The sequence below is a fragment of the Rhodamnia argentea genome, chromosome 1 (genome assembly GCF_020921035.1).
Source record: "Rhodamnia argentea isolate NSW1041297 chromosome 1, ASM2092103v1, whole genome shotgun sequence".
Taxonomy (NCBI): Eukaryota; Viridiplantae; Streptophyta; class Magnoliopsida; order Myrtales; family Myrtaceae; genus Rhodamnia; species Rhodamnia argentea.
The window spans coordinates 7,166,868-7,447,729 of NC_063150.1; the positions used below are offsets into that span (position 1 = coordinate 7,166,868).

The 280,862-nt window shown below is 39.9% G+C and overlaps 27 protein-coding genes, 1 non-coding gene and 1 pseudogene across 57 annotated transcripts in view; 17 read left to right on the top strand and 12 right to left on the bottom strand.

Moving 5' to 3' along the window:
* LOC115750232 (potassium transporter 5-like) overlaps positions 1-2,592 on the top strand; it is a 6,637-nt gene extending 4,045 nt beyond the window's left edge. The window contains exons 5-8 of the mRNA XM_030687450.2: positions 271-531; positions 644-811; positions 941-1,195; positions 1,400-2,592. Of these exons, the coding sequence (XP_030543310.1) occupies positions 271-531; positions 644-811; positions 941-1,195; positions 1,400-2,394 (1,679 nt within the window). The 3' untranslated portion in view covers positions 2,395-2,592. The remainder of the gene's footprint in view (positions 1-270; positions 532-643; positions 812-940; positions 1,196-1,399) is intronic.
* A 12,581-nt stretch (positions 2,593-15,173) lies between these two features.
* On the bottom strand, positions 15,174-16,123 carry LOC115750201 (nuclear transcription factor Y subunit B-1-like). Its single transcript, XM_030687393.2, has one exon. It carries the CDS (start codon positions 16,099-16,101, stop codon positions 15,445-15,447), a length of 657 nt encoding a protein of 218 aa, XP_030543253.1. The 5' UTR covers positions 16,102-16,123; the 3' UTR covers positions 15,174-15,444.
* A 14,051-nt stretch (positions 16,124-30,174) lies between these two features.
* On the top strand, positions 30,175-33,072 carry LOC115750163 (zinc finger protein GAI-ASSOCIATED FACTOR 1-like). Its single transcript, XM_030687348.1, has 3 exons — positions 30,175-30,373; positions 30,925-31,321; positions 31,782-33,072. Exons 1-3 carry the CDS (start codon positions 30,175-30,177, stop codon positions 33,070-33,072), a joined length of 1,887 nt encoding a protein of 628 aa, XP_030543208.1.
* Positions 33,073-35,347: 2,275 nt separating this feature from the next.
* On the bottom strand, positions 35,348-44,359 carry LOC115750141 (homeobox protein LUMINIDEPENDENS). Of its 2 annotated transcripts, XM_030687316.2 has the most exons (14): positions 44,305-44,359; positions 43,913-44,218; positions 42,930-42,957; positions 42,528-42,658; positions 41,901-42,253; positions 41,727-41,820; positions 41,556-41,649; positions 40,898-41,027; positions 40,771-40,822; positions 40,619-40,659; positions 40,455-40,543; positions 39,272-39,697; positions 37,028-37,593; positions 35,348-36,466 (listed from the first exon to the last, which is right to left on the bottom strand). In XM_030687316.2, the coding sequence occupies exons 2-14, from the start codon at positions 44,084-44,086 to the stop codon at positions 35,732-35,734; spliced, it is 2,913 nt and encodes a 970-aa protein (XP_030543176.1). In that variant the 5' UTR covers positions 44,087-44,218; positions 44,305-44,359; the 3' UTR covers positions 35,348-35,731. The 2 variants fall into 2 exon arrangements, with proteins under 2 accessions (XP_030543176.1, XP_030543175.1); XM_030687315.2 differs by lacking the exon at positions 44,305-44,359 and having other exon boundaries at positions 43,913-44,279.
* A 663-nt stretch (positions 44,360-45,022) lies between these two features.
* LOC115750142 (peroxisome biogenesis protein 6) lies at positions 45,023-54,562 on the bottom strand. Of its 8 annotated transcripts, none has more exons than XR_007197273.1 (18): positions 54,192-54,560; positions 52,848-53,477; positions 52,504-52,747; positions 52,227-52,368; positions 51,858-52,041; positions 50,962-51,144; positions 50,271-50,558; positions 50,029-50,100; positions 48,969-49,055; positions 48,714-48,836; positions 48,483-48,593; positions 48,358-48,396; positions 48,116-48,237; positions 47,868-48,012; positions 47,670-47,750; positions 46,247-46,381; positions 45,643-45,767; positions 45,023-45,474 (listed from the first exon to the last, which is right to left on the bottom strand). XR_007197273.1 is itself a non-coding variant. In XM_048273372.1 (18 exons), exons 3-17 carry the CDS (start codon positions 53,169-53,171, stop codon positions 46,292-46,294), a joined length of 2,235 nt encoding a protein of 744 aa, XP_048129329.1. In that variant the 5' UTR covers positions 53,172-53,235; positions 53,388-53,477; positions 54,192-54,231; the 3' UTR covers positions 45,023-45,474; positions 46,247-46,291. The 8 variants fall into 8 exon arrangements, 6 of the variants coding, with proteins under 6 accessions (XP_048129329.1, XP_030543179.1, XP_030543177.1 ...); XM_048273372.1 differs by lacking the exon at positions 45,643-45,767 and having other exon boundaries at positions 52,848-53,235; positions 53,388-53,477; positions 54,192-54,231; XM_030687319.2 differs by lacking the exon at positions 45,643-45,767.
* Positions 54,563-60,565: 6,003 nt separating this feature from the next.
* LOC115750222 (peptide chain release factor APG3, chloroplastic) lies at positions 60,566-66,685 on the bottom strand. Of its 4 annotated transcripts, XR_004016451.2 has the most exons (16): positions 66,500-66,685; positions 66,291-66,347; positions 66,026-66,106; positions 65,863-65,920; positions 65,684-65,787; positions 65,530-65,581; positions 64,164-64,213; positions 63,560-63,625; positions 63,315-63,479; positions 62,814-62,886; positions 62,482-62,614; positions 62,126-62,183; positions 61,814-61,861; positions 61,614-61,692; positions 61,380-61,463; positions 60,883-60,936 (listed from the first exon to the last, which is right to left on the bottom strand). XR_004016451.2 is itself a non-coding variant. In XM_030687436.2 (15 exons), the coding sequence occupies exons 1-15, from the start codon at positions 66,638-66,640 to the stop codon at positions 60,859-60,861; spliced, it is 1,248 nt and encodes a 415-aa protein (XP_030543296.1). In that variant the 5' UTR covers positions 66,641-66,684; the 3' UTR covers positions 60,566-60,858. The 4 variants fall into 4 exon arrangements, 3 of the variants coding, with proteins under 3 accessions (XP_030543296.1, XP_030543297.1, XP_030543298.1); XM_030687436.2 differs by lacking the exon at positions 61,614-61,692 and having other exon boundaries at positions 60,566-60,936; positions 66,500-66,684; XM_030687437.2 differs by lacking the exon at positions 60,883-60,936 and having other exon boundaries at positions 61,401-61,529.
* A 3,004-nt stretch (positions 66,686-69,689) lies between these two features.
* Positions 69,690-75,776, top strand: LOC115750202 (zinc finger CCCH domain-containing protein 32). The gene is made up of 7 exons (XM_030687394.2): positions 69,690-70,014; positions 70,188-70,354; positions 72,326-72,388; positions 72,589-72,708; positions 72,804-73,094; positions 73,175-73,492; positions 75,165-75,776. The coding sequence occupies exons 1-7, from the start codon at positions 69,918-69,920 to the stop codon at positions 75,558-75,560; spliced, it is 1,452 nt and encodes a 483-aa protein (XP_030543254.1). The 5' UTR covers positions 69,690-69,917; the 3' UTR covers positions 75,561-75,776.
* Positions 75,777-76,047: 271 nt separating this feature from the next.
* LOC115750193 (BTB/POZ domain-containing protein At1g03010-like) lies at positions 76,048-80,522 on the top strand. The gene is made up of 4 exons (XM_030687384.2): positions 76,048-77,089; positions 77,802-77,868; positions 78,327-79,532; positions 79,624-80,522. The coding sequence occupies exons 1-4, from the start codon at positions 76,992-76,994 to the stop codon at positions 80,203-80,205; spliced, it is 1,953 nt and encodes a 650-aa protein (XP_030543244.1). The 5' UTR covers positions 76,048-76,991; the 3' UTR covers positions 80,206-80,522.
* Positions 80,434-80,506, top strand: TRNAR-ACG. The gene has a single exon. It is a non-coding gene; the product is annotated as a tRNA-Arg (tRNA).
* A 104-nt stretch (positions 80,523-80,626) lies between the features above and the next one.
* On the top strand, positions 80,627-82,636 carry LOC115750197. The gene is made up of 3 exons (XM_048278958.1): positions 80,627-80,766; positions 81,967-82,175; positions 82,237-82,636. The coding sequence occupies exons 1-2, from the start codon at positions 80,717-80,719 to the stop codon at positions 82,157-82,159; spliced, it is 243 nt and encodes an 80-aa protein (XP_048134915.1). The 5' UTR covers positions 80,627-80,716; the 3' UTR covers positions 82,160-82,175; positions 82,237-82,636.
* A 1,934-nt stretch (positions 82,637-84,570) lies between these two features.
* Positions 84,571-85,117, bottom strand: LOC115750195 (monothiol glutaredoxin-S1-like). The gene has a single exon (XM_030687386.2). It carries the CDS (start codon positions 85,092-85,094, stop codon positions 84,783-84,785), a length of 312 nt encoding a protein of 103 aa, XP_030543246.1. The 5' UTR covers positions 85,095-85,117; the 3' UTR covers positions 84,571-84,782.
* Positions 85,118-86,813: 1,696 nt separating this feature from the next.
* Positions 86,814-87,261, bottom strand: LOC115750194 (annotated as a pseudogene).
* An 8,717-nt stretch (positions 87,262-95,978) lies between these two features.
* LOC115750196 (monothiol glutaredoxin-S1-like) lies at positions 95,979-96,459 on the bottom strand. The gene has a single exon (XM_030687387.2). It carries the CDS (start codon positions 96,444-96,446, stop codon positions 96,135-96,137), a length of 312 nt encoding a protein of 103 aa, XP_030543247.1. The 5' UTR covers positions 96,447-96,459; the 3' UTR covers positions 95,979-96,134.
* A 26,960-nt stretch (positions 96,460-123,419) lies between these two features.
* Positions 123,420-124,263, top strand: LOC115756741 (glutaredoxin-C13-like). Its single transcript, XM_030696638.2, has 2 exons — positions 123,420-123,511; positions 123,574-124,263. The coding sequence occupies exon 2, from the start codon at positions 123,656-123,658 to the stop codon at positions 123,968-123,970; it is 315 nt and encodes a 104-aa protein (XP_030552498.1). The 5' UTR covers positions 123,420-123,511; positions 123,574-123,655; the 3' UTR covers positions 123,971-124,263.
* Positions 124,264-126,872: 2,609 nt separating this feature from the next.
* LOC115756733 (zinc finger protein CONSTANS-LIKE 13) lies at positions 126,873-139,303 on the top strand. The gene is made up of 6 exons (XM_030696622.2): positions 126,873-126,883; positions 134,846-135,427; positions 136,404-136,613; positions 136,967-137,232; positions 137,447-137,539; positions 138,926-139,303. Coding segments are annotated over exons 2-6 (1,089 nt in total). The 5' UTR covers positions 126,873-126,883; positions 134,846-134,908; the 3' UTR covers positions 138,927-139,303.
* Positions 127,472-133,264, top strand: LOC115756734 (E3 ubiquitin-protein ligase MIEL1). 2 transcript variants are annotated; one of them, XM_030696625.2, is made up of 13 exons: positions 127,472-127,640; positions 127,783-127,870; positions 128,031-128,087; positions 128,189-128,221; positions 128,315-128,392; positions 128,513-128,556; positions 128,654-128,694; positions 130,704-130,786; positions 130,868-130,959; positions 131,055-131,124; positions 131,958-131,996; positions 132,566-132,724; positions 132,868-133,264. In XM_030696625.2, exons 1-12 carry the CDS (start codon positions 127,579-127,581, stop codon positions 132,686-132,688), a joined length of 810 nt encoding a protein of 269 aa, XP_030552485.1. In that variant the 5' UTR covers positions 127,472-127,578; the 3' UTR covers positions 132,689-132,724; positions 132,868-133,264. The 2 variants fall into 2 exon arrangements, with proteins under 2 accessions (XP_030552485.1, XP_048136187.1); XM_048280230.1 differs by having other exon boundaries at positions 132,566-132,684.
* Positions 139,304-139,800: 497 nt separating the features above from the next.
* LOC115756735 (CASP-like protein 1E1) lies at positions 139,801-142,609 on the bottom strand. 2 transcript variants are annotated; one of them, XM_030696627.2, is made up of 2 exons: positions 142,201-142,609; positions 139,801-140,449 (listed from the first exon to the last, which is right to left on the bottom strand). In XM_030696627.2, exons 1-2 carry the CDS (start codon positions 142,449-142,451, stop codon positions 140,101-140,103), a joined length of 600 nt encoding a protein of 199 aa, XP_030552487.1. In that variant the 5' UTR covers positions 142,452-142,609; the 3' UTR covers positions 139,801-140,100. The 2 variants fall into 2 exon arrangements, with proteins under 2 accessions (XP_030552487.1, XP_030552486.1); XM_030696626.2 differs by having other exon boundaries at positions 139,801-140,542.
* A 3,379-nt stretch (positions 142,610-145,988) lies between these two features.
* Positions 145,989-149,432, top strand: LOC115756736. Its single transcript, XM_030696629.2, has 3 exons — positions 145,989-146,319; positions 147,759-147,865; positions 148,962-149,432. Exons 1-3 carry the CDS (start codon positions 146,109-146,111, stop codon positions 149,238-149,240), a joined length of 597 nt encoding a protein of 198 aa, XP_030552489.1. The 5' UTR covers positions 145,989-146,108; the 3' UTR covers positions 149,241-149,432.
* A 1,235-nt stretch (positions 149,433-150,667) lies between these two features.
* LOC115756737 (myosin heavy chain IB-like) lies at positions 150,668-151,766 on the top strand. 2 transcript variants are annotated; one of them, XM_048280256.1, is made up of 3 exons: positions 150,668-151,058; positions 151,089-151,195; positions 151,458-151,766. In XM_048280256.1, exons 1-3 carry the CDS (start codon positions 150,942-150,944, stop codon positions 151,561-151,563), a joined length of 330 nt encoding a protein of 109 aa, XP_048136213.1. In that variant the 5' UTR covers positions 150,668-150,941; the 3' UTR covers positions 151,564-151,766. The 2 variants fall into 2 exon arrangements, with proteins under 2 accessions (XP_048136213.1, XP_030552491.1); XM_030696631.2 differs by having other exon boundaries at positions 150,673-151,195.
* A 493-nt stretch (positions 151,767-152,259) lies between these two features.
* On the bottom strand, positions 152,260-156,635 carry LOC115756732 (tubby-like F-box protein 3). 2 transcript variants are annotated; one of them, XM_030696621.2, is made up of 6 exons: positions 155,422-156,635; positions 154,286-154,373; positions 153,913-154,042; positions 153,658-153,837; positions 153,054-153,539; positions 152,260-152,551 (listed from the first exon to the last, which is right to left on the bottom strand). In XM_030696621.2, the coding sequence occupies exons 1-5, from the start codon at positions 155,773-155,775 to the stop codon at positions 153,065-153,067; spliced, it is 1,227 nt and encodes a 408-aa protein (XP_030552481.1). In that variant the 5' UTR covers positions 155,776-156,635; the 3' UTR covers positions 152,260-152,551; positions 153,054-153,064. The 2 variants fall into 2 exon arrangements, with proteins under 2 accessions (XP_030552481.1, XP_030552480.1); XM_030696620.2 differs by having other exon boundaries at positions 152,260-152,541; positions 155,422-156,634.
* A 7,198-nt stretch (positions 156,636-163,833) lies between these two features.
* On the top strand, positions 163,834-171,831 carry LOC115756719 (sodium/hydrogen exchanger 2-like). 8 transcript variants are annotated; one of them, XM_048280191.1, is made up of 15 exons: positions 163,834-164,020; positions 164,600-164,855; positions 164,972-165,090; positions 165,866-165,963; positions 166,644-166,703; positions 167,339-167,385; positions 167,471-167,665; positions 168,084-168,130; positions 168,799-168,865; positions 168,966-169,066; positions 169,185-169,286; positions 169,617-169,755; positions 169,832-169,894; positions 170,601-170,684; positions 171,150-171,831. In XM_048280191.1, exons 2-15 carry the CDS (start codon positions 164,679-164,681, stop codon positions 171,471-171,473), a joined length of 1,623 nt encoding a protein of 540 aa, XP_048136148.1. In that variant the 5' UTR covers positions 163,834-164,020; positions 164,600-164,678; the 3' UTR covers positions 171,474-171,831. The 8 variants fall into 8 exon arrangements, with proteins under 8 accessions (XP_048136148.1, XP_030552456.1, XP_048136159.1 ...); XM_030696596.2 differs by having other exon boundaries at positions 163,835-164,020; positions 164,641-164,855; XM_048280202.1 differs by lacking the exon at positions 163,834-164,020 and adding an exon at positions 164,035-164,090.
* A 5,556-nt stretch (positions 171,832-177,387) lies between these two features.
* LOC115756740 (probable indole-3-pyruvate monooxygenase YUCCA10) lies at positions 177,388-179,725 on the top strand. Its single transcript, XM_030696636.2, has 4 exons — positions 177,388-178,080; positions 178,368-178,601; positions 178,811-178,939; positions 179,452-179,725. Exons 1-4 carry the CDS (start codon positions 177,448-177,450, stop codon positions 179,614-179,616), a joined length of 1,161 nt encoding a protein of 386 aa, XP_030552496.1. The 5' UTR covers positions 177,388-177,447; the 3' UTR covers positions 179,617-179,725.
* A 4,272-nt stretch (positions 179,726-183,997) lies between these two features.
* Positions 183,998-196,309, bottom strand: LOC115756724 (protease Do-like 2, chloroplastic). The gene is made up of 21 exons (XM_030696603.2): positions 196,007-196,309; positions 195,347-195,517; positions 195,187-195,243; positions 194,773-194,846; positions 194,596-194,659; positions 192,922-192,966; positions 191,567-191,674; positions 190,452-190,529; positions 189,273-189,339; positions 189,072-189,130; positions 188,861-188,960; positions 188,244-188,323; positions 187,230-187,286; positions 186,733-186,836; positions 185,703-185,790; positions 185,525-185,610; positions 185,384-185,408; positions 185,154-185,225; positions 184,888-184,938; positions 184,750-184,810; positions 183,998-184,663 (listed from the first exon to the last, which is right to left on the bottom strand). Exons 1-21 carry the CDS (start codon positions 196,202-196,204, stop codon positions 184,419-184,421), a joined length of 1,890 nt encoding a protein of 629 aa, XP_030552463.1. The 5' UTR covers positions 196,205-196,309; the 3' UTR covers positions 183,998-184,418.
* Positions 196,310-211,821: 15,512 nt separating this feature from the next.
* Positions 211,822-216,713, top strand: LOC115756726 (bifunctional 3-dehydroquinate dehydratase/shikimate dehydrogenase, chloroplastic-like). The gene is made up of 10 exons (XM_030696607.2): positions 211,822-212,113; positions 213,383-213,491; positions 213,776-213,994; positions 214,257-214,594; positions 214,817-214,880; positions 215,155-215,263; positions 215,391-215,546; positions 215,661-215,809; positions 215,943-216,105; positions 216,587-216,713. The coding sequence occupies exons 1-10, from the start codon at positions 211,917-211,919 to the stop codon at positions 216,628-216,630; spliced, it is 1,548 nt and encodes a 515-aa protein (XP_030552467.2). The 5' UTR covers positions 211,822-211,916; the 3' UTR covers positions 216,631-216,713.
* Positions 216,714-219,664: 2,951 nt separating this feature from the next.
* On the top strand, positions 219,665-224,527 carry LOC115756730 (mitochondrial substrate carrier family protein ucpB). 4 transcript variants are annotated; one of them, XR_004017250.2, is made up of 9 exons: positions 219,665-220,128; positions 220,565-220,681; positions 221,229-221,290; positions 221,391-221,627; positions 221,699-221,869; positions 221,965-222,014; positions 222,456-223,025; positions 223,750-223,787; positions 224,073-224,201. XR_004017250.2 is itself a non-coding variant. In XM_030696611.2 (9 exons), exons 1-9 carry the CDS (start codon positions 220,089-220,091, stop codon positions 224,167-224,169), a joined length of 945 nt encoding a protein of 314 aa, XP_030552471.1. In that variant the 5' UTR covers positions 219,666-220,088; the 3' UTR covers positions 224,170-224,527. The 4 variants fall into 4 exon arrangements, 3 of the variants coding, with proteins under 3 accessions (XP_030552471.1, XP_048139965.1, XP_048139967.1); XM_030696611.2 differs by having other exon boundaries at positions 219,666-220,128; positions 222,456-222,588; positions 224,073-224,527; XM_048284008.1 differs by lacking the exon at positions 219,665-220,128 and having other exon boundaries at positions 220,776-221,290; positions 222,456-222,588; positions 224,073-224,527.
* Positions 224,528-237,840: 13,313 nt separating this feature from the next.
* On the top strand, positions 237,841-243,655 carry LOC115756718 (RNA-binding protein BRN1). Of its 3 annotated transcripts, none has more exons than XM_030696590.2 (9): positions 237,841-238,289; positions 238,490-238,572; positions 240,549-240,600; positions 240,766-240,915; positions 241,059-241,138; positions 241,868-242,050; positions 242,516-242,843; positions 242,941-243,084; positions 243,164-243,655. In XM_030696590.2, the coding sequence occupies exons 1-9, from the start codon at positions 238,085-238,087 to the stop codon at positions 243,289-243,291; spliced, it is 1,353 nt and encodes a 450-aa protein (XP_030552450.1). In that variant the 5' UTR covers positions 237,841-238,084; the 3' UTR covers positions 243,292-243,655. The 3 variants fall into 3 exon arrangements, with proteins under 3 accessions (XP_030552450.1, XP_048135637.1, XP_030552455.1); XM_048279680.1 differs by having other exon boundaries at positions 242,564-242,843; XM_030696595.2 differs by having other exon boundaries at positions 240,790-240,915.
* A 4,362-nt stretch (positions 243,656-248,017) lies between these two features.
* Positions 248,018-248,653, top strand: LOC115756717. The gene is made up of 2 exons (XM_048280646.1): positions 248,018-248,120; positions 248,169-248,653. The coding sequence occupies exon 2, from the start codon at positions 248,170-248,172 to the stop codon at positions 248,647-248,649; it is 480 nt and encodes a 159-aa protein (XP_048136603.1). The 5' UTR covers positions 248,018-248,120; position 248,169; the 3' UTR covers positions 248,650-248,653.
* A 198-nt stretch (positions 248,654-248,851) lies between these two features.
* Positions 248,852-251,592, bottom strand: LOC115756715 (peroxidase 3-like). The gene is made up of 4 exons (XM_030696588.2): positions 251,288-251,592; positions 250,533-250,724; positions 249,550-249,715; positions 248,852-249,261 (listed from the first exon to the last, which is right to left on the bottom strand). Exons 1-4 carry the CDS (start codon positions 251,510-251,512, stop codon positions 248,858-248,860), a joined length of 987 nt encoding a protein of 328 aa, XP_030552448.1. The 5' UTR covers positions 251,513-251,592; the 3' UTR covers positions 248,852-248,857.
* Positions 251,593-262,596: 11,004 nt separating this feature from the next.
* Positions 262,597-268,103, bottom strand: LOC115756704 (probable fatty acyl-CoA reductase 4). Of its 3 annotated transcripts, none has more exons than XM_030696568.2 (10): positions 267,876-268,102; positions 266,970-267,077; positions 265,943-266,142; positions 265,728-265,828; positions 265,389-265,581; positions 264,697-264,867; positions 264,141-264,222; positions 263,717-263,983; positions 263,249-263,376; positions 262,597-262,845 (listed from the first exon to the last, which is right to left on the bottom strand). In XM_030696568.2, exons 1-10 carry the CDS (start codon positions 267,966-267,968, stop codon positions 262,686-262,688), a joined length of 1,503 nt encoding a protein of 500 aa, XP_030552428.1. In that variant the 5' UTR covers positions 267,969-268,102; the 3' UTR covers positions 262,597-262,685. The 3 variants fall into 3 exon arrangements, with proteins under 3 accessions (XP_030552428.1, XP_030552429.1, XP_030552430.1); XM_030696569.2 differs by having other exon boundaries at positions 266,970-267,073; positions 267,893-268,101; XM_030696570.2 differs by lacking the exon at positions 264,697-264,867 and having other exon boundaries at positions 267,876-268,103.
* Between the last annotated feature and the right edge of the window lie 12,759 nt (positions 268,104-280,862).

Below are 280,862 nucleotides of genomic sequence, written 5' to 3' on the forward strand. Positions count from 1 at the left end.
TTAACGTGTGCCGACTATGAATTCACTAGCTTAAATCAACGAAGCTCTCGCACCCAAGTCCTGAAATACACTGCTCCTCATTTGTGTTTCGCTCAAATTTTAGTGCTTTCCTCGCAAAAGTTTAAGAGAAAAGACCCTAGCAACAATTTCAAGAGGCTCTAATGTGTAATACCCTGAAAATAGGTAAAAATTGAACTCGTTTTCGGGATCCCACGGGGTCACCCGATTTTTCTTTCTTTCCTAAAACTCAGACACCTTCGTGTTTTGCAGATATGATAGTATGGATTTCGGTGGCAATACTGGTGTGCCTGTTCTCGGTCCAAAGGTTCGGAACCGACAAGGTAGGATACAGCTTTGCTCCGATCATATGTGTTTGGTTTGCATTTATCGGCACAATCGGTCTCTATAATTTCGTCAAATACGATCCGGGAGTCATCAAAGCCATCAATCCGATTTACATTGTGGATTACTTTCGGAGGAACAAAAAGGAAGGATGGATCTCTCTCGGTGGCATTGTCCTTGCCATAACAGGTGCGATCGGATTGCTTTTCTCCTTTACGTATTGGCCGAATCATTTAAGCTCAGTTAGGTGTGTAACATCCATATAATCGATTTGCTCCAAAAAAACAAATTTTTTTTGCAGGAACGGAGGCTTTATTTGCCGATGTTGGGCACTTCACGGTCCGCTCGATACAGATAAGCATGTGTACCGTGACATACCCTTCACTCATATTGGCTTACGCTGGACAGGCCTCATTTCTCCGCAAGCATAATAGTCTTGTCAGCGACGCATTCTTCCAATCTGTACCTGGTGAATATCTTCTGACCTTTATATACACACTAATTCTTTGAGATTAGTTACAACAAAGGATGACATCCTTTTGAAGTTGTTCGTCTTCATTTAGATATTGAAAGATACCGACAACTTCCTATCATGCAGGGCCTTTATATTGGCCAATGTTCGTGATCGCAGTAATGGCTGCGATCATCGCGAGCCAAGCTATGATCTCGGGGACGTTTTCGATCATCCAACAATCGCTCTCGCTCGGGTGTTTTCCTCGCGTGAAAATTGTGCATACGTCATCGAAATATGAAGGACAAGTTTACATACCAGAGATTAATTATCTCCTTATGTTGGCATGTGTTGCGATCACTCTTGGCTTCAGGACTACTGAGAAAATAGGCAATGCCTATGGTAAGTCATTGGTTCTTCCACTTTTGCTAACCCTTTTATTTTTTTCACTTCGCCTCACAAAATCAATTCTGATCGCGACAAATGTCGCGTCTTCATCTATCTGTAATTTCACCATTTTAGGCATTTCATGATGCATGATTCATATGACCGATCTTATTTATCTGTGTGAGGGACTAAGTATATATGAATATATGTTTCATGCAGGCATAGCGGTGGTCTTTGTGATGACCCTCACATCTGCATTTCTGGTGCTCATCATGATCATGATATGGAAATGGAACATCTTCGTCGTCATCACTTACATTCTAGTTGTGGGCACTGTGGAGCTTCTCTACTTGAGCTCAGTCCTCTACAAATTCTACCGAGGAGGATACCTTCCATTGGCCTTTGCCGCCCTCCTTATGACCATAATGTACGTGTGGAACGACGTGTACCGGCGCAAGTACTACTATGAGCTCGACCACAAGATGTCGCCAGAGAAGCTCAGGGAGATCGCCACTGACCCTGCCGGCCTCTGCCGCATGCCGGGGCTGGCGGTCTTCTACTCGGAGCTCGTCCAAGGGATCCCGCCGATTTTCAAGCACTATGTGGAGAACGTGCCCGCGGTCCACTCGGTCCTCGTCTTCGTCTCGATAAAGTCGCTCCCGATAAGCAAAGTCTCGTCAGAAGAGCGGTTCCTGTTCTGCCGAGTCGAGCCGAAGGAGCTCAATGTGTTCCGGTGCATCGTGAGGTACGGGTACACCGACTCACGGAACGAGCACGACGAGCCGTTCGAGTGGCTCCTATTTCAAAGGCTCAAGGAGTTTGTGGTGGAAGAGAATTGGACTATGACCCATCAAGTGAGGTTACCCATGGGCAATGATGATGACGAGCAATTGGTTGACGGGTTAGAGAGTGAAGAGAGTTGTAAGAATGTGGTCAAACAAGAGGTCGATGATGAAGCTGATGATAATTGTAATCATAAGGCACAAGAGGCATTGGAGAGAGAGATTAGTGTGCTGGATAGGGCGTGGCGTGCGGGTGTGGTTCACCTAATTGGTGAGAATGAGGTGGTGGCAGGGAAAGGGGCTAGCTTGGGGAAAAGGGTCTTGATCGACCATGCTTACAACTTCTTGAAGAAGAACTTGAGGCAGAGTGACAAGATCTTCGACATTCCCCACAAGCGAATGTTGAAGGTTGGGATGACTTATGAACTTTAGGGAAAAAAAAGTTAGATATGTCATATTGTGAATAAAAAGATATTACTAATCATGATCAAGGGTTGAATCATTGTTATTATGGTCGAGAATCACACGATGTAAAGCTGGTCTTTAGAGGGCCCAATGTGTAAAGGGGGTAACAAGGATGAATCCCTTATCTAGTGACAAGTGGTATTGATCATGCAATGCGATCTTCAGTAATTTATATTCCTCATGTCGTGTATGCGTACTTCTAATTCATTTTTGGCGTTCTTTTCTCTCGACTCTTGTAATCTACAAACTCCAACAGTGGAAGAATGTTGTGGTGAGACATGAAAATCTCGTATAAAGATGTACTTAATACATGAATATTGTCTATTGGACTCATATGGTACTTCAGTTAATGAAAGTGGGTAAAGCTTTTGTGATCATGAAACTGTAGCCATCCAATGGAGATTGATCTGAACAAGAACAACCTCATGTTTGTGTCATAAAGGTCTTGACCATCCGTCAAACGATTCGTCTATCAGCTATTGTTAGGAAGCGCACAACCATAACCAAATAGAGTGAAAGCGAGAAAAAAAAAATAGAGACAAAATTTATCTTGATTCATTCTTAAATTAGGAAAACATTAGCAAGGGCTTCCACTATAAGTAGCACAACTCACCTCTCTATTATATCATTCAATTACATGCAAACAAGAGTATATATAGCAGTAATTACTCATGGACTCAAGCCTAAACTACCAATAAAATATGGGCTCCAACTAAAATAGCGAAACCCTTGTACTTTTCTATCGATTGGAAGTATGAACCACATATCAATATTCTCCCACTTGATAAATACTTCACATGCTTCTATAAACCCAATACAAATGTACACCATTCAAACTTTTCTGCATTCATTGCCTTGATAAAAAAAAATCTACAGTATTCACATGTGTGTCAACTTTCTCCAACAAGACAACTTTCTCTTTCACTATCTTGGATAAAGAGATATTGTATGTCGATGTGCATTGTTCTTGTATGAAATCCAAGATTTTTAGACAAGAATGTAGCATCCTAGCTATCACACCCAATCTTCGCACCACCTTGTGTAAGACCAAGTTATTTACACAATCTACGCATCAAGATCACTTCCTTAGCAGCATGAGTAAGAGCCATGTACCCTGTTTTCGTAGTGGATAAAGCAACCGTACTCTACATCATGCTCATCCAACTCATTACTCCACCAAATAAGGAAACATACAACATATCCTTTGGTTGACCTCCTACTATCAATGTCACATCCTCAATCAGCATTAACAAAACATTTTAGTTCTAATTGTTGTCCCTTTGAGCTTTTTATGCCTTTATAACATAACTCAAAGTCGGATATACCGCGAAGATAACGAAGCGCTTGCTTTCTACCATCCAATGCTCTTTCCCCAAATTAGACATATATCTACTTAATACTCCCACTGTTTGAGCAATATCCGGATGAATACACACCATGGCATACATCAAGCTCCCTATTGCACTTGCATATGTGATTGTTGCCATGTCTTCAGCTTCCTCATCGGTCTTGGGACACCGGCGCGTGGATAACTTGGAACTTGTGGACGTGGAGGTCTTCACGGGTTTAGAGTCTGTCAAGTTGAACCTGTTCAATACATTTTCAACATATTTCTTCCGATTGAGCCACAACTTCCCATTATATCATGTTCTTCATATAGCACACGGTAGTCAATGCTTCCGCATAAAATTCAGTTACTAAACCTGCACCACTCAACATACTCCTTGCCTTCTTTATGAGAAATTGATTAAGTCTCTCTGCCTCTCTATTCTTCCGAGGTGAATAGGGCATTGTCTTCTGCCTTGTAATGCCACTAGTCACATAATAAACATAATTCTCCTCTGTTGTTAGTCTTCAAAACTTTGATTTTCCTATCATACTAATTTTTACCTAAGCTTTGAACTCGTGAAGCTTTTCAAACACATGATCTTTCGTCTGCAAGAAATATATCCATACATATATGGTAAAATCATCAATAAAAGAAACATAATATCATGATTTTTTGAATGATGCCACAGGTGTAGGACCAAAGACGTCATTATGGATCGGATCTAGAATCTCTTTTGCTCTCTCTCCTATGGATGGAAAAGACACCCAATTTTAATTTTCATTTAGAAAATGTTCACCAAATCCGAAACCCATAAAATAGTTTGGGATTCTATCCACCATCTTCTTTGATGTTAGGGTCACTTGCCATTTCTCACCGATATGACCCAGTCTTCGATGCCACAACATGTAGAGATCTTCTTCCACCTGTTCAAAGATGTAACTCTCACAACTAATCGCTATGCTTCCCAAAAACTTATACAATTTTCCATCACATTTGCCTTTGGCTATCATTATAGATCCATGGGTTAGTATGCATGAATATTTGTTGTTGGTGAAAGTAATGCCAACATATGCCATAGTTCCAATAGAAATAAGAATACTGGTAAGACCAGAGATATGCATCACATCCAGAAGATTCTTGATTGTCCCATCTTTCATCTCCAGCTTTACCTCTCTGCGATCAACAATATCAAGCGTTTTATCTTGGGCTGAGTTCCAGGATGGGTGGTTGCTATCCTAGAAACGAGAACCACCCATTAGGGGCCGGTTCCACAAAATAAGAACCGTTAACTACACGCTCGTTCCATGGACCCACCCGAGAACAGAACCATCGGTCCGGTCTGGTTTGTGGGCGGGTCCATGGAACCGGTACTACCGAGTACCAACATCAATTAAATGGGACTAGCCCATCATATGGTATAGGGAGCAATGCTATAAATTTCCATTTTATGCTTCTTTATAGGCGGAAAAAGGAGAACTGTGAAAGTGTTTATGTTGTTATACCGGTGCGTCACTGGTTGGGTTGGCTACTTTCACGGGTTCCAGAACACTACTGATGTTTTGGCAACTCAATTCTTCTTGAAAAATATACACTCCGAGATGAGGACTATAGCTATTGAATTATACGGATCCTCGGAAACCTTTTATTGTAGGCCCAATATATATAGGGAAGCGATGAGATTTTTAGTATCTCCTTCGAGTGATTGAGAATTTTAGAGAGATAAGATTGAATTAAAAAATATATATAATAATAAAGAGGTCCGATCCGGGTGGGTGGTTCCCACCTAGAATCACCAGATTGGTAACTGCCGGTTCCAGCAAATCGGAATCATACTAGATCGGCACCCGATGAGAACCACCTAAAACTAGTCGACTTGGTTTGGTCTAGTCCAGTTCGGGTGGATCTCGATTTTTTTGCTCACCCTTAGTTGTGTCATCTCCCATCTGCATTGTACTTTCCCGATGTAGCTCATAACATGAAAACCAATCTCTATGAGGCATCATGTGGAAAGACGCTCGGTATTCATTATCTATTCGTTGTGCTCAACTTGATATAAGTTGCAAACGAGATACATGTCTCCTGTGCTGCTATCATCATCATTCTTTGTACTAGAGGATGGTGCATCATCTCACTTCTATGGACTCACACGTCTGCTTCTGCAATCATTCTTCAAGTGTCCCGCTTTTCCGCACTTCCAACACTTTATTTTGGATCGATCTTGGCTTTTAGATCTTCTAGACGTATTCCCGCAACAAAAACTGGATTTGGATTGTCCACTGTTCGTTCCTCTTACGATAAGAGCCTCATTTGTTGCAGTATCAAAACCTATTCACCTCATCTCCTCACACAATAAAGCATGTATTCAAAGGACATCGCACTTACACTAGTGCCGATCAAAATAATTATATGTTCTAATGAATTCGGTAGTAAACACAACAAAGTGCATGCTTTATCTTCCTTATCCAAATTAACGTCAATAGACGCAAGTTGCTCATAGATAGTATTAAACTAGTTTAAGTGTGTAGAAAAAGAATCACTTTCACTCATCTAAAGGTTGTATAAGCGAAACAACTTGTTTATGAGCGACTTGCTATAATAAAGGCTTTCCAACTTCGTTCGGAGATCCTTCGTTGCCTTTTCAAAGGTCACGTTCACCAAGAAATTATCCGCAAGACATAGCCGGATCAAGCTTCGCGCCTTCCGAATGTTGCTCATCCACTCGTTCAATTCTTTGGACGTGGGCTCCTGCATCTCGCTCTCCTTCACCTTCCTCTTGGATTCATCTCAAATTTATCATCTTTGATCATGTGCCACAAATCTCAGTCCACGAGCAAAGCCTTCATCTTCAACTTTCATAACTCAAAACATTTTTCTCCAAACTTCTCTACTTCAATTCTTTATTGACTAGCCGACATCTTCCCAAGATGATTTTTTGGATCTCTGTTCACCAAGAAACCTTAAAGTCAAACCAAGCTCCGATACTAGATGTTAGGATTCGGCATACAATCACAACGAAGTAATATATAAAAGCAAGAAAAAGAAATCGAGATACAAGATTTTATCTTGGTTCATCGTTAAATTAAGGCTACGTCTTGTAGAGGATTCTACTATAGTTAGCACTTCGCATCTCTCGTTACATCACTCAATTACAAGCGAAAAAGAGTATATATAGTAATAACCATTCATCGGCTCAAGCCCAAAACACTAATGAAAAAAATATGCGCTCAAACTATAAATATGAGCGGGACCTCGTGCTTTCCCGAAGGGGAGTATGAACTATACACCAACACTAAGAAGATAAGAAGTTAACATGGATTTATGGAGTATTAATCGCTTGTCCTATGTTACTATTGTTAGAGATATGCCCTAAAGCAACCATGTAATAGTTACATGTTAGGGATTTCAGTTGTATTTTCAATTTCTTATTTAATTAATGGCAAAGATGTATTTATTCATTTGTCCAGTTATTTAAATACATGAACAAATTCCATAAGATCGGTTGTGACTGGATCTATTCTTGAGACGTTGAGAATATGTGTGACGGGCTCACAGTTAGATTGAATCTTTAAACTGTTCCCAGTCGATGAATCATTGTATGGATATCAATGATCCTGTTGAGATCGGTGTGTTCTTAACTTCATTATTAAGTATGGGATACTTAAGTGAATGACGAGTCACAAGTCATTGGGTATTGCGATGCCCGAATTAGAACACATGTGGTTGTACCAAACAAGTCCACCGAACGTGACACGCGTTGAACGATTAGTGATATGGAAGCTTTTAGTGTGGTCAATGTCTAATCGTTCATGCTTTGATCTTGTGTAAATAATCCTTAGACCCGAGACACAATGTTGACTTGTGTGATGGATGGCTATAATTCACGAGGACGCATATTGACGGTTCGTCGATCCATGTCTGTTCTTGATGGTTACAGTTCATGCACATACGAAGTCACACATGTGCGCAAAATGGAATATGTCTCCTTGTCACAATTTAATTATGACAATACATTGAAATCCTCAGCCAGGGTTGTAACCGAGAATAAAATGTTTATGTTTCGTATACATGCATGTTGATTGGATTTGTACATATGATCGAATTGGTGACTTGACAAATATTCCATGATTTTTGTTCGATCGGGATATAGTAAGACAGAGGAATTGAATTACACCGCAGGCAAAGCTGATAGGTTCATTATATTCTTAAAGAATTCACACCGTCCGAGTAGACATATTGCTAAATGTCACTCGTGACTTGTAGGACCTAGAGGTTGATCGGGACAAACAATTCTCTTGGAAGTACTAATATGTTAGTGCATGTCTTCTTGCCAGCTCGGTGATGAACCTAGGGATGTCACACACCTTAACCAATACATGACGACGTTGAACAGAAAAACGATATTGCAAATATGTTTGCAATCATGTATACCGAATTTAGTCAGGCTGAAATTAAATTAAATGAGATTTAATTTTATTTTATTTTGGTCATAGGCACACGTGCATAAGATGCACACATACGAAGTGGACGTGTATTAATTTGTCCATGCTGCATATATTCTTACGGTATTTTTTTGGTCTTTATAATAATAATAATTGTTATTGTTAATTATAAAGAAACCAAAAATAAAAATAAAAATAAAAAGATATGCGCATGGTCAGCAACGGTTGCTGACCATGCGCATGTGAATGCCCACGATCTGATAGTGGGCATTCACGGACACGATCAGCAGCAACGAGTGTTGCTGATCGTGGGTTTAAAAAAAAAAAGAAAAAAAAGATTTTTTCTGGCCGTATAATGAGCGTGAGAAAAACAATTTTCTCCCTGCAGAGCGTGTGCCATTTTCGAGCGAGAGACTTGTGAGTGTGAGAGATACCAGAGCAAAAATTCTCTCTGCACTTATGTTCTTGCGGTGACTGAAAAATTAGAGTATGCGGAGAGTTGTATCCACTATATTGCTAGCACAATTGAAGTGGTGATCATCCGCGAGTTCTTTATATTATTCGACGTTGTGATTGGTGGTGTGTCCGAACTAGAGGTCCGACATTTGTGGGGCTCGAATAAAGAACATCTGAACCAACTTGTTTTCAAACACGCTACGAGAGATAATCATTTAACCATCTTAATCAATGTATGATTTTCGATTGAAATGCACAAACAAGGCTTTTGGAGATATATGTATAGGTTTTATTTATTTCCGCTGCGTTTTATGTTTTATTTGCCTATGCATGTTACGTGTATCCTAACAAACTATCTTGTCAAAGTGATAGGGATTTTCTCTTAAGGTCCAAATGTGCTCATATGATTCTCGTAAATTAGTATTATACATTGCACGTGTCCTTTGTTAAGGCAAGAGACATCTGTGTTAGAAGATCAATATCTCTCCTACGTAAATACATCCATCACCATTTTCTTTTTTGTAAATAAATTACGTCTTGTAAAGTTCCTTTTTTTGTCTCCATCTTATGTTTTGTATGCTATCTAGAAATCAAGGTTCGGCCGGTTCAAAATTTCACAGCCGAAATAAAAACAAAGTTTCATTGGCTCTTTGCTTTGGGTGACTGCAGCCAAAAGACGGGTCTAAACTTCTCGACCGATCTTTATTTATTTATTTATTTAGATAGGACGTGGGTGATGTGATGTAGACGAAGGAAACCAAAAAAAAAAAAAAAAATTACCTGTTCAAATGTCGTCGTAAGCCTGCATGCACTAGTTGACTTTGGCTTTGAAAAATGCTTATTGTTTACTAAGATCCGCAAGCTAATGAGATTATGGGAGAGACCACATATTGTTTAATCTGTTTGTAGGTTTCACCCACACGTAACAAAAGATGAATACCTCGTTGATAGATACATTCATTTTGTCGGTTCAGTTAGGTCCGTTTGAAGGGAATCGAAACACTGGACTCGGCATAGCTGCAGTCGAAATATATAGTGAAGATAGCGCTTGGCGTTCGAGAGTGGAGAGAATTGTCAGATCATGAGTCGAAAAAGAGGTCGATAATAAGCCGACGATAGTTCTAATCACAAGGCAAAAGAGGCAAAGTGGGTCTTGATTGACTATGCTTACTATTAAAATATGTTTAGAGTTTTAGCCCGAAATGAAAATTTGAATTTTGAAAATAAATAAATAAAGTCTTAAATTTGAATATTTGTGGATATCTACCATGGAATTTATATTCCTTTTCGGGAAAGGAGTCCAAGATGACGTCAGATTCTTGGAACAGAAGTCGGTCAACAAGATTTAAAGGAGAAAAGGAAATCAACCTTACTTTTCCACGTTGGACTCTGATTCAAGAAGGATTCGTCCAAGATTTCCAAGATTGCTTATTATATATATAGTCTTGGTTTTACTTGTGAAAGAAAGAATGAGGTCCGCCGAGTGTGCTCAAAAGGTGAGGCCTTGTTGTTGACGTAATGACTTCTTGGAGCGCGGTTTGACGAGTGCTTGATCGTGGGTTTCTTCGTACAATTGCATCAATAGTTCATTGTGTTCTAGCTGATAAATTCTTGTGGTAAGAATTTGTGTTTTAATTTCTTTATAAGATTAAGAGATTATTTTGTGAGGAATTAGGGCTAAACATTGTGTGTGTTATTGGATGTAATTGGGACTGGGAAACACCAAGAGCATTTAAATAACTTGAGTGTGGTTTGTAATCTTCGTGTATCGCTCGATCTATAGTAGAATTCGTTGATACTCTCTTCGTGAACGTATGTCTATATGATCGAACCACGTACATCCGGTATTCGATTTATTTTCTTGTTCTGTCTATTTATTATTTGATCGCTTGTTCCGCGCAACAATTACAACTTCTTGAAGAAGAACTTGAGGCAGAGTGACAAGATCTTTGACATTCCCCGCGAGCGAAAGTTGAAGGTTAGGAGGACTTATGAACTATAGGAAAAAAAAAGTTGGATATATTACATTGTGAATGAAGAGATTTTTATGAATCATGATCTGTTAGTAATATTCCTACAAATACAATCTACAGGAATTTACATTCCTCAATGTGTATCTCCCTTCTTACGCACTTTCATACTGGCAACCTCGCAGTCAAACAGAGACAGAGACTTCTTTCCTGATGCTCCACAGTTTCCGAAGTAAAGCCTGAGCCCACCATGAAGAGGTTAAGAAAGAAGAAAGAAACTGTAGACATCGGAGGTCAATGGATGATCTCCTTCTCAGCGATCTTCATCTTCTTCGCATCTGTGCCTTTTCTTTCCTAACCCATTTCTAAGCTGTCTTTACAAAGCAACAAGAGAGAGCCGCATAGACATCGGATATACAGGTCGCACGGAATTACACTTCTGCCTGGTCTCTATCTGATGATGCCGTGTTTTCTTCAACTCTGTGGTTCAGATTCCTCGGCTCCAGTCGGCTTTTCATCGTCTTTTGTTCTCACAGTTGTAATCTTTTCTTGTTCTTCTATACGTACTGTTTTCTTCTAGCTTTGTTTCTATTTTTTTTTTTTTTTTTGTCTAAATTATTGTCTTGTAGTGTCCATTCGTTGTTTGAAGTTGAGAATCTGCAAGGAGGATACTGTTTTCTCTCTATTATATCTTCCACTTGCAAGTTCTTGGGACATAAATGATGTGATACTCTTGTTTTCCTGCTTCAGCAAAGACCAGCTAGAAGAAATTGTTGCTGTTGTTGTTTCCTTTTCCGTTTGATCGACATTTGTGGTTTCTTACTAGGGAATTAGAGTATGCTCTCTTTCTTATTTTCCTACAGTCAAAGTTTGACAATATAAAGCTTCATTACCCCAAAACTTACTTCAATTTTCCTAATTTGAAATAGCACTCGCGCAAATCACATGTATATTCTGACCATGAATGGGCTTGTCCCAATTATCACTTTCTTGCGGGCTTAACGCAGATGATTTAATTAAGTTCAAAGCATCCCTGCCCCCAATCCAGTCAAATTGCAATTTATACGGGCTTATTATTAATAAACGACAATGCTCCTAACATGCAAATGTAAGTTAATAATACTTTTGTTTAGTGGTCGGAATCTATCCCTTATGTTTATTGTAATGAATAACTAAAAGGGCAGTGAAAAATTAGGTGTAAACATTTGATTAAGTTTTATTTTGTACATATCTTGTCTCCATTATGACTACTTATAATTTAAATCATTTACTTTGGCCGACCTAATAATTTTTTATTATAATGTAACTTTTTAAAGCAATTTTAATATTTTGTGGTTGATACCGCTTTCGTGTTAGTGCTTTTTGGTGATTGGTGGAAATTGAAACTTGTCAATTGTTTGTAGTGCTAGGGCCCACGTGGCAGCTTTAAATGGAAAGCATGTGAAACTCCCAAAGTACTATATTTAAAGATGATTTTCCTCAATGCCCAATCTGAAAGAATATTTCTTCATGCTCGGAGAGTATATATATAAGGAACTATTTTCCAGGTTAGGCAAAGTTGGCTCGATTTTTTTATAACTAGATGTTTATATACAGGTTTGCCCAAATTTAACTTCGAGCTCGTGGTATGGGCAGGCTTGGACAAGGTCATGAGCCGCCAAATTCACGATCAGATCTAAACTATAGTAATATGCATTCACCTCTCTCATCTTAATATGAATAATTGACAAAACAACCCTCAACTATCAATTATGGCCACAAACAAATATAAAAATCCATTGCTAATGCATTCGTAGTTTTACCGAGGGGTGATTGGTTCCTGATTCGGTTCGGTTCCCGGGTGATCTAATCATTGGGCTAGTCGCATTTTTTTGTTGTGATTTGTCGTTGAATTTTTCTCGTTAACGACATATTTTCGGACCACCTCTCATTAATTGCACAGCGTTTCGCTAAACCTGAAAGTCATATTAAGCATCCTAAGCATATTTGATTTAGGTTTAGGTTTACATTCAAGACTTTTTTTTTAAATATTATTCGGTCCGATCTGGGCATTGGACCGATCGTAACCGGTTTAATCTTATGAAACTGGAAATTGGACCGAATCAACCGGTTCAATCCGATCCTGGCGGTTCTCAATTCGGTTGATCTATTATGATGAGCTTAGTTTTACCTCATGAGTCTTGTTAACCAGGTCGATTCTTTTTAGGGGACTTCATCAAAAGAAGAATTTGGGGGAACTTTTATTATATGTTTCCCAAGAAGTCCGTCACACAGCTCCACGTCCAAAAGAAAAGTTGCTTTCCTCTGCTTCTTTTTTTGTTTGTTCTTTTGTTACCTGTAGGTATCTAGGGTTTCACTTGTGTTACCTTTCTCGATCTCTTACTCCGTTTGTCTTTCCGAGCGCATCGTTTTCATGAGGCATCAGACACAACATCAACGCTTTAACAAAACGTTTCGAAGAATCTAACGTTTGAACCCTCGTTTCACACTCTTGTCTATGTAAGTATCTGCAGAAAGATTCCGTTGAAGGAGAGAATAAACTTCCCCTCAATCTCGGGGGCATCCCCAGTTGTGGAAGGAGATGTCATCGTCGTCTGTGTGTAGGAAATGTCAGCTTGATCGAGACCTGATGTGGCTTTCCGTGGCAGGACATGTCTTGTTGATGTGAAGCCATGGAAAGACAACAAAAGTGGGCGCCCCTGGGGTCAACCTCGGACGTTGCAATGAAGGACTTTTCCATCGTGATATCCTCGGAAATAAATTATAAAAAAAGAAGAAGTGGTAATTGGTTCTTACAATACCATGATATTGACTAAATGGTGGTTTACAGTTTGATATTTTATTAAAGAATCGGTTTTGTAAGTCGGTAGTTGTAGCCCTAGCAAAACTCTTTAGAAATTGTATGGAGCTTGCTCATGTCCGTATTGTTAAACAAATGGAGATCACACAATCAACTATTGAATGACCATACTCGATATGCTTTCTAGAGTAAGCAATAAGTATACAGCAAAGTTCCTCTATGAGGCATAGCTTAGCTAGATTAACTTCATACTACTGTAAATAAAAGTGTGGCATGGTATTAATGCTTCTTCCTTGCTCGCCTCCTATGGGCTCAGTACTAATAAGGTTTTGTACGTGCCAGAGAGAGAGAGAGAGAGAGAGAGAGAGAGAATTATACATCTATCACTGATGCTCACTTAGTTATTACATAAAGAGAGAGAGAGTGAGAAAAAGATATTCATGTGTCAATAGTACGCACTTAATTATTGCATACTCTTAATATAGAAGATTATACATCTGTCTCGTCGTAATAGCTCTTTTAATTGTTGCGGGGAGAGCGAGAGAGAGAGAGAGAGAGAGGATTATACATCTGTTAATGATACTCAATTATTGCATACTCTCAATACAAATAATCGGTCTCAAATAAATTTTGAAGGCATACCCACATGATTCGCTAATATGAGAAATGAGGTATATATCAAGGATATCAAATGATCTCGCCGATCAACTGGTAACTAACCAAAAAAAGAAATTCAATTAACTACTCGTCTTTTGCGGTAAATCTAAATTTCCTAATGACTTATAATTGAATATAATATTCTCCTCATACATCCGTCAGCAATACGCACTCACTATTGCATACTCTCGGTACTTGTAATCAGACTCATATAAATCTAAATTCCATAAACACAAGATTCACTAATATGAAAAATGAGGAATATATGAAAGATATCCGATGATCTCACCCATCAACCGCCCTGAAATCTAATTTCATCTTTTGATTTGAATTGTTTCATTGTTACTTATATTATTTTTCAGCAAAAAGAAAAAAGAAACAAAAGAAAAGCAGGTTCTCGGGTTGGCCCTGGAATCGGACCAAAAAAACATAGTAGGTTCCAAAATAGGTTTCAAATTTCAAAAAACTGGGAACCACTTATAAAAGGGTAGGCTTCAGATTCTAGGTCTAAAGCCTACCCACTCAGACCATGTTCACCCCTCATTTTTCAGGAAAGAAGCTAATCTAACTACTAGTCTTTTGCGGTATATCTGAATTTCCTTTTGACTTGTAACTAAATCCAGCAAGTTAAAACTCCTTCAAAGATGCGAGTTGTAGATTATCAACGCAAGTTTTGAGCGAAACAAATTCATTACAATTCAAGCAAATAATAGCATCCAAAAAGGGCAAAGGTTATTCCTTACTTGGAGCTTGTTTCTTTGGCCAAAAATGGAAAGAAAAGAAAAGAAATCAGATGCTTGGCTTCGGGCGACTACATGTTCTATGCATGCACTGTCAATCTGACTTGTGCACTGGTAATTTCTTGGGTCGAAACCAGTTTACCAAGCATAAGCACGAGCTAGGTCTTGTTTGAAAATGTAGATGGCGTATGAGAAAATTGCCATGGTTAATGCAGATTGTAATCATCAAGACTGAACATTAAAAAGGCAAGGCTAAATTGAGATGGAGAAAATGTCAAATTATTAGCATGTTTAGAATCAATTCAACACAAAGAACCTCCAACACAAAAACGCAAAGTTGCAAAAATTGTGTCATTCAAGTAAAACTTAGCTGCAAATTAAGCACCCAAATGTCCTCAATTAACAACCTTCATCAATTGTACATAATAATTCTGCATCTACCAACAGTCAGTGAAAAGGAAATCTATGCTAATTCTAAGATTCAAATCATGAGTTGCCCGGCAACACACACCACCACAAGCATATGTATTTTAGATTGCCTCACATAGTACATATGCTATAAACTAGCAAAACCTAAAAATCTATCGTTTTAGTTAGATTGATTTCCCAAGATGTGGTTTACCTCTCAAAACCTCTTGGAGAAAGAGCCGTTGGTGCTCCTGCCAGCCACGTCGAAGAACTCCAGAGGCAACGAGGAGGCGGCGGCACCTGGCTGCTTCTCCAGCGACTCGTCTCCGTACGAATTCCTCTCGTTTCTGGAATCACTGGCCGTGGCCTTGCTTTGGCTGGCCCTCTCCCCTTCGACTTCCCGGTACTGGTTCAAGTACCGCTTGAGCGGCTCGGCGTAGTCATCGAACCCTAGGGACCCGAGCGCCCAGACGATGTCGTCACCGTTCACAGTCTTGCGCTTCTCCCTGTGGCACTTGTCCGAGGCCTCGCCGGTGACGAAGCTGATGAACTCGGAGACGCACTCCTGCATCGTCTCCTTCGCCTCCTTGGAGATCTTGGCGTTGGGGGGCAGGATCTGCTTCATGATCCTCCCAACATTGGCGATCGGGAGGAGGCGATCTTGCTCTCTTATAGGGCTTGCCTCCTCATTCGAAGCACTCGTCGCTGCTCCTCCGGAGAAGTCGTACTTGTTGTCGCCTTCTCTATCTGAGTTCGAGCCAAATTTGTCCACCATTTGAGAGAGGAGATCGAGGACCCTGTCAAACAAAGACACGTCGCTCTCTTGAAATTGCTTAAGAACCTGCCCCCCTTCTATATAGGCGAATAAACACATCTCATCTGTTGTGAATTGGAGAATTTTACCTTTTTATTTCTTTGGGGTGCCTTCTGCACCATAGATCTAGGTATGGTAAAGGTTCCAGCGAGTGGCGAAATTCCCTTTTGTTGTCTGGTGCACTGTGACGCTACATGATTCTGGTCAATCGTAACTTGTTTTAAGAAAGAAAAAGCCGAAAACAAAATTTGTTCCGCCTCGGAAGATGTACTTTGTCTGAAACTATGGCTATACACATGTCCAAATTGGTCACTCTAAGTCTTTTAGGCTACGTTTGGTCGTCTGTATTTCTAGCAATGATAGAACTGGATAGGATAGGATAGGATATGAAATCCAAAGATTTAGCTATATTATATCCACTGTTTGGTGAATAGTAATAACAAAGTCGGATATTCTCGCATTCTAATCTGTCTATTGTTTGATATGAATAGTATATCGGTATAAATCTTATCCACATTTATCTCACCTTCCTCATAGAATAATTTTATCTGTGCTATATTTCACTTTATCATGTCCAAGGCAGGCACCAAATACAGGATATGATAAAATTATCTTGAATTTTATCCCGACTACCAAATGCGGGGTTAAATAGCAATTGTCTAGGGCAAAGTATGTCATTTATACAAGAGACATCAAGTCCTCAAACCCTATACTGTTGTGTACTAGGAAAATAATTGACCATGTGTTCCTCCAAAATTTCGGGTATTCAAAAAAGGGGATCTCCTCAATTCTTGCCTTCTCGAAAAGCAATAGTGAGTTTCAATGAACGGATTGAATTTTCCACGAAATGACTGTATAGGAGGAGCAATATATAATTAAAAGTTGAAGATAAAAGAAGCAAGCTCATCAATTATGAAGGCAGTGGTCCCCCTCTATTAAGACCCCTTCATTATCTTTTTAATGCTCATGACAAGTTTGAACTTAACAAGCATAGAATAAGGTATACATTTGAAATTTGTGGACCACGTAAATGCACGTGGGCTATGTTGAAATGCCAACACAGCCAAGCAACGCCTAAAAAGAAACGAACTATTAGCCAAGAAACACGAAAAAATCGCAGTGACGGGTTACCTACTGCTTTGGTTTTTAATTAGTATAATGCCCTAAAGAATGACAAGCTCTCTTTCTTAGTTCCTAGGCAGAATTGGTACGGTCATGGTCGGGTCCTAAATCTTTGGACTAGCAGATTATACCCCAAAAGAAAAGAAAAGAAAACCAATCAGCCTAGGGTTTTAGCTCGTATGGAATCGACATATGGCAGGCTGTAATTCAAGCACAAATTACAGAATCTCAATTAGGTTAACGACCGTTCATCGTGGAGGAAACGCTCCGTATAAAGCTATGAAACTTTTATTTGATCTTATTATAATCAGGATGTCCTCCTGCTTATGCAAGCTAGGTATGCCCTAGATGCTTTGGTGAAAATCTAAGTTAATTAAACACTCGAGGAGATGAAATCAATGAACAATACAAGGAAAAGGGTTATTGGAGAATCATTCGACCTCATCTTTCTAGCATCAGATTTTCAGTGTTGGGGTTTTATTTGATATTTTTCGGAGATGTTACGAGCAATAGGGGTTTAACAACGTTGGAAAACCCAAAGGCAAACAAAAACAGATGAACATTTGGAAAACTAGAAGCACTTCCCATGACTCGTAGTGTCGATTGACTACAATCATGAAGTGAAGTACAAACATTATAATTAAATCGGAAATGCCTTCTGATTTTCAGGAGTTAACAAAACTTTACATCCTAAATCTGGGAAGCCTAACTTCTAAGAATGACAAAATTGACTTCAATAGCCCCGCCGTCCCTCCCTCTCTTTCTCTCTCACTCACTCACCAGTTCCAAGGATTAATTATTGGGCTAAAGGACAAAATTAGAATAATTTTTAAGTAGGATTATACTATAAATTAAACCTGTTTTTATGTTGGCATCTTTCACCCTCAAGTAGTTTTGTCCCCACTCCAACGAAGAGGTCTCCCGATGATCCGTTTTTCATGCATTGTAATTAATCGGAGTAGGTCGAGTAAGTGAATTAACTATACATCCTTGTTCATATTCAAATTTTGCTAGAATAAAAGGAATAATGAATTCACAATAACTCCACCATCATCTTTTCTCCATTCTTTTTTTTGTCTATATAAACAAGCTTATGATCCATGTTTCGAGGTCATAGGTGGTCCTTCGCAAGGCTGCTCGAGATCATCCAATCTTCTCCATCCAGGCGTACTTATGTGCGTGGAGTTACTGTTCCACAACGTGACCTGTAAGTGGTCCATGTTTAGTGAACTATATGACCGAAAGTTAGAACTGAAAAAAGAAGACACTCGGGTCCTTTGTGTTCCAACACCGATTTGAGAAATTATTGAATAATACCAAAGTTACTTTTATTGGCCGAATTTTCGTTGCATCTGGTACATTTTTTTGGCCTAACAAAGTTGTACAGACACTACCTTACATGGTCCTTCGAATCAATGTTGGTAGGCCTCGGTTATGGTTTCAGTACCCAGAAAATCAAGAAGAGATTGAATTATTAGCAAATTACTATAACCACACTTTTGATTCGAAGTACCATCGGCATCTTTACTTGATAAAGTATTAAAAAATACGACGATAATGCCACCTTAGATTGCGAGGGAATCTGCTTCTCTAATCGTGATCTTGGGTTCAAATCTTGTTGGGAGCATCATATGAGTAAAGTCCCGAATGTACTATAAGGAACGCGAACATTTGAAAAGTAGAAAAAAATAGAAAAGAAGACGAGCGAATTTTTAAGTGAAAAAACCCTTTTCAAATCTGAAAAGGGAAAAAACCACGGTATTGCACTAGGCAATCTCTTCACTATCAGTAGAAGTATCAATGTTACGAGTTTCATCGTTATAAATACAAAAGATATTGTCCTAATATATAACATAAGTTTAGGGCATATTTTGATGGAAATTACAAGTCATTACAAGTTTCAGCATTATAAATACAAAAGATATTGTCCCAATATATAACATAAGTTTAGGGCATACATAGTTATGATGAAAATTATAAGTATGCCATAAGTAATAAAAGCTCGGTGCTTAACATTACTTTTCTCTATTAGACTCCACAAATTCATCATGCACCAGGCCGATGTGAAGGTTTACGTCTTTAAGATTGTTTGGGAAGATGGACTGGTCGCAATGCGCGAAAAGTGAGCCGAACGCGAGGCGATGAAAATCTAAATGCATGTCATCGTAAGAGGGACTCAGGCTATTCAAAAGGACTGTCACAAGACAACCGGTGCTTTCCCCTTCTCTTCGTTGCTCCACCTGAATTTGATCCTACCGATCAACATCGTAATCACAACCACGATCCCACTAACCCACCTCCAAGATCGCACCAAGTGCCACCACGATGACCTCTCCCCACGTCGGATGACATAGCAGGGACGACAACTCAGCATCCTTGATCTTTATCCGTAAGAACAAAGCTAAAGTTGGTTCACACTAAATTTCCATCAAGTTCTAGTTTCAACCCTGCGCCATATGGATTTGGGACGAGGTTTTCAATCACGGTCCTCGTCTCCATCCCAGCCGTGTTCCGAATAGTGACAAATTCGATTTCTCTTAGTAGGTCAATCAACAATTGCTTCGAACCACCGGAATGGGTTCGAGGAACCATTGGCCGCAGTTGTTATTCGGCCACGGCGCCACTTCGTCAGTCCTATCCGAGTTTCTCGTTAGACCTAGTCGCTCCACAAATATATCTAATAAGTCCGTCGCAGACCCTGCTCCATGGTTCGTTGAGATACCTTAAGACAAGGCCAGCATTCAATTATCTTCGTTACCGAGAAGGGTGTTTCTTTTGCCGTCACTAAGGACATTGGGTCGGCTCTCCGACATATCTGCCCGCTTTGATACCAGATTGACGCAATTGAAGCATTAAGCACGTATATAATCCGATCTGTGGAAACAAATAAACATTTGTATCGCAACACGCACACACGCTCGAAGTACAACAAAGAAAAATCTCAATTTTTTTGTTAATTCATCGAAATTTTATAGGTTCACTACCAACTGTTTAAAAAGCTTAATCTCTTAGATGAATTGGTGATTTAATATTTACATATTCTAACACTCTCCTCACCTGGATTTGGCCTAGGCATGCAAATACGTAAATTAGGAGACAAATAGGGGCAAAAAAAGGTTTGAATTCAAGACCTCCTACTATGACATCAAGTGGGATTCTATATGACCACCGTCAACTGTTTGAAAATCTTAAGCGATAAAGACGTGTTTCACATTTAAATATTCCAACACTCCTCCTCACGCGTAAGTCAGACTTTGGCCTAAGAATAGAAATATGTAATAGAAAAGACAAATAGGGGTCTAAAAAGATTTGAATTCAAGATCTCTTACTGTGAAATTTTGTCGAACTACTGCAAAATGTTATGAAAGATTAAGATATTAGATGAAGTCGTTGTGAAGTGTTTAATTACTCTAATACTCCCTCTCATGAGTAGGCTAGACTTTGACTTAAGACTAAAGCATGGAAATATGTGATTGCTAAGGCAAACAGGGACTCGAAAAAGAAAAAAAAAAACTAAAGACCTCATATTCATATACCGTGTGAAAAATTAAGTGTTGACTACTGTTGGCAGTAGTCCACCAATTCTTATCTTGGTATCAGGGCTAGACGATTCTAAAGTGCATATGGTGTGATGTACAGAATAGTGCATACCCGAGTGCACATCTAGAGCTAATCTTGCTTCTCCTCATTTTTTCTCGAAAAGTCCTAAGATCCTTCGGTCAACGTTAATTTCAACATCGTTCGTCTCATCCAATAGCCAACGTTAGCATACTTTATTGTCGCATAGCCTATAGAACCCCGTCATATGAGGAAGTCCCATCAAGTTACTGTTTCATCAGCAAAACTAGCCGCATCAACCACTTGTTGTTTCCCTCCGACTCCCAGCCTGGTCATTATGACGCCAGCCGCACAGGCATCGTCATTTAGTAACAGTTTTGAAAGCAAAGTCGGCCGGTTCGGTCAGATTCCCCAAGGCTCCAGTTTAATTTCATAAAATTGAAACACGTAATTTTTGGTCCAGTTCCCAATTCTAAGGGAGAATCATATCACTCAGACCGAACCGATTATTATTTATTTAATTCTTAAATGTAAACCTAATTTTGATTAATATATTGAAATTCGAATCCGTGTTACTCACATTTACTAATAATTCACTAGTTCTACTGAGCCACCCGGGAACCGAACCCAACTTGCTGGTCCAATTCTCGATTTCTAGATGGGACCAGATCGGACTAGGAACCGATCAACCTAATTGCATGCAGTATAATTCCATCAAGAGAGAGGACCCTGAGAAAATCTTATGTGCATCAGCTTGTTCTCTACTTTTGTGGAGGCCACCACCTACCTGCTTTTGTTGAGATTCTCTCTACCCATTTTGCTCTCCTCTGTAGTGGGCATCCGACACGATCTGATCCAAGATTGAATTCAGTGACCTTGGCTAAAAAGTAGGGCTTTGTTCCAATTATGTTAAAGTCTTAATCTGAGGATTAAGGAATGCAATACCTCCTCTTTTGCTCCCGCATTCCACTTTGTTTAGGGTCCTCCTTACCTTAATTTAGCATATGCCTTTGTGATTTTAATTGCCTGCTTTGGAATACAACCTTTTTTTTTTGTTGCCCTTTCTTGATATTCTTTCTTTATTCTTCCTCAAACTTCCAGTTGGACCGACTCCCACCGGATGCCTTGGTGTTATTTAATATTTCCCCCCTCTATTTGGCTATATTTAATCATGCTTTCAACTACCACTTGGTGCAACAAAAAAAAAAAATTGCTCAAAATTCTATCTTTCAATGCCCTTCTAACTTGATGAAAGAAAGTGTCGGTTACGTGATTATAAGATCAATGTCAAATGGAATTGATTAACGTATGGAGAATCGGTGCTAGAAATATGATCCGATGAAGTTTGCTTTTCAAAAGTGGAGGTGATGAAAGCTCTCATAGTGTTCTTTTCCTTGGCCAAATGAAGCTGTCCTAGTTATACCACCCCGGTTATTCACTCAAAAATAAACTATCTTAGGACGTGTTTATTTTCATGAAAGCGATTTCCGTGAAACGATTTTTTCCAAACTTCCATATGTTTGGTTTGCTGCAATAGAATAATCAACAGAAAAGGTTTTGCCTTCAAGGTAAAAAAACCATAGTTAAAATTGGAGAAAATGATTTCTCCGTCCTATAAAAAAGAAATTGTTTTCTCAAACTCATTACGGTCATGCAGAATAGAGAACCATTCTCGCGCGAAATTCCGTGACTGTTGAGAGATTCATTTTATTTTAGTATGTTCATAGCATTTTAGACAATGATGCTAATATCATCTTACCACTTTTCGTTAGGGGAAAAAAATATAATTGTGACAGAGAGAATGATTATTCGAAAGTAAGATCTAAATGTAAATAAAAAACAAAAATAATTTGTATGGAAAACATTTTCTTCCGTTGAGAAGCGCTCCACGAACAAACACGCCCTTAATTAGCCAAACTATTGTCAATTAGATAACTAAAGTTTGTCAGAGAAGGATATCTGAAATATGGATCCCCTGCAAATTAGCAAAGCATCGATAATTATAGGTTTAGCTGGACAGGGTAACACTATAAATTCCCAAAATGGTATTTTCACAATCAAATAGTATTCTACCACAACCTTTTCTTCTTGTTATTTCAGAATTCTGTGTTTCGATTAGACTAACTTGCACTTAAAGTTGACTCACAATCCCCATGAACTCTTCAAAATTGTAAAAATAAAAATATCCGCTACTAAATTGTGTTCTGGACTCAATCATTTTGTCTTCCTTTAGTTAGTTCTTTGTGCTTTTCCGCACTCAATCATGTGACAGTGACAGCGGTTTGACAAAAGCAAATATTATTTTTGTTACGACAAAGTTCAATTGTTGCCTAAAATTAAATTTAGGTTCTACAGTAGAGTAAATGTATTCTTATTTAATGGCAAAGTTGTAGTTAAATTAAAGAAAAAGACCATTATAATGATCTATCTTATTGTAGTAATGTGAAAATGGAAAACCCAAATACACATAATTAGTAAAATAGTATCTATAATTTAAAGTATGAAAAGAATTCACTTGATTTAAAAAAAAATGAGAATGTTAATTATAATGTGTAGTCACGACCATTTATATCGAATAATTGATGTTCAGATTACAAAATTGAAAATTTCGGTTCTTTTTAATAACTTCGAATGTAATATAAACAGATATTATTCATGTAGGTTACGACAAGTTTAAATATCACAAATGAAAGATAGAAAATGTTGGAAACAGAAAAAAAACAAAAAACAAAAAACAAATAGACTTCTTTGATTATCTACTCAATTTGGTAGATGGTATTTTCGTCTTAATAATTTTCGAGGATCTGCATGAAGGATGTGTACGAGTTTTAAGGGAAAGTTAACCAATGAAAACTGGGATTTTTAACAAGTAGGGGAAGAAAACTATTGTGCCGTGGAAATATGATTTGCCTTTAAAACCATGTTTTGTAATTCAAGTTAGTGATTAGTATCAGAAATGGATATGATAGCATCTGAGATGATATAAGGTGTTGCATGAGGTTACCTTGGGGCCAAAAACTTACCCGTTCCCAAAGACGGACAGAATCCTTGAAAAGATGAGAGTTGCACACGTCCTAAGGTTTTCTGGTGGTTAAAATGTTAGGTCGACACATATCAAACTTTGAGGACGAAAGAGTCCCATCTCGTACTTTCGATGAATTTTTGAAATCCTTGAGATGTACATTTACTAAGTTAGGAAGATCAAGCAACGTCTCAAATCTGTTTCTTATGAGAAGTCCAAAACCATTTTAATCGTAAGAGAATCAGTTAGGTTAGGCTAAACCCACATTTAGCATTTTCTTTTGGATTTGCAAGATGGTGGGAAAGGAAGGATTATTAATTAATTATTTCAAACGATAGAAGTAATCTTTTTTCGGAAAATATTTTTATATTATTTATTTTTCATGAAGCAAACGAACTTTAATCAAAGGTGGAGATCCATAATCCTAATTTTTGGTCCTAAACAAAGTCCCCACTTAGCCTATCTTGTTTATGGTCTTATGCTGGATCAAGCCCAAATATAATATGAGGCCCATAATCTTTTTTCAGAAAATATTTTTATATTATTTATTTTTCATGAAACAAACGAACTTTAATCAAAGGTGGAGATCCATAATCCTAATTTTTGGTCCTAAACAAAGTCCCCACTTAGCCTATCTTGTTTATGGTCTTATGCTGGATCAAGCCCAAATATAATATGAGGCCCATAATCTCTTTCCTAAGATTACAATACGATTTTGGTGATTTTCAATACAACTTCCGCTCAATTGAACAAATTATACACATTTAGAATACTTATTATACTACATTTTAGCTAAAGCATTTCACCTTATAAACCATTCATGCATCGATTACTCGATGACATTGTCTTAAATTTATACACATTAGCGTACTATTCTCTGGATTTCTTGTTAGACGATCAGAAGAAATAACATGATTCAATTATAAGATGTCAACATCTAACGGTAAGGTGTTAACGGGCCGGGCTTACTCTTCAAAACTAGCCTGGCCCAATACTTTCAGGCGTGGACACCCCAAGCTAGAAAGCAAGCGCCAACCTAAACAAGACCGGCCCAAATAAAATAAATTAATTTAATAATTTAAAAACATAACTAATTCAGTTGGAAAATTTCATTTTTTTCATTTCGTGAAAAAAAACATTAATAAAATGTTATTAGAAATATAAAAATTATATGAAGAAATTCGAGTCAATCTAAGCAAGGCTATTTTGAGCTTCACACAATAAAGCTCGAATGTCTAGGCCTACTCGAAATGTGAATGAGGCCGAAATCCCAGCCCAAAATATTTAAGCTAAGAAATGTAAGGCCATGCTGGGTTAGAATTTGAGGCTATCGGATTTTCATTTTCACTCTCACTTAAGGTCCTTTTTTTGTTTGGGGGGGGCAGGTTGGTCAAATCTTACTTAAGGATTTGCTAAGTGGTTAAAAGCTTGATATGGATCAAGAAGATCATGTGTTTAAATGTCACTTAATCTTATTAACTGTGAAAGCCGTGCCGGCAATCGTGTGAGTGGAGCCTCATTTGATACACATGGACAAGACAATTTGCATACATCCCTGGCTATTAGTCTAGCCGTAATATGAATGTTTCTATGTACTAGTGGTTTTAACTTTATTTTTTCCTTGAATTTACAAAATTGCATGTGTTTTATTGTCTATAAATAACATAAAAATAACCGATACAATCCTAATTTGAAAATCCCTTGAACCCAATTTAACTAATTTCCGGATTTTCAATTAACTAGGTTCAGGTCTAGGGAATTGAACCAGACGGAAAAGGTCACCGGTTCCTGATTGAACCACTTAAAATCAACCGTTTCGGTCCAATTGCTTTTAAAGACAATTTGTTTTTCTTCCCCACTCAAAATTTCACAATTAAAAGAGTACGAAAAATTCTTATCATCAATAATTGGACCATATGCCAATCATTTACTACTTCTCTATGATTGAGTCATTGTCATTCAAAAAAGTTGCCTTGACCCGTCTTTTGTGTTGGTATCATCCAAGAAGGCAATTTGCCTATGTCAACGAAGCACTATGAATTCCCCCTTTCAACTGTAATCTTGTCATCATCCAAATGCTGCTTCGTCCTGGTACAAACCCATTACGAACAAAACCCTAGTTTAAATAAACATTCCATATTAAAGCTAAAATGAATTGGAAGCGTATGGATGTTGGAGATCTGTTGTCACCGAGTTGTTGTACCGGCGTTCGGTCTCATTAAAAACATCGATGTTCGTCGATGATAACATGGCGATTTTCTTGTTGCGTCCAAGTATTATCAAATTTGGGGAGAAGAATCTACGATCCAACCGTCTTCGAAGCACATATTCTTGACTGGAGTTATAGGATTTTGCTTGTTGTCTGGTATAGGGATTGATGTCTCCTTGTTGTCCCTCTTTTTATTGCCGAGCGGCTTGTCGTTTCCGGTGCTTGTGGTTGAATTGAACACGACTGAAGGACAAGCATGTTTCTCGCAATTGCAAACGTATATTCATCTTTCCCTCGACCACACCCTTCGGGAGGAAACCCTAGCACAAGCCTGTCAGAACATAGGTTGTGTTATTGAATTTTCAATTTCCATGAGTAGACTCATTTGAATTCTATACATCAGACAAAAGGGAATAAACCATCTTAGGTTCGAGCAGGTGTACACATCAAATCTTCAATCGACTCTCTTATGCTGAGCTTGGAGCCCGGACTTTTTCCCACGCCCGATAAAACATGCATACGACATGCATTTGAATCTTGCCAGAATGTAGTTCATATTTCCTATCGACACGAAAGAACATGGGTAATTATAGTAGAATCTCCTGCCAAATGTAACCCTAGTTTAAGGGTGAACCAGAATAAACCTTGTATTCGATTTCACTTTCTCATTTTTACGCTCTATTTCGTTATAATTGTGTGCCTAACCCTAACAAATCCTTGGGTTGAGACGAGTGTAAAGCTGGCTTCTTAGGACTTTGTAGTAGACAGAGACTAGACATCATGGAATTTGAAGTGACTCTGGTTCCAATTTGTAAGCAGCTTATGTTGCATTCGAGTTATATGAACGACATGAAAAATAAGCTAGTTAACTTTGTGGTGGAACTTTATCGACGAACCAATGAAGAGGTTAACACATCAGGCCTTAATGTTTGTATTGTATGAGGTAATGCCCCAGTGATCATTACGGAGCGCTTTCACAACGATGTGACTCCTTAATCAATCAATTTAATTTAGGAATTTTAAAACAATACCAAAGCTTATATATCATCATCAACATTTGCTACTAAAATGACATTCACTTGTTTGGTTGCTTGTGGCCGTTCGAATCCATCAAGACAAGCAGAATGCCGCACCGTATGTCCCTCTAATTACATACTTGGCTAGCGAGTAGTGACAAAATAAGCTTCAATTATCGCATTAAATTAATCGAATCTCTCATATATTTAACGATGAATGTATCTTAATCAGAGTAAACCGGGGAAAAAGAACTTCTACCTTTCATTATCAAAATTGTACAAATTAAATAAAAGTAGGACAATTTGGTAGAAGAAGAATCACAAAGTGGAACATGAGAGTCCATAACTATTATCTTTATGTCGTTGTAGAAGGTTGCTTCCTTTCAAAAAGGCAAAACCAATAGAACCAAGAACATGGGCATCTGACGATTAGTTTTATTTTATTCATTTTCAGAGACCTAAGTTAATAAAATCATGACCTATCTGAAAAGAATTTAATCACCATGTTTTATACAAATGTAGTACGTTTAATAAAATCATGGCCATACTTTGATCAAATGTACGTCAGTATAAGAAAATTCGTAGCCTTTAGTACAACAATAATAGTTCCCATCATTCCATGTCTTCTAGACTTACACTTTGCATAATCCAACATTTGACTAGTTCATTAGTTTTTCTGCTCAATGATGATGGATTTACTCATACTTTAGATAATCACCAGTCAAGTCTCTTCTTCAATTTGTTTTCTCATTTAATCAAAGTATGGCCATGTCATTAGACTACGCTTGAGAGTATTGCAAGATTATTTTTTCGTTGACTTTTACTGCTTCTGTACACAACCCTAATGACTATACCAATATGAAATATTTCGGTGGACAGAGTAGAAATCCATTGAGAAGTTGACAAAGTTGGCCCTGATTTTGCGTGACACAGCTTCTGCCATGCGCCTGTCCTCCACCTTCTTTCGATTCTTATCTTTTTCCTTTTGCAATCTATATTCAAAAGCTAATAAACGAAGGATAGAGCCAGAAAAAAGAAATTTAAAGGCCGTATCTAAAGAATTTTTGGAGAATTCACGTTTAGATAACTTCAAAATTTAGAATGTGGAGGCTAAAAAAACAAAATCCAAATGAAAAAGAAGCTGTTCAGATAGTCAAATAACTCATCATTAGTTAAAAATTTGAGAAAAATCAGACTTTTTTCTATGCTCAATAAGATTATGTTGTGAACTGATTTACCAAGCATCAAGCATTTGAACAGGCCAATCTTGCATAAGATTGCAATGGAAGGTATATATCCTATGAATGGATAGAAGTATCCAAAATAATTGCAATTTTGTATCCTATCTTGCTAAAAAATATTATCTGTGCTTTTACTAAAACGCAAAAGATTTATGTGAATTGCTCTAAAGCACTAAAAAGCTAGGTATTAGAAATTTTAACCAAGTATATTGTCATTAGGTGGATTTTCTTTCTTTCTTTTTTTTTTTTTTGTGGGGGGGCGAAGTCATTAGATGGATGAATACTATATGAATAAATAAAACCTACTACAACATGGATTTTAATGATGTGAGATAATCTTTAAAACATACACATTTATAGGTTTTATATGGAAGTATAAGTACATATATTAATATAGGCAAGAGTCCCATAAACCACTTACAAATTTTCTAGTGTACATAACTCTCTATGTACGTAGCTTAGCAAATTGTCCATTCTAGTGAACGACCTGACAAAAATTATTAGTTCAACATGAGTTAATAGCAGAACTCCTTGCCAATCGTCTTGGTGCCAGTAAAGGGCAAACTCTCTTCACCAGAACAATGTACATTATACACTTCAAGAAGCAATTTGAAACTAGCCAACAATTTATGAACAATAAAGGTGTGAACGCGAGTGAATTCGCTCTCAATTTACCTTCCAAGGTTTCTATATTCACCCTAAAAAAAAAAACCAAAATAGATGGTTGGCTGCTTAGTAATAATCCAACATCTGTAATATACTTGGAATCCAGATGGGCAGGGTCCCAATTAAGAATTATCAACTCTCTAGAGAGAGTAAAAGACAAAAATAAGAAGAAGAAATTACGGGATTATTGATTCGATTGCCCACAAAGAAGGACAAATTATGCGAGTGATTAAAGCTTTTTGACTGGACATTCTATTATGGTATCGAAGTGCCAAATTACATACCTTTCAAAGCCCTAAGTTTTAATTTGCGTGCATATTGCTCCCCACCCTTCGCACATCTTTAGCCTAATTTTCCACATGTGATGGGGTGTTAAAAGTTGTGTCCCGCATTTCTTGAATACGAGATTTCAATGGCCTTCCCTCTATTTATTAACTTGAGTCTAATGATCTTCGAATAAGAATAGTGCTTTTTGTACTAAAACCAATGTACAAAAATGATTGCAAATTCTTATTGTTTGTGGAATATATGACCCATAATGTGCATTTCTAAACCTTGCATTACACTAGTTAAAACAGTGGAAAATGGTTCTAAAACTTGTGCATGGTAAATAAGTAGGAAGTATTTCATTCAAACTTCCTTATTCTTGAATTACTTGATGACGTGAAATTAACTTCTACGCTAGCAATATCATGTTGAACCATCGATTTACCCTCTCTTGTATCTATATGCATTAGGATTCCGATTCACGGATCTCTCGGTTCTAGAAATAAAAATAAGAGGATCGAACCATTTCTTCTGGCTCTTTTTCAAATTCGATAAATGTTGGTTGATCGTATATTTCACTATAGTTCTATGATTCAAAGTATCATTTCCTATTTGATCCCTTTGAATTCCATATTCGAAGGGGGTGTTCCAAGTGCTTAAACAACTAACACACCACCACTACCTCAAGAATTTTCAGATAAATTGGAGTGATAACACATTTCTTATAAGGTATCTTTTAGGGCAACTGTTTGTCTGTTCCCAATATATATAAAGCCAAAGAAGACCAGGTTCCCACAAAAACCCATTTTCCTTTCTCATCAAGAAATGGAGAAACTCCCCCTCAAATTTGTCTCCCTCTAGCATGATCAAATTCCCTGTCTTGGTCTCATCACAAAACAAGCCCTCCTTCCAGCAAGCACCGCCAACAACAAATTAGGAAGAAAGCCAACAGATTTCGTGAAGAGACGGAGACAAAAAGGTCCTGAAGTTATTGTCTAGTCATCAAACCCCCCGCAACTCTTCAAAGAAAAAATGTCAAACTTCACAGGTGAAGAAGGGAGCTTCTCTTCAGGAAACACTGGGGAGGAAGTCCACCAGCATGAGAAACAACAGCAGTTGCAAGGCCATCTTCACGGGCCGAACTCGCAACCTTCCAGTGGGACCAACGACAGCGGCTCCACCTCGCAGCAACAGCCGGCCAAGAAGAAGAGGAATCTGCCGGGGACACCAGGCAATAAACTCATCCACTCCCCTTGGAAACTGATTACATATGTTGCTGATCCTCTGAATTAGTTGTATGCTTTCTCAAACATGGTGAAGTTGTGTATGTGATTCATGAGTGCATGTCAAAATATAGTCCTAACGAAAGTTGTTTATAAGCACAAAAGACACCGAAAAACAATTTGCACGGCAAACATTTCGCTTGAGCTCAAGTGAGGTGAGAGACTGATCAAGAATGTTAATAGAAATGAGAACTATCAACTCGATAATGTTTCATATGTCTTACTTTTTATTTCTAACCAATTTGATCAATTTTTAGTAGTATTATTCAGTAGAAGATCATGTAGTATATAGCAGCACTTGCTGTATTTTCTTTGAAGGTTTCGAAATAAGCCGAACAACTATTTCCGTACTGATCCTGCTTTATTCTATCTTTATCCCATTCCTCAAACCAAACGTGTCTGCTGATAGTACTATTGCTGCCTTTGTGAAAGAAAATCTCTGTTGACTCAATTTTCTTTCTATTTATAAAGTCTCCTCCTGTTATTTTGTGATTTATAGACCCGAATGCTGAAGTCGTCGCTCTATCGCCGACGACTCTGATGGCGACGAATCGCTTCGTGTGCGAGATCTGCAACAAGGGCTTCCAAAGAGACCAGAACCTTCAGCTGCACAGAAGGGGGCACAACCTCCCATGGAAGCTCAGACAAAGGTCGCCTAACGAGGCCAAGAAGAGGGTCTACATTTGCCCGGAGCCGACGTGCGTGCACCACAACCCGGCTCGCGCCCTCGGGGACCTGACAGGAATCAAGAAGCACTACAGCCGCAAGCACGGCGAGAAGAAGTGGAAGTGCGACAAGTGCTCGAAGAAGTACGCGGTGCAGTCCGACTGGAAGGCGCACCAGAAGACTTGCGGGACTCGGGAGTACAAGTGCGACTGCGGAACCATATTTTCCAGGTTTCATCCTAACCTTCTCTTGTGGATCGATATCGCATGTGCATGCATTGTTTGGTGGATGATCAAGAATTGTCTGAAAGACACATGCACACAAGTTCTGGCCATAATAATGTTGGAGATGTTCTCCTTGACATACAGGATACAGTGTCCAAGTAATGTAATTTCTATGGTTACGAAAGATCAATTGAGTTCTAAAACTTGTCATGAAGTATAATTGAGTTCTAAACTTGTCAAAAAATACAATTGAGTCCTAAGACTTGACCCGATAGTGCAATCGGGTCTTAAAACATTTCCCAACTTCGAACTCACTTCAACAGACACCCATTCAAATTAGAAGTATTATTCACCTCACTTACTGAAATCAATATAAAGTAAAACACCAGGGCCAAGAAATGAAATTGCAACAGTTGAATATATTTCCTTTTACTATTTCACACATTTTTTTTGGGGGAGGTTGCAGGAGAGACAGCTTCATCACCCACCGTGCCTTCTGCGACGCGCTCGCCGAGGAGAACAACAAGGTGAACCAAGGCCTCCACCAGCAGATGCCTAACCATGACCTCTTGCCCTCCTCAATGCCCATGCTCAACACCACCACCAACTCCTCCGCCTCCCCCATGTTCCTCACCGACTTCAACGCCACCTTCGATTCCAAGAACCCCCTCAAGTCCCTCCCCCAGGACATCGTCCCCTTGCCCCTCAAGCCCAACACCAACAACCTCAGCAGCATGAGCATGATGTCGCCTCCCGGCATGTTCTCGACCACCTCGGGCACGCTCTTCGGCTGCCCGAGGGGCGCCGCCATCTCCCCCTCCTCCTCCAGCCTCCAGCTCAGCTCCAACACCTCGTCCGGCGGCTTCAACTACCTCCAAGAAGCAAAGGCCGGCAGTGGCGGTGGCGGCCTGCTGGCAGCGGGCTGCGGCGGCGCCTCCTCTTCCCACATGTCGGCGACTGCACTGCTACAGAAGGCGGCCCAGATGGGTGCGACCGCGAGCAACAGCATCAACTCGCCCATGATGCACCAGAAGAGCTTCATGGCTGGACCTGACCAGCAGCAACAGCAGCAACAACAACAACTCATCCCAACCAGCTCCGCTCCTCCTCTTCCCACCAGACCACAGCCGTCGATGTCGTCTCTGTACAGCATCGGCAATGTCCCGCATCAGCATAACAGCAACAACGTGCACCCGGCTTCCTTCGACCATCATCCTCATCACGGGTTCCAGTCGCCCCCGCCGCTGCCCCACCCTGAACAGTTCAACCAGCTCCTGCAGAAGAGCAACCCACACGACCATCACCACAACCCGATGCCGCATGTCAACGAGAGTAGTAACGTAATGATGAGCGGCGACATGGGGATGTTTAGCAGCATGCTCATGGTGGGCGCAGATCATCACAACATGAAGAGCACTCCTAGAGTGGTGGTGGATCATGAAGACAATAGCCCGACGAGCTTCGGGCAAGGAAGGACGCCGTCGGAGAAGAATGTTCCAATAGGACCAACGATGTTCGGAGGCAATAGTAGTAACAATCACAGCAGTAGCAAAAGTAAGAACGACGGCGTGACGACGCTCGATTTTTTGGGGCTCGGCGGGTCGCGGCACGTGGGGAATTTGCATGAACAGCAACAGCAGCAGAGGATGGAGATGGAGGGGATGAGCCAGCAGAGATTGCCTGCAATGATGGGTCATTTTGCTCAACAGCTCTCTCATGGCGAATCAGCAATGGAGAAACCAATATGGGATGCTTGATTATTTTTCCCAAGGAGGAGGAGGCGGCGGAGGAGAGTTGTTTGTTCTTTTGTACTGCGGTGGATATTCCTAAAACATCATTTGTGTTTGTCAGAAAAGATTGAACCCAGAAAGAATCTTTTAGTATACTTGATCAAAAAAAGGATTGTGATGATTGTTGGTTGTATTAGTTTTTAACACGTTATTTTACACGAGCACGTATATCAATACCTAGAATTTTTAATTACATGAACCACAGCAATTTGCACGCAATTATTAGGATTCGAACGGGTGACCACCCGCTTCGGTACTAAAAGGTTAAAAAGAAGAAAAGTGAAAACATCTTACATATGTTAGCATGAGTGTCCAGACGGATGAATTGAGCTTTGGGAAAGGTCGAAATGATGGGTATTCACGAAATTTGCAATATGTTCATTCCATATTCGAAATGTGTTTGAGTTGGTAGCTATTAACTTAGACATGCGCAATGTAACTAAGAGCTTAGCTTTGTGTATGTCCAAAGACCATAACTTATACTTGTTGCCCTTTCTTAGACAATGATTATGGCATGTCTTTGGAAGTTCTACAGAAACACTAGTTTTGAAGCATCACTTTACTATGACTTTAGGCCAGATTCTATCGAACAGCTGCTTTCTGCTCCTATCATGATTTCAAGGTGAAAATTTTCTAAAAAATCTTGAACCTATTGCACTTAGACCTATTTATGTCTAAACCTTTCGATTTTGCCTTCTTTTTTTTTTTTTTTTTTTGCCAGAATTTTACCAATTGAGTTCTAGATATTTTCACACTTTGCTAATTAAGTTCGTTCGGCCAATTTTTGCAGGAAATTTTTTACGTGAACTCTAGCCGTCTTACGTGACACGACCGGCGCTAACATTGATAATTTTTTATTAATATTATTTTAATTATTTTTTTTTTCTAATTTTGTTTTTATCTTCTTTTTTTTTTTTTTTTGGTAAGGTTGTTTTTATCTTTTTTATGTTTCCTTTTTTTCCCTTTCTTCTTCCTTTTGTTGGCGACCACCCACCAGCCACAAGCGATAGTCGATCACCGGCCATGGCCAAGCGGGATGGTCTCGCCTTGGGGATGGACTCGCGTACTCCCGCCCGATCACCGGCAAAAAAAAAGAAGAAAGGGAAAAAAAAAAGAAGGAAAAAAAATCACAAAAATACTAAAATATTAATAAAAATTGTCCACGTCGGCAGTGTCACATAGGACTAATGGCGTCCATGTCAGCGAATTTCTGCCAAAATTGATAGAATGAACTTGACTGGCAAAATTTAATAAAGGTTTAGGACTTAATTGTCAAAATTAAAAGATTTAGGACCGAATTGGCGAAGTTCAATAGATTTAGAATTGTTTTAGTAATTCTCCCTAATTTGAAGTGGCAACAAGTATCCTAGTGCCATGATGCATCTTGTTGAGAATTAATTGCGATATAATTATCAGTGAAACATAAGCTATGATGTTTACCATTCATTTAGTTTTGAATCCATGCCTATTTACTATAAAAAAAAAAAAAAAAAAGGACACAAATGATTCTTGAATTTTGCCCCAATGTGCGATGTGGTCGATGAACTTTTAATTTGTTTAATATGGCCCATTATCTTTATCCCAAAGTGCTATGTAATCCCTGAACTTTTAATTTATTTAATGTGATCCTTGAACTTTTGGTCTAGATTTAATTTTTTTCACGAACTATATGAAAATGTTCAATGTGTCCTTGAGTTTGAATTAATTGAAGGACGACATTGAACATTTTTTCATATATTCGAGGGATTAAATTAACATTCACCAAAAGTCCAAGAACTACATTGAACAAATTAAAAGTTCAGAAACCACATTGCATATTGAGCTAAAATTCACGGGTCATTTAAGTACTTGTCCCTATTTACTACATACTTTGGGTCAAACAACTGCACAACCACATTTTTCAAAGATTTTTTTTTTTTTTCAGGAAATTCTTTCGGACATGAATCTTTTCATCGTAAAAGCAGCAAACTCTCTATTAAGATCGTACGTAGTAGAAACCATTATCCGATTCTGGTGTAGAGTTTATAAATAGATTCTCTCAATTTACTTCCCAAGTTAATTCATTCGATTCGGGGAGCAGGTATGCGGTATGCCATCATCGTGATCCAAAACATGAAAGTTCGAGGCCCAAGCCTTTTTAGTCTAATGCCACCAGCAGAAAGTCATCAAGGATTTCCAATGTCTCGGAGATTTCTTTATATAATTAGCTGGGTCCCAGAATATGCAATGACACGTCCTTTCCCTTTGGGGCTCAAAAATTAATAAAATATCCGATTAATGGTCAGTTGACTCGCAGCTTGTGGCTGTTTCAATAAAAATTCAATCTTTACAAAGGCCCACCAGATTTTTCAACCTCAAACCTCCACATCCACCTCAGCTTCAACCCAACCTCAACCCTTTCGAGTTTCTTGGTCTCATTCAGATCTTTGTCCCTCACACACCAAATGCATCAGAATTCAATTTGTGAACATCTTGATTCAGGACCAGGTTTCGGTTTTCTTATGCTTGTTCTGGAATCTCTCTTATCGAATCTTCCCTAAACGTCCATGCTTGCAAGTGAACATTCGTCAGTCAACCAGGCAATGAGCCCTTCCCACGTTCGTAACATCATGAACGTCCACAAAGCTCAATGTCTCCGGTCTCGCTGCCACCTGCCTCCATGCCTATTATAGTCCCTGTTATGGTCCCAGACCCCGGAGGAGCTCCCGTGCCTCGAACTCTCCGGCCCATAAGACCGATCAGGAGCTGCCCTCGTCTCCGGGACGTTCCTTCCAGGTGGATACCTCGTCGGGCTATTTTCCTGGCTCCAAGATTCGAAATCCTCCCGGGCATAGATCGAAGCCCGGGCACTAAAATTAGATTGGTTAGTTTGAGAATAAGAATGAGGGTGACTATACTGATGAGTTGTCTCTCGTCCACCTCCCCATGAAGAATTCATGTCCATGGATGGACCGGGACCACCAGGGTAAGGAGACAAATGCACCCGCTGCAGCTGCGGCGATGCGACTGCTGAATATGGAAGTGAATGCATTGGCCTCTTTCCCGTCAAGCTCGGATTCAGTACTCCATTCGTGGGAGCAAACACTTCCTGGGCTTGTGATTGAACAGCTGCAGACTCGATGGGAACTCTATGTTGCAGAGATGGGGCCATCATCGAATGTGTGTGAACTTGACTTGATTGAGACTGCGAGTTTTGGACATTTCTTGCTTCTTGTTGAAGTGTAGCAAGAAAATTGGAGGCCTGTAGGGGCGGTGGCATGGTGGCGGAGACATGTCCTTGGAAAATTCCTGATGTACTCGCTGCCGAAGCTGAAGCGTGCCTAGAAAAAGGATTCTTCACAGCATCTGCTGCCCAAGCACCCTGCAAAAATCATCAAAACAGGGAAAAAGAAGGGCGTCACTCTGCTATTTTTGGTAATTTTTTGTCCGGTATTTGGTCGTACAGAGAAAAAATTATGAAATCTGTCATAAACGAGAAAGATGATTCGCTTAACGTCGATGCCATGCCACTCCACTACAACAATCTGAGGTGGCGAATTTTCTCGTTAAGAACTTTGTCCTGACCTATCTCCTTTGATTGTACATGGGAGGTGGGACCCAACATTTTTTTCTTTTTTTGGGTCAGAGACAGAAAGTAATTTCTTCTTCAGTCATCACCATAGGCGGTCTCAAGCCAACGTGAAAAAATGCTAAATCCCATGGTGCCACCCCGGTTTTCTGACTGAGGAAGTCATTTTCACAATTCAAAACTTGAGCCCCAGAGAAGAAAGAAGATGAATTCATTTCGTTGATTCTTTTTAGTCGCATGAGTGGTTTTCAATAGCATCACTCCCACTGGCCCAATGGGGGAACGAGTGCGGCAGAAATCGACCGTTGGCGAGAGTCCTAGTGTCATTGTGCAGTAAAAACCTAGGTCACGCACCGTTACAGGAGGATTGCTGGAAGGCGTCGGGGATGGGAGGGATACTTCAACCCTCCCTTCTCTTCTGCCACCCGCAACAGCGCCAGCACCAACACCGAGTCCATTCAAATTCCCAGCCACTAAATTTGCTGCTCCACCTCCGGCTTTAATCATATCGAGAAGTCTCACTGTATCTGTGCTCGATAAGTTCCCGGCTCCCCCCGAGGTCAGTGCAAAAACGATCTCCGGGTTCTTGAGCAGCACAGCCAGCAATTCAAGATCGGGCTCTGCTGCAGCAGGGTTACTGTTTTGTGATGTCGAAGACAGTCCTGCTCTTGCGTTGTCATTAGAAGGTACCTGTGTTTCTGGGACGACATCAGCATCGGGTAACTGTTCAATAGAAATCACTGGGGTTAGCGAGTCATCATAGTCCATCTCGCGGTCCCAGGGCTCTTTGGGATTGGGAGGTATCTCTTGGACTGTCCTGTAGAAAGTCTCTTTCTCACGGCGATTCCTGTTTTTCTGGAATTCAACTTCTTTGCTATCCTCACCTCCGCCCACCCTCCACTGATCGTTCAGTTTTACTTCTGCATAATGAACCAGCGAACGCGTTATAAGTGATACAGCCCTGTAGGTGAAAGATAACAATGCTTCTAACTAGTGGCCCAAAATGTTTTGTATCCTTATTTTCACAATGACAGGTTTTGAAAAAGCCACAGACTATGCTGCTTTCCTGAACTCTGTCGAAGTTGAAAAACCCCACAGAATCAATCTAACTGCACTTATCTCCCAGGACAATGAGCGAGAACAAAATCAAGAATTATGCAATTCTGTATCTTCCCGAAGAAACTTAAGGACAATAAAAGGAAAGTGACTAGTTATGTTGATAGGGTACTCATTATATCATGATCCTGTCACCTGACGAACAGAGAAATATTTCCACATCATCAACTACTCTATCACGCGTGAATGCATTAGGAGAGCAATTGACCATTACTTCTCATAAATCTCAAATCAATCAAATGTCACATCAACGTGCTTGCTCAGAGTACGCATCCTCTGCATTTGGTTCCTTTTTATGGTGATAAATTTGTACGTCTTCTGTTGGACATACCACTGTAAAGTTCAACTAAGTGGAATTGTACATTTTCGTGATCCGAAAGTGGTATCTCTATTTATATTTGCAAGTCAGATGTTGAAGCACCACCGGCTCATGAGGCAACACTCTTTCGGCTTAATTGCAATCAGGCACCTCCCAGAAAGTCGTTGCATAGTGGGGGGAAAAAGGAGATTTTAATATCACATTCCGGAGCAAAGAGTTAAATCATTGAAAAGATCATAATTGTTTCATCCCATTTTGCTCACGCACAAGAATGCCAACCAGAGATTTCAGCTTCAATTACCAAATTTACGCAACAGCATAAATTTCACTGCCACACGCCATTCTTGAAGCGATACAGGATCAATGACACATAGTCAACAGGCAACAGATCCCATTCTATCTACTAATGTGAATCAAATTCAATATTCTAGTTTTGAGTCAAAATGGTCCAGCGAATGGGTGGAAGTGAAGGAGCCAAACTGAGTTACATGACTAATTTCGGGTGCATATGTTAGACAAGACTACGTTCTCCAATTGTGTCAAGCGGATCTGAACGAAAAACTATTAGGATGCCCCGGATTTATCACTTCACACAGTCACCCTACATGAAACTTTTTAGCTCTTGGTTATCGTTAGCACCTGTCCACTTGCATGGGATACAGTTTAACTCAGAGAGGGTACTATAAGGAGTACTAAACAAGCAGAGATCTCAAAGCATGGTGCACAACATTACCTAGATCCACCAAACTTTATTGAAAAAGGAGGATTCCAGAAATGCCATCCAAGTGGTTAGTTCCAAACATCAAAAAGACAATTTCACAACCCTCTTTCTCCGTTGAACTCCACTAAATGACGAAATACAAGTTACTGACCACTTCTCATGTCTTGTAAAAGAGACAAATCATATCACATAGGTTACTCCTGTTCTGTCTCTAACGGTTCAAATAAATGAAAAAAATGAAAAGATAACATCAGTTGCAGGCTAGCTAGCAAATCTCTGTTTGTAAGGAAAACCCAAACAAGACCTGCAATATCCTCTTGGTTAATCAACATTTTGCAGCTTATACAAACGTCTCTTTATTCCCAGGCAAGATTTATGCTCCTCAACATACTATTGCAGCAAATCATAAAAACCATAAAAAGTTCACAAACAACAAGTTTACCTGCCGGTCTCTTCCAGGGGATCCGAACCCTCTTACACTCCTCCAATACAGTCTCCCTTGAATCCAATTTGGTCATTGGAAACGACACATCAAGCTTATGAGGAGCTTCAGAGGGCATCACATTCTTTTGTTGTTCACCATCAGACTGAACATGAACTGTAGCTGCTGGAGGCAAATTGACTGTCTTAGTCGTCAATATTTTAACAGAACTTTCAGTTTTTATTTCATTACTCTCATTACAAGAGGACCCGCTCTTTCCATATTTGTTCTGCATGTGCAGTGCACGCATTTTTGCCTTCTGAATATCATCAACAGACATTGGACGACTGCGGCTAACAGAAGCCAGTCTGGAAGCTTGTGGGCTTCTGCCAGCCATTTTCTGGCCAGGCTGTTCCACCATCTGCACTTTCCTGCGTTCTCTATTTTCTGATATGGGCTAAGGCAGCAACTACATCGCATATGGTACATTAATTCAAGCAAACAATGGTAGCGGCAAATTCAACTCTGAGACATCTTAAGATAATCTTCTTATACATTTTTCCGCGGCCAAACTATCAAATTGATAAAAATTAAATTGGACACATGAAAATCATAGTCAGGCCAGAATATGACAATAGTTTTACAAAATTATATTTTAAGTACAAGAATACGGTTGAAGAACCCCTAGAAAAGCCACTCAATCATTAAAAAAATCTATGTTCAATATTCATCCAACACAATTATAGTCCCATCAGTCTTAGCCAATCCGATGGCATTGTGTTACTTCTGCCCCATCAAAAGAAACTGCTTACTACAAGTTTAGTAAGGACTTTCGTTTTTTCAGTTTGCAAACGCCAATATTAACAATAAATAACTCCAAAATCCAAAAGGGATATATGTTACCAGTTCCCTAATCTGAGCAGTGGGATATTTTGGCCTTAGGAGAAAAAACCAAATAGATAATAATGGAAATGGAGACTGAGCATCCATTCCTTGTCTGAGCAATAGCCTAGGGAATACGGGAACATGTATTAGAGATATTTATCTTCCTCCATCAGGAAAGCATACCACTGCTACGTCATCGCCAACTAATGAACTTCTATCATCCACTTCGACAAGTAAAATGCAAAAAAAAAAAAAAAAAAAGGTTCTACGTCAAAGTAAATAGAACTTAGAAAGTCCAAAAAAATTTCCAGAAGGATACGGGCTGAAGTTGCACTGAGGGCGTGTTTCCTGCTTGAATCATCCGCTGGAGCAGGCAAGAGTTTTAGTGCTTGTGAAGATTCCAACCTCCTGATGCAAGAAATGTTGCTCAAAACACCTTCAAGACACCAAAGACTATCAAAACTGATCATAAGTCGCACATACCTGGTAACCTCCAAATTTTCGCACGAAGCAAGAATCTCTTCCTGTTGACACACCTAATGGTTACTACCCTCAATATACAAACTTATAGCAGACTTAATCTTTTTTTTTTTTTTTTTGGTCAGGACTTAATCATATTTTAAAGAGGTACTTACAGATAAACTGTTATCTGAATGCCATGCTTCATCACCCATGATTTCACCAAAACTGCGAAAAACAAGGTTTATAAGTAATGAGTTTCTATCTCCATAATTACAAAAGTGGATGTGACCATGAACTTGCCTCTGCTTCACCATCATTTCTTTCTGCATAGCAGTAAAAGATCTCACGCCATTGGGCTTCTTAATAACCTGGGTTCGTGCAAACATTTTGCTCCATTTTGATAGCAAAGCCTTTGCCCTGTTTGATACATCTGATCTCCAAATCAGATAATGAGTTCCAACTTTAACATTAGGAGACACGTACAATACACGCATGCATAAAAATTTCTCTTAACAAGTACTTCTCACTATCTCACCAAGCAAAGAAACCCTCAACTCATACCCAAAAAAGCTACGAGAGAGAGAGAGGACTAGACAATCAAGCTCACAAAAAATTTACAAATGATTTTGGTCTGGTTATTAATTCATAGCTGGTTTCTCTTTAAACAGTTGAACAGCGGTCCCCCACCCCCCCAAAAAAAAAAAAAATATCCCCCACCCCCCAAACCAAAAAAAAAGGGTTTGCGCTCGTTCAACCCCTGAGAAAAGAGAGCATCTCTGCTGGAATTAATCGCATGCAATGTATAGAACAATGGCAATTTCTTTGAGTAGACAACCAATCACACAACAGTAAACCATCCTAGGGACAAGCAAGATAAAGAGGAACAAACATAAGAGAGACAACAATAGAGAATGCACAAAGTGAACATTATGACACACTTTCGTAAGTAAATGCACACCTGATGTCCTATAAAACCGCAGTCTGTTAACAGTTTGGAGAACGGCAGACAATTGATTAGGAAGAGCTTTATGTAGAGGCAAATGAGAGAGAACCTGCAAGTTGTACAAAATAATATTTAGCAACTCGCAATGCTTGGTGCAATTTGATTTATGACTTGATCAGTTTCCACCTCAAGGATGATAGAAAGCACACTGGTTTGTTCTTCAGTGGCTGCTTGGCTCAACCATGTTGCCAAGATCATTACACCACCTTTGGTCATAAACCTAGAAGCATGAAAAGAAATTAAAACAATTGGGAAAATTTCTAGAAATACAGAGAACAAAAGAATCAGCTAAAAATCTACCAAGAAAGTACTGAAGAATTCTCTATCCGCAGAATCCACTCCATTAACTTGACCTGCCCAGAGAATGTTTCTTCTTTCCCCATAAGTGTGAAGATATTTTGAAGAAACTCTTTATCAGCCTCGTCTATGCCGGGCAAGAGATCATTTTGTACAGGGCAAGGTGAGGGATCTCCAACATCAGGTGCAATGGAGTTTAATGGAAGCGCATCAACAGGTGTTGCCGTTGCTGATTCAGAATTTACTGGGAGAACAGCATTAGAATCTTTTGGAGCTTTCAATCTAATGGCTTTCTCCTTTGAGAGTCGTACGAACTTTCTCACTCGTGACCGTTGACTATTAAAAAAATCGCGAACCTTCACATACATAAAATGCAAAGATGTAAGGGGATATATCCTAATATCGGTATTTACAGACAAGGGCAGACTATTTTACTTATCCATCTCAATAGATTGTCAATACAAGTCAGAAGTTTCATTTCAACAAGCACGAGAAGAATACATAATCTTTGTTAATGCACAGAAATAAGGAACTAATTAAAGGTCCAAACTTCAGGCATACAGTGAGATTTCAATCAATTTAAAAGAAAAAAACAATTGAAGAGCCAAAAGAACAGAACGGAGAAACAACCTGAGTGACTGTGACTCCAAAAAGAGCACTGATTTCCCGGGATTCCTTCTTGCTAATTGCATCTTTAATAGAAAAAACTGATTGCATATACTTCACAGCCTTAGGATTTAATAAATCTCTAGGTCTTTTTCCTGAAATTTAGTAATCAACAGTCAAGAATCAGACCAACAGCAAAAGATGAAAAGTAAAAGCAAGGAAAATCTTTTTGTTTTGGAGCTTAGACAACCCTTAGTAAAAGGAAAATTGAAGAACTCTTAAAAGGATTTTATGCAAAAATGTTGCAACAAAACTCTCACAATAACAACAATAGCACAACTATCTTCTCAATTCATCTAATAAACTCCATCAGCCTTGAGATTTCACTAAAACCAATTGGGGGCCAGTTATTCTATAGAGACTTACCAATTTTTATTGACAATGCTCCAGCCGCCTGAAAATCATAAGTAGAAATCTGTTAGCAGGATTTAATTTGGTGGAAGAAAAACCAACATAAATCAACTTAGAGCCATCTAAAGCACGGAGAAATGTAGGAGTTTTAATCTTCTGAATTGCAGCTCAACTAAACCAAAACTACAAGAATAAGGTCTTTCCCATTCTTTAACTGAAAAAAGACACTTATCTTATATGTTTCTGGAAGAGATGCATTAAACTGACGAAACTTAGCATAAAAAGAGATGCATGAACCTGCTAACTATGTGAAATATAAAGAATCAGTACATTTGCAACTTCCAAAAATTGACTGACAGAAATCCATTACAAAAAGGGAACAATTTTTAAAACCACAAACTATAACGCCATTCAATTATCTTTTCAAACACATGATGCAATCACAATTAACTAGAACCTCAGGACCTCACTGGTAAATTGAAACAAAAACAAAAAATTTTTGGAGGCATAGCCAGCAATGATCAGATATTGAACCCATCGGTTCTTCTATATCTCATAGGCAATGCACCAAACTCCGATAGACAGTTAAACTGTATTAAGTGAGAGGAACACCAATCCGAAACTGATATTCATTCTAATATGGTGGAGGAAGCTTCGTAATCAAAAGATAAACTGCACATGCAAAAAGGTAGCTTCCTGCATGACTCATGGACTATCTTCAGGCACATTGAACAGATAGAGCCTCTTCGAGAAATGACCTCAAAATCAAGCATCACGTCCAGAGACCTCAATGAAATCCTTATTCCGAAATTCTGAGCAAAATCAAGTCCTAGCAAAGAATCCCGGACCCTTGCCCGAAAATTGTCACACCAAACAAAATCACGGCACCTAAAATCGCTTCTCCACTCTTTGCATGCTCAGAAAACTGTCGATATTAGCCGTTCCTCTTCGCATGGCAAGAAAAATTAACAAGACTCTAGGTCGTTACCAAAACGCACCATTTCCTGGGCGAGAGGGTTCACCCCAGTGAGCTTGCATTGGGTGACGACGATGCTCTGAAGCCGGTCGATTTGGCTGTGGAAGAGCTCTCTCTGGGAGCCCAGGAACTTCTGGAACGACTCCGGCGAGCTCCCAATCTCCTGTTCCGACATGTCCTCCCTCAAGACCTCCATACGAAGCGCCTGATGCGGAAGGCTCGAAGGTCGGTGCGGTCGATCGACGCGATTCGGGCATTAGCGATTCGACCCGAGGAATCAGAAGGCTGAGCACGAGCACGAGCACGAGTCACGAGCATGAGCAATTTACCGTAGTTCGGGGAAGGACGAGTTAGGGTTTGGTTTTGGGGGGGGAGACAAAGAGAGAGGGATCACGGCCGTAGGTAAAGCCTTACCAACGCTTGCGTATGTAAACGTCATCGTCCCCAGGAAAACGTTAAACGCCGGGCGACGCTATGGTAAAAGAAAAATATTGTATTTTACAATGACTAATGTACGACCCCACCTGACCGTGGCACACGTTGAGCTTCTATTTATCTCAGAAAATATCTCGAATTTTACGTTCTAAAATTTAGACAAAATTACTATTTAAAAAAAATATATATATATAGTTCAGAATGTTTTACTTTTACTGTTTTTATCTATAACTGTATCTATTTTCTACCAATCTCTTTAACTCGACAGCGCCATTTATCTCACTCTTTTACCATTTGAAATTACCCTCGCCATATATAAACGAAGATTGCATCGCAAAGCAAAAACAACGTCGCTAAATAAATTTAGCCAATAAAATTCACGGTACCATCTCAGAAGCAAATGCACGCACAATACTCAATTTGCTGACTTAGATAAGCCGATAAATTTAGCCTGTTAGTATAACAAACTAATTTCGAATTGACTTATCACGCGAGAAATTTAGGATTTCGATAAGTTACACAAAAATTAGCAATTTACTTGAAAGGCTAGTAGTTTTCAAGCAATCAAATTAGCGTCAAGTACGACTTCGTAGTTAAAATTAAGTAGTAATTCAGTTTGAGAAATAAGATGAGAATCATTTTTAAAGTTAATCAATCCAAAATGCCGGTAAGACAAACAAATAAGATATGGTAATTAGCTGGAAAAGTTAGTAATTTTCATTCAGTGAATGAGAATTGGTAACTTCGTATAAGAGGCGATAACCATCGACTGTTGCCTTGGTGACTATGTGCTGCTACTAAATCGACTCCATTTTCTGAGACTAAGAAATGCCCCACCAGTACTCTGAGAACCGGAACAAAGCGGCCAACCGTTGGTTGCCTCACTCCGGTTCCACTGTATATCCATGAATCCTTTGTCTGCAACAGGCTCCAACCTAGCAGAAGAGGAAGGAGCGGGCTTAGCGATTGAGAATCAGATCGGATCGTGCCAGAACGTTGAACCGCTTAAACCAAATGATGCCCCCCCTCCGCCTGTGATGTCGAATCTAGAGCAATCGTTCCCGGATATACAAGCTGATCCTGGAGCGACTGGATCAATGGTCGTCCTCCAATCTGGCCGTAGAAACGTGCCTTCAAAATCTAATTTACCTACAGAAGATTGCAAATTATAAAGACAACCAAACAATCCCTCGTGTTAACGCTTGGTGAAAGGACAAGACTCTCCAGTAACTTGATTCAGGTGGGATACTGCAAATTTTCATCAAATGAACATCTCATGAAAGCATTGCTAACAAGAAAAGGAAACTTAGAACTCACAGAATTATAGTAACAGACAAAGGACACTCGGTTTTTTATTGGAAGCGACTCTCTCTGGGTGTAACCGTAAGGATAGCGCACCAGGTACGAAATGCTCGCTTTGAGCCATAATTGTTCTACAACACCTGCAACCCAAAGGTTGGAGGTTCGCTAGTCCATTCCACAATCCCACCACCAAGATGTCAGCAGTCAAAAGTCCAGCAACACAACACGAGTAGTTTAGAGGTTCACTCACGTAGAGGACACTCAATATGCTTGAAACGTGAAATTATCATTCTTACTACCAAATAAAAGCGTACTTAGAAGGTAAATGCAATTTAAACTGCCTCAAGCAAATTTTTGAAAAGCAGGTGAATAGGGCCAGAAACACCACCCACTACCAGGTTTAACACAAACTCAAACCACCGGACAGATCCTTAAAGCAACATAAGGGAGAATTTTCACGATCAAAGAAATGAAGCACTGCAGAACAGTGGTCCATAAATTGAGAGGAAACTTAAACAATTAAGGAGAGTAACTAGACCCCAAAAGCTAGAAGCCCAATTGTAGAAAGGGAACAAAGAAAACAAGATAGTTAAGATCCTTAAATGAGTTTAGCACTTACCCATAATATGGACCAACAATCCACTGTACGCCATGGTTTTCCTTTTTATTTTGAAGAACCTTCAAGCTGATCCCTCAGCAACTCGTACTTCTTAAGCTCGGCCATGGAGAGGGAAGGGGAGAGTTCTCCCAAGACCTGCCAAGGTAGAACCGAATTCAGCCATGTACACTTCAGGAAAGCATACTCTTGTCATTTGCTGCTCTCATGAATGATAATGAATTTGAACACCACATAAGACGCAGGAATAGTTATGACTTGAAACTTCTGTTCAGGAAGAGGCACCACCAGCCATGCATATCAATGACTAGTGAATGGTGAAAGTGATAATAGTACACTACCAAATACTCAAGATCATGTTGATACACAGGAATTTTTTCTGTGGAAAGACTTAAACTAGTTTCTTGGGTTGCATCACCCTTAATGTGGAAGTGGCAAATTATTCTCTCTTGAAATGATCCCAAAAAAAGTTAAAAAAAAGAATTTTCAATTTATTGAACTTCGGTCTTACTTTTACAAGGAAATGTCATACCATCATAATTATTGCCTTCCAACCTAAACTCATTCATGCTCAGAATTCTTTAATTTATATAGGATCAATTGATAGATAGATTTGTTACCTAATGAAACTATGCATGACTTTGCCACATCAAATATAATCAAATGGTATAAACAAGACAACTACTCCTGGAGTACAGTTGGCCAAGATGTCAAGAACTGGACTACTCCAACACTCCTCATGTCTTGGACAGAATTGCAGGGATAACCCTATACTTGGACACCCCATCTCAGAGTCTACTGGATGGAGCCACCAAATTTCTCTGACTGATGTCACATTCAGAGGTTGTCGCACTACCCTAGAATTCATAACCCTAGCTCCTCCCTTTCTCTTTTGTCTGAGAAAACCCTCTTCTCCTTTTGCAGCTGAAAAGAAACCCGCTACCTACTCCGTTGCCAAGGTATCAAGATTTATCATTAGCGGCCATCACACATTGAAATCATAGAAAACCATAACAGCTTATGTTTCCTCCTTAATCTCACCAGCTTAAGTTTTTTTTTTTTCCTGGATACCGGCTTAAGTTCAGCTGCTCAGTCCTGTAGCCATTATAATCTTCTGGGCAGTCAAATAAATCGTTTACTTTGAAAGAGAATTCCTATTATTGGTTGTAAAGAGTTATTTAGAAAAAGTTTCTATTTCATTAAATCCCCACTTTTGTCTATTCTTCAACTCAAATTTAGGGGCATCGAGCACCATATTTTTTATGGATGGCTACATCTTATGTTTTTTATTGCAAGCCCCTGAATTAAGCTTGTACAGAAGTGGAAATTTTTTATTGTAGACAATCCCCCACAAACAAAAAAGTCATCAGATAGAATCCTCATGGGTTCCTCTAATTCGATTATCGAAGGGTCAAAGAGCTATTACCTCTACAAAATCTTCATATTCAACCACAACAGAGTCGGCTGCAAGGTCCTTGGAAGAAGAATCTACGCCTGAACTCAAAACCTGCACACAAACCATTATAAGAAGCATAAACTACATGCACCAAGAACCCAATGTAAAAAAAAAATTAAAAGTAACTGGGTTAGCTCTACAACTTGTGTTAAGCAAGACACAACACACCTTGCTCTTTGCAGCATGAAACCAAGCATCTGCACACAGGGCATACATGTCTGCACCAGTAAAATTTGGAGGGCATTTCTTGGCTACGGAGTATAGAGATACATCTTCATGCAATTTAAACTTCCTTGTGAGTGCTTTCAGGACCCTGGAAAAGGTCATACAGAAACTATAAAATCTCCAGGATCTATACAACGAGTGCAAACAGAAAGTGACTTGCACAAATGGCAAAAGCAAAGATAAAAGTTCACCGTTCACGGTTAGACACGTCAGTGTTGACCCCAACATAGAGTAATTTGTCAAATCGACCTGGCCTTAGAAGTGCTGGATCAATAAGATCTGGTCTGTTGCTAGCCCCAATTACAAACAAATCCTAACACGCCAAAAGAATGCGAGGGTAAATGTACTCTGCTGAGCTAGCAGAAACCTTGAGAAAGTTAAATTGGGAAAGATAATTGGAGGACAAAGTATAAGCATCTGCACGGTAAACAACCTGTGTGGCATCATTTAATCCGTCAATTTCCGCAAGCATCTACAATAAGAAGATACACTTGTTAATTCAATAGCTCAGAGTGGAACACAATTATAAGCTAACATGAACGGGGTTTCTCTCTTTACCTGAGAAACAACTCTATCCATTACGCCACCAGAATCTCCAGAAGCACCACGAGCTGGAGCCAGAGAATCAAGTTCATCAAAGAAGATAACACAAGGACGAGCAGATCTTGCCTGCAGAACATGTGGAGCATCTTGATATTAACTTTTGAGTAAGAAAAATTATCAAGAATAACCTCAGTTGAACATCTAAGAAAAATCTTAAAGGAATATTGAAAATAGCAAGCATTTCACCTTCTGGAAAATATCTCGGACATTTTTCTCCGATTCTCCAATGTACATATTAATAAGCTCAGGTCCTTTTACACTAAGGAAATTCAGGGAACACTCTGTTGCCACAGCCTTTGCTAACAAGGTCTGGAATTTGGAAAGAAATCAACATATAACCATGCATACCATGTCCATCTATTAACAAAAACCTATACAAGCAAAATGAAAGCAGATTTCTTGGACAGGGACTGCAAACTGAAATATGACTTCAGAACTCACTTTTCCGGTTCCAGGAGGACCATATAGAAGAACACCAGATCGCTTGCGCAATCCCGAAGAAAACAGATCCTTGTGGAGTAAAGGCAACTGCATTTTGACAATACCTCAGTGAGTAAAAACCTTTTGATTGGATCTGCACTGGCTTTACTTTTCATTATTTGTTTCATATAGATCTCCTTTCAAACTTCTGTGCTAATTGAAACTTCCATCCAAGAATGAGAATAAAAAGAGTACGAGGAATATGCAAAATCTAGCCAAAAAGGAAAAATGATGCAAATGACTAGCATTAAAACAATATAAGAAACCAGTTGTCAGGGTGATGACTTTCTCATTGGCACATATATAAACCACAATATGTTGCTTAGAAAGTCTACAACCCCATCCCTGGACTTTCTCATTGCCATCATTGTAAACAAAGCCTCTGAATATACACCTTCAACACAAAACTAGTTCCTTAGACACTTCAGTCGAATTCGTATACAAACCGCAAAAGGTGCTACGTTCCTGGATATAAACATAATGTCATATTTAAACCAGCTATACTTGTTTAGCTAAAAAAAAATAGTCGAAGAGCTGGCATATTACGCAGAACAACAGGATAAATATGAAAGTAGATGCTGAGGACAAGATGAGAAAATATGGCAAAGATGACTTTTTTTTATCAGAGTAGACCAAAGTATATATTGATCTTGAGGGTGGTGTTCTGCATCATCAGCCAAGAACTTCAGTGGCTAGAACAATTTCGTATTTGCAGCGCATCTTGCAGAAGGCCTACTTCCAGAACTAAATTTTCATTGTTTATGCATTCTTCATTGCTTCTTTCATCTCAGTTTAGCTCGATTTTAACTATTGGTCAAACAAAACCTGCTATGAGTAAACCCCACCAATGTATAAACCACACCGATCTATAAACCTGCTAAATATGTCTGTGCATGCTATTCAGAAGTGTAGCCATGGAAGTCCATAATATGGAAGGATAGGCATTTGCCCTTTAAAAGGAACAGAGATAGGCCAGATTTTCAACTAGTATCGATGACAGATAACCGAAAAAAGATTCCACCTGAACTGTATCCAAGATTGATTTTTTTACATCCTCAAGACCTCCGACATCTTCCCACTTCACATCAGGAACCTGCGACAAAAGCTAGAGTTAGAGTGCATCTCCAAGTAATAGAAGATATGATTGATGGAATAGTTGCTCAGTCAACTTACTTTCGGAGTGTCTGACCTCCTCTCCTCCTCCTCCCCCCCCCCCCCAAAACCGCCCACCAAGAAAACAAAAATAAACGAATGAAAACTTACTTTAGGAGTGCCCAAAGCCACTGCATTCCTCTTCTTTGAACGTTCCAAGGCTTGGGCCAAATCATCTTGCCTGAGAACCTGATCTACAGCCTCGTTTACATCTTTTGCCAGCACAGTTTTGTCTTCTGCATATTTATTATGCATATCCCTGGAATCAACTTCACTTTTATGCAAAATGCTCCCTGATATTATGTTTGCACCAGTATCGGCGATTAAAGCATTCAGGTCCCTAGGAATAAAGCCAGACGTCTGTCCGACTATATCTCTTACAAAATCTTCTGGATTACTCTGCAAGAAGCAATTATCTGAACAGTCAGAGTCAACAATCATATGGAATGAGCCATCCTTTTGTAAAGCAAAAGGAATTTAGGAAGTAGGCCCATCATTCTAAATTCTCAAAATCCCTGTTTGCTATGAAAAATTTATTTAATTAGAAAATAGAGATTCAAGATAAAAAGGGGCCAGTTAGTATTGCAGCACCCAAAAACCCTTTCAGAGCATCATCGGAAAGCTAATCCAATGAATAATATTTATAAGAAAATGTGCCAAGTGACCTTAACAATACCAACCATCACCATAAACAATGCCTTATTTCCCGACTTTAAAGGCATGATAGGTGCAAATCAACTCAAAGAGAGAGAGACAGACAGAGAGAGCATATCGCCTCAGATGTTAGGATATATGTACGTACATTAGGCAGCAGATCAGAAATGCTCTTCAGTGACTGGCTAAGCATCTCAACCCTTTGTTCCTCAGTTAAGGGACCCATAGTTATCTCATGACTGAAGCAACGTCTAACGGTAGGAGGTAGGCCTTCAGTGCTATCAGCAGTTGCAACTAAGAACACCTTATGCGCATAAGTATTCACAGGCTGCTTCATCAAAATGTAGATACACCAGTTATTACGAAATTCAGAGCAATTCATAGCATAAACATCAGAGATATACCAAAAGAACATCCATAATCAAAATTTAAATTCGTCAAACATTGAAAACCTTCCTCTTGACAAGGACTTTTAAGTTTCAGGGTTAGAACCACAGAATCATTTGAGCCCAAGATCCATATTTAATTATCATTGCAAACAATTAACACATTTTCACCATCTATTGGAGCTTACATGTACTTGTGAATATAAGAATTCAGAATATACTGAAGCATACTTAGAAAACCATTGGAAGAACTACGGGAGAGTATTTTAGCGACTAAACTTCCTTCCTCCATGAGCATTTTTCATGATTTTACTATTTATGTTAAGCAAAAGTTGTTGATTAGTGTTTGTCTTGTTAGTCTCCTTTTCCTATTCTTGTATATTCATCATGTTCTCGAACAGTTTTCGTTAAGTCATTTTATCTGATAAAAATATATTCAGCAGAAGGTTTGTTAATTTATTCCCAATTCTACTGCCCCTTCCTCTTTGCTTCTCTGAATTGTAGTGCATCAAGATCCTTAATGAAGGGAAGAATTTTATAAAAGAAGAAAACTTATTGTTCCTTGACTAAGGTCGTTAAAAGGATATGATACATTAACAAAGTAAAAGAAAATGAGTTTTATTCTTCTAGGAAAGAGCTTGATACTTTCTATTCATACCAAATCACCATTCAAGTTTTCTGGGGCATAAACATCATCATCTTCATTATCTTGGATAGTGAACTCCCTTATGACTGATGCAAGTTCGGAAGAGATGCCATTTTGATCATTTGGTAAACCCTCGTTAGATCCCAAATTCCGAAAAGCATCAAAATGGCGGAGGAGAAGTATTGACGGTGAATATCTACAAAAGGCAGCAAGAGTGACTCAGAGAGGAAAGAAGATCCTTTTTCCCCATAAAATCTGAATAGAGCGCAGGAAAAATAAAATGTTGAAGGAAGAGCATGCCTTTTACTCATTGTTATTGAATGATTCATCTTATGAACCAACATGACAAAAAAAAAACAACTAAAGAAATTAGTTCTTTACCTTTGTGCAGTATTGAACGCTTCAGCTAGGGCAATGGATGTTTTTCTCTCAGATGAAGACATTAGACTGTTACAGCTGAACTCCACTACATGCAGACCCAATCGACGAGCAACAAACCTAACTACCGTTCTCTTCCCACATCCTGCAACATCAGTAACTAAAAACCTAAGCCACAAGAAACTCAAAGAGAGATAATATGTCAACAAACAATGCAGTGTTAAGGACATCTAAATTAAAAATTCAGCTGCCAAATATGTCATTTTTGGGTTGCATTCACCTGTCAAACCAGACAACAAGACAGCCACTCTAAACTTAACAGCAAGCATTGATGAACAGAGAGAGGGTGTGAGCACGGAGGCCAAAATCTTCACAGTATCTCCTTGCAAGGGTGCAAATGATTTCGGGTGGTCACAAAGTAAATCTGGAGGAACGCCAGATGGGACATTTCCCCCGAGAACAAGAGCAGTTTTAGTGCGGTTGACTCGAAGAACAGGGTTGTCTGATGGTTCCATAGCCACCACCTGAAGACCACAAACTGTCAGTGGAGCCAGCCTTCGCAATAAACTTGAAGATCTCTCTCACATATCACATTCAAATCGTGGGAATAATGAGAACATTTACCTTGAAGTAGATGACATCATCATTTGGCAAGTTTTGACTGCAGCGAATGCAAATAAATGAGTTGCAACTCCATTTAATCTTAATACTGAAAACGTCACCTATCGCTAGATGTCTATCTATTTCAAAGTAGTTCTGTAATGCGAGATCAATCATTTCCTGGCGATCCTCAGCTTCAACTGATGAACTTCCTTTAAGAGATTCGATGGTGCCACATTCTGGTAGCTTCACAAAAGAAACCCGCAAGTGTGACGCATACTTTGGTAATTGTCCCAGAGGTTTCAGCTCCAAGTCAATTGCCGGAACTTCACCACCCTGTTCCGACATTCCATTATCAACCTTAGCTCTGAAGAATGATGTTAAACTGTCCTCTCCATGGTGAACCAGAGTTCTGAAGCATGATAGGTGCAAACTGAGGTTAAATGCTAATAAAGGAGACAAATAGGCCACTTCACGGTCTGGCAAAGCTGGCTTAGTTGGAGGGACACTACACGACGGGAAGATCAATAATTCCTTTTCGCACTGGGAAAAGGGAAGCTTAACTTGATATGAGTGCTCAAGTGTGGATGGAGGATCGAGAACAACAACTTGAGCCATTCTCACAGAGTTCGTGTCGAGATTCCTTATATGCACCTAGTCCACAAAATGAAGTATAACTAAGTCAGTGAATGGGCTCACAACAATTTCACATGCTTTTAGATGAAGAAGTTCGTAAAAACGTGAAACAATATTTTTTTGCTGGCAGAAAGCACATCACTTTTCTTGAGGAAAAAAGGTGAATGGATGGGGACAAATGCAAGATGCTCCAGTTGACTTAAGTCTGTTTTCACGCATTGTCTACTTTACAAGTCCTTAGTGCTGAAAGAAAATCACAAGCAACCACTAAACATGGCTTTACAATTCCGCAGCCATCCCCTTTTTCTTTTAAGCAAATTGGATACATCTAATATTGTGAGTTCATCTAGCAATCGCCAAATTTCCACTGCAACGAGCGACAGCTTAAAGTAGCTTCAGTATTTGAAATACATCTCAATCACAAACGCTCGTTTTCCTGCTGCTTTGCCAGTTCGACATATCTATAACAATACGCTTCCTAATTCATGTGTTTAAGGAATCGAAGAAAGAAGCTAATCATCGACAGCTCAAGAAACCTTTACATCTCCCGCCCAACTCAATCACATTAGTTGCTTGAAACAACGCCAAAGAAAGCAAATTCCAAAAATCATCACATTATCTTCTCCGCATGCCTTCAAACAACGATTCTCAATGCTTCGAACTCGTCCTTCTTCTCGAGTGAAAAAGGGAGGGGGGGAGGGGGGCCAAAAAATAGGATTCCCGAAACCTTACCAGCGAGCCAGAAGTTATGGACAGTCGCTTCAGAGCGGACGTCGAGAGCCCGACCAAAGCCGCGTCATCCAGTTTCGCCAACCTCGAGTCCGACTCCTCGACTCTCTCCCGCGCGAACCGGAGAATTCCGGCGGGCAGCTTCAACTCCGACGGGAGCTCGCCCCCCTCGAGCCGGGACGAGCTGAGCACGGAATCGACGAGAGATTTGGTCGAAGAAAGGACCAGAGGCCTCCTCCTCTCCACCATTTCTCGAGCATGGAGGTGCGAAGCTGAACAGCAGAGCGAGAAGAAGCGAAGTGATTCTTACCCGCGACTCCAGGATGATGACGACTGACGAGGCAGCGATTTTAAGGCAAGTGATTTTAGTTAGTCTGAAGCCGTTCGGGCGCTGACCCCTGGAGGTGGAATAATATATATTAATAACAGGGAAAATTTCATTTAATGACCCCAAGTAAGAGTGGCCACGAGCCGATATAGGCCTCAAATCGGCCGGTTGACCAATCGGAACAAGCCCGTTGACTGGGCCCGCCGATTTCAAACCAGAACCGGCTCAGCCCTCACGGGCCGGTTACGGTTCCGTATCGCCAATTAGCCATTGGGCTCTTGCCCTCGTGGGGTCAAATGAAACCAGCTCAGCCCTCACGAGCCGGTTACGGTTCCATATCGCCAATTAGCCATTGGGCTCTTGCCCTCGCGGGCCCAATTTGACCGTTGCAATGCAACGGACGGATGCTTTTTTATTTATTTATTAAAATTATCCTAAATAATCTCTATAAATACTCATCTCCCTTTCATTTTTTTCTCACAATTTCTCACAATTCTCTTAATCCACTCCATTCTCTCAATTTTCCGAGTCCGCTTTCTGCTTGATTCTCTAAAAAAAAATGGCAAGTGGAAGTAGATGCAGTGATAGGAAAAAGAGCACGATGCGGATGGGAAATCCGATTATTCTCATCATCATAAATATGATCTTCGTGAATTTTCATGTTAGGAAGACGAGAATGATAATATCAACGTTATTCCCGACGTCGAGCACGTCCCAACGCAAGAAAATCTTCATTCTCCTACCGGTGTCGAAGAAATGTCAATAACACAGAAGCCGAAACGGGAGGGTACATTCAACATATGAAAACACTTCACAAAGGAACATTTAGGCGAAAGTAAGTATCGGGTAAAATGTAAATATTGTGGGACAACATACAGTTTTATAGGTGGAGACAGCTATGGAACATTTAAACGGCATATGAGGTCAAAACATGCAACGCAAGTTGGGATCAACACCAGTCAACAACAAATTTTCGGGTACGTCAATCCTAACACTCCTCCTTTATTTCGTTACAATGAAAAAGTTTATAAAGAAACATTAGCTCAATATGCTGCCATTGATAGTTTACCGTTTAATATTGGTTAGTTTACCGTTTAATATTGGTGAAATTTTTTATTTAAATTTTTTTATAAACACCGCATATACTCCGCAAGCAAAACCCGTTCCAAGAAATACTCTTAAACGAGAATTTTTTGGGCTTTATAAAAAAGGAAAAAAAGATTTGAAATTTTTTTTTACTAATTTCAATGGACGTGTGCATATAAGTAACGATATTTGGAGTAATCTTTTGTAAACTCATTCTTATATGGGTATCACATGTCATTGAATATGTGACAATTGGAACGTTCAAAAAAAAGTTATTGTATTTTGAGTTTTTAATTATAGGCATACAGCCAATAATTTTATGGAGTAATTATGCATGTTTTAGAAGAATATAATTTGATTAATAAATTTTTTTTAGTTGGTTTTGATAATGCCGAGCAAATACCGCTTCCATTCCTAATTTAGAAAAGATTTGTAAACCTGCTTTTGGTGGATAATTTTTTCACATTAGATGTGATTGTCATGTTTTAAATTTATGTAAACAAGATGGTTTACAAAATTATTGATACTTTTATCAGCCCAATAAAGAAAGTAATTCAAATTTTATGGAAACATCCCCAAATTATGAAAGAATTGGGTAGATTTTGTAAAACAAATAGAAGAACACCAAAAAAAATTTCAAAAGATGTTCCCACTTGTTGGAATTTTACCTATGAGTTGCTTAATCAATCTTTTGCTTATAATAATTTATTATGTGCGTTTATTTCGAAAAATGTTTCCGAAATTAATTTATTCCCACAAGATTGGAATATTTGCAAAAAAAATTTAGATTTTTTAAAAGTTTTTAACGATGCAACTTATAGTTTATCTAGTGCTTATTATCATACTACGCATTTATTTTTAATATAGTGTGTTAATATTGCTGGTGTTTTTAAATAATATGAAAAAGATTATCAATTAGCTCCAACAATTATAGCAATACGAGGAAAATGGCTGCTTTATTATACCGAAATTTCTCTTATTTATTTGGTTACTTTTGTTTTCGATCTATGTATGAAATTAGATGGTTTAGGTGATTATCTGAATAGCTATTATGAATGTTTACATTCGAATGAAACAATAAATGTTAGAATTATACAAACAACGGTTAAAAACGCAATAATATAATTGTATAGTGAATTTTGTAGTACATATGATTTATGTGATGGTGGATTTTCTTAACTTAGTGACGTACAAAACGAGGAGAGTAGTAGAATTAGTAAAGGGTCAAAAATGCTGATAAGTAGGCACAAAAGATAAAAGGGAGTAATAGGTAATATTTTTGAAATAGAGACATATTTAACCTTTTTTTTTTTTAGTTTGGTGAATCCGAAAGGCACGGATTTTCCAATTATAGAGTGGTAGAAGAGGTATGCAACTCAATTCTCAACCCTCGCTCTCATCGTAAGATAGATTTTAGCAATTCATTATTCAACGGTTGCGGTTGAACAAACATTTAGTGCTAGAGGATTAATTTTGGACGACCGACGTTCAAGATTACATCCGGATTCGGTGGAGGCCCAAGCTTGTCTCAATGATTGGACAAAGGCTCAATTTCGACAACAAGAAATGGATCGCAACACAAAAGCCGAATTCTTTGATGATGATAATGGAAATACCACCACCATAACTATCGGAACGGGTAGCGACGATTGGCGATGATGTAAGTTGGGGTTATCAAAGGTAAAAGAACTACGTGGATTTTGATTCTTCTATTCCCAAGAAGATATATTGGCGCTTAATGATAATTCATTAAGTTTAAACCCCTTCCCCCTCCCTTTCCTCCCCAAATTTGATTACAATGTACAATTTGATGATAATTTATATTTAATAATTTATTATCAATTTATTTCATAATTTATTATTTAAAAAATAAATATAAAAATCGAAACCGGAACCGGGACCGCCCCTTAAGGGGCTGGTTCCAATTCAGGGGTGGCCACGAAATGAAATCGACCGGTTCTGAACCGTGGCCACCTCTAACCCCAAGTCCTCTTAATTTCTCTAGTAAAGGCCCTAAGTGAACCTTGTTTCAAATAAAGACTTGAAGTACCATGATTTTTTCAAATAAGAGTTTGAAGTGAACGTTGTTTCAAATAAGGATTTGAAGTGGCCGTGAAATTTCAAAAAAGAGTTTGATTTCATGGGCGTTTCGATCTTTTTTCTATATTTGATTTTTTCTTTTTTATTAAATTTTTATTTTTTCTATTTCTTTAAAATTTAACAAAAAAATTTAAAATATATATATACCTCTCGCCGTTGGCCATCGCCCACCGCCGAGCGGCCCGGGGGAGTGGGGGGGTGGGGTGGAAGGTCGAGCGCCGGTTACCCCGCGAACCGGAGGTGAGGGCACGAGAGAGGGTTAGGCCGATGGCCCTCGCCTCTAGTTGGTTGGGTCACCGGCCCTCGTGGAGGCGCCGGCGACCCCGTCGGCCTTTGCCGCCCCTACCGACCCCCCACTAACGGTGGGCCGGCTACCACGGGTGAGAGGGGTAGCCCTCCCACCGGTGTGGCTATTTTTTTTTTATTTTCATTTTTAAAAAATAGAAAAAGGGAAAGACAAAGGAAAAATAAATAAATAAAATCAAAATAAGAAATGATGAAAATGCCCTTTAGGTTAGGCCTTTTTTTGAAATACTATGGCCACTTCAGGCACTTATTTGAAACATATTATGTTACTTCATGATCTTATTTGAAATAAATTCACTTAGAACTTTTATTTGAGAAAATAAGAGGACTTCAAGCATTTTTTTGAAATTTTTCCTTAGTAATAGACGCGGACATTACGAGATTTCCTGAAAATATTTAATTCGGAAGGTAAAATAGGGGAAACTTTTCTCATGCTTTCAAACCGTCAGAGGAGCGCGTGATTTGACATTTAAATATTTAACACGCATCTTCGATACTTGCCTTCGGATGAATTTTTCTAACAAGAGTGCAGCATTTCACTGCTCCGCCTAGCAACACGATGCTTGAACCAATTTTTTGGTCCATTCCAAATCATAGCCAGGCAATTTCACCGAGAAAAAACTACTCGAATAAAGTGAATAACTAAATAAAATAGACAAAATTTTCTTTTTGTCTCAGGTCGATGGATCGTATAATGAATATTCGAGTTATGCAATTGGAATGAGCAAGGGCACTCTTTAGTTAGGATTGAGGACACTACTCAATGCTCATGGATCTTGTGTTGACGAGGTGATGGATTAGGTTCCATGAAAGCCAAAATTCGTCTGACTCCTAGTTTGAAAATATTATTACAAGATTTAGGACATGCCTTTTTTTTTTTTTTTTTTTTTTTTTTTTTTTTTTTTTTTTATGGTCTCAAATAGAACATGCTCTTTATCGAGTAAGGATGAGTGAAATCGCCTAGGAGCTTGAAAGCCCGGGCTAATTTTTTCGGGCCGATATAGCCGGGATCTTGGGCCTGTCTTTTTTGGTATGAGCCTGAGACACTGGGCCCAAAACGCCCTCTGGGTTCCTTCCGTACGAATTTAAAATATAAAGAACCCTATTTATTCGCTAAACACTTTAACAAAGCCCTAAATGAGTTTAAAAAAACCTAATTAAAATAAATGAGTGAAACGTGGAGCGACGACATGAGCAATAGTGATTGAGAACATATCATAAAAGAGATTAACAGCGTTGAATGCACTGCATCAAAGTTTTGAGTGAGCTTGTACTTATGGACCTCATAATTTTACTAAAAAATGATACAAATAGTCCTTGAACTTTGCCTCGATGTGTAATGTGATTCATGAACTTTTAATTTATTCAACGAGGCTTCTGAACTTTAACTCAATCTACAATATCATTCCTAAATTTTTAATTTGTTTAATGTGGTCATTGAACTTCTAATGCATGTTCAAACTAGGTGCACCTAAACTTAAATCAATAAAACGATAATCTTGATAGTTCAACGACTAGTTGGAACATTTACAAAAAGTTTAGAGGCCATGGTGAATAAACTAAAGTTTAGGAGACTACATTAAATATTGGGCTAAAGTTCACGACGTACGTTAAACAAATTAAAAGTTTGTGAACCGCATTACATATTTAGCCAAATTTTTGCAACTTCATTATCCCAAATTTTATCAGAATCAAAAGTAGTACCCCATTAAAGTTGAGGTTGTAGATTTGAAAGTAGTCACATGTTAGTCAATTTGTAATCATATACTTGTATGAGAAATATAATAACGAAGTCTGATATTTTTGCATATTTCGTAAAAACTAAACAAATTACAAGTTCATTGAAAAAAAACCAAAAAAAAAAAAACAAATTACAAGCTTCGGCCCGAACCGACCGGTCCATTGCTTGATTAGTGCTCACCCCTATTATCAGGTCAGCAATTTGGTGGCCCGGACGAAGCACAGAGTGGCCCGCCCTAAAACTGGGAATGTCCTCAAATGATCAAATCTGATTTTGAGTCCTAAGTAAGATACTGGTACTAAGTAGTCGCGGACAGATCCCTTAAAAAACAGAACCCACAGAAAGTTTTGATGAGCTAAACCCTGAACGAGAAACGAAAGACAAGAAGCATGACCTTTTGGTGTGGCCTCTGTATATGAAGAACTCTGTTCCTAATATAGAAAGACACGACGCAGCACGTAAACCTTTACCTGCCACGAAATATCAATCACTCCGAAGCAACACGAAATTCCTGATCCACCCTACCTGTCCACGCTTCAATTTCCCGCCCGCCACTGATTCCGCCTGTCACAAGACTAGTACCCAGAGATTATCCGAGCTCTCAGATTCACACTTCCCTGTGACTTTCAATTTGCACTAATCTTCGGATGTCTCATCACTGAACATTCGTGATGTTATGGGCTTCGAGAAGTTAAATTTGGCCTTCTTTGCAGTTTGCACATAAAAATGTCAAAAGGCTTGCAGTTTGCACATAAAAATGTCAAAAGGCTTCGGTTGACTTCAAATTAGCAGAATAAGAAAAAGAAGAAGAAGAAGAAGAAGAAAGTATGAAAGAGTTCTCATTGAATGGAAGGTTAAGTTTACACAGACTTAAGAGGGTGGCTCGGACTGTCCAACTCAACACATGGACCCTATTCTCTTTACGAACAAGTAAAACTCCATTCGCACAAATGCCATTGGCTGATGAACTAAATGTTACCGGGGCATCTAATGGCAGAGCAGAAGCAAATCTTTTGCATAAGTTCAAGGTCAATATTCTGTTAAGAAAGCCCCCTCTAGTTGATTGCTAGCCCAGCAATCCCACAACTATGGCCCCAAGACAGCAGAATTCAGCTGGCCGTTGCAGTTGCGGTGACAGACTCTGCTAGCTCTTCAAGTAGTTCCTTCTGCTCCATTGCAGCGCAAGCCTGCAAGAGAGTATTTGTGACGAGGAACTCAATTTGTAGCAGCAGCTCTAGAGAACAGTGAGATCACAATAAGAATCATCTCAATCCTAGTCAAATTCACTTTTAGCCTTCTTAAGAGATTTCAAAGTCACAGGACTTCCGACAATTGTGGGATACTAAAATTTCCAGAAAAAGGCCAGGACTTTGTAATTCCCTCCTCTTGAGATTCAACTTTCCATGATAAATTCCTAAATTGCTTGCTGTGGCACCTATTACGTACATTAAACTTATAGTTCTGTAATTCCACTTAATCATTGAGTTTGAATTTGCCTATGATTTGCATTTTACCAAAACAAATAGATCGATGTAACTTCTTTGTTTTTCAAGACGTGTATTGCTATTGAATCCGTAAGCCCGCAATCAGGAGGGGGTAGTGGCTGATGATAGATTGTGCAAGAATATACCTGGACTGCGCTCTCGATATCGCCATTGAGAAAAGATGTCAGCTCATAGTTCATCTTTAACCTATGGTCTGTGACTCTGTTATCCTGACAAAATATAGTACCTCAGAATTACTGTCTTGCTCCAAGACGAGATTTACATCATCAACTGTTCTTTTAAACATATCCAGAACATGATACAATAAAGGTATCGACTAATAGAATCTCAGCAGCTGAACCAAGGTGCAGAATTCTTACAATGAACCATATTTTGATCCCAGGCAAGTGTTTAGTTGTTTAGTTCACCAATGTATAAACAGTGCATTTCATGTGCGCTCTGAAAAATTAAAAAGGGCAAAACACATCTAGTGCTTTGAATATTGCCAAAAGGGCATGAGGGCACATTCATACACAGCTTGCTTGAAAAAAGAGGAAAGACAAAACTGTTGGCCACATACTTTGTAGTTGTACGTCCTAATCTTTTCTGCCCGAGCCCCAGTGCCAACCTGCACATGATAAAAAATATCAAAAAAGGACTCATACGGCGTGCAAAGAGGACAATTATGAAATACTACCCACTGTGGCATTCTAAAGATATGCCAACCATGCCAGAAGAAACTCATCCATGAATCTACCACTGGCAACTAAAGGGAAACAGAAATCATGCTCGCTAAAAATTCATAACAGAAATCACGAAGCACATTCTTATTGAAGTTGGAAAAGAATAGGACAGATTACGCATTAGCCTGACAGAGGCATATATACCAAACCTGTAATTTTCTCTGATTTCTCATCTTCTCTTGCTGCTCTCTTACTTTCATCTCGTATCTGTCACAAGGTTCACAAAAAATTATATCTTGAACACAAAGAACTGAGAAAGAAAGAAAAACAAGAACAGAAACCTTTGGATAAATATAGTCAATGAAGGGAATATCAACTTCAACAAGAAAAGAGCTATTTAAACTAATTGGATTCGATCCATAAGCCAAAAAAATACCACAAAGGAAGGATTATAGCAGTTCGAGAAGATGGTCAAGTGTTGACAAAGTTAGTTGCTATTTTTATGTTAGTAAATTTTTTTTTATGGTCGAATATGTAGTAAATTGATTGTGTAGACAATACATACAATTTTGCTCGCAGAAGCTGCATAGCCCGACTTTTGTTTCGAAGTTGTGTCCTCTCTTCAGTACAGAATATCCGAATTCCTGTTGGCTTATGAACAAGATCAACAGCTGTCTCAACCTTATTCACATTCTGACCTGTATCAGTAGAAGTAACATCAGCAGAAACATCAACTTTCTGAAACAAGATTAAATGGTGATATGCATGTGACGGTATTCAATATTAGGTAAATATGAGCAAAGATCGTCTAATTGTTGTCCTGAATGCCTAGTCCTATGACTGAGGCAATCACAATAAAAGAAAATACTATTCATCTTGATGTTTATTGAAAAGTACCTCCAGCACCACCGGACCTTGTAGTTGTAAGTTCAATATCCTTAGGGTCAATAACCACATCAACTTCATCAGCCTAATCCAAAATATGGTACAAGTTAGTCGATTGCACTCCCTTTAAAAATAACAACAGTAGACTCATATAGAAAGCAAGTTCAAACTTATCATATACATATCAAGTCCAAAGAGCCAACTAAGTCTAGCACAACAGCAATACTAAAGATCACAACTGTATTTTTACATCTTGCAGTACTGAGAAAGCTGGTTTTTTCAGAGTCGCCAAGCAAGTAATTGAAGAAATGCAACCCATAAACAAGACAGAGTCCTAATTGGACTTCTTTTTTACATCCCTCACTTACAAAAAGAACTTTAGGCATATTAAGGAGCTACCGTAATAACAGGAGTATTTCCGAAACAACTTTCGCCATGGGTTATCAAAGAACATTGGCATGAACTAAAAATTGGACCATATATTGTCAAGTACTGAAGTTCACAAAAATCTACCTCTGGCATGATGGCTACTGTGGCAGTTGAGGTATGCACACGTCCTTGTGCTTCGGTTTGAGGGACACGTTGAACACGATGCACACCTGACTCATACTTCAATTTGCTATACACACGATTACCTCTAATCTCCATCACATAGGTTTTATACCCTCCTTTTTCAGCCTGTAAAGTATAAAAAGATTGTCTACATATTCACCAAGCAAAGAGAAAGCCGCGAACTTCTGGTAGTGAAGAATGTATACCTCAGAATAGGAGACCAGGGAATATTTCCATGAGTTCTGCTCACTACACTTCTGATACATGCTTACCTTAGCAAAGGAGAACAAAGAAAAATAAAAGCGTTTCAGGATTTGCAGCAACGCAACTCAAATCAAACCTCTAAACTTGATATTGTCTAAAGCTCATCAAATATGATAACATGAAAAAGTAATGAAGAACAGCAATTTACATAGCTTAGACAGACAGCGGTCCAGCTTAAATAAACATTCAAGAAAGAATTACCAGTGAGAAAATCGTTACTTCATATGGATGCCAATAATGCCAATACATGGATACAACAATTCATTCCATTCAAGTTCATCTCCCAATACGAAAGATAATAACTTTGAGCAGCATAAAAGTGAACTCTCTGACAATAGTTTGACCCCCCCCCTCTTCCCCAAAACACCAACCAAAAAAAAAAAAATGAACAAGCATATCAAATGTACTTCATTAACAGCATTTCAGAATACTATAAAGAATCTAATGTAAGCAACTTAACCTCTTTAGAGTGAATTCTGCTCAGCTAGTAAATGAAAACATGTAGAATAGAGTGCACTCCAAATGAACAAGGAAACATATACCTACAAGATCACCAGCCCAAAGCCCAGCTTCATCTCCACCAGTGCCAGCCCTCACTAAGTAAAGAATAAGTAGAGAAAACAAAAAAAGGAAGTTACTGTCAAAACATGTGAGCATCTATCAGCCAAAAGACAAAAATGACGAGCATTTGAAAACAATCTGAAGCATCCAAGCACATGAACTTGCTTCAAATGGTAACAAGAGAGAAGGTTAAAATCTTTAATCAAACCTTAAGACAAATATTAAAAAGGAAAAATGCCGTGTGCATACCTAATTCCCCAACGCTCTCCTCTGGAATAAAAGATAAAACAGGACATGCTCTGGCTGATAATTTTAGGACAAGTTAGCAGGCAAAATTCTTATTGTTAAGTTTTTTAGATTCAGTGCATCCACAGAAAGGTATAATCTATTTAAAGTCCAAACATACAAGCTCGGGACCAGCAATTTTTGAAATAGGCACTCTGGTGTAAAGGAGGGGCTGTTTTTCCTTTCAAAAATACAGAATCAATTCACTCCTTGAAAAACCATGAAACCTACAATGTGATGATCTCAGATTTTCCACAGACGGCATGCTATTCTAAATTATAAGTTATAGCAGTAAGCAAAAGAAAATTCTGACTGTGACTGAAGTTCAATGCCTCATAATGAGCTATCAGCTAACTAGATATAAATCATTTATTTTACTTAATAGAATTTTGTTCCAATATCTAATACGGGCCATCTACCAATAACTGTCCATCATTGTTTGCTATCCAAATAACATGGCATGGCCATCTACATTTAGTAAACACAGGTCTCAAGCGCCATATAACAACTTCTAATAAATACAGAGTTGGCATGACAGTGAAAGATAGTGTGCTGCAATTAATTATCAATATTGCAGTTATTGTGACGAAATAATATCCTTCCAGCTGACTATGACAAATGGAAAATGATCAAATGAATAGCATTTGCTGTAGTAAATGATGTCGAAGAGACAAGACCCAAGAGTACATCTAATGATGATTCAGTCCAAACATCAACTATTAATGTACAATTACTCAGTTTGTATTTAATGTGTGTTTATTATAGGCATCATATTTAGCAGACGCTTAAATTGACTTACACCCTAAACCCTGTGGTTATGGTACAACCCACAGGAGCAGTCTCCACCACGTACAAAGAGCGAAATTACAAAGGTAATGTACCTCAACTATGATTAAACAACCAGGTCTTGCGGTTGTTACTTATATATTCCACGAGAATTTTCCCCAATCTCTCCTCCACGATGACATTAATTCATGGATCTTATGAGCTTTTACATCCAGTGTTTTTCCAAATCATCCAATAACAAATGTGCAACAAGCTACAAAGATCAAACAGATAATTTTACCTTCAAGCATGATGTTTTTTGCATCAAGTGGATCGCTTGGAAGCAACAATAGCTGCAGTTGCAGGGAAAAGTGCCGTATGAGATCATTGCTCCATGACGAAGTGAAAAAAACGATAACTCTAATAAACGATACCAAAAAATAGGCTGTATTGACCTTAAGTTTCTCCTCAATCTCCTTGAGTTCATTCTCCAAAGAATCAATTTCATAAGCTATCATCTCGGCCATTTCTCCACCATCACCTTCATCCTTTGCCAAAGCTATACATAGACAAGAAAAACAGAAAATTTCACCAGAAAGCTCGAGGTTGCCAAAGAGTATTCAGATAAATCAACCTTTCGTGTCTTCCAGATTCTTTTCACAATCCTTAAATCTTCTATACGTCGCAACAACCTGCAAAGCAGGGCCATTACACCATGTTAAGCAAGAAGCAAACGACCACATAGAGGATTCGACTCTCACCACGATATGATAAGAAAAATCATAAACAAGTAGTACCTCGTCAAGCTCCGACACAGACTGAGCCAGCTTTTGATACTCGCCAGGGTTCGAGATTACTTCAGGATCGGCTAGCTTCACCTGCAATTTGTCTCTAGTTACAACCACAGTGGCCACGTATTCACCAAACAGCGGCACCGGATTACGCTCCCAAAACACAGATGAAAACAACTAAAGTCACGAATTGCGCCCACAAACAAGCGTTCACCGATTCGCAACGATCACAAAAACTGCGCAGAGCCGCAAGTAATCGCAATAACCTTACCGACAGCTCTTTCCACGTCTTCTCAGCCGATTCCAGCTTCCTGATCAGGAAAGGCTCCTGCACATCCATCACGGAAACACCGAACACTGCATCAACTCGACGAAGCTCTCGGACAACAAATTAGTGCAAAAAATCGATGGAAAAGAAAAAGATTAGCCTAGAGTTTCGTCTCGCAAAAGGGGAATAATGCGTCTTAGAAGAGCACGGACCGCCATGCAAACGGTTCTCGGTGCTCTGGGCGTCGGCGCGGGCCGAAGGAAGACGGCTTTCCGGCTCGAGCGATCGGCGATGCCATGTCCGTGCCGGTGGAGGAACGTTCGAGCAGAGAAGCTCGTGGTGCAGGCATTCATCTTGAGGGCGGAAATGGTGTGGCTCGGTTTGAACCTCGCAGCGGAAATGCGAGACGAGCATTATAGGATTGGCTTCACCAACGGACTGTTTGGAAATCCGGTTAATCAAACCCGTTACAGGGATAAGGCTACGCTGAAGTCGAACGCTCTTTTCTTTTTTCCTTATTTTTTTTTCCACGACAACAAAAATGAATGTGCTCTTATTGAAATTTTATATGAACATACTATAGAATAATAACACTTGTCCTATCATGTTATGCGTTCTTATTAAATTATAGGTCAATACTTTTATACTATCACTTTTTGGAGATGCATTTAAGTTATCCTCTTCAAATTCAAGTCTTTGCTCACATTGCCTGTGAGCTCAAGTAGCTCGACCAATCTGTTATGGTTCTCATAAATCATTGCGAATATATCGCCGAAGAGAATTACAAGCCACTCTGCAATACGAAGAGATTCCCATTGAAATACGAAGCCACAATTTAAAAGGACTTTGAAGATTCTTGCCGCAAGCGGCGAAATCCACTAGGCGACTTGATCGGTGATGGAATGCAAACTTCCCTCGTCAATTACGGCACGATTCTCTCTGACATATAATGTGAATGTGCCGGAGTTGTACTTCAAAAGCCCCAACTCCAAGGATCTCTCGATGTATTCGATCTTGGTCCGATCGGTGCGGTTAATCCTCCTCCCGTTATGAAGGCTTAATGCCAAGGCCGAGCTCTACAAGGAAGTCTCGCACTCCTGCCTATTCCTTGCCAATAATCTTAACAACATAGTGGAAAAGGCAAGATCGATGAACCTTTAAGCACCTGCTCGTTCGAGCAAGTACCGAGGCATGCAGAGAAGGTGAGGTAGTACGCAACGAGCTACGTGGCCGCACCGTAGAGCAAGGTCCTCTATTGCTGCCCAAAGTGGTGGCCAAGGGACAATTGCCGAAGGCGGCAAGGACGTCTCACCCTAGGTTCAACACGTTCGAGGAGGAATATCGGAAGCGGATCTCATGGACTATGCTCGACAAGAAGGGATGAGATCAAGTTGTCCATCTTGCAGAAGCTCATGCCGACAAAGGGGTGGTTCTGCCGGATGTGCTAAGGGTTTGTAAAGGGCGACAACGAGGTAGAGAGGAAGCTCGTGAGGTTCCGAGAGGCCGGTCTCGGATGAGGAAGATGAAGAAGCGTCATCGATACGCTTGAACACAAGCGAGAACAAGAAGGAGGAGTGTGGAAGAAAAAAAAGAAGCAAATAAAAACAGACCCCAAAAGGGCACCACATCGAGGGGTAATATGTTCAATACACTGTGAAAGGGAGTGTCGAGACATACGAGGAGTGGAAATAGCGTGACCACAGCATTTTACATACTTACAATTCCTAAGCATGCAGAGGACCGTGGACAAGAGGCGCAAAAGGAATTTGCAGTGATTGTATGCTCTTTCCAAATAAGTAAGTAGACGCTGATGAGAAACCAACCACAAGAAACTTCTAATCCTTTGCGAACCATTTGATTTTCCACTCTAAACTTTAGATAATTAATGTCTCCATGAAATTAATACGCAAGATTCTTTAATGGCAAAAGAACCACCATTATTGCTGCCCCACAAAATCGACCGAGGCAGAACTTGTGCTAGACTTGTGAGATTGTATTGGTCGTTAAAAACAAAATAAAGAATAAGACGGTGGATATCTATAATTGTAGCAAATGGCAAAATCCCGTGGACTCGAGGACCAACTCCGTCAACTCGGTTGTCAGTCTAGAATTTAATCATATATTCTAAAAGCTTAAACTACTATATGAATGCTTAATTTAATATTCAATTACTCTAATACTTTCTCCCACGCTTAGTTCGATCTTTTTGCTTAGTATTAATCATCAAATATTTTATTGGGAAGGCAAATAGGGCTCGACAATATTTGAATTCAAGATCTATTGCTATGATAATTTGTGAAAAAATTCAATCCAAAAAATTAAACCGGTAGATGGAGGGAGACCATACGAATATGAAGAGCATATAAAACACGTAGTCAAGCGATATGAGATAATAACTATCTTAACTAGCATATAACCTTTTTTCCCATTCATTTCACTCATTGAAAGAATGATTTCAAAAGTAGTAATGATATCGTCTTGGACGTGGCAGCTTGAAATGAACTTCACTTGGTTGGATGAAGTCAAGTTCCGCATAACTTCCTTTAACCAATTCACAATAATCATTGCGATTATTTTGAAGGGAAACGTTACAGAGACGAATAGGCCAGGATTGCTCCCAAACTTCGTGAGAAAATCAACTTGGATTCGGAAATTGCCGAGTTTCGTAAAAAGGCAATACATGATTCGAGACAAGTCCAAGCCGGAGTTTCCCTTTTCCAACCTCAACTCCATGGGTTTTGCACTTTCACGTGATCGGACTTCCAGGCACTTAAACTCGACACGCAATGCTTAATAGAATGAGATAAATAAGGAAAATTCGACAAACAATGAAAGGGCGATTGAACTTTCGACCACAGTGGAATTATCAGTTAAAGGTTCCGTCGTAACGATGCGGTGAGACCATTGTATATTTCTGCAAGTGAGGGAAGAAAAGGAAGGGGGCGAGTAGACTTTGCTTGATGGAATCCTCGATGGGTGACCATATGAGAGTATCGAACAAACATTAACAACAGAGGCAAAAGAGTCGGTCCGTAACGGGTGGGACCGTGATTCGTGCAGAAGGGTAATTTTGTCATATAAGTGAAGAAGTCGCGCTCGAAGCAAATTCCGACGTGGAAAAAGCAGCTTCCTTTTTCTCTCTTTTCTTTTTTTTTTTTTTTTGCCCTTCTTTGTCTTTTGGTGGGAACGATTGGCTCGTCGATACGACACCGTTGGGAAACGCTCCGGTAAAAGCGATGCCGACACCCACACAACGACCGTACAGTGTCCACTCCTTCGAGAGAGAGAGAGAGAGAGGGGGGGGGGGGGTGGGGCGTGGGCTTCTTTCTTTGCCACTAGAGAGAGAAAGTTTTAAGCTCTCTTTCTCTCACTACTGTATATCATTACAGTCCCCCCTCTTCTCTCTCTTTCTATTGGTTCAGCATCCCACGAAAACACTCTCTCTCTCTCTCTCTTAGAGATCATTTTCGAGAACAGTATGAAACCCTAGGCGGATAAAGTAGAGAAGCCATCCACGGCCTTCCATTTGTAAAGTCAAAATTGTCACTTTTGTACAGAATCAGAGCAAGAAAGTAAATAAGGAGAAACCAACAAAAAAGAGGTGGGGAGGTTCCCGTTCTTCTTACTTCGATGGAGCTGTACGGTCGCAATCCAGCCAGGAATGGGTCCCAGTCGGGTCACAATCCTACTGAGTGGAGCCCCGTGGGCGGTGAAACCGGGCTTGAAGGTCTTTCCTCCCCCATTTAATTTCTGGTTGTTTTTCGCGTTCAATTTGGTTAACCGCTTGTTGGAATCCTTTCCTTTGAGGTCCTGCTCTCGTAATGTGGAGGGTTCGATTAGGGTTTTCGCGTTTCTCTTCCCCTGTCTGATTCTTCTCTTTTGGGGTGGGGGAATTGGTAGAATCAATGTGGCATCTGAGGCTCGGCGGTGGTGGCGGCGGAGGAGGCGGCGGAAGCGAGTCCTACCCGGAGCGTCCCGGGTTGCCCGACTGCGCGTATTATATGCGAACGGGGTTTTGTGGGTATGGCAGCAGGTGCCGGTACAATCACCCGCGCGATCGCGCTGCGGTAACTCCTCGATCATTGTTAAGTATATGCATTTTCAAGTTATTTACTTCATAGATAGAATGCACGTAGCTGGTTCTGAATCGAAATTCAACTCTTTCCGTCGGATGGAATCCCTTCTTGCTTGATCATACTTAGAATGCCCGCGTCTGTATTGATCATCATAGTGGGCAAGATTTTTAATACTGGTACTAGTTAGTTTTCGCTTTCTAGTGTGTGGGTGTAGTTATTAGACTGATTTGCAATGTGTTAGTTATTAGACTGATTTGCAATGTGTTATCTTTTTTTCATGTTTGATGATCTTTAATGACTAATGGTAGTGAAAGACCCAGTATGAATTCAGTTCTTTCTTTAACTGATTGCACATTTAGTTATTACTGAAATGAAAGTTTTGGGGATGATGAATTTATTCTTATTTGCCCCTAGATGGGCTTATATAGCATTACCATATTCAGTTGAGCACGGATTTGTCATTCTCCATCTGTTAACACATGACAACCTGATCTAGGCTGAACCTGGAACGGGACACTAATTTGACAACAAAATGTCCACAGATACATGAATTAACTGACTACTCAGTTACTCATGAATCGCAAACTGTAAATCCTATAGATCCTCTATTCCAAGATGTATTCAAACTTGACACATGGATCATTACACCATGCTCCTCCCCGACAACTCTTATGTTAATATCCTGATCTCCACCACGTTTTGTTGAACTTGAAACACCATGAGAAAGTCGACATCACTCTGACGTACACAGCTTGAATTTAAAGACATCAAGCAGGATGATGCATTAGATACATTCTGCCACAAATAAAATTACATGAACTTCTGATAATTTGGTAATTCCGATGAACTTCAGCAATGAACTAGAAGCATTGAGTTCGGTTATCCTTGTTTGCAGTCCAATTAATTGTTGGATAGATGCTCTGTTTCTGAAGCTCAATGCCATCTATCTATGGTAACGCATGTGACCCCGTGACAAGGCCAACTACTACCCCGTAATATGTGTTCCAACACACTTTCCCGCTGCTGGTTGCTCATTTAATACAGTGTTAAGAAGATATCTAACCCTAATGGTCCCAGGTGAGGTTTTCAACTTGTAGGTGACAGTATCTGATCTCGATGGCCAATTTCGTCAAGCTGACTATATCATAATAAGAATCCAATTGACAATTTGTTTTTCCAGAGCACCTAATTCAGTAAATCAATTCCACTTTGAAACACAGTGCAATTTCCAAGACTCAAAAGGTAATCAATGCTTGATTTTCAGTTAGAATGGATTCAACATCATTTTATTTTCAATAGTTTCATGAACTTGTCAATGATGACTTACAATAAAAACTTAAATTCGTAAGTTTCTTTGTCAGGTAGCACTTTTGAGACCAAACAATTAGCAAGAGTTGCTTACCTAAATCATTCTCAAATTTGAAGCTGTAAAAAATATGGATCTGATGACCATCAGCCCATGATGATACAGATACTTATTGAGATCATCATAAAGTACTTTCCTATTTTTCTCACGGATAGTCTTCGACCTTAACAAAGCTGAGGACTTCAGTTGGAAGCTAGATTGAGAATCATGTATTCATGTCATGTGACCAGATTGAGAATCATGTATTCATGTCATGTAACATCTACTGTTTACCACACCTTTATTTTTTCTCTCTCCCTCCTCCTTCTCCATATTGGAATTGAGCAAACATGGTTGGGTTTATGAACCCAAGTGTAGGGAAGTCCATCAATTTGTGCGCTATTTCAGCAAGACCTGCTATAGTTCATTGATACAACTGCAAACTTCTCATTCACATCCAAAAGGACAAACTTCTCTGTCATTCGTTTCGATTTCTAGTGGCTGCTTTTTGATTTGATAATATATCATTGTGATCTTACAACAGCGAATTCTAGTTAATTTGTTCCTTTCTATGGCATTTCTTGATAGTCCTGACTCCTGCTTGACATGATATTCAGGTGGTGGCAGCTGTGATAGCTACTGGGGATTATCCTGAGCGACCAGGGGAACCTGCATGTCAGGTATTCCGTTACTAAGTATGTAAGTTGCTAAGCATGTAATAAGCTCTGCATTTTCAACGTTGTTAATGCAAAAACTCTGCAGTCACTATCTAGATTATTGTGTTGTTGAGTGCCCCTCCATGGACATGAACATACCCACAATAGATATTCACTCACACAAGGAGTAAGCAATGTTTCTGTTTTGGTTACTGTCTCTGCAGTTTTATTTGAAGACTGGGACCTGTAAATTTGGTGCATCCTGCAAATTTCACCATCCCAAAAATGGCGGTGGATCGTTGAATAGAGTCCCACTTAATATTTATGGCTACCCATTAAGACTGGTGGGACATTGTTTTTCCCTATCTTAGTCAGTTCTTTTGAAGTTACTTGGTTTGGTTTCTGGAACTCTCTCTAATTCTGATTTCTTTGTTATCAGGGTGAGAAAGAATGCTCCTACTATTTGAAGACGGGGCAGTGCAAATTTGGTATAACTTGTAAATTCCATCATCCTCAACCTGCTGGTGCCTCAATGCCAGCATCTGCACCTCAATTTTATTCACCGGTGCAATCTCCTTCGGTTCCTACTCCTGATCAATACAGGGGAGCATCCACCAGTTTAAGAGTGGCTAGACCTCCTCTTCTGCCTGGTTCATATGTTCCTGGGGCTTATGGTCATGTGTTGATCTCCCCTGGAGTTGTTCCCGTGCCTGGTTGGAGCCCTTACTCGGTAAGGTTGAAGTTTTAATCACACTTGATAGATTTTGTAATGGAACCTTTTGTATGATGTGGTTAGTCCCTCTTCTACAGGCACCTGTAAGTCCAGCATTATCTCCTGGTGCCCGGCCTGCAATGGGAGCAACTTCGCTTTATGATGTCGCGCAGCTGACGTCATCTACCCCAGCTATCGGTGGATCATATCCCTCCATTCCTTCATCCGCCGGACCATGGGGAAGCAGTCAGAACGAACAAGTATTTCCACAGAGACCTGGTGAGCCTGAATGTCAGTATTATATGAGAACGGGGGATTGTAAATTTGGATCATCTTGTAGGTATCATCATCCTAGGGATCGTATAGTGCCAGGGACCAACTTAGCCCTCAATCCGCTTGGCCTTCCTTTGAGACCGGTATGCAGTTTCTCGTTGTTGCTTTTACCATGTGATTCTTTTCTATGCTCGCTAATAATATAGATTAATAATTTTCGTTATATTGGATAAAAGTTTATTAAATTGTTCAGTGCTGGAATGAGGCCATATATTTAGGAGGACATCTCCTGTAATGTTTGCTTTTATTTGTGTTGATATGATGTTGAAACCTGGTCCATTTATTATACTTTGAATGAAAATTCAGTTGTCCATCTGTAATTAGTTTTCTTTGTAGCAGGAATGTTGATCTAGCAAATGATGTATTGCCTAATATTTGTCCGTTGACAATCATCTGGTATGCTATTTTAGTCTTTGCAATCCCGTACTCATGATGGATGCAGCTCTAGTAATCCTAATGACCATTGGTTGACTAAGCTTTTAAAGTTTTTCGATCGATTATCCCCTTATCTTGTAAATTTTTGACTTGCTGTTTGTTGCGGACATCAACATTTTTAGGTCAAATGTCCTATAGAAAAGAACTGAACTAGTTAGCAAGTTTTAATGGCCTTGTTCAAAAGGGAACTGTCATGCTTTGGCATTTCTGGCATTGCTAATGAGGAGGTAGGGTGCTAACTGAACTAATGTCTGTGAAAAGTTGTCGTAAGATCTGGTTAATTTTCTCAATCTTCAATAGATGTTTGCTCTGGCTTACCTTCACGGGAAGAGAATCCTGGCTAGCTGCTGCTAGACTGAGTGACTAATTCAAATTTGAAAAATTGAAGACCATTTGTTAAGAGTTCCTCTTTTTGGTTTTAGCTAGTGATGACAGAGTTCTGGCAACTGAGCTATCTCATGTAATATGAGTTAATCTCCCTCTTATTTCAAATTTGTGATAGAATGAGGTTTTAATTGATGTTACAAGATTCTTAGCTGAGAAACAAGAGGGATGTGCTTTTCGGTGATGCACTTGGCAGAAGTATGCTTCGTGGTTCATGATCTGTTCCTTGGTCTGATGGTGGTTTTCCTGAAGTACTTCCTTGTGTTGTGCATTGGTCAGGCTCTTGAGCATGTACATGCACAAGTATATGCTTGCACCTTAAGACCAGCACATGAACAGAGGGAGGGGAGGGAGGGATTATACACTGTGCACAAATTCAGGGATTATACACTGCACAAACTTATCAGGCACTAGATGTTGGATTTTCCTAGTTGGCTCTTTCTTTTTCACCCCCTGAGGGACGGAGGGATGGAGGAGGGATTATACACTGTGCACAAACTTATCGGCACTAGACGTTGGGTTTTCCTAGTTTGCTCTTTCTTTTTCACCCCTGGGATCTTTGCTACATCTATGCTGAATACTTGGCCATTTTTTTTATCTTCTTATTCCTTTTCTCATTTCTGATGCACTTTAATATGCTAATTATGTGTACACCTCCCATTGTAGCAAGGGCTTTGCTTCCCGTTGTAGTAATTATATTGGTCCTCGTCAAAGTTAGGCATTTGTCGGTGTTTATAGGAGGACATCAGTTAGATGTTAATGCTTTCAACTGCATATTTCTCCGTGTGGGTTTTTTCCCCCTCCTAGAAGGTGATAAAAAGTTATACACCAACGAACTTTTCAGTTTTGAGCTTATGAACAACAATTGTATTTTTCAGACTGTATAATACTAGTATTGATGGCGTTGAACATTCATTTATTTTTTATTTGGTGCAGGGAGTCCAACCATGTGCCTTTTACATGCAAAATGGGCATTGCAAATTTGGGTCAACATGCAAATTTGATCATCCAGCGGGGACAATGAGGTATAGCCCCTCGGCATCATCTCTCACTGACATGCCCGTTGCTCCTTACCCTGTTGGATCTTTGCTCGGAACTTTGGCACCGTCATCATCTTCAGAGTTGAGGCCTGAGCTGGTTTCAGGATCCATGAAAGATTCTTACTCGACCAGGGTGCCATCTAACGAGACTTCTACTAGTTCCGTTGGACTAATGTTTTCTCAGACTGGGTCAGTTCCACTATCTGATGTACAATTTTCAAGTCATGGTTCCACCTCCTTGAGTAGTAGCAGAAGCACCAAGCCAGGCAACGATGTTCGTCGATCGAGCTGATGAATCAAAAGTATTCAAACTCATTCGCGTCTTTATGTGGTTAAACCACAATTACGTAAGGTCTAGATGTCAGTAAATTAATTGTGTTAATTATGATTTGGGATTGTCAATTGTTCAATGATGGTCTAGCCAACGAGCTTGATTATAGCATTTAGGACTTAATGATCTCCCATAGGGTTATGAATTATATTTGAATAAGCTTCCATACTCTTCTGATATGAAGTATTAACTCATCAGTACACTGGAGGTTGCATCCATATCAGGTAAGGTCATACAACCTTTGCTTTAGTTTCTGGAGTTTTGCCGTACTCCTTTGTGTATATGTTATGATGTGTTCTTTCAATGAACTATTGGAATATTGAGAACGTTAGGCTTAGTTTGTGAATTTCGTCTTAATCAAGCAGTTCATTATTATCTTAGGGTAGTCCTAAGTTACATTAATCCCCTAAAGCTATCTCCTCTCACATCGCGATTCGCTCCCATGGTTTCTTTCTGCTCCTTTATTAATCTCCGGTTATTCATTGGAAAGATTCGATGTGTGTTAAATTGATTCGATTAGAACTGAATACGACCAAAACTTGCAAGTGATTTCTTTTTATTTATTGAAGTTTTGGCAAGAAAGCTCGAAGCAGCTTTCAGTAGCGTAATTCGATTAATTTTCGACCTGGCTGGTGAACTCATTGGCATGTATTCCAAGATCTTTCCCGCGAAAATGATTGGACAAGCTGTGATGCCGAGAAATTCGTATGAGGATTCGACGGAATGAATTGCCACAAAACAGACTCACGGTCATTTCAATGCATCAGCATTAGGAGAAGTGAAGTGCCATCCATTGTGCCGAAAATGAAGTACCAAACCCAGAAAAGAAGAAGAGGAATGGACCCAGAAAGGGTAAAAGATCTATCTGCTGCATATCATTCTTTTCAATGTGAGAAAATTTAGAAAGTTGATGAACTGTGTTCATCATTGCAACGGGTAAACCCAACTCACGCCGGAAATGAGCTTTACGCTCCAATTTTGCCTTTTGTTTTAGTCCGATTCTTTAGTGGATTACCATTCACTGGCAATGATTACTGTTCCCCCAAAAGCAATGCAACACTCGCAACACGCTCAATTTCGGCGATTTCTCAAAGCCAAAAGAACCATGAAACAAAAGGCCAATCTGTCGCCACCTTTCCCTCAAAAAAGTTGCACTCGCACCTGCAATTCCTCTCTTGACTTTTTAGAGCAGCAGCCATCATGGACACTCGATTGAAAAGTTCTCACCGCCATCATCAAAGTCATCGCTCATCATCGCCAAACGCCCTTCATTGCAAAGCACACTTGACACCAGGAAGCAGACTCAGAGACTCAGAATTGCAATGCAAGGAAGAGAAGCTTTAGATTAGAGGGGACAGGGGGGCGGGGTTGGCGGGTTCGACGGTAGGAGAGATGGGCATGATAACGGTTGGAGTCGCCGAGTTGAAGCCGAGCGTGTCGGGGAGGCGGTCGCTCCGTCCGAGTTCGAGCGTCAGGCACACTATCGAATGGTGACTATCTTCCTTCTTTTTTCACTTCTTTGCTGTTGCCTACCAGAGACTTTTTTTTCTGCAGTCTTGGTGTTAGCTGCAGAGCGCATTCACTTTTATCAGTTCAGTATTTCCAAGAACAAGGAGTCAAACCATGCACTGACTGACTATTCATTTGGCAAATGAGTAGAGCTTGTACTGCATTCCTGACATAAACATCGCCTTCTCGTGAACGCTCTTCTCACAAATACAATAGTCTTCTTGGCATTTTTTCGGTTCCATTAATTGCGAAGTATCGCTTATGCTAGGTTTTCACAAATCGAATGGTCTTATATAGTAGGAAGTGACACGGCCGGTAGAGGCCGCCCTTTACTATATATGAATTAGGAAGATGGCTCTCTGCCATGCCGAGGTCTTAAAACTTGGAGTTCAATAGCTTCTAGCGCATCAGAGGAATTAATGAAAAGTCTGGTTCTTTTCTTGGATCGATTATCCGAACCTTAGATCTATCAAGGACAGAGTTTTGAACAAACATCATGATGGACCATGCTGTCCAAAGTTAAGAATGTTAAGCACAGACAGAACTTTCATGCAATCTCGGCGTCCTGGCCTGAGAAGCCTAAGTTGGTGCATAGTCCTTCAGTCACTGGCAATTTCCTCTCGAATGGAAAACAAGCTTTTTGCTAGTGAAAACTTAAATTTCAAATTCGATCTGAACTGATGATTTTTGCAGGCCAATATCTGATGTCTCCAGCGATCTCACCGTTGAAGTAGGAGTCACAACCTTCGCACTTCACAAGGTATGAAGGATTCAATTGGAGAATGACCGACGCCTTTTGATCTTCTTAGGAGTGAGAAAAGATCTTTAAAACTGATTTATCATTGAAACTTCAAGTAAAGATGCCAGTGAAGGTTGTGGTCCTTTTCTTCTTTAATTAATGGATGACGATGCTCTCCTCTTTTCCGTTTAGGTTTTCATAGTTAATTTCAAACTCATAGCAACTAAAACCGCTGTAGCTTAACTATGTACATTCCTACAGCCTAATCCAGTTAGTCTAATTCATAAGTTCGGGTATTGTTTTTCTTCGGCTGAAGATTCCAGAGAACAAAGTTTCTCCGGCGGTGATAACATAAATAGATGGTTTGCTCTGAACCTACTCTTTCTACAGAAACCAATGCAGAAAAATGAGATAAACATAAGAGCTCAAGTGTGTGCCTTTTCATAGGATCATTGATGAACAGAGTATGGTCCTTGCAGTTTCCTCTTGTTTCGCGGAGCGGTCGGATTCTGAAACTGTTGGTGGACACAAAAGAATCGAAAGCCTCACGGATTAGTCTCCGGGATGTCCCAGGCGGTCCACAGGCATTCGAGATAGCTGCCAAGTTCTGTTATGGCATAAACATAGACATTTCATTGTCCAACGTCGCAACACTTCGCTGCATAGCTCATTACCTGGAGATGACCGAGGAATTGGCTGAGAAAAACCTGGCATGCCGAACTGAAGCTTACATTAAGGACATGGTGCTACCGAACATATCTATCTCAATCACCGTGCTTCATCAATGCCAAAACCTGTTACCCACCTCTGAAGAGATCAACCTGGTCAGTAGGCTGATCAATGCCATAGCGAACAACGCTTGCAAAGAGCAGCTCACGTCGGGCTTATCCAAGCTCGACCGCAATTTCTCAGCAAAGCCCATTGAGGACGTGGAACCAGAGACGCCTGCAGATTGGTGGGGAAAATCGCTTTCAGTACTCAGTCTCGATTTCTTCCAGCGAGTTCTAACGGCGGTCAAGTCGAAGGGGCTAAAGCAGGACATGGTCAGCAAGATTTTGGTGAACTATGCCCATAATTCTCTTCAGGGTCTCATCCTTAGAGATCCGCATTCTGCAAAAGCGAGTTATTCAGACTTGGAATCGCAGAAGAAGCAAAGGGTGATTGTGGAAACGATAGTCAGCTTGCTTCCGACACAGTCGAGGAAGAGCCCCGTCCCGATGGCATTTCTTTCGAGCTTGCTGAAGATCGCCATTGGAGCATCTGCGTCCGCTTCTTGCAGGTCCGATCTGGAGAGGCGGATTGGCTTGCAGTTGGACCAGGCCATTCTCGAGGACATCCTCATCCCCGCGAATTCACACGGGAATGGGCCAAGCCTAATCTACGACACAGAGTCGATCTTGAGGATATTTTCCACTTTCTTGAACTTGAACGAGGACGAGGACGAGGAGGATGAGGACAATCAGCTGAGGGATGAAAACGAGATGGTTTGCAACTTCGAGAGTCCTGGATCCCCGAAGCATAGCTCGCTTCTCAAGGTCTCGAAGTTGTTGGACAACTATCTTGCGGAGGTTGCCCTGGATCCCAACTTGTCACCGTCCAAGTTCACAGCGCTCGCCGAACTGCTTCCCGACCACGCCCGCGTAGCAAACGATGGACTCTATAGAGCTGTCGATATCTTCCTCAAGGTCAGGATCCTTATCCTTGCCATCCTTGTACCAGAAACCTTTCATAGGAAACGTAATTCTATTCAAATTTGCTCACGCTCCTCTTCGGCAGGCTCATCCGAACGTCAAGGACACGGAGCGAAACCGGCTGTGCAAGACCGTCAACTGCCAGAAACTGTCGCAGGAAGCCTGTAGCCACGCGGCGCAGAACGAGAGGCTGCCAGTGCAGATGGCAGTCCAAGTCCTGTACTTTGAGCAGATCAGGCTGAAGAGCGCGGTGAGCGGAGCAAGCGGGCCGCAACATGGCACATCCTTCATGGGGTCGGCCAGCTTCGGAGGGGCCGGCCCGTTCCCGCACCGCTCGGGGAGCGGGGCGGGCGGAGGGAGCGGGGCCATCTCGCCGCGGGACAACTACGCGTCTGTGAGGAGGGAGAACCGGGAGCTGAAGCTAGAGGTGGCCAGGATGAGGATGAGGCTGACGGACTTGGAGAAGGACCACGTCTCGATGAAGCAGGAGCTCGGGAGGCCACACCCGGCGAGCCGGCTGCTGAGGTCGTTCACCAAGAAGCTGAGCAAGCTCAACGGCTTGTTCCGGATGAACTCGACGAGGGCGCAGCCGCAGGGGAGCAAGGCGAACTCGGAGACGGGCTTCTTGTTTCAGAACCACAAGAGGAGGAACTACTCATTTTCTTGAACCACCATGTTGTTTGAGCTTCGACCGTATAGATTTACTGTATCGTTTGTATCTCACTGGGGTTCGTCGACGGACAAAATGCCACTGCCAGGCAAAGGCTAAGCTCCGCATTATCGTCTTCCGTGCTCAGTCAATTGTTCATAACTTCGTCTCAGACAATGCAGGAGTCAACGAACCCTGGCGTGTAATTCAATAATTATTTATTGTGAGCAAACCATGTCAACAAATGACTCCGTGGCCCAATGGATAAGGCGCTGGTCTACGGAACCAGAGATTCTGGGTTCGATCCCCAGCGGAGTCGACTCTTGTCCTTTTAATTCCGTTTCTCTTTTTGGGCTTATTTTGTTTGTCCTGTGGGCTCTCGAGAGGATTATGCTTTAGGGGAGATCCAAGAACGACGCCGTTCCTAGCTTCTTCCTCTTCTTCAAAGCTTGTTTGCTGCAGGAGCACAGCGCGGTGCATCTTCTGCGGTGATTGAAAAATCGGAGAGAGACAGAGTGACCACCACGCGATGTCGTTCTCGCGCCTGTCCAGCTCCTTACCCTTTTCCCGTCTCTTCAAGTAAGCGACTGATGATCTCGCTTCAACCCGAATGTGTTTTGCCTTCTTTTTTTCCCCCTTCTGCGTGATTGCGATTGAGCAAGAGCTGTGGGGTTAATTGACCGTCGAATTTCTGGGTGTTTAGTTGATTCCGGTTATAATGGTCTCTAATTCTCTTTCTAGTTCTGTTTCTGCTCGATTGGGCATGCTCAGTTAGATTAGTTCTCTCTCTCTCTCTCTCTCTCTCTCTCTCTCTCTCTCTCTCTAATTTTTTTAAATTTGCTTGGTGTTGTGTTCCAATCAAATTAAGAAGACCCCCAGTCGAAACAAATGGGTTTCCTGAAACGGATGAAAACAGGGAGGAGGATGAATCACATGCCCATGTGGATGAATCAGTGATTCTCACAAGACATGATGGATTGTGGGGCATAAGTTTCAATGGCAGGAAACCTATGCCTGTGTGATTCTTCCATAGGTTGAATTGAATACTTGGTTGTCGGAATAATGGTCTGAGACTCAAAGGTGGATGCTTGGGCGTGATAACTTATTTGCCGTTCAATATCCGCATGAAGCTTGGAAGCTCTCGCCTGCATTGTATCATTTGGTCTAAAAATGGAACTCATAACACTTTGGGGGGGGTTGTTAATTTCTGGGATCGACATTGATCTCCTGTGATATGGACAATAATCTGATCAGGAAATCGTTAAGCGAGACTGATTGATCTTCTGTATCTACCTTTTCTTCCTGATATTGGTTAGCCACGCTTAGCAGAGTTTTAAGATGTTATAAGGTGTGAATGAGGTCAAGTCATGCTTGAGCCTTTTACAATTCGAGAATGATAGTTGATTGTTATATCCCTGCCCTTTGGTTCTGTCTTTTCCAAGATAAAGTTATGGACGTAGTAATCGATTTCTTGTGTCCTTGAGCCGGTTCATGGAAGTTCACTCTTGTGGCGAGTTAATACTTGACCCCGAAAAGAAAAAAAGCCTTCTTTTTGCACAAGTAGGCTTTTCAGTTACAGAGGTTAAAGTGACACCACGAATATCATGTAATGTGCAGTCGGCTCTTCCTTTTTGCCCCCTCATGGTTGCTTCTCCCTTTGCAGTTTCCACTTTGCTAATACTCCTGCTATAGCTATGGATGATCTTGGCCTTTTTGTTTTCTCTGTTTCTACCTTTTTTCTTCGCCTTTTGATTTGTACGTCATTTCCCCCTTCCACAGGCAGTTGGAGCAAGAAGCGGAAACAGTAGTGAGGGTGTTGCAGCCCGGACCTTTGGGAATCATAGAGCACAAGTTCTCGACTGAGGAGATAAATGAGGCCAATGCCACAGTCTGCCGAGCAGTAGGAGCTTGGAGAAAAAGTGCCGAACTAGAGAAAAGAAACCCGTTCTTGAGAGATTATATCGAATCATGAGGGAAGACCGATAGCTCTGACTCTTCACCGTGTGCAAGCTATTTCTGATGCTCTGTTCAGAGAATGCGCACAACGATCTACTTCCCACAAGATCCATTTCATCGCTGATTTGATTGGTAGCAATTGTTGATGGTAGGAATCATAGAAGTAGTAATGAGTGGAAGGCATGCTAGTTCCTTCTTTTCCTGCCCAGTTGCTAAACTGACTATTATTTTTGCCGAAGGATGTGTATGCCATGCATTGCATGAAAAAGGAAATGCGAACTAAGTTGTGCTTGCTCGTACCCTTAAATTAGGCAGCGAATGACTCTATGCTTACCTTTGAGAAGGTGCCTAATACTCTTGTCTTACTCTTATGTAGTTCACCTAGCTTTAGAGTGTTTCTGTAGTGAAAAAGTGGAGGTACCTTTCCGAGTTGCATCATTGCAGGTTTGATCTTATCTTTGCCGCACTTTCTTTCACGGACTCATAATGGGAAGAAGAACGTGGTAGCAAAATTCCCCGGAACGGGTACTTTGCTGTTGCTGACATTCTTTGTTCTGAGAAATTGGTGAGAATGCTGTCTGTTGGTTGTACTTTGAAAAAGTAGACTCTCTTCTTGATTGTTCTCTCCTTTAGGTCCTCCATAACGTGCACATGGATAATGTTGGATTGTTGATGTGAATTCTCTGTTTTGCGTCCTTCCATTCTCAGCGGTAGTGTAAGTTGTTTACCCAAACATCGCGTAATGTTTTTTTACTTTGGCTGTATACATCTACCTTGGACCGCATATCTTCATGTGTGCAAATTAGATGTCTAAATCGATTCCGTTCGGAGTTTAATCTATGCGAACCGAAAAAAGGAGATGAGTTTTGCTATGAAAAGCATGCTGCGTAGTATGATTGATGGCTAAACGAGGTTAGGTCATGGTCGTTGTCAATCAAATACATGCATTTCCATGGATTTTTTGTTTTAAGGGAACTGCATTAGGAGTCAGATCATAAAGTGAGGATGAAAATAAGAATTGCAATGATCATGCGTCATATATGCTTGCGATTCTTCTTGACACTAATATTTTGAGATGGAAGACATATTTCTCGTAAAATTGTTACATATGTACCTCGATAGTACATAATAAACAGGATTGTGTGACATAAAGATTTCATCGGAACTGCTCGTTTCTTATTGTCAAGCCCATAATTGTGATTGTAGAGATATTATTCATGCGAAAGTCATCTATATGTTTGGCTGAACGACGTTGTTGTGGCGGAGAAAAATTGTCCGAAAAGTCATAAATCTATTGCCGACGGTCAATTAAGTTCTAAACTTTTTCATATGATCAATTCAGTTCTGTATCTTTTGACGATTTGTCAATGTAGTCCTCTTTACGTGGTCGGTGTCCACGTCAATGATCTCATTTGGCCGGAAGGACTATAATCGCTAATTATCAAAAGGTTTAGAATTAAATAAATCAAAGTGGAAAGTCTAGGGCCGAGTTGACTTGCGCACTGTAGGTTCAAGAGTTTTTGGACAATTACCCCCGACGGCGGTGGCGGCTAAAAAGATTCGGAAAAAGGGAAATCGGGGCGGGTTTTGTTTTTGTTCTTTTTTGGGATTTTGAAGCTTCTTCCACATCATATGTCATCTGTTCCTTCGTTGGAAATACTTTTCGACTGTCGATGATGGAACGAACTTACACCTACGGGGCCTTAACTTTTTGCCTCTTCTCATTCGGCTTTCGGTAGGTAGCAGTTAAGGACGTCGCCATTGCCATTGTCAAAAATAAGCCTAACTTCCTTCTTTTACCCAATCAAATATCAATAATTCTACCAAAACGAACATAAATTTCTAAATTAAAGCGTGATTGGCACGATTTGTGAAAGTCTTTCTTCTTTGGTTGTGAAATCACATCGCCTGCATCACGTGCCTTCTTCTAGACCAGAAGAGTTGCATGCAACAGTTTAGCATTTGATTCAAGTGCTATGGTACGACGGAAATGGGTGCATCGACGCCTTTGTGCTAAGAAGCTAGTGTAACTGGAGATCAACTTGCATCACCTGACCGTTCATGTGAGCCCAATGCATAAGTACGATTAGATTCGATCGGTCTCGTATCGCTCGAAACTCAGATCGCTAGTCGTTCTTGGTGCACGTTGCTATCCATTCGAAATTTGCTATTCGAATAAATTAACTTGAATCTCGACATGTTGCAATGCTGCTTATCTATATCCGACTCGAGTTAAACATGATCAGGAGTCATGTTTGACCGCACTGGGTGCGTATGATTTCAATATACTTTAGAGCGATGTAATGAAATTTAGGACTAGAAGTTTACTTCATTGACTTGAGAATAGGGGCGCTTACACATTGAAGTTTACCACCTCAAAACCTAAATTTAGAGCAATACAGGGACTTCCCACACATATCAAAAGACCTCATAAAGCAAAAGAAAAGGGGAAAAAAAAAACAGAGAAGAAGGCTGTCATCTTCCATAGAGCGCAGCCAATAGGGTTAGCAAAACAAAGCTACCAAAAAGTCCGCCTTTTCATATTCGTAGCACGATCTCGCTCGTCTATTTTAGACGTATTGTTATTGTTATACTGAGGGAAAACTGAAGAAAGTTGCAAATACTATTTTTTTTTAGTCTTATATCCAGATAGCTCTGGCCTCTCGGAGGAGAGGGACCAGAGTCCCCCTCAACTGGTGGCTCATGAGCTCGTTCGGGCCGCCGATGTACTTCTGGCCGATGAACACGGTAGGGACGACCTCGCACCGGCCGAGCTGGACCAGCGCGCGCTCGATCTGCTTGCCGTTCGGGATCTCGTCGAGCTCGTACACCGTCGGGTTGGCTCCGTAGCTCAGTATGAGCGACTTCACGGTGTGGCTCATGCAGCAGGTGCTCTTGCTGAATATCACCACCGCCTTGTCCTTCACGAGCCCTGCCAGCGCCGTGTCCATGCCGCCGGACGAAGACGTAGCCTTAGCGTCCAGACAATCGTTTGCGTATGTGAGCTAGTGCGTGCTTTGGGTCTGCTTGTGAGAGAATGGCTTTGGGTTTGAGGTCCTTTTATAGAAACTCATCAGCTGTTGCACTGTGGATGGATTCTCTTTTATGGGGCGCCTATCTTATAAAAATTTAATTAAAATTCTGGCAAGCATAATGTTAGAGATAAAAAAAAAAAAAGGGTTTATTTGCAATGTTTCTAGGGTGCGAACAATATACGAGGAACCGTACGTGAGATCTTATTCCAATATCAACCTTATGGTTAAGTGATGTTGACCTTTGGGTCGCAAGTTGCAATCTCCTTTAGCTTGATGCACAGTGATTGTAATAGAACATATGTTTTTGGCCACGTGAAGGAACTGTGTTGCCATCTAGAACTTGAAAAAAACATAGTGGAATATATTCCCATGCATGCAGAATTTTTGGACGTGGCCTGGATTGAGGACATGATGAGTCCGATGGCGAAGAAAGATCCTAATCAATGGGACATCTCCTAGCATGGTAGTCTGGTGAGTATTCCAAGCCCCAACATTTTTTTTTTTTTTGTTACAACGGCAAACTCTAATTAAGTGATGGTTTGAGTTCTCCTTCGTCCCTGATTAAGGGGATTTTTTTTTTCTCGAACCCGATATCTAATTGTGGGTTACAAATATGGATATCACACGTGCAAACTTGGTTAAATATGATACCGGAAAATGCCCATTTTTCGTAACTCGCTAATCGGAAGATTAGTCGGAGGAAAGTTTTCTCAAAGTTTAGATGGAGAAAAAATGGTCCTTGTTAAGGTGCACCTACGAAGATCGCTAACGGAGAGCCTAAGTCCAAGTCTATCAATTACGTATTTGGTTAGATCAATTTTCGCTTAAAAGTCCAAGAAATCGAACTTCTATTGCCGATCCCAAACAGTCCTTAAAAGATAGTGACTGCCTATTGTAGTCTAATGGTTCTAAGGGATGTTTTTATTTCTATGGTAGCTCCCCCTTGTGCTAGGCCGCGTCAACCGAATCACATACATTTTCGTGCTATTTCCTTCCTTGTTCTTGATCATTGCTTTTGCCTTCTATTACGCCATGTTTGGCAAAAGAAATGTGCATGTCATACTAGCCAAGTGCTAAATCATATTTTTGATTGTGATAGTTGACTTGTTACCGTGAATTTCTTGAGTTGATTGTGCCTCAATATTCACACTTTGTTCACCTATACATGCTGGCAGGCTCCATGCCAGAGAAAAAGAAAATTGCTAATCTGCCTTGATCAATACAGATTGTCATGTTATATGAAGTATATATAACCTTGCGGTATTCTCCAACCAATTGAACTCTTGTAAGAGTCAATTATCTATCATGGAATTGAATGATATTCATTCGCCTACATAAATTTCGGGGGGCGCGCATATCATTTGATGCCATAAGAGTATATATATAGAGTGATATAACGCAATTTAAGACTGGAAGTTTACTTCATTGACTTGAAAATTTAGGAGCTTACACATTTGAAGTTTACCACCGCAAATCTTTCTCATTACCTCAAAACATAATTTAGAACAGTACAAGGACTTCCCATACATATTAAAAGACCTAAAAAATCATCAAAAAAGAAAGAAAGAAAGAAAAACAGAGAAGAAGGCTGTCATCTTCCATCGAGCGCAGCCATTAGGGTCAGAGAACAAAGCTACCAAAAAGTCCGCCTTTTCATATTCGTAATACGGTCTCGCTCGTGTTTTTTAGACGTATTATTATTATACGGAGGGAAAACTAACGAAAGTTGCATGTACTTATATCTTCAGTCTCTATATCCAAATAGCTCTGGCCTCTAGGAGAAGAGGGACCAGATCCCCCTCAACTGGTGGTTCATGAGCTCGTTCGGGCCGCCGACGTACTTCTGGTGGATGAACACGGTGGGAACGACCTCGCCCCGCCCGAGCTGGACCAGCACGAGCTCGATCTGCTCGCCGTTCGGGATCTCGTCGAGCTCGTACACTGTCGGGTTCACACCGTAGCTCAGGATGAGCGACTTCACGGTGTGGCTCATGCAGCAGGTGCTCTTGCTGAATATCACCACTGGCTTGTCCTTCACGAGCCCCGCCAGCGCCGTGTCCATGCCGCCGAACGGCGAATTATCCGAAGCCTCGAGATTATAGTTTTGTGTGAGCGAGCTTGTATGTGCTTTAGCGCTTTGCCTTGGGTCTGCTCGTGAGAAAATGGCTTGGCTTTTTAAGGTCCTTTTATAGAAACTCGTCAAGTGTACAGTGGATTCACTTGTTTTTTTTTTTTTTTTTTGGTAAGGCAGTGGATTCACTTGTTTTGGGCCACTTGTTATGTTTGTTTGCTAGAATAATATTAGAGATAAAAAGGGTTTATTTACGAACTTTCTAGGTGGAGAATAATACATGTGGTACGTCTGATCTTATTCCTTTATCGACCTCATGATTAAGTGAGGTTGACCTTTGTGTCGCAAGTTGCAATCTCCTTTAGCTTGATGCACAGTTAATAGAACATATATATATTTTTGGCCATGTGAAGTAACTGTTTTGCCATCTAGAACTTGAATACACACACACACACACACATATATATATATATATATAGTGGAATATATTCCCATGCATGCAGTATTTTCCGTGGTCTGGGCCCTGGATTGAGATCAATCGGACATCTCTCTAGCATGGTAATATGATGTTTTGTGACATGCATTTGAACTAGGCTGAATTTGTGGTAGTCCAAGCCCTATTTTTTTTTTTTTTATCTTTCTATTTAGTTAGAGCGGCAAGACATAATTAAGTGATGCTTTAAGTTTTCCTTCGACCTTGATTAGGGGAAATTTTCTCGAATTAGATCTATGATTGGTGGGTTATAAATATGGATATTGTACATACAAATTTAATTAAATATAAACTCAGGTGATACCCCGTTTTTTGTAGATCACAATCACCCATTGGGTACGCAGCCCGGTGGTAAGGTGATTGGGTGGGGTGGGAATGTTTAGTTTCAGATGTAGGGTTCGATTTTCACGCTCTGCAAAAAATCAGAGTAAAAGTCCGAGAGAGAGTGAGGAGAGTTAGGCTCCATCTGTTTGGCAGAATTGGATGGATGGGAAAACATTTTCTTGAAAATGATTGTTGTGCACGTGTAAGGGTGTTAGGTGAAAAAAAGTCACACGCCAGCTCGTGGTGTAATGTGGAGCAGTTATATATCCTACAAGATATGTTAACGAGCTCAAACTTAAACTCCCTCGAGGCGATGTGCTCGAGCGAAAGTACCGATTTCTGATGCATATACTCAACAGGTGGTATAAGAGCCGGCTGTTGATTAATGGCCACTCCTGACATGTATCAGCTTCCCGTTGAACTTGGCTGGGCCAAGGCGATTGAGTTTAGAGGTTGAAGAGCATATATTGTCGATGTTAAAACTTGTCAAACTTGACCAGGCCAAGGTTGAGATTCAACTCGAGATAATGCAGGTGTAAAATGATACATGGATTAAGGGATAGTGAGAATTTGTGTCGTAGTTGGGGAATAACTCATTGCAGGTGAAGAAATCGGACTTCTACTGCCCATCCGAAGCAGTCCTTAAAAGATAGTGACTACCTGTTTTAGTCTAATGATTCTAGTGGATAATTTATGGTCGCTCTCCCGGGTAGTAGGCTGCATTAATTGAATCATGTTAATTTTCGTGCTATTTCATCTCTTGTTCTTGATCATTGCTTCTGCCTTAAATTACGCCATGTTGGACCCCAGAAACATATATCTTATAATCCTACTTTAGCGCGCTATAACATTCCTAGTGCTTATAAATCATGTTTTACATTATGATAGTTGACTTGTAATTGTTAATTTCTAGCCTCAACATTCACACTTTGTTCACTTATAATGCCAGAGAAAAAGGAAAATGCTAATCTGCCTCTATAACGTATAACCTGCGCCATTCTCTAACCAATTGAACTTTTACATGAATTAGTCATCTATCATGGAATTGAATTCTCACTTTAGTCTCTTGACGTATCATTATTTCCTCGATAGCTCAACACGTATGTACTCCTAACCGACATCTACAATCAGGTCATAAGACTCTGTACTCATACCATCATCAAAATATCATGCTTACCAGAGAAAACTTAAGTACATGCATTGCACGATCTCGCTTTATTCGAGAATTCAAATCGCAACACTCAATCTCATAATTTGCCTTTATAGGCAAAAAGCGTGCGCAAAGCGCGTATGTATAGTTCTCACAACAGGGTTGAAGATATATGTAGGAAGCTTCCGGGAATACGATTTTCAACCCCGAAAAAATGTTACAAACCAAAGTAGTCATCCCTTATTCACAAAATATGCTGAAGCAAAAGATGCTTTGCCTCATCTTACTGGCCTCGCACACTGTTGTATACATATGACCCAATCCAGAATTGGATTCCTATCAAATTCAGGTAAGCCGAAAGGTGAAGGGTATCGTGCCTTTAATGGAATGGTAAAGTCCCATTATCATCTGATTTACGGAAAATTGTAAGAAAAATCATAGGTCAACCAAAACATCCGTACGAGAAGAAGAAAAATATTCCTACGAAGGCCCCGCAATGTTATCGTTGCTTCTGCACGTTTTTGCGGTTGTCGGATTTGGGAAGAGAACATTCTGCCGAGCCTCAGTGCTGATATATTCGACGCGTAGAAAGAAAAGGAAAATGTGCATTCAACCTTTGTTGCATATTGTCATCGTGTTATTCTTCACCAATAGTAGCAATTGGCTTATGGATTGAACAAGGGAAAATTGTCAAAAAAAACTCCCAAACCTTCAGTCCCCGAACCTTATAAATTTGCCGATTTAGTTCTAAACATTTTTACCTTTTACCAATTCGGTCCTATCGATCAAAAATTGCTGATGTGGACACCGCCATTTACGTGACACCGTCGGCATTGATGTTGAATTTTTTTTATAATATTTTAATTTTATTAAATAATTTTATTTATTTTTCCTTTTTTCTTTTTCTGTGGGCGGTGGTCCCTCGCCTAACACCGGAGGGAAAAAAGAAAGGAAAAAAAAAGGAAAAAAGAATAAATAAATAGATATATTCGAAGAAATATTAAAATATTATTATAAATTATCCACGTCAACTCTGGAGGTGCCACATAGGATAGTTAGCGTACATGTCGGGATTTCCGGCCAATAAGATTGAATTGTCAAAATGTGAAAATATTTAGGAATGAATCAATAAACTTAAAAGGTTTATGATAAAATTGTCAAAAGTGAAAAAAATTTCGGACTTTTTTTTTTTATACAATTTTTTGGATTGAATGATTGGGCGGTGTTGTCTAGGCTAATCATAACTTTTTTGAAAAATAATAAGAAAATACTGCATGGCTCGTGAATCAAACCCATCGAGACCGTAAATCGTGTGTGCCTATAATTCGGGTAAAAAAAATGGAGTCTCTTGCATGTATTGAGTTTAGAGAATTAATGATGGGTGTGCACATAGGGAGCAAGGCACCGCCTCGGTCACTAGACCACGTTGAGCATGTGTTGACACCTAATTTTGACACGTCTGTACAGCATGTCATGAGTTTTGGCCAAATCACTCGAGGGATGATAGAATCCCAGAGAGGTTAAATAGGCCCGAGGCAGAGTTTGGTGAGGCGTCCAAGGTTGAGATGCCCGCCCCTAGTTAGACTATGGGCGACCATGGGCCTGCTACAGTCATGCTTTGGTAGCCCATAGTTGGTGGAGCCCCGGGCTCTCGGCCATACTAGGAAAGGAGTAGGCGCCTGCGCATTGGAAACACAGGATTTAGGTTTGTTCTCAACCTATTTTTTGACAGTTTATTAGTATTACACATGAGAGCCTCTTGAGGGTATTATTAGGGTTCTCTTTCTGAGTTTTGAGAAGAAAATCCCTTTCAACAAATTTGTGTGAAACCCTAGGAGAAAATCGAATCGGTGTAGTCGCGGAGTTGGGGACTAATTGGGTTGTAATCAGAGCTTGGGATTGAGAGACATAAACAATCGTGTTCCTGTCTCTCTTTCTCGATTGTTTCTATGTCGTCCTACAATTGTGGTGGATTTCACGGTCTTATGTCGCAACAAGTACATACCATGAACAACAAAGACTAACAATACTTATCGCATGCAATGCATCGACGTGCAAATTGCTAATTACAACATTGCTACTTATGCACTCGAGACAATCTATCTTTTTTGGGGTTTTAAATAAGCATGCATCAACATGTTCAACTCAAACTCAATGGGTTGCACTGCTTTTTGCAATGTATGCTTGTTTTGCACTTGACTCAAATAGCTCAACAAATCATTTAGAGCCTACATGACAACGATTCTGATTTTCTGATTCTGTTTCATGGAAGAAAAAAGCATGGGAAACATATTTGTTAAAGTAAATGATTCTGATTTTGATTATGCTTCCGGGAACAATTTTGGAGCAAAAATAAGAATTAAAAAAAGTTGATTCTGGAAAAAAGAATAACTTTTCGGAAATACACACACACATAATATATTTGCGTTTTGAAGGTAGGGATTAAATAGGCTAAAATCAACATCTCTATTTAAGTTCTATTACAATAATTGACCTATTCATTGTAGCCATATTCAATAACGGATTATTGTACCACAATAATATTGCTTATGAGAGCCTAAACTTTATTTGGATAAGTGAGAATTAAAAGGTAACTAACTAAATTAATTTGAAATCACACAGTAACCCAATATGGTTTCTCTCTTTTCAAGCTTAAAATGACTCGTTACGACGGAAAAATTAGACAGAATGGCACAAAAAATGTTAGATGCAATATGCAATATGTTATATAAGAGAATTAATATAAATTAATCTTCAATTAATTCCAAATGTATGATGAAATTTCACAAAGTAACTATGTAATTATTTGACTTAAATGACAAAAATTGAGAAGAGAAATTGTTCCCGGGAACATAAATTTTATGCAGTAGCCAAATGCGTTTTTGATTCAGAAACAGAAATTTTGTGTAGTTATTAAGTACATTCCTAATTCTCTAAAACTCATTTATGAACAAGATAAGAAAAAATCAATTCTAATTAGAATAACTGGATCAGAATTGTACCATGCAAAACTCATTTACGGAACAAAATAAGAAAAAACCAATTCTAATGAGAATCACTGGATCATAATTGTACCATGCAAAACTCATTTAGGGAACGGAACAAGAAAAAATCAATTCTAATCGGAATCACTAAATCAAATCGTATCATACGGGCCCATTCAATCGACAAAAAGATAATAAGATAGAGACAAGAGATCAAGATTTTTTTGCTTATTATGATAATGTCTGAATATCACATGGATGCATGTAATCACCAAAAGAAGTACCCACTTTATCTTCTCTTCTCTTCTCTGTTTCCTTTTCTTCTTGAGAAAATGTATCCACTTTTCTCCTTTGTCAAGATAAGAAAAGTTATATAGCATGCTTTTCCTAGAAAAGACACCGACTGTAATTTTCCAAAAGGCCAGATTCTGCCACGTACATGCAGCCTGGAAAGTCAGACAATCTCAGACACGTGATTAAATAGTCTTTTTTTTTTGTCTATTAAATATTTAAAGAGCCAATAGGCATTGGCATATAGGAAGTGCCAAAGATTTAGTAATAAGTGTTTTAAAAATAAAGGTTGTGATAAATTTAAAGTTGCTCAAAAGACGACGTTGCAACATGGGAGAACTTGGAACTTGACCGTAGCGTCAGGTTAAGGTAGTTTCAAATGAAAAATTACTCTTCTTTTCCTTTACTAGTGTTGAAATGTCGGCGTCATTGAGCCATCGACTACCATCTCGTGAATTACGTAATCCCTCCGTCCTGCTCATACCTTAACAATTAGATGTTCGTGTATTTATGGCCGGCTTAAGAGAAATGCACGTACGGCAGTTCGGATCCAAATCTTGAGAAAAGAAGGTCCATGCTTGCATCGTTTGAGAAGTGCCTTAGACTTAAAAGCTAAGGCCTTTAAATGATTGGGTTAATGTATGTAAAGTCTGGACAAGCTTAGCACATCTGGCCGGCGACCGTGGATATGAGATTGCGACCTTTGCTCGAGAGGGAGGGGCGGTTCTAGTAAAGAGCTGACAGGTGGCGGTCGAGGTAGCGGGTGTGCACGAACAAATTGAAAGGAGAGAAAGAAAAAGAAAAATGCAAATAAAGGAAGAAGTTAACATAAAGAAAATCATCAGTGGTGACATAAGAGGATGCAATGCCAAAAATGTCAGTCAAGTCTATATGCACAAGAACATGCCAAAGAACGCCCTTGATTCCACCATTTCATCTATGAGCTGATTTGATGTCGTCTCGCACCACCTCCGAGACCGGCCCGATCACAAAGCAAGGTTCTCCCATACGCTCCATGGGGTATATTGTTTTCAAGCGCTTGTTCCATTTCCACAAGTTTTACTTGGTATGAGTTCGGGACACGCATGCTCATGCTATGTTCTATGTCTAAGCACGCCATTGGGATATGACGCATTGTATTCAACCATAATAGTTATGACTACCGCTAGGGAGATTAACATATCAAGCAAGCGAGGACCAAACCCCCCAAATCTGTTTGAACTACTCTAACGTTACTCACAAATATTTGCTCCTAACAAAAGTAGAAATTCCGGACCTGGGCAACCCATAAATCACAATTGTATACTTGAGTGGCGAGTTCTAAGCCTTATCACGTACTTCACTTTCTATCTCTACCCTCTGGGACGTTGACTACACTAACCAAAACAATAATAATCTATTCCAACTTGGTCGCAAATTAATCAGTCAATGCTAAGCCTAACATGATCGATCCGGGCCGTCCAAATAAAAAAATGGATGGTCCGGAATGATCTACATCACTTTTTTTTAAAATTTTAAAATTTCCCGCCAAAAAATTTCCCCCTTTTAAAAGATGATGTGGATGAATCTGGGCCGTCCATTTTGAAATGGATGGCCCAGATCCATCAATGTCACCCCTACCTTTATGGTAGGGAAATGGATCCAAGCCCCACAACTCGACGCCCGGATCGGCGGCTCTTTCCATCCTTTTCGACTAGCATAACCTCGAATGCCCAAACTAAGCTACTCTAATCGTGTGAAGGGCAACCAAATCCCCACACCACAGAACCGAACTCGTTCTTTCCCCGGCCAGGTTACTCGTCATTCGGTTTAACCATTTTTCCTCTAACCGCCCTTCACCCGACGTCCCAGAATTGCATCCAACGAGCATCTCAAGAACCCGCCCTCCGCCCGTGCAATTCCACCTCGGTCGGACACGCCCAAATTCAGCCTGCCGCTACCCACGACGGCCCCCACCGCCGATACAGCTCGACCCAACACTCAGTGTTCTTTCTTTACTGGATTTCCGGACATGCAACCCAAAATCAGCAACTGAAAACTACCGCCTTCAAGACCAATTCGCGGAGCAGGGGCCGAACCGCACCCACGGTCAACCCGTCCTACTTCGACGACCGAAAATCCAGATCACAACACCCATTCCCCCACAATGACATGCACGATGTAGAAATCTGGTTTATTCTCACTACCGCCGTCCTACCCACGTCGACCGGCGACCCGACCACCTCCATGATTCCCCATTCCCGACCCACGCTGAAATCGGTCTAGTAAATGGGTTAGAAAACTAACTCACCTTTATCTGTGCCGCACCACTGCACCTAGCTCGCCTGCTGCCGGGAAATTGCCGAACGCCGGGCCGGACGGAGTGAGCTGAACCAGCAGAGGAAGAAGGCGTCGCGGGAATAAAACCGAGGGAAACCGTGACCTCAGTCAAAAATGGGTCTGCTCTCTCCGTATTTTCGTTGTTGCAGATGGACCATTATTTCCAGCGTAGGTGGGCCGTCGTGAAATTCTGATGGGCGTGCGAATTGGGCCTTGTGGCCCCTGTTTGCGGGCTGGAACCAAAAGAAAAGGTGGTCCAAAAAGGCAGGGCTGGGCCCGATGCCATGCGGCCCACTGCGGCCGACATAAAAAAAAACCTGCCTTCCCGTCGGGCTGGTACAAAAGTGTGGGCCCAGTCTCTCATGCGATCCCGTTGCCTCATGATTGATTGGGCCGAGGCTTTGGATGGGCCCACCACGGTCAAGTTCACTTGGGCCGCGATTTTTTTTTCTAAGGATCGAGTCCAACCGCCTACCACTCGATTGCCATCCACTCAAATGGCCCGTTAATCAATTCAAGGCCTTAATCCAAAACATGCGCCACTTCGTTTCGCATAAACCAACTTTCCAATCCATTTCGTTTATTTCTTGTCAGTATAAAGCTATTTAAGGGGGGTGTCACACTCATATCGCTCGAAACTCCGATCACCTGTAGTTCTCGGTACACTTGCTATCTATTTGAAATTCGCCATTCGAATGATCCACTTGAATCATGACATTTTGCAATGCTACATGCGATGCGATGCGAGTTGAACCTTATCGGGAGCCATGTTTAGCTGCATCGGACAAGTGTGAGTTCAATACACTTTAAGTGATCATTATTAATTAGGTGGTCCAAGAATCATGTAACAATGGTCCTTCTGAACTGATGAAGATCTCTTTACTCTTAAGAAATCTCCAAAAAGTATATTCATTCGCCAACATAAATTTCATGGGACGCAACATATCATTTGATGCCATAAGACTATATTTAGAGCGATATAATGCAACTTAAGACTAGAAGTTAACTTCATCGACTTGAGAATAGGGGCGCTTACAAATTTGAAGTTTACCACTTCAAAACCTAATGTAGAACAACACATGGACTTCCCATACATAAAAAGACCTCAAAAAGCAAAAGAAAAAGGACAAAAAAAAAAAAAAAAAACAGGGAAGAAGGCTGTCATCTTCCATAGAGCGCAGCCAATAGGGTTAGCAAAACAAAGCTACCAAAAAGTCCGCCTTTTCATATTCGTGACACGATCTCGCTCGTCTATTTTAGACGTATTGTTATCGTTGTACTGAGCGAAAACTGAAGAAAGTTGCAAATACTTATCTTTTAGTCTTTATATCCAGATAGCTCTGGCCTCCCGGAGGAGAGGGACCAGAGTCCCCCTCAACTGGTGGCTCATGAGCTCGTTCGGGCCGCCGATGTACTTCTGGCCGATGAACACAGTGGGAACGACCTCGTGCGGGCCGAGCTGGACCAGCGCCCGCTCGATCTGCTTGCCGTTCGGGATCTCGTCGAGCTCGTACACCGTAGGGTTGGCGCCGTAGCTCAGTATGAGCGACTTCACGGTGTGGCTCATGCAGCAGGTGCTCTTGCTGAATATCACCACCGCCTTGTCCTTCACGAGCCCCGCCAGCGCTGTGTCCATGCCGGCCGACGAAGATGTTGCTGTAGCGTCCAGACAATCGTTTGCGTAAGTGAGCTACTGCGTGCTTTGGGTCTGCTTGTGAGAAAATGGCTTTGGGTTTGAGGTCCTTTTATAGAAACTCATCAGCTGTTGTACTGTGGATGGATTCACTTTTATGGGGTGCCTATCTTTTAACATTTCAGTATGGTTTTTGGCAAGAATAATATTAGAGATAAAAAAAAAAGTGTTTATTTACAATCTTTCTAGGAGGCGAATAATAAATGTGGTACGTCAGATCTAATTCCAATATCAACCTCATTATTAAGTGATGTTGACCTTTGGGTCGCAAGTTGCGGTCTCCTTTAGCTCGATGCACAGTGAGTGCAATAGAACATATATATTTTGGCCATGTGAAGGAACTGTGTTGCCATCTAGTGTGGAATATATTCCCATGCATGCAGTATTTTTTCACGTGGCCTGGATTGAGTTGAGGACGTATTGTCACGATGAGTCCGATGGCGAGGAAAGATACTAATCAATCGGACATCTGTCTACATCGGCAAACTCAAATTAAGTGATGGTTTGACTTCTCCTTCGTCCCCGATTAAGGGGAAATTTCCTATCTCTTGGTCAAAAAAGGGGGTTTAAAATATGTTTAGGAAGCTTCCGAGAATATGGTTTCAACCAGAAAAAAATGTGATGAACCAAACAAATGTTACAAACCGAAGTAGCCATCAGTTATTCTCAAACTGTGCTGAAGCGAAAGATGCTTTGCCTCGTCTTACTGGCTTCGCACACTGTTCTATACATATGACACAATCCAAGAATCGGATTGCTATCAAAATTCAAGTAAACCGAAAGGTGAAGGGAAGTGAGACAAAACATGAGATTCTGAGGGAGCCTTGCCTTTAATGGAGCGGTAAAGTCCCATTATCGTCTACTTTACCGAAAATAAGAAAAATCATAGGTCAACCAAAAAAAAAAACACATCCGTACGAGAAAAGCAAAAACAAAAATATATTCCTACGAAGGGCCCACAACGTTATCGTTGCTTCTGCGCATTTTTGCGGCTGCTGGATTTGGGGAGTGAATATTCGGCCGATCGAGCCTCAGTGATGATATATTCGCCGCGCAAAAACGAAAAGGGAAAAAAAAAATTTGTGCATTCAACCTCTGTTGCATGTTGTAATCGTGCTGTTCTTTCACCAACAGTAGCGATTGGCCCATGGATTGAACGATCGGTCGGTGCTAATCATAGCTTTGATTTCCCCGTGAAATATCAAGGAAATACTGCATGGTTCTTCGACTGTGTAAACACAGGATTTATGTGTGACCTCAACCTATTTTGTGACATTTGATTAGTGTTACATATGAGAGCCTCTTGACGGTATTACTTGGGTTCTCTCGTTGAGTTTTGAGAAGAAAATCCCTCTCAGAGATTGTGTGAAACACTAGGAGAAGATTGGTTCGACATGCAATTAGAGTTAGCGATTAATTGGGTGTCTGTGGACTTTGGGACTGAGAGACATAAATTACTGTGTTCTTGTCTATCTCTTTCTCAATGATTTCTCTGTCACCATGCGATTGTGGTGGATTGCACGATCTTATGACGCAATAGGTACAAGTCATCAACACTAGACTAACAGGAAAATTACTCAAAAAGTCCTAAAGCTATTATAATTCTACCAATTCAGTCATAAACATATTTTTTTTTTGTCAATTTAGTCATAAACTTTTTTATATTTATGCCAACTCAATCTATTCGGTTAATTTTAGCTAGAAATCGCTAACATGAATGGCAACCGTCCTATATGATGCGACCGGTGCTCACGTGAATAATTTTTAATAAATTTTCTATATATTCTCCTAATTATTTATTTATTAAATTTTCCTTTTTTCTTTTTCTCTCTCTTTTTTTTTCCTTTCCTTTTTCCCCCAACCGGTCGTTGGGCCTTGGCAACCGGGGAAAGGAGAGGGTCGGCAAGGTCAATCTTGCCGACCTCTAGCGAAGCTTGCCCTCGCCGGCCACTACCAAGGTCGCACCTCGCCAAGCCATGGCGACAATGAGATCGAGCCTCGCTAGGGGTAGGTAAGGCTCACCCTCACCGTCATTAGGTAAGGTCGACCTCATCGTCGCTAGGTGAGGTCGAGGCCCCATAGGGGCGGGCAAGGCTTGCCCTTGATGTGGCCGGCGGGAGTGAGCTTCGCCGGAGGCCGGTGAGGTTGACCACGTCGGCCCTCACCTCCCGCGAATCGGAGGGGTCGACCTTGTTGGCTCTCACCTGCGGTGAGTCGCCGAGGTTCGCTAACCGGCTGGAGGAAGAAGGTAGGAAAAAAAGAGAGCAAATAAATAAAAACATAGATAAATATTATTAAAAATTATTCATGTTTGCGACGGCCGCACCTCATATGAGCAATTTTCTGCCAAAATTGATTGGATGAGCTAAATTGACACAAGTACAAAATATTTAGAACTGAATTGGTAAAAAAAGGGGGGGGGTCTAAAATTGAATTGACATAATTACAATAGATTTATGATTTTTAGGATTCATTTTGGTAAATTTTCCCTAGACTAACAACACTTATTGCATGCGATGCACGGACATACCATTAGCTAGTTACAACATCGCTACTTATGCGCTCGGACAATCTATCTGTTTTAGAGTTTTAAACAAGCATACATCAACGTTTGCAACTAGCTCGAAGTAGAGGGTGCCATTTGGGCCCGTGGGCCCGGAACCGGCCCGTTGACCGGCCCGGAACCGGCCCGTTGACCGGGCCCACGGTTCCGAACCGCCAAAAAAAAAAAAAAAATAAAATAAAAGTGGGCCCGGGGGCAGAGAACCGTTGGGCTCTCTGCCCCGGCCCCCCCCCCCCCCCCGGCTTTGGGCCGTTGCCAACGTGCAACGGCCAATTTGGCCGTTGCTTTACATTTTTTAAAAAAAAAAATGATTCTTGCCTATAAATGCATATGCTTCCCCTTTCATTTTTGTCACAAATTCTCTGAACAATCTCTCGAATTCTCTCTGAAATCCTCTCAAATCGCTCAAATTCTCCCAATTCTCTCAATCCCGACTCAATTCTCTCAATCGGATTTCCGATCAATTCTCTCAAAAATGGCAAGTGGAAGCAGAAATGCCGACAAGGGCAAGATGGCTATGGGAGATTCCGAGTATCCCATTCATGAATACGATCCTCGTGAGTATGCAAGTTGGGAAGACGACGACGATAATATCAACTATGTCCCGATTCCGAACGTTGAGCACATCCCAACACAAGAAAGTCTTCATCCTCCCACCGGTGTCGAAGAAACGTCAACGGCAAATGAGCCGGAACGGAAGGGCCGAGATAATACATCGGACTTGTGGCTACACTTCGACAAGGTACGTGATGAAGTCGAATGTAAGTATAATGTAAAATGTAAATATTGTTCGCAAACTTATAAATTCACGAAAGGAGACGGCTACGGAACATTCCGTCGGCATTTGACGAAAAAACATCCAACGCAAGCGGGGATCGACAATACGCAACAACAAATTTCCGGGAACGCCACTTCTAAGCCTCATCCTTTATTTCGTTTCATTGAAGCACTTTATAAACAAACATTAGGTGAATATGTTGCCCTTGATCATGCTCCGTTTAATACTTGGTGAAAATTTTAATATGAAATATTTGATAAATACTGCGTTGGTTCCAAGCGCCAACTATTCCAAAAAATACTCTTAAACGCGAAGTTTTTCATCTTTATAAAAAAGGAAAAAAATCTTTAGGAAAATTTTTTGCGGAATTCAATGGACGTGTGCATATAGGTAGCGATATTTGGAGTGATCCTTGACAAATTCATTGTTATATGGGTGTCACGTGTCATTGGATAGATGACAATTGGATGATTCAAAAAAGACTTATTGCATTCCGAGTTTTTGATAAAAGCCATTCGGCTCATAATATTTATAGAATAATTAGGCAAGTTTTAGAAGAATATAATTTAATAAATAAAGTATTTTCAATTGGTTTTGATAATGCCGCCGCAAATACCGCTTCTATTCCCGAATTAGAAAATATTTGCAAACCCACTTTTGGTGGACAATTTTTTCACATTAGATGTGCTTGTCATGTTTTAAATTTATGTGTACAAAATGGTTTACGAACTCTTGACACTTCTCTCGCCCCAATAAAAAGTGCAATTAAATTTTTATGGAGTCGTCCCCAATGTATGAAATCATGGGGAAAATTTTGTAAACAAAATGGGAGAAGGTCAAGAAGATTTCCAAAAGATATTCCGACTCGTTGGAATTCTACGTACGAGTTGCTTCGGCAAACTTTTGAATATAAAGATTTATTATGTATGTTTATTTCACAAAATATTCCCGAAATTACTTTACTTCCTCAACATTGGGACGTTTGCAAGAAAATTTTAGATATTTTGAAAATTTTTAATGATGCTACTAAGACTTTATCTGGTATTTATTATCCTACTACGCATTTATTTTTAATAGAGTGTGTTAATATTAGTAGTGTTTTTAGTGAATATGAAAAAGATACCGAATTAGGTCAAACTATTTTAGTAATGCGAGAAAAATGGTTGCATTATTATTTGCAAATTCCTCTTGTCTATTTAGTTGGTATTGTTTTTGATCCACGTATTAAATTAGACGGTTTACAAGATTATTTGAATGTGTATTATCATGATTGTTTACATTTGGAAGATTCAATAGATATTTCAAATATATTAGGACATGTTAAAGAATCTATAGTAGCATTATATGGAGAATTTTGTAGTAGATATGGTTTAAGTGATTTTGGATTTTTACAATCTACTGCCTCACGTAGCGAAGGTGGTAGTTCACTTAGTAGAGGGTATAATATGCTTAAGAGTAGGCAAAAAAAATAAAAAGGGGCAACAGGTAATATTTCCGAATTAGAAAAATATTTAACCACTCAATTTGAGTTTCGTGATGCAGAACATAGTACAGATTTCGAAATCCTGAAGTGGTGGAAGAGTCACCAAATCGAGTATCCAGTTCTCGCCCTCATCGCTCGTCAAATATTAGCAACCCCTTCTTCAACGGTTGCAGTTGAACAAGCATTTAGTTCTGGAGGATTAATTTTGGACTCTCGCCGTTCAAGATTAAGCCCGGACTCTGTGGAAGCTCAAGCTTGTGTCGGCGATTGGACGAGGGCGAAATATCGACACCAAGAGTTAGATCGTGAACACGAATTTTTTAGCGATGATGTTGGAGATACCATCGCCACGGGTAGCGACGATTGACGATGAGGTAAGTTGGGGTTCTCAAAGGTAAAAAGAACTACATGGGCTTTGATTCTTCTATCCCCAAGAAGATATGTAGGCCGCTTAATGATAATTCATTAAGTTCAAGCCCATTCCTTTTTTTTTTTTTCCCATATTTTATTACAATGTACAATTTAATTGTATTTTATAATTTATAATTTATTATATTTATTATTTTAAAAATTATTATTAAAAATGAATCGGAATGAACCGGAACCGGCCCGGAACCGCCGGTTCCGGTTCGGAACTGGAACCGCCATTTTTCACGGCCGGTTCCTGAACTGGAACCGGCGGTTCCACCGAACCGGCCGTGACTAGCTCGAAGTCAATGGGCTGCACTGCTTTCTGCCGTCTAGGCTTGTTATTCGCTTGACTCAAGTAGCTCAACGAATCGTGTATTCGGACCGAAATAAAGATAAAAAGAGAGAGACGAGATAAATGCTGTTTTTACTGTCTATGATAATGTCTGAATACTTCATGGATCCATGTAATCACCAAAAGAAGTACCCACTTTCTTTTTCTTCTTTCCCCCCTTTCTTTTTATCTTTTTTTTTTTTTGCCTTTATTTAGAATTCGGGCCACCCGATCGAATCAGGGAAGTTGACGCAAAATGCAACCACTTTTCTCCTTTGTCTAGAGATAAGAAAAGTTATATGACATGCTTTTTCCCTAGGAAAGGCACAAAATGTAATTTCCCAAAGGCCAGATTCTGCCACATACATGCAGCGTGGAAAGTCAGACCATCTAAGACACGAGGTTAAACAGTTTTTTTTTTTTTTTCCGTCTATGAAATATTTAAAGAGCTTATGAGCATTGGCATATAGGAAGTGCCAAAGATTTAGCAAGAACTGTTTAAAGTAAAGATGACTTGAGATGGGAGAAATTGGAACTTGACCGTAGCATCAGGTTAAGGTAGTTTCAAATAACCACCGGAGGTTGCGTTAGTGGCCACTCTTCCCTCTTGGGAAGGGAATTGTGGAGAATTCGATTCCCCATAGAGGGCTGGGGGTGAGGACGCGTGAGTGAGGAGTAGAGTTAATTTCAAATGAAAAAAAAAAACCTTTTAATTTTCCTCTGTTAAAGTTGAAATATCTAGCGTCGCTTAGCAACCGACTAGCATCCCATTAATTATGTAACCCCTCCCTCCTGCTTATACCTTAACAATTAGATGTTCGTTCGTTTATAGCCAACTTAAGAGAATACGCACATGCGGTAGTTCATATCCAAATCTCGAGAGAAGAAGATCAATGCATTCATCATGTGATAATTGCCGGGGAAATTGTCCAAAAAGTCATTAACCTATTGCACTTTTGCCGATTTAAGCCGGAGATCGCTGATATGAGCGCCTACCGTCCTATGCATTCTCCATTTGGGGGTTATAAATTCGAGAAGAAATTTACATTCCCAAATGGAGAGAATTCGAACCTTATTTTGCGACGTACACTAGTAAAATCTACTTGTCCAAATCAAAAAGATTATACTCGCGCATCGAGCAGATATAGAAAAGCCAAACTTGTTCGAATCGTATTGGAATCCTTGGATAGCAAGTAAAGAAACCAAGTTGGAATCCATTGATTTTTTCAGCCCGCCTCGTTTAGCTCACGATAAGACCAAAATCAACTTTAGTGGTAGCATTTCTAAATTATAGAATGTACACATGAACCAGGAATTTCCAATCCAGGGTGGGTTCCCGGCATCAAAGAGGGAGATCAGGGTCTTTTTCTTGATTTTGCAAATCAAGACGTTCATACGCACTTTATTCTCTCATCTCCTTTCTTCATGAATAACGCCCGCGTGCGATATAACCAAAGATCGACTTCAGATTACCTTTTTCCCAGTTCTTCCGCTTTTTCTGTTTCCGGGATCATCTGATGCGTGCGTGTTCCTCCGCAGATAGTGGTGATCAAAAGCCATGCATGTTGCTGGAGCATTATCTGATGCTTTTCTTCAAGACAAAGCTGTGTTTCAGGAGGCGCGAAACACGACAATGTGACTCCCGCGATGGAACTGAAATCTTCTCTAGGTGGGAGTATAATTTGTTTGGGAAGGAAAGAACCAAATCGTGAGGACGATGATCCTGTCATTATCCGAACACTACCACGATGTTCACGAAAAGTTGAAGCGGACGTGGTTTTTGCGTCGTGGGAGATTCCCTCTGGAGACAGGATGAGGGTATCTATATTTATTTTAGCAAAGGGGGCTCCTTTATGTCTTTCTCACGCGATTCACTATTCCTTGTGGTTTTGGTTTTTGAAAAGATGGCTGCCGTACGACGGACATATCATGTGACATATTGAAATGGTGTCATTTATCCGGTTGAGTGCCATCGATTTTAATGAGCATATAGGATATTTGATTCGATCGGTGATAGAAAGCCGGAAAGCCAAATTTTTCAGTTTACTCAATGTGGTCCTAAACTCTTTGATGATTTTTCAATATAGTCTATTTAGTCAATTTAGGCCACAAATCGTTAACATGGCGGTCCAATTAGTATAAATCGTCTTACGTGGCATAACCGGAGCCCGATGTGAATGATAGTAGATCAAATGATAAAATTTCGAACTTAGGTTTTCAATTTTGTTTTCTTCTTTCTTTATTTCCTTTACTTTCTTTTTTCTTCTATCACTTTTTCTTTTTTATTCTTTCCTTCTTCATCGTTCATCTTCTTCCCTATGCCAGAAAGGATCAATAGGGATTGTCGAGGCCTCGGTGATGGCCGAGGTTGCTTGCCACAAGCATGGGCCTACACGCTCTCATCAACCATAGGCCCTCACTGCAGGTTCTCTCCATGTGAGCAACGATCACACATATGGCCCATAGGTCCTCTCTTATGGCTGTTACTCGCGGATGTCACGCCTTCACCTTTGATCATTATTCACATCCCTCATCGCGCTCGCCTACACACCCTCATCCAAATCTGTGCAAGGATTCCCGCCCATCGCAAAGGTCCCGACGACTCCATTGACTTTTTCCGAGAAGAAAACTAGTGAGGAAAATGGAAAAAGAATAAAAATGAACAATTTTTTTTTTATAAAATTCCTCTAAATGACTTTGCTTTGATTGGCGTCGGTCATATTGTATTGCTGGTTGTGCTACGTGGGACGACCGAGACCGACTAGATCATCATGTCAACGATTTCCAGCCTAACTTGATTAGATGGATTACATGAAGAAATCATGAAAAGGTTCCAAGCTATATTGGCCAAATTAAAAAGCTTATGACTAAATTGACGATCATTGGTCTTGTCAAACAAGTGAGCCGGATTGAAAATGATCCGACCCAAATTTAACCATTTAACTCATATTTTCCCATCTTTATGCATACAGTTTTAGTGACCGTTATCCAATTTGGCTCGAATCCAACCCAGTTCGGGCTCTAATCCTTGGTAATTTTTCTCCTTGAATTGTTGTCTTTGAAGAATGGACGGCTCCATGAATTGATTCCCCTAGTCGGTGAGGGTGCTTTTTAGTGTTAGTGCTAGCATTATCACCTAGAGGGAGGTGAATAGGTGATTTCAAGGAATAATATAAATTAATGCTGAACAAATACGCTCAGAGCTTCGTTCGGATAATGCTTGCTAGTAAGACGCGAGATACGCTTGGATGCAGCGGCATGCACAATTCAACTATTACAATATATAAACAAAGTGATTAAGGGATAGGGAATTTCTATAGAGAGTTTAAGTGGTTCAACTTTATTCAAGCCTACGTCCACTTCTTCACGGTGACAGCCAATTGGTTGGATTCCACTAGTGAATAGCTCGGAAGTTACAACTCGATTAATAGACTTCCCGTCTAATACTCGTACATTTGAATGCTCTCCTCTAAGTATTACAGTGTTTGGATCAAAGTTATGTAAAGAATGTGAAGCTCTCTTAATCTTGGAATTTAGAATTGTGCTTTCCTGTCGTATCCACTGTTCAACCTTGAGGTTTCCTTTTATACTTTTTCGTCTCCAATTTCCAATTGCAAGATCTCTAGAAAATCATTTTTCAAACTTGCCTCTTGAAGGAGATTGTATATAAAGGATCTCATAGCCGTTGAGGTTGACAAATGAAAGAATCCCCTATTAGATCAAATCATCCTTACAATTATGATCTTGGGTTTTTACGGATAGAGTTCTTCATTAGGTGAGTTATCCTCGTCTCCCTTAATCTACATTCTTGATTGATCTTCTAGTTTGAGAATCTCTAAGAACGATCTAGTTTGATTTGCTAGCCGTTGTGATGATGTAATTTGTCAATTTAATTGTCTTGATTATATCTCTTGATAATCCGGTCGTTACGCATGAAATACTCTCTCAAAACTTGAGCTTCATTTCAACATCTAAGCTCCTCACTCAACGTCTAAGATTCATACAGTATTTGAGCCCCTCGGAACATCGTTCGAGCCTTTCTTGCTAGATTCAATCCCGTATACCTAGTCTTTAACACTTGCTCATTTCATTAACTCGGATATTAGAGATCATTGATTGTTTTGTTAACTTCAAAATCAATTCGGGATTTTTCTCAACACTTAGATCGTCTGTGGACCCGAGCACGAGCACCGGAGTCTCTTGTTCAAACTTGAGAGATATGGGGCCATCCTCTGTGGACCTAGACGCTACCGCCGAGGAACCGGGCTAGGTATAAGTCACTTTGGCGAGGGAGCCGGGTACCCGAGCTTGTCCTCTAGGGACCCAAACTCGGTCTCTGCAAGCTCGGGCAAGGGCACTAGGTTCTCGAGCCAAGCCTTAAAGGACCCGGGCCCTACCTTTGTGGACTCAAGTTTAGCGGTCAAGGAATTGGGCCCGACTATAATGGACCAAGCTAGACGGTAGTGACTTTGGCGCAGAGCTAGGTACTTGGAGATGATAACCGGGGACCCATGTAAGAGCACCAATGTCCCAAGTCTAGCCTTGAGGGACCCGAGCTCGGCCTTAATGGAACTAAGTTGGGTGCTAGTGATTTAGGCGTGGGAGCTAGGTATCTAGGCATAGGTATTGAGGACCCATGCACGGTCATCAAAGTCCCAAGATGAGCCTTGAGAGACTCGGTCTAGCCTCCGTGGACCCGGGCACGGGCACTAGAATCTTGGGTCTAGCTTTGAGGGACCTGGTAGTTGAGCCCGACAACAATGGACTTGGGCACCGACTTAGGCATAAGAGCTAGGTACCTAGGTGGTCCAATGAGGATCCGGGCAAGGGCACATGGTCTTGAGCACGACCTAGGTATTAGGCTCAACCTCGATGTCCTAGCCCGGTTTCAAGGAACCAGGCCCGACCATGATGTACTTGGGCATAGAAATTGGCTACCTGGGCATGGTTAGGGACTCGAACATGGGTACCATGGTCTTGAGCCAAGCTTTGAGGGGCTGAAGCACAACCTACGTGGACTTGAGCACAAGCACCAAGGTCTTAACCTTGGCCTAAGAAATCTAGGCCCTGTTTTAGTGGACTTGGACTTGAATTCCACTATAGAGGAACCGGGCCCAACCTTTTATGCACCCAAGTCGCCCTTGATGAACCCGGGCCAAGTGCCGGTGACTTGAGTACGAGAGTTGGGTACCCCGGTGTAGCTATCAAGGGGCTCAAACAAAGATATCGAGGTCTCAAGCACAACCTCTGTAGACCAAGACACGGGCATTGGGGTCTAGAGCCTAGCTTCGAGGGACGTGGGCTCCATGGACCTGGACCCGGGAATATCGATGGACCTGAACCAACCGATAGTGACTTGGACACGAGAGGCGAGTACTTGTGCATGGCCACCGGGGACAGAGACACAGGCACAAGAGGGCTTTGCTCTTTGAACAAATGCATTGAAGTTTGCGTTCTTTACAAACTACTGGAACCATCATTAATCAAGTTTTGCTTTATTAAACTCATTTTAACAGTTATTTTAAATTTGAGGCAGCCAATATTTCACTGATTTTAATAAATATGAGTTATAATATGGACCTATGACCCATTTTGTCATCCGTAGCGACCGTACAATAACTTTTTGATTTTTCAAATAATTTTCCCAAGTGTGGCTAATCCCTCTAGGGAGTATCATAAAGGTTACACACACATTTTGTGATGTAAAATGTAACTATTAGATATTAGATGAAGAATAGAAGCTTAAGAGAATTCCTTAAAATTACAAATAGATTTTTTAATGCGAAACAACGGAGATAGGAAGGTTACACACCCTTTATATAAGAAGACTCAAAAATTTGAATCATAGGTATTTCCTCCACTTAAAACTAGAAGGTCAGAGGTTGATAGGCTCGTTAATGCACTCCTGGCTACATGCCAGAAGCACAAGCAATGAAGAAGTTCATTCCCGACATAACTCAAATTTGTAATCTCATCGAAGATAGTATGGTCCTTTTATCATTGTGGTATCATACTCGATCACATGTTACTTCTTTTTAGTTGAGCGATTAAATCCACAAAATGTGCCAATTAAGAGTTCTTTTGGAAGGCAAGCTACCCATATATGCAATGTCTATCGCTTTCTTTATAATCTGAGGGTAGGAAAGCATATGTCCGGCTACTTGTGGCCTAGAAAAAACCTAGCAAGCTCCACGAATCAATTAAGTTCGGGTCGTTTGGCCTATTTGGCCTTGACAAAAAAACAGTTTGTGTAAAGTTGGCAGGATTTAAATAGACTATATCTAGTTCCTGAGTTGGAGACGTGACATCCCAACCAACTGCACCAATTTTTTGGTGGGATTTAATCCCTACTCTTTCATTTGTTGGACCGTAAATTTAAGCTTGAAGATACAGAAAGAAAGGAATAGTTCCAATTTAATGTACATTTTCCATTCAGTATTTGACAATTTGAAAGTACCTCAAATGTTCTCTTTTGCAAAATGCGAGAAATCAATTCCTTAATATGCAAATCCTTGGCAATGAGGTCAATACTTTAAAAATGGCGTGGAGACGGCAATGATTCAACTACATTATATCTATAATTGGTAACTAGCTGTGAGTTCGCATCGCACGAGATTTTCAATTATAACAAGCTATGTGAATTAAAACCTGTGGACATGCCAAATAAGCTTATTGGATCAAAGTTATTTCACACAAAGTGCAAAGGTACTTAATAGTTAACCCCGCAACATGTAATTCAAATGTTTTACCTAATTAGTATTAACCGATTAAAGATCCCTAATGTTTACGAAGTAAGTTGAATACTTTATTCATCAATAAACCAAATTTGATGGGCTTTTTGGACTGAGTTGGGCCGTCCGTGATGGGCCGATCAAACCCGGCCAATGATCAATTCATAGTTCCACCAAAAATACAGCTAACGCGAATTTGGGGTGTTCATCTTTGACGTCCGCTCCTGGGTCTACCATCTGAGATTGACTTTTATGAGTGAATACGTACAATCTTAAGTACAAAAATAGGGGCATATTAAAATAAATAAATAACTGCATTCATGCATGTCAGGGGTGTGCAAAAGAACCAAGCTGAACAAAAAAAAATGAAAATTCAGAATTTTCTGCATTAGCGTTAGGCGTGCCACGTAGGACTATCGACGTCCATATCGGCGATTTTCAACCAAAATTGGCTGGATGGATTCAATTGGAAAAATCAAAAGGCTTAGAATTGAATTGACAAAAGTATAACATGTTTAAGACTTCTTGGACAAATTTCCCCTTCTCCTTCGACCTTTCTTGCGATAGTAGGTTCCAAAAAGGGATATCACACGCGTTTATATCGAGTTAAATTTGCATGCTTGTGATATTCTTATAATTGAATCGGCAAAAGTGCAATAGTACGATCTATCCCTCTGCATGTTGGGAACGTTATCCATATTTTAACTAAAATTAATAGTGAACAATGTCCATATTTGCAAACCATCAATCAGAGACATGCAGGAAATGATGCATCATACGCTGAGAAGTATTTATCGACCCTTGCATCAAAACAGAAAAATTATTCTTATCTAGGAAAAATACTAGATGATTTATTAAATTTCTTTTAGATACCAATATGTACATATTTTAGGCTGTGTATGGCGCTAGAATTTATATTTAGGATAAGATAACAAATTCAAGAATTTTTGCTATGAATCGCAGTAATAAAGCGGGATACTTTCATATTCTATCATGTCCATTGTTTGGTATAAATGATAGATTAATGTAAATGAATATGAAAATGCACAAACGGAGATTGTAAAATCTCTCGTCATTTATTGTGAAAGAAATCACAAATGAACAAACGGAGATAAGCTCCATCCATCCATCAAGCCATGACTATTATATAAATTAAATCTTGAATAGCAAATAAGCTCATTACAGCATTTCAAAGCAACATTTTTTACTATGATAAGAAATGTAAACGAACGCTAGCAACATTGATGAGATAGAACCGCCAGTGAACGTTAAATCTAATAAGATAGAGAAAATATGATCATTCACTATTTTAGTAAAAAAACAACTGTTTGCCATTTTGTTACGTTAAGAAACAGATATTATTTATTTGTAAAAATGCTTAAGTGAAACTGCATACTTACTCGAGGAATTTCCTGCGGTATCTGATCGTATATATACATGGTCGGATCATGATTGTTTCTAATCTCGATTCATCCATTTTAGTCCTATTTCCTAAGATTTGGATATGTGGCTGAGAGTAACACCAAATTTCCTTGTGTTTTTCTTATACGTGTTCATGCATGCTCGAATTGGACCTATTTCCATGGGAATCGCCCCGAACCGGCCCTCGGTGCGGTTCGGGCGGTTCCCAATTCTTTTGCACACCCCTAACATACATGAACACGTATAATGTTCTCGTCAGCGCCATGAAAGTATTTAAATTAGGGATATATTTTAATAATATTTTACACGTGTTTTTTTCGAACCAGTTTCATCTGAGCATTTTCACAAACAGGTGATGTTTGTTTCTTAACGCAACTCACAGATGCATTAACGAAATGCTAATCTCAACCCAAACAAACGAGACAACATCTTCAGGAGTCTAAAACTACTAACTGATCTTTAATCATGGTTCGACTTTCATTCAAGCCTAAACATCAACTCATGAACTCGGGACTAAAAGAACAGAACACACTTGGAGTGGGTCTCAGCAATGACAGGATCATAGGGGGATAGCGCTTCACGATCAATGGAAGATCTCTGTCATATGGTGCCCATCCATATACACTCGGAACAAACCAAAAATCAGAGTGAAATCCATACAAGCTTGGTTCAGGCAATTTATCGAATAGGTGGAGTGATTCTCAGCTGAAGGACACGTGTGAGATTTCAAGGGCGACTCGTTTCAGATCATTTCAGTCAGCAAAGATCCCGCTCAGATCATCAAAACAGCAACTGTCAGTCTTCGCCAGTCCGCAAGAGGATTCCAGACGGCGATTGGTGGAAGGATGACGACGAGGTGAGTGAAGCTTTTTATAGAAACTTCTCCAACTCTCTCCCAATAAAATAATAAAATTAGACTTAGGATAATTTTCATAATAAAATGATTAATCTAGTATAGATTAGCCTCTATCACCCAACAAAATAAATAGATTTTGGCTGACCCTAATCTAGTTCAGTTCTCAGGATCATTCTCCAAAATCAAGCTTGGTCATGTCCCAAGGCTTACAACAATTCGGTGTATACTTTTTGTCCGACTTAGAATTGGGTCAAGCTTACGGGGGATTTATCTCCCGAGGCTTAAGAATAAAGTCATGTAGTATTTTTTGCTCCATATGTATCATATCTAACCCCTCAAGAACATTGTTTGAACACATAGCGACATCAATGCCTCCAGGTTCATAATCGGTAATAGAGATTGTATGATTACTTAGTTAAACGACTTTCCAAGTTGGTGGTACTAAAAGGGCGCCGTGTAATCAAGTCCCCGAAATTATAATCTCCGGTTCTGTAGAAAATGAGATAAAACTCCTATGACTCGTTTTCCTTTTAACCAACTTCAAATTGATTAGTGGTGACTCCTAAAATTCCTTGTGCTGAAAAAAAAAATTATAATGATATTCAAAATCGCGCATGGTATGGGCTTACAGAAGCCCGCGCCTAATTGATGGATCATTGGCCCGCCTTTGAGCAATACATCTAAACCCCTCTCCCCGATAACCGAAATTTTTGGGAAGATCGTGAAACGAGGCACGTGAATGTCTTTTGTGAAAGGACCTTTTAATACATCTATTCATTGTTAGATTGACCCTTTCTCCCAAAATTTAAATTGGTAGGAAACGGGGTCAATAATTTACGAGTGGTATATAACTTAACACTCTTCCTCGTGTGTAAGGATTAGGTTTTGAACTCTAATCCTGTGTCGTAATATCATATTAGGTTAATCGTTTTTCCCAAAATATGAGTCCGGTAAGAGAGTTCCTTTGTCGGTCATATTTGTTGTAATTTCATGTACGAGGAAAACCTAATGGGAAGAGGTTTCTACTTTACCTTTAGCAAGACACCTTCTTGAAGCCGGAACCGTCCGATCTTTAGCATTCTAGCCCGGGAATTCCTCAAATCACGAGTCTGATATTTAGATTTAACATATACATAAGATTTTTGCCGAACTTTTATGAATTTTCCTTTGCAGAAAAATGTTAAGTCCAACCAAGTATAACATGCCATTTCCACCGGAGAATCGTGTGCGGATACATCATTTATGACTCAAAATCTCGGCGCAACTCATCCCAACGACTCCCTCTGTTCGATTTATACGCGCATCGAACCACTATAAAAGTGAAGACCAGCGAAAAGATCTAATCTTCTTTGAAGGAGTAATTCTCGATCCGAAGCCGACAGTCCTCGAGTTGAATCTTATACCCGAAGCTCTAATAACACGAGCTATCAATTATTATCTCGCATTCTTCTACGCAGTGCCTGCAGTCGATCCGTGTAAGGGCATTGTTGCATGCCGCATGGCCATAACAAAGCCCTGGAAACCCCGGATTCGTGGAATAGTAGTTGTAACCAATCTGATTGGGCACGTTGTTTTCTATGTCCCTTATGAGACCATCCCGACAGTCGTCGAAATAATCGAGGGGGCCCAAAGATTTTGCCGCGGCAGATCTTGTACACGATGCCTGTGTTCGGGTCTCCTCTCACTGAGTTACAAACACACGGAAGCCCGACCGCTGCGACGAGTGCGAATCTCAGGAAAACAAACGTATGGCTCATCTTTCTAGTAGTTCCCGTCGCGAAACCAAGTGTGGCGACATGAATGTTAAGCTGACGCTTCAGGGTTTATATGCTTCTTTGCGCTTGTGATTTGAGATCAGGCTTTGTTCCACCAGCACGCGTAGCGATTCTCTCTCGGTTAACTCCTCGTAATTACCACAGCAGAGTAAGAAGTTAAAATGTGACGGCAACTGCAAGATTCTTGCTTTGGATGAATGGTCTTGCTGTTATAAAGTATTTTGTCGTGAACAGATGTCTGATTACAACATATAAAGTCAACTTGAATGAGAAACATTATTGATTCGATTCATGCTGAAAAATGGGTAGGGAGGAAAACGATGCCAAAGTTTTAGTGACACCTATGTTGTCGGTACAAGTCGCATAAGTGGCCGGGAGCTTGTCGGTATAAGTTTCTTTGCTGATAGATAAACAGGAAATAATTGCGCGATTGTCCATAATCGACAATCTACTGTGAAAATTACAGCCGATTTGGAGCACAAAATAATAAATAAAAATAAATATCAATTGTGGTGGGATCCACTTATTCAAAAATTTGTGACTTACAACGTCCTGTTGTTCTCACGGTAGTTCAAAAACTATTATGCTAGCATATTTAGCTAGAAAAATCATCAAATTTGCCTTCTTGAGATCATCGTTGTGGTTGGCCTACTCCCGACTGGTTTGGGAACTCTCTCTGATCACGTGTTCGAATCCCTTAGTATCTCCTTGATCTCAGAACGTCTTGGCTCATTTGTATAGGTTTGTCTTTTGTGACAAGACCTTTCGCAACACTTACTTTTTAGGATCCATACCGAGGCCTTTTGTGCCTCGGTAAAATGGCTGATTTTACGAAAAAAATATAAGAAAATGTTTATAGTTAGAGTTAACTGTTTTCCTCAATCAAAACTTAAATTGTTAGGAAACGTCTTACGAATACGCATATTATTTACCACTCTTCCTTGTTCGTAAGTTGGTCTTTCGTAATTATGTCAATTTAGTCATAAACTTTTTCTCTAATGCAGTCGTAAAATTTTTACAATTTTGTCAATTCATTCCATCCGTCCAATTTTAGTTGGCCAATACCGACATGGACACCGGCCGGCGCCGACTGTTCGATGTTATAATATTTTATTGTATTTTTAAAATTTTCTTTTCTTTTTTCCTTTTTTCTTTTCTTTTTCTTTTCTTCCTTTTTTTCTTCCGTCTTCTTCCTCTGGCCAATCATCTCTCCACCGGGGGCCGGCCAGGTGGCGAGGTTGGCTAAGCCTCCCTTGGCCTCACGATCTACCTTGCCGGATCCACCTCAAGCCGATCTCCGCTTGTGAGCGGCTAGACGAAGAAGAGGGAAGGAAAAAAAGGAAGAAAGAAAAAGAAAATAAAAAGGAAAAAATTTCAAAAACATATTAAAATATCATATCGTCGGATGGTCGGTCAAAATTGGCCGGATAGGCTGAATTGGCACAATTGCGAAAGATTTAGGATTGAATCGACAAAAGAAGTGTACGACTGAATTGGCACAATTGTAATAGGTTTATAATTTTTTTGGTAATTCTCCCTATTTTCTTGTGAGCAAATTATGGCCCAATACTTTGACAAAAATAATAATTATGGCTCAATATCACGGTCAATGAGTTTGAGAGGGAGCGCTAGGATTTGAACGCTTAACCCATGGTCCCAAAAATTTAGGCTATCAATAAACTCGCATGAACTATAACACCCATAAATTCTGACAATAACACTTCATAAAACTACGTACATAATTCGATCAAGTATTCCATGCCGTGGCCTTATTTTCATCGGAGAATCGTGTACAGCTACGTTTATCGATGGCTAGAGGTCTCGGCACATCTCACGCGAACAACTCCCTCTGTTCAACTCATAACGCACATCGGATCACCATCAGATTTCTTAGCGCAGTGGAAAGTTCTAATCGTCCTTGAAGTAGTATTTCTCGATCCGAAGCCGACAATCCTCGAGTTGAACCTGATACCCCGAGGCTCCCGCGACACGATTTTGCCGAGAATCTCCTCGCATGCTTCTAAGCAGTAAATGCATCCGGGCCACGAAAAGTTCAGCTTTGCATGCAGCACGACCATAACGAAGCCCTGGAAACCTCGGATTTGTGTTACAGAAGTCGAAACCCTTCTTGGCTGTGTTTTCTGCTAAATCCCGTAGAAGACCAGCGCGATGATGATTGAATGAACTGGACAGGCCGAACTTGTCCCCACTGCTGACTCTGCCAACGATGTCTATGTTTGGTTGTCCGCTCACGGAGTCATAAGCACACGAAAGTCCAGCCTCCGTAACAGGCGTAAATCTCAGGAAAACAACGATGTTACTCATCTTCAATGAGTTTCTGTCTGGAAACCAAGTGTGATTGCATGTATGTTAGCTAATGCTTTAGGGTTTATAGGGTTTATATGCTGGTTTGCGCTCCTTATTCGAAATACGACTCTCTTCCACCGTTCGGCTTTGGTGCAAAATAATCGATTCTCTTTCAGTAGGTTCCTTGCGATTACCACACTAAGAAGTTATACGTCACCGCGACTGTGATATTCTCCCTATAGATGAATGGCATTACTGTATTATTCAGAAATATGCTGCTGAGCTTCACCAAAACGCAAGAGCCTTACAGTTTTCCGGAGTCGGCCATATTTGGAAATGAGAAACAACTGATGTGTTGGGTGATGCAAAAAGAGGTTTTTAGACGGAACCATCGACAAAAACGCCGTGATGTTACTCGCCCTTGTCTGTGTTCTTCCTTTGTTGCATCATCAGTGACATGAAATGCAGAACAACATATGGAAATTTTGGTTATCTTGGAAGGCCACGGGAACGAATGATGAGCTGAGTGAAATTGTCTCTTGTCGACATCAGCAGCTCCACATCAGCACCGATCGGCCCGATGGACTAAATTAGCACAATTACAAAAGGTTTAAGACTCAATTGACAAAAAAAGAAAATTTATGACTGAATTAACACAATTGTAATAGGTTTATGACTTTTTTGATAATTCTCTCCTTCTCTACTCATTCTGCTCTTGCCTTCGTGCTTTAGTGAGAAAAATCAACGAGGAAGGAAAGCGCTCTCTACAGTTGGGTTTCAACCTGTCTACAAACGGTTTATAGAAGGATTCCTTAGACCGCGAAATTTCTTAAGGAACAAAGAAGCGGACTCTTAGAAAGGCGGCCTCCCTCAGCAAAGATGACCTAATTTCTGTTCTTTCTTATTGATTTTGGGTTTAATTTTTTTTTTTGGTTAATACCATGAAAAATTCTAAACCGGTACACTTGTGACAAATTTACTATACACTATTTTTTTTACCACAAAAACCCAAAACTGGTACACATGTGACAAATTTACCCCAAATTATTGTTTTGACCACCAAAAATCTTAAATTGGTATATCTGTGACAAATTTACCATAAACTAATTCTTTTGACCATGAAATACCCTAAACTGGTACACCTATGACAAATTTACCCCCAATTAAATTGATTTAATATCACGAAAAATCTCAAATTGATAAATTTGTGACAAACAGAGGGTCAAAACTCCATACTGATATATCTGTCAACCGTCACGTGTCACCAAATCAACAATTTGACAGTTAAATTTAACAAAAATTAACAGAGGATAAATTTGTCACATATGTACCGGTTTAGGGTAAATTTGTCATAGGTGTACCAGTTTGGGATTTTATATGGTCAAAAAAATAATTTGGGGTAAATTTGTCACAAGTATACCGGTTTGGGGTTTTCCGTGGTATCAACCTTTTTTTTTTTCAAGGCCCGGAATGCTAAAAGATTGGGAGAAGCAAGCTGAATCTCTAATCAACCGAGAAACATTAAAAAAAAAAAAAATCTCAGCGTTGCGAGAGGAGATTTGAGGTTCCATAAGTAACTCAGTGAATACTTTCTAAGCTAAGAATGGTTTGGAAAAAGAAAATGAAATATGAACAACCACGTTGATCGTGATAGATCGACTTTCATGCTAGTTCTTGCTCAAGCACGAAAGTTTCAAGAATGGGATCTATTTCGGGACATAGAATGTATTACAGACGTGTGATCATCACGCTCCAAGCGGATTCTTCTATTCTACCTCTTCGAAAGAAATTGTTTTTGTAATTCTCCAGATTATTCCGCCAGTTGGCTGAAAATCCAAGTTTCTTTCGCATTGCGCAGAACACAAAAGAAAATCGTACGAGTCAAAGTGGAAAGTTTTGAAAGCCCTCGAAAGGGCCAAATCTTTCAATCAATCCCAGCAAGAAAAAGGCCCCCAATGACGGCTTTCCCGCAGCTTAAGGAGTTGCTTGCTGGGTCACTTAATCATTCTCCGTAAGTTGTTAGGTATAACGTTCATGAATTGTGACGGTATCACTCATAAAACTATATACATAAGATTAGGCCGAACTTTCATGGATTTTTCTTAATTAAAAAATGTTAAATCCCATCAAGTATTCCATGCCATGGTCGTATTTTTCGTCGTAGAATCGTGTACAGATACATTATTTACGACTAAAGATCTCAGCACATCTCATGCCAACAACTCCCTCCGTTCAATTCGTACGCACATCGAACCCCTATAAAAGTGAAGACCAATGAGGAGTTCTAATCTCCTTTGAAGGGGTATTTCTCGATCCGAAGCCGACAGTCCTCGAGTTGAACCTGATACCCAACGCTTTAATCACACAGTTTGTGAAGTATCAACTCACATACCTCTAAGCAGTGGCGGCAATCGGACTGTGTAAGGGCACCTTTGCATGCTGCATGGCCGTAACAAGGCTCTGGAAACCCCGTACTCGGGGAATAGTAGTTGTAACCCTCTTTGGGCGTGTTCCCAGCCCGACAATCATCGGAAAAATCGAAAGGGTGAAAGGTTTTCCCATTGCAGACCTCGTATACGATGTGTTTGCATCTCCTCTCATGAAGTCGCAAACACACGGAAGCCCCACTGCTGCGACGGGTGCAAATCTCTGGAAAACAAACGTACGGCTCATCTTCTATTAGTTTCTGCGGTGAAACCAAGTGTGATGTTTTTGAATGTTAAGCTAACGCTTCGGGGTTTATGTACCTGCTTTGCGCTCGTCATTTGAGATGAGGCTTTGTTCCACCATTCGGCTTTGGTGCGCGATTAGTGATTCTCTCTTGGTATTCCTTGCAAGCTCTTTTGCACAACGAACGAATCTCTATTGGCAAACTCCTCGCGATTAGCAAATTAAGAAGTTAAATGCGAAGGCAACAGCAATCTCATTACTTTACATGACTGGTGTTGTTGGTTTAAATTGTTAATTTCTCAAAGCCCATCCCACTGATTTAAAAGTTCTGAGATACAACTGCTGGCCTTCCCTTCTGTTGTTTCATTGGTTCTTTGGCTTGTAGCTCTTTGAAATGACCACTGAATGATCCAGTCATTTATAATAGGAAATAATCCTTGTCCATCGGTATATTAAATAATTGATTGGATTACCTTTAGAGTGAATGAATTCGCAATTCCAAACTTGTGATTAGCTGTCAAATTCTTTTATACATGAATTTATAGTTAAAGGAATATCTGGTTATTCAATTGTTCCGGCACGTGATAAGCACGTTTTTCACCAACCGGTTCTATCAGCAATCAGTGAATCTACCCAAGCTTCCTCGTTGGTGGTGGATTGGACTTACATATTGCCTTTACCTATTACCCTGAGTGTATTAGTAATTGGGACTTCTTAGTACACTTATTGTTACCTCCAAGCCATCACGAACTTCCCGTTCTACTCGACTTATTCACCCTTTGTAAAGGTCTTTGTAGTCTTTTTCAAGTCCTTTCACTTGGCATCTTGGATTACATCAATGATGTTAATGTCCGATGTCACCCGAAAGGAAATAACATCTACAATGACAGACGTAAATCGCAATTGACGGTTTTGTCAATGTCAAAATATGATAGGAGGTTCTCTCAACAAAAATAATCATTCTTTGTCATCATTGATTTCATTAAAGGTGGGACAATTTCGAGCCTACAGCGACAAACATAAATTTTTTTCGTTTTAGATTTGATTTAAGAGACAAAATCATGGTTTTGTTGTCTCGTGAGGCTATTGAGAATGAAAAAAAAAAATCGCCCATCAGGTGAAAAAAAGCTATAGCACGTTTTTCGATTTATTGGGTATTACATACTAGCAGAGTAAAGACGTTCCATAGCTGCTGGTGAGGTAGACTTGCCTGTCCGATCACCTTATAAAAGAATGACTTCGACTAGCAGATAGGTAGGCACAAAAATAAAAAGTAAAAATCACACAACAAACAATTATTCTCGAACACACATATCTCTCTCTCTCTCTCTCTCTCTCTCTCTCTCTCTCTCTCTCTCTCTCTCTCTCTCTCTCTCTCTCTCTCTCTCTCTCTCTCTCTCTCTCTCTCTCTCTCTCTCTCTCTCTCTATTGTTTATGTCGTTTCCTACCTCATTGCGTCGATGAGTTTCCTAAATATTTTATAAATTCGTCTTATTTCCCCATGGCCCCATTGTGGCCGCAGCAGTTGTGGGTTTGCAGCCAAGGCCGCAACCAAATCTGGGTTCATGGTTGCCACGGCTAGATCTGGGGTTGTGGTCGGTAGAGATGTGGAAATGGATTGAAAACCCGTTTGTTAATTCCTATATGATGCAATCTTAGCCCAATTTTGCTAAACGGGGTTGACATGACTCTAAGTAATAAAGTCCAAGAAAATGTGAGTTTTCAATGGGTCTATAGCCCAATTGACCAGCAGTCTTTCTTCATTTGTCTTCATGTTCAGGTTGGGGGGTTTTCGGGCGAAGCAACTTATTTTCTAGTTGTATCTTTTACTTATGATATTCTTTTTCTTCAAAATTGAAATCTTTAGAAATCATGAAAATTAATATATGATATTACCTTTGTATACTGATTGACTTATTGATTTTAAGAGATATCGGATTCATCATTTTGAAACTCGAAAAATTTGCAATAAAGAAAAAACTCGCAAACAAGTCTAAAATCTTATTGGAACCTTATAAAACTACAAAGAATTTATGATTTACACACTACATGCATGGCATAAAATTTCTTGCTTTTAATATCTATATATTTTAGTAATGTAAGTCGGGTCGGGTATGAGTCACTGTATTTGTATTGTATATAAATGGGTCAAAGCGGGTAAAATGGATCGATTGAGGTTGGATCATTTTCGACTCAATCCACCCATTTGACGGCTCGAGTGGCTGCCAAAAGATTTGAGCTCGTGGTTGTTTTGACATGTATACAACTAATGCAACGACATGGGACTATTAGCATATTTACATATTAAAGCATGCTTTCATCGGATAGTTTAAACTTTTAGATTTGACATTCTCATATGATATCAGAATAAGAGATCTCAAATTCGAATCTTTATAGGCCCCTATTTGCCTTCCTAATTATATGTATGCTTTAGGCATCAGCCAAATTCCACCCTACACATGAGAGGGAGTATTGAAATATTTAAACACTAAACCACGCCCTTCACTTAACAGCTTAAGTTTTGATACTATATGAGTTTTTATGAGATATTAAATCATGCTTTCATTTAACAGCTTAATTTTTGATATCGTGTGAGATTTTGTGGGATGAATGCCAACAGTTCAAAAAGCTTATTATGTGAAATGAAGATATGATTTAATATTTAAATATTTTAACACTTCCATTCACCCATAGGTTAGAATTCAGTTAAGCCTAAACTTAGAACAATTGGCAGTACTTTACAAAATCTCATGGGAGCCATGGAAAAATATAATTGAGGAGACAACAATGTGATTATTAAAAGACGAGATCGAACAATCGAAGATGGCTAAATATTATTTTTATCTAGTTTTTTCCTTTAATCTCAAAAGTTGAGCTTGACCATCTTACTTCTTTTGGGTTCTTTCTATTAGTTGATAAATTGGGAAGGGGTGATTAATCCTTATGATGATCATTTCAACGGTGTCTACAAGTACAACAAGTGCAGCTACATGGAGCAATGGAGAATAAAATTGAGGAGACCGTAAAATGATCATCAAAAGATAAGATTAGACGGTTAAATACTATCTTGATATTCAGTTTCTTTCTTTAATGGAATAAGCGTATCGAAACTTATAAAGTTCTTCGCAAAAGTGCGATTGAGTCGTAAAATTTTTCAAAAAAATGCAATCAAGTCTTAAAATTTGTCAAATTAATGTAATCAAGTCTTTCTATTAATTCCGTTTATTTTAGCTAACCAAAAAGGTGAACACACACACACACACACACACACACTCTCTCTCTCTCTCTCTCTCTCTCTCTCTCTCTATATATATATATATATATATATATATATATATTGTTATATTCTCTCTCCTACGTGGGGTTAGCGTTAATCAAAAAACTAAAACGACTCGTTTTGGTCCAAATTAGTAATTTTTTGTTCACGTCAAATTGCCGCCTCCCCACCATCGGCAGAAAGGGCAAGCGGTGGTCGCTGGGGCTTCGGCTCGACCGTCACGGTGGTTTGACCAAAGACATTGTCATCCTTCCACTACCTCTCGAAACACTCATTTTAATGCCTTAACCAATCTTAATCATTTGATCAACGCGACAACACATATCCACAAATAATCATTTTCTTAAATTCGGATATAATCTGTCAAATTCAAACATAAAACATAGTCTGATGTGCTTCGAATCTTGCGATTCTTCATATTTGCTTATGTTTTTCTTTTTCCCCCTAAATTTCGTCAAATGAACGTCGGCCCCTAGGAGAAAGATTCCTCACTAAGGACCAAGCTCAGCAATTTGGTCGAGTGCTTGCCCCTTTTTCTCTCTTCAAAGTCATTTTTATAGTCATGAGTTTCTGGTATCTCTCTTTCGCGTTTTAAGACTCGTTTCCCGAGTTTTGGACATGTCCCCCCATGTTATGGGTGTGGTTCTCACTAGCTTGCTGCCTATTTCTGGTAACAAGTTTGGTAACCATGTCAACTGCTTCTCCGCGTATGCCAATCTGCTTCAGCGACGTGTCTGGCCACGCTTTTTCACCACTTCCTTGGACAAAGAAATTAACCGTTTTCACACTTTTCGCGGACTTTGATAGATATGACGTCATGTCAACCGCTTTTATTACGTGTAAACCGGTCACTCCTATTATGTGCATGCTAGCTATCTCAACCACGTTTCCGGCCATGATCCCTAAGTCTTGCAATTCGAGGGTCCTGGCCGAAGTGCCTTTGCTTCTCTCTTTCATGTCGGCATCGTCTGGACAGGCCAATATCAATCTTGCACATGTCAAATCTATTGCTAGCCAAACCTATGCCAAGCACAATCTGGTGGGCATTGTCTCCATAAAACCCTAACTGTAAAGTTGATATCTTGCTTAATATGGTTGATGTGTTAGGAAGCCAATGTCCACCTCAAAACGACCAACATCTACTTTGGCAATTTTTAGGTGCCAATAGTAGCTGACACAGACTAAGACCATATGTTGGATAGTTCTCTCTCTAAACCCCAAACCCCCCTCCCAATCTCCTTCTCTTCCTCTCTCCAAATCTGAGGTTGTGGATCTCAAATCCGAGGCCGGCAATTCGAAATCGACACGTCGATTTTCAATTTGATACAATGCAAATTCAAACTCGAGATGAAAAGTTATGAATCTCTCCCTACCCAATCCCCCTTCATAGCAATGGGCATATATTTTAGCTTTGTTCCCTCCAGCAAGTGAGGAGGAACGTTTGAATAGAATGTGCAAGTTGGTGGTCACAACCAGCAGGGAATCGCAGCCACCGAAAGCCCTTGTCATTCCCCAATGATCTTTCCGCACAACCAAAAGAAAGAAAGAAAACTGATTCAAAGAAGGTGGGCTTTGAGAATCTCATGGATTGCTGGAAATCTAAGCATATATTGACCAACCCCTCCCACAATATTCGATTGGATCTTTTGTTCTCTGTCACTACGATAATCCACGTTCCTCCTTCTTCCTTCCCCGGTGAGCCCTATGAACACGTTAAGTCTATATTTTCATGAGAGCGATTCTTGAAGCCATTCGCATGCGACTGAATAGATCTGAGCAGACGATTCAGGATTACCCTTTTGACGATTTGGATATGTGTGAAAGCTCGTTTCTCAGTCACTTGACCAACATAATCAACACTTGGCTACCAAAGTAGACATGAATGAATCAACCGTTCAAGTTGCCCTCTTTTTCTCCGGAGCTACAACTTACTCGATCTGTTAGAACGAATTTAAAATGATGTCTGTGATCGTCTTACGTCGTTGTTCCTCCAATTACATTGAACTAGGAGATTTTGGTCAGGTGGCTCTGCACCTAACTCCATGCAATAAATAATAAACTAAGCCCTATAAACTCGTGAATGAATTAACAAGGAATGGATCTGCCCAAGTTGTTGAGCCCCATGCGGAGTCAAGTAGTCATTGTCCGAGAAAGCTACTTTTATCATGAGCTTGAGCATCTATGTAAGAAAAGGCCTACTTTTCGAAATTCCCTCCCAAAAGACATAAGGTATCTCTCTACTAGTCTCTTACCAGTCCACCACATTAGCCGTCCCTATATATACATCGCGAACATGAAAGCTCAACTACAACCACACCACCTCGAGCCTATTCTAGATTTCTCCTCTCGGGTCCCCGGCGACCTCCCATCTGATCGAGTTCGGCCCCGGATTCGGTCTTGTGGTAATCGGGTTCTTGTCGGGAGCACCGGGTCAAGAAAACCATAAAAAAAACGTCCTTTTTTTTCCGAACTCAGAAAGAGTTTTGAGTACCATTCCTAGTTTGGGAATCGCCCTAAATTGGTCTAGGGTTTTCGAGAGAGAAAGAGAATGGACAAGGTGACGAGATACGCGTCGGAGCAAGGGGTGGTTATTTTCAGCAAGAGCTCGTGCTGCTTGTGCTACACGGTGACCATCCTGTTCCGGGACCTCGGAGTCCAGCCCCGGGTGTACGAGATTGACCACGACCCCGAGTGCCGGGAGATAGAGAAGGCCCTGGTCAGGCTGGGGTGCAGCGCGCCCGTGCCCGCGGTGTTCATAGGCGGCAAGCTCGTCGGGTCCACCAACGAGGTCATGTCCCTCCACCTCAGCGGCTCGCTTGTCCCCTTGATCAGGCCCTACCAAGCCCAGCCTTCAGCAATCTAATCAAATCAAATTGATTGGGAGCGGCTAGAGTCTCCCTAGATTGTAGGTGCTGCTATAATATGAATGTGTATGCATTAAGTGTAATTTTTAGACGTGCAATTTGGGGAATAAGGTACAAGCTAGGGGTATGCTTGCTTGATGATCAGGATCAATTTAGAAAACGTTGGTTAGTGTCGTTATGAATCGTTATGTATTGTGGTACCTTTGAGTAGCGTTGTGGGATAGTCCCTTTGATTTAGAAAAAAATATATATGAAGAAACTAGCCAACATATATTATATGTTCCTTCTTCTACATGATCATGGTTATTCATTTTGTCCTGCAAACACCAACCTATTCAATTGACTCTCCGCCGACAGATTATGCAGCCCTATCGGTAACGAGACTGAGGATGGGGCCGGAGAGTACCAAGTCCAGGGTTCGATGTACACAGTTAAGATTCGACCGCTGGTCCGGAGAGTACCAGGTCTAAAGAGGGGGGCCAATTGGAATCCTAGCGAATGCACTGAGGCTACAAGAGAACTAACTAAGATTCGATATACACAATTAACCAAAGTTGATGTTTACAGCCTCTAAATAAACCTAAGAATAAACAGAAAGTTGAAGCGAAGAGAGTGGAAACTTTGGAGGTCTTCGACCGCGGGCATCTTGGTAATAATTCCCCGCATATGCCGAAAGATGGTATATCGTCTTCGGATGCACCAAGTGCATGTGAGCTCCATGCATTTCAGCTTTTAGATCATGTGAGTCCCACGCGAAACTCGTCGATATCAAGGGCTCGGAAGCATTTAGCTCACGTGCCAGGATCATTTAGGAAATTTTCTTTTGTATGGCAGGGGGTAAAAAACAATTCCCTTCTTCCAAAATGGTGGGCGGAAGGATAAATTATATTCCTCAGCTTTTTTCTGGATTGGAAGCGAAAGGAATTACATTCCCTTCTTCTTTTGCAGTGTCCAATCTTCATATTCGTTGTTCTTCTTCTCTTCATTCCGGCGGTCGGTAAGAACGGAACTAAGTGATTTGATTGCCCATCGGAATTCGCCCCGTGCATTATTGTCGGCCCGGCCGACATCTTCGCTTGCTTCAATTGTGACCGGCGACATGTCGGCGGATGGATTTTTGCAAAGTTACTGCACGAAAGGGCCGGGTTGTCGTCTTTGTTTGTCGTCAAAGAAAGTTCTCTCTTTTTCGATCTTCGATTGATGGATTACTTGTTCCTACGAGAGAATGCCAAAAACATTTCGATACCTAACCGTGAACGCATGCACGTCAGCATGTTTTCCTTGTTCATCTCCTCTTTTCGTATCGTGGTACCGTCACATCACAGTCAAAGTCGTAGATCGCAATATATTCCATTTCCATCTTCCAGGAAAATTTATCAAAACAATCTTAAACTTACTGCAATTGTATCAATTCAATCATAATTTATTTTTACCAATTTAATCCTAAATCCTTTGCAATTGTGTCGATTCAATCCATTGGAGTGGTCAACGTTGACGTAATAAATTTTTAATAATATTTTATCGAATTTTTTAATTAATTTTTTTGGTCTTCCTTCTTTGCCTTGTTTGCGTTCTATTTGTGGCCGGCGAACTGGTCGGTGAAGATCGCCGTAGCTTGTCAACCATTGGGCTAGAGCCGCAAAGCTCTCGTCAATCACGAATGAGGGTCACGACCCTCGCCCATTGGGCAAGGCGAGCGAGGCTACCTCACCTAGATATGGGCAAGGACATGGCGGCTTTCACCTGCGGCCGATGAGTCACAAGTGAGGCCAGCCTTGGCTAGATTTGGGCAAGGCGGTCTCATTTGCGGCGGCGCCTCACGACCTATCGACGCTGGAAAGAGAACACACCTTTTCGAGAGAGGTGGAGAAGTGAAGCAAAAGTCGATGGACTTTGGGTAGGGCGAGAAAAAATTTGCAGCAACAAGACAAAGATAAGGCCGAGAAAGAGAGAGTCAAGCTAAACTTGGATTTCGTATCTGGCCAAGCCTAGCCTCGCCCACGGCCGGCGAGGCCATGGTGAAGCCGCCCTCATGCGCGGCCTCGCTAGCCTTCCCCGGTGGTCGAAGCCGAGCGAGGGCCGCAACCCTCGCCGATTGTTGGCGAGGGCCTCACGGCCCTAGCCTAGCGGCCGGGGAGCTCCTACGATCTTCGCTAGCCACAAACGGATCGTAGACAAGGCAAAGAAGAAAGAACAGAAAAATTTAATTAAAAAATTGCCAGTCATACTTGCCGGTCAAATCAACTAAATTATCATAATTGAAAAATGTTTAGAATTGAATTGATAAAAAAATATGTAAAATTTAATTAATATAATTACAATAAATTTCGGACTGCTTTGGTAATTTTCCCATCTCCATCTCCTTCCTCTTCCGGCCCAACCACGTGTGTTTGTGTGAAAAACTGGGCAGATTTGCAGGAAAGGAGGAAATATCGGGGAAGGCTTGGTTTGCCACGGTAGGCCTCTCCATTCAGAACTCGTCACGTGTCTCACAAGCCCCACCCGATACTTTCTAAACTCCCCCTCTGTTTTTATCCGTTACTTCTCTTTCGCCCTCCGTTGCTAAGCACTTTACGGACACTCTCCATGCTCTGCCTCCCTCCTTCCCTTCCTTTTTTTAATTTTCATTTTCTCATGAATTTCAAAGAATGAAGGCCTCTCTCTCTCTCTTCGAAGGCATCTTTCCCGTTATTAGGAAGATGTCTCGCTCCCGATCATGCCGCCGCCTCCCGCTTTTGCTGCGATTTAAGGATAACTCAAACAAGTCGGAGTTTAATCATGATACTTTTTCATGCGGTATAAGATCAAGTCCAGTAAATAAGAACCAATAATGTCTTTCACCATATATCGACTAAGTGAAGACAGAGACACTTTCGTCGTAATGGGACAAACACCTTCTTCGAAAAAGAGGTGTTTTGTTTCTTTCAAATTCCAGGAAAAATGAAAATGAAAAAAAAAAAAAGAGGACGCGAAAAGTGAGGGGTGAAGAGTACAGAGAGTTTCGAGTTTCGAAGGTTTTTTTTTTTGTCACGTTGATATAAATTTAAAGATTTTTCCGCCACAAAAAATTAAGGTATTAGTGACATGGCGATCATAGTTTAAGGTCTTTTATGACATTTTTTTGTGTGAATTTACTGAGGCTACCTAAACAGTTAAAAAAAAACAATCAAAAAGCATATGTGTGGCGATTAATTGACTAAGCTTTTGAAATTACAACGCATAGCGAAATTAATTCAAGCATAGAAAAGTTCATGATGCTTCGATATGTAGTAAGCCTAGCCACATTGAAATTTTGAAATTTTAGGTTCCGTTTTGTCTCGACCGGAAATAAATAATTTGAAAAATATTTTTTTAATAAATGATCGCTCGTATCGCTTGAAATAATTAATCGGTATAAATTATGAAAAAAACTTGCATTTGAATTTTTATTAGTTATTTATTATTATAAAAAAATTGTAAGTAATCATTTTAGGAAAGTACTTTTCAAATGATGCTCGTGACGGGAAGCAAAAGCCTGGTTTTCTCTGAGGTAGCTCTCCTCCGATCCTCCACCGATTTCGAGAGCTACTTATGCCCTAGAAAGAGGACAACTCGCACGGGCGCGTCCATGGGAGAAGAAGCGCTTGTAATGCAGACGAAAGATCGAGACTTTGCCAGATCCGAGCATGGGTATGTCCCCACCGGCTCCGTTTCCACGTTCGAATCGCCTCTACCGGCGTTCCCTTTTCCTTTTCTTTTCTTGGTTTTCATTCGGTGTGTGTGTGCGTGTGTGTTTTTTTTTTTTTTTGGGGGGGGGGGGGTGTTCTTTCAGGTGCGAGCATTATCGGAGACGTTGCAAGATTCGAGCTCCGTGCTGCGATCGGGTCTTCACATGCCGCCACTGCCACAACGAGTTCACGGTATGACTTTTTTCCTCTGCCTCTCTTGTCGCGCGCCCTGCATTGCGTCTCGTTCGTCTTTCTATGCGTAATTGACCGTAGAAGCCTTGTGTTGCTTACTGCCGTTCGTCGTGTTTGGATGGGGTTTCGTGATCTTCTCCGGTTGTTTCGTCTCAACCAGAACTCGCTGAGCAACCCGAAAGATCATCATGAGATGGTGCGGCACGACGTGAAGCAGGTAGGTACCGTTTTGCTTTTGTTTTGCGCTGGGCTTCTAGATGTGCACTCTGCTTGCTCTGGATTTTGTGGTCTGGGGCTGAAGGTCTTTTCATGTTTCAGGTCATCTGTTCTGTTTGCAATACGGAGCAAGAGGTATGTCATGGTGGATCGCTTGAGGATTTTGCATTGGTTCTTGTCATTTTTTTTTAACCTGAAGTGTTCGAGAATTTGCGTGTTCTTTGTTAGGCTGCTCAAGTTTGTTGGAAATGCGGTATCCACATGGGAGAATATTTCTGTGGAATTTGCAAGTTTTACGACGATGACGTAAGATGGATTTCGTTTAATGTCATTTATAATAACCAAACGTGTAGCCTTTTCCATTTTGATTCTACAGGACATGAAAGCATATATGATATGACAGTGTATTTATGTTTATTTTTGCAGACCGAGAAGAAGCAATTTCATTGTGAGGAATGTGGAATTTGTAGGTGAGCTAGTTGATGTTTGAAATGTTCTTCCCGTCTTTTGGAAGTTAACTGTATCTGCCTCGTGAATTGTTAATTTAATTTTGCCCTTGTCTTTCAGAGTTGGGGGTCGGGAAAATTTCTTCCACTGTCCAAAGTGCGGTATGGCTTTCTCTTTTAGTACCTCCTTTGCTGCATGTGCTTTTTTGTTGCAAGAAAGAATCTCTGTCTTACTTTTGCACGTTCATTAAAGTCATCTCTTTAGAGAGTTTTCATCTTCTCCGGAAATTATGAAATGAGGCATGCACATGTTCTAAAAATCATTAGATGGATATGCAGTGACCGGTGTCTAGGTTCTTACTTGACTTTATAAGAGATGGGAGTCGAGGAACTTGCTTTATGTTGGAACTACAAGCTTCATAGTGGATCTCGTGTTGATCTAGTTACCATCGAAGCCACTGCCTTGTTAATATTCTTCTCGGTTTGAAGTATCTTGGAATAGTCAATTTGGATTTGTAAGGACAGCTAAACCCTAAAGCCTAAGTTGGTATACAAATACCCACCTGGAGTCCTGGAGTGCTCGGTTACATAATGAATTTTCTCATTGAAAAAGTAAATGCCTGGTGAGCTGGTTAGATGTGAGAGAAAATGCGATGTGTGCTAATGAGCTTTGCCCATTGCATGGTTAACAGGAACCATAAGCCGGTTTTACTCGCTGGACTTTTGATGTCAAATTTGTTTTGTGTTGGATCTACCGTGTTGGATTTCGGAATTTTTCATCTCGGGGTTCAATGGGTAACCTAATATATTTTGAGATTAAAAAGACTCTGGAAAGGTGCCTTTTCTTATTTTTGAACCTTTTCCGTGCATTTGGGTTGGAATCCCTATCTTCCCCAGTCCCCTACTTGCCCGAAATGAAAATAGTTTGTAGAGTTTTAAAAGGGTAGCTTGAAACCTACAAGGCGACAACATAAAAAAAGATTCAATTATATCTTTCAGTTGCGTTAAAATTCTTAACAGTCCTTAGTCAAAGCTGCTCTCTAAGGATGATGGTCATTGAGGTGGCATTTTAGAGGTCACTCGATCTGGTATTTGATATCAAGTTTAGCACAAGAGTTGTGATGACTTCAAAGGTACTTGTTGAAAGCTGATGTGATCAACTTTGTCTTGAGAGGGAGAATGTTAGCAAAAGAAGGACATCTAGGCACGATCTTGTTTAGATGTCTAAGCGACAACATCTTAAAGTGGCATGTGCCATACTCATCACTTACAACTCATTTTCATCTAAGGACAGAGAGGATTAGTGGGGGCCTTTATGGTTCAGACATTTTTTTATTGGAGGGGGGATACGGAGGCAAGGAATCTTCTACTACTGTCACAGCTACAACGGCAAATATTAGGTTCACAAGCCACACCGCAGCAGCATTTATGCATTTTTTCCACAACAATTTAACCAATAGGACTGACTTCAACATCTGAAATATAGAAGAGATCAATTGCAGTATCAAAATACTTCAAATCAACTGGCGGAAAACTATCGCAAGCTCCAAAAGGAGCATTCTGCATGCAGAGGCTGCATAAGAGAATTACCCTACCTTAACACCAAGAAAATAGAAGTTATTTATCAGTGCAAGGTTGGAGTGTCAGTAGGCTTATGTAGCAGGAGAAGTTTATAACTGAATGCAAGCGATATCTTAAGTTGGAGAAAAGAAAGTTGTAGTTAATTTCTGTTTCTTCTTTCTCAAAATTTGTGATAGAGACTTGTTATTCTGTTATCACTCTTGCAAATGGAGGAAAGAGTTAACCTCATGAGAGCTGAAACAGATCAGAGTCATAGAATTAGGTAGATGGAAAAAGATAGACATATTCTTATTTCTTTCAAAAGTATAAATGTGTGAATGGTGCATCATCACTCTATTATCGTAACGTGGAAATGTGCTTTGTTATTGGTGTCAAATCAAGCAACCTGTTTCCTGAAGGTCCATATCACTGGTTGTCTTGCGCTGCATCTTGTAGATGTTAGTTTCTTCTTTCTTGCTCCTATATCTTCGGGAGATGCTTATTCTCTATATACTAGTTGAATGGTATGGCTAGCATCTTGTACTGTACACTGTCAGATTAGCTTGTTGTCCTATGTGCATAGCCTTAACAAACTTCTTTCAAAAGCACAGGATCTTGCTATATGATGTCCTTACGTGATAATCATGTATGCGTGGAGAATTCAATGAAGAGCCATTGCCCTGTATGCTATGAGGTTGGGGATTTAACATATACGAAATTTGGCAATAATGAAGGATTGAAAGGTCTTTGTAACAACATTCTGTTGATTTTGCAGTATCTATTTGACTCGATCGAAGGAACAACGATCTTGAATTGCGGACACACAATTCATATGGACTGTTTCCAACAAATGGCAGACCAAAATCAGTTGAACCTTTTTCCTAATTAGATAGTTGTGCATTTCATTAATTTCTGATAAATAGTCATTTATTATGTCCTTAACCTACGATCTGGTCGCACAGGTATCGTTGTCCCATTTGCTCAAAGACAGCTCGAGAAATGTCTGGAGTCTGGAGAATGCTGGATGCAGAGGTAGTAAGCTTTTAACTTGATATTGTCACAATTTCGTTAGAAATTGAACTTGAATGTGCTGATAATCAGCTTACATCGCGAGGGTCAGATGTGTAATTGCGGGATCAAAAAGATTGATGCATGGAAGGTTCAGTCTAGCCGAGATAGAAACTCTCTAGCATGTCGTTCAATTTTATACTAAAATCTACGAATAAGAATGGAAATTCAATAGCTCTGCAGAGATAGAAAGGAAAAACCTGTGGTTAACAAATAATATGATTATTGATATTTTTCTGTCAAATTTTGCTCCACTGTCGTTGAATGGCTGGGGAATGGTCCTTGTTTTTACTAGTCATGTGTGAGGTGATAAAGATTGATCAGCTTTACCAACTTTCCAGTTAAGCTGAGAGACTTAACAGATGTTATGATACTTAGCTAGTTTATTGTCTGTGCCATTTGTAATTATAGGTTTTAGTGCCAAAGGAGGCGATGGTTGAGCACGCTAAAGCCTTTTTTTCAAGCGTTAAAGAGATTGTCTTCTAATGGTACTTGGATTAACTCTGCAAATTTGCATGTCTTTGTTTACTTTTACTAGATCCAGGCACTCTTCATAAGAGTTCTGGGCTTCCAAAAGGGTAATGGCCACACTCACCTTTACCTCGATCTCTACTTTAAGAGACAGGCCCTTAACAGGCTCCAGTAATAGAGGCTGGTCGATATTGCTAATCAAAACGTAATACCATGCAATTTCATGCTTGTCTATTTTCTGTTCTGTTGTTTCTGTGTTATACTTTACAGTTTTAATATATGGAAAAGATAGCCTTTCATTTCGTTCATCTTTCTTTCTTGTCTAGATCGCGGCAACAGTCATGCCTGAAGAATATCAGTACGAGGTGTGTAATTTATCCTCAAATATTGCTCAGTTTCTTTTCACAAACATCCTGTGTTTGCAGCCCAATTGTTATATAATGTTTTGTTGAGAAATTACTAGAGAATTTTTTAATAACAGTTTGCCTTTGCAAGCTCTGCTGGAAAAGTATTTAGTATTTTTAAATAAAAATCAATGGAAGTTGGTCTTATATGTTAGGCTTTAGAGCATAGTAACGCTTTGAAAGAAAAATAGAAGTTCATGAGAACTTGTTTATCCTTTAAGATGGTGAATAATAGGCCAGGCTATACATTAGCTCTTAGGGATGATATTGCCATTAGGGTAGAGTCAGAACAAACACCGATAACATTATCTTTGGATACTATTCAACAGCAGGAGTATTTGGTCAGTTTATGTTTTCTCATTCAGCTGATATATAAATCTGGATCTCGTTGGAGAAATGTAGAGTAGTTATCATTCAAATTAGTGAGTAGCTGCTGGGGATGATGCATGTACGGTACTATGATTTGTTACGACTTTTTGGAATTGGCCTCATTACATTCCCAGATCTTCACTTTTAAGAAATTTTAACAGGTTTCGATCCTTTGCAATGACTGCAACAAAACGGGGAAAGTTCCATTTCACATTTTTGGGCTCAAGTGCAGTGAATGCTGTTCATACAATACTCGAAGAATTTCAGCTGCAGACCTTCATTAAGATGATTCAGGCAAACAAATTCATGTGGAAACAAACGTATGAATTCATGTTCACATTACGTTCTTTTCAGATAGATTTTCCATCTTAACAAGTGAACACGTCATCTGCATGAAGAGATGGACTGAAAATAGTTGCCTGACATTTTCCATTTACTATGCGGTTTTTTAACTTGATTCCAGGTAAAAATTTCTGCTTGCAGCCCTTGCCCAAACTTAGCAAATCCTGGACTCACATACCTAGACTTTTGCTCTCTCATTCGACATTGGCCAAGGAGTGCTTCTTCAGCAGTTCGTGGCACTATCCTATTACGGCGCTTGCACCAACTCTTACGATGATCAGTCAACGTCTGATTAGTTCACCTGCCAATTTCTTTATTAGCAACCTGTTAGATTGGGGAACAATTTTTCGAAGCAGTTCTCATAGCCGTTGATTTCGCGGTCAATTGCTCCTTTCACTGTTCTGTCGCCCATAGCTACTAGCGCCCTCCGCGGAAGTTGCTACACTAGGATTAGGCTGATTTTTTTGTTGTATGATTGCGACCTCTGTTTTGATGTAGCATTTTCATCTTCTTTTGCTGGAATAAGCTCTCATGGGGTCTGTCAGAGGTGAATATGTTGTCGATAGATTGTGAGTATCAAACTCGACTTAGATGTCTGATCGAACTTTGCTCGTAAACAGCATCATTTTCTCAGACTGAATGAAGATTGCTCGGACTGATCCATTGGTAGCCCTCTTTGGGAATTTTGTACTTGTGCTACGTCGTCTCGTCGTCTGATTGAAGATCATGTGAATGTGATCTCTCCACGGGGCGTCAGTTTGAATTGTACCCATCTTATGGGACCATTGGTCTTGTAGAAGCTAGTAGGTAATAACTCATTTGGTGACTTGACTTATTCATGCTGTTGATTGACAGTGCCCTTGCAGCGGTGGCTCGAGTAGTGTAAAATTGCGACACGGGACTTAATTATGCCAATTCAATTAGGCATGATATGTCATCGGAATGATCTTATTACCCCCGTGGATTATTGCTGCACGGCCCGAACCTAATTCGGCTAGCCAAGGGCGAAGTGTCCGGTGCCAATTCATGGGGAGAGGGACACATCGATGCAACGAGATCTCTGGTTCATCATCATCACGTACGAGGAATCCAGGTGCACTGCAATCAACTTCACGCCCTTCTCATGAACACAACTTCGTTTTAGGCCGTCTTACAGTTTCGAGCGAGTTCTTAGGTTTGACTCCCAGGAAGAGATTAAGGATCGGCATTGGGACAGTGAAAAATTACTAATGACTAACCATCATCGGAATGAAATTAGGCTGCGTTCATCTCGTAGAAAATAAATTGCTTGAAAAATATTTTTTTTCAGAAAATAGTATTTTACGTCGCTCACAATCGTTCATGAAAAATATTTAGATAGAAAATTACGGTCGATAATAAAATATTTTTTTATTGACTAATTATTTCGAACGATCATTTTAAAAAGTACATATATTTTTCTGAATCACGTGTTTTCTCGCGGAATAAAAAAGCACCCTCGGCTACTCTGCTCTTTCTAGAACGAGGATTTCGTTGGTGTGAGCTTTCCTTACTGATTTTCGCTTTTGCTTTGACTTCAAATGAAATTTTAATATACTCTCATAAAATATATCTAAAAACTTATATTTATTTATTTAAGCAACTCTTTTTTCTTTTTTTTTTAATACACCTACTTCGGCGGTTACCGGTTATCCTTCCATCTTCCGTGGGCCGCCTCCATTATCGTCACTCATTGCGTCATCCGCCTTCCACTGCTGGCCAGTCAAAGTCAAAGCTCACACCTTTCCATTTTCCCCAAAATGCCAAAAAGAAACCAATATTATTATTATTATTATTATTATTATTAACCCAACACTGTTTTTTTTTTTTTACTCATATGACAAATTGGTTTATATATAATATACTTAAAATTAACAATCGGACATAATTCGGTTACTTAAGAATTATGGAATTGGAGTATCCAAGTGCGGTCGTTCGGACAAGTAGATGGTAAAAAGCGCGAAAAAGAAAATATCAAGAAAGCCAAAGCTGCAACGTCGACATCACATCAAATCCTGTGCTCCAACGGGGAAAGAGGAGAACCAGAACCAGAAGATAAAACAGGGGCGCGAGGTGGGAAGGAGCTGTTCCCCGAAATGGCGGAGACGGAGGTCGGGGCGTGAAGAGAGTCGAGACCAGACAGCATGACCAAGTCCGGAATGGGGAAGCGTCTCTGCGACTACTGCGGCGAGTCCACGGCCCTCCTCTACTGCCGGGCCGACTCGGCCAGCCTCTGCTTCGCCTGCGACCGCGAGGTCCACTCCACCAACCCGCTCTTCGCCAAGCACTCCCGCTCCCTCCTCTGCGACTCCTGCGACGCCGCCCCCGCCTCCCTCTTCTGCGAGGCCGAGCGGCTCCTCCTCTGCCAGAACTGCGACTGGGATCGGCACAGCTCCGGCGGCGGCGGCGGCGGGGGGGCGGCTCACAATCGGAGGCCGGTTGAGGGGTTCGCCGGGTGCCCTTCGGTGGGCGAGATTTTGGGGATCTTGGGGGTGGAAGATTTAGGGGTTAAGGGTCCGTCGTTGGGTGGGGATGACGGGGGTGGTGGGTTTTCGGATGTTTTGCTTTGGGAGACTCCTGCTTTTGTTAGTCTCGATGATTTGATCGTTCCCAGCGATGGTGCGTGTGCTCTTCGGGCTGTGGATGTTCCTCCTCTGCCTAAGGTATGGCGTCTTTACTTGTGTTGTTCCGGAGAGACAGACAGACAGACAGACAGAATTTAGAGGTCTAGCTGAATTGGTGTCCTGTTTTCTGTGAGAGAATCGTAAAAGTTCTCAACTTGCTGTCTTATTACGTAGCGCAGGGGAGGTGAACATTGAACCTGATGCAGATATGTGATTGTCCAATAGTGAATGGTTGCCAATCTTCAACATCTCATCGTTTGAGCACTTTCTTTTTCTCGGAACTTTCTTGAGCTGCTGATAAAACTGAGTGAGAAGTGTTCCCATTTTCCTTAGGGAGATGTACGTTTGTTGTTTGAAGTCTTCGTTCTTTCACATCAATGCCTCTGGCTAGATATCTCTTGTCCTGTTTAGCTTATTTTGCTTGGTAAATGGCATTTTTGAGGATTCTTTCTTCCCTTTTCTAAATTTACAATTACTTTATTAAGAACTATCATGAACTACTTTCAATACATTAGCTAAGCCAATTGGGAATTGGGTGGACAATGCATATAGCATTTGACATCTCCCCTGACGCATAGGTTGAGCTCAATGGGAGAAATGCAAGATTTTGTATCGGATCATGTGAAAGAGATCGAATTACAATAATGCTTATCTTTATCTCATAAAGAAAACTATTAACTTCAGATGAGAGTGCTAACTAACAACAAAGTTTCTGGAATTTTTCAATGAGATTGCTAACCAACAGCCGAAGTTCACGAACCATGATGAACAACTATTAACTTCTACTTATTGAGCTGACCGGAAAGTAGGTTGACGGCATTTAAACAAACATTCAAAGTGTGTTTCATAATCAGTTTTAATTTCGACCAATTATGTAAAGGTAACTGGCTTCCTTTGCCTATGCGCAAAGCGATGAAAAGAATTCTGAAATCAGATATGTTTTGAATTTATTACTCTTTCATCTTCTCCATCCGCTCAGTAATCTGTGGACTTGTTTGCATGATTGCTTATACAGAATAGAAATGCAACCTGTGGTCTGCACAAGAAAGAAATGCTACGCCAGCTCCGCTTACTTGCTAAACCAGAATCTAACTTGAACTTTGAAAGAGGGGAGATTGAACCATTGGATGATTGTCACTTGTCAGTTTTGAATCAAGGTCTTCAGCCAGCAAATTTTCACACTGGATGTGAAGATAGAGATCAAGCTGGATTTCACAAAATTGAGGTACTTCTTTCTCCTTTCATGGTCAATACTCAAAGCATCATGTTATTTCTCTTATTCCATTTTCATGCGACACCATAAAAGGCACTTTCGGAACCTGCATACATGCGTGTTTTACAGGCTAAAACTGAGAATTGACTGTCTTTGAGGCTGAATTGCAATGTCCAAGACATGTTATAACATTGAAGATTAGCTCTGAATAGAAGTACATCTGAAATTTTGGGGTCTTCATGTAATTTTCTTCTTTTTTCTTTTTTGGAAGTTATGATTGCACTAGCTTACCTGCTTAACTTGTTAGTGATATAGCCATACAAACATGATGACCAAGACGAAGACATGACCTTTTGTTGTTGCAGGAAACTGACAGTCAGTGGTTTTCTAATGACGGTGACAACAGAAACCTAGCTTATGACCCTTCGGCATTCTTTGGTAGCTACAGAGAGGAAAGTCCGGCAGCTTTAGACAAATGTCCAAACATCAGTTTTCTGAGTTCTACCAAGGAATGTCATGAAGTACTCTCCGAACAGCCCATCAATTCAAATCCTTTGCCACTGGTTCCATTAACTAGCCAGGAACGAGAGTCTGCAATCTCACGCTACAAGGAGAAGAGAAAAACAAGGAGGTAAAAAAACTGTCATCTCTGCAAGAAAAGTATGGTGTGTAAGTATGGATAGTTACAATTTATGAAACTCAAATATATTAAGCAAAATGTTATCTGCAGCTCATTTGCTATAAAAAACAGGTCCTTATGGTGATTAGATGCATTCACTTTGTGGGATGATTTGACTGCATGTTTTAATCACGGTATGGACTTCCTGGTTAAATGTGCAATGCAGGTATGATAAGCACATCCGATATGAATCACGGAAGGCCAGGGCCGAGAGCAGGATTAGAATCAAGGGACGTTTTGCTAAGATGGGCAGGCCCTGGTAATAACTTTGGCTCCTGTGAATTTGGTTTGCATGCTTTAGAAACACATTCTGTTAAGTTTTCAATTGCTATTGCAGTTTTTGATGTTTCTCATGCGTGCATGTTCGTACCTTACCTCGGTAGAATAATTAACACTGTGAGAATGCTTGACTATGACAAGTGAATGGAGATTAACCATTATGTAGAGCACGATAGCGTCAAGCTAATAATGACATAAGAGAAGGTGACGTCCATGCACAAAGTTGGATGAGTTGCAGATGGTCTTCAAAAGCCCAAGGGGCTATTATGAATAGAGGACTGTAGTAGGAATATGAGGAAAAGAACCTTCAGCCACAGCATTTAAGGCTACATCATGTTAGATGGTTTTGCAGGCAGCTGTAGCTTATGTCAGTCTGCCAATTTGGTAGCTCTATTTCTGCCAATAAAAAGTTCGCAACAGTTGTGCGTGTGAAGTCTATTTATGGTTGATCTACGGTCTGTGGTGGAGTTTTCAAGAAAGAAGGAATCAAATTTACACTCTTTGGACTTGGTTAGATAAACTGGTGAGATGGCTCTTCATGGCAGGTTTTCCACATGATAGCGGTTAGAAGCCTTTTAATACCTTAAAAAAATGGACTTGAAAGAGGTTACAATGGATTTGACCATGAGTTACAGTTGTAACTACAAAAGTTCGGGGAGCGAAGTATATGCTCTAGGGAAGTGAATGTGTCTACAATATGGAGAAAAATCGCAGGATGTGGTCATACTTATCATAGTCATCATCTGTTTAGGTTCCTGTGGGTGTACAAATGCTTTAATTGCTTTGGTGCATAGAAGAACAAGAACCAATTGCATGAATCAGTACTTTGTGTTGTCTAATCTCTTAGGCATGCATTTGTTCTCTCATAAAGCGTGTACTCTAAAGGAGAAGAAGTTCTAAACGCACAGCTGCGAACCTAGTAGGTGTGGGCTGTTGAGCAGAACAAAAGGAAACATTCATTGGAGAACATTATTGTTGTAGTGGCCCAAAAGGTGGAATGATTCACATTAGTGGTTGGAAGACTAATAGTGCTAGATTCTTCTCATTAGTATAAACCATTGTATTCTTTCCCTTATGAGTTATTTCATTTCCTCTGGTTTAGTACCAGTTTCGACCAAGCCCTACCCTTTGCTCGGCTTTATTGTGGTACAAGTTGTAGTTTGATTTACCAGAATAGCAATTGCTAACCGAATCATCCATTGGCCATTTATTTTTTCATTATTCACCTTCCTGCCTTGCTTTTATATTGTTTCTGGCAACTCCTTCTCACAAGGTTGAATAGTTGAGTCATGAATTGAATGCGCTGATTTCTATATTTACATACGCGTGCTAAGTGAAAGAAACTGACCTCTTTGGCAATCAACAGATATTACAAGCAACCAAGGTATGGATAATGATTAATGAGTGAGTCGCTGTGGATCAAATCGGGACAAGAATTGGAAGATACGCATCTTTGGGATCAATGAGTGCATCCCATGGTGAATGTTTCTGGTGGTATGTACTTATGTACATGGAAGTAGATGTTAGTTTTGGGTTTTGATCTTTGTACGCCCGTATCTGTATCAATTAAAGAGAGAGTTTTCACTTTTGGCAAGAGCATTCATGCCTTCCCTGTACTGAAATTCAGAATCAAGTAATGTAGGCCCTGTATAGCCTGTAAACATAGTGTTGTACATATGTGGATTCTCTCTTACGTGCATCTGTCCAGTAGCCCATGCCTGCTATTGCAGGTCCTCGTATCCAATTCTGTCGACCGTCCTCTTTTTCTTGTTGCCCCACTTTGAACTCCACTTATCAAGAAGCATCATACCAAATACATTCGATAAATTGGGTATGAAAGGTGTCGAAGGTTAACGTGACCTCTGTAGAGTGCCTGCTTTTCATTGTGACTTTTGGCTTCTGGCCGTGGTTTTCGGCTCGCTATAAGCCTAAGTATAATGTTTGTCTGCTTCTGCTTAGTCTTTTACCACCATACCAACAAAAGAATTTGGTTTAGTCTCTTAAGAACTGCTGGTGATTAAGACTGATATTCCTGTTTTGCTCTTCTTCCTAATTAGTCTAGATGTGCAGGGTCGAGAGCGAGGTTGGTTGGTTTGCTTCATGATATCAATCGAAGAGCGACGATTCGCATGTCTTTCTCGTACTGTATGGCATGTCTTATCTTGTCACGAGAAGTATTGGCTGTCTCGATGCTAATCTCATGCCATGTCGGCACTTTTTGTTATTATACTTCAGCAAACGAGAGAGCCAATATCAGATTCAATGTAGTTAATACTTTCAGAAGAACCAACAGGAAGTACTGTAGCTCTAACACATGAAGCACTTGCCCCGAATCGCCAACTCACCAGATCTCTGCAGCTAAAAATGGCCAACTCAACTTTTACTACGAGTCAAACCACAGCCCCATCCACCTTGCTACGACTCCCTACTTACCCTTCAAACCAACCCATCACCGGACAAAGAGAGAAAATCAAAAGCCCTAGCCACACAAGTATTAACTTTCCCCACCAAACGGTATTGATCATTTTATACCTTCAATTTTCATCTTTGCGTTGCCTTCTTGTGGAGGTCCATGACGTTGAGCACCGCGAGCAGCAGGAACGCAAACGAGCCGAGGAGACACAGCGCGAACGCTGACGTCATCTGGTGGCAGTAGCCGCCGAACACGTGGCAGACCTCGTTCCACTGCACGTGGGAGTTGCCGCGTTGGGCGATCACGCCGATGGCGGCGGACGCGCCGCTGGCGGACAGAAGCAGCCCCATCACGACGATGTCAAGCACACTAATGGCTAAATCTGCTTTGGCACTGCGGGCGGCCCCGGCAAAGGCGATGTACATGAGGGATGCGGCCGCGTACGAGCACGCGACGGCATTCGACACCAGGAAGTATCTGAAGACGGCATTTCGGAGAATAAATGACATCATTAGGGTGGCAAATGCTGAAGCTGAAATTGAATGAGATATGTACAGGAGCATATAAACCCTAACAATCTGAAAAGATCAAGAGCATCATTCTCCTTATGGTATTCAGTCTCGTAAACTACCAACATAACTCGTTACCTAACAACTTCTGGTTTGCTTGGGTTCTAACCGTGCGTCGCAGCATGGTTCGTTCAGGGTGGCATAAATCAAACATTAAATGGACAGAAACCCTAGCTACTCTATGATGAATCCTTCCTAGATCGTTCACGAAATTTCCCTTTCGATCAAATGGAAATGATGATGTCATAATCCCAACCACATTGAGCGTGCCATAACCGGAAACATCATGGTTTCTCCTCGTCATTTTTCCTTTTCGACGGTCAGAATCGGGAAACATATGTCAATTGTCGTCTATTTTTAGCCCGCTCCTGACGTATCCATGGAGTTAAAAAACTTTGTCATCTTAGGTAAACCTGGAGACCAAGTGCTATGGTTACTAATATCAGGGGATAGTTTAAGGCACGAGCCGAAGTTGAAATGCGACACGATTTGAGGGGAACGAAACTCGTGCGAAACGCACGCCGGCTTCGTATTTTCTCAATCGCTAAACCGACCCTTACCCATTATCATTATGATTATATAGGAGTTAAGCATCACAGAAGACAAGCACATATAACATGAAAATCCAACCCTAGGTTTCTATATGCATGCTGTCATGTTATTCTCTACCTCTTCTTCAGGGCAAAGGGCAGAGCGAGTTAAAGATTCATTACTACGCGAGGTCAAACATGGAACTACCGAAGGACGCAGAGTAATGAGGCGTCAGCTTTTAAGAGTATTGGTCACTATCAAGTTGGCTGGGGAGTGGGGAATGCTGTTGACGCTTCTGTGAGCGCCACAGCTAATTTTGCCCTCATTAGGAACGTTAATAATGGGATTTAATTGCCAAACTATGGATTATATCTAGAAAAAAAAAACACAGATTATGCAACCCATAATCCGAAACTGGTACTCTCCACCTCTCAAACTACTGGACCTGTCATATTTACATTTTATATGAGAATGATTCACTAGACCTGTCAAAATAAATCATAAACAACACATTTCTTAATCCATAGAGGATGGGTTGAGTCGTCAAATAGGTTAATTATATCGATAAATGAATCATAAATGGGTTTAATTAAACATAAAATAGGTGTTAATGGGTCATAAATTGATCATAAATTGGGTTACAACTTAGACTCGACTCACCTATATGAATTCCTCTCCATTCTCACTCGCTCTCACTCGATCTCGCTCTCACTCACTCAGTACTTTCACCTCAATTTGAATATGATTTTTTTCTAGAATGGAATAAAAATAAAAGTATTTTAGGAATATGGGTTGGGTTGAGTATAGAACGGGTCGGATACGTGTCACTAGATTTATATTTGCATGGAGATGGAACAAAACAGGTTCAATAAATCTATTTGGGCCGGATGATTTCTGACCTGACCCACTTGTTGGACTGGTGTGACAAAACACTGCTACGACAAAGCTTGTTACATGGTCGTATCCATGCACTTGGTTTGAGGTTCGTGCGAGTCATGTAGAACTACATTCATATATTTCTTCTATATTCCCCGATATAGAACTATTCCCTTTTCACTATAAACTCTCTCCAAATATAGAGAGCGTTGTAGAAAGATAGATGGAACAAGATTGATAGCGGGGACTTACACGAAAGCAGACATGTATTGCCACTTCGCGGTGGCACGGACGTGCAACGTGAGGCTCTGGGAGATGGCGACGGGGACTATCTTGGACTCCTTGTCGACGCCGACCACGATCGCGGCCGCCAGAGTGAGCGCCAGCGCCAGGGTGCGAAGCAGCAGATCAGGACGCCTGAAGGCCTTCGGCGGATGACCCACCACCTTAGCGTCGCCCGGCGCTGCCGCCCTGTCCATGCTCGACTTGCTTTGGCTCTCCATTCCGCGTCTTGTGTGCTGCCTTGTGTGTGTTTTTTGAGTTCAGTGAGTGTGAGAAATTTCAGAGAGAGAGAGAGAGAGAGAGAGTTGATGAGTTAATAGAGAGAGAGAGGGAGAGACTTGGGGAGTTGGAGGGGCATTGAAGGTGAACGCAGTTTCACGTCAAGGGAGATGACGCACAAATTTAATGCTATCGTACTTTGCTCGGCTAGCTAGACCATGACCCTCCTGTGCAAAACCTTATAGAACAGGAAGTAGGGTTTTATCAAAAACGGGCACAATCTTGGTGTGGTGGTCTTGAGCGTTAGCTAGTTAGCTCTTTTTTTTAATTACAACCTTAACGGGTTTGGCAAAGATTGGACCACGTTTGGTTCGCTTGGTTGGATGAACAATTAAATATGCGGACGCGAGTTACAATCGATATTCAACGTCCCAGCTCAAGAACGACAGCTCATGCGTTCGAATCCCGCCAACCACACGCGAATTACTAGAAATGAAGACCGTCGTGAAGAGAGATGGCGCGAGGTTCATTCCATGTCCAAGTCGTGTTGGATAAAACCTGCGCGCTTTGGAGGGTTCGGTGCTGTGTTTTGGAAGGGAAGAGCCGGTGAAAAAGTTTCAGGAGAGAACCAAAATCGGCGGGAATGAATCTCTTACTTGAGAGGCCGAAAGGAAAAGAAAAAAAAAACTATGTGAGGAATTATTTCAAGGATGCCCTTTCAATAATTAATGTAAGATGGACAATCAAACTCATTTTCGTCTCTATGAAAGCCAAAGATATGAATAGGTCCTGGATACTTTACAGATGGGTCCGATCGTGTATATTCCTAATCCAACATGAAATGCTCGTCCTCATGTTCGTTGGACTTACTAAGTATGTTATCAGAACTCTTCTTCTTGTAATTTTAGCCACGGCTTACGTAGACGAATCCATGAAGAGTCATCATCGACACATTTTCAAGATAGTCACTTTTAAGCTTAGCCTAACTCAAGTAAATCTACTCGGGCAATGTAGAAATAGACAAATAACGTGTAGCAATGGGAGAAAATATTATGATATTCCAATTCAAGAAACTCTGACGTCACAGGAAATCGATGAGTTTACCAAATCGCCCTTCGAAGTAATTGCAGAAGACAAATCTAAGGACCGAATTTAGTAACTTTGATCTCATAGTTTTTCCTGTAACAAAATTCAATATGGCTCTAGTATAATCGTTATGAACAATATACAAACCGATAATCACACTAAACTTGAAATTATAACAGTACAATGATAGAATTGAACAGAAATGGAATTGCAATAACGGTACCCAAAAAAAAAAAAAAAAAATTGGAATCGATACAAATAATACCGAGGCCCGTGTTTGATACGGTTTCCTTAAAACAGATTCGTCCCCTATAGTGTGTGCTCGAGGTTTCGCAAACGTCTGTCTTCCAGGATGCAATGGTTGGCGGCGAAGAAGCAAGCATAGCACTTTAAAGTTTTCGGAAAACTTGAACAAATCGGAACCCGAACACTTTCGAAAACAATGCGAAATGCTGAGAATAGAAAGACTGGGAGAAGATTTTTTGGCCCACTAAAAATTAGAATGGGAAGCTATCTACTTATAGGGTAAATGGGGGGCATTTCGAAAAAGAATAACAACGATCGATTAAATCTGCCGTTATAATATTGATTTCGTAACAGCAATGCCATTAATCTGCCGTTACTCAATTAATTTAGCATTTGTTACAAAAAAAAAGTTTGTAACAGTTTGAGTTAAGAAAATTAAACCAGAAGGCAAAATTGGACTTTTCGCGAGGCCCACTTTCTCGATCCCGCATTTGTGTACGCGGGTCGTGCGCTCGCACCCAAGTTTTAGCTCGTCAAGCCTCCGTCAAGGCTTGGGATTTGCACCTCCCCTACACCTACGCTTGAGGCATAGTGCTTGTACTATGATAGTTACCACTTCAAAAGAGGGTAACTATCTATAAAGCATTCTAAAGCATTCTTCTTTTTCAATATGGGATTAGTGTCTTCCACTTTCCCGCTTTCCCCTCAAGGGTGTTCTTTGAGCATCAATTTCTCATTCATTCACCCTTCAATTTATCCCATATTTCCAACAATTCTTTCCTTCTTGCTTTCATTAACTTATTCGAACAAGTGAAAACACGTTCTTCACCAATCTCAATCGTCTCAATTTCCAAATGTTCCAAACAAGAGTGGAGGCATCTCTCTTCATTGGTTCTTGTTTGCTTTAGCTTCATTTTTGTCTTCCTTTTTCTCTTCCATCTCAAACCCTTTGTCCAAGCACACAGGCAGTATTTTGAAAAGAAGAATTATCAAAAAAGTCATAAACATATTGTAATTATATCAATCCAGTCCTAAATTATTTTTTGCTAGTTGAATCATAAATCTTTTGCATTTATACCAATTGAGTCAATCCAATCAATTTTGATCGGAAATCACTTTTTTTTTCAAGGGCGAGGTCAAGCCTCGCTAGGGGGTCAGCGGGGATGAGCTTTGCCAAAGGTTGACCTTGCCGGCCCTCGCTTCGGGCCGGTTGTTGAACCGGTGACTAGCTGGAGGAAGAAGGAAGCAAAGAGAGAGAGAGAGAGAGAGAGAGAGAGAGAGAGAGAGAGAGAGAAAAGGGAAAAAGAAAAAAAAATAATTCCAAAAAATATTAGAATGTTATTGAAATTTGTCCTATATTAGTGCCAGACGACAAAGTCGGCGATTTTGGCCAAAATTGACTGGATTGACACAAATGCAAAAGATTTAGAACTCAATTAGTCAAAAAAGATAAAATTGATATAATTACAATAGGTTTAAATTTTTTTTTATAATTCTCCCGTTTTAAGAATATTGGAAGCGGACAAAATCAAATATGTTATGTAAGTGTGAGTTCATGCAAGGCAAAATGCCATACATTTTCTTCTTTATTTTTTCCCCTTAATTAAACATGCACGAGAATTGACCCCCTTAAAAAGAAGAGAGGGATTCGACCAAAAAAAAAAATGAAAAGTAGGAGAAATTTCCATGTCCTAGCTTGTTAATTCTCATCATTCAATGGGTTCATATAAACATTATCGGAGCAATCTAATTCCTTTAGAGCAAGTCATGGCTTGAAATACATCCTATCTTTGTGTCAAAGTCATAATAGAATGATCTGAGCACCTTTCTTTACGCCCCTAATCTCAAATATGATATTCGCTTGTAAAAATTCTTGTTGACTTTCGGGCACGACGATCGGGAATGACTTCCTGTTCGATATTCGGATAATACGTAACTTTTAAATGAACAACTTAATACGAATAGTCAATTAATTGGAGAAGTGCGATGTTCGGAACAAAAATTTGGCATATTAAGTGGTTTAATTACAAGGTAATGGGATTAAGTTAATTCCGACAGTTTAAGATTAATCAATCTAATGTGGTTTGTATGCCACCCCTCCCTCCCCTTCCTCTCTTTCATTTTTTTTTTTCCAAATGGCAATTTTTCGCCACGTCATCAGAATCTAGGCCCGTTGGGCCAGAACCCGAAGGTGACGTGAGAAAATAAATCAGGGAGAATTAGGGTTCTCTCTCTCTCTCTCCCACAGACTGCCTTCTCTGTTTCGCCTGAACCTTGCGACTATCGGTCGAAATTCCTGCTGGTACGTGCTGTGATTTGCAGCGACAATGAAGGGTCGGGCGTATAAGGACGAAGAGCCCCATGGGAAGGGGGGAAGATTCGGTGGCTCCTCAAAGCCTGTGACAAATAACGGCAAGGCGGCGATGAAGAAGAAGAAGAAGAACATAATGCGTTTGGGGGGTGGCGGTCTCTCTCTCGAAGCCTTTGCGAACATAAAGTCGACCTCGAATCGGAATCAGTACAACCCTGCTCTGATCAGTATGTGTGCACACCCTGTGCTTGATGATTTTCGAGTGGCTTTAGTTGCATGTGGTGATGTGTGTGCGTCTTTTCCTGCGGCTGTATTATAATGAGGTGGTTATGGTTGCTGGGTGTGAGGTGCAATTAGGAAAGTTGCATTCTTTTTGGCTGTTGGGGAATCAAAAGCAGAGGTTTTTTTTTTTTTTTTGGTTTGGGGGGTGGGTGTGTGGGGGGTTGAGGGGCAGTGAATTGCTCGCTGTTATGAGCTTTTTCAATGATATTTTTGCGACTCTTGGTCTAGGAAAGCGCAGTAAAATGAAATGCAGAGTGGTGCACTTGCGGGTAGGTCCAGGTCCATATTGATACTACAGCTCTGCGATGTGCTTTTGTTAAATGATTTTGGCCTGGTGAGTTCTAGGGTGCGAGATTATCTTCCGAGGTTTCTGTCTGTCTATTCTCTGTGGAAGGGCGATCAAAATTTGATCTATTGGTTGTATTTGGACAATCGAGACGGCCTCACTTTGTAATGAGCTCGTTTGTAAAACCTTATTTTTGGTCTAGCAAAGCGCAGTAAAATGAAATGCAGAGTGGTGCACTTGCGGGTAGGTCCAGGTCCATATTGATACTACAGCTCTGCGATGTGCTTTTGTTAAATGATTTTGGCCTGGTGAGTTCTAGGGTACGAGATTATCTTCCGAGGTTTCTGTCTGTCTATTCTCTGTGGAAGGGCGATCAAAATTTGATCTATTGGTTGTATTTGGACAATCGAGACGGCCTCACTTTGTAATGAGCTCGTTTGTAAAACCTTATTTTTCTTTTATGATGACACGATTACGTGAATTCTTGTCTCTCTCAACACGCAGCATGTGGTTGTCGCGATCACTCGAGCTTATGTTACTGTACTTTAATCTCCATCTGATTTGGAACTGTTGCTTTTATCATCGTTCAAGATTGCAACTCGCTAACGTTTTGGCCCATTTAAGGAGGCTAATATGAATATTTCTCTTTCACCCTTTGACAAACATCTTGGGTTTATTTCCTTCCAAACGCTCTCATAATCAATGTTTCTTTTAGTATGCTTAGAGGATCTGTTGACCCAAGCGACCTATGACCAACTTGATACATTTCATCTTCCGTTGGACAGCTTTTGGCAACTTGAGACCTCTGATAAGTGATCAGTGATGACTGACTTGTCTCTCTGTGACCTACTTTGTATTTAGGAACCTTTTTTTTTTCGTTTCATCCTTGTGTACATCCTCTTACTTATTCTTTAATACAGGTTCTTCATTTTGTTTTTCCCCCTTCACCTTTGCTTCTCTTTTTTGTGTAGAATCGGAGCAATATTTTTTTCTGTCATTATATGGATGTTGGCTATTGTCTGCGACTTCATGCTTCTTTAAAGTTTTTTTTATAAAAAAAAAAAAATCTCGTGAGCTGATGGATTTCATCACTATCAGAAAAGCAAAGAGAGTTCTACAAAAATGCCAAGTATGTCAGCAAGTACAAGAAATCCCTGAAGCATCTAAGCGAGCAAAATGATCCCTTGGCCGTGAAACCTTCAGAGGTTTGTTATTGCATTTGACAATGTCATTATTTGTTCTGTCTGTTTTCTTTCATGAGAATTGACTTCCCATCTAGTTGATTTGGTGAAGGGTATGTAGTATGCACATTTCCTTCCATGGAAAATCAAAATTCACTTTATATTTTTATGATTTTATTGTTAACCTTTTACCTGCAATGCTCTTTCCGACATCTTATGGATCTTCCTTGATGCTGGTTGAAATTAAGATCGGGGAGGATCCATTTCCAGAGTGGTTATGTAAGACCGACTTCTTTTGCAGTATCTCATATTTGAGAGGATTTATTAACTTAATGAGCAACGGTAACTCAAATATTTATTTCTCAGCGTCCTGATGGTCAAAAGCGTGATTCATCATATTACACTCAGTTTGGATGGAGTGATTAGGAGCGAATGGAAATGACTCGGATAATGACCTCAGGAGAGAAAAGAAATGGAAGGAAACAATTTGATTTATTGGTGTTTGGATGCTTATGAAAGAAAGGAAACAGAGAGAATTTGGCCATTCGTGTTTGATTGAAGAAAAGAAAACAATGGAAAGGCATCTAGTTATATCTTCTGTGATTATTTTGCGCATATTCAACTTCATAAACAAAATAATCATGTTATGGTTTACTCATTAGAATAGATATAGTAGCATAAAAAGTTCACCTTGTTTGACAAAAAAAGGAAGACAAGTTGTAACAGGCATTCATATATATAACAAAAGGCAGACAAAACATAACATCCTATGATTATATCCATATGCAATATTTTTTAGTTTCCTAATCACTACATATCCTTATGACTTTGTAATCACTTCATCCAAACTAAGTGTTACGTTCCCATTTGCATGTGATTATTTTAATTTGTAGATCTCATCTAAACTTTCTACTTTACACTAGTGTTATTTCTGATATTTGAGATTGTGCGTGCGGAGTAATGCTCCCGACTTTTTTCCTGAAATTTAAGGTGAACTCTATGATTTTATGCACATTGGATTTGTGAAATTTCTTTTCCTTTCTGTTGTCGAGGTGCACGGAGATGCACTCCCGCATTGAAGACCTCAAGCTTATACGCCTAATGTTGATGTTTTGTGCAGGACACAAAGGAAATGGACGAATCTAACAAGAGAAATAAGAAGAATAAGAAGAGTGGCTCAAGTAGTCTGAGGGAGCTGTACGAGAAGAAGCATGAGGAGGACGAGAGAGCAAGAAAGGAGAGGGAGGCAATTATACAAGCAAAGAAAGGAGAGAGGGAGAAAACTGAGGCTCGGAGGAAGGCGGAAAGAGCGAAGATGTTCAAGAAGACACGGTCTGGTCAACCTGTTATGAAGTACAGAATCGAGCATCTTTTGCAGAGAGTCCAAGGCTTGAATTAGTGCTCGGGTTGCTCCTTCAATGGGGAGTTCGTTATCCCCTCTCTTTTCTCTTTGGTTTCTATACGAGGTATGGCTAGTGTTTCTGGAGTTCTTGCCTGTGTGGAAAGTTAAACCTGAAATTGCAATTTTTTTTTTCTCTGTAGGAAATGAAAGCTTGTACATTTTCTTTTAATATGAGATGGAACCTTCTATAGATTCATTAACTGGGTGCTCACTATTTTTTGGGCTAGCGAGGGAGAGTCTGGTGCTTTTCAAGTGGCTCGAACGGTGCCCACTCGGTATCATAGTTTCCCTAACTCATGCATACTGGATAATCACCAGAGCTCATCGTTTATGACTGTACTTATGCCTGAAAATCCTTATGGACAATGGTGTCGCTTTGTTCCTGTCTCGCCGCTGTGGTAGGTTTTGCACGCAGAATTAATTTACCACGTTTTTTTTTTTTGGGTATGGAGTCTTAACTAATGACAGGTCAAATTTATATGTTTTGTACACATACGTCACTGTTATTATGTACTTCGGGCTCTAAATGGTTGTTTTTCCAGGGTAAGACTTCTTTTTTCTCTAACTAGTTCATTTGCACGTCCAAAGGGGGAATGAAACTAGCTGATTTGTGAACTTGGTTGGCATCAACTGGGGAACATATGTTTGTGTTTATTTGGGAAATTCATCCCCATTAAGCCGGCACGTGAATGTACTAATCCAAAACATCCATAGGGTGTACTTCTTGAATCATATTCTTTTTTTTTTTTTTTTTTTGTTATCCGTATATAATATCAAGATCCAGTTCATTCTGTCTTTCGAATTTTCGAAATTCAACCGATCGGTACACTTGCCAAAATGAGTGGGGAATCCGTGCATTTGCTGAAAAGAGTAAGAGCCCCTGTGTGCATCACAGAAGAGCAATGACCCTACAGTTGTACCTCATATGAGATCATTACATTATTAAGTAAACGTACCGAACGTGACAGAGAGGTAGCCCAGCTGTGAATTGATTTGAGCAACTTTAATCATCGAGAGATGGGCAACTAGTGATTGCAGATGTTAATGTCCATGTTACAAATATCAGTGAAAGATCAACTGAACGAGGGCTAGCGATTCATGCCATGCAATCAAACCAAGTGTCGGTCATTCATGCCATATCATGTCGTTAACCCGATCACAAAGAATTTATGTCAAAGATTGGCCGAAACGTTTTGAGTGTAGGCGCATCGCGTCGTGTTTGAGTTTCTTTGGATAACGAAAAAGATTGTTATCGATCTGCTACTCACGGTTTGGCCCTTTGAGAGTCATTGCGAGTGGTTGCTTATCTCGATCAGATTCACGCTCTAACTGTACTGAAGTTGAAGGCGTTGAATGGTTGGTGTGGGACTAGGAGGGAGCAACTAGCACGGCGTTGAATAGTAGCTATTGTTCTTTGAGAAGTTTGGTTGACATTTTCGTGAGCAACTTGGTTTCAAAAACGAAAGCAAGATGCTTTGCCACGAGGAAACTGCCTCATCCACCTGCGAACTGAGATCTCACTCCTAAAGAGCTCTGTCTGAAGTCGTTTCATTGTCTTCGCTCTGCCCACTCCCATCTTGATATTTCCTCTGTGTACGGTTCGCTGCTGCTCGAGCTCAACTTGCGAATCTCTCCGGTGATTAATCGGTGCACCAAATACCACTGATCTCTGATCCTCATCTGTTTCCGGGCGGTAGAATGGGACCTGGAGGACCTGGAGGAGGCGGCGGTCCTGGAGGACCGGGTTTCGGCGGGCCAGGAGGACCAGGTTTCGGCGGACCCGGTTTCGGAGGTCCGGGTTTTGGTGGACCCGGGGGACCATGGGGACCGGGGCCAGGAGGGCCTTGGGGTCCTGGGTTCGGAGGCCCGTGGGGACCCGGTGGCGGCTTCTTCGGACCTGGAGGCTTCTTTGGTGGGTGCTTTGATGGCCTATGCAGCATGGTATCTTCCTGGTGAGCATCGTCTCCCTCTTGCTTGATCTACCATATCCGGCACAGTTGAAGCTTCTTATGGATGTACAATTCTATTTCTCGGCCGAAACTATTGCATGTAATTGAAATGCGTGTTATCTTGTTGGCTTTATCTCGACGAGAGTAGAACACGAACATGTTCATAGTTCAAGAAGAGCGTATAGGACTCGCAGTAGGCGTCTTGATAGAAAACTGATGGCAACGACACTCGAATTTCTGTTAATGACTCTCCGGTCTTGTGCAGCATGTACTGCCTGTGCTGCTGCTGGTTGCTACAAGATTGCTTCGGCTTCGGGCCGCGCGGCGGGCCGTATGGCCCTCCCGGTCCTGGGGGTCCTCCGCCCTTCTGATCTGGAGACCTTTTGATCCAGCACACGGTTGCGTGCGCTAATTTACCTATGTATTTCTCCGATTTTCACTTCTGTATCGTGGATAATACGCTGTTCGTCTTCCAAATTTTTTTTTTCTGTTTGTGCTTCACATTAGCGCACTAAATCATTTTGGAATGCCTATGAACCGCTTCAAATTTCTCAAGATACTGATGACTATGGCTCACAATTCCCATTGTATGAGAATTGCCTGAACCGCAAGACCGACAGAGCAGTCATCTCATCAACGCATTCGAGAATTGGACAGATCTATCAAGAGACCTGCGTAAACCTTAGTACTAAGATGCCGGGTTCAGTTCAGGAATTTCGCTCTCGCTACGGGCTAATATCATGAAAGTTCTAAGGCCAACATAAAATTAGTATGAAGCTCAATGTGGAATGTGGATGATCAAAATGACGAGTGCTCTGAACAATATTTGCGTTTCTCACTGTTTGACCTAAAAGCTTCAGATGATTAAGTAGTTCAAGTCACCATCGCCAAAGTGCATCCTAGGAATTTTTTGAGTTCACAGGCAACGGTCCGAGGGTTTCGACATCATTGTTTGTCGGCGTAACACAACGTATATATTGACTTGCATCACAACACTCCATTTCAGAATAATTAATCAAGTCAGCACAAGAAAAGTTCGATTTCGGCAATGGCTTCTTCCAAAGCTGTCAGCAAACGAAGCAGGCATTCCTCAGCAATCATTCACCAAAGTATTCGGATACATTAGACAAAACCACAAGAAACCAAACTCATACACACAAATGTCTCTCCAGCTGCAAAAGCACATATATACAATGAAAAATCGATAAGGAACACCAGACGGAGTCTGGGCAAACTTCAAAAAATTTAAAAAAGAAAGGGGCTACCAAGTTCTGGCAAAATCCTTTGATCAGATTGCTCCCCAGAAATACGTTAAACCGCTATGGCTTCCAAGAAATCCTTCTCTCTGCCTAGAAAAACCTCCCGGGAAGGGCAAACATAGAAATTGCAGTCAGTTCAAGTGGACCCAAAAGGTTAAGCAACGACACGACAAGATAGCAAACAGACACCAAATAGACCATTCCGTTTGCATGTAAGCCTTTACTTATCAATACAGGTAAAGCCAGTAGCTATCAATCAAAGAAAAGCAAACGTTCTCAATCAATGCCGGATGGAAATGCTGAAAGACTGAAACAAGGCAAAATCACCGCATGTACACTTCAGGGTGCTGTGCAAGAACATAGAGCTTGAGAGCTTGACCATGATGTGATAAGGAGCCTTAAATGTCACATCTCTTGAAGATAAAACCCCAAAGAGTATAAAGTACAATACAATTTGATGTCTTAAATATTGATTATTGACACAACCATAGTTATAACATTAAAATTGCCGAACAGAAGTCCATACAAATTGCAAAAGAACTGCTTATCATTCTTATCAAATTAACCAGTAATAGGCTGCATAACAATGGAGAGATCAGTACCTGGCAGTCAACTATTCACAGGCGATTCTAGTGTCGAAACTGCTGAGACATATGGCGAATGATTGGAAAGCTGAGATAGGATATTGATAATCCATTGTGAATACATCCTTCCCCACTTTTCCAAACTGGAGGATAACATTCTCATGCTCTGGACCAGCGACTCCTTGTTCTGGAGAAGCCACTAACTGAAAGTTCTTCACTGAAGCAACAGTCACCCGTCCATGGAAATTAAGGCACCAGCACTGGAGTTGCTCATGCCACCTCGGGGACTTATTCTTCAATACCAACATCCCATCTTTTAAAGCAGACAATGGTCTCCCAGACTGAAGGTTCTCTACGCGCGTCGATTTAGATCTGAAAAAAGAAAATGACGGAAATGTGTCGAGAGTGCTAGACATAAATTCAGTCTGAGTCGGGGCAACTCCTCCTGGCTCAATCGAAGAGGCGGGTATGCCATCCAGGACGCATTGCATTCTTCTCGGTCCCCTGCTTTCCACCCCCAATACAAATAAGATGCAGAAAGAAACAATTAGTTGAGACTCTAGAGTCAATCTTTCTTAAAATCGTTTTTTCATAGTAAAGTGGTACGAGTCAGTTTTCCTACCTTGATCCCAAGACGTTCAACTCATAAGATATGTGCACTGCAGGGTAATTTCCAGCGGGAACTTTCGGGGAGACTTGGTTAAAGTTCACTAGCCGGGTGGACCGACTTTTCATGACTTTGGAGCCAGCATTTGGAGGCTGTGCATCAAAGGCTGTGAACTTCGTGCCCAGAAAGTTTGACCTATCATTTAAGAATGCAAAGGGTTAAACATAAGCAGCTTGACCATTCAGCACGAGCACAAGTTTCAGTAAGTACCTTAATTTTCCAATGTACGTGCTACTCCCTTTGGACATGTCATCCGGATTTAAAGAGATGATGTAGTCGGTGCATGTAGGGCGCCTGAGCTTCCGTGCGGCGAGAAGAAATTTGCCATCTTCATTTAAAGCTGCAAAGATAGTGCATCCACAGAGCCTTACATACTTGCTCTTAAAAAGGAAATAACGAGAATAATAGAATATCTCGTATATCCAAAAACTAAAACTTTAGAGAACCTAGGCCAACTTGAATGGCTAATTCCATGGTTTAGAACTAAATGGCCTTGGAAAGAGCAAAAGGCTGCTATGGTATTTCGAGCATAAAGTAACATATGGGGCAAAAAGAAAAGAAAAATAGGTTGTCCTGTTCTCACCTTGATCTAAGCTGAGGTAGAGATAATATGTTTGGTTGCTGCGACTGCGTTTAATATAACACTGGAGAAGGGAGTCCCTTGGACCAGGCTGCACATTTAGCCAAAGATTATGTGTTAATGACAATAAACATCGCCACAATCATTTTCCTTGATAAAAAACGCTCAGAACCATTACCTTCCCAGCATTATAACTAATATAACACCACGGGATTGTACAGCATATGTAGTTGGGATACATGTGATGAGATACTTATGAAGCTTAAGCTTGAAAGAACTTGCTGTCGATATAAGTTACTACTTTATCATCCAATGTAATCTGCCAAGGCATGGAAATAGAAGAACTACTCGGCATATATTGGCTAACAAGTACTCTATTTAAGTGCTTGATTATTACAATTTCAGAGTCAACAACTTTAGAAAATACATCATTGCAATTACAACTATGAAACAATTATAAGACCAAAGTAAAGAAGAAATTGTTGAGATTCCAATCACAAACAAACTGCAGGACCACTCCCTTCATCAAAAAGAAGAATGAATTAGTTTATCAAAAACCACTTTACGTGGTATGAACATGGCAAAAAGCACGAGTGAAGGGCGGAGATGTTAGATTAGATGTGTTGTCCTGAAGCATGATATTACCTTGCTTCCCATTCCATTTAGTATCTATGATTCACATGTGAAATTCATCCTTACGTACTTTACGAATAAATCAAGGAAATGCCCCCGAGTAAGTTAAAGGAATGAGGGTACCATAAATCTGTGCTACCCAAATGACTTAAATCAACATCCAAACACAGTCGCCATCGGGGGAAAAAAAAAGCAGATACACTTGGAAAAGTTAGAAGACAGAAGCAAGGAATTCTTTCTTCTCACGATAACACCTTATTTCTACTTCTTTACGTAAAAGCAAATTCTTCATACATTTTCTCCTCTTGGGTTATGTGTTGCTTTCATCAGGGCCACTGACTAATTCAGCCCAAATCTACCCGCTAGAGAGGACGCTTATCATTGAGTAATGCTGAACGCAAGGTAAAGATCCAAGCCAATGCAAAACAAAAGCCAAAAAAGGATGAATAATTAATAGCTTGAATAATACAGTGAAAGAAGCTGATATGAGAACCGCTATGACAGACCTGCTTCAATGAAATTGGGAATGTCAACTTGCCAGACACCTCCGGTGTTTTCACGATTTCCTTCATGATCTCCCTCCAGTTCCGGCAAACACCAGCACAAGCAACCACATTTTTCCTCGGAGGCCATACGCTCTCCGACTCCTCTATCCTCATCAACACATCCCTCAAGAGCTCGGGCGGCATGCTCGCCCAACAACTCTGCTTCAATGCCTCGACCACTACCGAACTGTCCTGAACAACCCGATGAGAGCGTGATCTCAGCCCATACCCAAACTTCACATGATCAAACCCTTTCTTAGAGATGTTCCCAATCTCGTCCCTCACGTCCTGAATAATGCTTTTGAACAAAGCCATCAGTACCTTGCGATCTATACCCTCAAAGGATCAATTCGTGTCGAAAGAGGTGTAATTTTGATATCTCGACACCCTCCCACTTACACAGCAAACGCCATTCTCAATTCCATTTCTTCACATCATCCAAAATTCACCCATCAAGAGCACCAAGATGATCCAAAGCCCGAGAGCTTGACAAGTGATGCAACTAACCCAAGCGATAAGCACATCAATATAAAACTGATAAGGGCACTTACATCTCTCCTTCTCCTCGTGTCAGAATCAGCAACATCCCCTAACTGATGAGCCCACGAATAAAAGAAACAAATTGCACAGCATCACAGAGTGCTTAGATCTAAGACACCCAAGAACTCGAATAACCGCTAGCAACTTACAATCAACAACCCTCGATATGACCTAACAGGAAAACCAGGTTTTCGCTCACATCACCTAATGCACCGCGATCTTCCACAATTGCCCCCACGGATCAATCCCCAAATCCACCATCAGAGAGAGAGTCGGGAATGGGCTGCACCATTTCGCTCGGAACAGAAAAAGGGGACTGGTTTGGTCCGACACCCAGATGAGGATTTTCAAGGCGCTGTCAAGGCCTCACGGCCATTTCCACGGAAGGAATCGCCCCGGAGACAAAGAGATTACCAAGATGACAAGAATCGAATTCCGGGTCCTGTAATAAAAACCATTTTCCGGTTACGGGTCGATACTCCCGTGTCTGTGCGAGTGTGTGGGGAGGGAGGGAGAGAGGATCGAGGAGCGAGCGCCTCGAGTTTAGGTTTTGTCGTGTCACCACTGTTCGTGTCGGCTAAGGCCAGCCTTTTTACTGAGTCTGGGTCAGGCGGGACCTTGTCCAAACACGGCCTCACCCCACTGGCTCTGGCACTGTCGCGAACTTGTGCCATGTGCTGCGCCACGAGGCTTGAGTTCCCGAAAAACCATCAATCTTCAGGTCCAATCTTAATTCCGATTCTTGCCCCCTGTTTTTATGTTTAAAAAAGTTACAAACTTTCAATCTAATGCTACTAGATCCACACTCTTAAACCTTCCGTCCAACAGTCCGCAATCGATTTCTTCAAAATTATCAGCATCGAATTACCGTTAACTCATATAAAAGTGAAAGTAATGATAAAAACAAAGATTATGATAGTGAAATTTTTAAGTGATCATGATATCGATAATTTTGAAGATCAATCAATGGCTGTTTTTGGACACTTAAGCAAATTTGGGGTTAAAGTGAAAGATTGTACTCTGTTAAAGAAAAAAAGATCGAGGTAAAATTGAAATTAAACATAGCCTTTTTTTTTTTTGGTGAAATTAGGCTCGTAGTTGATCAAGTAGACCTCAAAGGAAACGAGACTCGTATGGGTTCATGTGAGTGACAATTTACAAAGCATCCGAGATAGCTCAATAAGTAAAGTGCGAATGATCGATAAGTTCGAAACACAATTTAACGGTTCCATTAAAAAAAATTTAATTTTGAGAGGATCTTGGAAAGTTATGATAAATTCCTTAAACTCTCGGACTCTTATACAATGTTTACAGTTCAAACCCTAAGCAAATCCCACTTTTTCTTAAAAATTAATGATGGAAAAAACATTATTATTAGTTTTAAGAAAATGTGGAAAATCGTGCAAATAAATCAATGCAATAACTAATACGTAATCCAAATAGTTCAAGACAACAAAATAAGGAGACTTTCTTACATGATTAACATACATTTATTGACTATGGTCGAAGTTTATTTTTAAGCTTCATCAAATACATAAGCTATTTTAAAATACTAAGCGTGAATGAGGCTACTACCAATTATAAAGTGCAATTTAATATTTAAGTATCATATAAGTGCTGTTTCAATGACAATAACGTGAATCTGTGCGATCCTTACTTACACCGGTTGCAACAAATAAACATCTTCACTAGGCACCAAGAGAGCCCTCGCCATCCTTGGCACCAGCTCATTTCAAACTAAGTACGTGCCGGAGTATTTGAACATAACACCCAAAATGGGGTCGAAGGAGCGTATCCACACGCGCCTTAATTCTTATGGGCTACCTCCCACCTCTCAAAATGGGATACTGATCAAGCCTAGTTGGTTGATTCACTGATCAGTTCGACATGTAGCAATCATCACCCGCTCTCTTTAAACAATTCAGAGAGATCTAGGCCATTAGACATTCATAAGTTAAGTAGATCCAACAAGTAAATGATTGCTCGCAAATATGATTAGATCTTCAAATGTCGTTACCTTCTTTAGCGCGTAATAACAAACGTCCTGTGTAAACTTATTCAGATACGAAGAAACTGTGCCCTTGCCATTAATGATCGAAATACAATTACTCCGTTACGATATTCTGCTCTGCACTACGCGAACGCAGATATCGTGGGAATCCTAATAACTAATCTTTATCGGATGAAAGCTTATCACGCACTCAACACATGTGACATTCCGTTAGGTGAGATGAAGAAAGCATTTAGACTTGGAAAGGTAGTTGCTATTTGTTGATAGCGAAAGCAATTGCTCACCACCAATAGCATATTACCATTGGCAGCGGCAGAACAGTACCAATTATCTCGCGGAAAGGAGAGCGACGGAGCGGTTGGAGTCGAGACCGGTTTTCGCCTGATTCCTTTTCGTTTCGTTTCCTTTCCTTTATTTGCGCGCGATGCTTCTCTTTCGTTGCTGGATTTAGTTGAACAGGGAAACGAGGATGGTGAGAAGATTAAGCAAGACTAATGCTTTCGCTTGTGGGTGAAGTTTTTGTGAGTTGGGTGCTGCTCTGAGTGGTGATTGATGGGTCGGCGCTTGAGTTTCGTGATGGTGTCGATTTCGAGTTTGCAGTGGGTGATGTTCCAGGGACAAGCGTACTAGTTTAGGATAACCGAAGGTTCTGCGGTGCGCAGAGCCTTAATGCGTATCCGTTCGATAGGACAAGAGTACAGCTAAGTTGGCAGTCAGGATTAGAGGTTCTCTATTTTGATTTGGGTTGTGTTTAGTTTGTTTTGGACGCACCGATTCCGCGGCGCTTTAGACTTTTCCAGCTTTATGTGTGTAACTGTTTAACTCCTGGGAATCGACTTCGAATTTGGATGCGGCATGACCGGGTTCGGCTTGGGCTCTATCAAGATGGGCGAGGGTCCGATCGAGTATCTGTGGATGTTTATCGCTGTATTAGTTTAGCTGTGCTTTGGAACTCGGAAACGCGATTAGTTTTGTGAGTTAAGTGATTTGGAACTCGAAATATAAAGGAAAATATTTTCCCCCGACTCCTACAAAATTGAGAAAAATATTTTCCTCTTTTTGAGAAGTTGAAAATATTTTATATTTCCTTCCTCGTTACTTCACATTCCTTTTCTTTTTTATTTATCTTTTCTTCCTTTTTCCTCTTTTACAATATTTTTTTATAAAGATATTATTTTTCTTTTCTTTCTGCTCTTTCCTCTCGATTGTCTTCAACCTCCCTCTTTCCACTCAACCTCGCTGCCAATGGACATCCGCCGACGGCAATAGTAGCCTCCACGTGCCGCAGCCTCACAGGGTCACAATCCTTGCCGCCGCCATAACCATGACCGAAAGATTCTTCGGCTGCGTCGGCAGTCGATCGTCACGAGCCTACGTCGTCAAAGGCATCGAATGTGCTCGAGGCCAAGCTCGCTAGATCTAAAAAGCTCGAGCTTGCTAGAACTTGGCGAGCTCCTGGCCAAGCTCGACGGCAAGGCTCAAGCTCACTAGATTCCAACGAGCTCGAGCCTCGCCAGACCTTGACAAGCTCAGCAACGAGCTTGATCCTCGCCAAGCCACCCTATGGCTGGTCGTCAAGGTTCGACGATAGGCGAGGAAAAAGGAAAAAAGAAGAAAAAAGAAAAGAATAACTAAATAAATCAAAAACAAAAATCGGAAAAAAATCGAAAAAAAATTTCTTACCAAACAATGAAAAATATTTTAGCTCATTTTCTAGTCTCAATCAAAGCATTGAAAATATAGTCATTTCCTAGAAATTGACTTCTCAGAAAACATTTTCCAGAAGCGGCTCCTTTTCCGCGAAGTATGTCTCAAGTGGAGAGGGAGGGATCAACTATTTATAGCCCTCTTCCACCGCCATTACAAGAAAAATTCTAGGGCAACTTACATGGATGTTTCTTTACACTTCAGGGTGTTATGCAAGAACATAGAGCCTGATTTCCACACCCAAAACAAATCGTATGCGGAAAGATAACAGTTAGTCCAAGACTCGAGAATTAACATAAGCAGCATGACCATTTAGCATGAACACGACTTTAGGTAAGTACCTTAATTTGCCAATGTACGTGCTACTCCCTTCGGCCATGTCGTCTGGATTTAAAGAGATGATGTAGTCCCTGCAGGTAGGGCGCCGGAGCTCCCGTGCAGCGAGAAGAAATTTGCCATCTTCATTTACAGCTGCAAAAGATAGCGGATCCACAGAGCCTTACACCATTTCCTCTTAAAGCGGAAGCGACGATGATCCTCGTACATCTCGGCATCCTTAATACAGACATCCAGCAGCTAAAACTTCACAGAAAACCTAGACCAACTTGAAAGGCTAATGCCATGGTCCAGAACAAACAATGCCCTCAGTGAGAGACAAAAGATGCTCTGGTATTTGAAAAATAAACAACTATGGCCAAAAGAAGAAGAAGAAAGTAGGTTTTCCTGTTCTCACCTTGATCGCGTTTAATAAAACATTGGACAAGGGAGTCCCTTGGACCAGGCTGCACATTTAGCCAGGCTGCACAATGTTGAGAAATACGTAGAATCAATAGAATTATCAAATATCTCTACGCATAGAAAAGTATCCTACATAAATTCTTGTTGATTACGTTTCGAGAGTATAACTTTTGCCCAACAAATCATTTCAATCTCAACAATGAAAACCGAGGTTTTCTTGGCGCAACCAGTCGATCATATTGCCGAGAAGAACCTCAAGATGCTAAGACACTTCGCATATAGGTTTCCTTAAGTTTTTCTACCATCCTCTAGAATATTCTCAATGGTAGATAATATGGTAATTATCTTGTACTCTATAACTTCCCTATTTATGTCGGTAGCCGATTAGATGGGAAAATGCGATCTTAGCCATTGGATCAATATATGATCAACAGTTATAACGAGAGGCCCTCTGCTATATAAAGAGGTGTTCCGGATCGAGTCATGAGATCGGTCCGAGATACTTTGATTTCTTACGTTTTTCTCAAACCTACGTTTTATACATGCTAGTTTGAATTGATGAATATTCTGATTTCTATAATTAATGATATATAATTAATACTACTTATTTATTCATTTATCCAACAAATTCGATTGATTGATAAGAGTTGATTTTCTGTTACGATAAATTGACGAAACAATAGCTAATCCAATAGCTGCTTCGGCTTCATTTGGATCTTCCAACAAAAAGGAGCGATGCGGATGCCTCCCTTTCGCAGTCTCTTTGATGATCTCCCTCCATCTCCGACAAACATGGCGAAGCAACCACATTTCTCCTCGGCGGCCATGCACTTTCCGCATCGAATATGAAACTGATAAGGGCGCACATGCATCTCTCCTCCTTCACGTGTCAGAATTAGCAACATCCTCAATACCAAGGTTTTTCGCTCGCTCGATCTTCGCAGATTGCCCTGGGATCAATTGCCAAAATTCACCACACGAGAGAGATTTTCCAAGAACTCGCGATCATTTACGAGACACGGTAGAATACCAAGATGACAAGAATCGAACTCATGGTCTTGTAATGAAAACCACTTTTGAATTAATTATTCTAATCTTGAACTTAGTGAATATTAAGTAAAATATGTGATGAAATAAGCTACTTCTCAGAATATTTTAATCAAATCTTCACACTAAGTGGATAATTATGTATGCATACAAGTGTTAAAATATATGCTTCAAACTCAATATCTCTCACTATATTAAATAGTTTCTTCAATTTCAAGATCAAAAGATAAAATGTCTGAGGGGAAAACTGTTTGGCAATAATAATTAAAACGGTTATTTGTCGTCTATTCTCTTTGAATTTACATAAAAACAAATGTTATTTGGGAAATAACTAATGAATAATTTGATGCCTACAAGTCCAATGCACGACCAGCGGCAAATGCTTCGTGGGGAGTAAAGTTAAATTAAGTGGACAAAATGGATATTTTATGTATTTCGAGGTTATTTTATCTTTCTAGTTTAAATATAAGTGTTATCTTTATACTTGAGATACTTTCTTCTTTGAATTAATATTGAATCCACCACCATTGTAGATAACTTTTTACACATCCACCGGTTGGATAACAAACAAATATCCTCTTTTCCGAAAATTCGGATTTAATAAAAACAATATAGCAATTTGAGGGTTAACAAAATAAACAAAACCAATTTTCATATCGGTCAAACCCGGACAAGGTCACGAAGCTATGTCGTGTATCTTGCCGCGTGACAATCAAAGAGACGAGTATTAAAACAATAGCCGCGAGTTACGGAAGAACATTTTGCTGGTCAAATGTCGGCAATATGTAAAAATAAATAAATAAATAAAGCGAGACGTGATGGGCACAAGAATGAATATTCTCCCAACTCCAACTTATTAAATATGTACGATATATATATGTACATAAAGAATTCAAAAGTTCGACTTCATATGCCGTATAAATTAGTGCATTTTACTTTCGAGATCATCCGTCTAAGTCATATACAGGCAAAGTGTTTTTTTAAAAAAATGTTGGGACCGAAGTTGCTCAGTACAGCCTAGGAACACAAAACTCATCCAACACTTAGAATATTAGTACACACGGTTAAACGTCTTTTTCCAGACATTTTTTGCCCCCCTGAATCAATCCCTCACCCTACCGTTTTCTAATCCGGCTTTGGTTTCGGAACATGGTTTTCAGGGGGAAGGTGAACAAAGCCAAATCAAACTTGGTTTCAGAGGGTGCTTGTTTGGGGGAAAAGCTTTATGATAAAAGAAAAAAAAATGCTTTTCGAGAATTATTCTAATTTTAAGATTAAAAATTTATTTATTTATTTTTAAATTTTTTAGCATGCGTACCTTCAATTTTTTTTTTTTATCGTAAAAGACTTTCGATCGACCGATCGTATCTAGTATATCAAAAGCGTGAAAGTCCAAAAAAAAAAAAAGTAATTCGCGAAATAATTTTTCGAGCATTGAAATAAACCACCCTTTGGGACATTGTTTTTATACTATTTGAAGCATTTACCGAGGCCCGCTAGTTTAGAACTTTAGTCCAACGACTCCAAATTATTCTCTCTCTCTCTCTCTTTTTTGGAATAAACGGTGAAGGCTAATATAAGGAAGGGATAATGACACAAATAGTTTCTGAACTTCGATGACGCTACTGCGGGAACGCTGCTAATTAATCTTATCCAATGAAAGCTCGTCTCGTGCTCGAGCCAATAGAGAAAAAGAAGTGACAAAAATCCAAGACCAGAGTTGGAGAAGGTGGGGACCACATTCCGTTAGGTAGGAAGAGGGAAGTAGACTAAGAATTTGAAAGGTAGTTGTCATCGATAGCAAAGAGCAATTGCTCTCCACCAAATAGCATTAGCAGGTGCAGAGCAGAACAGCCTTCATACATTACAAAATTACTACCCAAATTCGAATTTGATTCCAAGAAAAATAAAACAATAACTCGGATTTGATTATTGCGTGGAGTAGAGTCCACCGTTCCACTTCTCCTAGAAGAGAAAACGACGAGAGCAAATAGGATCGAAGCCGTTAATAGCGAAATGCTTGCACATGGAATTTACCCGGGGCTTATGTGATCTACGGTTTTGATGGGTGTCGTCCCTGCGGAATCGAGTCCGGATAAGAAATTCTCTTTCAAAAAAAAAAAAGAGCAACTAATTGCAAAAGTCTCCGACCAATAAAACAGAAAATTGCAGGAGTGAATTTGAAAGTCGGGATATGGGACGCACGGACCGTTATGTGTGTTCGGTCGATCACGCAGTGTCAATCGCGTGAAAGATTCCCCCATTCCTTCCTTCCGCCCAAAGTAAAACCCGATCTGTCAATCGGACGGCCAGGAGCGCGCGTCGCACGGCTTCGATGGTACTCGCGGGAACAGTCTATTCCTTCCGGACGAGTCCCGTTCTCTTTCGCGGCCTTTCATTTTTACCCCCCTCTCTCTCTGCGGCGACTCTTCTCCTGCTCGCGCGTTGCAGTAAAACACGCAAGAGAAGTGCACGCAGGTGTTTTGTAGAAGAAGGCGCTTCAGAGTGAGGCTCTAGGTAAGTAATTCTCTCCCTCTCTCTCTAGAATTGGTGACTTTTGTCTCGGCGAGGAGCGATATCTTAGCTTGTAAGTTTCCTCCTTGTTTCCTGCTTTTCTGCCTCCTTCGAGAAACGACGAAATCGACGAAGTTTCTCGCGGGGGAGGAGAGCGATAGAGCAGTGAAGTCGCGCTCCGGTTTTCACCCGATTCCTTTTCTTTTTTTCTGTCCTTGTTCTGTTTGGTTTGTGCGCGATGCTTCGTTGCTTGGGATTGAGTTGAACAATGGAAGGAGCACGGTGAGAGAATACCCAAAATTTGTTCAAACTTCTGATGGTATGCTCGCGCGTCTATGTTTGTCTTGTCGGTGAAGTTTTTGTGGGTTGGTGCTGCTCTGAGTGCTGACAGGTGAGATCGTCCGATTGTCGATTATCATGCTCACAATGTGCGATGTTCTGGGGACGGCTGTGATTGTTCAGGATTGCTGATTGCTCTGCAATGCCATGTCGTACCTGTGTATAACACGATAGAGTATATTGACAAGCAGCTAAGTTTGGGTTGGTAGCTAGAGGTTCTATCTTTGATTTGATTGTGTTCAGCTGTTTCGGATGCATCCACTTATCCAGCTTTGTATGGGCAGCATTTAACTTCTGGGAATCAACTTGAATTCGAGGCGGCATGATGGGGTTGGGCTTGGGCTCCGTTTTAATGACATTAGGGATGCGATCAGGGTCCGATCAAGTATCTGTGGATGCTATCACTTTGTTCGTTGTGCTCCTTTGCACTTGTATTATCGTTGGACATCTTCTGGAGAAGAACATATGGATTAACGAGTCTATTACGGCCCTTACAATTGTGAGTTTTTCCGTTATAAGATCCAGAATGGATGAATGGATGATGAAAGAAGGATGCTACAAACATTTTTTTTTTTTTTAATGAACAATGGTTTCTGGATGGTGGCTTTCTTGCAGGGTCTTTGTACTGGAATTGTTCTTCTGCTCACCACAGAAGGAAAAAGCTCACATATCTTGGTCTTCAATGAGGAGCTTTTCTTTATATATCTCCTTCCACCTATTATCTTTAATGCTGGGTAAGTTGGAGTTTGCATTTTCTTTTTTGAGAGTCTAGAGTTAGTAAGAAAAAGGAAAATGGATGTCACATGATGATTGTGCTGTCCGTCTGAGCTCTAATAATCGGAAAGAAAGCTGAGTTTATTTTAGCAGTACAGCCACAGGCAGGAGAAAAAAGGGCTTGTTACATGTTACTGGTTCAGTTTCGGAGAATTGAGATAAAAAATTGCAAACTTTACAATTGTAGATACTTATAGCTTGCGACCAGGGCAATCATTTGTGATTTTGATTGAGTACTATTGCAGTCATTTTGCATGAAGTTTATAAGCCTATTAGCTTTTAGATTTCTGTTCGTGAACATTTTACAAGAAACTAGAAAGTCTGGTTGACTGTTATGGTTGAGTGGTATAATGCTGACTGGTAGATTTTGTTTGGTGCTTTAAATTCTTCAATCCGCTTTTGACATTGAATGGCTGCAGCATTGAGTAGAATATGATCGACTTGAAATTGAAAGAGTTATTTTGTTTTTTTGAACAACTGTTTTACTTTTCTCTAAGATTGTAATGTTGTAAGCTCTGTGTGTGCACGCGCGCGTGCGCGTGCGTGCGTTGGTGTTTTTTTTTTGCTTGGCACATCATGCGTATATTACTGTTTTCTTGGATGCTGATCTATTGTTTACAAAAGCCATCATAGTTTGCCTACTTGGAAGTACTTTGCATCTTTCTGGGATAGGACAACATATAATTTAGTTTCACTTTCTTACCAATGTTTTATTTGCAATTGTCATTTTCCCAGGTTTCAAGTTAAAAAGAAGCAGTTCTTCAGAAATTTCTTGACAATTACTCTATTTGGGGTGGTTGGTACTCTGATATCATTTTTTATCATATCACTAGGTATGTCCTGAATCTTTGCAGATTTGGCTAGAAATTTCCTTTGTTCTGGTGGAACCCCTTGAATTTCATTCATTGTGTAGAATCTGCACACTGTTAATTGTTTTGTAAGTATGCGCACGACACTGCGTGATAATTTTGTTGCAGTGAAAGAGTCAAGAAAATCTGGAGAACTGTTCTAGTTTTATGTTTAGCATATTGGTATTGGCCCAAAAAAGGAACAAAAAATGGTCAGCACCCTGACTAATTCCCACGTAATTAGGAAATAAGATCATTGTTACTATTCATTCTGAAAGGCCATTATTGTCTTAGAGTATCTCTCAACATTCACTGATAGTTTATCATCCACAGAGGGCTATATTACTTTTGGGGTCAAAATTCTTGCATAATGCATCTGTTGCCGAACTATTAGCTAAAGAAATGGTTGACAAAATAGAGCTCCGCAGTGAATTTAGAATTTGCTTAAGTTACTTTAGTACCTTGTAGAACTACAGGTTCAGGTTAGTTTTTGTGTGTCATATTCCTATGCAGTATCATGTGTGCAATCCGCCTTTTATAAAAGAACAGAAGAAGGATAGCTGATTTTCCAGCCAAAAAGAAGAAAGAAGAATCAGAAGAAGATGGCAGACGAAGAGCATATGCCGCTTTGCATGATTCATATAACTGTCCTATTATTAATACAGGTTCTGCGCAGCTGTTCAAAAATTTGAATGTTGGCGTCCTGGAGATGGGAGATTATTTTGGTATGTCTTGTTCTTTATTTTGGTTGACAGAAAGCATGCTTCCTGAAGCTAAGGGCTTTTTTGGTTCAATTTAAATAAAAAAATACTTGTTGTTTTCCCAAATCTAAAGTGTTAATTTGAAAAAATTATCAAAATGTTTTACATGGATCCACGTTTCAACGTTTGCATTTTGTGAAAGTTTCAAGTGTTTTAGGTTTAGGAGAAGTCAAAGTGCGTGAACCCAAAGAATTTAATTAAGCAAAAAAAATTGGCAGTAAAAGTCAATCCAGATGGAGCCCAAGTTTTTCATGTGAGTACAGGAGAATTCTGTCTAGTCATAGAGTTTGGTTAGAAAATTAGTTCCTCTCTGCATGATGAGGGGTGTATTTTCTTAATTGTGCATATTGTTATTTCCAGGTTTCTTGAATATTTTGCAATTTGTAATTACTAAGGCATTAAGGACATATACTTTTGGTTTGATAATGGTTTTTCATTAGAGACTGGTTGATTTACCTTCAGTAGATCCATATATGCTATCGTCAGGTCACTCTCACTTTAACCATATAGGTTTTACCTTGTTAAAAAAAGAATGAGGGCATATCAAGTGTCATTCACATGGTTTTCAGATATTAACTACTCTTTGCCTTGACTTGTAGCACTTGGAGCAATTTTCTCTGCCACAGATTCTGTTTGCACATTGCAGGTAAAGTTGCATGCAGTTGGCGAATGTGTTCTATTTTGGATGACAAGACAGACATTCAAATTAAGCGTTCAATTTTGACATTCAGGTGCTAAATCAGGATGAAATGCCTCTACTTTACAGTCTAGTTTTTGGAGAAGGCGTGGTTAATGATGCTACTTCTGTTGTCCTCTTCAACGCACTCCAAAGATTTGATCTCTCTCATATAACCTCGGGCATTGCCACACGATTTGCTGGCAGTCTGTTCTATTTATTTTTCACTAGCACATTGCTTGGTGTAGCTGTAAGCTTCTCCTCTCTGTTCCTTGCATCCTTGATCTTTTTTGTGTTCCCATTATTTCCTTTCCACTGTGCAATTTGAATTTCCTGTTTCCATTGAGCATCAATCCTGTCCCCACTCTTTGTTCCTCAGTTACTTTTAGTACTGAAAAACACAGATGAATGAAGGACAGCTTAGTGGATGAATCAAAGCGGTAGCAGATTTCTCCAGTTTTCCTCTTAAGTACAGTAGCCAGTTCCTGCATTTCTTTTTTGAAATCTTCAGAGCATATTTTAGGACTTTGGGGATAATGTCTGGAGTCTTAGGTGCTAGGTACTTGCCATAATTTTTATTCCATGATGCATCATTGTCTCAAGCCATTTGTTTCTGTGATATTAATGCAGTTTTTATCGGGTGACATCTTGTTTGGTTTTACTTGCAGGTTGGTTTACTCAGTGCATATATCATTAAGAAACTGTACTTTGGCAGGTATCCCCCAGGCTTAAGTTTTCTAACACGATTTCTTTAATGTAATGGAAGTCCTTCTAAATCATTTCCTCTGGGATGTGGAGATGAATGTGGTCCCTTACTAGGAGTAATTTGGTGGAGTCTGCTTCCTGCCTAGACACAGGGCACCATGGAGTTATAGCTTGTTTTCTTTCTTGACTTCATATTAGTGCCAATAGCTGAGATTAGTTAATTGACAGGCTAATGTGGTAATATGTGGTGACTTCAGCTGAGGATTGCCAATATGATTTATAAGAACAAGGAGATTTATGGCCTGACATCCTCTGAGAAAGAGTCAGTAAGCATGTTATAGTAATGAACGAAGGATATCTCGAGTTTGGTTAGACATCCTCATAGTTTGTGTTCGAAGACATCATGAATCAGTCTGTCAGTGGCATATTGTAGACTTTGAGTTCCAGCTGTAGCATACTGATGCTGCTCTGGTATCTTCAGAGTAATTTGAATTTGATTATTTATCAAATATGATGGAGGCTGAACTGCCAAGCGTACCATTGCACACATGCACTGCTTTTAAAGGCTGCCTCAAAATTTTATTTCCCAATAATCATATATTTAAGATCAAGTCTTTCTGTGTTCATTTGCATCTTGAACTGTTAGGAAACTGACATCGCTGTCTGCTCAATTTTCAGGCATTCTACTGATCGTGAAGTTGCTCTGATGATCCTCATGGCTTATCTTTCATACATGATGGCAGAGGTAAGGTGTAAATGATTCGTTCTTAGGTAGTGTAGCAAGTTCGGGGTCCAATTGCTTTCATTAACTGAATTTGACTGACGTAATTGGTATTCTTATGCAGCTCTTCTTGCTAAGTGGCATTCTTACAGTTTTCTTTTGTGGGATTGTGATGTCACATTACACTTGGCATAATGTGACTGAAAATTCAAGAGTGACAACCAAGTATGTAACTTTCTCCTGTCAATCGATAATGCTATTCTCTGTGCTGCAATCTAATTTTTCTTCGTGAATGCGGGACGACATAACAATGCCGATCCTATTCTGGGTTCCATTTATGCAGGCATGCTTTTGCAACAATGTCATTTATCTCTGAGATTTTCATCTTCTTGTACGTTGGCATGGATGCCCTGGACATTGAAAAGTGGAGATCTGTAAGCAAGAGGTAGTGTTCAAATATTTACAACAATGACATTATTGAATTGGCCGCGATAGTCCGTTGCAAGATCTCTGTCTAGTTATATCGATCTGCTTCTCTCCCTCCTTTGATCTCTCTCTAAGTTTGCACTTTTGTGCTTGCTCGCCTTTTGTTGGTGTGTATATTGGTGAGATGCGAGTCCATCGCACAAAATCATCCACAAGCATACAGTTTACTCTCCAGTACTAGTATTGATACTTTTGCTGGGATGTCTCCTGTGTGAAGGTCCTCTTTTGGTTCTTAATATGCTGCTTTTGTTGATGGGAGATTTTTTTCTTCCTTTGCTGACTTGTGCAGTCCAGGCACGTCAGTTGGAGTGAGCGCCATACTGCTTGGCCTAGTTGTCCTTGGGAGGGCTGCTTTTGTGTTCCCCCTGTCCTTCATTTCCAACTTAACTAGAAAGTCTCCGGGTGATAAAATTGGTCTTAAGCAACAGGTAGGCTTTTCTTGTTCCAAACAATAATCTTATGTTAATCATCATATGAGCCATCAAATGACGGAAACCATAACAGGTGACAATATGGTGGGCTGGGCTCATGCGAGGGGCTGTGTCAATGGCACTTGCTTATAATCGGGTATGACTGAGATAATTTCGCTTATTAATGACGTTGGCCATATATTGTTAGTTTGATGCCATAGCTCCTTTTTAATCTGTCTAGTCTTAACATTGGTACAATCACATGCTTAATTCTGCAAAGGTCGGCCAATTGCATTGTGCCATTCTTATAAACCCGTCTGCATCATAGAAACAGAGCAATTATATGATTTTTATTTTACAGAGACGGTCGCTATAGTCTATGTGGCTACCTTCCTGAAATTTTTTGTTATCTCAATTTCATGCTTAGCCCAACCTTGTGTGCTTTATGGATGTAACTGTTAACGAAGTTTTGTTAGGTAGCATTACCTTTTGTATCTAGTCCATTGCCGAACTGCTATTGCCAACGAAAATTAAAAAGTTAACTGACGACATTACCATCCTCGATATCTGTGGTGGCCCTGATAAGTGCTTTTATGTTACTTCGTCTTTTTCCTTCTAACATCCTCATGTGTTTCTTAGTCTAGACTTTTTGGGCCACGTTCGAGTTTTCTTTGGGACTATCCGAGTATGAGCATGTTGCTTTCCTGTCAATCAGTATTTCCTTGTGTCTGCTTAAGATTTCTTGGACAAAATTCTGTCCATCTCCTGTTCCTCATCTTGATTATTTATCCACTTTACGCTGAAGCTGCATTACTACATTTGAGTGTTGAATGTGCTAAGCTCACATTTCAACTCTCACGCAGTTTACCAGATCGGGCCACACGCAATTGCGAGGAAATGCTATCTTGATCACCAGCACCATCTCAATAGTCCTCTTCAGCACAATGGTAAGGGCAGTGATTAATTTAACCGGACTCTGGCACAATAGTATATATACATGTATAATTTCGTCAAGTTAGAATCTGGCCAGATATGCATATAGTCCAGTGAGGCTTCAGTTCACAGGCCATGTATTCTGCAAATTAAGCCTCTATTGCATGAGCAAGAAATCTGAATGGCCATTAAGCTGGATTATAAATTAATTGGAAGGTGGGAAGCGTTAGCACAAATTAAGGCATATGCTTACTGGACTAGATGAAGGTGCAAACCCATCTATTCAGAGCCATCTCTTGTTCAAATACCCAGCTTTACCCCAGGTGACCCTAAAGAAGCCTGCATGGACCTCGATTTAAGGATCAATATAGTTACAGTTTGACCTTCTGTCAAGAACTTTAGACCCCACATTCTTTTTAAGAGGTAGGAACTAACAGCAACAAATCCGATGTATAAACTCTTCGCTTCTTTTGTTTCAGGTGTTTGGGTTGCTGACCAAACCTCTGATAAGACTTCTGCTGCCTTTGCGAAAGCCTTCAAGTAGCATGACGGAATCTGAACTATCCTCACCGAAATCTCTTACGTTGCCACTGCTCCAAAATGGTCAAGATCCGGAAGTTTCGATGAACGGCCAAAACGGTACAGCCCGTCCAAGCAGCCTACGCATGCTCTGGACAACTCCTACTCACACTGTGCACCATTACTGGCGTAAGTTTGATAATGCTTGCATGCGTCCGGTGTTTGGAGGGAGAGGCTTCGTGCAATACATCCCCGGCTCGCCGGGAGAAACGGTTGTCAGCTGACAATCCTCTGAAATATGAGGAATTTTACAATTTTAGTATGCTTGTTACACGGTGGACCGACCCAGTGCGTGTACAGTAGATGCGGGTCTGAGTGCTCCGTTCACGTCACTGAGCCCATTGATGAGTAGTGAGGCTGAATTCCTTGCTTTTTAGGTTAGCAAATATTATGTATGACTATGATGATGCTTTTCTTTTTTTGGGTAAGAAAAAGAGCTAAAGCTGAATACAAAAATTTAATATTGTATTCCAAGATTAGCATGTCAGTTAGCTCCCGAAAATTATGTTCCACTTTGAACTCAAAGTAAGAGTGCGACACTCTTGTGATATCTTTAAGTAAAAGTGAGGCTGGCATTATCAATCATAAGTTCTGAACTAAGAAGATCAGTTATTGTTATTCCTATGACAGTCAAGTTGTTTTGCGAGGTTGAGTCATAACCACAAAGTATAAAGTTTCGGTTGAGTCGATAAACATATCTATATGAATGCGGCAAAACTACCGAGTTGGTCACCCCCGTTTAAGAGAAAACCCCATGCACCAATAATTCTTGGATTGTATTTAAAGGTCCAGGGAAGGTGGGATCGTATCTAATTAAAATCAAATATTATGTATGACTGTGATGATGCCTAACGTTGAGTTATTTACATATGAAGCTTTGATGATTTCCTTTGTGTATGACCAGTTTACTTGTACTTGATTCAAAAGGAAAACAAAGTCATCCTAGAAAAATGATTTGTTCTTTTTATTGCCAAAAAAAGGCCACACCCCAGTTCAAAAATTATGCTCCAATCATGATGAAAATCCGATCGCCCTTTACCAGCGAGATTTGAATTCAACCATTGAGACAAATTCATTGAAAAGAATTCTCTCAAATTTTGTTGTGAGACAAATTCAAGCGATATTCTCCGAGTAATTGGTTTTTTTTTTTTTTTTGGTAAGGTTCTCTGAATAATTGTTTATCCCTTAGAACTTGTAAAGTTGTTTCCACATGAAATAAGCATCTCATGCAATATGAATTTCCTCTCAAGTTGCGAGACGTCTTCAATTCATTAGTCTAACAATCGTACACCATACACTATCGGATTCTTCATTGTTTACCCCGTTGATTACTTCGCATGCTGACTTCACAGAGAAAGACCCGCTTCCGGTACTCTCCTACAAAAGAGTATCTTCCCCATTAGAGGCTAAAGGAGGTTTGACAGTTCAAATACGAAAATTCGAGTTTCCATTCAGCACATTATCGCGAACTTTTATGTCCATCTTGGATGGCGATAATCCATCTATCGATCCGAAACCTAACATGTTCGCCATCTCCCAAACCCCATAGAAGCTCCTCCCTGTAAGGCCGACCATAAATTCACAACCACCTTCCACCAGATCGAGTCATCTTCAATTCATGTAAGTCCACCCCAATCCCAATCAGCGATCCATATTCAGCAGTCAGAACTTGTGCCACAGAGATTATTGGGTTGAGTCTTGAAGCCCCATGCCAGCTTCATCACAAATCTGTCCACTAAGTCTTCTATTCCTCCTCTCTGATTCTGATTCAAAGTGCCTCGAAGAAATTCTTCCATAAATCAAAGTCACTTTTCCACCACACATGCCCCAAAACTACCTAGAGAAGTGTTTTTCTGAATAGAAAATTTTAGCTTTAGCTTTGCTCACAATCTGTCCTAATCTGTAGGAAAAATCACCTTAAACATTCCATGATGACATCCATTTCTTCTCTCGAAGCCTTTGATATTAGTAGTACATCATCCGGAAAGATTAGATGAGAAATTCGTGGTCCACTCCTTTGAAAACAAGAAAAGTTATCCGCCGTGTTGAATTTACTGCATCATTAATAAGGCAAGATAGCATTTCCATGCATGGAAATACTTCACTAACAATCAGAGATAGTATAATCTCAACCGTAGGTCCATGCACCATCATTGCGTATTTTGCATAAAGTACTCATTGATTGGAAGATCATGTGGTCAGAAATAAAACACTCAACAATTTTTTTTATTTTTCCTTTTTTTTCCTTCTCTTTTCTTTCCTTTTTCCCTTTTCTTTTGTTTTATATCCTTCCGGCAGTCCACGGTCTTGGTGATTGCCAGCAAAGGTCGTAGGCCATAGGCAAGTCGGCCATAGGCAAGGGTCTTGCACTTGCTGAATCTAGGCAAGGGGCCGCGAGCCCTCGCTATTGCCGGCACGGCTCCTGCCGGCCCATAGTTTAAAAAAGGAGGAAAAGAAAAATGGAAAAAAGAAAATTTCAGAAAATTGTTAAAATAATTATAAAATTATCAACATTAATGCCTCCGTATCACATGGGATAACCGATATCCACATCGGTAATTTTCGGCCAAAATTGATCCGAATGACTATATTGGCAAATTATTAAAAATTTAAAGACTAAATTGGCATCCGTAAAATAAGTTTAGGACTGTTTTTATAGTTATGCCAAATTATGGGGTTAAACATTACTTTTTTTTTGTTTTGGTTGTTTGGGGGGGGAGCGAAATTTAAACATTACTTTATAGAATATATAAAGTTGAATAAGCAGATCTGCGCTATTGGACGATAAATGTCATCAATTTCTTTAAAAGCTTTAGGCTGCATTTGATTATCCGAACTTCTAGTCATAATAAGATTTGATAAGACAGGATTTCATATTCACTATTTCGTGAATCATAGTAATAAAGCCATATATTTTCCTATCGTATCCTATCAATTATTTGGTATTTACGTCATATCAATGTAAATGAACCCGAAATTGCACAAAAGGAGTTGGCAAAGGTCTCTATATATAATTCACTGCTAAATCTACTAAGAGAGAGAAATATGATTCCACTTTTGCAATTACAAAAAATATAGTGCTTTGTTTTCTCACTACTTTCATGAAACTTCAATATGAATAACAAAGTTACAGATGAGAATGACTTTCAACTCTCTTGTTGCTTTCGTGTGCTTTTGATGTGAACGAGAGAGCAACGAAGGAGAATTCTCTCGCCGTTTTTATAGAGTTTTGATGGGAAATAAAATGCCAAGAATGAGTCATGAAAATAGAAAAACTTCAACGCGAACAAGAGATATAGAGGAGAAGAAGAAGGAGAGGGAGATGGAGACGGAGACGGAGACGGAGAGGGAGACGGAGAGGGTATTTCTGTTTTTAGAAATTTCATCACCCCTCATTCTTCGAGGATTAAAGAGATCATTTTCAGTTTAGAATTTGTTCATTTAAAGTGTGAGTTCTTTTACTTCATTTTCATTCACTTATTTTTCCTTGTCTTTTCTTATTTTTTTATTCCCTTCCATCATTACTTAATTAAAAAAATTGAGATATGTGAACTGAAAGTTCTAAAATTTATCATGAAAGTGCAATTGAGTCCCAAAACATACAAAAAGTGTAATAAAGACCTAAAACTTTTCGGATTAGTTCAATCGAGTCCTTTATTTATCTCCTTCCAATTTGGTAATGGAAAATACTGATGTGGCTTTTTTTATTTTTATTTTTCTTATCTTACATGGGGATGATGTGACTGAAACACGAAAATTCTGATTTTTAATATGAATTTTATGCAAATTTAATGAAAAATAAGCTAAATTTAAAAAAAATATGAGGAAGAAGTCAAATTGGCAAGAGCCCCTAGCCCTCGCCGCTGCCGCTTCCCGGCGATGGTTGGGGATGGCTAACCAGCGGTCAGCGGCCACTGGACAGAATAAAACACAGGATAGAATAAACATTTGGCCTTGATGTATCGATTTGGTAGACCGATTTTAACATGCCCTGTACATCGAGTCTCTGCTCCCGTCGTGATTTAGATTCTCTCCCTTTCTGGGGCCAGGATCCAGCAGCTGCATCCCTCCAATGGCGACCCCACAACTCGACCCCAGAATGACTTGAACAAAAACAACACATCCCGCGAACGCTTGTTAGCATCGGATGCACGCAATGCCTACTCAAAACTTGTTATCCACATTGATGGACAATGACGCAGCGATGCGCGACTTAGCTTCGGTTTTTCGTCTTAGGTCCCCACCTTCTATTTTCACGACAAAACAAACCCATCTTAGATAAATAAATTCCAAGCTCTCGAAATCCCTCCATTCATCTCATAAAGACGAGGTGAGACACAAGCGGACGTTTTGGTGGTCGATCCGAGCAAGACATTTGTAGCATCACTTCATAGCAAGGAGAATCGAACACGTTTCGTGTGCCTAATCCACGTGGACACTATCATCAAGCCGCCCACTTTGAGTGACCCGGTCTTCCATATGACTAGATCCTCCGGAGAGAAGGAATGTGTACTTCGGTCAATGATGAGACCAGACCACGTGGCCGTGTCGTGTTCTGAACAAATGTGATGTGTGGCTGTATGGTGTCGGAATGGTCATGGTGGAAGATATTTTTTTCCAACAAGGATGGTCCTTCGTGGTCGAGAGTTTGTCGGATGGATTGGACGGATGAGAAGGATACGGGCTATGGTATAATCCTCAGTTATACGACACAATACATGACATGCAATATGTGCGTATCGCGTCTCGGTGCCATTCAAATCTCAATTACTTTTTCATAATCAATCTCATTAGCTGTTATTTGAAAAGGAAAATCTTAAAAATTTGAGCTTAGAATACTGAAAATATTGTCCAGAAAATTTTTAATTTATTACAAATTTATTAATTCAGTCATAAATCTTTTAATTTTATCAATTAAATCGTAACCATTTTCACGGTTCCGGTCAATTTTGATCGAAAATCGCTAACGTGGGCACGGGACATTCTACTTAGCACGATCGGCGTTGACGTGGATAATTTTAAATAATATTTTAATATTCCTTTGAACTTTATTAGTTTTATTAGTTTCCTATGTAAAGAAGGAAAATAGGAAAAAAAATTGAAAAAAAATTTGAAAAAAATATTAAAATACTAGTAAATTTTGTCTACATCGGCGCCAAATGTGCCATGTAGAACAATCGGCGTCTATGATAGCGATTTCCGATCAAAATTAAGCGGATAGACTTAATTGCAAAACGTGAAAAAGTTTACAATTCGATTGACAAAATTAAAAGATTTGAATTTGAATTGAAAAAAGTGCAATATGTTTAAGATTTTTTGAAGAATTTTTCCTTAGATTGTACTTACTAAGAAAATGTAAACAAATCTACTGAAATATGTTATTTTGTTGAAATAATGTCGTGCCGTGCTATTTTTAGTAATTTTAAATAGTGTCCTTGGACATTTCTCGGAAGAACTCTTATCTGTTTTTGGCCACGTACTAAAAGATCCTTATTTTTTCCGAACCAAAAAAAAGAAATCCTTTATCGAAATAAGTTCATAAAATTGGTTAATATATTTTATATTTGTCTAATCCTCCAGAGACAAATATATCTGGAGACAAGTCAAAAGAGAGAGACTTCATGGTGGCAAACCTGCAACGTTGATGCCGCAGCTACCACATATGACTCTCCCTTCTTCACACTACTTTTTGTCACCTTCAATAGTGACAGAGGTGCGGCGGTGGTGGCCCGCAGCAACGGTGGCGATGCCGCATACAGCAGTGGAGACGAGGCAAGTTTGTTTAGGATCCAAGGTTATTTGAAAGAATGGGCAGCCTTACGGCCGTTAAACACGAGATATTCGAATCTTTTGGCTCGACTAATTATCGTGACTATGCACGCAAAATCTCCGGCCCTCTTGTATCGAGCAATAATTCGTGACATAGACCAACGAAATCAACCCCAAAATTACCCGATTGGAACTGGATACGAGCATATACTAGTCAATAAGTAATTATAAAATCTTATTAAAATTGGGATTCAAAGGAATTGCATGTATTTTCTAACAAATTATCATATGAAATTGAATTTTGAATCATTGAAAATGATATGAGTCCCATGCCCTGCCAAACAAACAAGGGAGGAGACTCCAAGTAGTGGAGTCCGGACCCATCCTCGCATCTACTTAGCTACTCTCTCTCTCTCTCCACCACAACACATGAAGAAAGAAGCGGAAGTTATCGTAGTCGGCGGTGGCCCCTCCGGCATCGCCGCAGCGGGGGCCCTCTCCTCACTCTCCATCCCCTTCATCCTCCTCGAGCGCGCCGACTGCTTCGCCCCGCTGTGGCAGCGCCACGCCTACGACCGCCTCCACATCCACCTCCCCAAGCACACCTGCCAGCTCCCGCACATGCCCATCCCCGACGACTGGCCCAAGTACCCTCCCAAGTCCCTCTTCGTCCAGTACCTCCAGCGCTACGTCTCCCACTTCCGGATCAACCCGGTCTACAACCGGTCCGTCGAGTCCGCCCACTATGACGACGCCTCGGGCCGGTGGCACGTGGCGGCCAGGGACGTGTCGGCCGGCTGCGGCAGTGAGGGGGCGGCGGTGGAGGAGTACTCTGCCAGATTCCTGGTGGTGGCGACCGGCGAGAGCTGCAACGCGTTCGTGCCGGAGGTGGAGGGGCGGGGGAGCTTTGGCGGGAAGGCGATGCACTCGACGGAGTACAAGAACGGGAAGGAGTTTGCCAAGAAGAAAGTGTTGGTGGTCGGGTCGGGCAATTCGGGTATGGAGATCGCGCTGGATCTCGCCGACCACGGAGCCATCACCTCCATCGTCGTCCGGAGTCCGGTGATTAATTCCCAGCTTTCCTCCGTACATGAAAATGGAAACAGTATGAATGCATACATATGTACACGCACCGTACTGCACATTTAAAAATTGATTATATAACAGTTTTTATTGGCTTGCCGAAAGATTAATAGTCTGATTTGGGCCATAAAATATAATTAATAATTAATTAATAATTATCGTGAAATCCACCCTTTAAACGAGAATTTGTGACTCCCGGTTATTCTTCTGATGCATATGTGGATCGAACCTCTGTGTATCTCGGCGATTTGTGTGCGACTTTGCAGGTCAATTTTGTGACAAGGGAGATGTTGAACTGGGCGGTAGCGCTGTTGAAGTACTTGCGCTTCCCTTGGGTCGAGCGTTTGACGATGATGGCGAGCCGGCTGTGGTTCGGGGACATGAGCAAGTTCGGCATCCCGAAGCCGGAGGAGGGGCCTTTCACCATGAAAATGAAGTATGGCAAGTACCCTCTTGTTGATGTTGGCACTTGCAAGAAGATCAGGTCCGGAGAGATTCAGGTACTCGTGCCTCCTAATTCCTGTTATTATTAAGGTTGTTGCAAGGAAATGTGAGAAGTTTTACCTGTTGTGTGAGGCTTGAAGTTAATACGATGGAGTGCTATCTAAACCGCTTTACTGATAGCTGGATTTTGACATGAGGTAAATCTGTCATTAAGGGGTTGGCGATTTGCTTGAACGTGTGGATGATATCTTGCATTCTCCTGCAGGTTTTGCCAGCAGTCAAATGCATAAAAGGCAATGAAGTGGTCTTCGAGGATGGACGCTCGCATTCGTTCGATGCCATTGTGTTCGCCACCGGTTTCAAGCGGCCGACGAAGCAGTGGCTCAAGGTCAAGGTACTCGGTTCTCTCTCAAATTTGTCAATTGTATTAATATCATAAAGAAAGCTACTAGTCTGACAGTCTGGCAACTGTCGGTAATTTCTTATCATATCTCAATCAATGAGTGCGTTATGAAAAACACACGATGATTATGTGTGGGTCTACGGTTGAGATTATACGGTTTTACTGGTAGGAAAGCATTTCCCTACCGTAAATCCGTTGTTCCATCTTATTTTTACTTCATCACGCGAGAAGATAGCTCGGCCTTCTTGCTGTCTTTTCAATTTTAGGTTAAGAGATATGGTTATAGACTCGGATGTTAATTTGACGGCTTCCAAAACAGTATCAAAACTCTATTGTGGTTGGCGCTTTTAGCCTGTTACGGTATAGAGGACAGACGGTAGATGTGCCGATGACGTTGTAGACAATTGTCCGAGACTATGATAGACTGCGATTGTTCACCTAGAGTTTTAAGTTACACAGCAGATCATGTAAGTTCTCACTTCATTTCCCTTTCCGATGGACAGGAGGAGGATTGCCTTTTGAATGACGACGGGATCGTGAAGCCGAGTTGTCCGAACAAGTGGAAAGGAAAGAACGGCTTATATTGCGTGGGACTGTCGAGAAGGGGGTTTCTAGGAGCCACGCTCGATGCCCAGGGCGTGGCGAACGACATAAAGGGGCTTCTGTGATGTTGCCCGATACAGCGAACGAAAAATTTCCCGCCCGAAACCGTCTCTGTATGCAAATAGCAAATTAACTGATCGAGCGCTAATGAGTATCAGCAGTTGCTTGACTACTCGACGCTGAACGTCCTAGTGAAATACAATGAAACATAGCGCTTGAGCGAATCGACAAGCTTAGAGCCGACCTGCATGTTGCAGCAAAACTTGCATTCAGCAAGAAAGAATCGAAATGGTGACAATCGTCACCACGAAAGTCTTATACTAATGTATGCAATAGTGTGTATCAGATCAAACATAGCTCACGCAGTAGGAGTTATGAGCAGATACATCGCTAATACAGGAATAAAGCATTCAGAAGCTGTAAAATGGTTATTAAGATACCCGAGAGGCACTTCGGGTATGTCAATATCTTTTAAAAAAAGTGATATAACTTCGCAAGGCTTTGTCGATGCAAATCTTGGGAGTGACTTAAATAATAGGAAGAGTACCTCGGGTAATGTTTTTACTTTAGGTGGCACTGCAATTAGTTGGATATCTAGACTTCAGACATGTGTATCTCTCTCAACTATTAAACTAGAGGATGTTGCTATATCTGAACCTAGTAAGGAGATGATTTGGTTGAAAATTTTTATGAAGGAGATAGACAAGGAGCAAGATAGCGTTTTTTTTTTTTTTTCCCAATGACAGTCAGAGTGTTATTAATCTTGCAAGGAATCCTGTATTTCATTAAGGACAAAGCATATTGAGTTGAAGTATCATCATATTCGTGAGTTGATAGACGATGAGATATTGTCAATGAAGAAAATTTTTGGTGTAGAAAATCCAATAGACATGTTAATAAAGGTTGTCATCATTGAGAAATAGAGGCTGTGCATTGCCTCGGCCTCCATGGATAATGATGAGGGGGGCCACCGCACTAGGACAATTTTGGTTACAAAGAGGATTGAAGACTATGAAAGATTATTGTTGTTTTGAAGATCAGTCTCTAAGTGGGAGATTGATGAATCTATGGAGTCTTATAGAGAAAAGAAAAATAATATTAAGAGCAGAGCTTTTTCATGGCATAATTGTAATTATTAAGTGCAAAGCTTTTACATGGCATAGTTGTAGTTATTAATCACAAAAATTTGACATAGCATACTTGTAATTTACATCGGAACTATGTTTTCCCTAAACTCCTGCTATATATTAGGGCAATATCTTTTGTATTTTTAACGCTAAAACTTGTGATGCCGATACTAATACTGATAGTGAAGATTGCCAAGTGCGGCACTGTGATCTTTTTCCTTTTTGATTTAGAAGGGTTTTTCCACATAAAAATTCCCTCGTCTTCTTTTCTGTTTTTTCTTCTCTTCAAAAATTCGCATTCCTAACAGTCTCAGCCAAGAATTGAAGACCACGATGAAATCTTTTTAGGCCGGAATTCATTTAAGAAACCAAAAATGGAGCCCTCGAAGCTACTTTCGTGGGTCGAGAATGAATTGTTTGATTGCTTGTCTTTAGCCACGTTGATAAATATAGTGGCCTAATCCAATTATTATCCCGTGCTACAAATCCAACCTTATTGAAAACAATAAAGAGTGATTAATGGGAGGTTGATGCATATACGCAGATGGGATGAAATTGACTCTAATAATAGGATAGAAAGTCCGTCTCAAAGGTGTATGCCGACATGCGAAGAGAGATCATATTAATATAAAGAGCATATATGATTCATTGCCAAGCGATACGAGACACTATTGCAATGCGCCCTCTCACTTGCAAGCTAGATTAGTTGACAGCGGCACGTGAAATTTAACCGACCGGACGGAGGCAAGATGCGACCAAGGCATAAATTGATAAGTGGAGGAAAATCACATGAATATAAAATAGCATATATGATCCATTCTCAATTGATGGGAGACACTTTTTCAATGGGAAAATTGTCCAAAAAATCTTAAATATATTCCAATTTAGCCCTCAACCTTTCAGTTTTGCAAATTAAGTCCTACATATTTTCATGTTTTGCCAATTTAGTCCATCAATTCAATTTTGGCTAGAAATTACTTATGTGGACATTAGCCATCCTACGTTGCACAACCGACGTTAATATAGACTTTTTTTAATAGTACTTTAATATTTTTTTATTTTAGTAATTTTTCCTTTTTTTTCTTTTCTTTTCTTTTCTTTTCTTTTCTTTGTGTGACCGGCGAGGGTCGTGGGCCCTCGCCGGCTACAAGTGAGGGTTGGGACGTCCCTTTGCCCGGATCTAGGCATGGCTGCCTCACCCACAACCGGCGATGGCATCCAAGCTCTCACCAACCAGACAGAGAAAAAAATAAAATAAAAATCGAAAAATATTAAAATATTATTAAAAAATTGTCCACTTTGACACGGGTCATGCCACATAGGAAGGCCATTGTTCACGTCGGCTATTTTTGGATGAAATTGGCCGGAAGGACTTAATCAGCAAAACATGAAAATGTTCATGACTCAAGTGGAAAATTTAAAAGGTTTAGGATTGAATTAACAAAAGTTTAATAAGTTTAGGACTTTTTGGACAATGTTTCCTCTTTCAATATCCTCTCTCACATGCAAGTTGGAAGAGTTGACCACGACGCATGGAATTCATCCGGTAGGGATGGATGCAAACACGCAAAAAGGCACAAGCTGAATCAATCGATGGCGGCCCGTGAAAAACTATGATAGAAAGTCCAATCCAAAGTTATAAGTCGATAGATGGAGGGAGATTATATGAATATTAAAGAACGCATGAGACCCGTTGTCAAATGATACGGAGCGGTACCGATAAAAAAAATCAAGTACCACATTAAAATTTTCTTTAGTGCTCGAGCGGTTAAATCACCCCGGATTCGCGTTCCGTGACAATGAAAATCATGAGAAATTCACGTGATCCTGAGGCGGTTAAAATAAAAAAAGCGATGATGTATTGAACAAAGCTCGTTAAGAAAATACGATGCGGTTGATGCACAAAGGAAAGGTTGGTGAAAAGGTTGATATCATACAAACTGAGATATAGTCCCCAAATTATTGGAGGGGGACAAGGGAGAGGGCGGTTGAGAAAGGGAAATAACCATCGCCGGTCGCCGCCACAACCACAGCCATCGTCACCACCGTTGATTGTTGCCACCCACTCGCCGTGGCCATCGCTGCCCATCGCCAACCTCCGAACCCGCCGGCCGCGGCCAACCACTGCCCTGCGTCACCCGCCGCCGACCACTACCCACCGCCACCCACCACTCGACGCCAAAGTAAAAAATAAAAAATATTTTTTTTATTTTTAAATAGTAAATCATATTTTCTAATAATAATTTTTTTACAAAAATTTTAAAAAATTAAAAATGAAGTAGAAATTTTTCGCAGAAGATTGTGTTAATAATATTCTAGAAGTAGAAATTTTCAACCTCTATCAAACAAACTTTTGTTCTAGGAATATAAATTTTATGTAGTTAAAAGCATTTTTTCTCAAAAACTCGTCCAAAACCCAAAAATAAAAAAAATCTATTTCCAGCCAGAAATTGGTTTCAGAAATAGAATGATTATTATTCGCACTCTTTATGTCCTGACATTAAACGTCTCTTATCACATGCGACATGGACCCACGACCTGTGGGCCCCAGGGTTTTTCCCCTTCGTTTGGTGACACGTGTGGTTCTTTTCTCTCTCTTTTTTTGTTATTTAACTCCATAGCTTATATGGTACATACCTAGTCCACGAACCAACGCCGGTTAAAAATTTCATACTGGTAACTTGTGATGTATTTGCTCCAATTTGATTTTGTTTTGCAAAAAATCTCAAATTAGTACACCTCGACACATTCACTCAAAACTAATTTTCGTGTCTCAAAAATTCCAAACTAGTACCCCCGACTCGAATTTATCCTTCGTTATAGTACATACGTGTCCAAAGTTGCGAAATTTTTCGTGTCGGATCCGTCTTGCAATCATTTGCCCCGCGTTTTGACACGTGTGCATTTCAACGGGGTATTGGACGAAAGTTAGTTTGGAGTGAATGTGTCGTGGGATATCGAATTGAGATTTTCTTGCGAGAAAAAAATTAATTTGAGATAAATACCTCCTGCAGTATCGATTTGGTGTTTTTAATGGTATTAACACCGTCACAAGTTATCAATCCTAAGCATTGGGAACCCAGTGCCAGTCGGTCAATGCCTCTGCTTATTTTGGTCATTGGCGAGTACTTGATTCTGGAGGTGAATTACCTACCTGTTCCCTTCGATGCCTCAACAGATCTCAGACACTGATTTATGAAAACGACGTTATTAATGGTTGAGAAATCGGGGGAAATACCATGGCGGGTAGAAGATATCCTCCCGGCTTGCCTCCATACCTCCTCACCTTGTCAAATGTCGAAGGCAAAAAGAGAACGACTAACAGAGGAAATCTTTCAAAGCTCGATCAACTTGGATAAGGTTAAATAAAACTCACGCCGTTGAAAGTGACTTCAAAATGCTATATCAAGGTAAGAGAAAATGATATGCATACAACAATTTTGAGTATTGTAAAAAAGAAAATTGTTATCTATGATCTGTTCGACCCGAGATCTGAAATTACTCGGTTTTCAATTTAATAAACAAACAAGATCAACTACAATAATTTACATGTAGAATCGTGCGTAATTCGATCTCTACTGAAAAAAAAAAAAATGATCAAGAATCACGCAGACTCAAAAAAGGAACAGGAGATTATTAGTCTTCACTCTTCACTTCATCTTTATTGATGACGCTACCCGGCCTCCTGTAGAGATGCTACGAGGGTGAAAAAAATTAGGCCAACGTCGACTGTCAGTTAACTATGCCCACAAAATTCCGTCATTCCCAATTTCCAAACTTGAAACTGGGCTATCGCCGAAATCTTGCCCTACTTTTTCATTATCTGTATCCGAGTCCACATAACGTTCTAAAAGATCGGAAGATCTTTCGGCTGGAATCCCATAATCTTTGAGAATGCAGGACGAGGCTGCTATAGCGGCTTCTCTCTCCAGGACAGCCAGATAGTTGTCTTCAAATTCAAAAACTAGATACTTGTCCTTACATGCTAAGAAAACCGGTGAATCAATTACGAGTGTCACAGTAATCGAGGTCAAATTAAGAAGGGAAAAGGGAACGAATGTCATCACTTACAGTCAATGAGGTGGGCGAGGTGACGGATGTTTTTTATTCGAGTGCCATTGAACTTCAAGACCTGATGATTCCTCCTCTTGAGTACATGGCAAATACTAAATCCAAACAACCTAAAATATAGGCGGTGTGCCATATTACCTGTTGATTGCTCATGTCTTCATATCCTATGTTTACTTCGTTTGCCAGCACCTACATATATGAAAAACAGATGATGAAATACACAGGTGGTTGAATGAAGAGAACCTGGGAGACCGCAAAATCTAGTTCTCCAGATGGAATAAGAAAGGCAAGGAAAGCAATATGATTGTTTTCCTTTTGTTTGTTGATGTCCAATTGTTGGAATGGATTTGATTGGAATTTCATAGAGTTTTGAGGGAAAACATATAAGTGTAGATACTACTAACCTGAGATAGGATGACCATTTGTTCACCTTTGAACCTTGCCAAAGAATAACGAGCCTTTGCAAGTAATTTTAGCTGCCACAAAGAGCACATTTAAAACATATTTCAGATAGTCAATTACAAGAATAGCCTGAACTTTTGCTCTGAAAAAAAGAATTCTGAACATTGCATGATAATACAAATTGTCCTATCATTAGCCATGTAAAAAGCATGACTAGAAACGCTTGACTTACCCCTATAGAATCTTCACACTCTTCACTGTACAAATAATAAGAAAAGAAATCTGTCAGACATCATCAAAATATTCAACAAACTTCAATATGTAAACTATATACAACAAGAAGAATTTTCGGCATGTGGATATTTGATCATACTCTATTAGTGGTTCTGATAGTGGGGTAAAGACCAGACCGGCTGTAATTAGGTAAGAAGGCTGACCCCCTTCGATATGATAGGGAACCTACAAGCATAAACCAAACAGGATTGTCACAAAGGAGAGTTTCAGAAACTACGGATACAATGTTATGTAGATACGTAAGTCTAATAATTTACCAAATGAACTCGCGGATTCAAAATTACTGGAACTTTCATGAACTCCCCTGCCCTAATAATTCCAAGTTGTGCTACGTCACCAGCAAACCTGCAAAAGCATCATTGTAGTTGACAAATACTCGAGTATTGAACTGTCTTACTGTCTTGGAGCTATAGCTTCTATTAATGACAATAGTTTCTGTTGAAGTTGTTGTCCCACATTGCTTGACAACGGATCCTATATGCTCTCTATATTCATGGGATCCCCCTCCACCTATCAACTCAAGCTTTTGGATTGGACTTTCTAACATGGTATCAGAGCCGGTGTTGTCCGCGATTGCGCGTCCACACCCATTAGTCAAAAATTCCACATGCCGCTCGTAATCCGGTTTGCACATGAGAGGGGATATTGAAGTTGTCCCACATCGCTTGATAACGGGTCCTATATGCTCTTTATATTCATGTGGTCTCCCTCCACCTATCAGCTTAAGCTTTTGGGTTGGACTTTCTAACAGTTTCCATTGTGATTACAAAATAGAATAAAGAACCCAAAAGGAGCATAATGCCTACTAAGAATGCACAGATATATGAATACGACCCTATCTCTTTAACTCCCTGTATATATTCTGTCAAAAGTTTCAAGTGGCAGTGATAACACGTGCTTCCTTGGCTTTCCATTATGCACGCTAATGTGTCCCATCAGTGAAAATTCTAAGATGACACTTATACACAACGTTTTCATAGTAGGGCCCACGCAGAGCAAGTACAAATCATTGGCAGCAATCTCATAATTGGGTTATTACAACTGATTTATGTGTGAATGACTCTGGTATGTAGTGACATCTCATTCACATCTCGATGACAGAAAATATGGACATTATTAGTTTTTTGACGACTCAAAACTCCATCACAAAACAAAGAGCTGGGAAGCATGAGGGAAGCCCCAAAATGAACAAGAGAGGCCAAATTCGCAGGTAAAACTAACATGGAATTTCAAGGGGAAGAAAATTTTTCCCCTCTAACATCTGATTTACAAGAATAAGCTCCTTACTTCTGACTTATTAGGTAGCGGAAAGCAATTCGCTCAGATGATCGGAATGGCACTGTTCCTTCGCACCCAACATGAACATCATCGAAGCTAGTAATAACATCCCCCTGGAAAAGCATAGATTCATGATCATGTGAGTTACCCAGAATGCTCCAGCATCATAAGACCATTTTCCCACCTTTAACCTTTACTTTTGGCATACTAGTTCACAGTGTGAATTTGTAACCATTTATCTCATTAAAAAGGTTCTTAGCAACTTAATGAATCTATTAGGCATTCCATGCGTATGACATGGGGAAACAATTGACAGGATGAAACATGAATAGCCCAACTATTGATACCGACACCAATTTGAAGGTTCATTTTTGTTGCCTAAACAAAATATATTACTGTACAGCTCCATACCTGAAGCTCCAGCTTTTCATGGTTGAGAAAAGCAATCAATAGAATATATAAAAGAGTTGTTGACTGTGTCAAAAGTACTGGAGTCAGAAGGATACCTCTTTTAAAACATTGTTTGCATCAGATGTTGGTTCCACTCTTCGCACCAACACCCCCTGCACATGTGTAATCTTATGAGGAGGATGCTGTGTAACGACACTAACAGCAGATACAAGCTCTTGAACCCACATGAACAGAAAAGAAGAGGAAAGTAAAACTAAGGATGCTGCATTTACTCTTATTCATGGCATGCAGCAATTTGCTGATAAAAGGCAGAGCGAATCAGAACTCTGGTATTTTCTGTAGTCTCAGACGCTCTTGGAGATATATGAATTACGAAAACAAGCATGAAACACAAACTACAGATACAATATCCGTGGAGCCAGATTTTTCAGAAATTTAGTATGTGACAGGAAGGCAACATGTGAATAAAAATATGTTTTCCAGTTTATAGACAATCAAACTCCCATTGATTTTAGCATGAAATCAATATAAAACATGAAAATTTACAAAAGGACAATTAACTAAAGCACGATATTTAAAGAGATAAGGACCACAATGGCCTACAAGTAATAGGATTATAGAACAAAACTAGCTTTTACTTCAGATAAAGCTTGCTTTCAAGTCACAGGCATCATCTATCCAAATAAAGCTATCTTTGAATTAATAACTATTGAGCAGAAGATAGGGAAAATGTCATGTGCTACAAATCTAACATCTTAAAAAATCAATAATCAGGGCAGATAAGAAATTTGATAATGCTGAATATTTCCCAAAATGATGGACATGTCACTCCATTGAGTAGTGATATCAGCCAAGAAGCAAGGTGAGCCATGAATTATCGTGTTTCATGGGACAGATGATTGCACATGTTAAATTGCCACTAACTGAATATTTTGGGGATGGGCATGCACTTGATGGATTTGGCTGAAATATGAAAGATGCTGACTCATATAATCTGCCCACCGCACCATACATGAACAAATTAACAGCAACTATGATATGCCAATAACCATCAATAAATTCACAACTTGATTTAAGAAGGCCTTCCTGCAAGTAAATGAGAGATATACCTCGTTGGACTGTACTTTTAAGCATTCACGTAGAGCTGGATTTTCCAACTTTTGCAGCAAGACTCCAAGGCAAGGAAAACCTTCATGAATAAGAAAATTGTTCCGCATTGGTTTAACAGATTCAGGCCATTTGACAAATTCAAATTGCTACAAAAATAGTGAGGAAAATAACACCATAAAAGAATGTTTTAAAGACGTGCAAGAAAGGAGTAACAAGCTATGCCCAACAATCAGAAGGCACGACCTCCACTTATAGTCGCACTTCAAGCCTCTCTAGATTCTACCAAAGAGCTGCCACTGAATCCTAAGAACCAACAAGTAAATCAGACAGCTTGTGAAAGCTTTGCAGGGGAAGAAAATTCCAGTGACAATGATCGGACTAGTAAGCAAAGTGGCAGACTCTGCATCTTATGTTACAAGCTTTCAAGCTGATTTAATCTCCAAAATTTCCATTGCTGATTATGTCAGGCATGAAAACCATTCGCCCAATCATACAGCTACAACTTCACGTCTATGGTACTTTTAGGTTGCTTATGTCTTTAATTCAGATGGATACGAGAATATGAACAGAAGACAACAGAACGTGAAACTCACACTCGTGACCACTTAATCCTCACCAGTATATTTCCCATTTCGCTCGTAGTCATTCAAAAAGTGAGAGACGACTGTTGTTGGAATCACATAACCAATATTTTCAGCCTCTTCGGATCTGTAAACCTAAAAGAAAAGCTTTGTAAGAACGTTTATCCAAGACGAGCTCCATATTGACTTAGCCAAGATGAGAGCACCACAGTCTTGAGCTAATTTTGCTAGAAGCCATAGATATACCTGGAATGCTACCCCAATGCACTCTCCTCTATCATTGAATGCAGGTCCACCACTATTACCTACAATCTCACAAATAAGAGCAGAGGCCGGTACAAAAAATAAGTACCCAGATTTATGGTAAAATAAGGATTTAATTATTAGGACAACTTTCCCTTAAAGAATGCATGAAGAGATACTCATAAAGGAAAAAGATCCACCAACCAGGATTAATTGCTGCATCAATCTGTATTCCCAGCAAATCAGATGATCCATGAGCATAAGATGTTACCTGATGACAAGTACTGCAATCTTATGATACGGACTTAAAAGACAAACTCAATAACAAAAAGGCTTCAACGTTATAGCATGAATAAACAATGTCAGATAGAGCAGTTGGTTTGGTTTTCGTAGTCTATATACCAATAAATTATTCAAGTGTCCACACTCATCAGATAGAAGTGCTACATGCTACGGAAAAATTCAAGATATTAGCTAGAGTGAACGTGTAGTCAAACTCTTCAAATTGATCAACATCGTAATATTATGGCCTCAACAGACAACATATTCACTCTCAGACCATTTAGACATGCAATCATACACGATCTAGCCTCCTATACAGGAAATGAAAATAACACATCCATATTTTCCCTTACACAGAGGAACATCCAACGGTGACTACAAGATTTTATTTTAGCATTCTATCAATCCACCAGAATAGTGGGAAAATACCACTTTGAATTGAATGAATATATTATGTCGATGAAGCGGTGCAGAATATGACAGAAATGGATGAATATCTAAAGCTGACACTAATCTCAAATTAAGTGCCCACCCCAGCCCATCATGAAGGGAAAGACCAGAAGATCTGACACGGTCAACATCTTCCAATTTTCAGATTTTATCGACTGCTAGCATTTAATTTTAAAGGAACAACAGAAATGTTATATTAAACCTCCAAAAGAATTCAGAAGAGAGAACAAAAATAAAGAAATTTTGCTGCTCTCACTCTGAGTGAAACTACAATGATGAAGCCTTTGCCCAAGTCATATCCATATGAACTGAAATATGATTGTAATATTCTAGCTTTAGGCAAATCCTTCACATAAAGTGTCGAGCTTTAGGGAAAAAATAAACAACATAGTTTGAGAGGCATTATTGATCTTGTAAAATGACTGTGAATCATATCATTGTTACCATCAAACTCTACAGAACCAAAGCATGTCGACAAACAAAGTACAAGAAGACATTATAGAGGTACAAGACTCCACAGCAAACTAGTTCTGCACAGCAGAAGGCAGACATTAAAAAATTTAATGAACATTTGACATATGGGTCTTCAAAGAATAGAAGCAATGTTCATTACTTATCAGAAAATAATACAGTTGAATGTGAATGTCGAACCTCTATACGCGATACAACCCCTTTTGTTACGGAAATGGTATCTCCTCCAAGTGGATATCCTACAACAGTGACAGCATCCTGTCCAATAAGGAGCAGCTAAATATGAAAAGTTTACTAACAAGAGGAGAGTAAAGGAAAGTGAGAGTTGATGAGCCATGAAATGGTGCTATATTGACTTTAAGCTTGTTAAAACTTTTAGAGTATAAATCACGCATTCATCTAATAGCTTAAATTTTTAAAACAGTTCCAGAGGTCCCACAAAATTTTACATGGCACCAGAGCTGGAGACCTAAGTACAAATCTTTCCGGGCCCCCCACCATTATATATTTCTACACATCAGTCTTTATCAAAATCCGGTTGGGGGGGGGCGGCGGTGGGGGGGCATTAACAGTATTTAAATGTTAACCAAGCATTCATTCAACTTAGGCTTTTGATTTAATTGGCATTGGTGCCACAAAATTTCAAACAATCACAATCTGCTCAATGACAAAGCACAATCCCTCGTGTTGCAAATATCAATGTAGAGATGATCTAACAAGACAAAATGTTTATCGCCAAAGTGCAGCAACAGACTAATGTCATTCAACAATCACTATGATTTACTTTCCTGTTAATTATGAGCTCCTTCAATGACACATCAATCCAATTTCTATTAACTTACCAAAAAAAAAAACAATATCTACTAAAATTTCAAAACTAGAAAACGACAGAAGATTTAGAACTTCCAAATTGTCCATCACAGTTCCTTCTTCAGAACATAGAGCTTTATCCTGGATCTTCAACTTTCTTTAACATTTTCTCTGTATACCATTCATTTGGTTTATGGACCACTCTGCGGGACCAAGTTAAAAGGTGACAATGCAAAAAAGATATCTAGCACTTCGGAAAAACATTAATCTGCAGCAAACCTGTCATCTTTATGATAATACATGAGTATATTCTAGGAGATATCTTCATGACAAGATAATATCATGATGCCAAATTACAAGATCTTCAAAAAATCATGCTAGGGATGGAAGAATTAGAAAGAAAGCTTCATAGAATTTAAAACAACTTATGTCCACTGGGATAAAGAAACAGAGAGCTACTTATTTGACAACTAAATAAGTCAAACCTGGAGATGTGGTAAGCGTCCAAATTGCAGTGGTTCTGCTCCTTTCCAAAACCCCTCACTCTCTACAGAAAGCAAAGCTATATCACAATCGATGCCTTTAGCCAAAACCTGTCCATTAAACCAGAAAGAAGAAGCTGAGGAATGGGATTATTGCATCCAAGACTACAAATTTGGAACTAAGAACTTGATTGGTTCTTCATATTCAGCTTTGGTTCCTCACTAAGAGTCAAAAGAAAAATGCAGACTGATAACCCAATGATGCAAATGGACATGTATGTGCTTATAAAAGGAAAAAGGTCGAGAAAGCAACAAGATAATTAGACACTAACTCCATATTACAGAGAACGAGATAAAGGAGGATCGCCATCTAGCTGTTTTGGGGGGAAAACCAAAATGTTAAATGCACATGCACACTAAAGCACTGAAAACTAATATACACTATCAAATCATTTTTGATGTACCAGCATAAACAGGTCATTAAATGATGATTTGTCTACACGACATAATTTATAGCCTTGCTAGATAAAAGAAGACATCATTTCCCGTGGTCAGGTAGGTCAGCACTTTCTTGTATTTTAGATGAACATGACAGAAGAACAGTAAGCATGAAGAATTCGTTTTGTTTCTCAAATGGCAGCAAATGCATGAGAAAGTTGGTCAATCTTGGCTCTCTAATAGCACACAATAAATAAGATAACTCATAAAATAAGGACATATAAGGGGAAAAACATTAATTTCAGCCGATATCTTCTAACCTAAAATTGTCCAACAACATGTATGCAACAGCAGCAAGGTCTTGGTTAAGAGCCTCAGATATGCTTTCCACAGGTGATTAAATCAGGTTTACAAACACTAGCACCCAAGTCATGAAATTAGCCTCCTTATAGAGATCAATCAAGTATTCTCAAATCTTTTCCACACAAATATTGCAACTTAGATAGTAAGTTTGCACAGTGAAAAGTGGATCCTGGCCAGAACAGCTTGCTATGGACTATCCATGCTGCAAAAAGAATTTACATCTCTCAGTACGTTATTGTTCTTTGAAACTTGTTTGGACAAAACATATTGTCTCCGTCTTTTTCTGTGGCGTGGCTGGCTGCTCATTGTATTCCTAATTTTCTTGTATTTTACATGCTATTTTTCCCTATTCATTGTAAGGAATAATGTATTAACCTCTGTCTTAAAACACCTTTTTTAGACCAATTTGTCTACATGCAACTGCTAGTTGACATTCACAAATATCCACACAACAGTAAAAAATGCTGAATCCACGAAATAATTGGCCAAATAATGCTTTACTTGAAAAGAAAACAGATATCACAGCGCATCACTTGATCACTGAACTAGTGAAATACCTTGGCCACGTATTTAGTATCATCGCCTCTTCTCTTTACTTTGACCTGCAATTGAAAAAATCAAAGAACAAATGTAACGAAATTCGTTTGGTTATACAAAAGTTGTGTGCAAACCATATACAGGACAGTTCAAAATTTCAATGATGCCGAGGCAGATAACAACAAAATAACTCCTATCCCACAACATAGGAGAGACAGAGATTGCCTAGGACGTTTAAGATTTTTGGGTAGTTTGGTAGTTCCAGTCGCAATTTAGAGATGAAATGGACAAAATGAAATGATGAAAGAAAGACTAAGAAAGAAATGAAGAGAATCTGCCTAAGAAAGAATAAGAAAGACATCACCAGGAATTTGCGTAGGTCAACAACATAAATACAAGGAAAATGTGCAGTCAGCAAATAATGCATCGAAAGAGAAGCTTAGCCTACACAACTATAGATCCAGATTACTCCAAAGTCTCTATCTGTTTTACAGGAAAGTGCCTCTCAGAAAACACATACCCCATTTTCTTTAATTTGGCAAAAGGAAAGAATCAGTCAAGGCATCTTCTTATTGGTTTCTGGCTGATGGAAAATTGGTACTTAAAACTTTCCTGGAAACACATGTCTCTTCTCATAGTCTTCTTAATTACTTTTGTTATTATTCCATTTCCTTTACTTTGTTGTATCATCACCTGCCATCATTGCTCATAACCAACCATTGTTGCCAAAGGAACTACGCAACCCAAATGCCTATGCCCAAACCCTTCATCATACATCTTGAAACCATTCGAGAAAGTCACCACCAGGAAAAATATGACTAATTACTATCTTTCCGTCGCCTTTATTGGCTCATGGCAGTAAGCTGGTCATCAATTATTTCTCATAAGCTCACCATCTGACCAAGTCCCACTCAAGCATTTTTCACATGTATGCTGAGTGTCAAGCGTAAAAAAGGATCACCACCTGGCGATCATCACAAATATCCAAAATCGCAGGGTTGGTTGAGATTTGAATCATTTCTTTTACTGGTCTGCGTCAATTTATATTGCCAAGAAACCGTGCTGAAACATTGAGGATTTCATCTCAGATTATCAGCAAATAGGACACTGAGGACACATAATAACTTAAGTCTTTCATTGCTACAGAAATAAACAGAACAGGAAGGAAGAGGAAGGAGGTCGGTACAAAAGAAGACAGAAGACATGTCAAGACAGATATCTACCACGAAAAAGGGAAAGAGTAAAAATTCGATGCCATATATTACTGAAAAGTAACTATTTCGAGGTTGTAAGCAAGTACAAACAGCCAAAACCTATCAAAAGAAACATCAATAGCTTTCAAAGAAATGCAAAGATTTGAGTGGAGCATACTGTATAATTAACGATAACTATCACAAAACCACAGAATTTCGAGGTCTGAGCCAATTATCACGTGAAAAGAAGATGTTCTATGGTATTGAATGCCATAACCACTATGTCATTGCAACATTCGGAACATCTCATCTAAGAACAATCAGGAATTATTTTCTAGATCTGCAAAATGTTGTCCGATATCTAACTATATAGCCTAGAGAAGCTAGTTTGCTAGAGATACAACTAGAGCAAAATTCAAACAATCATACTCCGAACTCAAACTAACATGGAGATTATTCATATAATAAATAAACTTTTGGCATGACAATCAAGTGGATTACCTGGGTATAATGTTCCACACAATGTGCATTAGTCAAGAGCTTTCCATCACCAATCATAAAAGCACTGGACCAAGATAAAAAGTGAATAGTCAAGTCACTGGCAGTTCGACTTTCTCATATAGAAAGAGCGATTGCCAACAAATGACACAAGATGGGAACTGTTGCAAGAAGACATGCCTTCCAGTACTTGTATATTGTCTTTGCTTTTGCCAGGGAAGAGAATAATCAGGTTCCGTATGAGTGCAATAAACCTAATATACATAAAGGGAGATCAAACAATAGAATATTACACAAGGATTGCCAACTTAAAAGGATCCTCAAGTATCATTATCGTCATTCTTTTTTAAATCAAACATCCAGACATAATGATATAGCAATTTCATTAACAAAAAATGATAGGGACAACAACAGCTAGAAGAATTCATGCAAAAATACTTGTTACTCGGACATGCAGCAACAGATTCCAGTTGATGCATGTTAAAATTCATGATGAGATCGATAGAGAAGTTAAAATAGGCGATTCTAACAATAAAACTTAAGTTTTTGGGAGAAAAACAGAGATGTTGAAATAAAGTCCCACACTTAGTCTACCTTAACGACGGCATTGAGAAAAGCTGCATCTTGGATGTTCCCAGAATCGGTTTGTGACTGTCATAGGGGACAACAATATCATATCAGCATAACAGTAAAATGCAAGGAGATAAATGAGTCCAAACATCTAAACTATCAGTTGAGACCTCATGAGAGGTACCTGCTGTTCTGTGAAATCAAAACCCTTCTTTTCTTTTCTTTGCAGGCCAAAACCAAAAGCCGTAGACTCAGATCGCCCTGCATATCCTCTATTCCTATCACCATCAATAAATGGATAAGGCCTTTCATCTTTTGATCTTCCAGGATACTTTTTCTGAGAAATAGTTTTCCCCTAGATATGGCAAACCGAGTCAAGAGAGAAATGAGAAAACCCTCCGTCCAATCATAATTACAAGTTCAGACGACACAGAAAGCCAAGCAGAAACATCTTCTGGTTAATGTTCACATTTGCATCTTTGGAGCTCCCGTAGTGAAACGAGTGGTACTTTGTAGCTATCGGCAAGGTCATCACATAAAGCTTGAACAAATGTATAATCATCAGCAATCCATCAACAGGCATATTTTGAATATCTTAGATCATGATAGTCACGTATGTCTCCACAAACACAAAACCCTCCTCTTTTTCGATGATGAATGATTCACGGCAGCACAAATAATCGAAATGTTAACTGCGCATGTCTACCAATGCCTTGCGCTCGCACGTCGAAAAGCTCTACAGCAGACGAGTTTTACTTCCAGAGACACGGCACAATTAGTTCTGCAACAAGCACCTGATGCGCATGCTTTAATGACTCAACAGCGGAAAGCGGACGCGAAGTACCTTGTCCCTGCTCGTTTTCGCAGACGAAGAGGAGGAGGAGGGATCTTTCTTCGAAGCTCCCCTGTGCTCGGACTTCAAGTTGAGGGGAAACGGAAAATCGGGCGGCGTAGGTAGACGGCCCAGGCCGGGGAGAGAGCAGCGGTAGGTGACGGCGGAGGAGAGTGAGGAGAAGCAGCAGCTGGCGGCCGCAATCGCCATTGTCGCTGCTTCGACGGAGAAGCAGGAGGGAAAGAGAGAAAAATATCGGAGGGGGAAAAAGATGGAGTTTAAGCGCGAGTCCCCTTATCCTAAAGGCCAATTTCATTTGGCGCCTCCATGTCGTTACCCTCTTTCTTTTTTTAGCTGTTCTCTTCCTTTTCGATTTTTTTTTTTTTTTTGTAAAATTCCTTCTTTTTTTGGGGGGAGGGGAAACTAGAGCCAACATTAAAACTTCGTTTATTTCACGAAAAATAAAACGTCTCTAAAAAATCATTTTCCTGAAAAATGACAATAACCTTAAATTGTTTGGAATGAAAAACTTCATTTGATTTTTCAGAGGAAATTATCTAAAAAATCATATTTTTAATTATTATTTCTTTGTCTTTTTTTTCTTTTCTTTCTTCCTTCGTCGGCAGCCGGCAACCGACCATAGCTAAGGGACGAGCTCGCCCAAGGTTGGCAAGGCTACTCCCTCGCTCGTGGCCTCACCGAGGCCGATCGTCGGCCGTCGCCGTGGTTGGCAACCAGCAGAGGAATAAAGAAAAGAAACAAATAAAAATACTAAAGTTATTAATAATTATTTAAAAATTAAAAATTAAATAATTATTTAAATTTCCAATTTTTTTAAAATAATTCAAAAGAAAAAGAATGTAAAGGAATATAGGGAGAAAAGCTGAGGGAAAATGGTTTCCTCTTTTCATGGAAGGGAAAATCATTTTCCCAACTATTGAACATGTTTTTTCTTTTGGTGGAAAGTGTTTTTATTGACTAGTTTATTTTTGTAAACCAAATGTGGAAAAATAGGGAAAATTTTTCTTAAAAATTGTTTTTCATGAAACAAACGGAACCTAAAATGATAAATAAAAAAAAAACTTCACCGACGCTATATTTTAAACTCTAAATGGGTGATCATTAAAAAAAAATATGTAGTTCATATTGTTAGAATATATAAATATTAAACCACACATTCTTCTATAAACTTAAGCTTTTAGAACAATTAGATGTAGTCTCATCAAATCTTTCACATATATGATGAAAACCCGAATTTGCAAGGTCATGAACAACAACATTTCTAATTCTATTGGTCCACTTCAAACTTCAAGGGCAAGGCTCATTTGTTGAATAATATTAATTAACACATTGTAGCTTTTAGAGTAGTTGGTTGTAGTCTCATCAAATCTTTCACTTATATGATGAAAACCCGAATTTGCAAGGACATTTCTAATTCTATTGGTCCACTTCAAACTTCAAGGGCAAGGCTCATTTGTTGAATAATATTAATTAACACATTGCAATCACTTTCAAATATCGTTTTGTGGATGCCGAGGGATTGAAGAGCTTTGCATGGGAGAAGAAGAGTTGCAGCATGCACTCCATTGGTAGGTTTCATCTTCATGTCTCGTCCACGCTTGGACAATTGAGCTTCTACTTGTTCATGCAATAATACATATGGACCCTTTGTTATCATTCACGCATCATCTATATTAAACGTCAACTCTTGGTCGACGGAGGAATCTAAGAGTTTGTCCTCACCCACAATAGAATATGGTTTCTCAATTAACTTTGCTCTCCTTTCAAACCATATTAGAATACTCTATGAAATATTGTATGACCAGCTAAATTGCTTTGGAAGGAATTGGAATAGTCTGATCATGTAATTTTTCATTTCTACAATGCTGCATTCTAGTGCAAGGAATTATTGTGTAAAGGGTGAAGAGCTTGCAATCTAATCCCATTGTCTATTTTATTTTTCCTGGATCGAGAAAGTGATTCACAATCTCATTCCAGAGACTTGAAATTTCAACCATACAAGATAATTCCCAATGGGCTCTGTCTCAACCAAATTTGGGCCAGATGACATGTTGTGAACAAATTGTATTGAATTTTCCTATGAGGCACCATGCAACGGGCAAGAAGGGGCTGCAATATGGAAAAATTGAAACAAGTTAGCTCGACATGGTATATGTTAGTTGCTATCCTCTACATCATTTCGTACCGGTCATGAACTCTAGCTTTCCAGATGTTGTTCCAAATCCCGGAGTTGTTCTTGTGAGTGATATTAAGCATCTTTCATCTCAAAAGCTAGCTCAAACATTAAGGTTTTCCCTTACGGTTTTAAACCGACCACCAGCCCCTTCCACAATCGATGTGGGACAATCCTAATAATCTCTCCCTCACACATGAGGCCTTGGGTTGGAGCTGCAACAACCCGTATCTTTCCCGTGTGATTGTTGTGTCCAGACTTGTTAGTAACTCAAGCTCTAATTCTAGTGTTGGATGGTTTTAGGCCTCTCTCATTCCGAAAGCTAACTCAAATGTTGAAGCTTTTTCTCACACTTATAAAATCGACCACCAATCCATTCCACAACTAATATAAAACGATCTAACGATCTCTCCCTTGCACATCGGGTCATGGGTCGAACAAACAACAATCCATATCTTTCTTGTGTAGCTTTTGGGTCCGGACTTGTTGGTAACTTATGCTCTAATACTAGTGTTGGCCTGTTGAGTGGTCTTGGGCCTCTCTAATCTCAAAAACTAGTTCAAAGGATGATACTTTCCCTCAAACTTATTAACCGACCACTAGCCTTTTTCACAACCGATGTAGGACAATCCAAATAATCTCCCCCTCACATATCGGGCCCCGAGTCAAAGCCGTGACAACTTGTATCTCTCTTAGACTTATTGGTAATCTAGGATGTGGTACCGGTATTGAGTGGTCTTGGATCTCTCTCATTCCAAAAGTTAGCTTAAATAATGAGGCTTTTCCTCATACTTATAAATCGACCACCAGCCAATAACCGATGTGAGTCAACTCCAACAATATCCCCCTCACAAGTCTAGCCCTATGCTGGAGCCGCAACAAGTCGTATTCTCTCTGTGTGATTATTAGGACCAAACTTGTTGGTAACAATGTTAGGTAATCTTGAGCCTCTCTCATCTCCAAGTTAGATCAAATGTTGAGGCTTTTCCTCATACTTATAAATCGATCACCAGCCCATTTCACAACCGTGTGGGACAACCCCAATAATCTCACCCTTACACATCAGGCCATGGATCAAAGCAACAACAACCCATATCTCTCTCATGTGACTTTTGGGCCTAGAATTATTGTTTGTTAGTAACCTTGACTCCGATATCAATGTTGGGTGGTCTTCGGCCTCTCTTATCCCAAAAACGAGCTTAAAGGATAAGAATTTTCCTCACATTTATAAACCAACCACTAGCTCCTTCCACAACCGATGTGGGACAACACCAATAGTTCTCATTTTCAGTTCGCCACTTGATGAGTTTGTAAGCGGATTTAACAGAATTGTTCCATCGGTACTTGGATGCCAAATCAATTTGTCCACTCAAATGGAGTTCGGCACTTTAATCAAGAATGACTTTGATTGAGGTTTGGACTAGATACATGACAAGTTTTTACCCTGGGGTTAAAGAAATTTTCTATTCTTCTTTGCTTCGAAACAGGATATGGATTAACAAAGGAAAGCGGATGAGTTGAGACATTAGACATTTGTCTGTTTAGTTGCCATGAATGAGATAGACCCGAATGGCAATCGTGCAAGTAATTTCATATTTGGGTCGACTACGATTTCTCATCACAGAACGTCATTCTAGCTTGTTTTCAATTTCTCACATGGAGGAAGTTCACTGACGTTATCTTTCCCTAACAGTAAAATTATGGACCGTGGCTCAATAACAGTTCGCGTTTTGTGTAGCCTACGCTTCGGAGGTTGTGCATGTAGGAGATGGGGGCGGATGCCGGGAATATGATGGGGATGGCGAGGAACCGGCGTGGCACGGTAACATTTGCCAATCCATTAACGTTAGGTTAACATGTTCTTCTTAAGAACACATGCTGCTGAGGGCATGTCTTGCGGGATCAAGCAAAAACAATGCCGTTCTGCTCGGCATCCTTACCGCAAATGCCGACGTCGTTTGCCGAGGTGATCGGCAACTTGGCAAGCGGGCTTTAGGACGGAGAGGTTAACGGTATTTACTTTTTCTCTCGTGTAAGAGTACTTTTCTTCTTGTTGGTTTCATTTTTTTTTTTTTGGGTATTGGGCCTACCAGGCGACTCATCTTCCTTTCAAAGGGCTTTGTGGGCCTCTTCCATCCCTTTCTCCTGCAAGCCACAATGGTCTTTGTGGGCTCTCAAAGCCTGCGCCAAGTGATTGCGATGCAATGAACCGAATCAATCCGCTCAGAAACTTCATTCCGTACGCGAGCTTGATCAAGCCTTTCCCCATTTTGGTCACACGATGTATACGCCACTCGGATAGCTCGGCGATATCGGTAGTCTCTGAACTTTTGCTCGCCGGCCGGTCGGAGTCGTCTTCTTGAACCTTGGTTTTTTGCTTAACTAGGCCCACTGAACAATTACGTTTCCTTCCGTGCCTAAGGTGATCCTTCCGTTGCCATCATAGAAGGAAACTGAAGACGTGGACTGAAAATTTAGTGAAGTTGGCGATAGAGGAATAGGAAAAAAATTAAAAAAAAAGCACAAGAAAATGTGAAAGAGGACAGAATCCTTGTTTGAGTAACTCGAAGTTATTGCAAATAATGGGATTTTCCCAATGACATTCGAGAGAACTATTGTTTTATTTGGAGGGCTTCGATGAATCGTTCGTCAAGTCCCCACGGCCGAGATTGATCCACGTGATGCTTTTGTATCCGCGCCGGTCAAAAGTGTAATCACGCCCTCGAACTAATGCTCGTATCGTAGGTTCGTATGGGCTATTATGGCATTGCTATAAGCTGGGAATGTCAACTGTCTCAATTCATCAGCGGTTGATGTCATTGGAACACTAATGTACACGCTTCATCCAGCTTTTGTATGCAATCCTATTCTAAAAATCAACGGATAGGTTGACGCCAAAAAAAAACATAGCTAATTTTTATTTTATTATAACCGATGAAGTGATAGACTTAGCCGATAGTAGGAGAGTATGATGAATCAATATCGACGAGCAACCGATGAGAGCAAATATCTATTATCCGGGGATGAAGCCACCGATGTTCTCTGACAAGTTGAGGTATCTTCGTACTCAAGTGTTGCTAAATAATAGGAGATCGAGAAGTTATTTTTTATTTGAATAATCGTCAATTGTTGGCTTTAAATACCCATATTCATACTCTTTGCAATGGCTCTCTCCGATTAATAAAAAAAAAAACGTTCTCGCAAATTTATCTTTATCTTAATTTTTCTCAATTTAAATATCTTTCAATTCCATACTAGTCGCAGTTTCGGATTTTCATTCTCGATTGAACTCCAACTCTATCATCTCACTTTATCGTTAATTAAATTCCGACAAAGTTTTTTGTACTTCGTTGTTGATTAAATCCCGGCAAATCATACTATTCCTTATTATTCATTGAGTTTACTATCCCAAATTGCCACAAAAATCCGTCTTCTCTTAATAAAAATTGAATAACAATTTTTTATGGAAAATATTTTGTAAACGATAAAATTTCTCGAGAAATCGATAGTATCCGGCGCAAGAAAATGTTTTCGACATGTCATGATATAAGTTCTGAAGTCTTTAGCGTTAATGCATTTGATTTTTAAAATTTTCATTCGATTCAAATTCTAAGCTTTGTAATTTCTATACACTTGAGCAATTCCATTAATTTTGTCAATTTTAGTGAATGGAAGGCTCGACCTTACCCTTCTTTACCATTTTTCCAATGCCGCGTGGCCTTATTTAATAGTTATTTTAATCATTTGATAAGACACAACATCACTTGGAAATGTCACATCACAAAATTAAAAGAAACTGAAAATAAGTAATAACCAACAATGAAAGATGAACACCAAGCCTGAAAACTACAAAAACCCAAAAAAAATGATAAGACATCAAAGAGACCAAGGGCATGTTTGGTTCGGTATTTGGTCAAGGAACTTTGAAAAAATGTAAATACTATTGAGTTAAAGGTCTTTTTCAAAATACAAATATCTTTGGGCTAAAAACCTTTTTCAAAATGCAAGTAATGTTTGGTAAAGTGTATTTTAAAAACACATTGAAAAATAACTTTGACTTAAATGTTGTTTGGTAAAAAATGAATTTTGCAAAATATTTTTACTTTTTAAAAAAAAAAGTGGTGGTCGGCGGCGGCGATCGGTGGTGGCGGTGGCGACGGCGGTCGGCCGCGGCGATCGGTGGTGGTGGTGGCGGCGGCGGCGATGGCAGCGGGCAACGGCGATCGGTGGTGGCGGCGAGCGGTGATTGACGGTCGGCGAGCGGTGATCGACGGTCGGCGAGCGGCGACAATTGGTGGTGGGAGGCAATGGTGGTTGTCGGGCGATGGCAAGTGAGCGGCGTCGGTCGAGGGCTGTTGGCGGCGGTTGGCGGAGAAGGGCGGCGATAGATGGTGGCGACGGATGGCGGGAGGCGGTCAATGGGGGGTGGCGATGGGTGGCGGCCGCGGCAACCGGTGGCAGCAAGTTAAGGTGACAAATTTAAAAGAAAAAAAATTAGTTGCATTTTGCAAAAGTCCTTAGGTACTTTGGGTTAAAATACTTCGAAGAACATTTGAGATGTAATTGCATCTCCCCAAAGTGAGCCAAAAAATGAACCAAACACCATTTGCATTTGGTCAAGAGACTTTAGAGTCCTAATGTTCATTCCTAATGATGAACCAAATAGGGCCTAAAGATCCGAGATGGAGTTTATAACGGGGAGGTAGGCATTTGTAAGGGGAGACGCCATTGCCCCTTTGTCGACAGCAAGGGTCGACGACCCATGTTGAAGTCCTAGTGAGGGTAGTGGGCCCTTGCATGCTAGGTAGTTGCAGCAACTCTTGTCACCATCAGGCCCCATCGATGGTTGTTCCGGCAAATCGTGCTTCGCCATTGCGTGACGGCCCTTGCCGCCATCCATCTCTCTAGGCGAGTTGCCCTCATCGACACCAAGTCACTCCTTATTACTAGAGGTGAGCGATCTCGGATTCTTTACGGGTTCCACCTGACACCCGAAACCTATCGGTCGAAATAGGTTTCTCGATTTTTGGAACCCGAAACCGACCCATCATATCCTGAAATTCGAAAACTACCCTGTCACATGTTCCAGATTCAATTCGAAGGTACCCGGAAACTTACCAATTTTTTTTTTATCTTTAGTTAAACAAAATGAGAATGTACGCAATAATAACTAAGGATTCGTAAAAGCGGGTTGTGAAATCATGAGATCTTTTTTTTTGGTCCAAGAAATCATGAGATCTTAACAACTGCCAAATTACTTAGAAATGTATCATCCCTAATAAATAGTGATCTCAACAAAATACAACAATGCACGATCAAACAAATCCTGTACGATATAAGCATTATGCAAATACAAATTTACTAGTTTATAGTGTCTAGTGTTCGAGCGTAAAAAATGGTGAACAAAGACAAAAATTGCAATCTAATTGTAGTCGACAATCCACGAAGACGAACACGTAACATAAAACAAACAATAAAAAGTTCAAAACATGTGACATAAAATCAAAGCCATAGACCTTCAGACCTCAATCATCTATGAAAAATTGCTCTAACAATTGCTTCTTTTAGGGTCTCTTTTTGGTTGCTCCCAATTCCTGAAAAAAAGGAACTAAGAACCGGACTCTGTCTCCTTAGAACCTGGAATTGAACCGGGAACCTCCGGTCCGATTCTACCCAGAAATTGTGTTCACCACTACTTAATGGGCGTAGCCTTTTTAACTTTTCTAAAAATATTTTAGACTGTTTTTTAACCTTTATTTTATTTCGATCTATTCTTTTTAGCTTTAGTCTTTTTTACGTGGCGCCCATTTGACACCGCGTCAATGCCATCAATGCAGAAAATACATGCAAAGTAAAATAAATAAGAAGAACATGAAGCATTTTGCGTCCAAGAGAAGCTCATGGATTTTATGGAAAGACTAAAGTGGTGACGACCACTATATAGGAAAACTTACTACAACCTCCAGTACAGTGCTCATCAGACTAAAGATAAAAGGGCAAAATTGTAAATAAAAAAAAATTTAAATCTGTTTCACTTTTGCCAATTCGGTCTTAAACTTTTTACTTTTGCCAACTCAATTCTAAATCATTTCACTTGTTGCCAATTGAGCCCCATTGGCCGGAAATACCGATGTGAACGCCCGGCCGTCTTATATGACACGGTCGGAGCCAGCGTGGATAATATTTTAATATATTTTTTCAATTTTTTTATTATTTTTTTTCTTTTCTTCCTTTATTTTTTCTGCACTGTTCTCGCGGCCGGGAGAACATTGAAAAAAAAATCAAAGGAAAAAAGAGAAAAAATAAAAAAAAATTCACAAAAATATTATTAGAAATTATCAACATCAACGCCCATTGTACCACGTAGAACAATCGACAGTCACGTTAGCGATTTTCGGTCAATAGGACTCAATTGACAATAAGTGAAAAAGTTTAGGACTGAATCAATAAAGTTAGAATATTTGTGACTGAATTGGCAAAAGTGTAATAATTTTAAGACTTTTTGAATAATTTTTTCAAGAAAAAAAAAAGTGGTGTGCAGATATCACCCGTCTAGTTTCCGGATGAGGAGTTGCGGTCCAAAGCGGAGAAAGAGTGCACATTTTGAACATTGGTTTTATGAAGCTCCCAACTTGCTTTCAACGGGGTCCAATCTCATCAATTCCCGTCAATTCCAACTAATTTAGAAGAGGAGTCTCAGACAAGAGATTGAAGATCATAACGAAATTTGCGAGGCCGGAATTCATTTAAGAAACCATAAGTGGACCCCTCGAAATTTGCCTTCGTGGGTTGAGAATGAAATGCTTGACTGTTGGTCTCCAGCCACGTTGATAAATACGTTCACCTAATCCAATTAATACAACGTGCCACCAATCGAACCTTAATAAAGACGATAGAGAGTGATTGATGGGAGCTAGACGCGCACGCACACGAGAACGGGATAGAGCTGACTCTGATAATGCCATAGAAACCTCTGTCTTAAAGGTGTAAGCTGGCAGGTAAAAAGAGATCGCATAAATATAAAAAGGATATAAGATCCGTTGCGAAGTGATGCGAGATACTATTTCAATGCTCCCCTCACCTAGTCACGGCCGGTTCGGTGGAACCGGCGGTTCCCGGTCAGGAACCGGCGGTTCCGGTTCCACGAAAAGGTGGAACCGGAACCGGCCGTGTAAAATGGCGGTTCCGGGCCGGTTCCCGGGCCGGTTCCGGTTCCGCTTCGGAACCGCCGGTTCATTCCGATTCATTTTTAATAATAATTTTTAAAATAATAAATAATAAAATAAATATAATAAATTATAAATTATAAAATACAATTAAATTGTACATTGTAATAAAATATGGGAAAAAAAAAAAGAAGGAATGGGCTTGAACTTAATGAATTATCATTAAGCGGCCTACATATCTTCTTGGGTATAGAAGAATCAAAGCCTATGTAGTTCTTTTTACCTTTGAGAACCCCAACTTACCTCATCGTCAATCGTCGCTACCCGTTGTGGTATCCGTGGCGGTGGTATCTCCAACATCATCGCTAAAAAATTCGTGTTCACGATCTAACTCTTGGTGTCGATATTTCGCCCTCGTCCAATCGCCGACACAAGCTTGAGCTTCCACAGAGTCCGGGCTTAATCTTGAACGGCGAGAGTCCAAAATTAATCCTCCGAACTAAATGCTTGTTCAACTGCAACCGTTGAAGAAGGGGTTGCTAATATTTGACGAGCGATGAGGGCGAGAACTGGATACTCGATTTGGTGACTCTTCCACCACTTCAGGATTTCGAAATCTGTACTATGTTCTGCATCACGAAACTCAAATCGAGTGGTTAAATATTTTTCTAATTCAGAAATATTATCTGTTGCCCCTTTTTATTTTTTTTGCCTACTCTTAAGCATATTATACCCTCTACTAAGTGAACTACCACCTTCGCTACGTGAGGCAGTAGATTGTAAAGATCGGGAATCACTTAAACCATATCTACTACAAAATTCTCCATATAATGCTACTATAGATTCTTTAACATGTCCTAATATATTTGAAATATCTATTGAATCTTCCAAATGTAAACAATCATGATAATACACATTCAAATAATCTTGTAAACCGTCTAATTTAATACGTGGATCAAAAACAATACCAACTAAATAGACAAGAGGAATTTGCAAATAATAATGCAACCATTTTTCTCGCATTACTAAAATAGTTTGACCTAATTCGGTATCTTTTTCATATTCACTAAAAACACTACTAATATTAACACACTCTATTAAAAATAAATGCGTTGTAGGATAATAAATACCAGATAAAGTCTTAGTAGCATCATTAAAAATTTTCAAAATATCTAAAATTTTCTTGCAAACGTCCCAATGTTGAGGAAGTAAAGTAATTTCGGAAATATTTTGTGAAATAAACATACATAATAAATCTTTATATTCAAAAGTTTGCCGAAGCAACTCGTACGTAGAATTCCAACGAGTCGGAATATCTTTTGGAAATCTTCTTGGTCTTCTCCCATTTTGTTTACAAAATTTTCCCTATGATTTCATACATTGGGGACGACTCCATAAAAATTTAATTGCACTTTTTATTGGGGCGAGAGAAGTGTCAAGAGTTCGTAAACCATTTTGTACACATAAATTTAAAACATGACAAGCACATCTAATGTGAAAAAATTGTCCGCCAAAAGTGGGTTTGCAAATATTTTCTAATTCGGGAATAGAAGCGGTATTTGCGGCGGCATTATCAAAACCAATTGAAAATACTTTATTTATTAAATTATATTCTTCTAAAACTTGCCTAATTATCCTATAAATATTATGAGCCGAATGGCTTTCATCAAAAACTCGGAATGCAATAAGTCTTTTTTGAATCATCCAATTGTCATCTATCCAATGACACGTGACACCCATATAAGAATGAATTTGCCAAGGATCACTCCAAATATCGCTACCTATATGCACACGTCCATTGAATTCCGCAAAAAATTTTCCTAAAGATTTTTTTCCTTTTTTTATAAAGATGAAAAACTTCGCGTTTAAGAGTATTTTTTAGAATAGTTGGCGCTTGCGGAACCAACACAGTATTTATCAAATATTTCATATTAAAATTTTCACCAGTATTAAACGGAGCATGATCAAGGGCAACATATTCACCTAATGTTTGTTTATAAAGTGCTTCGGTGAAACGAAATAAAGGATGAGGCTTAGAAGTGGCGTACCCGGAAATTTGTTGTTGCGTATTGTCGATCCCCGCTTGCGTTGGATGTTTTTTCGTCAAATGCCGACGGAATGTTCCGTAGCCGTCTCCTTTCGTGAATTTATATGTTTGCGAACAATATTTACATTTTACATTATACTCACCTTCGACTTCATCACGTACCTTGTCGAAGTGTAGCCACAAGTCCGATGTATTATCTCGGCCCTTCCGTTCCGGCTCATTTGCCGTTGACGTTTCTTCGACACCGGTGGGAGGATGAAGACTTTCTTGTGTTGGGATGTGCTCGACGTTCGGAATCGGGACATAGTTGATATTATCGTCGTCGTCTTCCCAACTTGCATACTCACGAGGATCGTATTCATGAATGGGATACTCGGAATCTCCCATAGCCATCTTGCCCTTGTCGGCATTTTTCGCTTCCACTTGCCATTTTTGAGAGAATTGATCGGAAATCCGATTGAGAGAATTGAGTCGGGATTGAGAGAATTGGGAGAATTTGAGCGATTTGAGAGGATTTCGGAGAGAATTCGAGAGATTGTTCGGAGAATTTGTGACAAAAATGAAAGGGGAAGCATATGCATTTATAAGCAAGAATCATTTTTAATTCTTTTTTTTTTAAATGTAAAGCAACGGCCCAAAGGAGGGGGGGAGGGGGGGCCCGAGCCCCGGGGGCGGAGGGGGGGCCCTAGGGCAGAGAGCCCAACGACTCTCTGCCCCCGGGCCCACTTTTTTTTTTTTTGGGCTGTTCGGAACCGGCCCGGAACCGCCGGTTCCCACGTTTCCGGAACCGTGGGCCCGGTCAAAGGGCCGGTTCCGGGCCCACGGGCCCAAATGGCCCCCTCTACCCTCACCTGCACGCCAGAGTAGTTGACAACGGCACATGGAATTTGACTGACGGGAGTGACTGCAAGACGCAACCAATCTAAAGGCGTGGGTGATAAGTAGAGAAAAATCAGATGAATATAAAAGAGCATATAAAATCCATTCTCAAACGATGCGAGACAATATTTCGATAAGAAAATTGTCTAAAAAGTCCTAAACGTATTGCACTTTTGCCAATTCGGTTCTAAACGTTTTAATTTTCTAAATGGAGTCTTAAACATTTTCATGTGTTGCTAATTGAATCCATCCAGTCAATTTGGCTAGAAATTATTTACATGGACGACGGTTGTCTTATATGGCACGGTTGGGACTAACTTGGACATGTTTTTAGTAATATTTTAAATTTTTTTCTCTTTTTCATTATTTTTGTATTATTTCTTTTCTTTGTATGATCAGCGGGGTCGTTGGGCCCTTGCCGGCCACACGGAGAAAAAAAAAATACAAAGAAAATAAGGGCGACCACGGGCATGAAAAACGGTCGGCGTCCACATTAACGATTTACGGTTGAAATTGACCGGATGGACTCAACCGACAAATCTTGAAAAGATTCATGACTCAATTTGCAAATTTAAAATGGCTAAAACTGAATTGACAAAAATGCAATAAATTTAGGACTTTTCAGACAATTTTTCCTCTTTCAATACCTCAATCTTACATGCAAGTTGGATGAGTTGACCACGACACGTGGAATTCCACCGATAGGGGTGGACACAGACACGCAAAAAGATGCAAGTTGGATCGGTCGATTGTGGCACGTGAAAAATCTCGATAGAAAAGTCCAATTCAAAAATGTAAGTCGATAGATAAAGAGAGATCGCATGAATATAAAAGAGTATATAAAATCTATCATCAAGCGACCCCGGGAGAGGGGTAGGGGAAGAATCAAGTACGACCTTATCAATTTTTTGGATTATCGAAAAAGTTTAGGGTGTGCATTGTAACACTTCTCTACTAGAAATCAACTTCTGACTAGAAGTTGATTTTTCTACTTCTCAAAAGTAGAAGTTGATTTTTCTATTTTTGCTCCAGATTGACTTTTGATCGGAGAAATTCGTTTGGTAATTGTTGAAAATTTCTACTTTTGAAACATTATTAACAAAATCTTCGGCGGTCGGCGGGCTGCGGGTGGTGGCGGCAAGCGGCGGCGGGCGGTCGTCGGTCGGCGGAGGTTGGTGTGGTCGAAAAAGTGATTCTAAAGTAGAGAAGTAAAAATTATTTACTTCTCAAAGTTGGCCAAAAATCTTGGCAGATGTTAAAAATCCTACTATAAGTCAATTTTTTTATTAAACGGATTTCTACTTCGACAAAATTTTTACCAAACGAATTTTCTTACTAGATTAATTTTTGAGAGAGAAATTCAGAACCCGAAGTGTTACCACGAAGCTCCTTAATAGCCCTGGATTGGCGTTTCGTGGCAACGAAAGTCACGTGGAACCGACGTGATCTCGACATACGATTGAAAAGGGCCAATGATGTATTGAACACGCCCATTAAGAAAACATACGATGGGGCTGGTGCACCAAGGCAAGGCTGGTGAAAAAGGCCGAAATCATTATAAGCTGCGATGGGGTGGGGGCCGCAGGAATTATGAGATATGTACAATGTAGTCCCCAAATTATTGGAGGGCGACAAAAGGAGAGAGGGTATTTGAGAAAAGGACAAGGCAAATAATGTCATTCCATGTCCCCAACATTAAACGTGTCCTGTCACGTGCGACAGAGCCCGCGACCCATATTATTAAAGCTTTTCGCACATTCACGAGGATTCTGGGGCCCAGCGTTTTCTTTGGTGACACGTGTGGGTTTTCTTTTCTTTTCTTTTTTTGTTCATTTCGCTATTTAACTCCGTAGCTTATGTTGTTCATAACTAAGTCCATGATTCGATTCCAGTTAAAAATTTCAAGCTGGTATCTTAAGATGTATTTGCTCCAATCCGATTATCACCTCTCCAAAAATCCCAAACTAATACCCCTCGATACATTCACTTGAAGATAATTTCCCTTTCTCAAGAAATCTCGAATTAGCATCCTCAACTCGAATATATCCTCCATTGACATGCGTACTTTATCTATACGCGGAGACTTTTCAAGTCAGATCCGTCTTATAGTCGTTTGCGACGTGTTTTGATGTGTGTGCAATTCAAGGGGATATTGGACGAAAGTTAATTTGGAGAGAACGTACCGTGGGATTACTGATTTGAGATTTTCTTGCAAGGCAAAAATTAATTTGGGACAAATGCGTCATAGAGTATTGATTCGGTGTTCTTAATGGTATTAACACCATTTATAAGTTATAAATCCAAAGTATTGGGAACCATTTGACCAAAAAAAAAAATAGAAAAGAAAGTGCTAGAAATCAAGGTATAGAAGTATTCAATCCACATTTTCTTCTCGTCGGACGTGATCCTACCCCTCCGAATCCAATCCCCCGAAGTCATTTAATTCTTCTACACATTAACGAGTCTCATATCTAATCTCTAATTATGGGCAATAGGTACATCACAATGTCCTCTTCTAGACCAAACCATAATCAGGAACTCGTTCGACGATCCGCGGCAGTCCAAAAGATTCTAGCAGGTACCGAGCCTAATGCAAAGTTAACTCTCCTTCCATAGTTGCTTCCTTGCCCGGCGACAGCAGCGGCGACAACACGGCGGTTGAGAAATATGGCAGCGCGGTGGATGCTGGTCACCTTTGATATGGAAAATCTCACGATGAGCAACTCTTTCTTGGGGTTTTGCTACTCCCGGGAGATCGCCAAACATGTGGCGAAATCTTTCCGAGCGTGTTCAGTGATTCCTCAGAGCGAAAAAGTAACTGGTGAATATCTGGGCAAAACTCCTCAGCTTCCCGTATGGGAACCTAAACGGGAATATCCCAACCTACTGCTACTGTGAACCCGTCACGGATCGTATCGCCGCTGGTTCATTGGAGGAAGCGGGCAGCAGCCGCCAGAAGCGAGGCCGATAACGCGGAGGCCGAGGGGCGTCGCCGCCCAGCTGGTGGGTGCGCGGCGAAACCTGGCGTCCACCCTCCCATGCAGCCGCACACTTGGCTTCCCTCTCTCTCACCACCTTCCTCCCTCTGTGGGCGTGTCAACCGTCTTCAAACTGCCTCACCTTTTTTTTTTCCCTTCCAGTTTTCATATTTCGAATCTCCTCTCCGACCCACGAAAGGAGTAAATGCGTATCGAGCTGCTCATGTTGCCCTCAGGTTGATTAAGGTTATGGCCATCCACCGAAAGCTGCTGAACTGTCAGTCTCAGTTATTTTTAACTACAAGATATCCAAATCAATGAGTATTTTATGCAAAACACACTGTACTGTAACGGTGTACATCATTATCATGAAGCATTTCCTCGCCCCCACATTATCTCGTGATTCCATGCATAGCCAATCGTGTAGTCGAACGTGGCTCGTGAGGATTAGATATATACACCACACGTTAGCGCCCCCGATAATTGGGGTCACATAATGAAGAGCTCAACAGCGACGGGCAGCTGCTCATGGCGCCGCTATAAAGAGAGGAGAACTTGGCCCTCTCCTGCCTCAGTGAAGACCCTCTCCCTCTCCTGCGTCTCCCCAGATCAGCGCCGGAAGTTTCTCGCGCCGTCCTGAGGGAGCCAACGCCAGGGAATGGGCGGGAATGGCGTGTTGGTGTGCGCTCCGCTGGAGTGCGAGACCCTGGAAGGGATGCTGGCCGCCATGGACAAGGCCAAGGCGCAAGGCGCGGACCTCGTCGAGCTCCGCGTGGACGCCATGTCCTTCGGCCTCGTGTCCGAGGTGGAGGAGCTCATCCGGCGGCGGACACTCCCGGCCATAGTCTCTTTCAGGTGGTTCCCAGTCCCACGTTCTTAGCCCCACCCACATTGTCACTCCAAACTGAGACAGCACGCGCTACACAGTGCATTGTCAATTGAAAAGCCTCAAAGTTTCTTGCTTCTGACCTCCTCTCTTTTCTCCCTTCGCTTCTCATTTCACTCTGTTCTCTATTTTTCTGTCATCTATTTAGAGAAACGACGTGCGTGTTATGCTAGCAAAGTCCCACTAGCAAATTGATTATATAATCATTTATATTGGGTCACAAAAAAATAAATAATTTAATTAATAATTGTGGATTTCACATTTTTAAAAAAATTTGTAAATTACAATATACTGTTATTATGACAGTCATCCAAAAAGTGTTATTATTATACTAGCAAAGTTCATTTGAATAATCATCACTTTTTATATTTCGTATGTTGTTCCGTCACGAGGGGGAAATAATAAAATGAAAATTCAGGCACTTGTCTTTGTCTTACATTTATTATTGTTGATTTCCTTAGTCTCCGGAGCTTCAAGAGCCTGGCACTGCTGGTCCCTGCATTGCTGTTCGGACCACATTCATGCGCATCTCTCATTATTTTATACTATAAACGCAACATATACATTAATTTAAAAAAAAAATGTATTTCCCTTTTTAAATGTTCTTGCACAAGGTAGAAAAACTTAACGGCAAAAAATTAGCCTGACATTTCCTGCAAAAATATTGTGATTCGAATGCGCATGTTGTAGAGGTATGATTTCGGTATGATAGTTGTGAGATCCCGATTTCCAGGGCGTCTTCGATGAAACCAAAAGATTGTCTTATCGGAGCGGTAGCGAAACTAAAATCGAATTAACTCGAGACTGATATAAGTTATCAGACTCGAGTGCGGCGGTACGACAGGAATCGTTGGGACTCATCGCGACGGGGTACCGTCCAAAGTGGTCCTCATGCCCTTTCGGGGACAAATCCACACGCCTCGTCCCACGTTCATGTGACCTGGGACCTGTGAGCATGATACCAAAAGAGCGACCGAGGAGGACACGAGACATTATTACTCTTTGTCTGGTTTACACCCTTTGTGGTTTGTTCCACTATTTGTTGAGAAATAATTAGGAATAATACAAGAAAAAAAAAGAATTAATGATCCCGCTAATCATAAGATCGGTATACTTGAAAGACTTAATTTTTGCATAGTCTAGACTAATCAACTCCTGCTCAACTTGACTAGCTGCTTTGTCCAATCTGCAGTCGTTTGCCTGCCCAGAAATGTTCACTAAGCCTCCCTTTTTCGCAGGTTGAATTCCGCTAGAGCTGCCCAGAAGCACAATGACAAGACCACTTGCCTGCGAGTGCTCCGGTTGGCGCTCGAATTGGACGTCGAGTTCGTCGAGATGGAACATGAGGTAACCTCTCCATGGGGAGAACCACAGCTGTGTATGCAATCCTGATGCGTGCATGCCATGTGGATTCAGGAAGGATCACGAGATACCCACGGTTTATGGGAGGATTCATGTCATTTTTTCTAGGAGGCGAAGGCGTTCGATCATGTCGAGTCGAATTGTTTGTTCCTTTTGCTCATATTTCCCCATCAGTGAACCAATTCTTGGTCCCCAAGAAAGGTTATCCTTTTGATATCCCAGACTGAACCGCTTTTCCTTCAGATGTGCTAAAACAATGCTATGCGCAGGTGGTTTCTCACTTCGACATCGACGAACTGATGGACAAGCGGTCGAGCAGCAAGATAATCGTGTCCAGATACTTGAACGGCGAGAAACCATCAAAGGAGAAGCTGGGGAACTTCATCGCGTCGATGCAGTCCTCCGGAGCCGATGTCATTAAGCTCCTTGTCGAGGTGGATTACATCACTGATTTAGCGCCGATTTTCCAGCTGCTCACCAGTTGCCAGGTACTCATAATCATTCACAGCTTGTGGGATCAAAGCTGTTTTAGGAAAACCGAAACGGGAAATCTCACTGCGGATAGATCATTGGAGATATCTGAAAATGTGGCCACTTTAGCTAGTCATGTGAACTATGTACCTCCAGTTAGCGAATTCGCCTGTTAACACTTTACACTGATGTACTTATCGCGTTGAAGGATCCAAAATCAGCTTTAAACAATAGTAGCAGCGCGCATAAGTCATGAAATCGACCCGGATTTGTTGTCAGGTTCCGCTAATTGCCACCACAGTCGGCGACAGAGGGCTCATAAGCCAGTTGCTGGGGCCGAAGTTCGGCGGCTTCTTGGCGTATGGGTCGCTGGAAGGAGCAATTCCCGGTCTGCCGACGCTGACTAGCCTCAAGCAAGTGTACAAGATTGAGCACATGAATGCGGACACCAAGGTCTTCGGCCTCATATCGAACCCAGTCGGGCACAGCAAAGGGCCGCTCCTCCACAACCCGAGCTTCCGACATGTCGGGTTCAACGGTATCTACGTCCCTATGCTTGTTGATGACATCGAGGAGTTCTTCAAGGTCTATACCAGTCAAGATTTCGCAGGCTTCAGGTAGGCTATTTCATTCTTATTGGATAAGAACCCGCAGATCTTAAACTTATCGGAATTTGGTCGCGCCGTTTTCCTTTCACTTCATATATAGTCTTTGCTCATGATAGGCAGTTCTCCTACATCAGAGTACATTTCCAACTTTAGGTTCCTTTGCAAGGCCTTGTTGGATAATTGAAATGCAAAGTCTTGTTGTCTTTCTCTTCTTGTGAAAAAATTTTGCAGTGTGGGAATTCCACATAAGGAAGCAGCAGTTGCTTGCTGTGATGAAGTCCATCCACTAGCTAAGGTCTGGAGACTCGAACCAATGTACAACCCTTTAAGACTTTCTCTTCTTTTCTTGTCAATCTTTGGTTTGCATTTCTGGTATCATTTCCTTAGTTTTTGGCTTAGGCCTGACTGAGGGACTGAAATGAGGCGAAACATAAGGTTGATCCCGGTAAAGATGCATGTGCAATCGACCGATCTTGCAAGCACATTGTTTCGGTCTCTGTCATTATCACGACCTTTGTTCTTTGATTCACATGAAGCTCAATGGCTCTGTTTCCTTGTGCCTAATTTAGTCCATTGGAGCTGTGAACACTATAGTAAGAAGGCCTACTGATGGGAAGCTGATTGGGTACAACACAGATTGTGAGGCTTCAATCACTGCTATAGAGGATGCTCTGAGAGGTAACTAAGCTAGTCTCCACCGGGACGACCATCCGAGTTTTCTCGTCCTAGTTTCTAAAAATGCTTTCCTTGCGTAATAGGATCGATTAGGGATGAGTCTTGATCCAAATTGACTAATGATGAACAGAAAGGCATGCTGCTAATGAGGAAGCCAGAGCAATGGACAGCTCTCCAATTGCAGGGAAAGCATTTGTATTGGTGGGAGCTGGAGGAGCCGGAAGAGCTTTGGCCTTCGGCGCCAAGAGTCGCGGGGCCCGAGTCTTCGTCTTCAACCGCAATTTCAGTGAGTGATCCGAGTATATATATTGGTCTTGCCTAAGCCCACTCTAGCAAACAAAACCAATCCTTTTTTAAGAAACTGACTTCACTGTTGGCCCGGCTTGCAAATGTTGAAAAGAGAGAGCAAAAGCCCTAGCCAACGCGGTTTCGGGAGAAGCCGTCAGGTACGAACACTTGGACACATTCTGCCCCGAGCAAGGGATGATCCTTGCGAATGCGTCCGTGGTCGGGATGGAGCCGCACACCGATAAGAGCCCTGTTTCCAAGGTTTTGTCTCCTCCTCTCTGTTTTCCCCTCTTTTGAATGAACAGATGTTTGCATTGAGAATCATGTTGTTCAAGATAGAATTTGTCATTGATCTGATCAATATTTCCTGTAATGGCCAATGAAATGTTCTTAGGAGGTGTTGGGAGCATATGAGCTGGTGTTTGATGCAGTATACACACCAAGGAACACAAAGCTGTTGCAAGAGGCAGCCCAAGCAGGGGCCGTTGTGGTCAGTGGTATGGAGATGTTCATCAGACAGGCCCTTAATCAATTCAGACTCTTCACCAGTGGCTTAGGTATCCTCTTCCCCAATGAACACACATACATAGCTTTCTGTTCTGTACCGGATATCCTGACTTTTTCGAGACTCTCGGCTAATCTTGACGGGCTCACTATCCATCTCGCGAAAACTCTCCGTTTTTCTAGTTATTTACACCACTAGGTTTATGTTTTCTTTTTGATCAGACCCGTCTTTCGATACCGCATTCGCAGAAGAGCCACGTACGTCGGGAAAATTGATTTCCCCGGGCGCCGGCGACAACTATTAGTTTATATGTGCAACGGTAAAATGAGGGTTTAGCCGTTGCGAAAACTGGTTTCCTACATCGACAGCTTTTACGAAATGAAAGATCCTTCCGGATGTTTAGCACGCTTCGGTTCGCGGGCTACCTTAGCCCACGGAGTAACCAAAGCATACGGTCCTTTGTTGCCGAGAATGGCAAAGATTTAACACCAGCTAATAACTGTGATCTTCCTATCTTTGTTTGCATTTTGCAGCTCCGGAGGAGTTCATGCGCAAGCTTGTGTTGGAACAATTCTAGCGGCGCTGCCAAAGTGAAGTGACTAGAATCATATTGAGTTCTTAATTGATGAGAAGTCTGTCACCCTTCCATATAACACCATGTAAAAATCCGAGGACATCATCTTATGGTATGAGTACCGCGGTATTCCTTTTTTCGGTGCAATGACGGTATCGTCCCCGACCGTAAATTCTCCCTCATGCAACTACATAATTTTTATGGTATATGTTATGACAGGATCTAGTTTAACATATAAAGCTAGACGTACCGTGTCATGCCATATTCGTTTGTTCTCTTTGTAATTCGTGTTTCGGCTCGTGTCCTGCTCGTGCCATGCCCGTTATTGTCGGGCCTAGGAATGTGTATTACTATAATGACCTCTCTTTACTACAAGAAAAGGTTTTTAGCGCTTTCTTTATAAATTGCTAAATTGGATATTCGTTTTACTTTTCCTTTTCCTACTAAGTCCATGACTTAAATTGTCAATTAAGAGTTACTTGACATAGTCATGGCCACAGGCCGAGGACCGCCGGTTCTAGTTCATGAACCAGTGATTCCGATTCCAATTTAGGGGGAGCAGAAATCAAGCCCTTAAATGGTGGTTTCGGTTCCGGTTTTGAATCGACGGTTACGGGCCGGTTTCGGACCTTGTTCGGGTTCAAAATCAAAAATGGAACCTCCGGTTTCGGTTTCGGTTACGATTTTTGAGTTTAAAAATTAAATTGTAATGAATTTGTAACAAAATTGTAATCAAATTATCAAATAATGAATTATGAAATAAAAAAAATAATGAATTATCAAATACAATTTGTAATGAGAATACAAATCGTTGGAAAAAAATTATTAAATACAAATTGTAATTTACAAGTTGCAATTGGGGAAAAATTATTAAATACAAATTGTAATCAAATTTAGGAGGAAAACAAGAGAGGGGGAGGGAGCTTGAATTTAATGAATTATCATTAAACGCCTATAAATCTTTTTGGATATAGAAAAATAAAAACCCATGTAGCTCGCTTACCTTTGATAACTCCATACTTACCTCATCCTCGATCGTCGCTACTGTTTTGGTACCGGTCTTTGGTGGTATATCCGTCGTCAAAAAGTTCGGCTCCATTATTGTGATCTATCTCTTGTTGTCTATATTAAACTTTTGTCCAATCATCAACACAAGATTGAGCCTCCACCGAATCGGGAGCTAATCTTGAACGTAGTTCGTCCAAAATATTGCATCTAGCGCTAAATGCTTGTTCTACCGCGACTATCGAATAAGGGGTTGCTAAAATTTATTTTGCAATTAGAGCAAGAATTGAGTATTGGGTGGAATGCCTCTTCCACCAATCCAATATTGTGAAATCTATGCTGTCTTGGGATGCATCAAACTCAAAAGAAACGGTTAGATAGCTCTTTATTTTAGAATTACTTCCTATTGCTCCCTTTTACTTTTTTTGCCTATGCAAGACAAGTTGGTACCCTCTACTAATTTTACCTATGTTCCCACTTTGTATGTCACTAGATTGAGAAGCTTCACTATCACCTAGATTATATGTACTACAAAATTCATTTTATAATTCTATTATTCCGAAATAGGGAATTATTAAATGAGATAATAAATAAAGAAAATAAGGAATTATGGAATAAGAAAATTTGGATGAGACGGTGTGAAAATAATGGATTAAGAAAAATTGAAAGAGAGAATGAGAATAATTGAAATATTGAATAAGAAATGAAAAAAATGGTGTGATTGTTTAATTGAAGAAAAGAAAATAATAAATTGGATGTTGTGAATAATTGAGAGTTAGAGATAATATAGAGAATTGAGATGAAGAGAGAATTTGTGTGAAAAAAGAGAGATGAGAAGAGGTATTTATAAGTTAGAAATCAATAAAGTAAAAAAAAAAAAAAATGGAAAATTAAGCGGGGAGTGGTAACCAAGGGTCACAAAAAAGAAAGAGCCGTTTCTAAAAAAAAAAAAATTTATCCCCATTTTTTCAAAGTTCGGAACCAGCACAGAACCGCTGGTTCAAGGTTCGGTTCAAGGTTTGAAGAAACATTAACCGTGCTCTTATGCCACGGGCCGGTTCGGGGTTGGAAGCGCAGACCCGATCTACGGGCCGGTTCCGAGTTTGACTTAGGCCGGGTACAGGTCGGTTCCGGTCTCAATCCAGTCCATGGCCATGACTAACTCGACATTAAATAAATTTCCCGGCTTTTATGATACATCTCTACTTTATATATTTTAGATTTATAAATTTATAGATATATAAATGTGATGCATCCAACCATCTCTCAGTCGTATGAAAATAAGCAGAATTTTTTTTCTCAGAGTGCAACATAGGATTTATGTAGAATAGACACAAATCTTGCATTATTGTACGTAAAGGGTTATTCAAATTCAATTTGGTGGAATATACTCGATTCTTTTTAGTTCCAATGCTAATTCCTCATTTAGGGCGCGTACGCTTCGTGAAAAAATTAATGATTTTGAATATATTTTCGATCATTGGCTAATTATTTCAAGCGATATAAACAATTATTTTTTAGAAAATATTTTTCAAATCATTCATTTTCTGCGAAACAAACAGACCCTTAATTTGTATTACCTACATTCAAGCGATTAAATAAGTTTTCAATTTTTTTAATTTGATTGAATTGTTGTTAATCTTAGAAAACAAGTAATGGCTCCCTAGAAATTGCAATTTTTATAAGGGTTAATTTAACAACAAATTCTAAACTGGCATACATGTGACAAATTTAATTTAAACTAATATTTTGATCACAAAAAATCATAAGCTTAGTATACATGCGACAATTTTATCTCAAACTAATTTTTTGCCCACAAAAAATCTCAAACTGGTACTTGTACACCCGCGAAGAATTTGCCCTCTATTAATTTTCGTTAAATTAGATTAATGTCATAAAAAATCACGAACTAGTACACCTTTAACAAATGGAGAGTAAAATTCACGACCCGGTACACACTTCAATTGCCACGTATCATATAACTCATTAATTTGTCAATAAAATTTAAGAGAAAATAACGGATGATAAATTTATTACATGTGCATTAGTTTAGAGTTTTTTACGGTAAAAAGTTAATTTTCAATAAATTCATTATGGATATGTCAGTTTGAAGTTTTCGTGGAATTAATCATTATTATAAAGTGTTTGGCGATCATCTCAAGCGGTTACGGTACGTTGGTTCAGGGCGACATTTGGCAAGCCAACCCCCGTTATTTCCAACGGACTAACATGGAAGTGGACTTTACCCGTCCGTAACAGGCCACTTTCTACGAATCGGCCGAACTTCTTCAACAAAAGGCAGCGCAAGTGTCTTGAGAATGCCGAATTGCATTTTGCGAGCCGGTGCCGTAAATACGGAATCCCATGTATAAATACGGCCGCGATTCAATTGGGGGAGGTCGTGAGTCTGCGCGCTCCCTGACCCCGAGCGCGCAAAATTCGCTGGGAGCGCGAAAATGGTCGGCACTTCGCCTTCTGGTTCGTCTTCGCTTTCAGGTTCTTCTTCTCTCTTTTGCCATATCTCCCGAGTCAAGTTCGGTTCTTTTATGTACGTTTGGATGTCGGATTTGCTGTTCTTTTTTTTTTGGGTCTTTTGGTGTATCCGAGACATTTGCCTACGTTGATAGCCGAGATGGAATTTTGCCCTTTTTGTTATTGGTGTTTTTTCGCTTGCTTTTGAGGCTAGGAGAGACTAAATGGATTGAAAGAAGATTTTTTTGTGCACATGGTGTTCTGGAGTGTTGCCGTTTGGTTAAATGAGGCTGGTCATGGCTCGTTCTGTAAGCCCCAGAATGTGGTAATTTGGTTGAAGGATGATCTGTTTAGGCTTTGGCCTGCGGATTGTGATGGAATTGGTTCACATGTCAGTGGTTTGGCTGACCAATTGGAGATGAATGTAACTTGATTTGGGTGATTCGGGTTTGATTTGCAGGTTCTTCGAGGCAAGACAAGAGTCAGAAATGGCGGGTGTCGCTGTCGGATGTCGCATATCACTTTGGCACCAGTGGGCTCTCTGTTGCGGTTGCCACTGCGGTGACCCACCCCTTAGGTTTGTGCTCAATTTGGTTCATTTTTATTGTTTGTTGAGCTTGATTGATAGGGTAGTGGCATCTTGCATCTCTGTGTTGTTGATTTGTATATAGATTGGATCAACTGGATCTTTTTCATTTGATGGCATTATTGAGTCAGGTAACTCACTTGCAAGACAACTAGTTTTTCCAAGAAATGCCTCTTCTTTGTGCTTCTGCTGTTTACCGATGATTATTGGTGATTCTGGGTGTTACTTTTGTCCCCTCTCTAAGAAATAATGAGGACACTGGTCCTCCGAAAGGTGCATTGCAGACTGAAGGCATAACCTTGCATCCTCAAGGACAGAGATTTGCACAGAAGACAACTTTATGCTCAAAAGATGTCTCCTACCAAAGGCAAAATTTGATGATTTAATAAGACACGGACTCTGAAGTTCCATTTTCATACATGTTGAAGAACGATAGCTGGATAGTTTTCTTGAATTATCAAAAGAAAAAAACATTGCTGAGGAGAATAGCTGAAGGATTTCTTATGCGCAATTTATCAAAGTATTACTTCACCTGCAGATGTGCTCAAAGTGAGGCTACAAATGCAACTTGTTGGCCAGAGAGGTCAGTTGACTGGAATGGTATAGTATCCTCCAGATTGTTGCTTTTTTTGTACTCTCAACATAAAAGTGTTGTTTGTAAATTGGTTCTCTGAAGGTTCTTTCATGTCTTCATGCATAGGGCCAAGTATTCATTCAAGTGGTGAAGAATGAAGGGCCACATTCGTTGTATCTTGGAATGACGCCTGCACTAACACGATCCCTTCTTTATGGGGGCCTCCGCTTGGGCTTATATGAACCCTCTAAGTATGTCTGTGATCAGGCATTTGGGTCCTCCAATATATTTGTTAAAATAGCATCTGGAGCATTTTCAGGGGCTATTGCGACAGCAATGACCAACCCAGTTGAAGTCATAAAGGTAATGCTGTCAGGCTACACTTCCTGAAAGCGTCCTGATTAGACTAATTTGAAGAGTATATCTATCACCAGGTGCGGTTACAAATGAATTCAGGTTTGACAAAACTTGGGCCAGTTGGAGAAATGCGCAAGATCGTGTCCGAAGAGGGAGTAAAAGCTCTCTGGAAAGGGGTTGGCCCTGCTATGACTAGAGCTGCTACTTTGACTGCATCACAGCTGGCAACATATGACGAATCCAAGCAGGTCAAGCTCTGGTCACCATATTGTTTACTTTGCTTTATCCAGAAATAAGTTACCACTTTTCATTTAGCAGTGGGATATTTTGGCTAATTATACAGATTTTGAGGAGATTGACACCTCTTGAGGAAGGATTTAATCTACATCTGAGGTAACATATTGATGTTTCTATTCTCATCTAGCATGTTTCAATGCCCTTTGAATGAAAAGTCCAAAAGTGGTCTACTAGGCCAGTTTATCATTACTTAAAGATAATGAATGAAAAGGACTCAACATGTGACATTTGCGCAGGATTTAGAAAAAATCTGAAGTTTCTTAGTTGTCACAACTGGTCATTCTGGTTCCGTTTGCTTGCTAGTGTGGCACAAAATTGCTGCTATATGATTTGAACTTTGAGTTGTTCACCCATGATATTTGGCCGTGTGATGCGTTGCTTCCAGATAGAATCATCAGAACTTTTAAGTGAAAAACTTTCATGCAATTATGAAAGTGCTAATGTACGCTCAAGTACGCTTTTTAATCAGAGCTGTAGCGAATGGTCTGGTTCTTTTCTAAGAAAATGGCAACTGACTCTGCTTTCTGTATGGTGAAGCTCAAGCATAGTTGCAGGCATGGTGAGTACTCTCATGACAGCGCCAGTGGACATGGTTAAGACCCGTCTGATGTTGCAACGAGAATCTGAGACTGTGGGGAGATACAAAAACGGATTTCATTGTGCATATCAGGTAGCTTATTTGTCCCTTTCCTTGTCCAAAGCCACCGTTACCAAGGCGTAAAGAACACGATATTCCAACGGAGAGGATAGGGGGCAGTTTGCTTGAAGAAAAATTTTCAGAATTTTCGTTCCATTTCCTTTTGAGAATGAAAATGCTGATGAAAATACGTTTGGTCTAATTTATGACACAGTTTCCACTGAAACATATGAAATGCTGTTTCTCTTTTACTACCGAAAGAGTGAGAGGAAATATCAACAGAATTTTGTACTTTTTATTTTTTTCCTTTCCAATCGAAAACACAGCTTATGAAGAGAGAGAAAGCATTTTGAAGTCGCTCTCTCTGGTTGACTCTCTCTCCCTTCTTCGTTCTTTATACACTGAGGAAGAATTTCTCTGAAGAAGTTGTGACACGTTGACGAAGTACTTTATCTGAAGAAGAAGTAATGGTCTCTCTCTCTCTCTGATGCGGAGTTTAACATTAAGAATGGTTCTTTTCTTTGGAATCTGTTCTTTACAGTAATGAAATTTTGTCTAGATTTTATAGTTAGTTACCTTTTGCTATTATTACTTGTACAGAATAAGTTGATTAAATTGACGCCATCTGAACCTGGTAAATTAGCATTTGTCAAGATGGTTAACTTTTTTGACCAAGTGATGCTGATTAATTGAATTACCATTTTTGACATATTTTTGGTTGTGAAATAATTACTTATGATTAATTATCTCACTAATAAAATTTAGATAGTCTGGAAGGGCTATGAGACGCAAATGGATTAGTAGTAAGGACATACCAAACATATTTTCACAGTTTTCATTTTTTTCAAAAATTTTCTCTTTAGAGTATTAAACCCATTTTCAAGAAAATTGAAAATTGAAAACTGTTTTAACATTTTCGTTGTGAACCAACGGCCTAGACATGTAAGTAGGTGGAAGCATGGGGAGTTTTGCATTTGACACAAAATTAGAAGAGGAGAAATGTGAGGCATTTGAGAGTATTTGCCCAGATATTCTTATGTTTAGATGTTTAGCAAATTCTCTTTATTTGTCTCTATCTGCTTACCAGTTAGATTTGCGCTCGTGGTTTTATTGAAATTTTAGATGACTTGTTTACCAGTTATTTGGCTCTATCTACTTGATTAATTGTTTCATTTGAATCTCCTGTGATTTCAGGTCATTCGTACAGAAGGCTTTAGGGCTTTATACAAAGGGTGAGATTTCCTCCAAATCTGTGCATTGTGCACCTCGTTTTTTGATTTACCTGCGACAAGCCTCAGGTGTTACTGGTTCATGTCCATTCTAGAAAGTCGTGGTTTGGTGGTGTGGTGATATGTGGATATAAGATGTCCTTTGGAGCAAATTTTGGAAAAAAACCATCTCTGCTTCACAAATTTAAAAAAGATAATGGGATATGAATCAACCAACCTTTGAATGTTAGTCCCTTTTATTTTGGTGTCTCTCTTACTACGCGTTAACCATCGAGCATTATTTTCCAGGGGATTTGCAATCTTTGCGAGATTAGGTCCTCAAACCACAATTACCTTTGTACTTTGTGAGAAGCTGAGGGAGGTCACTGGACTAAAGGCACTTTAGTCATGCAATAGATGCCACCCCTTGACTTTTTACAAATACGTTGCCACTGCTGATTAGCTGCCATTTTCCCAAGAAACAATAGCGAAAGATGGCTTCTTTTCAAGAATTTTTTCCTCCTCTTATTCTGGAGAGGGGACATAAGTTCATTTTTTTGGGAGTCAGAATCAACTGGTTTCCCAGTCAGAACGGCATTCATCTCAGATTACATAGTTGTTGTTCGGGCTCCCTGTATTTGATCCTGCCCCTTCATTCCTCTCAGTGATTTGTTGTACTCTCTGAGGGAGAGGGCCATCAATCGTGCGTTGTGCCAACATCCGCACGAACACAATAAGCATTGCTGTATAATTTTTCTTTGGCACCTTTGTGACTACTGTACTACTTGTTATCTGAATAATGTATTGTTATCTGAATAATGTAAATGGCGAATCACATTATCGTTGCGACTCCTTCAAACTTTTCCATTTCCTGGTGTTGCTTCTCTCTTACTCATTCCTCCCTGCCGCTTCCTAGTGAAGTAAAATATCTGGGATTGACTGAGACAGCTGATGACCTGTTCTTTGTTTGGCCTTCCTCTCTTTTCATGTCGGTTTTGGCCCAAGTTGAGGAACAAGTTGAGCCTCAATGCCTTGCGTTTCTGTGCTGTCCAATGCGTTGTTGATTGGGAGGTTTTAGGTACAACAAACTCCATGTTTGACTTAAGGTGCTTTATTTATTTAATTTGGTTTTCATTAAACGTCCTCTCTTTCTGGTGCCCTTCTGTATTTTCCTCTTTTGCTGCTGCTTGACGTTCGGATCTGGAAATCCATACTGACTTGGTTGACTTTTGAGGGCTTGTCTTGACTCTCATGAGTTTGGTATGGTTTACACGAATTGAGACGGAGGAGTGTCCGGTTAAAACTGAAATCGCCATCAATATGAATCCCCTCTGGGGGCTAAAATGAAACTCCCCTGAAATTGCAACTTATGAGGACAAAACTGAAGTTGAGGACTCCAGCTGATTTCTAGTGCTTCGTTGGGGAAAAATTATCAAAAGAAGTTTTAAATCTATTGCAATTGTGCCAATTTAGTCTTAATTTTTTTTTTTTTGGCCGGGTGCGTTTTAAATCTTTTGCAATTGTGCCAATTCAGTTCATTTTGCCGGCCGGCATTAATGTGACCAATTTTTAATAGTATTTTAATATTTTTCAAACTTTTTAGTTATTTTATAGGTCTTTTTTTTTTCTTTTCATTTCTTTTCTTTTCTTTTGGTTCCCTAACCAGAAGAAAAAAAATGATAGAAAAATATTATTTAAAAAATAAAAAAAATGACTAAAATTTTAAAAATATCAATATACCAATAAAAATTTATCATGTTCGGTCAAATGGATTGAATTGACATTATTGAAAAAATTTTAAGATTCAATTGACCAAAAAAAAAAAAAAGGTTAAAACCGAATATGCATAATTGCAATAGGTCTATGGCTTTTTTAGTAATTTATCCCGCTTAGTGAGGTAAATTCATAACACCGTTTCGGTGTGTTGTAATTAAATTTTAGACAGGTATTTTGTGAAGCCCGTAGTTTATTAATAAGCTACCAACAAATTATGAAAAATACGAACTTACCTGTAAATTCAATAATTTACCAATATCTATTTGTTGAGCTTCAATTACCAACTCTTATTTCAATTAGTACATATTATCTCAATCTATGATATTTTATTTTTGTAGCTTACCACCATAATAAGTTAGTTAATAACTTTTCTTTGAGTTTATCAACCTTAAGAAATCAACTACGTTGATTTTAACTTAGTAAGTATAATCCGAGTTATTCACCAACTATTTTATTTAGGTCATGACAACTAAATTTTCGAGAGTGGTTTGGTCGATGAGGGCAGGGAGTGGTTGCCGAGGTTAGAGGTCTAGACAAGGAGCGACTTCTAGCAGGCTTCTAAAATAGCGAAGGGGACAAGGATGAACCAAATCCCACATCGCCTAACTTGCAACGAGACCTTTTTTTAACGAAGCCCGGAAGAACAAAACCGTATGGGCTCGGCCCAAAGCGAACAATATCGTTGACAAGTGAGACTCGGGCTTGACATAATGGTATCAGAGTCGATGGTTAATTGATAAAACTCCTATTTGTTTCGGTGTTTGGTGAATATCTCAAGGAAGAAATCTCATGATCAAAGCTTGCTTCAAGTGAAAATTGCCGTCATGGTTGGTTTGGCGAGAAGAGACCATGGACAGTTGGTGCAGCGATGCAATATAGAGACCATGGGTGATGCAATCCCAAGTTAACAGTTGATGTTGGTTGATTACGGCGCATAATTGCGGGTGCCTTGCAATGACTTCAAGATTCAACTTGAGATAAATTGATGCGAAAGGATACTTGAATTAAGGGAGAACAAACCTAACACTAGAGTTCACATGTGAGGGGATAACATGTGAATTTTTTCAGAAAAATCTCACATATGATAATTGATGTGATGTTGAGCAGATAATATATCCTAGTTGACCCATAACTCATTGGCTAAAACTTTTGAGTAAAGGTGGGTCCAGTTGGATATATTGATGAGCTCGGACTTGGGCTTCCTTTTAGTGATCTCCCTGGATGACCTAGGTATCGGACTTTTACTGTGCACTCTCAATACAAATTAAGTATCATCTTTCGAGAGCGGTTTACTAGCTATCGAGTGTTTCAAAAAATTATGACCACATAGAAGCATTTCATCCGAGTGTCATCTTGAAAAATGTCGACCAAAGAAAACCACTAACCATTTCGTAATTGTCGATAGATATGTATGAGATACTTTGTATTTTGAAATATCGTTTCATCTATGGTTAATGTAATTTTTTTAACACATTCATCGTCAGATAACGAATAAATAAAAATCTCTCGCTCTATCTTCTTTGTTTTCTATGAAAAGTAGAACGTTAATTTAATGGTGAAATTTAAAAAACATTGCAACGAAAACGAGCATATAACGTGAAGAGAGGGAAAGTTTGCATGATGATAAAGGAACGGATAATAACTCCAAGGTAACGATGGTGTCATGTTGCGTGCGTGGGTTGTACCTCGTATCCGGAAATTGGTACATGCGGAGCAATTAATATGTACAAGCCATTCCATAACTCATTCATTTAGGTTTTTGAGTGAAAGTATATCTAATTGGACTTTGACTCTCTCTTGGTGATCTCCATGGTAAAGATATTGGATTTATACTGCGAAATCTTAACAAACAGGTCCTTTGGGTCCACAAAAGCGAGGTAGGCCCCTCGAGACCGAGCCCAGCTCCACACGAAGTCCTAGCCACGACACAATTCGAGCTCCTTCGCCGACTCGACCAACCGATTTATGAGATCTCTCATTCTTCAGAGGTAATAATTTAACAAGAAAAATTGCTAAGAATTAGAGTCCGAATTAGGCACATGGATCAATATGAGCCATTAAAATTGTATTGAATAAAATGGATCAATACGAGTTAAATGGATCAATTTAGATAGACTCGGACCGGATCCGATCCATTAGTTTAACGAGCATATTTGTAAACGATTTTACTCCGATGTGAGACTCAAATAAATAAATAAATAAAGTTATGGCACTTAAGTGAACGTCGTACAAAAATTATGGTATTATCGGTGTACTTATGTCCCGCTCGACCAGTTTACTTTTGATGGGTCCTTAGATCTTTTTGTCGAGGGAATTGGCTACAAACCCCCCTGGCGCACGTGTCAAACACAAAAAGTTGGTCATCCAAACCAATTAAAACGAATTATAAGACGGGTTACGATCGGGACAGCGAGAAACCTATGGACCATTGAAAGCTCATGTGACTTTATGCTGCCCACACACCATAATTATGATGTAACGTTATTACTGATCTTTATACTTTTGCCTGAAAATCTAAATTCTCCATTTTTTCTAGATAAATGCACTGAAAGTTTTGAAACTTATCACTAAAGTACAATTGAGTCCTAAAAATTATCAAATTAGTATAATCAAGTCATTTCATTAACTCTATTAAACTTGATTAATGGAAGACGTTGATGTAACTTTTTTTTGTTAATTTCGTTTTATTGAGGCGATAACGCGATGAAATATGAAATATAAGGCTAAAATGACGTCGTTTTGATCAAAATCTGATTTTTTTTTTAACTTAACTGTTATGTAAATGAAATTTTTAAAAAAAGGTCCGACGAGCTAGGCGGCGGCCAGGAAGATTACCGAGAGAGAGCCTAAAAGAAAAGGCATAACAAAAGGACTAACATAAGACAACTTAATAATTGGAGGGGCACTATTAAAACAATTAATTATAATGGGACAAATTCGATTTTTCAAGTAAAAGTACAAGAACTATTAGGTGCATTTGACAACGATTCTGATCCAAAAAATCAATTCAATTCAAAATTGATTTTTTTTATTCTGTTGATGAGTTTTAAAAAATCAAAACGTGTCTGGTAATTGCACAAGATTTCTATTTTCGGGAACAATTTCTCTTCCCAATTTTTTTATTTAAGTCAAATAATTAGATTTTGTCACTATAAAGTCATCCTATATAGCATCACTAATAAAATGAATACATATCATGCATAATCCCTAATTAGTCTATTTATTTCGTGGAGCATAAAGATATATTCAAGATCCTTAAGACAGAACATAAGCTCAATAGATAACTTGTACTTAAAATTTTGCCAGAAATTTACAATTAAATTAACTTATGAAAAAAGTTTGAATAACCCCTAAACTGCTCCATGATGTTGATAATCATGCAGATACGAATTGAACATAAGCTCAATGGTACTGCTCCACAAAATTTGCACTTCAATTTCTTGCTACAATAAACACAAATGGTGCAAAGTATTTAAAAAATAAAATTACAAAAGTCGAAAACACAAAGTCATGAAACCGAACCAGCGAGTAGAGGTGTCAAACGGGCGGATCCGATCCGATCGAAAATGGTCAAATCCATATTGACCATTTTCATGCAGTAAAAATCTAACAACATATACCCAATGTAATGACCTAGTCCGATGAAGGTAGGGAATGGTTGTCGGGGCTAAAGGTTTTGGATAAAGAGTGGCTCCTAGCAGGGCTTCTAGGATGGTTAATGGGGCAGGGAACCGAATCGTACATCGTCTAGGTTTGGTGAGTTGAAACACTATATATGTGTGGTACTTGTCCTTAACTTGCAACAATGTCTTTTATGGGTGAAGCCCAAAAGAACAAAATCGTGCGGGCTTGATCTAAATTGGACAATATCATTGACAAGTGGGACCTAGACGTGAAATAATGGTATCAAAGCCAAAGCCAAAGCCCACCCAGAAGTGTGTGGTTCGGAGACGAACCAAGCGGAAGCTGGTAAGCCTGTAATGATTCGGTTCGACGAGAGCATGGAGTAGTATATGGGGTTAGAGGGTTTAAACAATGAGCGGCTCCTAACGGGCTTCGAGGATGGCGAGGGGAGCGGGGATGAAGCGAATCCCACATCACTTGCATATGGTGAGGTGAAGTATAATATATGTGCGGCACTTGTCCTTAACTTATATCGAGGCTTTTTTTGGGCAAAGCCCAAAAGAAGCAAACTGTACGGGTCCGACCTAAAGCGGAAAATATCGTTGACAAGTAGGACCCGAGCGTGAAACCCGACTCGACTCGTATTACTTAGAAACTTCTATATCTAACCAAATCACGGAATATTTATTTATCATAATATTTTAAAAAAATAATATTAAAACACTTTCATGCAATACAAATCTAGTAAATTTTTTAATCTTTTTAATCTTTGTTAATTTTCTAAAAAATTATTTTTTTCTTTAAAAACATATTTTTATTTTCTATTTTCTTTTGCTTTTCCTTTTTCTCCAATGACCGGAGGTAATCGGCAATGTATGATGGTGGTGGAGCTAGGCGGTAGAGCGACGGGAGCGGCGGAAGAGCGACGGGAGCGCGCCGGTCGACCGTTCTTTCCCGAGGCTTCTTTTTTTTTTTTGCGTCAAGAAAACAAAGTGAGAGTCTTTCCTAAGCGTTCTCACTTTATTGGTATTGTTTTTCAAAAGTGATTTTGGAACAAAAAATCAACTTTTCTTTATTCTTATTTCCACTTCAAATCTATTCTCGGGAACAAAATAAGAGAATTTGATAATCAAAATCATTTACGTTAGCAAATAAATTTCTCATCTTTTTCCATTCCGGAAAATAGAATCGGAGAATTAAAATCATTATTAAATGGGCTAGTAACATTATCCTTACCAAATTCTCGTTGGGAAACTTTCTTGGAGCTTTCTAACAACCTTAGTAGGTAAATTCAGGTTGGCATATCGAAATCTACTGTTGAACGTGCAAAAATCATTTGAATTTCTATTAATTTCCCGTTTAAGTTACCTCAAACATATATAAGTTATTCCATACCTCATCTAAGAATAGAAATTAGAATAAAGTTTTTTCCATGCGTATATGTAACCCTTCTGCTTTGATTTACTACGGGCAAAAATTACATTCAGTTGCATCGAGAGATCTATTTATAAATATACTGTTACTGATAGTTTGTAGGGACCTAATATTTTTAAGACAATACGAGCACATGCCACTTCTCAGACTTGCAAGAAAGTTCATCAAGGGATGTTGATATTAGAGCTGGGCGATTTCGGGATTGACCTAGGCTTCACATGGTACCCGAAACCTACTCGTCATAATTATTTTTCTAATTTTTGAAACTTGAAATATACTATATAAACCCTGGAACCTAGAATCTATCCCGTCACGAATTCAAAGGTTGGTTCTAGGGGGTCTATCCAAGTTTCACCTATAGTATTAATTGAACGATTACAGTGAATAATTACATTTAATGACTACTATTTTATACTATGATCTACTAACCACAACTCATATTTAGACACATAAAGAATATAAAATATTAATAAAGTAAAACCCTCAATCATGGATATCACTAGAGATAGAAGTTCGGACTAGTGGTTCCACATTACTCACTCATAAAAAAATAAAAAAATATTATTAAAAATAATTAATACAAAAAAAATCTCAAACTAGTATACCTATGATAAATTTACCCCAAACTATTTTTTTACCACAAAAAACTCCAAATTGGTACATCTGTGATAAATTTACCAAAAACTAATTTTTTTACCATAAAAAACCCTAAACCGATACACATGTAAAAAATTTATCCTTCATTAGTTTTCGTTAAATTTTACGGTCAAATTACTGAGTTAGATTACACGTGACGGTTGACAGATGTACCGGTTTGGGATTTTTATCCTTTGTTTGCCACATATGAATTTGAGATTTTTCGTGGTATTAACCTAATTTAATCGAAACTAATGGAGGGTGAATTTATCACACGTGTACCGGTTTGAATCTTTTTTGTGATAAAAAATAAATTTATTGTAAATTTGTCACAAGTGTACCAGGTTAAGATTTTCGATGGTCACAAAAATGATTTTGAATAAATTTGTCACAAGTATACCAGTTTGGAATTTATCGTGATCAAAAAATAATTTCGGATAAATCTGTTACAAGTGTAGCAGTTTGAAATTTTTTGTGGTAAAATAGTCTTGGGTAAATTTGTCATAAATGTATCCGTTTAAGATTTTTCGTGATATTGATCCTATTAAAAATCATCCACGTCAGCGCCGAATGGGTAAAGTTAGCTGGATAGACTAAATTGGTATAGATATAAAAATTTTAGAGCTGAATTGGCATAATTACAATAGATTTAATGATTTTTAAATAACTTTCCCGTTGTTAGCAAGGTCTCAACAGCGAGCGTCCTACTTTTTACTCCTCGCACTCGTCGAACGCCTTTTAACCGAGAAGAATATTTTAGTGTCAAAGCGTCCATCGTACGTATAACGACACAAGAACGGTCGGGGCGTAAACATTTACGATGATTTTCCGACGTAAACGGCTTGGCGAGTGCCCTCACATTTCACAAGTTGCAACTTGCGAGGGCCAGGAGAGAGAGGGACGTGTGACACGTGGCGACTTCTGAGGTGTACTGCCTCGGTGGGACAGTCTGGCGAGCTTAACTTTTGCCCCTCCGGTATCCCGCTTAACTACGGTTCTGCCCTTTGCCTCTGCGCAATTACCATCTTGCCCTCCCCCCCATATGGATGGGACTCCATAGACAACGGCATCGTTCGCCTTTTCGGCTGAACTGAAAATGATGGTTTTCTTTTAAGGTTTCTTTCCGATTGGTAATCAATGTGCTGCCGTTCCATCCCCGACGCTTTATAACTGGCCAAAATCTTTTTTTAAAAATACCTATCGAAATTTTTATACTTTTAAAAATTAGACCCAATTCCGAGTTCGACCTTGGTGTCGAACGACTCGGTTCCAACCCGATTTGTTAGGAGACCGGTTTAAAAATGAAAACCAACTACGACATCGTGAATTGTTTCGACTTCTTTGTGTGGAATTTACCTTGAAACCGATCACCTTTACTTACTTATAACGTGCGTATTGTCCGGAGCATAGACACAACGAAGAGGTACACAAGCGAGCGCAAATTTTAGATATTATACAATATGTGGCCAAAATAGATAGAACGAGATGTCTACAATTGCATTAGTTTGTTTAATGTACGTGATAAAGATAGTTATTAATCCAGGGTAAATGACTTGGTATCAATAATGTTTTGATCTTAAACAAAAAGGACTATGTTTTCTTTTTAGCATGAATAAAAGAAAACATGACACGAAAGACAAGTAAGAAAATCGGGTATAATAATTGTTTATATTGAGCTATGACATATAACGATTTACTCGAGAAAAAAAATAAAACTTAAAACTGCTACATTGTACACGGAGCGTGTTTGAATGTAACCCATTTTTCGGAGAGAGTACAGCTATTAGAGTCCTAATGTTTCATAATCCAAAGTTAGATACGACTTGAAAAGATTTCGACTCAAAACCTTTTGCTTTAATATCATGTGATATTTCGTGAACCCATAGTTAACTGTTCTAAAAGACAGGTGTGCACTCCGGCTAGCTTCTCTAAGTCAACCATACAACCATCACAAAAGAATCGAAAGAGATTTTTTTTTCATTTTTCATCTAACATTTTATTGTAAGTTTGAATTCCTATCCACTAATTTCCCATTCACGTATGCGATACGACATCAAAAATCACTTCTCTCAAAAAACTTACATTGGTTGCAACGTAAATGCTCTCTGTCCGACAGTTTAATATTTCAAGTTCGTATTCCTATCCACTAATTTCTCGCTCCGTGTACACGATATTAGAAATCACTTAACTCCAAAACACTTACATCGGTTGCTTCGTAAATGCTCTTCGTGTGACGATTTAATCTTTCAAGTTCGAATTCCCATCCACTAATTTCTCACCCTGCCTACGCGATACGACATGAAAAACCACTTCACACCAAAAAACTTACATCGGCCCCTCCGCAAATTCACGAGCGACGACACGAGTAACTGCGATGTAAGCCCCGGGAGGGCGAGCTGAGAAAAAGGCGAAAGAGCAACGAGAAAATACTAATAAAGACCGAAAAAGCAAGCACAGAAATGGGGGTGACAAGTCACTTTCGTGAAGTAGACTGCAATTGTTCGGCACATGACTAGGAAAAAAACAACAGAGCTTTTCAAAGCGACAAGCGACTCGACAAATCTCTCTCTCCATGCCGAATTGTCATTGGGGCTTGGACATTTGGATCATGTTTGGGTTTTTGGTGTTGGATTCTTGCACAAAAGGAGGAGAGCAAAGAAGAATTGAACAAAAAACACAGAACAATTTGTATCCCGAAAGTTGACCAAGCAAGACGTTCCCCCCTCTCCAGATCTTCTTCAACTTTCCAAGCGAAACTCACTTTCGGCAAAAGGGCTTTTTTTCTTTTCTTTTTTTTCGGCCGTGTCGCTCTATTAGTGGCGGACGCGAAAATCTGTTTTGAGGGAGCTCGGATAAATAAAATCTGCAATGCCCGATTCGTCCGGACAATACAAAGAAAGTTTATGAAATAATTAGGTAAATCGTGGCTTGAATTACAATAAACATTTGTCGCCCTGCTCCTACCTTGTAACGACCCGATCTTATGATAGCGGGAAGTGGTCGCTAGGGGTCAGAGAGTTTGGATAAGGAGCTGCTCTTGACTGGTTTCTAGGATGGTGAATGGAGTATGAATGAACCGAATTGTACACCGAACATGGGAAGAACGATTCTGTATTTATATATATACATATGTGTATATATATATATATATGTATATACGTAAAAAAAACTGGAATTAACTCACGGAGATGCCTTTTGACACAATGACAATGCCTAGTTTTGGCATTCCAAAGTTAAGTGTGCTTAGATGGGAGTACTCTTTACATGGTGTGACCTCTTGAGAAGGTACCCGCATATATGCCAAAGGACAAAATCGTGAAGCTTGATATGCAACGGGTCAAAGTGTACCTTAATGAGTTAATCCAGGATGTCATAATATGGTATCAAAGCGGGACTCCCTCTAGTAGGTATGTGTTTTGGGGATGAACCAGGTGGGAGCCGTGTGTCTGTAATGATCCGATTCAATGAGAGCATGGAGTGGCTGCGGGAGTCGCTCCTAGGATGGCGAACGTGGCGGAAATGAATCGAACTGTGCACCAAATATGGAGAGAGCGATTCTAGAATATATATATGTGTGTGTGTGTGTGTGTGTGTGGAAAATTTAGAATTAACTCATGGAGTCGCCTTTTGAAGTAATATCAATGCTTAGCTTTGTAACTCCATAGTTAAGCGTGCTCAAGTGAAAATAGTTCCAAGATGGGTGACCTCTTGAGAAGATTCCCACATGTATGCCAAAGGATAAAACCGCGAGGCTTGATATGAGAGGGGGCAAAGTTAATTCATGATGTCATGAAATTATTTCTTCTAACGTAAATGGGCGAAAGCCACCAAAAGCCTCGTATTGTGCCCTCCATGGCACATTTATGTGATGGCACCTACATGGCTTAAGTGAAACAAAAACTACGTCATTTTGTTTTGATTATAAAAATCATATGATGGAACCTAGGATGAAAATCGCGAGAGTATAAGTTTGGAGTTTTTGATGTCGCAATAAACGCTTGAGGATGAATGTGTCGCAATGAGCTTAGTTTGTGATTTTTGATAACGTAAAAAAAAATGTTCATGATAAATCTATCACGGTAGATACAGTTGAAGATTTTTGGCTATAAAATTTAGGGTCATTGGATACCATCAACTTCTAATTTTAGTGAGTTGGTCGGAGGGTGACGTTCATGACATAACCTGTAATCGACCAATCAAATGCGTGATTGGAGCAGACTTTAGACTTTAGAAGCACGGGACCGTGGTGGGGCCCTTTGCTAAGCTCTTGGAATGGACCAATCAAATCTCGAGACCACGAAAGTTACGATGGGGGTGGACTCACGGGAGATGAGCTCTTCCGTGGAGAGTAGTCACGTTATCGGTTTCCGATTGGATAATTCACATCCAAACCTAATGAACTCAACAGCTGGCCCCACCTAATCCTTTTATATATCTATCAGGCAGAGTCAAGACGAGACGGTCTAAGGGCATATTTGTAATTTCACTTTCTGTTCCCGGCGACCACGTAATATATCTAATTCATGCGAACTGAAGTTGGCATATTTTGTCTGACCAAGAAAAAAAGTTGGCATGTTTTGTTAAAAAAGAAAAGAAAAGTTGGCACATGAAAAGTACCATTTTCTACAACGTGGCATTTCTTGTCTATTTCGAGAAGAAAATATAAGTTAAATGTTCTTATATTAAATTGAACAAACACACCCATAAATTCTAATTTGAAATTGGCGTAACGCATATGAAATTAATTCGCATAACACATATTATGCTTAAAATCAGGGTTATGGAAAGAAAACAGAACGGTCGATGTGATTGGTTGGTTGTCATATGTTCGAATCCCATTAATTACGTGCAATGTTGCTCTTGATTAGGGTTAGTATAGACACCAGAGCTTTATTGAATCACGAGATTTACAGAGTATAATTTCATGACTATTTAGATAACCAGGTCTGTGCGTAGTGCCATGGGTCAAAATTATAGAAAAGAGAGACGGAGGAGGAGGAAATTAAGCTTTTATGTATGAGTTAAAATAAAAAGAGAAAATTTCAAATAAATACTTGAAATGTCATTACCTTCTCAAATAAAGGCATGAACAAGAGTATTTTCATCTTTTTACATTTTCTATTTTTTCTATTTTTTTCTCTTCCTCCTCGTCGGTGGCCATGGGTTGGGTGGCCTCGTGGATGTTGGCGAGGGTTTGCCTCACTCTACCCAAGTGAGGGCCGGCCTCGCGGCCGCCGGCGAGGGTTCGCCTCGCCTCGCCTTGCCCAGGTGAGGTCGCCCTCGACAGCTGTAGGCAAGGGGTGGCCTTGCCTATGAGACCACCCAGCCCTCGTCGGTGGTCAGCCACAAGGGAAAAGAGAGGAAAGAGGAAAGAAAAATGAAAAATGCAAAGAGAAAAGGAAAACATTCAGAAAATATAAAAAGACAAAAATACCCTTGTCATGCCCCTCTTTGAAATAATGGGCTTAACATCTAAAAAAAATTTCAACTTTAGCATTTATAACAATTATGTCTAAAAATTTGTTTCCCTCATTAAAAATTTCCAAATTTTACTTTTGTTCCAATTCTATCGGTCTAATATGAAAATAAAAACTCACATTTAGCATCTATCCCAATTATATCCGAAGCTTTTTTTGTCTCATAAAAAAGCCCAAACTTTTACTTTTATCCCAATCCTACTACCGTCAACCTTCCGTCCATAATTACCGTTAGTTAATCATACGTTGCTTGAATTTTCTTGTAGAACTTACCAATGAATTTTCAAAATTTAGAAGTAGTAGGTTTCGAGAACGGTGGGATTTTAGATCGTTTGTCCAAATATCTCAATGTCTAGCCATTCTTTGAGCTGTTGAGTGTCGGAGAGAATATAAAACGCACCGTCTTGAGTAACTTTATATCTCCCAGCAATATGTAGAGGAATCAAATAACGTAAGAGAAGTTTGAGGGTTTTAATGGCGTGAAAATACTACATAAGATTAACTAATAGTGATTATGGACGGAAGGCCGACGGTGTTAGAATTGAGATAAAAATAAAAGTTGAAATTTTTTTATGAGATAAAAAATGTTTTGGATATAATTGGGGCATTTGTTAAAGTTGAGTTTTTTTTTTCTTGGCTAGGCCGATAGAATTGGGAAAAAAATAAAATTTTAGGGTAGAATTGGGACAAAAATAAAAGTTGGAGAAGACAAATTTTTTTTTTTAGATATAATTGTCACAAATACTAAAGTTGAAGATTTTTTGCGGTATTGGACTTGAAATAATGATGACGATTCAAGCCCTTTTTTTTGATCGAGATAGATTTTTATTTGAAATAATGTTATTTCAGGCTTTTATTTGAAAAAAAATAAAGAAACATTATGGCTTTATTTGAAATTTTCTCAAATAAGAACCAAATGGTCTTTTTATCTTAATTTTTCAGTTTCTCTCTCTCTTACGTCGGTGGCGCAGGAGCACCTGTTCCCCTGCGCACGGGCACTCCACGTCAGCGTCCTGACAGCTATACAGACAATGGCAAAACCGTGAATAAAGCGACGACCAGGGGCTCCCTGGCGTCACTTAATTATAATAAAACTCTCGCTGCTCGGACGATGAAGAAGATCCAACAAAAAAACGAAGCGACGACTACTCGAAGAAACACTCGCACACCCCTCGAAAAAATAAAAGAAAAAGAAAGAAAGAAATTCACAGCCAGCAAAGCAAGCGCTTCTATAGAGAGAGAAACCTGCATTCTCTAGAGAGAGAGAGAGAGAGGAGAGAGAGGGGGGCCTCGTTCCGGCGGGTTCTAGAGAGAGAAAGAGAGAGAGAGTGTCGAAGGAGAGAGAAGCATTTGCTCGTCGTGCAGAGACCGTTAATGGCGGAGGAGGAGAGGAAGGAGAAGGAGAAGGGGAAGGAGGAGGAGGAGGGGGAGCCGTCGGAGGGCGAGGAGAGCGTGAAGCTGTTCGTCGGCCAAGTCCCGAAGAGCATGAACGAGGCCGAGCTCCTCGCCATGTTCCAGGAGGTGGCGCTCGTGGACGAGGTCAACGTCATCAAGGACAAGGCCACGCGGGCCTCCCGCGGTTGGTTAACCGCATTCCCGAGCTTAACTTCGTTTCCCCATTTTTCTTTTCGTCCCTCCTCCCTTTTGGATCTCTCAAGTGGCGCGATTCGCGCGATTCGTTCGGTGTGCGTTCAGATTTGGAAAGTCTTAGTGCGTTCGGTGGTGTTTCGAGCCCTAATTCGTGCCGTTTCTTTTCTCTTTTCTTCTCCTTGGGTAAAGGTTGCTGCTTCGTGATATGTCCGTCGAGGCAGGAGGCCGACAAGGCAATCGATGCGTGCCACAACAAGCGAACGTTACCTGGGGTTAGTGTCGGTTTTGCTTTGATCTGTTTATTTATGGAGTAGTTGTGTTCCACATTGTTGCATTGACCGCGAAATGATGATCCCCAACCTAGTTAGGAATGTGATGGTTCTGGTACGGAAGTGACCCGTTTTGTTTCCTAAGATCATCTTTATAGCGGGTAATCAGTTCATTTGGTTTCTGCATGCTTTCCTATGGCATGTGTGCTAATTGTCTTCTGGAAGACTTTCTGCAACAAGCTGCTTTCCGTTCTGGGAAGAGCCATTGACTATTTGTGCATTTTTTTTTGTTCTTTTTTTTTTTTTTTATAACTATTTACTGTGTGGTGACTTTGGGTTCGCGCATGGGATACTGATGCAATCACCGCATTGCATCGGTTTTCCAGACCTATAAACTTTAAGATTGGCTTCGGCAGAAAGTGCATACTGCATGAGGGGAGGAAAGTTGATGCATGGAAGTCTTCTCTTCACTGGAGGAAATCAATTTCATTCAAATTAACTCCCAGCGTTAACCGATTAATTAGTTCAAGCATGAATGGTATTTAAGTAGTTTTTTGCTTTATCCATTTGACTGGTAATTAGTAACTAGCAACTATATGCTGTCATATAAAGAAAATGCCACCATGACAAATTGGGAGAAAAAAACCTTCAGCAGCTTAACAACCACGACAAAAAAAATTTAAGCACGTTCGTTGCTGAGTATATTCATATCAATTGGTGCCTTGCCTCACTGATTGGTTGTGACTTAGCATTAACATTTCTATAGCACTTGGACATCACTTTTGGTGTATGCTAACGATGGTGACATGTTTTCAAATTCTGTGGGAGTCATTCACTTCTATATGAGTTATTTGCCAGATTCCTCTTCTTCTTGTAATTTCTTCATTCCTTATTCCCCTTTTCCTTAGTCAGATTTAACCTTGGAATCTTGTTGTTCTTGCTCTACATTCTGATTGGTAACGTTCTTATGGGTTTGAGTGGTTGGATCATAATATTTCCTTTGGATTGATTGATGTTTTGATGTCTTGTCTTATTATCTGATGCATGCAGAATCAAACCGTTAAATCATCACAGAATCAAACCTTTAAATCATCAAATTTGTTCTTTCTTGTTCTATTTTATCACTGTCACGAGCTTCTACCGTGCATTATTTATCCTTTTTATATTCTGCTGAATTAATGGAAAAAGATTGAAGTATGGTCAGTGGCTGACTCAGGAATTTGGAAGGAGGGGGCAAGTGAGTTTACTTAACACCTAGTTAAAAAATCTAATATTCATTGCCCCACTTTTTATGTCTAAAAATAGGGTAATTCAGTTTTAGTCCAATGACTTACGTGAATTATACAATCAAACCTTTAATTCTTAATATGTGCAATCAAGTCTCATAACTCTGGTCCAGTGTTGAATGGAGTCCTCCTGTTACTGGAGATGAGAAATTTTAATATGATTAGCAATGTGATGTTTTCCATTGTTTTTCATGGCTTGTTCCTTTTATCTATTTGTTTTCCCTATAAAAAATTCAAAGCATTCCAAAGTTTTGAAATTGACAAGTTGAAAAAAAGAAAGGGAGGGAGGGAGGGAGGGGGGGGAGGAGGAGGTTGGTGGGGGAGCGAATAAACATTTAGTTCAAAAGTAGCATCAACCATGTTTAATAAGGCACGGTATTGTTTTAGAATATTAAAAATCTTGTGCATGTATTGCACTTTGAGAGTGGAGATATTTATATATTATATGCTATTATTGGGGTGAAGGTTGGCGTTCAAAATGCCAATTCCTGTGACAAATACATTTGGAGACGAGTTGGACATTGGAACAATACCCATGAAGGACAGACATCTGAGTCTTAAGTAGCATAGGATGCTTTTTACCCTTGGACTTCTGATTTTGATATCCTTATGCAATGGCATTGTAGCTTGTTATGTATTAGTTCCTAGGGATGTTATCTTAACTCTGACTGGAAAAGTTATCTTGGAATGCAGGCATCTAGTCCACTGCAAGTGAAGTATGCAGATGGAGAGTTGGAAAGGCTAGGTAAATGCATATGCAATTCTTATGTCCTGTTCTTCTTTTATGCTCAGACAATTTAGTGAATTGCTTCCAGAGTTCTTGGACAGTATAATTCGTCTCACAATGTACAATGACAGCCTGATTGAAGTTATTGCATCAAATTCATACTAAAATGCTTTGAATGATCAGTTTTTGACTGCAATTCTGAACCAGAACACAAACTCTTTGTTGGCATGCTTCCGAAGAATGTCTCTGAAGATGAAGTAGCTGCTGTATTTTCAAAATATGGAACTATTAAGGACTTGCATATATTAAGAGGTTCTCAAAAAACCAGTAAAGGTACTTCTTTTTTCTATATGTTATATTGGACTGTAATCGGGCATAATTGGTGTCTATTGCTCTCCCACTCTTTAAATTGTTATTTCGCTAATCTATGTTTGTTGTTGAAAATTCACTGGCCTGCTTTTCGCACCGGCCAGCAGGTTGCGCTTTTATAAAATATGAGACGAAGGAACAAGCACTTGCCGCCCTAGATGCCCTGAATGGAAAGCATAAAATGGAGGTTTGTCTTTGCTTTCAGCATGTGATATAAAGTTGGATTCCTATCTACTTATAACATGTCTTGTCATATTGGTGCCATGTACTCTGCTGCTCAGTGTTGCTGGAAGTAATGGAATAGAATCTCCAGACTTGATCCACATTGATGAAAGTGATGCTTTGAGTCATTGACTAGCCCAAGAGAATTGGATTGTCGCGTCACTTTACGAATGAATGCTAGCTGGACTAATCTCACTCTCATGGGAATGCTATGTGATATGTCATACATTCTCTGTGGGGTTCTTTTTGCTTATTTCGGCAGAAGCTGACTTCTGGCGCAAGCAATATGTTTAGCGTATCCCTATTTTGGTTGAGCAATAAATTAAATCCAATCCATTTTAGAATAGTGTACTTGGGTAGGACTCTGGCCAAAAACATTGTGATACATAGGAATTGATAGGAAATAAAATCAGACTAATATGTTTAACAGCCAAAGAGAACCGCCTTCTACATTACTTTCATTCAAGCCTAGAAGCTGAAGATTTTTCTTCATTATCTTCTTTTTCTGGTATCTTTAACTTTAGTAGGTCTTTGCTGTAGAGTACCATTACTTGAGGTTGCACTCTGCAAATTGAAGACTCGTATGCCCAACAATATCTGTCTTCCTTCTTATCCATGGATGATCTGTGCTAAATGTGCGTCAGAATGGGGTGTTAATAAATGAGCTGTTGACATCTCTTTCTTGCTTTTCTAGGGTTCAAGTGTTCCTCTTGTTGTCAAATGGGCAGATACTGAAAAGGAAAGGCAAGCTCGAAGAGCTCAGAAAGCTCAATTTCAAAATGCTGCTAATATGCAAAATACTGATTCACAACATCCATCATTGTTTGGGGCCCTGCCTATGAGTTACATGCCTCCATATAACGGATATGGCTATCAGGTTGGGTTTGGAACATCTTTTTCTCCCATTGCATATTTTGCTAACAATGTTGTGTGCAGGCTCTGTTTTAACACCTTTTGTGTGGTCATTTCTCTGTTCCTACTAAAATATTGTTTGCCATGCTTAGATACCATCATGAGTAGTCTAAGCATTTTTTTCTCCTTGCAATTTCTAAACATCTCCATCAAAACTCATTGTTTTTCGGTGCCTTGTTGAAAGCCAGTAATTTGTAGAGATTTTATCTTGGCCATTATCGAATCTATGAACAGACATCTATTCACCCTTGCCACTGTCATATCGTGCCATGAGTCCAACTCCTATTTGGATTGATATCTTAGGCGCATTTAGTTTTCTCTCCACTCTGATAACAAAGCCTATTAGGAATGCGTGTTTTTTCTGCCTACTTTTCCCAAAAACTTTATGATCCAGTGGGTGATGATTGTGATCGTGATCTCATTCTCATAGGCTCCTGGAACTTATGGGCTCATGCAATACCAATTGCCACCGGTGCAGAATCAATTCCATAACATGATTCCTCCTGCAAACCGGGGAAACACTTTGCGTGCAGTTTCACCTGAAGTACCTGTGAGAAATTATGCATTGCCTCCTGCAAGTTATATGAGTTCTCCGTATCATGCAGTGCCTGGTGTTCAGTATCCGCTCGCATATCCGGGAGGAATGATGAGTCACCGACCTTTAAGTGGTTCTGCAAGTGCCGCTTCTCCTGTGTCTGTGGACGGTGACTCTGCATCATCTTCAGTTGTCAGCCCTAGTGGTGGGCCTCAAGTTGAAGGTTCTCACCCAAATTTGTTACCTTTCTGCTTCTGCTTGCTATTTCTAATGGTATTGTGCAGGCAATTTGATTTTTCTTCACCTCTTTCGGTATGTAGGACCAGCTGGTGCTAATTTGTTCATTTATCACATACCACAAGAATTCGGCGATCAACAGCTTGCCAATGCTTTTAAGTCATTTGGTAGGGTTTTGAGTGCTAAAGTATATGTTGATAAAGCAACCGGCGTTAGCAAATGTTTTGGTAAGTCTGCGCCAGAATATCTCTGATTTTGATTCTTTATCAAGGGTTTGCAAATTTGATCTTGCTATTTTATTTTCAGGTTTTGTTAGTTATGACACGCCTGAAGCTGCCCAATCTGCCATTAGTACAATGAATGGACGTCAATTAGGTGGTAAGAAATTGAAAGTTCAGCTCAAAAGAGACAATAGACAAAGTAAACCTTATTGACTTTAAGGTGAGTCATTCAAGGAAGCTGAATTTATCTCCTTTATGTGCACGCGCTTCAACCTAGATAACATGGGGTTCTCTGCAGTACAGATTTGTGGGATGGATTGGAATAATCTTCATCCCATATGGTTCTCCAGCCTACTTGTAATTGTCTGGCGGGATTAGACTACAAACTTGTAATTTATGGTGCATATCCTGTGCCAACATGATTTGTAACCTTTGTATCATGGAAGCTCATTTAGACATTAATGATTGATTTGTTGATTTATCCCTTGACTTTTAGTTGTATAGTTCAATGAAACGTTTGTCACCATTGACTTTCTGTGCAACTATCCGATGACCTTTCCTTTTTGGTCCCTTGCAACTTTTGCTGTGTTCTTTGTCACTGCTTCATTTTCTGCTTTTCATGTGGATAATATACTCTAAGCAGTTACGTTGCATCTGGAGTATATTGCACAACAAATTATCTCCTGGCATTTGACGATGCTTGCAAATCCATCTCCAATGTCCTGTGAACTTACTCTCTTTTGGGCAATATTTAGTATGGTACGGAGTTACACGATGTGCTTGCCCATCTTCAAGTTTGAAGGAAGAGCGCCTACTAGTTTTTCAGGTATGCTCTTCTCAGTGAAGTGGTCATTTTTTACTCGACTAATTTGGCAATTGCTTAACAGCGCGGTAAATGACTAAACGCCACTTCCAGTTAAGATTAGAACTTCATCCGGAACCTGTTTCTTTGGGTAAATTCTTGCCCCTTTTTTATTAACTTTTGCTCAGTGATGAAGGATGTTTTCGAGGAAATCTGATTGTTTAAACAGTTGTTTCATATTGACATACTAATCTTTTTATTAGTGCTAGTGCATTGATTTCAGCTGTTGGACGTGCATATGCCATACCCAGGACAAGCTGTATGGTTTCTTATTCAGGTACGTTGGTTATCTTTTAGTAGGATGATCATTCTTCCCTGTGTGCTTATTTATTTTAATCGTATATCAACCTGCAGGACTGTTGCTGGGATGCTCAAGGGAATGGAAATCTGATCTTAGGTTTTGATTGTTCCATTTACTGATTCTGCTTCATCTGGTAAAACTATGTTTCGAGAAAGAGAGGATTTGATGAGAATAGTCATGTACACTAGTTCCCCTGACGTGATCACATAGACAGTGAGTGGACTTTTCATCCTTTATTAGTCTGCTAAGTTCCTTGCGTAGTCACAAATATGGGAACCTTGTCAGCCTCATTCAGTTTCTGTTTTTGTAAATTTCAAGTTCCATATTGTTGAGAGGGTGCTGTTTACTGCTTTAGAATTCTAGATGAACAAAGGTTGAAGTTAAGTTGGATTTCTTTTTTTTTTTTTTTAATGGGGGAATTTGACCTCTTTTAGCAGGCATTTAGCAGAGAATTTCTGAAAATTTGGATGGAATCGACTCTTTTCCACACTGGGAGCTACAGATGTTTGATTTCGGCATTTCTAGTCATGGCTCTCCATGTCCTATTGAAGTGGCAACCGTTGAATCATTTGTTATGTGTGATTATCACTTTTCCGTTCTGGGACTTACTAATGTATGCTTTTCTATTTCCAATTCTTGATTGGCATGCATGCAGTTCGTATGCAAAACCCAAGCTACAAGATCAGCCTGTTGTACATCATAAAATCCCGGAACATAGGCCAATGAACCTGAAGTCATGAGCCCATCATGTAATTGAGGTCTATGACTTGAAGGTGAAGTTTAAAGTCTGTCTTATATCGATTTTCTTTCTCCGGTCATTTTGCTTAGAATATTTGGTTTTGATTTGCTGTGCTATCAGCTATCTGTCATGTTATGAGGATTTCTTCTTTGCGGTCTGTGTACTTGCTTAGCCTGGTTGGTCTTCAGTTGACCTTAGTTTAGTAAAGCTTTGGGTATTTCTCTTTTCCTTAATAGCTTGAGATGCGTATTCGTGATACGTTCATGCTGGGAGGCCTTCCCTTATTTGCATCAACAACGGCAATCATGGCTAAACATCAACAAGAATGAAGTACAATGGAAAGGAAACTTGTCTGAAGATGATGCAGAAGGTAATGAAGCTTTGATTTTTTTTTGTTTTTGGGGTCTGTCTGAAGCATCGGTTTGGCCGACACGGGAGGTTTGTTGTATTCATTGGACACCTCGACGACAAGATTGTTCTCATGGCGTGTCCAACCTCCCTGGACATGCAAGAGATATCAATCTGGTTCTGGGGGAGTTGGAGCACCGTCGCACGTCGTGTCTTTCTTGTCTGAGATTTCATGCAAGAGGACGTGAAAGCGTGATGAAATCAGCACGAGTAGGTCCAAGCCGCAGTGCATCGTCACAGCTCGAAGGACCCCATCATGTTTGTTGAAATGAGACGTCATCTTTCCACGCAAAGACAGGTGTCGGCGTCTTAGGTTGTTTTGATAGTCCTAAGCACAAGCCATTAACGTTCATCCACGAATTGGAAGACTTAAATCCATGTATTGGTGGGATGGCTGCCTAAATGGTTGGTTCAAGAAAGTCGTTTGGGTGTCTTGTATGTTATATGATTTGAAGATGTCTGTCTTTTTTTCCGTGTTAAGCACTATTAGTACCCGTAGCCCGTTACGCTTAGTGGTTAACAAACGGGACTTTGGTACGGACCATGTGGACAGTACTATTTTATTTTTTCCATTATGTCGCTGGTATAAATATTTTCATCATTCCTTTCCCATGTTTGATCGGGTACGAGTCCAATCTGCCCTTGAACCCCACATCTATTTTAAAAAAACGATATCATCTTTGACGACCCGATTCGTTCCGTCGCCGGCACCAGTGAGGACTGGCTGTGAGATTATTACTAATCCGATCGGCAAGCAAAACATGAAATGACAAATGAAATCGGGCTTACACATGGAGACGTTGGGCTTCTCTTCTAGAAGGGAAAAAGAACGATCTCATGAATGAACGGACAGGATGTGCCTAGCAAATGGAAAACTCTGCCTGGCATGCTTTTAGATAGAGACGTGGTAGATCATGGCACGTTCCCGGCAATTAAGAGGCGAAAAAGCAATCTAATCCCAATCCAAAGGTGGGGCCTAACCCTAATTTCCGTGCACGTTTATGGCACCTGCAGATCAGTATCTTGATCCAGAAACCACAACTTATCAGCTCCCACAGTTTCACTTCAGCCAAAGCATAACCCAATTTTATGTTATTTTTCCTTCGTTCGCTTCTCTCCCCAAGAAAATTTGGATCTTATCTTACTCACCGAGAGAAAAAAGGCGGATACCCAGCACTTTCAATTCGGTGAAAGTTAACATCTCCACTTTGCCTTTATGTTCGTATGGTCTCCGCCCCATCTTTCTAAGGGAGGATTAGATAAGCTTGATCTTACTTTACCGTTCAAAAATCACCAAATCGAAATCAGATGTAGCTTGCGTCGTTTTGAATGTAAAGCAAAGTCAAATCAAAATACCCAACAATCAGTAGCTCTCCATAAAAAGGAGGTGTTCCAGCTGCAACCTTTAATACGGCTACCTTATTACGACTTTACTCCAGTTACTAACCTTGCTTTAGATATCTCTCTCCTTGCGGTTAAGGTAACGACTTTGGACATGGCCAACCCTTATAGTGCGACAACCAGTGTGCACAAGGCCCGTAAGCGAATTCACCGCGGTATGACGGGTCGGCGATTACTAACGATTTCGGCTTCATGCGGGTGAGTTACCGCCCGTAACCTAAACCGAAGACGGGTTTTTGGAGTGAGCCGTCCCTCGAGGGACCTCAGCCATTTGTCTCCGTAATGTCCTTACGGAAGTTGAATAGATGGATTGCATTTTTCCCATTAGGTAGTATACATAAACTGATGCAGCAGCCTACGGGTGCAAAATTGGTTAACAAGGGAAAATTAGAGAAAATAAAAGAAGGGAAAATCAGAGTCAATAAGTCAATGGGAGTGGGTCTACCACTAGACAAAAAAAAAAGGGCGAAGGAAACGACAGAAATATTTAAAGGGTGAGAAGGGGTGGTAGGCTCCGGAGGTGGGATGTTTTTGGAATCCTTGATTAACAAAAATGGAGGGTCGATAATGAAAACTTTTCGACTTTTGAGTGACAGATGTTGGAAAAAGGAGGAAAAAGTGGGGGCCAAAAAGAAAAAAAGAAAGAAGGACATCCTAATCTCGATCGATAATTTTGCCTTTCTTCTCTTTCTAGAAGAACTTTAGTTTCTCATGCATCGAAATCCTTTCCGCCAGTTGGATTTCATCTAGAAGGGTGTGGGCTCAACCTCGTCCGTAACCCTCTCTTTCTGTCCCTCCGACATCTGATTCTCCTCGTCATGCATTACCTGGGAAGATTATGAATGGAGGAATTGTCCTGTAACCCCTCAAGTCGGTTATTGCCGAGCGTTTGATCTGGATGCGACGGATTTCACGTTCGTATTACGGCTGGAATGGTTAGCGTCTCGCTCCGATTTACGTCGGTTAACAATTCTTGTTACAAGACTCCTTTGTTTTCGTGGAAATTCAGTAACTTACAAATGGTTCACGGGCATCACCAAACGGAGAAAAATATTTCTTGAAATTGGTGATTTTTCGCGGAAAAAAATGTTTTGGAGTCTAGAACATGTGATTTACTCTTTGCATTTGATGGCAGCCGGCCACGTAAGACAGATCGTGGAACAAGAAACAAAGACAGCCCCACGTTTTGTACGCACACAAAATCCCAGGTTGACGCTATAAATACGAACTTCCATGCGGCAAAGACCAGACTTTCCCTTCCAAAAGTAAAAACCAAGTCAAGAGAAACTTGTCCACGAGACCACTTTGGAAAGAGAGAAAGAAGATAGGGTGGGTCGTGATTCGGGGAAAAAACAAAAGAAAGAAAGGCGCACGACATAAATGGAGAGGAAGGACACGGTCATCGACGTCTCGCCTTTCTCGCTCATCGAAGCCACCGGCGATTCAGAGGCCGACTCCGATCTGGCCGTGACTCGCAACGATCCTGGCCTCACTAGTAGCGCGGCATACGACGGCGGCGGCGACTGCGAGGATGCGGAATCTTGCAGCAGCGAGTGGTCTTCTTACGAGCTCTGTAATAACCACGATGTTTGGGATTTAGATGGCGGGGACACCGTAGCAGGTGGCGGCGCGGACGAGAGCGATCCGTGGCGGTGGACGGGCGAAACAGGGTACAATGAACACGTCGAGCAGCGGCGGCGGTGGCTTGAAGGCGAGGGACCGTCTGTTTCGGAGGAAGTCAATAGCTTCGACAACGACGAGGAGATCAACAAGAAGCCTAGCGGAATTGTGTCGAGCGAAGTGCATCTGAGTGAGACGGAGAAGAGTAGGTTGTTTTGGGAGGCTTGCCTAGCATCATAACTTCGATCTACCCAAAAAATATTTGTAATCTTTAAATGAGGATTGTCTTCTGGTATTTCATATAGGAATTACAGTAAATTCCCTTTATTTTTAATCACGACAACCTTAGCTACATACAACAGCTGCAATTAGCAACAACTGAGGAATCACTTCATGGCACGCTTAACCCTTATTGATCCATACAGATTGCTTCCTTGAACATGAGGACTTAGTTTATCTTACCACAGACCTTCCTGATCTCCCCGGAGTTCCCGGTGAGGACACCGATCCCCCCCATCCTCTTGATCGATGCCCTAAAGCCTCTCAAGAACTTGTCCCCGATGAGCATTTCCCGTACGATCCCGGCTGAGGTGGGGTTCGTGAGCAGCGCGGCGTCGGATTCGAAGAGGCCCCTGTGCTGGTTGAGGACGACGAAGTAATTTTTGTCGAACCTGAGAGGGGTGATTGGGTCCATCGGCACGACGGTGGTGTTGTCGGTTAGGGTTTTGCACTGGGTCTTCAGGAGGGCAGCGTAGGTGGAGTTCAAGGACGGGTCTTGGTCGCCCTTTCCGGTGAAGTTGTAGAGCCTATTGCTGAAGAGGTTGCAGTGCCCTATTCCTATTGTATGTGCACCTTTAAACACCACTCAGAAAGTGTCATCCTTAGTTCAGAACAAAAAAGGAAAAAAAAAAAGGGAACATGCATATATGCTTGATATGTACACGGTGAGCCCGTATTCGGTGCAATTTAAGTTGTCGGGATAGGTTATCGACTTTCTAACATAGTAGCAAAGTTAATTCATGAGCTCAAACATGAGATTTTCTTTCTTTTCTTGTTATCTTAAAGGCCGACTTTCACGTTCGATCCGGAATTTTTTAAGAACAATGCTTTTCGTGAGAGCTAGCAAGGAAATTATGTTACCTGACAAAAGGACGAGGTCGCGCACGCTTAGGCCTTTACTGGCGAAACTTCGTTGGAGGGTGGTGAAGTTGAAGTGAGGGGATGGGATGTTGGTCAAGGCCTCGGAGGCTAGAGACACCGTGCCGTCTCTTCTTCCGGTCAGCACGTTCCACATTGGCTTTTCGAACTGCGAAAAATATGAAAGGCAAAAAATTAAAAAAGAAGAAGCCAATTTCATCTATTTTATCATGAGGCAAAGTCTAATGAGTTTGGTGTTGAGATATTTGTGATATTAAATTACATGCTTAAGTGGGTTCTCTCGTGATTAAGAAAAATGTAACTTTTCGACGTGGAGATGCGTTCGTTCCAATGCCGATGGATTTATGCTCGACGGACATGCACGGCATTGTCGCACAGGTGCATGTATGTTGAGGACAACGATTAGGATGCTCTCAGTTTAGTCCATAGCTCGACCATATGTCTATTTACTTTAGAAAACCAAAATGCTCCACTTGTTTGGAACATCAAACTCAAAATCACAAGTCCCCAATATGTCCATCTCTCATCTCTCTCTTGTCTCTTGGCTCCGCGCCGTGATCTCTCCCTCACCATTTTTATTGCTTGCTACTTGACTCTGCCGTCGCTGGAGATGGTTCACTTAGGAGTTGACTGGTGGAGATGAACTAGATCCCTGACTGAATGGTAAAAGCAATCCTTATATCGATCGATCTGCATATGTTCGTGGATGTTCATTATGGATTTCACGTGTGCCCATATGCCTGGCATTGTTAATTCCTATATATCCTGCCAGATTCGTCCTCGAACCCGCACATGAATTCTATAATACCCACGTCTCATGCTAATGAGAAAAGAAGAATCAGTCTTTGCTCGTTCCTTCACAAGTTTTTGCCCTTCCATCGCTCCATTGGTCGTGCTAAAACATGACAGCGACACACTGAATGTCTCCTTATTCAAATCTCTCCTATTGTGTATATTTAACTTACTTGGAATGAAACGGAGTCCCTTGCAGCCAGAGCCAGAATGTCTGCGCAAGACACGACGCTCGGGCACTTCTTCTCGAGCTCCGCTTTAATATCGTCAATTACATTGAACCCCGCCAATGATAGGTTAGGGATCGCATCCTTCTCCGCCGTGTTATTCTTCGTCGAGTTCAGCAAGACCGAGCCCTCACATCCCTGGAAATTGAATGAAACGATGAGATTGCCATTATTCGTTTTCCTTACTTGGATCATTCTTGTAGATCTTCAGGAAGACCGATCTTTGGTTAAATAGCGATAAGTAGCATCCAGTCGTGACCTTATGAGTGCTATTACATTTGGGTTGAGCTGAAAGAGGTAGTGCCGACGATTTTTCGGAAGAATCCTATTTGGCTCATCTCTAGTAAGGGGTGGTGTTTTGAATTTAATGCATGTTGGCCTCATTTCATTGTTTTGTAAGAAAGATTTCACCAATAATGCAGCTCAATTTACTAGCAACTGTGCCTTCTTAGTAGTCACACATGGATCCCAATGTCAACTTCACATATTCTTCATTTTATGAATTAAGACTATCTAGTGTTTGTTCTTGCATGATCTGCGATATACGCGATTTGACTTGATCGGTGTAGCAGAACATTCAGTCCTCGACGATTACTGACCGAGGTAGTGTAGCAGCATGAACCGAGCTTGCTCTCATTGAGCAGTCAAATAGAGTATCTATGGCATCACACGGATTAAGAGTGATTGGGAATTAGGCTTACCCTAACGAAGCAGTCATGGAAATGCATCCTCAAGAGCTTCGCCGGCAATGAGGCGTTCCTCGCGACGTGCCTCTGCGTCACGTTCCTCACGATCTCCTCTGCAAGAGGGCAGCTTTTTCTGTAGAAGTTCTTCCGCAGGCTCCCACCATGACAGCCTCCTAACAACACAAGGAACCCTAAAACACACCCTAAGATCAACGGGTGCCGATCGCTTATCATCGCCATCGTTGTTGCTTCCTCTCTTCTTTTCCTCGCTCACTCGAAATGAAGAACCAAACCCTAATACGATGGAAGCCTAGCTCTGTGTGTCTTGCATGCAATGAAATATCCCGGGCAAGCTCTCCCTTTTATAGTGTTAATCTTGTCAACGTCTCGGGAAGCAACACGATAATATTACAAACTCATGACGATTGATTGCCCGACAATGGTGGGAGTTAATGCATGCAGAGATAAGCCAGCTAACCTAGAAAACGCTTCCTATTATTTCTTAATTCATTCCGATCCTCCACCATTATATTCGTCTAGAGTAAAATACAAGGGTAGAGGAATAGGTCCTTTGGAGTGAACATGTGATGCTGGGATACGAGGTACTTGTCTATTATTATTTTCCTTTGTTGCTTGGTCAGATCGACATCGAGAGATTCCTCTTCCAACGGAGTTAAGATGTAGCCTTCACCAGAGAGTCATAAGCAATCGCGCCCACGATGTGATCTTTTTGTATGCGCGTAACACATTAACAAAAGAAAAAATTGCATACCCTCATTTAGTCCTTGCAAGCCGTAAGAAGGTTGTATGAGAAAAGTACCAAAAAGGTCCTAAACTTATTGTATTTGTGTCAATTCAGTCTTAAATCTTTCAATTTTATCAATTGAGTCCTAAGCCCATTCATAATTTGCCAATTGAGTCTTTCTAGCTAATTCTGGCCCAAAATTGCTAACGTAAGCGCTGGAAATCTCACATGGCACGGCAAGCGGTCGGTGCTGACGTAAACAATTCTTACAATTTGAGATGTTCATTATCTTCTCTTCCAATTTTTTTTCCTTCCATTTTGGCCGGCAAGGGTTGTGGCCCTCACTTGATTTGGGGGAGGCCCTTGCCGGCCGAGAAGGCCTCGCCCGCGGTTAGTGAGGTTGGCATGGCCATGCCCGGGCCCACCGCGGCCTCGACGATGGTGAGCAAGGGCATGAAGGCCCTCACCCGGATCAAGCATCGCCGGCCAAAATGGAAGTAAAAAAAAAAAAAGAAATAAATAATTAAAAAAATTGACAAAAAATTTAATAAAATATAATTTTAGAGTTATCCGTGTCAATGCCGGTCGGCTGTGCCATGTAGGACGGTCGAAGTCCACGTCGGTGACTTTCCGTCAAAATTGATTGGATGGATTTATTGGCAAAATCTTTAAAATGTTTAGAACTAAATTTGCACAATTGAAATGTTTATTACTGAAATGGCACAAATGCAATACTTTTAGGATTTTTTGTTATATACTTTACCCTAGCATCAACCATAAAACAAGAAAATGTGTGGTCTCTACGTCTCTTTAGTGAGATACCTAGCGTAGTTTCGGAGTTAAACCTGCGGAGATAAAAAATTTGTGGGAGATGATTCTTGGGGTAGGAGGAACTGAAGAATGCAGTCCCGTATCTACGTTACTCGATCCGTTACTTGCTTCGTTGATGAAGTTAATTAAAGTGAACACGTCAAGGTCATCACGCACGAACCAGCCCGACTCAACTACCAACATCAATTTCCCAAGCCCAAAGGAAAAGACTACTAACTATAACTTAAATCACCATTCCAAGAGAATGAACGATTCATAACTTCAAGCAAGTCATACAGCTATTCTCAATTGCCCTTATAGTGTCATCGCTTCAGCAGGAAGCTGCTTCTTTTGAGGGGTGAGCAGCCAGGCTGGTTCAATAATCCAGGAAATCCAACCGAAACAGACTTACTCGACCGGTACGCATGGGACTGGTTAGGTTCCTGGATTAAAAAAAAAAAATGGAGAAATGGTCCCAAGCTTATACTATGAACTGTCGGGGTTATATTTGTTGGAGATGAGCTGCGAACGAGAGAAGTTTGGGAATCCCGTCAATACCTTAATAACTAGTTTAGAATTGATCACCTTTTACATCTTCCCCTCTTATTCAAGGACTCAAATGCAACACTCAATGAGAACGAAATGTCGGCCAAAACTCGACCAACTTGAGGAAGAGCTTGCCTGTGAGCCAAACTCTATATCGTTCCTCTCCTTCCATATATTTAGTAGATTTCTAAAATCACGTTTGTTAGGGATGAAAATTATTTTGTAGATGGTAAATTTGAATGGTCGATAGTGAGTTTGAAATACTGTCGATGGATATAAAATGATTGCCAACTTATTAGTTAGGTCAACTGCTAGTAACTTTTTGACCAAAAAAAGAAAAAAAAAACTGCTAGTAACTTATCAATAGAGAAATAATTTACCATCCTCGCACCCAATGGTAGCTTACCGATCGTTTTTGAATGTTACAAGGGAACCTCTTCATTAGCACTAAACCGATTGATTGACTCCTTATCGTATCGATGCATTCTCCTCAAATTAGCAATTGATACCTCATGTATCGTTCTATAAAATTGAGAATGAAATTGTCTTTACAGCTCAGCCCCAAGTACGGATTGAATTAGGATATAAATTCATATGCTAAGTATACGCAGTGTTTGGCAAAAACAAAGGGAACAACCTAAGTCTTAGGAATCCATTTGTTTCTACCTCTCCACATTGGGCACTAAATCGACCAAAATGTTTCAAGAGTCGATTGATCGTCTTCACCAGTAAAAACAACGAAGATTTAATTTCAATAAGTTAGTTTACTTTAAAAAAAGTTAGTAATTTACTATTACACTGACATTCGTAAGTCATTGACATCGTAAATTACATCAAAATACGTAATCGGCAGGTTACTAGTTTCGCGGTTTACTAATAGGATCAAGATTTTACCAATAGTGTTACATGTTTACTATAAAGTGGTCCACTGTTCCTTTTTTCCCTCTCTGGTTTAGGTGGAAAGCCTGGTAAATTGATCGGTAGGACAATTTCTTTGATTCAGAAGTTTCCATATACTCTACAATCCAACCTTGCTTCACCAGTGTCACCTTCAGACTTCTACCTCTCATTTCTTGGATAGATCTTGGGAAGCAACAAGATAGATTACAAACATATGATTATTAATTGACCGACACAAGGTTGCCCTGTTGTTTGTTAATTCATTCCAATCATCCACCATGTGATGCTGGGATCCGAGGAATTTGGTCCTTATTAGTGAGATTTCCCTTCCAAAGGAGTTGAGATGTAGCCTCCACCAGAGAGTCATGAGCAATCGCCCACGAAGCAATCTTTAGTATGCGCGTAACATATCGATACCAAAAGAGTATCGCATACACACATTTGTCCTGGAGCGCCGGAAGAAGGCGGTGGAATCAATCACGAAACAAGAAAATACGTGGTCTCTATGTCTCTTTGATGAGGTACATAGGACAGAAGATACCAGAAGTGTCAAAGTTTATGTACAACACTCACTTTAGCACCAAAAATTTTCACCAGTTCTCTTCAACGCCAAATCGGAGAAAAAACGGTCACTTAAGTGCTAACGGTGAGAGATTCCGGCCAAACTGATTACGTGGCATTTTTTTTATATTAATTTTTAATGTTACGAGGATTTTTTTTAAAAGGCAATCCATGTGGCATTTTTTTTAAAATTAAATTAAATTTAAAAATAAGCAAAAAATATTTTTTAAAATATTTTGATTTTTTAAGTTTATTTTTAAAATTTTTAAATTTTTTTTAACTTTTAACTTTTTTTCATTGCTGATTGGAATCCTCCGATAAGCCATGTAGGATTAGGTTATTAATAAATAAATGCGACGTAAGATTTTCGACAAAATTCATTGAAGTTGGCATTCAAATAATCGTTTTTCAAAAAAATTAACACTTAAGTGATAAAAAAAAAAAATTGGCATTAAAATGAGCGCTATACACAAATTTTGATACTTCTGATGTCCTTTTGCCGGTACCATAGTGTGGTTTCATATTGTTTCTTGAGGCAAAAATCGATTTAATATCGGAGTTAAACCTGTGGGGATCCAAAGTTCGTGGGAGATGATTCTTGGGGTTGGAGGAACTGAAGAATGCAGTCCCATATCTACGTTACTTGATCTGTTACTTGTTTCGTTGATGATGTTAATTAAAGTGAACACGTCAAGGTCATCACGCACGAACCTGCCCGACTCAACTACCAACATCATTTTCCCAAGCCCAAAGGAAAAGACTACTAACTATAACTCAAGTCACCATTCCTATCTCCAAAGAATTGACGACTCATAAAACTTCAAGCAAGTCATATAGCTATGTTCTTTTACAAGGGCTGAGCAACTGGCCGGTTCAATAATCCAGGGAATCGAACCGAATTCGACTTACTTGACCGGTTTGGCTGAGGACTGGTTAGGTTTCTGGGTTAAAGAATGGGGAAATGGTCCTGGGTTTATATTTCTAACTGTTGGGGTTATATTTGTTGGAGATGATTTATGAACTAGATAAGTCTTGGAAACCCATCAATACCTTAACCACTATGCTATAGATTGTTTACATGATACGTTTTACTGAAATCGTGGTTGTATTAGTCAAAATTAAGTTTGGTTGAAATCGGGAACCGGCTCCCACATGGTAGATTTCAAATTCTTGATCTGGAACCCACCTACCTTAGAATTGACCACCTCTACATCTTCCCAACCTTATCCAAGGACTCAAAGGCAACACTTAATGAAAGGAAATGACGGCCAAAACTCGACCAACTTGAGGAGGAATTTTCCCAGAACCACAATCTATATCGTTCCTCTCCTTCCATATGTTTTTATAGATTTCTAAAATCACATTTGTCAGGGATCGAAATCTATTATGTACATGATATACTTAAATGGCCTATAGTGAGTTCGAAATTTTCTTGATCAATATAAACTGATTGCCAATTTATTAGTTCGGTCAACTGCTGGTAACTTATCAATAGAGAAATAATTTTACCATTTATACTCCCAATGGTAGATTATCGATTCTGTTAATAACGTTACAAGTGAACCTCTTCATTAGTGACAACATAATCGATTGACTCATTGCCATATTGATACATCAACAATTGGTACCTCATGTGTCGTTTTATAAAATTGAGAATAAAATTGTCTTTCCATCTCAGCCCAAGTATGGATTGAATTAAGAGATAAATTCTTAGACCAAGTAAATACAGTTTTTGATAAAGACAAAGGGAACAATCTAAGTCTCAGGAATGCATTTGTTTCTGCCTCTTCACATTGGGCACCGAATGGACCAACATGCTCAAGAGTTGATTGATCATCTTCACTAGTAAAAACAGCCAAGATTTAGTTGGAAGTTAGTAACTTACTATTGCATCGAGGGTCGTGAGTCGTTGACATTGCAAATTACATCAAAATATGTAATCGGCGGGGTTACCAGTTGCATAGTTTACTAATGGGATCTATATTTTACTAATAGTCTTACATGGTCACTATGTAGTGGTCCCGCTGTTCCTTTTTTCCCTCTCTGGTTTAGTTGGAAAGCCTGGCAAATTGATCTGTAGGACAAATCCAAGCTAGCTTCACCAAAAATCACCTTCAGACTTCTACCTCTCATATCTTGGATAGATCTTTGGAAAGATAGATTACTTACCGACATAAGGTTGCTTGTTGTTAATTAATTCATTCCAATCCTCCACCATTGACCTCATTTTAGAGTAAAATAATGAATGCAGAGGATTTGTTCCTTTGGAGTGAACATGTGAAGCTGGGATTACGAGGGATTTGTTTCTTATTAGTTTGTTTTGGCTTTGGCCAGCTTAGTTTGTTTTGGCTTTGGTCAACTCTAATACTCTGAGATTTCCCTTCCAGAGGAATTAAGATGTAGCTTCCACGTGAGAGTAATAAGCAATCGTGCCTGCAAGGCGAGCTTTCATATAACACGTCAACTACCTCAAAAATCGAATAGACTCATGTAACCCTAGACCGGCGAAATGTCGCCGTAGAATCAAACATGAAAAAGCATCGATTTTCCGCCTCATCTCTCGAGACCTGATATAGTTAACACAAAGAGTTTTTTTTTTTTTTTTTGGTAACGTACTTAATACAAGAGTTAAACCCGCGGGGGTCCAAAATATGTGGGAGGTGATTCTTGGGGTAGGTGGAACTGAACAATGCAGTCCTTATTGCACGTTGCTTGATCTGCCACTTGCTTCTTTGAGCATGTTAATTAAAGTGAGCGCAAAACCTCCATCAGGTATCGCCTGATGATGGGCTCATCACCTTCCTCTAAGCTTTTGAGTGAAAATGAGGCTTCAGGCTCTGTTTTCTTTCTTTTGATCGACTCCGGGCTCCATTTATTTCGCGAATAACGTAACGAAAAATACTCTTCAAAAAGTTGTTTTCTAGGAAAATGATAATTTTTTTGTGAAAAGTGTTTTTCATCACTTGGTGTGAAAAATCGGATTTGATTTTTCTCCATGCACTACTTTCAATAATTTTTTTTATATATTTTTTTAAAAAATCAAAATTTTTAGTTATTTATCTTTATCTTTTTCCTTTTTTTATTTTCTCTTTTTATATTTTATTTTTCCTTTCTTTCTGACCGGGGGCGGGCGAGCTTGAGGCTCGGCTGGTCTTGGGGATCTCAAGCTCACTCGAGGCCTGTGAGGGTCGAGCTCGCCGAGTTGCGATGTGACCGATCGCCGGTTTACCGACTATCGCTGAGGTTTGCGGTTGGCAGAGGAAGAAGGAGGGAGGAGCTGTGGTGGACGAAGGAGGATGCAGGAGGAAGAAAGAGAAAAGAAAAGTATAAAATAAAATAAAATAAAATAAAAAATAAGAAAAAATAAGAAAAAATAAGAAAAGAAAAAAAGAAAAGATAAAAGAGAAGAGAAAAGAAAAAAAAGAAAAGAAGAATAAAAAAAATTCAATAAAAGGAAATGAAGGTAAAGGAATAGAGGGAGCAAAAATGAGGGAAAATATTTTCCTCTTTTCAAAAAGGGAAAAATATTTTCCTCTTCCTCACTTTTGAAGGAGTTATTTTCCATGGTGAAAAATATTTTCCTAGACTAACTTACTTTTTGTGAATCAAACGCCGAAAAATCCGAAGAACGTTTCAGTTGTTTTCCACGAAACAAATGGAGCACAATGTAACTCTAATCACAACCGTTCCTATCTCCATGAGATTGAACTACTTCCAACGCTTCAAGCAAGTTTGGTGTCTATTCTCAACTGCCAATATATAGTCATCACTTTAGCAGAAAGCCACTTCTTCTTTGGGGTGAGCGACCGGGCCTGTTCAATCCAAGGATCAAATCGAACTAGTGTTACTCGATCGATTGACATGAGAACTGGATAGGTTCCTATGTGAAGAATTGGGAAACGTACGTTCCCGATTTGATACTGTGAACTGTGGAAGTCATTTATGTTGGAGATGGGTTATGAGCCTAGGAAGTCCAGGAAACCCATCAATGTCTTAACCACTTTGCCACGGTATGTTTTCCTAAAATAACAGTTATATTATTAAAAGTTAGGCTCGAAATCTGGATCAACCTTGAAATCGATACGGTTCTCGGTGTTAAGAAGATGAAATCGATTATGACTGGATAGGTTTCGGTTTATGATTTGGAACCTACTTACCGTGAAACCGATCACTTCTACATCTTCCTATCTTATTCAAGGACTCAAAGGCAACGCCAAATGAGAAGGAAATTTCAGCCAAAACTCGACCCATTTGAGGAGGATCTTGCCCATTAACCACTCTATACCGTTCCTCTCCTCCCATATATTTTGTAGATTTCTAAAATCACGTTTGCTAGGGACGGAAATCTGTTCCGTTCATGATAAATTTGAATAATCGATAGTGATTTCGAAATATCGTTGATAAATATAAACTGCATGCCAACTTTTTAATTCGGTCAACTGCTAGTAAATTATCAATAGAATAACAATTTGACCATTCTCTAACCCAATACTAGATTTTCAATTATTTTAAAATGTTACAAGTGAACCTCTTCATTAGTTAGTACGTTCCTTGAGATATTCCTATTCCTCTTCATTAGTTAGTACGTTCCTCAATTATTTTCTAAGGAGTGGCAAAAGAAATTACTAGAAGATAACTTAGCGCAAAATAGTACGCAATGTTTGATTATCCGAGGTAGAGACGAATGAAAATCTATAGGTAACAGATGGAAGAGCCATTCTAAATTGAGGTCCAATGTTCGGAACCGTCGATGTTATCACTATAATGAGGTAGGTCACTACAGGAGAGATTGTTCTAAGTATAAGGGTAAAAGAGTTAAGGTGGAGTCTACGGGCGATGCCAATATTGTTACTACAGCAGATAATTATTCTAGTGATGCAGATGTTGTGTTAACAATCCCCACGAGTTCATCAAGTGATGATTGAGTGGTATACTACCTATCGGTGCACGGAGGGGGTAAGGTGCTTATGGGAAACGGTGCTGCTTGTGAAGTAATGGAGATCGGAATAGTTGAGATTAAGATGCACAATGGAGTGGTATGAATGTTGACAGATGTAAGGCATGTACTGGAATTGAGAAAGAACCTTATCTTGTTAAGTGTTCTTGACAGGTTCGGATATTGAATTTTTGCTGAAGGTGGAGTTTTGGAAGTCTCTCGAGGTGTGCTTATTATGATGTGAGGGAAGATAGACTCCAGGTTGTATCTCCTCCAGGGAAAGACAATGATTGGCTTGTTTGCTAGATTCTTTGATACTTTAGGTCGGGATAAAACACAGCTGTGACATATGAGACTTGGACATATAATTGAGAGGGTGATGACTGTTTTGAGTCGGAGGGGTGTACTGGGAGGTCATCAAATTGAGAGGTTGGACTTTTGTGATCACTGCGACACGGGTAGTCGGTGGAGAGTGAAATTAAGTATGACAATTCATCGGACCTTGAAGATTGTAGGTTACGTTCACTCGGACTTCTAGGGACCGTATCATGTTCTGTCCGGGAGAGGTGCCAGGTATGTATTGTATTTTATTAATGTATTTTAAGGAAAGTTTGGATTTGTCTTCTTAAGGACAAGAGCGAAGTGCTTGATCGGTTCAAGGCATGAAAGGCGATGATTGTAAAACAGATAGAAAGAGAGATCATGTGCTTGAGAACCGATAAAGGGTTAGACTTATGTTCTGATGAACTCGGTCAATTTTGCGCAGAGAAAGGCATAGTGAGACACCACATTGTTGCTGATACATCACAGCTAAACGGAGTTACAGAACCGATGAATAGAAATATGTTGGAGAGACCTCGCTCTTTACTCTCCAATACTAGATTAGATAAAGATTTCTGGGCTGAAGCAGTTAATATTGCTCATTAATTAGTGAATAGATCACCATCACCAAAAATTGCTTAGAAAACTCATGAGGAAATGTGGTCGGGTAAGCTTGCTGATTACACCGAATTACGAGTGTTTGGTTGCCTTGCTTATGCTCGTGTGATCGATGGCTTGCTGAAGCCGAGGACAAGAAAGTACATACTCTTAGGCTATGCACATGGGGTGAAGGGATACATGCTATGATGCATTAAGGAAAATTCACCCGATTTTATGTTCAGCAGAGATATTACCTTTGACGAATCTGCTTTGTTTCATAAGAGGAGTAATGGATCAATTGGGGAGAAAGATATGGTTGGTGTTCATAAATAGGTGGAGCTTCGGGTAGAGACTAGAGATGTTCAAAGTGCAGTAGATGTGACAGTGTCTGCAGAGTCGCTAGATTCTATAGCAGCTAACAATTGTTCCGAGATTTCAGGTTATAAAGCTTCGAGATGGTCAACGGAGGCGGATTAAATAGAACGACAATTGTATGTAGATATTCAAATAGATAATTTAGGTGCAGTAAAGACAGCGGGTATGGAGATGCAGAGAGATTGCTGGAATGTTACAAGTGATTGGAAAAGTTACATCGATAAAACATCAAGGCACTTTAACATGCAATTGAGAAATTCTATAATTACCTCGCTTGTTGCATATTACAAATTGCCTAGTCTGTCATCGCGTACTTGGATGGAGGTGGAGCAACTGTCCCATGCTTCACATGTTAGTACCGTAGGCTGTCTGGATTATGCCATGGATAGTACTAAGCTTGATCTATTACATGCAGTTAGGAAAATGTGTGTAATTAATCCAGGTATACATTGTGATGCTGTGATGTAGATCCTCTTGATTTTGTTAGGGATGACAGACGTTGGGGTATGTTTAGGAGAATGTAGTTCATGTAGTGTGGCAGTAATTAGGTTTGTGAACGTGGGGTCATGCGGGGAACTTGATAGATGGTTGATGGCTAAGCGGTTATGCCTTTACTTTTGTTAGTTGTGCTATGAGTTGGAAGGCGTCATTGGGAGACATTAATTTTTCATTAACGACTAAGACTGGAAACATAGAAACAACAAAAAGAGTTGAAGAGGCAGTATGGTTTAATGACTTGGTTAGCAATGTTGACATTGGACATTTGATTGATATGATGTTCGGTTTAAGTCCATATCTTGATTTTCCGCCAAATTTGGCTAGATGGATTGATTGGCATAAACGCAATAGATTTAGGACTTAATTGGCAAAATAAAATAAAATAAAGAGGTTTGGGACTAAATTGACACAATTACAATAGATTTACGATTTTTTTTTGGTAATTTTTTTTGAGAAAATGGTCAAAGGCTTTTGGATTAGATGAAAAACTAACTATTATTTTGTTCTGTAAGTTGAAATTAGCATAACATGATGAATGCTTAATTAGTTTTTTTTTTTTTGGTATGGTCTTATTCTATTCTATTTTACAAGCCACCACGTGTGCGTAGGTTCAGAAACCCTGCTCCCTCCTCATACGTCCCCACCCTAGTGCCCCCCGAAGGTGGGATTCGAACCCCCCACCTCCCCCTTCCCAAGTGAGAAGAGTGGCCATTGAGACAAACCCCCAATTTAGTAGTTGTGAAATGGTTTCCGCTAGCATTTATGTCTAGACATATATAACCAGTCAACGAACAATGTTTTTATTAGTAATAACAATTTATGTCTAAATATTTTCATGACCAGTGAAAATATATTTCGCTCGTCCATTTTTGTAAGTGCCAAAAACGATCATTTTTTAGAAAAAAAATATTTTACAAATCATTCATATTCCGTGAAATAGACACACCGGTTTATTTCATTTTCACTATCATTGGCACTTCAATCTAACATGTCACAAAAAATAACGACACATGCATGCGGTACACCACCACGATCCATCTTAACATTTGATAGAATTAAACATCTGAGTTCATAATGTCAACTACTGCATGTCGCAGACAATATATTAATTGCATCGTTGCTCACTTGCTCTTGAAGGTATTGACAACTCCAGGCAAATGAATTCTCTTGAAATAGTCCTCCCAGTCGATGCATCTCGGATCAAAGTAGAAGACACTTTCCAAGTTTACTCCATTGTCACAGGTTGTGGCTCTCAAAGCGTCTGTATTTGTATCATCAAAGCTGGGCCAATAGAAAAAAACCAGGAATAAGATATTATCGAAATTTTGTAGATAATAAACAGCTGTTCTAAAAGTTTAAGTCAACAGATGAATGCGAGCTAACATTTCAACCATTTCGATACTCCTCTCATGTGTAAACTGAATTTTTATATTAAGGTTGTGGTGTGAAAAATATATAAACGGAAATTATATATGGACCTATAAAAAGACTTAAACTCATTATCTCTTACTCCAATATCATATGAAATTCCGTGAGATCTTGATCAATTGTTGTAAAAGGTTAAGCTAGAAGGTGAAGGTGTTGTTTAATATTCTTTTGCTTCAGCAGGGAATTCCTATGAGGGGCGATGAGGTGATTGGTCGGCTTATTCTGCATGCAAATTCGTCAATGCATCGAAGCTTACATGCCCTTGAAGAAGACATAAGGTTCGTAGAGTTCAGCCAATCGCACAGTAGCGTTGACCTTCTTGTCCAGGTCAGCACGCAGGCTTTGGAAACGCCCGCCAAACATTGAGCTGGCTATTTTCAGCACCTTCATCCAAAATAAATACAGACTTAACTAGGAATCCTGTTTGAAGAAGAAAATCTAAGGAAGCTTTTCCTCTTTTGTGATATTATGGAATATGCATGTCAATCAATTAGATAAAGGAAAATGGCAACTTCAAACAAACCATTTGATTATTATGAAGACGTGTCCATTAATTCATAGTTCAGTATCACGTCCATCGCAAAAGAAAGAAGTGTGTGTATATATATTTAAAATTTATGTAGCATATTTGGGTAGTTTTCAATTTTCTAAATATTTTTAAAACTATTGAATTGACTTTTGGTGACTAATTTGATCTTCACTTTTTAAGTCATTGTGGACTGACCTTGGATAAGAGAGTGTAACGTCTCAGGTGCTTGTTAAAGCTGGCCTTACTTCCTATAAATCTAAGCTTGCGAACTTTGACCGGCTTCCCACTCTCCGTGATCCAAGGGTTATCCTTGAAGTGGCTCCACCCGATGTCTCGAAAATGTGAACAGGTCATAGGATGTTTCATCGAGGAACCCACTTGGTAAACCATGTTCGAATTAGGCCGGTCAGCATGTACTGCTATGGCCACGATCATAGCGTTTACCACCATATCTGCTGGTAACTGCGCGAGAAGAAATTCCTTATTTATGCCGAAATGCATCAAACAGACTTGTATATGAATAGGTGATCGATTATCTGTAGATAATGCGAAGTTGCAGATGCTTATAGTCATGACATTTTGGCGGTGGTCGATGCTCGTCGAGATGATAAGATGTTACCGTGTCGAGTATCGTGTTAGGATTGCCTAGGAAGTATTTGAGTCTTCCTCTACTATAGCGGACTGCGATGCTATCCAGAGTCCTGTGTCATCGTATGTTTCCAAAGAAAGAGAAAAGTCATCAGACAAACCCTTGCTTGTTAAGCAACAAAAAAAAAAAAAAAAACTCGGTTAAGAAAATATAGGTATGGTTTTTATGGTTATCCTTGTCCAAATAAAACTCGCCTTTTGCAAAGAACCAAGAGGTAATAGCATGACTGGTCCCTTCACTTTTGTTCGACATTCAATATGGTTCTTCAACTGTTTTTTTTTTTTCACTTCGATCTAATTACTAAACTGAAGTGCGTTGAACGCCAAATAACAATTCGGGGTCGACATATAACATTACTCCCAATAAAAAATGTCGCAGGTGATATTAGAAATCTAAAGTGAGGGATTCTGTGAAATTGTACTGACTGTGAATGATCTAGTGCACTTTGAAGTCATTGCTAAAGATAGGAACTTGAATTTCGGACCACAATGAGAGAGAAAGAGAGATAGACTTTGTAAAGGATAACCTGGGAGGGAAGCCCTCAATCCAACCTGCGAAAGGTTCTCGATAAGTACTTGTTATTATTGTGGGTCTCATAACAACAAGCGGTATATTTTGTTTGAGATGATGCTGCACCATCATTTCCCCCATTGCCTTCGTTAAAGTGTACGTGTTTGGCCAACCATGCAGCCTTGCCCTGCGCATCAATTGTAATGAAAATCATCGGAACTAAAGATTATTATAGAGAAATGATTATGCGACTGTCATTAATCCATAATGAAATTAACAGCTTGTTCTGAGTAAAAAATAATAATAATTAGAAATTATTATGGGGTCCATTCCTTTATGAATTTGTGGCCTACAACATGTTGTTACTCTTGTTGTCATCCGAAAAACATTATGCTCACAAATTCTGTTATTATGTATTAATACACACATCTACAAATGAATTGATTGATTAGACATATTTTAATCACCTAACTCGCGATTTAGTTGTGAATACTATGGTCACATCGGTGGATAAAGCACCTTGTAAAGAGTTCATCACTAAAACTTCAGGTACAATCCAAAACATTTTCTTACTACCAACTTTTCATGAAAAAGAGTATCAGCATGATACAATCAACTCTAGAGATAATGATTGAATAAGCCGAGCTTCAGGTACTGGTCTAACTTCATCGACTCCATTGTTTAGAATCCAATTAACAACAAACAAACCTTTGCAAGCCCAAATCCTTCAAAGCGATGTTGATTTCCTCTTGTGAAGCCCTCTTTTCTCGAAGCTCATCCATCAATCCCTCAACCAAGAGCTTCTCTTCATTCACGTCCAACTCCCTTGACCCATTGGGCGTCTCGCCCATGCTGAATAACTTTTCTCGTATGATTCCGCTCATTTCGCCACATACATACGCTGAAAATAAAAAGGGTTCCGTAAGATAACACCGTCGGCACGAACTACTTCTTTAAACGAGCGGGCGGTGAAATGGAACCTATCCGCTACTAACATTTTTACAGAGCAAGAATATCAAGAACACCCACAATCGAAAAGACACAAACCCGTTGATACGTGGAGTAGCATCTTTAGATTGGCACATCTTGCAGCAAATTCAGCAACATGCTTAGCTCCAAATGCATTGACAGCTAGGGCAATGTCATATCTGCAGGAGAGGAAAAAATTGGGATTAAGCACGAAAAAGGCATGAAGAAAAAGCCACGAATTTATATGAACTAATTACAGATTGAGCGGGGACGGCGAAATCGTAATTGCTCACCTTTCGTCGAACTTGGTGGTTGCGGCCGAGTTGACGATGATGTCTACTTCCCTCCACATCTCCGACCTGATATCAAGATCATGTACTCCCAAGTTCTCGCATGAAACGTCACCAGGAATGGGATCCAACCTCCCCACAATTGAGTTGAAATTCTCTGGCCATTCTTTCCTCAAAACGTCGAATAACTCCTTCTGTATGAGCTGTTTGCGATGTGAAAAGATCAAGAGCAGCTATGAAGGAAATTTATAATTTATCTTATTTTTCACGTTTCTTTCATTCCTTCCTTTGCCTTGATTTTCCATGTTGACTAGAGTAGGATTAATTTGCAGTTACACATCTAAGGCAAAAATTCCCAAAAAAGTCTTGACCTATTGCAATTGCTCTAATTCAGTCCTAAAACCTTTTTTTTAAACCAATTGTGTCCTAAACCATTTGCATTTGTACCAATTCAATCAATTTGGCCAGCCGACGCCGACGTGGATAAATTTTAATATATTTCATTTTTTTCTTTTCTTTTTCCTTCCCTTTTTCTTTTCTTTTTTTTTTTTTTTCCTTTCCCACTGTGGCTGGTGATTTATGGCCGGCGAGGGTCGCCGGAGCTCGCCAGCCACTAGAAAAAAAAAAGACAGAGAAAGAAAAGAAAAAAAATAAAAGAAAAGGAAAAATATTACAGCATCATTAAAAATTATCCACGTCGGCACGGATGGCGCCACGTCTAGATCGGCTGGTCAAATGGACTGAATTGGCACAAATACAAGAGGTTTATGACTCAATTGGTTAAAAAAAAAAAAGATTGAGGACTGCACTGATATAATTGCGATATGTTTAGAATTTTTTCGATAATTTTCCTCCCATCTAAATGATTGTACCATCCATTGATATGGCTATTCCTGTAACGATTCTAGTTCTTTTCCTTAAATAACACAAATCCCATAGGAAAAAATTATGTGTGCCTCTTTTTGCTAGTGAATTCATGACAAGAAGTGGATCTAACAATCCAAGGACAATTTAAGGTTTAAATTTCTACCTCTTCATGCAGCCGTCGAGTCGCTGTCTGTTTGTCCGTAGCTCTAACGAAAACATACATTTTCTTCACGTTGGGTTGAACCCGGAGTATCTTCTCCACAAAAACTAGCCCATCATAATAAATTGAACCAAATAAATGTCAATTAGCAAAACGGTCGTCAATTGATGGCCATTGGCTTTTAAGACTCCATTTGTTTCACAAAAACATGAAAGATCTGGAAAACATCTTCCTAGAAAATGATTGTCTGTATTGTTTCAAATAATCAAGCAATGGAAGATGTTTTCATCACTACCAACAATTTATGTCTAAACATTTTCGTATGACTAAGAAAATATGTTTCGTTTATTAATTTTTGAGAAAACTTACTAAAAAAATTCTTAAACCTATTACAATTGTATTAATTCAGTCCTAAACTTCGATGCCATTGGCTACTAAGGCTCCGACGAGCCCTCGCCGGCAGGTGGCAAGGGTTGCAGCCCTCGCCCACCCAGATTTGGTTGAGGGTTGCAAGCCATTGCCAGCCGCAGGTGGCCAATGACCTCCTGTCTGAGCTAACAATAAAAGAAAAAAAAGAAAAAAATATTTAAAAAGTTAAAATTTTGAAAAATACTTAAATATTATTATAATCAGCGCCGGCCAGCCAAATGGACTGAAATGATGCAATTGCAAAAAGTTTAGAACTCAATCGACAAAAAAAAAGTTTAGGGCTGAATTTGTAAAATTACAATAGATTTAAGATTTTTTAGTAATTATATCTTAATTTCTATAGTCGATACAAACGATCGTTTTAGGAAAATGTGTTCAAAAGCATTCATTTTTGGAGAAACAAACGGAGTTTGAGAATACTTAGACATGTGGAGAGAGAGAGAGAGAGAGAGAGAGAGAGAGAGAGAGAGAGAGAGAGAGAGAGAGAGAGAGAGTACTCTTTGCGAGAAAGCCAGTAGCTCCGGTGACTAAGATGGTCTTGTTTTCAAGAAATTGGACTATATCCAACCCCATATTGGAACCGAAAATGGACGAGAGAGTCTTTTAACAAGAGATAGGAGGACGTGGAAGAGCGAATTTAGCTCCGAGGCATGAAGGCTCCATTTATAGCTGCATTTTTATCATGCCTTTGCCTATCCACCTCCTTTTTTCGCCTATCAAAATTAATACAGCCCCATCTCTCTGATCTGAATTCATCCACAGCTTTTTGCTACATCAACTCATTGAAGTACCGCCGAAAGAGAACTAGCTACTACATGGTTACATGTGAAAGTTTTTTTTATGGGTACAACGTTATAAGCCGCTTTTATGATCGTTTGAGAGGAAAATTCCATTTAAGGGCCCAAAATCCTCTTTTTTTTCAAATAAGGGCCCCAAATTAACCTTATTTCAATCAAGAATCTAAAGTGGCATAGTGTGTTTCAAATAAGCATTTGAAGTGGTCATAGAGTTTTAAAAAAGGGTTTGGCCTAAAGGGCATTTTCGTCATTTCTCATTTTGATTATTTATTTATTTATTTTCCCTATTTTATCTTTTTTCTGTTTTTAAAAAAAAAAAAAAAAAGCTATGCACAGGCGGGAGGGGCCGCCAGCCCACGGCTGGTGCGGGGTCGGCAGGGCGATGAAGGCCAATGGGGTCACCGGTGACCCTGCTGACCAAAGGCGAGGGCCTCTAGCCCTCGTAAAAATTGGGAGAGGGTCGGGCCCTCTCCCAAATTTGGGAAAAAAAAAATTGACTACAACCAAAAGCCAGCTCTTGGAATCGTTAGTGTCGGTGGATTCGGCAGCATCTCTAACTCCCGAGTCCGACTTCGCCGACCGTGCGGCGGAGGTGCGAGCGATGGCGAGGCCTTTGTCTTTGAAGGCGAAGAGCAAGGAGGTTAGCTTGGCGAGGAGGTAAGAGAAGATTAGGCCGATGAAGACCGATTGCGGGAGGGGTGGCCGGTTGCCACCCGTGGGTGCATCGATCTCGACCGAACTACACGGTTGGCTACCCCACCGGCCTCCACCGCCTTCTCGTAGATGGGGCGGCGGCTAGCCTCCTGCCTTTTTTGTTTTTTGTTTTTATTAATTTTTAAGGAAACAAAAAAGAAAAAGTATGATAAAAAAGAAAAAAATCAAATAAGTAAAAAGACAAAAATGCCCTTGAAATCATGCCTTTTTTTGAGATTTTATGGCTATTTTTGGCATTTATTTGAAACAACGTTCACTTCGGACCCATGTTTGAAAAAATAAGGATACTTCAAGCCTTTAATTGAAACAAGATTCACTTGGAGCCCTTATTTGAAAAAATGAGGGGATTTCCGGCCCTTAAATGGAATTTTCCCTCGTTTCAGGGTGCAATCCCCATCTAGGCCCGCCGTTAGCACAATATTATCCGTCTCCATTCCTGTTAAATAGTAAATTATTCTAATGTACCTAAAATATTAAAGTGCCTAAAATACATAATACATATAAATACTAAACATGTATATTTTTAAATGTTGAATTTATATTATAAGATAGCAAGAAATTTGATTGTATAAATAAAAATAGGAATAAATCAAAGCAACTTTTTTTGTAATTTTTTCTTATTTTGAAAATTTTACAGTAGAATTCAAGTATTGTTTATACGTAAATATCATTCCATTCTACTAATTTAATAAGTTTGTTATTCGAGAAAAAAATAAATTTTATATTATGGATATTAAAAATTTTATCTACCTTTATCTCACCTCCCTTATGGAATAATTTTATCCGGATTATATCCCTCTTATATCCAACTTACGGTATTTTGAGCATGCACCGACGGGATAGGATAAATTTTATCATATTCTGAAATTTATCTTGACTACCAAACGTAGTCTAAAAGATGTATCTTGGTAACCAAACGGCGTTGATCACACTTGCGTATCACTTAATAACCCATCTTCCAATCCATGCAATACTCGAGTTGTCTCAAGGATGGTTCATGAGGAGTGCTAGTTCCGCTCCCGTGGAGAGAGATGCCTTTTGTTACATCGTTGTTGGGGTTGCGATGATGACCTTGTAGATCTTTGTGTTAGTATCTGGTGTTCCTATATAATTTCTTTTAGTTGGTGTTAGATTTCTGTTGATACGTATCTGTTGTTACATGTTCTACAAAATCGTAGGGGATCACAAAAGTTCAACTTGGACTTTATTTAACGGGACACTCGCACGCATTAATTTTGATACTTGTTCAATGGGGCTCAAACACGAGACATATTTTAACAAATTCAATGAATAAGAAAAAATGGCTTGAAATCTTTATTGGTGCAGGGGTGCCTGCCACCGTCGACCTGCTCTCTTTTGTTCCTTGCGTGCAGAGTTCATGTGCGACGTCCAAGGTACAGTTCAACAGGAATTACTTAGAGATTTCTGCAAAGTATCTAAGATTTTCTGTGTGAATTTTCTTCATGAAAATATGTGATTGATTGTGAGAAACGTTGACTGAAAATCACTCGGGTCTAATTTAGGATTGGAATATATAAGTGCGATTGAGTTACCAATTATAACAATGCAACTCCCCAATCGGTGATGGATTAATAGGGCTAGTGAGGCTCGAGCTCGCTTGGATCTGGCGAGCTCGTGGCTTGCTGGCTTCGGTTGAGCTTGAGGTCGTTGGGACTGGTCGAGCCTCACGCTCGCCTGCGGCAGATCACCAAATCCAGAAGGAAAAAAATAAAAATAAAAAATAAAAGAGAAAAAAGAAATAGATATATCTTTACGAAATTCGAATTTAAAAATATATATAAAAATAAAAAAAAACAAATAATTATTAAAAGGAGTCCATGGAGGAAATCAAATTCGATTTTTCATGCCAAATGACGGAAAACATTTTTTTGAGTCTTTTTCATAGTTTAGCTAAACACCGAAATACATTGTCATTTTCCTAGAAAATAATTTTTCGGAAAATATTTTCTGAAAGCCTTGCATTTTTTAATAGATCCACTCCTTCTTATGTGCTAATCGTATGGAGAACCACACAGGTACAATCATATTACGAATCCTCAAGTCTAATATCATTTTAAAATCGCGGTAGAGATTCTATTTATATAAAATCCATTCAAATCTCGTAGACAAATCATGTGTGATACTTCATCAGGTACAACTCTGCGGGCCCCTTTTCTGCATCAATTATTATTATTATTATTATTATTATCGATTTCTATGTTTTACATTTATATCATTCGATCATCATCTGTTAAAGATACTATAGACAGGTTGTCTGATATGGCAGTATTAAAAGAGGAAACAAACGTATGTTCGGTTGGACATCATGCTTGACAATAGGTTTGAGTTGATGGGATACGGTTGGCAGTTGCCACTCAAATCTAGGTCGACAACGAGACTTATAGTTGATAAGTAGGCGGGGCATCCTATTCTGATCCCGTGGACCAAAGGGAGTACTCAAATGTGACCGCTCAAGATGGTAGCCATTCGAGCGGCTCTTTACTTGTGAATAACTTCAAAAGCCCTCTTTATTTGGGACCCAGAGGTATTACACTATTGTTGAAAGAAGCAATTGGGAGCCTAATTGATTACCAAATACATTTACAGCTTTCCAGTTCGGAAATACTTTAGTAAGTTATCTTCTTCCTTTGCCCAACTTTTTTTACTTTCGACTTGCGGAACTGGCTTTCCTTTGGTTCCCCTTTGTTGCGACCTAAAATTATGCTAACAGATTATTACCTTAATTAAATTAACTAACCTAATTCGAACCCTCCCAAGTCTTACTGATCGCAACTTAGGTTTATTCATGAAAAAAAATATTCAATTGGAGCCGCCACTAATCATTTACGGAAGGTTGATTAGAAACCTTAACAAAATAACAGAAGAACTATTTTATTTGCGAACCGGAGAAAATGAGTCCGGGGACTTGGTTTCGCTAATTGAAAAAATTAGTGCCCTTTCGGTACCAATTTCGTGAAAAATATTTTCCAATTAATCGATGTGATTTTGATGATTAATTTGAAAAAAATGTGATATGGAACACTATGATAAAATGATTTGATTTTTTTTGTGCTTTTTGGCAAAACAAAAGACATTAAAAGTTTGAACAAAAATAAACAAAAATGCCCATAATATACCATAATATTTTGAAAATCCTCTCATTCCCAAAGATCCGGGCTAAGGGAGATTTTATCCGCTACATCCTCGAGGATTCAAGCCAATATACAGATATGTATATAGAAAAATAACATCCCTTTCGCTAAAGGGTAGAACACGAATTTCTATACTAAATCACTATCCCATTCCATAAGATCATGGACAAGGTGTATGATTTATTTTTTCCGACGGGTCTAGGCACATAGGGAAGCATATATTATGGGCATGTTTGTTTAAAATTGTGCAAACTTTATAACAACCAAAAGCAAACAAGCATGATGAAAATAAAATAAAAAGGGCCAATTAATTTAAATTTTCGAGAGTTAGGAGAGGTGGCCGAAAATTCGAAATTGGGGATCCACCTTTCCTCATCCAAAATTCGGATTTCAATTTGAGAAAATTATCTTTAAGATTTGAAAAAAATTTAATTTTAGATAATTCTCAAAAATTAGATAAACGTCCAATCCGATTCAAACCTTTTCCTTAAATCGAATACATTTAGAAAATTTACAAGTGATAAGATAATTCGAACTTGAGATAAACAACCCGAACCAACTCATGTGCTAAGGATAAATATTCAAAGCAAAGTTCATTCACAACAACCAGATATTATTCAATTAAGCACGATACTTATCCATAACATAGAATTATCATCAGATAATCAAGGATAAAGCCAACTCAACCAACATAAGATAAGATTCAAAGCAAAGAGATTATCACAATGTGCAATTCGGTCAAGAGAGGTAATGTGTGCCGAAAATCAATTCCTTTTTCACAAAAATTCTTAATCTTTCCGATTTAACCAATTTGATCTTGAAATTGTTTGATTTACTTTGAGAAAAGACAAATTTCCAATTAAATCTTATCAATTCTCAACAAAATATCATAAGATTCAATCAATTCATGATCAAATTAAGCTTACTTGGAAAAATCAGATTTTCATCCCACAAATGGCAATTACAGTTTTCATCAGCAAAAATTGATGCAAAGGTTAATTTTTTTCATCTTTAATTGCAAGTTGACATGTGATCAGACATATATGCAAGTTACCAAATTAACAAATATAAACTGCAATCAAAGGTTGAGAAAAGTTACCTTTCTTCGAGCCAAATTCCAGCACATGCAAACTGTAAATTCACAAAAAAAAAAAAAAAAAGAGCTCCTTTTGGCTTAATTTTATTATAAAAAGGGACCCCGAACAGCGTACAAATTGGCCTTGAACCTGTGAAAAATTCTGCACTAAACGGTAGTGAAACGGGACTAAATAGTCACTGTTTTCGGAGTGAATAGCAGCAAAACAGCTCCAAAACAGTAGTAGACCTCGCCAAAACCTGCAGTAAACTTCAACAGCAAAACTTTAGCCAAAATGGCACCGAACAGCAGCGGAATAGCGCTGAAATAGAGGCGAAACAGTCCTGAATCAATGGACAAAAAACTGGACTGTATGGCAGAATAAACGGACTATATAACTGCTGTTTTGCATGGCGAATAGCACAGAAACTGGGGTTGATCAGCGGCGGCAAAGCAGAACTGGTCGATGAAGATTAATGTTGACCGGTTTTGTTCAAGGCTTTGTTAAATTAATTGACTATCAAGTGCCGACCCCAAGAATATGTGGATATGCTGGTGGGATAATGAAGTGCCTGCAAAGGAAATAATAAGCCAACAAAAGAACAATGAGAGCCGGTGATGATGTGATGAAGGATTCCTTTTTTGTCCTTTTCCTCTCCTCTTTGAATCTCACATATACTCTTGAGTTTTATGGCCGTGTATTCAATTGTCTTCCCCCACCACCCTCCCCCCCCCACAAGCCATAAAGCTCTATTTATAGGCAATAAGCGACCCCAATCCTAGTTAAGGTAGAATTCATTACTAACCGTTGAATTTAAAAATTCTGATCATAAAAAGTCCCAATCCATTAAAACACTTCAATATTCGGTCCATAAGGGTAATGAGATGGGCTGGCCGAGGTTTAGTCTTTTACGGGTTTAATTGTGCAATTCCAGGCTCAAAATGGGGCTTTAATTAATTAAATGAATAATTAATTAAAGGTCTCATATAATTAAATCATCAAAAATGGGCTGAATTGAATTTAAGGATAGGTCCAATCCCATGTGAAAATTTCGGCACATGCATTCATGAATTACTAAAAAAAATGTCCGTCGATCTAAGTCCAAATTGCTCGTCAAACTAAATCAATCTCACATCACCATGGCATATCGACGCTAATGTAATGCACACATGACAAAAATAAAATATGTTATGCATAAAAATTATTTTTGACAAGAACTAAAGTTAATTCTCATTTTTATGAAATATGACTAATTAAGGAAAAATCAAAATTTAGGTGTCAACACCCTTTTAATTTCTTAGCTAATGGAAGGAAGAGAAAACCAATTGCATTTGCGCATTCATGTTCACATCTATAATTTGTACTATGAGGGCATTATTCCTATTTTTTTTTCTAGCCTTTGTTGTTGATTATAATTTTTCTCCCTTTTGGGTAAGTGACATTAATGCATTTTCAAGATGATGGAACTCCAAATTCAATGTCAATTATTATATATTTGTTTCGTGAAAAATGAATAACTTAAAAAATATTTTTTGATAAATAGTCACTTATATCATTTATAAAAATAAATAAATAAAGTATTTTTTCATCATCTACTAAAATAGTTAGGTATAAATTATTATTAATGATAAAAACACTTTTCAGTATTTAATTTTTTTAAACGGTATACCTTTTTTTTTTTTCGCGAAACGATCAGACTCTCCATTTGTTCACATTTGACATCATTTATTCTGTCAGCTAATTGGCTTATCAATTGACGAGACGCTGATGGGATTTTGATTAGCAAACAATTGATGCACGTGGCATTGCATTAATTAAACAACTACAAAATCTCACTACTTTTTTCCCTTGAGGAAACAGGGTTAGTCGAAGGTCTCAAATAATAAATGATTGTTCCAATCAAAGCTATCAGTCAAATCACAAGCGTGATTTGACTCTATGATGTAATTATCCATCGGTCATAAAAGCGTATTAACCACTAGACTTGTCTGGGGGGTTTTTTTCCAAAATAATTTTTTTAAAATAAATATTTACAAAATTATTTTTTAAAAATAAATATTTACTGATTTGGGCCTCGCTCGGCAATTCAACCGCCGAGCGAGGCCCGCTCGGCGATGGGCCCGCCGAGCAAGGGCTGGGGTGGGCCCAACCCCTTGCTCGGCAGGCCCACCGCCGAGCAAGCCCCAGCCCACATTCTTTTTTTTTTTTTTCGTAATTTTTTTAATTATTGATACTTAGAATATTTATTTTATTTATAATTTTTTTTTCTTGTGAAGCTTATGTTTATAACATTATTAGCAATAATTAGTATAAATATTTATTAAGATATATAATTAATAAATAATATTGTGATATAATGTAATATAGCCGCAGGAATATATTGGAAACCACGATAATAGATAGATGGGAAACCGCAGCAAAAGAGTTAAAAACCGCATGAAAAGATTAAAAACCACAAGAAAAGAGTGGAGACGAGTAAATAAAGGGCAAAACTTTGGAAGAGCATATCTCGTCGCTCGGGCGTCCGTTTGAGACGAATTTTTTTTTGATTTCACGTAATTTTTCGAGACGAATCCATTGGCAAACAGCCGTAGGCGGTTTGGCCCGCCTTTTTCCCCAAAAAACACCGTTTTCCTTGTCAATTTTGCATTTTCTCCATTCGGTGCTATTTTTCGATATTGAACGAACCCTTGATACATCATCATTTCGCCTTCCGATTGGATTTCTGTCTGTCCAATAGATGAATATATCATAAAAATCTCATTTTTTTCATTTATCTTACTAATTTTATTTTATGAATATTTTAATTGATTACATAATTACAACATTATTTATTAATTATAGATCTTAATAAATTTTTACATTAATTATTGCTAATTATGTTATAAAGAGAAGCTTTACAAGAAAAAAATTATAAATAAAATAAATATAAACATGTTAAAAAATACGAAATAAAATAAATATTATAAATATAAAAAAATAAGAAATATAAATAAATATTATGAAATTTAAAAAAAAAAAAAAGGAAGCCCCCTCGCTCGGCAGCTGGGCTGCCGAGCAAGTGGGCTACTCGGCAGCCAGGTTGCCGAGCAAGTGGGCTGCTCGGCGGTTGGGCTGCCGAGCACATGGAACCGGCCCAGCGAGGGGCTCGCTCGGCAGCCCAATTGCCGAGCAAGGCTTGCTCGGCAATTGGGCTGCCGAGCGGGCCTCGCTCGGCAACCCAATCGCCGAGCGAGGCCCAAATCAGTAAATATTTATTTTTAAAAAATAATTTTGTAAATATTTATTTTTAAAAAATTATTTTGGAAAAAAACCCCTTGTCTGGGTTGGTTGAGTTTTAATTAATTAGCTTTTTAGTAGTATCTTTTGGTGAACCAAATTGACTTTTCTTCCTTTAGACTTACCGTATAAGTAGCATCCATATCGATAAGCGACACGGCATAACACATCGATACGTTATTTTAAATATATATATAATTTCAATACGTTGATTACATTTTATATTAAATTCATAATATATATAAGGTAGGGAATTACGATTAGTGTTTTTTAGCTGGTTGGATATATTAATTTTGGAGTAGCTGAGTATGTAAATCGGGTATTCCGGTAAGTCGTAATTCCCCTTATTGTGGTCGAAATCCCACATGGGGTGTTGTTAACCAAGAAAGTGTTTAATCAAATTTGGAAAGCAATAAAGCGTACTCTTTGCAAATTTTAATCATATGGGAGTATAAGAGAGAAATATCCCGAATTCCTCGCCTGAGGAAATTGAACATTTACTTGATCTAAAACAGGAAAGCGAGAGATTTGTCGTCCTTAAAAGAGAGCCCTAGACCTAGGTTATATAAACGTCTTATTCCCTAAAAAATACGGATGCAATATGCTACAAGTTCAGAGTGTGGGGGTGGGGGCTAACAATACCTGAAGAGGGGTGAATAATTTACCGTGAAAGACTTTCTCGGAATATAACAAGTAACTTCAAATAGTGACAGAAACAGATTGTGAAAAATTAGTGTGTGTGCTGCTAATGAACAAATGGTGATGATAATATACATGTAATGCTAATTGTAAATAGATAGAAGAAATTGCAAGCAAATATATAGTGATTCGGCTTTATACGTAAACCTACGTTCACTTTTAATATTAACAGCCACAACAAGGCTGGCATCCATTAATATTCAAAACAAGTTATGATCCATAAGTACCACCTTTTTAATATATCACATTATTTGAACTCACATACTGCTATCATATTTGTACAGTCCTCTTATCACTGATTACAAATTGTAGTACCGCACATACATTGACATTAGGAGTACACAACTACTTAAAAAAGAGTTAATGAGGCATTGACTAAGTTGATGAGATTCTTGGGCTTTAAACAATTAAAATGATGAGATCTCAGGTTTGAATCTCCCCAGCGGCGTCTTGGGGAACTTAACCGGTGGCATTGGCGTTCATACCTCCACCATCTCGAGGAATAGTCCATTGCACGTGGGAAACCTCAGTTGTAAAAAAAAAATTTAAAAAGAAAATAAAGCAAGGAAGAATACTCAAAGCAGATGACAAGTTTTGTTCGTTCTTACCCAACCTAATTACTTCTCTTTCTCAATATATAGCCATCCATCCTCAAATGAGCATTCTCCATTGAAATCCTCAAATAGCCATTGGTTCTACAGTTGACAGCATCACAACCTCGCTCGGAATCGTCAGAATGGCTCTCTCACATCGGCAACGTCTCTCTGAAAGTGGTAGTTTCGCAAAACAAAAAAGAATACCACCATCATTTTATCTACATAAAAAATCATACAGGTGCGCAGAAGAGCGACTTGAAATGAACGGGTCAAATTTTTAATATATTTTACCCAAAATCATTCTTCAAATTCTTCAATTTTATTAAAGAAGACAGGTTACGTGGACTTTACTTCAAACAGAATTGTACAAACCACAACCGTGCCAAAATTTAATCGGCGGCGTAACACCCAAGATAAAGATAAATGTTGGAAATTAATCGGCGACGTTGATCTGAAAACTACAGCTAAGAAACACGTCAGAATTTAATGGATGACGTGAGCCTAAATACTAAAAGTATAATGTAGGAAAGTAAAGATAATCGAAAGATGATAAATTTGTTTTTTCAACATGAATCATGCGGGGGAAAATTGTCAAAACGTCTCAAACTTATTGCACTTTTGTCAATTCGGTTATAAACTTTTTAATTTTGCCAATTCAGTATTAAACCTTTTACATTTGTGCTAATTCAGTCCTAAACCTTTTTTGTGCCAATTCAATCCTAAACCTTTTTGTATTTTTGCCAATTTAATCCATTCGGCCAACTTTGACCCGCCGGTGCTAACGTGGATCCGACCGGGGCAATTTTTAATAATATTTTAAAAAAATTTCATATTCTTTATTTCTTTTGTTTCCTTTTCTTTCTTTTTCGTTATACTGTTTTCCTATTCTTTCTCCGGACTGGAAGCGAGGCCAGGTGAGGTCCTCATGCCCAAGAATAATGAGATCCCATGCGAAATCACTTATGAAGAAACGGCCAAGAACGAAGTGGACTGAAAGGATTTATCGGAACCGAATCGGATGATCACACAGAGAATCGAGAAAAATTGAAAGACGCACAAGATTACCCGGGTTCACCCCAAGATTAGGGCTACGTCCCGCAAAGAGATTTTCACTATATTTTTCGGTTTACAGCCAATTCGCATATTACAATAATAAAACCGAGCAAAATATATATGCCCAAAAACGGGCTAAAAAACCTAAATCTCTTAATTCCACTATACGGGCCAGCTTAAATAAAAGCCCAAACCCGTAGAGGTTTCGGGGGCGCTGTCCCCGACCCCCCGCCCGCTCACCGGCGAGCGGGGCAGCCGTCCGCCGACCGGGCAGCGGAACCCCCGTCGGGAGGCGCGCGCCCCGAACCCCCCGCCCGCTGACCGGGCAGCGGGACACCCGTGTCGGGGGCGCTGCCCCCGAACCCCCGCATCCCGCGCGTAGGGGTCATATGTCGTTGGATAACACTTCGGTTTCCCTAAGCTCACGTGGGCGTACCCGGTGTGAGAAACAAGGGTCCCCGAAGTATTCGCCAACTCCAACATTCTCCCACTTGGTGGATACTTCGCGCAAATGAGAGCCCTTCCAATATCATTCTTCTTCAATCCAATCACAGCAGAGCATCATTCAAACTTCGCTCGTGTGACAGCTTTAGTAAGGAAGTCCGAACTATTTTCTACCGTGTCGACCTTTACAAGTCGAACCTCATTATTCTCCACTTTTTCTCCGATAAAATGATATTGAATATCAATGTGCTTAGTGCGTGAGTGAAACGCCGGATTCTTGGCTAAATAAATAGCCCCTTGATTATCACATCTCACATCTACAGCACCTTGCTCAAAACCGAGCTCCGAGCACAACCGTCGTAACCATACAGCTTCTTTTCCGGCATGAGTAAGAGCCATATACTCAGCCTCTGTAGAAGAAAGCGCTACTACGCTTTGCCTTCTACTCATCCAACTCAACGCAGCACCAAACAATGTGAAAACAAACCCGCTAGTGGACCGTCTACTATCAATATCTTCACCCCAATCAGCATCTACATGGCCTACGATATCAAGCATATTTCCATTCCCCGTACCTTCGTAACACAAAGAAAAATTTGAAGTTCCACGAAGATACCCGAAAACTCTTTTGATCGCATTCCAGTGTTCTTTACCCGGGTTAGACATGTATCGGCTCAAGACTCCCACTGCTTGGGCTATATCCGGACGCGTGCACACCATAACATACATCAAGCTACCCATTGCACTCGCGTATGGAACTCAGGCCATCTCTTCAGCTTCTTCATCCGTTTTAAGACATTGCTCCGCAGATAACTTGGTCCCTAAAGGTATAGGGGTACCAACAAGCTTACGATCTATCATATTGAATTTCTGCAAAATTTCTTTGATGTATTTCTCCTGCCCTAGCCACAGCTTCCGTTTCTCACGGTCTCTCCTAATCTGCATGCCCAAAATAAAATTTGCAGGCCCCAAGTCTTTCATTTCGAACTTTTTAGCCAACAAACTCTTCATGGACTTCACCATCTTCACGCTATTCCCGATCAACAACATATCATCCACATATAGCGTGAGAATGACAAACTGATTGCCCGTCCTCTTCACATAAATACAATGGTCAGAATTTGAACGCACAAAATCAAGCTGGAGCATATACGTGTCAAACTTCTGGTACCACATCCTCGGTGACTGCTTCAGCCCATATAAGGATTTTTTCAATTTGCACACCGGATTCTCTTTTCCTTTTACTTCAAAGCCTTCCGGTTGCTTCATATATATCTCTTCCTCCAAGTCCCCATGAAGGAAAGCCGTCTTGACATCCATCTGTTCTACCTCAAGATCATATGCAACTGCTACATACAGAACAAACCGAATCGAGGTCAACTTCGCCACGGGAGAGAAAATCTCGTCATAGTCAACACCCTCGATCCGAGAGTACCCCTTGGCTACAAGCCTAGCCTTGTACTTCTCTACAGTCCCATCCGGTTTCAATTTTCGCTTGAATATCCATTTACACCCAATTGCCTTTCTATCCTTAGGCAATTTACACAGGCTCCATGTCTCGTTATGATCAAGCGATCGCATCTCATCTATCATCGCGAGCTCCCACCGATTCGCATCATCCATGGATCTCGCCTCTTTTACGTAACTAGGATCATCT

Coding starts and splice junctions, on each gene's coding strand:
- LOC115750163 (XM_030687348.1), top strand. CDS start 30,175: ATGTCAAACTTCACAGGTGAAGAAGGGAGCTTCTCTTCAGGAAACACT. Junction 30,374..30,924: donor GAATCTGCCGGGGACACCAG/GCAATAAACTCA, acceptor TGTGATTTATAG/ACCCGAATGCTGAAGTCGTC. Junction 31,322..31,781: donor TGCGGAACCATATTTTCCAG/GTTTCATCCTAA, acceptor GGGAGGTTGCAG/GAGAGACAGCTTCATCACCC.
- LOC115756724 (XM_030696603.2), bottom strand. CDS start 196,204: ATGGCGATTGCGGCCGCCAGCTGCTGCTTCTCCTCACTCTCCTCCGCC. Junction 187,287..188,243: donor TAAAAGTACAGTCCAACGAG/GTATATCTCTCA, acceptor ACACATGTGCAG/GGGGTGTTGGTGCGAAGAGT. Junction 184,664..184,749: donor CCTCGCCCACCTCATTGACT/GTAAGTGATGAC, acceptor CGGTTTTCTTAG/CATGTAAGGACAAGTATCTA.
- LOC115756726 (XM_030696607.2), top strand. CDS start 211,917: ATGGGCGGGAATGGCGTGTTGGTGTGCGCTCCGCTGGAGTGCGAGACC. Junction 212,114..213,382: donor CCGGCCATAGTCTCTTTCAG/GTGGTTCCCAGT, acceptor CCTTTTTCGCAG/GTTGAATTCCGCTAGAGCTG. Junction 214,881..215,154: donor AAGTCCATCCACTAGCTAAG/GTCTGGAGACTC, acceptor TGCCTAATTTAG/TCCATTGGAGCTGTGAACAC.
- LOC115750196 (XM_030687387.2), bottom strand. CDS start 96,446: ATGGACACAGCGCTGGCGGGGCTCGTGAAGGACAAGGCGGTGGTGATA.
- LOC115756734 (XM_030696625.2), top strand. CDS start 127,579: ATGGGAGAAGAAGCGCTTGTAATGCAGACGAAAGATCGAGACTTTGCC. Junction 128,695..130,703: donor CTTCCACTGTCCAAAGTGCG/GTATGGCTTTCT, acceptor TCAAAAGCACAG/GATCTTGCTATATGATGTCC. Junction 130,960..131,054: donor CAAATGGCAGACCAAAATCA/GTTGAACCTTTT, acceptor CTGGTCGCACAG/GTATCGTTGTCCCATTTGCT.
- LOC115750193 (XM_030687384.2), top strand. CDS start 76,992: ATGGGCATGATAACGGTTGGAGTCGCCGAGTTGAAGCCGAGCGTGTCG. Junction 77,090..77,801: donor GTCAGGCACACTATCGAATG/GTGACTATCTTC, acceptor TGATTTTTGCAG/GCCAATATCTGATGTCTCCA. Junction 79,533..79,623: donor CTGTCGATATCTTCCTCAAG/GTCAGGATCCTT, acceptor CCTCTTCGGCAG/GCTCATCCGAACGTCAAGGA.
- LOC115756717 (XM_048280646.1), top strand. CDS start 248,170: ATGGAGAGGAAGGACACGGTCATCGACGTCTCGCCTTTCTCGCTCATC.
- LOC115750222 (XM_030687436.2), bottom strand. CDS start 66,640: ATGAATGCCTGCACCACGAGCTTCTCTGCTCGAACGTTCCTCCACCGG. Junction 66,348..66,499: donor CGAGAACCGTTTGCATGGCG/GTCCGTGCTCTT, acceptor ATGGATGTGCAG/GAGCCTTTCCTGATCAGGAA. Junction 64,214..65,529: donor AAAAAACATCATGCTTGAAG/GTAAAATTATCT, acceptor TTCTTTACTTAG/TGAGGGCTGGCACTGGTGGA.
- LOC115756741 (XM_030696638.2), top strand. CDS start 123,656: ATGGACAAGGTGACGAGATACGCGTCGGAGCAAGGGGTGGTTATTTTC.
- LOC115756740 (XM_030696636.2), top strand. CDS start 177,448: ATGAAGAAAGAAGCGGAAGTTATCGTAGTCGGCGGTGGCCCCTCCGGC. Junction 178,081..178,367: donor CCATCGTCGTCCGGAGTCCG/GTGATTAATTCC, acceptor GCGACTTTGCAG/GTCAATTTTGTGACAAGGGA. Junction 178,602..178,810: donor TCAGGTCCGGAGAGATTCAG/GTACTCGTGCCT, acceptor ATTCTCCTGCAG/GTTTTGCCAGCAGTCAAATG.
- LOC115756733 (XM_030696622.2), top strand. CDS start 134,909: ATGACCAAGTCCGGAATGGGGAAGCGTCTCTGCGACTACTGCGGCGAG. Junction 135,428..136,403: donor ATGTTCCTCCTCTGCCTAAG/GTATGGCGTCTT, acceptor TTGCTTATACAG/AATAGAAATGCAACCTGTGG. Junction 136,614..136,966: donor CTGGATTTCACAAAATTGAG/GTACTTCTTTCT, acceptor TTGTTGTTGCAG/GAAACTGACAGTCAGTGGTT.
- LOC115750202 (XM_030687394.2), top strand. CDS start 69,918: ATGGAGCTGTACGGTCGCAATCCAGCCAGGAATGGGTCCCAGTCGGGT. Junction 70,015..70,187: donor CGGTGAAACCGGGCTTGAAG/GTCTTTCCTCCC, acceptor GGGAATTGGTAG/AATCAATGTGGCATCTGAGG. Junction 72,709..72,803: donor ATGGCTACCCATTAAGACTG/GTGGGACATTGT, acceptor CTTTGTTATCAG/GGTGAGAAAGAATGCTCCTA.
- LOC115756704 (XM_030696568.2), bottom strand. CDS start 267,968: ATGGGGTTGGATATAGTCCAATTTCTTGAAAACAAGACCATCTTAGTC. Junction 265,582..265,727: donor GCTACTCCACGTATCAACGG/GTTTGTGTCTTT, acceptor TTTTATTTTCAG/CGTATGTATGTGGCGAAATG. Junction 264,223..264,696: donor ATTGAGGGCTTCCCTCCCAG/GTTATCCTTTAC, acceptor ACGATGACACAG/GACTCTGGATAGCATCGCAG.
- LOC115756718 (XM_030696590.2), top strand. CDS start 238,085: ATGGCGGAGGAGGAGAGGAAGGAGAAGGAGAAGGGGAAGGAGGAGGAG. Junction 240,601..240,765: donor TGGAGAGTTGGAAAGGCTAG/GTAAATGCATAT, acceptor TTGAATGATCAG/TTTTTGACTGCAATTCTGAA. Junction 242,844..242,940: donor TGGTGGGCCTCAAGTTGAAG/GTTCTCACCCAA, acceptor TTCGGTATGTAG/GACCAGCTGGTGCTAATTTG.
- LOC115756736 (XM_030696629.2), top strand. CDS start 146,109: ATGAAGGGTCGGGCGTATAAGGACGAAGAGCCCCATGGGAAGGGGGGA. Junction 146,320..147,758: donor GTACAACCCTGCTCTGATCA/GTATGTGTGCAC, acceptor CATCACTATCAG/AAAAGCAAAGAGAGTTCTAC. Junction 147,866..148,961: donor TGGCCGTGAAACCTTCAGAG/GTTTGTTATTGC, acceptor TGTTTTGTGCAG/GACACAAAGGAAATGGACGA.
- LOC115750201 (XM_030687393.2), bottom strand. CDS start 16,101: ATGTGTTTATTCGCCTATATAGAAGGGGGGCAGGTTCTTAAGCAATTT.
- LOC115756719 (XM_048280191.1), top strand. CDS start 164,679: ATGATGGGGTTGGGCTTGGGCTCCGTTTTAATGACATTAGGGATGCGA. Junction 167,386..167,470: donor ATTCTGTTTGCACATTGCAG/GTAAAGTTGCAT, acceptor TTTGACATTCAG/GTGCTAAATCAGGATGAAAT. Junction 170,685..171,149: donor TAGTCCTCTTCAGCACAATG/GTAAGGGCAGTG, acceptor CTTTTGTTTCAG/GTGTTTGGGTTGCTGACCAA.
- LOC115756730 (XM_030696611.2), top strand. CDS start 220,089: ATGGTCGGCACTTCGCCTTCTGGTTCGTCTTCGCTTTCAG. Junction 221,628..221,698: donor ACCCAGTTGAAGTCATAAAG/GTAATGCTGTCA, acceptor ATCTATCACCAG/GTGCGGTTACAAATGAATTC. Junction 221,870..221,964: donor CATATGACGAATCCAAGCAG/GTCAAGCTCTGG, acceptor CTAATTATACAG/ATTTTGAGGAGATTGACACC.
- LOC115756732 (XM_030696621.2), bottom strand. CDS start 155,775: ATGGCTTTGTTCAAAAGCATTATTCAGGACGTGAGGGACGAGATTGGG. Junction 154,374..155,421: donor TCCCAATTTCATTGAAGCAG/GTCTGTCATAGC, acceptor CTAAATGTGCAG/CCTGGTCCAAGGGACTCCCT. Junction 153,540..153,657: donor TTGAACGTCTTGGGATCAAG/GTAGGAAAACTG, acceptor GGTGGAAAGCAG/GGGACCGAGAAGAATGCAAT.
- LOC115756735 (XM_030696626.2), bottom strand. CDS start 142,451: ATGGAGAGCCAAAGCAAGTCGAGCATGGACAGGGCGGCAGCGCCGGGC. Junction 140,543..142,200: donor CAATACATGTCTGCTTTCGT/GTAAGTCCCCGC, acceptor TCAGATTGTTAG/GGTTTATATGCTCCTGTACA.
- LOC115750195 (XM_030687386.2), bottom strand. CDS start 85,094: ATGGACACGGCGCTGGCAGGGCTCGTGAAGGACAAGGCGGTGGTGATA.
- LOC115756737 (XM_030696631.2), top strand. CDS start 150,942: ATGGGACCTGGAGGACCTGGAGGAGGCGGCGGTCCTGGAGGACCGGGT. Junction 151,196..151,457: donor TGCAGCATGGTATCTTCCTG/GTGAGCATCGTC, acceptor GGTCTTGTGCAG/CATGTACTGCCTGTGCTGCT.
- LOC115750197 (XM_048278958.1), top strand. CDS start 80,717: ATGTCGTTCTCGCGCCTGTCCAGCTCCTTACCCTTTTCCCGTCTCTTC. Junction 80,767..81,966: donor CCCTTTTCCCGTCTCTTCAA/GTAAGCGACTGA, acceptor CCCCTTCCACAG/GCAGTTGGAGCAAGAAGCGG.
- LOC115756715 (XM_030696588.2), bottom strand. CDS start 251,512: ATGGCGATGATAAGCGATCGGCACCCGTTGATCTTAGGGTGTGTTTTA. Junction 249,716..250,532: donor GGGACTCCGTTTCATTCCAA/GTAAGTTAAATA, acceptor TATTTTTCGCAG/TTCGAAAAGCCAATGTGGAA. Junction 249,262..249,549: donor CGACCTCGTCCTTTTGTCAG/GTAACATAATTT, acceptor TGGTGTTTAAAG/GTGCACATACAATAGGAATA.
- LOC115750141 (XM_030687316.2), bottom strand. CDS start 44,086: ATGGAGGTCTTGAGGGAGGACATGTCGGAACAGGAGATTGGGAGCTCG. Junction 37,594..39,271: donor CCCCTGGAAGAGACCGGCAG/GTAAACTTGTTG, acceptor TTCATTATGCAG/AAGTAAAACTGAACGATCAG. Junction 36,467..37,027: donor CCAGCAATCCTCCTGTAACG/GTGCGTGACCTA, acceptor TGATTTTTGCAG/GGTGCTTGGGCAGCAGATGC.
- LOC115750142 (XM_030687319.2), bottom strand. CDS start 54,437: ATGGTGGAGAGGAGGAGGCCTCTGGTCCTTTCTTCGACCAAATCTCTC. Junction 52,042..52,226: donor GCGTTCAATACTGCACAAAG/GTAAAGAACTAA, acceptor TGCCTTTTGTAG/ATATTCACCGTCAATACTTC. Junction 50,101..50,270: donor TGGCTTTGGGCACTCCTAAA/GTAAGTTTTCAT, acceptor CTTTTGTCGCAG/GTTCCTGATGTGAAGTGGGA.